Source organism: Mauremys reevesii, linkage group 6, assembly GCF_016161935.1.
Source record: "Mauremys reevesii isolate NIE-2019 linkage group 6, ASM1616193v1, whole genome shotgun sequence".
NCBI classification, from domain to species: Eukaryota; Metazoa; Chordata; order Testudines; family Geoemydidae; genus Mauremys; species Mauremys reevesii.
Window position 1 is genome coordinate 1,001,494 of NC_052628.1, and position 241,006 is coordinate 1,242,499.

A 241,006-nucleotide genomic window follows, 5' to 3' on the forward strand; every position below is an offset into this window, starting at 1 on the left:
GCTAACCACAAGTCACACAAGCAATTTCCTTAGACACTCCAGTCTCCCAGTATCACCACCAGTGCACTCGTCCTGGGGATGAATGGTTATGAAAACCAACACCCCAATAAAAGAAAAAGGTTCTCTCAATCCCAAAGGACCAAGCCCCAGACCCAGGTCAATATACACATCAGATCTTACCCACAAATCACGCTGTTGCCAATCCTTTAGAATCTAAAATCTAAAGGTTTATTTACAAAGGGAAAAAGGTAGAGAAGAGAGGTAGAATTGGTTAAATGCAATCAATTACATACAGTAATGGCAAAGTTCTTAGTTCAGGCTTGCAGCAGTGCTGGAGTAAACTGCAGGTTCAATTTAAATCTCTGGAATGCATCCCCCGCTGGGATGGGTCCTCAGTCCCTGGTGTAGAGCTTCAGTTTGTAGCAAAGTCCCTCCAGAGGTCAGAAGCAGGATTGAAGACAAGATGGAGATGAGGCATTGGCCTTATATAGACTTTTCCAGGTGTAAGAATCCCTTTGTCTTCACTGTGGAAATTTACAGCAAAATGGAGCCTAGAGTCACATGGGCCAGTCCCTGCATACTTTGCTGAGTCACAAGGCATGTCTGCCTTCTCTCCATGGGTCAATTGTGTAGCCGATGGCCCTTTAATGGGCCATCAATCCAGCTATGCCGGGCTAACATCAGCTTGTCTGGGACACTTCCCAGAGGCAGAGCAGAATACAAACTATAGACATTACAGAGCCAATACTTATAACTTTAACTACAAATGATACAGACATATAGACAGCATAATTATAACCAGCAACCCATAATCTGGTCTTAGACACCTTAGATGACCCCCTTTATCTAAGATTTGGTGCCACTGCAGGACCTTGGTTGCAACCCGTGTTCTATATGGTCCCAATTTATATCAATAACGTCACACCAGGGGCTCGGGAAGACTAGCCCCCCAGCCCCACCCCTTCCACCTCTCCCCTGCCAGAGCCCCCCACACTGTGGCTGCTGGCCCCCAACCCAGGCTAGCGTCTCCAGCCCTGGAGCACCAGGAGGCCGGGCAGCGCAACCCCAGCCCTGGAGTGCCGGGAGGGCAGGTGGCGTGGTCCCAGCCCCCCCAGCCCTGGTGTGCCAGGACGCCAGGCAGTGCAGCCCCAGTGTCTGGAGGGCAGGCAGTGCAGCCCCAACCCCAGAGCGCCGGGAGGCCGGACAGTGCGGCTGCAGCCCCAGCTGGGGCCATGGCACAGGGGAAGAGCCGCCCACAGAGTGGGCAGTAGGCGGGGGACTGGGGGTGCAGTGTGGGTGAGGCCACACCTGGCTGTTTGGGGGGCTCAGCCTCCCCCAGCCTATGATGCCCACTGCTCATGATCAGGTTGGTTTGACACAATTTGTTTTTGACAAATCCAGGCTGACTGTTATTTATCACCTTATTTCTAGGTGTTTGTAAAGTGATTGCTTAATTATTTGCTCCATCATCATTCTGGGTACAGAAGTTAAGCTGACTGGTCTGTAATCCCCCAGGTTGGATTTATTTTCCATTTTAGAGGTGGGCACTAGATTTGCCCTTTTCCAGTCTTCTGGAATCTCTCCCGTCTCCCATGATTTTCCAAAGATAATCGCTAATGGCTCAGATATCTCCTCAGTCAGCGCCTTGAGTATCCTAGGATGCATTTCATCAGGTCCTGGTGACTTGTCCAAGTAATTTTTAACGTGTCCTTTCCCTATTTTAGCTTCTGATCCGACCTCATTTTCACTGGCATTCACGGTGAGCCGTCCAACCGCTAGGGAAAGTTTTTGGTGAAAACCAAAACAAAGACGTCATTTAGCACCTCTGCCATTTCCACATTTTCTGTTATTGTTTCCTCGACTCATTGAGTAACGGGCCTGCCCTGTCCTTGGTCTTCCTCCTGCTTCTAATGTATTTGTAGAACAATTTCTTGTCTCTGGCTAGTTTAGTCTTGTTTTGTGCCTTGGGACTGGAGCCGCTCTCACTCCCCAGTGCGGCCCCACGGTCCTGGGGGGGGGACAGAGATTCTCCAGTCTTGGGGCCACAGTTGGGCAGGGGGAAAGGAGCAAACAAATTGTAACTATGCTGCCTCTGGCGGGACCCCACTGAGAGTATCAGTTCAGGACAAATCGCTCAGAGCAGGGCAGTCACAGCCCCAGGCTGGGGGTTTTCCACCTCTAAGGCACCAAACCCGCCAGACAGAGAGGACTTTGGTCTCATCCCTGCCCCAGCCCTGCCCTCTGACCCAGCCTGGAAGCTTTGAGGCCTTATTGAGAAACTGAGGCTCGGTGCCTCCTGCACTGAGGAGAGCACGAGGCTGGTTCCCAGGGACACAGGATGCAGCCTCATTACTGCAGCCAACATACCACACCCGGCCAACGGTGCTGAGGAGAGAAGAGCCCAGGGCTGGGGCAGCCGGGAGCAGGACTGAGGGGCCCAAGGCTGGGGCAGGCAGGACAGAGGGGCACTGGCAGGACTGAGGAGCCCAGGGCCGGGGCGGGCGGGGGCAGGACTGAGGGGCACTGGCAGGACAGAGGGGCCCAGGGCCGGGGGCAGGACAGAGGGGCACTGGCAGGACAGAGGGGCCCAGGGCTGGGGGCAGGACAGAGGGGCCCAGGGCCGGGGCGGGCAGGACAGAGGGGCACTGGGAGGACTGAGGGGCCCAGGGCCGGGGCGGCCGGGGGCAGGACAGAGGGGCCCAGGGCTGGGCCGGCCGGGTGGGGCGAACACGACACTGCAGGTCGGCCGGAGGCAATAGCATGTTGCACTGAACTTCCCTCCCGTCAGGAGTCTCTGCTCAGGGGCTCCTGGGCCAGCGGGCAGTCTGCAGGCCTCAGCCCACAGCTCACACACCTCCCCGGTTCGGTTTTCCTGCCAGCGCCCTGCTGGGGGCCACGGCCCAAACGAGCTGGTGATGGCGTCACCCACGGCAATAGCAGCCGCCACCTGGGCTGGGTATTACCCCCTTCCCTCCCCTCTGGGGCATCGTGCGCTTCCCTCCCCAACCCGGCCTGGCGGCGCGACCCCGGCCCAGGGTGTGGGGGCAGCTGCAGCTGTTGAGGAGCAGATCTGGGTTCTTTGCAGTGGGTGGGAAACTGCTCCCAGCCCTCTGTGCAGGTCTGTGGCCTGGCTCACCCCACGGCAGGGGAGGAAGGAGGCATTCACCCTGGCAGGCGTTCCCCTCCCGAGAGCCTGGGACTCCAGGCCTCAGCAAGCAGAAACGCCCCCACCCTGGCACAGCAACTCGTCCCATGGTGCCCCCCCGCCTCCAGAACAGCCAGAGTCCACCCAGCCCAGTGCCCCGTCCTGCCAGGGGGGCATCAGAACCCCCAGGGAGGGGATCCGTGCCCCAGGGACCCCCTCGCAGTTAGAGGCCCCCTGAGCCCTGCAGTGGTGGTGCTGTGTTCATGGGGACTGGATCCTGGCAGCTGCCCGCCCTCGGCAGCAGGAAACGCAGACAAGGCATTAACTGCACCCGAAGCCTGGCCCATGAGAAGACATTCAGGCAGCTCCGAAGGAAGCTCCCGCTTGGGCACAAACCACATGCCCAAGAGGACACAGGAGGATGTGGTGAGCTCTCCGCCCGGCGCATGCAAGGTGGCGGTTGCCTCTGGATACAGATGGAAAACCTCATAAGAAACCCAAGTTACAACACTGACTGGTCTTACCCGACCCATAGAAAAGGCAGGTGGTGGGGAAATCAGGGGCCCAGCGGGGAATTGGTCGCACAAGAGGGGGGTTTGATTGGCCACAGATGAAAAGGGCCATCGGACATTATGTCACTGGAGTCTGTACACGTGTCAAGCAAAAGAAACCTCAGCAGCTCCCAGAGCTCCACTCCCAGAACAGAACCACACTGGACTTGTGTCCAGACGACACGAGGGACGTCCTGGGTACGTTAGTCAGGATATCGCGTCACTAGGTTTCTCCAAGTCAGACAAGACCGCGGCAGACAAGAGCTTCAGTGACGTTGGTTTCCCCAAAACGCTCCATCACGACCAAAGGGCAGAGTTTGAATAGAATTTATGCAGAAGGTTGCCAGCTGTGGCAGAAGCATGGCGCCTGCAGAGCTCTGCACTTTCCCCAGGAACGTTGCAAACACAGGCTTCACAACTCTCCTGGATTTGCAGACTCTCGGATTTCTTCGAGGGCCGTTTGATGACAGAGACAGCGAAAACAATTCAAGCTTGGTGGTGTTCCCGGAGCAGCTGCAGCTGGTGGAGCGCCACAACTGAGCCCAAGAAACAGGCACTGACTGCTGGGATCACATCGCAGTGCAGGTGTGGGATGAGGAGCGGTGGCTGCAGAGCTTTGATGTGCAAGGCCCCAGTCCCGGAGCTGTGCCGAGCTCACCCCAGCCCAGGGACAGCAGAACGAGAGCTGCATTGGCAATTGCCCCATGGAAGCCTGCGACCCCGGCTAGCTCCCAGCTCATTGTGGAGCTGGAAAATCCACCGCGGAGGCCATTGGCACGTGAGTGTGCAGGGCCATTGTCTCCTGCCCCACCGCTGTGACTCCCAGCAACGCACGGAGCAAAGCGGAGAGATGGGCAGCACTGGGGTGACAGACGGCGCACACAGCCCGTCTCCCCCAAAGCGCACCCCGCAACGGCAATGGCACTGCACACGGGCACTATTGTCCCAGCCCTGAGGGGCACAGCTCCAGCTGGCGTCCGGAAGCTGCCTGGGCCCGTAGGCCCCCAGCTGTTGTAACGTCTGGGGTTCAGTCCAGGCCATGGAGGGGCTGTCACTGCCTGCCCTGCCGCTCTGGGGGCCTTCAGTGCTACGCTGCTCAGCTCACAGCTGGCCCCCGCCAGCCAGCAGATCACCCCAGCTTCCAGCGCCGTTACTGTTTGCAGGGACACTACCAGCTCCTAGCCCCCAATCTCCCCACAACGCTCTCCCCGCGGGGGCCAGTAAACCTCCCTCCAAAACATTTTCTTTGCCACGTAAAACCAGACCAAATCCCTCTCTCCTGCCGGGGCACAGCTGCTGTGTTGTCTTCTCCCCTGCTTGGCTTCCCTTCCATGTAAATGTACCTCCCTTGTCTCTGCCTGACGGCCAGGCTGCTCAAACAAGCAAACACACATTCCTTTGTCTGGGGCAGACCGGGCTGGTGCATGGCTTGTCGAACAGACGCCTAGAACCCTTTGCACACACGTCACCTACACCGGGATCTGCCCTGCCGATCTCAGAACCCCACGGTGCAAGGCTGAGTACGCTGGGCCCGATGAGCTGCTGACACAGAGCAGCGAACCTCCCGTCACTCCTGCTTGCTGCAATGGTGCCAGCTGAACTGACTGCAGAGCGACGTGGGCACGTGCCCTGCCGCCGAGGAAGAATAAGGCAGCCACCCCTAGACACCTGCGCGCCTGCGCTTCCACGCTGCTGATCCCGCTCAGACCCCTTTGCCTGCAGCCCCCGGGCAACGTGCCCCCGGATGCCCACATCGCTAGGGCTGGGCCACGGCTGCGCCTGCTCAGCCTCTGCTCCCCACAGGGCCCGGAGAGCAACACTTCCTGTCTGCTCCAGGCAGGAGCGTCGGCGCGGGGAGCCGGCGTGGCCAGGTGCACTATGGGGGAGCTGCTGGGGGTGCTCCCAAGGCAGGCAACCAGGAGAAGACAGATGAAGAACATGGGTTTTATATGGGGGGAGAGGGGGCATCTGGTGTCTGACCCTTGGGTAGCGGAGTGCAAACCTGTACCCAGAGCGGTCACTGGCACAGGGAATGGGGCATTATGGGATAGCTGCAGGAGGACTCTTCGTGTCGACGACGTAGGTCATTTAGGGTCTGGGCTCGCCCTGTGAGGACAGGCAATCGGGCAGCCTATGGAAGCGTCACAGTTCTCCCCTGCTCCCTCTCCTATCCTGTACTCCCTGTGACAGCTCGCTGTGCACAGACCACCCCCCTCCGAGCCGCCGTGCACAGACCACCCCCCTCCGAGCCGCCGCGCCAGACCACCCCCTCCGAGCCGCCGTGCACAGACCACCACCCTCCGAGCCTCCGTCCACAGCCCACCCCCCTCCGAGCCGCCGTGCACAGACCACCACCCTCTGAGCCGCCGCCACAGACCACCCCCCTCCGAGCCGCCGTGCACAGACCACCCCCCTCCGAGCCGCCGTGCACAGACCACCCCCCTCCGAGCCGCCGCCACAGCCCACTCCCCTCCGCGCTGCCGTGCACAGACCCCCCCCCTCCGAGCCGCCGCCACACACCACCCCCCTCCGAGCCGCCGTGCACAGACCACCCCCCTCCGAGCCGCCGTGCACAGACCACCCCCCTCCGAGCCGCCGCCACAGACCACCACCCTCCGAGCCACCGCCAGACCACCCCCCTCCGAGCCACCGTGCACAGACCACGCGGGGAACACGGCACGGTCGCACACGGGATGCAAATAAGGACAGGAATGGGGAGTCCGGTGCAGCGGGCAGCGGGAGTGAAGGTGAATGGCACGATAGGATGGTACCAGACGCTGCCCGCACCAGAGACTCTGAATCCAGAGACAGAAACTATTCACCCAGCTCTGGGCACTGAGGGCTAATGAGCCACTCGCACCAGCCACTGACAGGCACAAATGCCAAGACGAGAGCCCAGCACCTGAGAGCAGCCGTGCACGAGGACAGATCACTAGTGCCACCCGCTGCCGTGTGAGGTCGCCCGCCTAGAGAGAAGAGCCCCACAGAGACTGACATACGCCCAGCTGGGCGCACACCTCCTCAGTGTCTACACCCAGGGCCTGGACTGGGGAATTGTGACCAAGTGGGAATGTTCTGGGTGTTCTGTGAACGCTGAGTGGGGAGCAGTGACCTGGGAAGGTGGCAGGGGAGCTGTGCTGGGACGGGCTGCACTGGGGAAGGGAGGATACCTGAGCCTGGAACCTGAGACCCCAGGAGGGGGGTTGGAGGCCAGGTGACACCTCTGCCCGGGACACTGGACAAAAGCTGGGGGAGGAGCCGGGGGGAGGCTGAGTGAGAGGCTGGGGGGAGTTTCAGTTTGGACCTGGCTGGGAAATGGAGGGGAGCCTGACGGAGCTTGGGCTTACCAATGGGGCTGTGGCCTCCCTGGGCCCCCAGATGGACCTAACTAAAGGGGGTTCTGTTGTCTGTACCGGCAAGGCCTGTCTGGGACTGTGTTCCTGTCGTCTAAACAAACCTTCTGTTTTACTGCCTGGCTGAGAGTCACGGTGAATCGCAGGAAGCCGGGGGTGCAGGGCCTGGCCTCCCCCCACTCTGTGACAGGAATGCACCGTGGGGCTAGCCCCACGTCTCTCCGTGCTGTCCCCGGTCTATGGCAGAGTGAGGCACTATTGGGTGATGCTCTGGCTAGGGTGTCGTGTGCCATAGCCGCATGCCCAGCGACTCGCCGTCAGCCCCACTGGCTGAGCCCCTGGCCTGCTGCTGCTCAGCCACACGGACGGCCCCGAGGCTACATTTCCGCCGCACTCGGGAGGGACCATCCGATTTAGGGTTCCTGCGCCCGTCCCTGCAAGGACTGGAGGGGGGGGGAGCGGGGCCCTGGCTGTGGCTGCAGCAGAGGTGGGCGTGTGCTGACAGGGCCGGGCAGCTTTTCAGCTCTATACACACTAACACAACCCCCAGTTGGAAACTGCCCGGGCCTGGGCCTGCGCAGACCTCACCCCCCCTGCGGGCAAACAGCCCCTCGCAGCAAGGCAGAGAGCGACGGCACCAACTGAACCAAACCCCCAACCCTCCTGGTGCATCGTGCCCCGGGGCCGGGAGAACACGCCGCAGCCATGTGGCTTCCCGCCCGGGCGAGGCGCCCAGACGCCGCGGGAGCAGAGCCTGGACAGACTAGGATAGACGGGCAGCCGCAGCCCCACAGCCCGCGCATCACACGCTCCCCCCTCCCGCCGGGCATCACATGCTGCCCCCCATTCGCCCCCGGCCTGGGCATCACATGGTGCCCCTCCCTCGCCAGGTATCACACAGTCCCCACCATTCCCCTCCAGCCTGGGTATCACATGCTCCCCTCCACCCCCGGGCATCACATGTTGCCCCCCATTCGCCCCCGGCCTGGGCATCACACGCTCCCCCCTCCCGCCGGGCCTCACACTGTCCCGCCCATTCCCCTCCAGACATCACATGCTCCCCCCTTCCCCGCCAGGCATCACACGCTGCCCCCCATTCCCCCCCGGCCTGGGCATCACATGCTCCCCACCATTCCCTCCCAGCATGAGCATCACACGCTCCCCCCTCCCCTGCCAGGCATCACATGCTGCCCCCCATTCCCCCCTGGCCTGGGCATTACACGGTGCCCCCTCCCCCACCGGGCCTCCCATGGTCCCTCCTGTCCTCTCCCTGGCCCGGGCATCACACGCTACCTTCTCCCCTCCCCCTACTCCTCTGCCCCGGGCATCGTGTGCTCCCCTGCCCCAGCACAGCCTATTCCTGCCAAGTGGGAGGCCGACCCCCTGCCCGGTGTGAGCCCCTGGCAGCCGGAGGACGGGCACCGGGACAGACGGGGCAAGCGATCACATGGGCCCTCTCACAGCACTTTAATTGAGGAGCGGGTTTGCCCAGCGGGGCTGGCGCTGCGTCCGCTGCTCCCGTCTCTCCAGCTGCAGCTCAGCCCGGGGGCCAGCCCATCTGACGCCCGCCCAGCACGTGCAAGTGCAGGTGGTAGACGGACTGAGACCCCTGCTTCCCGTCGTTGATCACTGAAAGGCAGAGACACGGGGTGAGTGTGCCAGGCCCTGCAGGCAGGGCGAGTGGGGTGGGGCTGGCCTCCCCCGTGGGCAGGGCATGTGGGGTGGCACGAGAGGGCGGGGCCGGCCCTGCAGGGAGGGTGGGCCAGGTGGGCTGGGGCAAGTGAGGCAGGGCCGTCCCCCTACAGGTGTGGCATGGCGAGAGGGCGGGGTTTGCCCTCTATGGGCGGGGCAAGTGGGGTGGGGCCAGCCCCTGCAGGCGTGGCAGGGCGTGAGCGTGGGGGCCGGTGGGTGGGGCGGAGGCCAGTGGGTGGGGCGGGGGCTGGTCCCCTGCACGTGTGGCATGGCGAGAGGGTGGGGCCTGGCCCGCTATGGGTGGGCTGGGGCAAGTGGGGCGGGTTTGGCCCATATGGGGTGGGCAAGGCCGGCCCCCTGCAGACATGGCATGGCAAGAGGGTGGGGTTTGCCCCCTATGGGCCGGGCGAGAGGGCGGGGTTGGCCCCCTATCGGCCGGGCGAGAGGGCGGGGCCAGCCCCCTGCGGGCGTGGCATGGCGTGAGCGTGGGGGCCAGTGGGTGGGGGTGAGTGGGGTGGGGGCTGGCCCCTGTGGGCGTGGTATGGCGAGAGGGCGGGGCCAGCCCCCTGCGGGCAGGCCGGCCCCCGCCACCCAGAGCGGGGTGCTAGGGCAGCGGTGGGGGGCACAAGACGTGCTGAGGCCACAGGGCCATGGGGGGCGCAGGCAGGGCCCCAGCCCATGAGCGCCATGGGGAGACGACGCTCCAGGGCAGGGACGCAGGGAAGTGCTGGGGGGCACCAGTGGCTCACACACGTCTGGGGCAGGGTCCCAGCTGGGCTGGCAGCGGGCGACGCTGATGAGCTCCAGGGAAACCCCAGGGCAGGGCAGGGCAGGCAGCCGGGCGCTCCCCAGCGCAGGGGGTCCCAGCAACTCACCCACTCGGTAGCCATCCACCAGCCCCTCCACCGTCGCCGTCTGACTGGCCACCAGCAGCAGGTGGCCCAGGAGCTGGGCGTGAGCAGAGGGGCAGGTTGAGGGGGGAAATGGGCACCCCAGGCAGCACCCCCAGAACCCCTCCCCAGGGACCTAGAGCGCCGCAGCCCTGAACCTCCCCCAGAGCACCCACCTTCACCCCCAGCCCCAGGGGGACAGCCAGGCAGGGGGCAGCTGGGCTCTGGAGGGAGGGCGCCCCCCCAAGGTCAGAGCCAGCCCGTACACCCCCCGCCGTGGTTCTGGTGCCAGCACCCCCTCCAGCCAGCACATGGGGCTGTCCAGCCCCCTTCCTGTGCCCAGCCCCTCGGCTCCCCACTGGGCAGCTCCTCGCTGCTCCCCGGGCCACGCTCCCCGCCCCGCCCCAGCCCAGCCCCCCAGGGGAAGGGGCCCTGTCCAGTCGCTCCGCTCACCTCTGCGTCCCCTGCGGCCACGCGGCTCAGCCTAGGGATGGGGCGCTTGGGGATCACCAGGAAATGCACGGGGGCCTGCGGGGCCACGTCCCGGAAGGCAAGGCACTGCGGGGAGAGCGCCGTGAGCACTGCTGCCAGGGGCACCCACTGCCCACTGGGGCAAGCGCCAGCTTAGCCAGGGCTGGGACCGCAGGGTCACTGCCCCCCCCCCCCGACCCTTCCCCCACGGGGCCACTGACACACTCCCTGCAGGGGTCACATCACCCCCAGTCCTGCTCCACACCCCACGGGGCTGGGCTCCATGCCAAGTGCCAGAGCGTTGCCCTCCACACTGGGAAGCTAAACCCAGGGCTGCAGGGAAGCAAGGGGGCTGGGCCAGGGAGCTCGGGGGGGGCCCTCTGGGAGGCGGGGGGGGGCACTCACTCCTCAGCCATCACCCAGCCCAGCCAGGCTGACTTCTCCTACCTCTGGCAGCCTGTTCCCAGCAAAGGGGAGGGCCCCGTCAGAATCCCCCTGCCCTAGCCAGGGGCTGAGGGGTGAAGGGGCTGGCGGGTGCTGCCCCAGGAGCAGGGCAGGCTCAGAGCCCCTGTGCATACAGAGGGACCTAGACAAATTAGAGGATTGGGCCAAAAGAAACCTGATGAGGTTCAACAAGGACAAGTGCAGAGTCCTGCACTTAGGATGGAAGAATCCCATGCACTGCTACAGCCTAGGGACCAAATGGCTGGGCAGCAGTTCTGCAGAAAAGGACCTAGGGGTTACAGTGGACGAGAAGCTGGATATGAGTCAGCAGGGTGCCCTTGTTGCCAAGAAGGCTAATGGCATTTTGGGTTGTATAAGTAGGGGCATTGCCAGCAGATCGAGGGATGTGATCATTCCCCTCTATTGAGCACTGGTGAGGCCTCATCTGGAGTACTGTGTCCAGTTTTGGGCCCCACACTACAAGAAGGATGTGGATAAATTGGAGAGAGTCCAGCGGAGGGCAACAAAAATGATTAGGGGGCTGGAGCACATGACTTATGAGGAGAGGCTGAGGGAACTGGGATTGTTTAGTCTGCAGAAGAGAAGAATGAGGGGGGATTTGATAGCTGCTTTCAACTACCTGAAAGGGGTTCCAAAGAGGATGGATCCAGACTGTTCTCAGTGGTGGCAGATGACAGAACAAGGAGTAATGGTCTCAAGTTGCAGTGGGGGAGGTCTAGGTTGGATATTAGGAAACACTATTTCACTGGGAGGGTGGTGAACCACTGGAATGGGTTACCTAGGGAGGGGGTGGAATCTCCTTCCTTAGAGGTTTTTAAGGCCTGGCCCTGGCTGGGATGATTTAGTTGGGGTTGGTCCTGCTTTGAGCAGGGGGTTGGACTAGATCCCTCCTGAGGTCCCTTCCAACCCTGAGACTCTGTGATTCTATGGCAGAGACCTGGGCCTGCCCCTGCCTCACCCCAGGACCTGGCCTTCCGGGCCCAAAGGAGCTGATCTCCCAGCCCCAGGCCATGGCATCCTCCCCCCTGCCCCACCCACCATGCTGGGAGCCAAGCGGCAAGGCCCCAGCAGGGTGTGCCCAGGGCAGGCAGCAGCGTGCCCCTGCTCAGTGGTGGCAGGCCCGGCTGCAGGGCAGCACAGGATGTCCCTGAATGCGCCGGAGGGCGTCACCTTGTCATCTTCGTAGAGGATGTCGGCCCGGATGGTGCGGTCGATGATCTTGCTGAAGATGGTCGGGGGCCGCTGGCCTGGCCCCTCACTGGCCTCAGCTGCCCGCTGAGCCTTCTGCACCTCCCCATCCTGCCCCCCGGCAGCCACGTAGCATCTCTGGGGCGGAGGGGCACCCGCTCAGGGGCACTGCCAGGTGCACCCCCCGCCCTGGGCACAGCGCAGCCCCGCAGGCACAGCCCCCGCCTCCCACCCTGCTCGGGCCAGCCCGCAGCTAGCGAGAGGAGGCTGGAGCCAGCAGCGCCATCCCCAGGCTCTGGGCCGGGGCTGCTCCGCACTGAGCCGTGAGCAGGGCGGGGGCTCGGCGGGGCCCTGCTCAGCGAGCGGCACGGAGCCGAGGGCACGTCCTGCCCAGGCCAAACCCAACGGGCCGCGGGAGAGCCGGGGGGCCGTGCCGGGCAGGCCCGGAGGGGCTCGGAGCTGGGCAGTGGTGAGCAGCAGCCCCCAGCGGGACACAGCCCGGGGGAGCGGGCACGGGCCAGGGCTGGGGGCTGGGCCCTGCCCTCGGGTCCCCGCTCCCCGTGCGGATGCAGCCTGGCGGGGGAAGAGCTCCTGCCCCCAGCGACCTGCTGCCCCTCGCAGGGGTCACGGCGCGGCCGGAGAGCCCCCGTCCCTCGCTGCGGGGAGCGGCCACACGGCAGTGCCGGAGTCGGGCCAGCGGAGCCCTGCCCTGCCCTGCCCTGCCCGGGAGCCGCGGGCTCGGAGCGGCGCCTTCACCGGCTCGCTGCCCCCACGGTCACCGCGAGGTGACCAAAGCCCCAGGCACCAGCCTCCCCCCCAGCGGGGATAGGACCCAGGAGTCCGGCTCCCAGCCCCTCCCCCACAGCCGGGAAAGGACCCAGGAGTCCGGCTCCCAGCCCCTCCCCCACAGCCGGGATAGGACCCAGGAGTCCGGCTCCCAGCCCCTCCCCCACAGCCGGGGATAGGACCCAGGAGTCCGGCTCCCAGCCCCTCCCCCCTCTAGCCCACAGCGGGGATAGGACCCAGGAGTCCGGCTCCCAGCCCCTCCCCCCATGTACCCCACAGCCGGGATAGGACCCAGGAGTCCGGCTCCCAGCCCCTCCCCTACAGCCGGGATAGGACCCAGGAGTCCGGCTCCCAGCCCCTCCCCCACAGCCGGGGATAGGACCCAGGAGTCCGGCACCCAGCCCCCATAGGACCCAGGAGTCCGGCTCCCAGCCCCCCCCCCTATAGGACCCAGGAGTCCGGGTCCCGCGCGGTACCTGCCCCCAGCGCCAGGCCAAGCCCCGAGCCCCGCGCAGCGCCGCAGCCGCCATGCTGAGCCCACCCCCGCCGCCCATTGGTCCGTCCAGCCCGCGGGGTGGGGCTCACTCCCCATTGGCCGCCGGCTCTGCCACTCCCCGGCCCTTAAAGGGCCCGTGTCCGCCTTCCGGACCCGGTAGGGGGGGAGGGGCCGGGGCCGTTCCTCAGTTTCCCAGCTGGTGCCGGTGACGGTTCCATCCTTCCCATGAAGGCAGCGGGGACATACGTGTGTGTGCATGTACGGTACGTGTGCACACGGTGCCTCTGTGTGTGTGTGTGTGTGTATACCGTACATGTGCACACGTTAGTGTCTGTCTGTGTGTGTGTCAAGTCTCGGGGTAGCTGTGTTAGTCTGATCTGTAAAAAGCAACAAAAAGCCCTGAGGCTCCTTATAAACTGTGTGTGTGTACGGTATGTGTGCACTTTGGTGTGTGTGCGCACACACATTGGGGGGTGTGGGTGTTTGTGTATGGTACATGCAGAGAGTGTGGTGTGTGTGTACATGGTGCACACATTGGTGCAGGGCTCTTTGTGCACACACATTGGGGTGTGTGTGTGTATGGTACGTGCAGAGTGTGGTGTGTGTGTACACGGTGCACAGATGCACGTGCACACGTCCCTGTGTGCACACATTGGTGCAGGGCTCTGTGTGCACACATGCAGGCTCGGGCTGGTGGCCATTCCGTGTGGAACTGAAGCTCTCGGGGCTGTGTTCACACATCTCCCTGGGGCTCAGGGGCTGGAGGGTGGCTCGCAGGAGGTGGGCAGCTCCGTGTGCCGCGGCCCTTTGGGTCTGACCCACTGGGGGTGTGCCCAGGGAGTGAATCACCACGGCACCCAGGGGTCATGTTTGTCATGTCTCCACCCGTGGTGGTGCACCCCCAGAGCCGGTGTCACCACGCAGCCCTGGGTGCTGGGGCGGCTCTGGCAGGGCACCTAGGAGCTCACTGGGCCAGTCCCAGGGGTGGCAGCAATCACACCGGCAGGATGGGGCCACAGCGAGGCACGCAGGAGGCGGGGGGGGGGCACCCTGGGGCAGCAGCAGATGCCGGTGGGGCCGTGTCTGGAAGTCCGAGAGGCCTGCAGCGCTGTGGGAAGCCAGGCAGGGCCCAGCCCCTCTGGGCTGAACATGGAGGGAGGCCGGGGGCATGTGCACTGACAGTATCTCCCCCACAATGGACATCACAGAATTTCCTGAGCCCACCACCGCCTCTCCATGTGGGGGGCACGTGGGCAGGGCAGCTTCTTCCTCAGTGCAGCCCGCAGGGACAGCTCCCATCTCCGGGCACCAAGGAACAGCACCAGCGGGCAGAGCTGGGAACCCAGCACCCAGCAGCTGCAGATCACAACAGCCCAGCGTCCAGACCCCGGGAACAGGCGCAGCCCTGGCACTGGCAGGACATAGCCCCCCAAAATACTTCCAAGAATGAAAATAAGTGGAAAGACTTTGCCCATTCAGCTCACTTCCGCCCCACCGATCGTGCACTCCACCAGCCCCATGCCCCAGCCCCTATCCTGTCTGCCAACAGGTGCCAAGTGCCCCACAGGGAAGGAACAGACCAGGGCAATTTCGAGTGATCCTCCCCTGTCCTTCAGTCCCAGCTTCCGGCAGCCAGAGGCCTAGGGCCACCCGGAGCAGGGGGCTGCGTCCCGGACATCCTGGCTAATAGCCATTGAGGCACCTGGCCTGCAGGGACGCTCGGTGGGTTCTGAAGCCGGTTACACTGGAGTTCCACAGGCTGGCTGGAGTTGGAGGAGGAAACACTCCCTTGTGTGTCTGAAACCCGCTGCCTGGTCCTTTGCTGGGGTGACCCCAGGCCGTGTTAGAAGGGGGAAAATATCCCGTCCCTAGTCACTGTCTCCGCACCACTCATGCTTTGACAGACCTCTCGCCTAGGCCTCTGTGCACAGTCCTGCCGCCTTCCCTTGCCGCTGGGGGCCCCGCAGCTGGGGAGCTGGCCGTGAAGCACACCAAGCTCCGGCCAGGCCTCCCGGGCTCTCTGCTTGTCAGAGGGGGGCGGGGCGGGTCCTGCCTGGCAGAGCTGGCACTTGGCACGGCTTGCTCACCCCAGAGGGGCAGTGGAGATGGGGGGTGGAGGAGCTCCAGTATGTGTCCATTGAACTGGGGGCCCCGCAGGGTGGGAGGGGGCTAGGACGACCCCCCCAATCCCCCTCCCGGCCCAATGGACGGGGGCCAGAGCCCATCTCTCTCTAGTATCCGTCACAGAAAATCCTCAGCCCAGCAGCCCATGCAGTTCAGTCTGATGGGGCCTAGGACTCACTGCTGCTCCTGCTGCAGAGAAAGGGGCAGGAAACCCCCCGAGGGGCCTTTCCCACAGCCACTGAGGCAGGCTGAATGTACATGATGGGTGATCCAGTGGCAGTGAGTTCCGCAGGGCACATACATACTGCGTGCTGCTCAGAAGCTCATTGCTGGTTTTCCTGTGCCCCCAGGGTCAGTTCCCCAGCCCTGTGGAAAGGGCTGGGAGCCCCCACTTCTCCTGTGACCCTAGAGGACTAGGGGGAGCAGCGCTCAGGACACAGGCACTTCACCGCTCCCACTGGTGAGGTGTGTGCCAACGCCCTGCCCCAGCTACACCCACAGGCCTGGGCTCTCCATGCCCATGCAGCAGGACAGCCCTCTGCGCCCCGCACTGCCCCTGTGCCCAGCTCCCTTGGCATCGGTGCCAGGCCCTGCCCCAGACGAGCCCTGCAGAGGCAGCGGGGGAGTCATGCACTAGCTCGGATCTGGCTCTCTCTCCTTGCTGCCAGCTGCAGTGTGGGGCTGGCTGGACACGGCAGCCGGAGCAGGGACCCTGGTGGGGAACAAGAGCCAGGCCCAGCTTGACTTCCCACCCACCCCTGCACGTGGCAGCAGCAGGCAGCAATGCCGGTGTTCCGCCCACCCTGCCTGGTGCCTGAGAAACCGCAGCAGCTGACAGCCCCCAGGCCCCACGAACCTGCTGCCACATGCTGGGGGTCAGGCCTGCTCCAGAAAACCCCGGCCGGCGGGTCCATCCCCACGGCACAGACAATGCCCAGGTGCTGCCTGTCCGTTTATTGCGTTATCTGCACTGGCCAACAGCCCCAGGGCCAGGGGGCCAGGCCATGGCTGCGCAGATGCCGCCCATCCAGACAAGGCCCCCGCGGCGGCTCTCAGAAGCCCATGCGGGGCCGTTTGCGGGGGGGCTGCGACCCTGTGGAGCGCTGGCTCTGGGAGGACGCGCCCCAGCGCTGGCTGCCCAGGCTCGAGGTCTGGCTCGCAGGCAGCTCGGCCGGCGGCTCCGGGCAGGGCTGGGTGAAGATGGCCAGGTAGTCCCGCAGGGTTTTCCTGCGCTCCTTGGGGATGCCCCGCGAGCTCAGGGTCTGGGACGAGAGCAGCTGGGAAGAGTCCTCTGTGTCCTGGCTGCCCCAGGCCGCCTGCTCGCTGCGCTGGGAGCTGCTGGCCAGCGGGGAGGCCGGCCAGACCTGCCCAGGGGCTGGGGGCCGGTGCCCCCGTCCCGCCCTCGGTGGGGAAAGGTCCTGGCGGCACACAGGGGCCGGGGGCTGCAGCTCCTCGGCCCGGCCCGGGGGCTCGCTGGGGGGCTGGCTGCAGGCGGAGAAGTCACTGAGGTCAGACTGGTAGGTGACGGAGGAGGTGAAGCTGCCAAACAGGCTGCGGCGGCTCCGTGCTTGCTTCAGGCGCCGTCTCCGGTCCCTCAGCGCGTGCAGCTTGTGGGTCCTGGTCACGCCCAGCTTCTCCTCCCACCACTCACCCCAGCCGCCCGCCCACGACGCCGTCAGCCGCTTGCTCAGGTCGTCGGGCCAGGCCCAGGGCTCCATGGGGTGGGGCATGGCCAGGGGGGTGGGGGGCAGCCCCAGGGCCCAGGGCGCCAGGCAGGCCCGCTCCCGCATGGCGCGGCACAGCAGCTGGCGGGCCTGGCGGTAGAGGGGGCTGTCCCCGGCCGGCTGGCTCAGCTCCCCACGGGTGAAGAGGCGCTGATGGCTGATGGTGTGGGGGGCTTGGGGCTGGCTCTGCTCCGGCAGCCGGCTCCAGTCCCTGAGGAGAGCTTTCAGCCAGCAGCCGTAGCGGGCAGCGGCTGCCAGGCCCCCACTGGGCCTGGCTTCCTCTGGGGCTGCTGCCTGCCCGGCATCGGCGGTGCCCTCGGAGACGGTCCCTGGCAGGCGGCCGCTCTCCTCGCTGCCCGAGCCCAGGGAGGCGCCCCACGCGGGCGAGGGCTGGCCGGCCGCAGCAGGAACTGGCAGGGACGCGGGCGAGGTGGGGGCTGCCGACGACTCACTCTCTGCCGGCGGCTCATGCAGCAGGGTTTGGTAGAACAGGTCCCCGGCCTCGGAGAGCTGGAAAACCAGCAAGGGCTCCAGTGGTCCCTGCCCGGCAGGGGCGGCCGTCACACCTGGGGGGAAACGGAGGTGAGGGGGCTGAGTGCAGTGACTGGGGACAGACCCCCTCCTGGGCCCCACACTGAGCTAGGGGAGACCGTCCCAGGCCCAGGCAGCTCCACACACAGAACTGGACAGACCCCCCCGCAGCCCACAGAGAGCTGGGGAGACCCCCACTGGGCCCACACACACAGCCCCACCCCAGAGAGCAAGGGGAGATCCCTGTCCCACCCCTCCCAGCTGTCCGGAGCCCCCCGTCAGAGGCACAGGGACACAGGAAGATCAGAGCCAGGGCCTCTCCCTTTGGCTGCACCCCAGCAATGGGGGCCTGGGACTGCTGGGACATGGGAGTGTGAAAGTGGGAATGTTCTGGGTGTGTCTGTGAACGCTGAGTGGGGAGCAGTGACCTGGGAAGGTGGCAGGGGAGCTGTGCTGGGACTGTCTGCACTGGGGAAGGGAGGAGACCTGAGCCTGGAACCTGAGACCCCAGGAGGGGGGTTGGAGGCCAGGTGACACCTCTGCCCGGGACACTGGACAAAGGCTGGGGTAGGAGCCAGGGGGGAGGCTGAGTGAGAGGCTGGGGGGGTTTTCAGTTTGGAGCTGGCTGGGAAATGGAGGGGAGCCCGACGGGGCTTGGGCTTCCCAACGGGGTTGGGCTTCCCTGGGGCCCCCAGATGGACCTAACTAAAGGGGGTTCTGTTGTCTGTACCAGCAAGACCTGTCTGGGACTGTGTTCCTGTCGTCTAAATAAACCGTCTGCTTTACTGGCTGTCTGAGAGTCACGGTGAATCACAGGAAGCCGGGGGTGCCGGGCCTAGTCTCCCCCCGACTCCGTGACAGGGGGGTTCCATGCCAGGCCACCCCCACCCGACCCCCAGCCACCTACCAGCGGCGGGCGCGGCCAGCCTCTGGTGCAGCAGGCCCTGCCAGGGGGTCGCCTGCGGGGGAAGGTGCTGCAGACCCTGGGAGATGGGATGGAGCCGCCGGGGGGGCCCTGCGAGCTGGCAGGCTGAATGGCTGCCACCTGGGCAAGAGGGGGAGTGTGAAATGCTGTGTGGGAGCTCTGCCCCCCCCAGCTCCCCCGCACTGCCCCCCCACAGCTCTGCCCCCCCCACAGCTCCCCCGCACTGCCCCCCCAGCTCTGCCCCCCCACAGCTTGGACCCACCACCCCTTCCCATAGCTCTGCCCTCCCAGCTCCCGCACTGCCCCCAGCTTGGACCCCTCAGCTCCCCTCGCACTGCCCCCCCAGCTCTGATCCCACAGCCCCAGCCCAGCCCCCCTCCCACCTGTAACTCAGCCCCTCGACAGAGCCCCATGGAGTGGGAGGGGCACCCCAGCTCTGGGGAACCCCCATGCTGACATGTGCACACACTCCAGAGACCCCTCTAAACCAGAGGTCCCAAAACTTTTCAGGGGCACACCCTCCCCCCTGCCGGAGCCAGGAATGGGGCTGGGTTCCCAGGGAGGGGGGCTGTAGACAGGGGTAAGGGGGCCAAGGCTGGGGTTGCAGCTGGGGGTGGGGCTGGGTGGCGTTCCTTCCCTCCCCCCCCCCCAGGGGCTGGCCTGGGCTTGCTGGGCCCTCCTGAGCGTTCCTCTGCGACCTCCTAGGGGGCCCGCCCCAGTTTGGTGACCCCTCCCTGCCGGAAACGGCCCCCCCCCAGCCAGGGACTGCAGCAGGAGCAGCTCCCAGCCCCCCACCCCCCCATGCCCCCCGCCCCCACTCACCCGTGTACTGCAGCAGCAGCAGCTCCTGCGTGCGGTGGGCGCCCAGCAGCACCTTGTGGCTGGTCTCCTGGGAGCGGCCCGGGGTGAGATGGGCGCAGATGGGCGGGGCCTCCAGCATGTGCTCCCAGCGCAGCATCGGCACCCGGGGGAAGCGCTCGTCCAGCACGTACACCGAGAACGGGGGCAGGGCACGGGGGGGGGGGGTTAGTGAGAGCGTCCCAGAGAGCCCCCGGGGTGCTCCCCTCCCCTGCCTGTAACCGGGGGGGGGCAGGGCACCAGGGGGGGTAAGTGAGAACATCCCAGAGAGCCCCGGGCTGCTCCTCCCCTGCCTGTAACGGGGGGGGGGCCGGGCACGGGGCGGGGGTTAGTGAGAGCGACCCAGACAGCCCCGGGCTGCTCCCCTCCCTGCCTGTAACAGGGGCAGGGCACCACCGGGGGGTTAGTGAGAGCGTCCCAGAGAGCCCCCGGGGTGCTCCCCTCCCCTGCCTGTAACCGGGGGGGGGCAGGGCCCGGGGCGGGGGCAGTGAGAGCGTCCCAGAGAGCCTCGGCTGCCCCTCCCCTGCCTGTAACCCGGGGGGGGGGCAGGGCACTGGGGCAGGGGGGGTCAGTGAGAACATCCCAGAGAGCCCCCGGGCTGCTCCTCCCTGCCTGTAACCGGGGGGGGGGCAGGGCACTGGGGCAGGGGGGGTCAGTGAGAACATCCCAGACAGCCCCCGGGCTGCTCCCCTCCCCTGCCTGTAACCCGGGGGGGGGGCAGGGCACTGGGGCAGGGGGGGTCAGTGAGAACATCCCAGAGAGCCCCCGGGCTGCTCCCCTCCCCTCCACCAAGCCGCGGGTCGGCCCGGGCTCTGCAGGGTCAGCCTGGCTGCCTCGCCTCCCCCCGGCGCTGAGGGGCTGGAGCGTCGCCCAGCCAGCGGCCCGGGCACTCACCTGCGTGGCGACGAGGTGCTGGCAGGGGTGGGCCCTGCCCAGGTACATGGGTAGCATCACTCGCTCTCCTCTCTGGCACTCGGCTTCTCCTCCCACCTTGAACAGATCAAACGGGCGACTGGCGGGAGCCTGGAGCGGAAAAGACCAGGGCACGTGAGCACCAAGGCAGGGAGGCCCCCTGCCCCCCGTGAGCCCAGTTCCCTCCCCACATGCCCGTCCTGCCCTCCCCGCTCGCTGCACCCGGGCAGCCTCACCCGCACGTCGAGGCACTGCAGGCCAGTGCGGTCGGCGCAGCTCAGCACCCGCGGGTGGGAGGTGAACTCGCTCCAGCGCCATGGCGACGCCTCTCGGAAGAACGCCGTCTCGGGGTCCTGGCGCAGGCGCTGCAGCCTGGGGGGACAGGAATCTCCAGTGGGCCGGCACTGGGGGTGGGGGGATCACTGCTGGGCCAGCCCAAGGGGGGGGCTGATGAAGAGGGAATGTTCTGGGTGTGTCTGTGAATGCTGAGTGGGGAGCAGTGACCTGGGAAGGTGGCAGGGGAGCTGTGCTGGGACGGGCTGCACTGGGGAAGGGAGGAGACCTGAGCCTGGAACCTGAGACCCCAGGAGGGGGGTTGGAGGCCAGGTGACACCTCTGGACACAAAGGCTGGGGGAGGAGCCGGGGGGAGGCTGGGGGGAGTTTCAGTTGGGAGCTGGCTGGGGACGGGAAGTGAGGGCAGACAGGGTTGACTGGCTCGCGGGACCCCAGAATGGACCCAGCCGAGGGGTCCGGTTCTCTGGACCTACAAGCTCTGTTTTAGACCCTGTCCCTGTCATCTAATAAACCTCTGTGTTACTGGCTGGCTGGGAGTCACGTCTGACTGCGAAGTGGGGGGGCAGGACCCTGTGGCTTCCCCAGGACCCCGCTGGGGCGGACTCGCTGTGGGAAGCGCACGGGGGGCAGAGGATGCTGAATGCTCCAAGGAGAGACCCAGGAGGTGAAGCCGTGTGAGCTTCTTGCCCTGCAGACTGGCTGCTCCGAGGGAGAGGAGGCTCCCCAGAGTCCTGCCTGGCTTGTGGGGAGCAGTTCCAGAGCAGCGCCCGGGGACTCTGTGACAGGGGGTGGGATGCACAGGATTCAGGGGTCACTGTCTGGGCGGGCGTGGGGGGGAGGGGAGGACAGGACACTGGGCAGCACCTCACCTGGGCGGGGGACAATGCAGGGCATGGTGCCCCCTGCCTGGGCCGGTCCCTGGCTGTTTGCGGCGGGAGGGGGACATGCACCAGGCTTCATAGTGGTTAGGAAAAGCCACAGCCACCCCCCACCCAGGAGCACCCACCCTCACTCACGCATGCTCTGGGTTCCCCCGGTGCCCCCCCTTCCCAGGGCCCCAGCCCTGGCCCCCCTTACCCAGTCTCGACGTTCCAGAGGTACACGGCCCCGCTGAGGGTGCAGACCGACAGCTCCCCGGGGAGGTGGGGGCTGCGGGGAAGGGCAGAGCGTCAGCGCAGGGCGGACCCCCCCTCGGGCACAGGACGGACAGGCCCAGCAAACCCAGTTTAAAGGCTCATTGCTGTGCCAGGCCCGACAAACTCACTCCACCTACCACGCTGTGCCCGTGGTGGGCGGGACGGACCGGCAGCGCAGCGCAGCCGCGGTACACGGCCGTGAGTCGTGCGCACTGGTGGTCCCTGAGCCCAGCCTGGACCAGGGCAGGGAGCTCCGGGCGGTGGGGGGACACGACCCCAGCGGAGGGGAACCGAGCACCAGCCTCGGGCGCGGAGTGGCTGACCTGGCGTGGCCGAGGAAGGCAGACGGGCCCCTTTCTTCCCCTGCACCGCAGAAGCAACCGGACGGGGCCTTCTGCATTCCCAGGGCCAGCTCCCGCCCAGGGCAGGGGGTGGTGAGGTGCCCCCCAGTCCAGGGCCCACAGGGAGCGTGGCTCCTCCAGCCGGGCCAGCCCAGGCACGTACCTGACGGTGAGGCAGGAGGCGGGCGCGTCGGTGCGAATGACCTGGAGCGGGACAGGGGCGGTGCCGGTCTGGAGCCGCCAGGCACCACAGTGATGATCCGAGCGAACGCCGACGAGGGCTGCACATGGGGAGGAGACGCCGTGGTAAGCCCAGGGGGCCATGGCTGCTGACCGGGGCCAGGCCCACAGGGCACGGGAGCCCCGGGACAGGAGTTGGTGGGCCCAGCGCCTCGGCCCGCCCCCCACGGGAGGCTGTTCCCTGCCCCGTGCACTCAGCCCTCCGCCAGGACCACACGCAGCCGGTGGCAGAGCCAGCAGCAGAGCCTGGCACCTCCCCGGGGCCCCACTCACCTTCCCCGGCCACCTGCGCGGCGGCCACCTGGCGGACCCGGCCACTGAGCTCGAACTGCGCCGGGCGGCCGTGGGCGCGGGGCTGCAGGGCACCGGCCACCTGCTCCAGAGCCACCTCCTGGAAACCTGGCACCGTGTCAAGGGCCATGCACCACCTGCAGGGCCATGGCCGGCCCCACGCCAGAGGGTCAGCCCCAGCCCGGGGACAACCGCCAGCCCCTGGCCCGGCAAACCTCCCTGCCCAGCCCAGCCCCCAGCCCGGCAAACCTCCCTGCCCAGCCCAGCCCCCAGCCCAGGGTCAACAGCCAGCCCCCGGCCCGGCAAACCTCCCTGCCCAGCCCAGCCCCCAGCCCGGCAAACCTCCCTGCCAGCCCCCAGCCCGGGGACAACCGCCAGCCCCCGGCCCGGCAAACCTCCCTGCCCAGCCCAGTCCCCGGCCCGGCAAACCTCCCTGCCCAGCCCAGCCCCCAGCCCAGGGACAACAGCCAGCCCCTGGCCCGGCAAACCTCCCCACCCAGCCCAGCCCCCAGCCCAGGGACAACCGCCAGCCCCCAGCCCAGCAAACCTCCCAGCCCAGCCCCCGGCCCGGCAAACCACCCAGCCCCAGCCCAGGACAACCTCCCAGCCCAGCCCCGGCCCGGCAAACCTCCCAGCCCAGCCCCGGCCGGGCAAACCTCCCAGCCCAGCCCCCGGCCCGGCAAACCTCCCAGCCCAGCCCCCGGCCTGGCAAACCTCCCAGCCCAGCCCGGGGACAACAGCCAGGCCCCCCAGCCCAACGAGCCCCCCCGTGCCAGCCCCCAGCCTCCCCAGAGGCCCCAGCAATGGGGCCGAGCTGTGCCCATCCCCTCACCAGTGACAGACCAGCCAGGTCCCGGGCATCAACCCCCCCATCCCTGGGGTGCAACAGGACTTGATGCCCCCAGCAATGAGCTCTGCCTCCCCCGCCCACCTCCCCAGGCTGGGGCCACGCTCAGCACTGCCCTGCACCAGCACCAGCACGGCCAGCCCAGCCTGTCTGCAGAAGGATACAGAGGAGGTTCATGGCCTCCCCGCCTGGGTAGACCAGGCAGCCTCTGGGGGCAGGAGCCACGTCGTTGGTGGGGAGCCAGGCCAGGGCCCCCCCCGTCGGGGCGTCGTCGAACAGCAGCTTCGCCCACTGCAGCGCCAGGTCCTCGTGGATGCACTCGGCCAGCAGGCCCAGGGGCACCTCGAACAGCCAGTCCCGGGACAGGCAGGAGAACCGGCGCAGCCGCGGGCTGGGCTGGAGCTGGGGGCAGTGACTGCGGGGACAGCCGGGCATCGGGGACAGCTCAGCCCTGCCCCTCCCCAGCCCCCAGCCAGCCGGGCATCGGGGACAGCTAAGCCCTGCCCCTCCCCAGCCAGCCCCCAGCCAGCCGGGCATCGGGGGCAGCTCAGCCCTGCCCCTCCCCAGCCAGCCGGGCATCGGGGACAGCTCAGCCCTGCCCCTCCCCGGCCCCCAGCCAGCCGGGCATCGGGGACAGCTCAGCCCTGCCCCTCCCCAGCCAGCCGGGCATCGGGGACAGCTCAGCCCTGCCCCTCCCCAGCCCCCAGCCAGCCGGGCATCAGGGACAGCTCAGCCCTGCTCCTCCCCAGCCCCCAGCCAGCCGGGCATCGGGGGCAGCTCAGCCCTGCCCCTCCCCAGCCCCCAGCCAGCCGGGCATCGGGGACAGCTCAGCCCTGCCCCTCCCCAGCCAGCCGGGCATCAGGGGCAGCTCAGCCCTGCCCCTCCCCAGCCAGCCGGGCATCGGGGACAGCTCAGCCCTGCCCCTCCCTGGCCCCCAGCCAGCCGGGCATCGGGGACAGCTCAGCCCTGCCCCTCCCCAGCCCCCAGCCAGCCGGGCATCGGGGACAGCTCAGCCCTGCCCCTCCCCAGCCCCCAGCCAGCCGGGCATCGGGGACAGCGCAGCCCTGCCCTCCCAGCCCCCAGCCAGCCGGGCATCGGGACAGCTCAGCCCTGCCCCTGCCCAGCCCCAGCCAGCCGGGCATCGGGACAGCTCAGCCCTGCCCCTCCCAGCCAGCCCCAGCCAGCCGGGCATCGGGACAGCTCAGCCCTGCCCCTCCCCAGCCCCCAGCCAGCCGGGCATCGGGGGCAGCTCAGCCCTGCCCTCCCGGCCCCCAGCCAGCCGGGCATCGGGACAGCTCAGCCCTGCCCTCCCCCGCCCCCAGCTAGGCGGGCATCGGGGGCAGCTCAGCCCTGCCCCTCCCCAGCCAGCCGGGCATCGGGGACAGCTCAGCCCTGCCCCTCCCCAGCCAGCCCCCAGCCAGCCGGGCATCGGGGACAGCTCAGCCCTGCCCCTCCCCAGCCCCCAGCCAGCCGGGCATCGGGGGCAGCTCAGCCCTGCCCCTCCCCAGCCAGCTGGGCATCGGGGACAGCTCAGCCCTGCCCCTCCCCAGCCAGCTGGGCATCGGGGACAGCTCAGCCCTGCCCCTCCCCAGCCAGCTGGGCATCGGGGACAGCTCAGCCCTGCCCCTCCCCAGCCAGCTGGGCATCGGTGACAGCTCAGCCCTGCCCCTCCCCGGCCAGCCGGGCATCGGGGACAGCTCAGCTCTGCCCCTCCCCAGCCCCCAGCCAGCCGGGCATCGGGGGCAGCTCAGCCCTGCCCCTCCCCGGCCCCCAGCCATCAGGGAGGCTGCTGCTACCTAGGACAGACGTGCAGGGAGGGGCCCCTGAACAGCTCCTCCCCAGTGCCACGAACTGACCCTATCCCCTGACTGCTGGGCCCAGCCCGCAGCCCCCCCGCCCACACTGTGTAACAAACTGCCCCACTGGGGCTGGGCACCAGAGGCAGGGGACGTCTAGGCCCTGGGAACAGCCCCCAGCCTCTGCCCAGCTCCCCCCGCAGTCCAGCCTTGCTGTGGGGCCCCCCCAGCCGCCGCGGGCCAGGCAGGAGCCGGGGGAGCAGCATTCAGAGCCGTGCTGGCCGGGGACGCTGGCACGCAGGGTCTGTGCTGTCCATGACCAACGCACACGGTGCCTGGAGGCTGAGCCCGGCTCTGCACCCCTTGCCCACCGGCCGTGCCCACGGCCCCCTGAGCGGAGGGGAGAGGGCAGTGCCTGGGCACCACTCACCGCCTGCCCGCCCTCCGGCCAAGCTCCTGGACCAGGGTCTTCACTGAGATGGCGTTTTCCCGCGCCTTGCTCTGCCGGGAGGAAGGGCACAGGCCGAGGTCAGGGCACGCGCCGGGGGAGGGGTACCAGGGCACTGGGGGGCACACGCGCCGGGGGAGGGGTACCAGGGCACACGCGCCGGGGGAGGGGTACCAGGGCACACGCGCCGGGGGAGGGGTACCAGGGCACACGCGCCGGGGGAGGGGTACCAGGGCACTGGGGGGCACACGCGCCAGGGGAGGGGTACCAGGGCACTGGGGGGCACACGCGCTGGGGGAAAAGGAATGAGAGCACGGGATGGGTGGAGGGCAAACAAGGTGAGGGAGGGGACCGAGGGTGCTGGGGCGGAGGCAGGGCACACGAGGAGGGGCAGGGAAGGTGGGCCTGCTGGGGCGGGCGGAGGGCACACGGGGTGGGGCAGGGAAGGTGGGCCTGCTGGGGCAGGCAGAGGGCACACGGGGTGGGGCAGGGAAGGTGGGCCTGCTGGGGCGGGTGGGGCAGGGAAGGTGGGCCTGCTGGGCGGGGTGGGGCAGGGAAGGTGGGCCTGCTGGGGCAGGCGGAGGGCACACGAGGTGGGGCAGGGAAGGTGGGCCTGCTGGGGCGGGCGCAGGGCACACGAGGTGGGGCAGGGAAGGTGGGCCTGCTGGGGCGGGCGCAGGGCACAGGGGAGGGCGCAGGGCACACGAGGTGGGGCAGGGACGGTGGGCCTGCTGGGGCGGGCGCAGGGCACACGGGAGGGCGCAGGGCACACATGCCAGCAGGAGCCCTGCCTGCTGTGCTGACCGCACTGCCCCACTGTCTCCTGGGCTCATCTGTGAGTGTGAGCCCCAGGGGGAGTGTGGGGGGGGGCAGCGCCTTTGTTCTGCGTCTGCGCAGCGCCCAGCGCAGTGGGTCCCCTGGGTGTGTGGGGGGAGGGGGCTATTCCCACAGCTGGGGGCAGGGGCTGGGAGTCGCGGTGGCTCCAGACGCAGCGCGGTGGGTGCTGCCCCATCCCGTCTCTGGGTCAGGCTCAGAGGAGCCCCGGCGAGGGACGCTCACCCGCAGCCGCGCCTCCCCCAGGTAGAAGTTCTCCTGAAGAAGCCGCCCCATGGCGCCGAAGGCCTCCTCAGGGTGATCCAGGAAGAAACGAGCCAGCTGCCGGGGAGAGAGGCAGGGTCAGTGTGACAGGCCTGGCCTGGGGGGACCACGTTTCGTACCCGGCTCAGCCAGCTCCCCGCGGGACCTTGGCCCCATCCCTGGGCGCCGCAGCACGTGGGTACGGAGCCGGGCAGAGCACGGCTGACCCGAGCCGGGGGCTGGGAGCTGAAGCCAGACAAGCTCAGCCTGGCGATAGGGCGTCAGCATCTAATGACGAGGAGATTAAGCAGAGCGAGTGACGGGCCGGGGGATTCCTAGCAGCTCCGCTTGCGCTCAGCCGGGGATTCCTGGGGGGCAGGGCTCAGCCTAGCTGGCCCCAGCGACCCCTCTGGCCTTGGCATCTACGAGAGCCTTGCCCTGCCCTGCCCTGCCCCACCAGCGGGAACAGCCGGGAGGCTTGGACACCGGCGTACCAAGGTCAGTGGGGACGGGGAAGCTCCCAACCCAGCCCCACTAGGGACGTGCTGCGCGGAGAGGACCGGGCCCAGCATGCAATGGGGCCAGTCTGTGGAGCAGTGCATGCTGGGCCCACGTGACACTTGTCTGACCCTGTGCCTGCCAGGGGGTTGCTCCCCAGTGGGCACAGAGGGGTTAAAGCGGCTCCCAGGCAGAGCAGGGGCCGTGGGGGCGTCTCACTGGAGGATCAGACAGGGGAGCGCCAGGGGCCGGGACCGTCACACCTGGAAACCAACCACCCAGGAGAGAGCGGTTTTCCCCACAGCCCGGGCAGGAGAGCAAAGGGGGACGGTGCCAGGGCCTGTGGAGACACAGCTCTCACCCAGGGCAGGCGGACAGGGATCCTACACTTGGCAGGGTGGGAGCCTGACGGGGGCCGGACTGAGCTGTCTTCACCTTTGCCTCCCTGGACTGCCCTACGAACCTCCAGGGCCTGGGCACCAGCTGGGGCGTTGGTCCCTGCGGCCGGAAGCCTGGCTCAGTGGGACTCATGGGCAGAGCTCCAGGGGTGGAGCCCAGGGGCTCCGGCTCCAGGCCGCGCAGCCGACCCTAGAGGAAGAGCGGCCCCCGGGTGGGGCCTGGCCCACAGAACGGATCCTCCTAGAGCCTGTTCACAAGCTGGGGCTCAGCACCGGCCCTGCGGAGACGTCACCGACAGAGGCAGCGCCCTGGAGCGCCCGGCTGGGCAGAGCTGGAGCCTGGGCCCTGCCATGGATTCCTCGGGCTCCAGCCGCTGGGCTGTGGTGGGGAAGGGCCTGAGGAGCCACCACCTCTCGCTCTGCCCCACGCCCACGGGGAGCTCCCGGATGCCCTCTCTTGGATCACACCCCCCGGGGCTGCTCCCCGCCTGAGCCCCGCACCCCTGGAGCCCACCCGTCGGGCAGGCCTGTCAGGAGCTGCTGGGCCGGCCCACGGGGAGCAGGGACGGCAGGGAGACCCCTCAGCACAGCGCCGCCTGCGGGATTACCTGCCCCGTGAAGTCCAGAGCAGCCCCCCCAGTTTTGCTGGCCTGGTGCTTCCTTTGAATCTGCCCCACGTAGAGGATGTCGTGGGGCGTCAGCGTGGGGACACGGCAGCCTGCGTGAGAGAAGGGCAGGGCCAGGCGGTTAGCACAGCGCGCAAGGGAACACATCACATCCCAGCCTGGCGTGCGAGGGGGGGGGCCAGGCCTACGCCCCCCATCGGGTGGGGTGGGGGCAGTGCTACCCCGCCCCCGCCCAGGCATGAGCAGCTCTGCCAGCCCCCAGGGGGTTACGAGGAGGAAGAGATCAGGGGCCCCATGACACAGGCCCCCTCCCACCCCACACAGACACTAATTAACAAATGGCTCCCGAGGTGCCAGGCTCAGGGCCAGCCGGGCCCCTCCCTGGTAGGGCCCCCAACTCCCCCCCCCACTCGGGGCCTGGCCGGGGGGGGCTCTCACTCGCATTGGGGGGCAGGAACGGCACCGCACACGCCTCGGCAGGGGCCCAGCTCTCGCCCTTCGTCCTGCGAAGTGGAATAAAGTTCTCCTGGGGCTGAGGGGCACAACACAGACAGGTTAATGCAGCCCCCCCGGCCTGCACGACGCACCCCAACCTCCCCCGCCACAGCCCGGCCAAGGCAGCTCCACCCCGACCCACAGCTGGGATCCCCCCCAGCTCTGCCGGTGCCCCTCACTCCCGACCCGCAGCCCCCCTAGCCCAGCCCAGCCCCCACCCCAGTCCTGCCGGTGCCCCTCACTCCCGACCCGCAGCCCCCCTAGCCCAGCCCAGCCCCCACCCCAGCTCTGTGGGTGCCCCTCACTCCCGACCCGCAGCCCCCCTAGCCCAGCCCAGCCCCACCCCAGCCCTGCCGGTGCCCCTCACTCCCGACCCGCAGCCCCCACAGTCCAGCCCAGCTCTGCCGGTGCCCTCACTCCCGACCCGCAGCCCCTAGCCCAGCTCTGCCCCCAGCTCTGCCGGTGCCCTCACTCCCGACCTGCAGGTGCCCCTCACTCCCGACCCGCAGCCCCCTAGCCCAGCCCAGCCCCCACCCCAGCTCTGTGGGTGCCCTCACTCCCGACCCGCAGCCCCCCCAGCCCAGCTCAGCCCCCCCGCCCTGCCGGTGCCCGTCACTCCCGACCCGCAGCCCCCCAACCCAGCCCAGCCCCCACCCCAGCTCTGTGGGTGCCCCTCACTCCCGACCTGCAGCCCCTAGCCCAGCCCAGCCCCAGCTCTGCCGGTGCCCCTCACTCCCGACCCGCCCGGCTCCGGGGACGCGGGTCCGACCCCCGCACCTGGCCCGCGCCGGGCCTGCACTGGGCCGCAGCCCCCAGCCCAGGCGGGCGGGGCCGGGCAGGTCGCGGGGGCCGGCGCTGCAGAAGGCGGGAAACAGGGACCCCGGGAACTCCATGGGGCCCGATCCCGCCGGGAAGTGTCCGGGGGCGGGGCGCCGCAGAGCCCCGCCCCGCCCCGCCGCTCCACCAATCAGCGCCAGGCGGGGACCATAGCGCGGCGGGGGCGGCTAGAGCGGCGCCGCCGGGACCGGCCATCGCGCCCCTGGGGCCGGAGGGGAGACCCGGCCCCCTGCCAGGGGCACGAGCTGGGCGGGGCCTCGGCGCAGCCCCGCCCCCGGGGAGCCAGGCAGCCCCGCCCCCCGGGTCACAGGCAGGGCGGGGGAGTCAGGGGGTCCCGGGGCGCGGCTCTGCTGGGGACCCCGCCCGCCCGGTGCCCCCCCATCCTGCCCCAGCAGCCCCGGAGCCGGGGGGTGCAGGCAGAGGGGTGCGACTCGGTTTCCCTGGGGGTTACTGGTTTAACGAGGTGGTGGGAGAGGGAACACAGGACCCCGGCCGATGGCCTGGAGGGTGGAGACCCCAGTGACTGGTGACCTGGCGACCCGGCTCGGGAGTCTCAGCCGGTTCTGTCCAGTGGGGGACAATGGGCTGTGGGGAGAGGACCCCGGTGGCCTGACCAGCCGGTTCCGGCCAGAGGGGTGCAAAGGATGGAGGAGAGGAGGCGGAGGGGCCTGACCCCGAGAGAGAGTGGACCCCCCGGAAAGGCTGTTGTACTGAAAGGGGTTCCCCTCAGGGACCGTACGGAGCCAGGAGAGAGTACGAGTGCTGGGGGTCCATGACACCCTGCCACCTCGCTGCCCCCGGCCGCCAGCAGCCACTCCCCCAGGTGTCCCCTGGCCGGCTGGCAGAGAGGGACTGGGAGCCAGCTCCTCCATCTCATGCCTCAGCCCAAGCGCCCCCTGTGCCAGGGACCCCTGCACCCCCCTCGCCCCCCAGCCGCCCCATGGGAGGAACCCTGGCCCTCAGCGGGACGCCAGAGACACCTGCATGGAGGTGGGGGGGCAGATCCTGCGCTCAGTGGCCTGTCAGTAGTACCGCTCGGGCTGCCCTCTCCCACTCCCCGTGGGGCCCTCGGCTCCAGCACTGGTAGGGTTGCCAGGAGTCTGGTTTTTGACTGGAGCACCCAGTGGAAAAGGGACCCTGGCAGCTCTGGTTGGTACTGCTGACCGGGCCAGCAAAAGTCCGGTCTGCAGCGGCGCAGGGACCTGGGGCTCAGGCAGGCTCCCTGCCGGCCCTAGCTCCACGTGGCTCCTCGAAGTGGCTGCCAGGTCCCTGTGGCCCCTAGGCGCATGGGCGGCCAGGGAGGCTCCACGTGCTGCCCCAGCCCCTAGTGCCGGCTCCACAGCTGCCATTGGCTGGGAACCGCGACCAATGGGAGCTGCGGGGGCGGTGCCTGCAGGCACCAGGGCAGTGTGCGGCGCCTCCCTGGCCACACATGCACCACCGCTAGGCACTGCAGGGACCTGGTGGCCGCATCCTGGGAGCCACGGTCAAGGCCGGCTCCAGGCACCAGCGCAGTAAGCAGGTGCCTGGAGTGGCCAACGGAAAGGGGCGGCACGTCCTGCTCTTCGGCGGCAATTCAGCAGCGGGTCCCTCAGTCTTTCTCAGAGGGAAGGACCTGCCGCCGAATTGCCGCCAAAGACGATTGCGGCTTTTTTTGGTTTTGTTTTTTTGTTTTTGGCCACTTGGGGCAGCAAAAACGCTGGAGCTGGCCCTGGCCACAGTAAGCGCAGCTGGGACCCCACATCCCGAACCTCCTCCCCCAGCCTGGAGTCCCCTCCTGCCCTCAAACTCCCTCCTGGAGCCCACCTCCCCCAACATCCCAACCCCCTGCCCCAGCCCAGAGCCCCCTCCAGCCCCCAAACCCCTCATCCCCAGACCCATCCCAGAGCCCAAGCCCCCAGCTGGAGCCCGCACCCCAACACCCCAACCCCTACCCCAGCCTGGAGCCCCCTCCTGCCCCCCAAACCACTCATCCCCGGACCCATCCCAGAGTCTTCACTCCCAGCTGGAGCCCGCACTCCCTCCCGCACTCCGAACCCCTTGTCCTCAGCCCGGAGCCCTGGGTTGAAGGACCCAGTGTGGTAGGTGGAGGGAGTACGTCAGGCCTGACGCGTGGCTGATAGAGGGTAGTGACCGCTCATGGGTCTCTGTGTCGAGCTGCAGCGCCTCCACAGCGTAGCCACTGACCCCTGCCCAGGCCCCACGCCCTGAGCTGGGACGAGGTGTAATGGGCAGTGGTCACGTTCTGGGGTGCAGCCCAGACTAGTGAGGGGCTGTGGCACCTCTAACCCTGTGACCCCGAGTGCCTCTCACTGCTGTGCCACTGTGGCTCTGCCTGGGATGCCCACAGCCTACAGCAGGTGTCTCTGCCTGGTCCAAGATTCCCACTGGCTTCCACCAGCTGGGGTTAACAACTGAGGCGGCTCCATGCTCTTGCCAGCCCGAGTTTTCCCCAAAACGTGTTCTAAAATGTCCAGCCCTCTCCTGGAACAGTCAGAGGGATATTAAGGTTCATTGGCCCTGTAAGGAGTCAATATTCAACAGTTTATTACTGTCAGGGTTCCCTCCCCACTCTGAACTCCCCCAAGCCCCTTCACCCCCTTTCCTGGGGAGGGTTGAGAATAATATATCAACCAACTGCCTTTAATGTAAGTACAAACCAGACCCTTTATCTTTAGGACACTAAAATCAATCAGGTTTTTAAAAGAAGAACTTTATTGTAAAGAAAAAGTAAAAGAATCACACCTGAAAAACCAGGCTGGAAGGTAACGTTACAGGGCAATAAAAAGATTTCAAGCACAGAGGATTCCCCTCTGACTCAGCTTCACAGTTACAAAAACAGGAATAAAACTCCCTTCCTCGTAGCACAGGGAAAATTCACAAGCTAAAACAAAAGAAAATCTAACGCATTTCCTTGCCCTTACTTACAATTTTTGTAATCTTAGCTGGATCATTTCAGGTATGTTTTCAGGAGATGTTTTACCTGCCTGGTCTCTCTCTCCGTCCAGAGAGGGAACAAACGAAGGGAGCACAACCAAAACCTCCCCCCTCCCCAGCTTTGAAAGGATCTTCTTTCCTTATTGGTCCTTTTTGTCAGGTGCCAACCAGATTATCTGAGCTTCTTATCCCCTTACAGGTAAAGATTCAGTACAGCTGCCCAGGAGGGATTTTGTGCTACCCTTATCTGGACGTACATGACAATTACTTTAAGTGGAACCACCAAACAGTTCAGTTCAAACACCGCACTGGGCTGGTTTGGATTCAAAACAAAACAAAACAAAAGAAGACAGGATGTGAAGTGAATTCAAGTATAAGAGCTAAAGTTAGAGACGGTTACCAGCAAATAAAAGTGAAAACATGCATCTGACAGTCTGAAACGTAACCTAGCACGTTTTGGCTCCAGGCTTTGTTTCAGCTGGTCTTTTCCCCTTGGTCTTCCAGCAAGATGGTGCTGGACCCGCTCCTCGCTCTGGATCTCTCCCAGGAGACCGAAGGTGCTGGGGCCTTTGTCTTCTAAGGTGAAAGAGAGAGAACTAGGGGTTCTCTGCCTCTTGCCGTTATCGTTCAGTGAACCTTTGAAGTGGATTCTTCTGGGGGTTACTCTCAAAGTAAAGTTTATTCAAGCTGTGAGGAAGGCAACATGGAATCATAGAATCATAGAATCTTAGGGTTGGAAGGGACCTCAGGAGGTGTCTAGTCCAACCCCCTGCTCAAAGCAGGACCAAACTCAACTAAATCATCCCATCCAGGGCTTTGTCAAGCCTGACCTTAAAAACCTCTAAGGATGGAGATTCCACCACCTCCCTAGGGAACCCATTCCAGTGCTTCACCACCCTCCCAGTGTAATAGTGTTTCCTAATATCCAACCTAAACCTCCCTCACTGCAACTTGAGACCATTGCTCCTTGTTCTGTCATCTGCCACCACTGAGAACAGCCGAGCTCCAGCCTCTTTGGAACCCCCCTTCAGGAGTTGAAAGCAGCTATCAAATCCCCCCTCATTCTTCTCTTCTGCAGGCTAAACAATCCCAGTTCCCTCAGCCTCTCCTCATAAGTCATGTGCTCCAGCCCCCTAATCATTTTTGTTGCCCTCCGCTGGACTCTCTCCAATTTATCCACATCCTTCTTGTAGTGTGGGGCCCAAAACTGGACACAGTACTCCAAATGAGGCCTCACCAGTGCTGAGTAGAGGGGAATGATCACATCCCTCGATCTGCTGGAAATGCCCCTACTTATACAGCCCAAAATGCCATTAGCCTTCTTGGCAACAAGGGCACACTGCTGATTCATATTCAGCTTTTTGTCCACCGTAACCCCTAGGTCCTTTTCTGCAGAACTGCTGCCCAGCCATTCGGTCCCTAGTCTGTAGCAGTGCATGGGATTCTTCCGTCCCAAGTGCAGGACTCTGCACTTGTCCTTGTTGAACCTCATCATATTTCTTTTGGCCCAAGCCTCTAATCTATCTAGGTCCCTCTGTATCCTATCCCTACCCTCCAGCGTATCAACCACTCCTCCCAGTTTAGAGTCATCTGCAAACTTGCTAAGGGTGCAGTCCACACCATCCTCCAGATCGTTAATGAAGATATTGAATAAAACCGGCCCCAGCACCGACCCTTGGGGCACCCCACTTGATACCGGCTGCCAACTAGACATGGAACCATTGATCACTACCCGTTGAGCCCGACCATCTAGCCAGTTTTCTATCCACCTTACCGTCCATTCATCCAGCCCAGACTTCTTTAACTTGCTGGCAAGAATACTGTGGAGTCTGGGGGGGAGGGGAGCTCTGTACTATTTCTTCCCTTTCTTGAGTTTGCTGAAATGTAGATTGTTCCGTTCTCAGCCCTCACCTACCCCTGCTGTCTGGGAGACCCTTTTCACCTACCTATGTAAATGGAGGTAAACACACATTCCTTCGTTGGGGATAGGCCCACCTGACTGCCTGTGCCTTGGCAGGACTGCCTGTTTGAACATCGTATGGGGGAATTCATGACTTTACATCTACTGGTGCTACAGACATTTCTCCATGATATTATTGACCAGCGGGTTATTAGTTTTCAAATGACACCCCCAAGGCATATGTCATGCACAGATGTTCACTGTGGTGTGTAGGGTGTGAATGCGAGGGTGTTTGGGGTCACAGGAGTGGAATGGGATGCTAAACTGCATTACAGTGTTCAGCCACCAGGTGGTGCTGTGTATATAACACCTTATGTAAATGATGCTCAGCCATACCTGGCGGAGCATTAAAGGATCTCAGGACGAACACAGCTGGCCTGTAAGCAAGCTCGGTCGCCAGCCGGTATCTGGGACAGAGGAACATGGCGTGGTGCCGGGAGTAAACTAAGAACAGAAACAAAGGTTGCAGGATCTCATCAACATGCCACTTTTCAGAACTTCAGCTTTGACAAACCTTCCCAGTGGACAGACTGGATGCAATATATTGCAAGATTCTGAACTGCAAACAAACTCCACAAAACCACTGAAGATATATAGGTGTCTTTTAAAATTTATGCTATGGGGAAGCCTGCAAAGGACGTCTTTAAACCCTTTGACTTTACTGAAGACAGTTACAAAGATGACTATGAAAAGGTTCCGGCTGTGTTTGATTCATACTTTATACTGCAGAGATGTGTGGTCTATGAAAGAGCACGTTTTCACCACATACTTCAAGGATCAGGGGGAATGTTGAGTGTTTTACAAGAGCTCTGTACATTGGCCGAACACTGTGATTTGGGAAAAGCAAAACATGAAAATATGAGAGACAGGCTGGTTACTGGGTGTGACGCAGCAGGGAGCGGGGCAGACTGACCTGGGAATGTCGTTTAGTTTGGCTGGGACTCTCTGCATGGGGGATGGGAGAGCAGGGGGTGACTTTAGGTGAGGGACAGGATCTGAGCCTGTAACCTGAGCCAGGAAGGGGGTGGGGATTCGACACCTTTGCCCGGGAAACTGGACAAAGGGAGGGAGCCTGCTGGGTTTTTTGTTTGTTTGTTTGTTTGTTTCAGTTTTGGGCTGGCTGGGAAGAGGCAGGAACCCCAAGTCTGGGGTCTAAGCTCCTCGCCCCCAGAGGGACCTGGCTGAGGGGTCCTGGTTGTACCTACAAGCCCTGCTTGGGACCGTGTTCCTGTCGTCTAATAAACCTTCTGTGTTACTGGCTGGCTGAGAGTCAGGTCTGACTGTGCAGTGGGGGGGCAGGACCCGGTGGCTTCCCCAGGACCCCGCTGGGCGGACTCGCTGGGGGAAGCGCACGGAGGGGCAGAGGATGCTGAATGCTCCAAGGAGAGACCCAGGCGGTGAAGCCGTGGGAGCTTCTTGCCCTGCAGACAGGCTGCTCCGAGGGAGAGGAGGCTCCCCAGAGTCCTGCCTGGCTTGGTGGGGAGCAGTTCCAGAGCATCGCCTGGGGACCCCATGACACTGGGTTAACAGATTGTGACGAACTGGAACTGTTCTGACTGTGGTCTGTGAATGCTGAGGGAGGGCGGAGGTGTTGGCCTGTGAGGACGGTCTGCATTGGGGGATGGGAGACTGGCTGGAGGGAAGATACCTGAGCATGTAACATGAGAACCCAGGAAGGGGTTAGAGGCCAGGTGACACCTCTGCCTGGGAAGCTGAACAAAGGCTGGAGAGTGAGAGGAGTTTCAGGAGGTGGCTGGGGAATGGAGGGAAGCAGAGACAGGGCTCTGACCCCCCAAGGGGGCTGGGATGCTCCTGGGACCCCAAGATGGACCTAACTGGGGAGGATCCTGTTGTCTGTGCCTGCAAAACCTGTGTTGGACTGTGTTCCTGTCGTCTAAATAAACCTTCTGTTTTACTGGCTGGCTGAGAGTCCTGGTGAATCACAGAGAGACGGGGGTGCCGGGCCCTGACTCCCCCACACTCCGTGACACAGATAAAAACCTTTTTACAGCTTGTGACGAAGTGGGACTGTTAATGTTTCCTCGGAATACTGTGTGGGTGCCTCAGTTTCCCCTGTGCATTTCTTGTCTCTAGGGGGTGAGATTGTTGCAGAGCAAAGGGCCAGTGTGCATAAATGGCCGACACTCTGTCTCCTGGCAACTAATGGCCGGGGCCCTTCCCGCCCTGCAAGGGACTAGCTAAAGGTGAACAAAGAGATCAGGTGACCTCCTGGCCCAGGAAAGAGACAAAGGCCAGAAAGGAGGGACTGGAGAGGGTCAGTCTTGGGCTGGCTGGAGAATCATCAAGAACCCCGAGGTTGGGGGCTAAGTTGCCTACTACCCAAAAGGACCTGACTAAGGGGGTCCTGTTTATGCCGACAAGCTCTGATGTGGACTGTGTTCCTGTCATCTAATAAACCTTCTGCTTTACTGCCTGGCTGAGAGTCACGGTGAGTCGCAGGAAGCCGGGGGTGCCGGGCCTTGTGTCCCCCCAAACTCTGTGACACAGTTAACAGAGATTTAACCCTACACACAGATAGCAAAGCAGTCTGAACTAGTCCAACAACAGACAGGAGTGACTTGAAAAACCAGAAGCTAGCTTAGAAACTGTAAAAAGCACTTCAGTGTTAAAAGTTATTATAACCCCCCCGAGGCAAGGAGAGAGAACTCCCTGGCTAAGAGGAACAAATTCCAGCCCACGTGCACAAGGGGTAGAAAACATCATATCCCAAGAGATGATGCATGTCCAGCCACAGGCACACGGTGTCATAAATGCATGAAATAGGGACATTCTGCAGCTCTTTGCTGCACCAAAGTCATCATAGAATCATAGAATCATAGAATTCAAGATCAGAAGGGACCATTATAATCATCTAGTCTGACCTCCTGCAAGATGCGTATTTGCATCTGTCTTTGTAGTGCTTGTATCTATCTGTAGAGGCCCGTCGGGGCAGACTGCTGAGCGGGCAGCCGAGCCCTGAGTAGGGGGCGGAGCTAGGCTGAGGAGGGGCCTATAAAAGCGGCCGCCCAGCCAGGCAGCGGCACAGCTGATCGCAGCGGCACAGGAGCCAGCAAACAGGGCGGCGAACAGGGGAGTCTGAGTGGGAGTTTACAGGGGGAGGCAGAAGGGGGCGGCGCCGTGTCCCCCGTGTTCCCCAGGTAAGAACGCCGAGCGAGGCCGAGACAGCCGCAGCCATGAGCCAAGCAGCGGATGATACACCGAGGATGAGAGCATGCAGCAGCTGCGGTGTGTACATCGTCCTAGCGGGGGACCCAGACCAGTACTATGTATGCATGAAGTGCCGCCTAATAGAGCTGTTGGAGGAAAAGATCCAGGGCCTAGAGCTGCAGGTAGAAACCCTGGTAGAGCATAGAAGGGGGTTCGAGCAGCTGATGGAGCAATGGCAAGCAGTGACCGAAGGGGAATGCCCAAGGGGGAAGCAGGGGCTAAGGCCAGCAAGGGGGGACTGCCAGATGAGGAAGATGGGCGGTGGAAGTATGTGACCGTGAGAAGCAGACCGAGAAAAAGGAGGGTCAGTGAGGGAGAAATAGAGCTAAGGAGCAGGTTTGAAGGTCTGGAGAATGAGGAAGGGGTAAAGCAGGTGGTAGCTGACGGTGGGAGGCCAAGGAAAAAGAGAAGAGCGGCTAGTCCGATAGAAAGAGGGGAGGAGTCGATGGAGGCAGCACCAAGTTTGGGCCCAGGGAGGATGCAGGATGGCTTAACGGGAACCACAAGGAATGATAGGAATGGAAGGAGCTTGCAACCAGGGGGGACGGAGGATAGGTTAGAGGACCGCACTGTCCCCAGGCAAAGGCAGGTCTATCTGATTGGGGATTCCATACTGAGAAGGTTGGACAGGCCTGTGACCAGGGCCGATCCGGAGAACAGAAGGGTGTGCTGTCTACCGGGCGCTAAAATACGGGATGTGGACCTGAGGTTGAAAAGGATCCTAAGAGGAGCAGGTAAGAACCCGTTGATCATCCTTCATGTAGGAACGAATGACACGGCTAGATTCTCGCTAGAGAGGATCAAAGGAGACTATGCCAGGTTGGGTAAGACACTCAAGGAAATTGAGGCTCAGGTGATCTTCAGTGGGATCCTATCTGTCCCTAGAGAAGGGCGCCAAAGGGGTGACAGGATCGTGACGATTAATAGTTGGCTGAGGGAGTGGTGTTACAAGGAGGGCTTTGGGATGTATGGGCACTGGGAGGCTTTTGGGGACAGACAACTGTTCTCACGGGATGGGTTCCACCTAAGTAGGGAAGGAAGTAGACTTCTAGGAGGGAGGCTGGCTCATCTGATTAAAAGAGCTTTAAACTAGACACTGGGGGGAGATGGTTGGGAGAGGTCCAGGTGCTCTCCACGCCAAATTTATACATTGAGAGTGAAAACAACAGGATAACAACAGATATAACCAGAGAGGGACGGTTAGGTATAAGGAAGAGGGAGGGGGACGGATACTAGACCGGCAAGTCATACTGGTAGTACTGTGTCCCTACCAAGTTAGGTGAAAAGGGTGAGAGGAGCCAAACAGCAAAAATTAGGATGTTTGTTCACCAATGCGAGAAGCTTAGGTAACAAAATGGAGGAACTGGAGCTCCTGGTCCGAGAATTGAAACCGGATATTGTAGGAATAACCGAAACATGGTGGAACGGTAGCCATGACTGGAGTACAGGTATGGAAGGGTATGTGCTGTTTAGGAAAGACCAATGCAAAGGTAAAGGTGGGGGAGTAGCATTGTATATCAATAATGAGGTGAAATGTAACGAAATAACTAGCAATGTAATGGATAATACGGAGTCTGTTTGGGCAATGGTCACATTGGGGAAGAAAACTACTAGAGCCTCCCCCGGGATAGTGATTGGGGTGTGCTATAGACCGCCGGGATCTAGCCTGGAGATGGATAGAGAGCTCTTTAATGTTTTTAAGGAGGTAAATACTAATAGGAACTGTTTGATCATGGGGGACTTTAACTTCCCGGATATAGATTGGGAAACAAATGCTAGTAATAATAATAGGGCTCAGCTTTTCCTAGACGTGATAGCTGATGAATTCCTTCATCAAGTAGTTGCTGAACCGACGAGGGGGGATGCCATTTTAGATCTGGTTTTGGTGAGTAACGAGGACCTTGTTGAGGAAATAGTTGTAGGGGACAACCTTGGCTCGAGTGATCATGAGCTAATTCGTTTCAAAATAAATGGGAGGATAATCAATAGTGCATCTGAGACTAAGGTATATGATTTCAAAAGGGCTAACTTTACTAAATTGAGGCGACTAGTTAGGGAAGTGGACTGGACTAACATATTTAGGGATCTAAAGGCAGATGACGCCTGGGGTTACTTCAGGCGTAAATTGCAGGAGTTGTCAGAGGCATGTATCCCGAGAAAGGGAAAACGGCTCCTAGGTAGCAGTTTTAGACCGAGCTGGATGAGCAAGCGTCTCAGAGGGGTGATTAAGAAAAAACAGAAAGCGTACAAGGAGTGGAAAATGGGAGGGATTAGCAAAGAAACCTACCTTATTGAGGTCAGAGGGTGTAGGGAAGCAGTGAGAAAGGCAAAGAGCCGGGTGGAGATGGACCTAGCGAAGGGGATTAAAACCAATAGCAAAAGGTTTTTTAGCCATATAAATAGGAAGAAAACCAAGAAAGAAGAAGTGGGACCGCTTAAAACTTTAAACAGAGTGGAGATTAGGGATAATCTTGGAATGGCACAATATCTGAACGAATATTTTGCTTCGGTCTTTAATGAGGCTAATGAAGGGCTAAGGAATAGTGATAGAGGGACTGATGGGAATGAAGATATGGGGGTAGACATTACGGTATCTGAGGTAGAAGCCAAACTTGAACAGCTAAATGGAAGTAAATCGGGGGGCCCGGATAATCTTCATCCTAGAATATTAAGGGAATTGGCGAGTGAAATTGCAAGCCCGTTAGCGATGATTTTTAATAAATCTCTAAACTCGGGGATTGTACCGTTTGACTGGAGATTAGCTAATGTAGTTCCTATATTCAAGAAGGGGAAAAAAAGTGACCTGGGTAACTACAGGCCTGTTAGTTTAACATCTGTAGTATGCAAAATCATGGAAAAATTTTTAAAGGAGAGAGTGGTTACGGAGCATGAGGCCGATGGCAACTGGGACAAATTACAGCATGGATTTACAAAAGGTAGATCGTGCCAAACCAACCTGATCTCCTTCTTTGAGAAAGTAACAGATTTTTTAGACAAGGGAAATGCGGTGGATCTAATATATCTTGATTTCAGTAAGGCGTTTGATACGGTACCGCATGAGGAATTACTGGTTAAATTGGAAAAGATGGGGATCGAAATGAAAATCCAGAGGTGGATAAGGAGCTGGTTAAAGGGGAGATTGCAGAGGGTCGTATTGAAGGGGGAACTGTCGGGTTGGAGGGGGGTTACCAGTGGAGTTCCTCAAGGTTCGGTTTTGGGTCCGATTTTATTCAATCTATTTATCGCTGACCTGGGAACCAAGAGTAGGAGTGGGCTGATAAAGTTTGCGGATGACACGAAGTTGGGAGGTATTGCAAATTCGGAAAAGGATAGGGATATCCTCCAGGGAGATTTGGATGACCTTGTAAACTGGAGTATTAGTAACAGGATGAAATTCAATAGTGAGAAGTGTAAGGTTATGCATTTAGGGATGACTAACAAGAACTTTAGTTATAAGCTGGGGACGCACCAGTTGGAAGTAACGGAGGAGGAGAAGGACCTAGGAGTCCTGGTTGATCGCAGGATGACTATGAGTAGGCAATGTGATGTGGCCGCTAAAAAAGCTAATGCGGTCTTGGGATGCATTAGGCGAGGTATTTCTAGTAGAGATAAGGAGGTGCTAGTCCTGTTATATAAGGCGTTGGTGAGACCTCATTTGGAGTATTGTGTGCAGTTTTGGTCTCCCATGTTTAAGAAGGATGAATTCAAACTGGAACGGGTACAAAGAAGGGCCACTAGAATGATCCGAGGAATGGAAAGCCTGTCGTATGAAAGGAGACTTGAGGAGCTCGGTTTGTTTTCCTTAACCAAAAGAAGGATAAGAGGAGATATGATTGCACTCTTTAAATATATCAGAGGATAAACACCAGGAAGGAGAGGAATTATTTCAACTCAGTGCTAATGTGGACACGAGGACAAACGGATATAAATTGTCAGTCAGGAAATTTAGGCTTGAAATTAGACAAAGGTTTCTAACCATCAGAGGAGTGCAATTCTGGAACAGCCTACGAGGAAACAGTGGGGCGAAGGACCTCCATGACTTTAAGATTAAGCTAGATAAGTTTATGGAGGAGATGGTATGATAGGATAACGGGCTTAGTCAATAGGTCAATTAAGTGCCACACTGGTAATTAGTACAATGGGTCAATGATAGGATATTGTTAACCTTTTTCCAGAGGGTATGGCTGGAGAGTCTTGCCCGCATGCTCGGGGTTCAGCTGACCGCCATATTTGGGGTCGGGAAGGAATTTTCCTCCAGGGTAGATTGGCAGTGGCCCTGGAGGTTTTTTCGCCTTCCTCCAAAGCATGGGGCAGGGTCGCTTGCTTATGGTGTGGGTGGAGCGGCTTATGTGGCCTGCATCTTGCAGGAGGTCAGACTAGATGATCATAATGGTCCCTTCTGATCTCGAATTCTATGATTCTATGATTCTATGCAGACCACATAAGCCGATCCACCCACTCCTGAACTAATTCTCTCCCTTGACTCTGCTGTTGAATGCTCCAAATCATGATTTAAAGACTTCTAGTAGCAGATAATCCACCAGCAAGCGACCCCTACCCCATGCTTCGGAGGAAGGCGAAAAACCTCCAGGGCCACTGCCAATCTACCCTGGAGGAAAATTCCTTCCCGACCCCAAATATGGCGATCAGCTGAACCCCGAGCATGCGGGCAAGACTCTCCAGCCAGACCCTCTGGAAAAGGCTAACAATATCCCAACATTGACCCTTTGTACTAATTACCAGTGTGGCACGTTATTGACCTATTGACTAAACCCGTTATCCTATCATACCATCCTCTCCATAAATTTATCCAGCTTAATCTTAAAGTCATGGAGGTCCTTCGCCCCCACTGTTTCCCTCGGTAGGCTGTTCCAGAATTGCACTCCTCTGATGGTTAGAAACCTTTGTCTAATTTCAAGCCTAAATTTCCTAATTGACAATTTATATCCGTTTGTCCTCGTGTCCACATTAGCACTGAGCTGAAATAATTCCTCTCCTTCCCTGGTATTTATCCCTCTGATATATTTAAAGAGTGCAATCATATCTTCTCTTATCCTTCTTTTGGTTAAGGAAAACAAACCGAGCTCCTCAAGTCTCCTTTCATACGACAGGCTTTCCATTCCTCGGATCATTCTAGTGGCCCTTCTTTGTACCCGTTCCAGTTTGAATTCATCCTTCTTAAACATGGGAGACCAAAACTGCACACAATACTCCAAATGAGGTCTCACCAATGCCTTATATAACGGGACTAGCACCTCCTTATCTCTACTAGAAATACCCATCAGGGAGTTGGCTGGTATTACTGGCAATCAAGAGCTGTTGTTTCTGGGATCTATCACTTGTGATGACACCGGGCCTGCCTGGAGAGTGAACCTGAATATTCTTGGCAAGACTATTGACTTTAAAAGTGACTCAGGAGCTGATGTCACAGTCCTCTGAGAAGGGACTTACTATCACCTTCAACCTTCCCAGAGCTGATGTCACCTGGCTCAGCTCTGACTAGCCCTGGAGATGTTCTGCATAGGCCAGTTCACCTTAGAGACAAAGGCTGTGCATTCACCGTGCACGGGGTCAAAGGATCAAAGACCAACAGTCTTCTCAGCCGCAGCGTGGCAGCCATGATGGGCCTAGTGAGAAAGGGGGAAGAACTTGATGGAGGACTCGATGAGATTGGATTTTTGAAAGGAGACCCAGTACAAATCACCTCTAAGAGACAATGAACCACAGAGTGTACAAACATCCCTACCAGAGGGACCTTGGAAGAGACTAGCTGCGGATTTATGCAAGTTCAGAGGACATCCCTATCTGGTCATGTCATAGGTTTCAGCCCCACTCTGAACTTTAGGGTACAGATGTGGGGACCTGCATGAACACCTCTAAGCTTAACTACCAGCTTAGATCTGCCACCATTCCCAAATACTGACTCCCTTCTCTGGATAGTCTTGAGAGACTTCTTCACCAAGTCCCTGGTGAACACCGATCCAACCCCTTGGATCTTAACACAAGGAGAATTTAACCATCCCCCCTCCTTTCCCCCCACCAATTCCTGGTGAGTCCAGATCCAATCCCCTTGGATCTAAAAAACAGGGAAAAATCAATCAGGTTCTTAAAAAGAAGGCTTTTAATTAAAGAAAAGAAAGGTAAAAGAAAAAAACCTCTGGGAGACAGCATACAAGCTGATCTCATAGACAACAGATTTAAAACACAGGATGTTCCCCTGGGCAAAAACCTTAGTACACACAAGAATACCCAAATTTGATTATTCTCCTAATTGCACAAAGACAAGTTACAAAAGAAAATAAACGTAAACCTATTTATTCTTTTCTAAAACTTACTACTCTGATAAGAGGCTGGTTCCTTGATCTTTTCCACTCCGGCTGAAACGGAAACTGACTCTAAACAAAGGAAACTTCCCTCCTTCTTTCTGAAACATCTTGTTCCCCCATTGGTTCCTAGGCTAGGTGAACTTCTTAACCCTTTACAGGTAAAAGAGGCATTAACCCTTAACTATCTGTTTATGACAGGTCATAGGGCCTGTTTTTCCAGGTATATGGAAATAATGTACTTGAAAGACATAACGTGTCACAGGTACTGACATGGAAGTGCACTTGTGCTCATTCGATATTCCAGAACACCAGGCCACAGTGCACTGCAGCAGGATTTAAGTCATTTGGAACAAAATAGGATTTTATCCTGTTACTAGCAGCCCACATTCCCCACAAGCAAATGGAGAGGCTGAGAGAGCTGTCCAGGCAGCCAAGGAAATCCTGCAGCAGGAAGATCCACTCCTTGCTCCTCTGAGTTACAGATCAACACCAACAGCAGCTACTGGATACAGCCCAGCACAACCCCTGATAGGACGACAACTCAGAACTGCTGTTCCAGCTTTTTCCGGGGAGGTGGGGGGTGGGATCTGTCTCTGAAGTGACCAGACATGCAGAGAGCAGCCAAATCGGCTGAAAAGGCTAGAAGAACTCGAACGCTTTTACAGCACACACCGTGCGGTTACAGAGCTGCCGGGTCCAGCATCTAGTGGCTGTGTCCATGTCAAACTGGATGGGCAGCTCCAGCTGCCGTAAAGACAAAGAATCCAGTGCCCAGCTCATGAGAGACTGAGCCCCAAGTGCAGAGTCCAACTGGAACCGGCGACAGCTGCAGTTTGTTCCGCAGAAAGAACCATTGACAGCAGATTCAGCAGACGGCGGACGCAGAACAGGACGACTCAAGGATTCCAAACCAGCCACAGCCACTCAGGGTAACTAATGGGCCCCCTGACGAGCGAGCCGCCGTGTGTTCGAGTCGTGGAACTCGAGAACCAGGACGATTCAGAGACGCTTCCCAGACTGATCCGTCCCAGCGCGATCCTGTAACCACGGGAAGCGAGAGAACGGAGAACTGGAAGGGGAAGCTGAACTGCGTTGTCCTGTCCAGCCACGAGGCAGCGGTGTGTATCACACGTTACTCAGCGAGTGCTGGCAGAGCAAAGCACCTGCTGCTGAGCACGGCCGGCGTTGACGCAAGCGCTGTAGCTGGACCGTGTCCGGTACAGAACATGTCAGGGAGGGAGGGTGGCTGCGTGTGCTCACAGCCCCGGGCAAGGCTGCTGAGTGTTGCTGCACTGAGGTGGGTTGCTCCAGGCTCCAGTGCCTTGTGCTGTGACTCCAGAGGGAACGGAGCTGGGAGGGTGCCGGGATGGACAGCTCACCTGGCTCCCCTGTATGGCATCAGCTCAGAATAGGTGACCTCTGCAGAGAGACCTGAATGAGTTAGAAAAGGGTCCTGGGACCCCTTGCCCAATGCTGGGGTGGGACACCAGGGCCAGGGGCTGTTTATACAGGGACCCCTCACCCACTCTGGAGATGCGCCTGCCTCCGGGGTGGGACACCGGGGGCTGTTTATACAGGGACCCCTCGCCCGGTGCGGAGATGCGCCTGCCTCTGGGGTGGGACACCGGGGGCTGTTTATACAGGGACTCCTCGCCCGGTGCGGAGATGCGCCTGCCTCTGGGGGGGGACACCGGGGGCTGTTTATACAGGGACTCCTCGCCCGGTGCGGAGATGCGCCTGCCTCTGGGGTGGGACACCGGGGGCTGTTTATACAGGGACCCCTCGCCCAGCCGCCTCTGCTGTTTAATAACCACACAGCAACGCTGAACCACAGCTTCCCTCGCCTGTCCCTGCCCCCACGGGGTGACTCACTGGGGCTGCCTCCCACCAGGCCTGTGGTGTGGGGAAGGAGGCGTCTGTCAGGCCATGGCCGTGGGCGTCCCTTCCCCCCATGGGGCGTGGGATCACTCGGATGCTGTGCAGAGCTCCCGCTGGTAACGCGTGGCGAGGGGGCGGTGCCCAGCAGGGCCACAGGAAACCAGCGACTCTCCTGCAATGGGGCCCTGGTGGGGGCTCAGGGTGACCCAGGCTGCTGGCCAGGCTCTCCCCCCGGGGGACATTCATCTCCGGATGCCCCCACCAGGCCAGTCCACTGTGGCCAGAAGCGCCACTTACCTTCTGCTGGCGCTGGGGGGCTCTGGGGTGCAGGCTGGGGACCTGAGGCAGAGGAACCGCGGTTAGCAGGACGGGCGCCAGGGAAAGGCCCCACACTCCCTGCCCCCCTCTGGGTGCTACACCTCCCCACGGCCATGCTGCCCCAACGAGCCCCCACCTGGGGCCCACTGCTGCAGGAGAAGCAGACGCTGCCATGCCAGCCGCTCCCCCTCCAGCCCCCACGCTTACAGGGCCTGGGCCTGGGCCCTGGTTCAGCACGGCAGGCGGGATCCCCCTCCAACACCCGGCCCCAGGCTCCGATGCTCAGCTCCATGCCAGTGTCTGCCAGCCCTGGCCTAGCCAGGGATCGTGCTCTGGGCGTGGGCGGTGGGCACAGATAGCGCAGGGCTGGGTCAGGAGGGGCACGCCTGGTCCCTGTGAGCCAGCGCTGATACAGCCAGGGGAGGTGTGCAGGGCATGGGGCCGGTGCCAGGTCGGCACAGCTGCCGCACGCCCTAGGCTGGGGCCGCAGGAGGAGCAGGCTGGGCTGGGGGTCTGTGTCCTATGGGGCTGCGGGGCTGGGTGGGGAACCATCCCCTGCAGCCTGGCACGGAGCAGGGATAGTCTGGGATCCTTCCCCAGCCCGGCTCGTCCACTCACCTCTCCTGCCGGCCCCAGCGCTGGGGAAGGTCAGATCTGCGTAGGTGCAGCTGTCCGGGTTCTCTGCTGGAGACACAGGCAGCTGCCTTACAGGGGAGCTGAGCCCAGGCGGGGGCAGGGCCTGGGCAGGAGGCAGCCCATCGGCGTGAGCAGCTGGCTGGCGGGGAGAGCAGGTATCGGCCTCACCAGGCTGAGCTCTCCCTACGCTCTCCCTTCCTCCTGGCGAGGAAAAGAGAAAGGAGCATGGACGCCGGGAAGGCACGTGTGGAAGTGTAACGAGGCCAAGAAAGCATGTGATGAGCATCCAGCTAGAGTCACAGAAACTAACAGCTGAAAATTCCGTAAGTAAATCAGAAGCAGGAAGCCTGGCAAACGACCAGTGCGGCCACTGGACGCTGGAGGTGCTGAAGGAGCACTCGGGGAAGACAAGGCCATTGCGGAGAAGCTGAGTGAATTCTTTGCACCAGTCTCCACTGTAGAGCATGTGAGGGAGATTCCCACACCTGAGCCATTCTTTTTAGGTGACAGATCTGAGGAACTGCCGCAGACTGAGGTGTCAGTAGAGGAGGTTTTGGAACAAACGGATAAATTAAACAGCAACAAGTCACCAGGACCAGGTGGTATCACCCAAGAGTTCTGCAGGAACTCAAATATGAAATTGCAGAACTATTAACTGTGGTTTGTAACCTATCACTTAAATCAGCTTCTGTACCACCTGTCTGGTTGAGAGCTAAAGTAACAAATATCAGAGGGGAGCCGTGTTAGTCTTATAGACTAACAAATAGACTATAGCAAGGTGCCACAGGATAAAGTAACAAATGATTTTTTAAAAGGCTCCAGAGGTGATCCCGGAAATTACAGGCCTGTGAGCCTGACTTCAGTTCCGGGCAAACTGGTTGAAACTTTAGTAAAGAACAGACTTGTCAGACACACAGATGAACATAACCTGTTGGGGGAAGAGTCAACATGGTTTTTGTAAAGGGAAATCAGGCCTCACCAAGCTATTACAATTCATTGGGGGGGTCAAACATGTGGACCAGGGTGGCTATAGTGTACTTGGACTTTGAGAAAGCCTCTGACAAGGTCCCTCACCAAAGGCTCTTAAGCAAAGGAAGCTGCCACGGGATAAGAGGGAAGGTCCTCTCAGGGATCAGTGATTGGTTAAAAGACAGGAAACAATGGGTAGGAAAAATGGACAGTTTTCACAGCAGAGAGAGATAAATAGCAGGGAGCCCTAGGGATCTGTACTAGGACCCCTGCTGTTCAACAATTCATAAATGATCTGGAGAAAGGGGTAAACAGTGAGGTGGCAAAATTTGAAGATGATACAAAACTACTCAAGATAGTTAAGTCCCAGGCAGACTGCGAAGAGCTACAAAAGGATCTCTCAAAACTGGGTGACTGGGCAACAAAATGGCAGATGAAATTCAATGTTGATAAATGCAAAGTGATGCACGTTGGAAAACATCATCCCAACTCTACATATAAAATGATGGGGTCTAAATTAACTGTTCCCACTCAAGAAAGATCTTGGAGTCCTTGTGGAGAGTTCTCTGAAAACATCCACTCAATGTGCAGCGGCCGGCAAAAAAGCGAACAGAATGTTGGGCATCATTAAGAAAGGGAGAGATAATAAGACAGAAAATATTATATTGTCTCTATATAAATCCATGGTATGTGCACAGCTTGAATACTGTGTGCAGATGTGGTCGCCCCATCTCAAAAAAGATTTATTGGAATTGGAAAAGGTTCAGAAAAGGGCAACAAAAATCATTAGGAGTTTGGAACTTCTTCCATATGAGGAGAGATTAATAAGACTGGGACTTTTCGGCTTGAAAAAGACGACTAAGGGGGGATATGACAGAGGTCTATAAAATCATGACTGGTGGGGAGAAAGTGAGTAGGGAAGTGTTATTTACTCCTTCACATAACACAAGAACCAGGAGTCACCAAATGAAATTAATAGGCAGCCGGTTTAGAACAAACATAAGGAAATATTTCACATGGTCAACCAGTGGAACTCCTTGCCAGGGGATGCTGTGGAGGCCAGACGTATAACTGGGTTCATAAAAGATCAAGTTCCTGGAGGACGGATCCATCAATGGCTACTAGGCAAGGTGGTCAGGAATGCAACCCCTGCTCCGGGTGTCCCTAAAACCTCTGACTGCTGTGAAACTGGGAATGAGTGACAGGGGCTGGATCTCTTGCTGATTCCCTGCTCTGTTCACTCCCTCTGGGGCACCTGGCACTGGCCCCTGTCGGCAGACAGGATATGGGGCTAGATGGACCTTTGGTCTGACCCAGTGTGGCCGTTTTTATGTACAGGCAGGGAATGGCTGAATGGGTGGGGGAGCTGGAGGGCAGGGCTGGGCAGCCCTTTGCACCCCGGGGCGGCAGGGAGGTGACACCTGGCTCCATGCAGCTCCCCAGGGAGGCACGACACACACATGGCAATGGGGCAGCTGGTCAAACCTACTGGGTTTGGTGAAGGCCCTTTCGACTTGCGCTGGGGGTCGGGGGCTGGGCAGGGGGCTGGGCCTGCCAGGCTCATTCAGATTGGTCGAGGGGAGGCAGCAAGTTTTGATGCCAAAATATTTTGTTTTTTAAAGTTACTAATTTTTGGTACTTCTGGAGGGGGAGGGGAATTGGCAGATACTTGGTATGCCCCTCCCCCCACCCCCAATGTCCCACGCGCCCTCCCCAGCTGCCCACATGCCCACACACGAGAGGCGCAGCGAGGTGCCATTGGCCTGGCACGCTGCCCGTGCTGCACCTACCCTGAGTGCTCCCCCCCCCGCCCCAGCCCCATGCAGCTGGCCCAGGGCCATGCCCGGCTCCTACCTGTGCAAGGTGCATCCTGGGTGGGGCCCGCCGGGGCTGCCGGCTCCCTGGGAGAAGGAAGCGGGTTAGACACAGGAGCTCGGCCTGACTGCCCAGCGAGAGACCCAGCCCAGCTCCCCATAGCACCATCCCTGGCACACGCTCTGGGGCGCCACCGGGCCAGGCCAGCCCAGCCCAGCCCAGCCCGACCGACCGCCTGGCCCCACGAGCCCGCTGGGGGTGGGGGGGGGGGATTTAGTCTCATTCCAGCCATGAGCAGAGCAAAGTTCCCAGCGCAGCCCTGCACCCTGCTGTGATCGGGGGTGCGAAGAACCAGTCTGCAGGGGGCAGCTCCAGCACGGGGCACAGGGTGATGCAGAGAACATGGCGTCACAGACCCCCCTGCCCTCGCACACCCACTCACACCCACCTCTTGCCCTTGCACACCCACCCAGACAGACCCTCTGCCCTCACACACACCCCCTAGCATCCCCTACCCTTGCACATCTGCCCAGACACATACCCTGTCTTTGCACACCCACCCAGACACACAGAACCACCCTCTGACACCGCCTGTCTTTGCACACCCACCCAGACACACACACACACACTCTGCCCTCACACACACACCAAGACATACACACAACCACCCACTGACAGCTCCTGTGCTTGAACACCCACCCCGACACACACCCTACCCTTGCACATCCACCCAGACACACCCCTACCCACGCACACCTCCCCAGACATGCACGCTCCACTTACACACCTGCCCAGACACACAACCACCCACTGATACACCCTGTCATCACACATGCACTCATACACACACCCTTTCCTCACACACCTGCTCACACACCCTGCCCTCACATACCCATCCAGACACACCTACCAATATGCACTTCCCACACACAACCACCCACTGACACAGACACCTGCTGAGACCCCCTGCCCTAGCACACCCACCCACTGAGACACACACTCAGGCCTCTCACACACACCCACTCCATACACCCTGCCCTCACACACTTGCCTAGACACACCTGCCCAGACACAACCCCTGCCTTTGCACACCCACCCCCTGACACTCCCAACCAGGCCTTGCACACCTGCCTACTATGCACCCCCAACCCTCACACACCCACCTAGACACAACCCCACTGACACAAATCCTGCCCGTGTATACCGACCCAGATACACACACACACACACCCTCACATACCCGCTCAGGCACACACATACAGGCCTTGCACACCCACCCACTGTGCACACCATGTCCTCGGACACCAGCCATGACATACCCCGCTGACATACCTGCCTAGACACACCCGCGGCCCTTGCACACCCACTGACACACACAGGCTCTGTGAGGACACTCACCTCCCCGGGACCCGGCATCGGCCTGTAAGAGAACAAGGTGGAGACGTCAGAGATGGTGCCGGTGCCAACTTGGGCCCCGTCCTGCACCCCCTGCTCATCCCTCCAGTTCTGGAGCCTGCGGCACTGCAGGGACTGGTGCCATGGAAACATGGCAGTGAGCACGGGGCAGTGCCAGGGTGTGACGTTAGGAGTGTGAGCTAATATCTCACTGAAAGGTGGCAGGGCCAGAAAGAGTTAATAACTCCCAGACTGACCTGACCCAGGGCCAAACCTTAGAGACTGGTTAGGCAGATCTGTAAATGAGCAGAGCTTTGAAATGCAAGTCTGCATTGGTAGAGGGAGATGGGGAGCTGTGTGCTCAGGGCTTGGGATATAACAAACAAGTCTTGTCTATCGCTATGGCTTTGATTCAAAGATCAAAAAAGGAATATTAACATTTAGGAAGCCACTTGAGTGAAATAGTATTATTGTCTCTGTGTCTCTTTGCAGGTTGTGGTAACCTGTATCTTACTGTTTAATGGATAAATTACCCTGTGCTAATTGCCAGGAGGTTTGGGAGAAGGAGAGTTAAGCCTATTGTTTCCATCAGCCTTTTGGCCTGAGAAAACATAAGAACCCTGGGACACGATCCTGCTTCATCTCAGATCTGCTCTGGGTTTCAAGAGGGGGAAACCTTAAGCCATAAGGATTGAGATCCCCAGTCGCTGACTGGAGTCACCCTGAATATGGAAATTGGACTATAACCTATGGACTATTTCTAAAAGGACTTTTGGCAACTACAAGCTCATCTCTGCTACGTATCTGAACCTCAAGAATTGAATTCAAGTCTGTCTGTATATTGATCTTTTAACCAACACTCTCTGTCTTTTCTTTTTTAATAAATTTTAGTTTAGTTAATAAGAATTGGCTCTAAGTGTGTAGTTTGGGTCAGATCTAAGTTATAATTGGACCTGGCTGTGTGGCTGATCCTTTGGGATTGGAAGAACCTTTTCTTTTGTATGATGAGATCAGATTCTCAGGAATCATCATCATGTCTGGATGGAGGCCTGAGGCTGGGCACTTTAAGGGAACTGCGGGGTTTGAACTTCTGAGTAACCAGTGAGGTACTAGAGAAGCTGTTTTGTGCTGGTTGGTAAATCTAAGTATTAGAATATCCACCAGCGTTTGGGGTTTGTCTGTCCCGTTCTGTTTCCAGTTCACCCTGATTGAGTGACCTCAGTTGGCTCCCACGGGCAGCACCATCATACAGGGATCAGCCCCCACCCCACAGCACCGGGGCGCAGGGGGTAGCTGGGGGAGGGAGCCCCGTACCTCAGCCCTGGGACCCCCGCAGCGCCCGTCAGGACCCCCTCCCCACTCAGCCCCCAGGCACCTGCATGGCCCGTCGGGTTCTGTGCTCTGGGTGGAGGCTGCTGGGGGTCGGCCTGCGTGGGCAGCGCACCGTGGGGTGGAGGGAGGGCTTCACTGCAGCGTGGCCCGCTTTGCTGGGGGCTCTGGGGGTGGCGCTGAGCTGAGGCCCTCGCTGCAGCCACTCCAGACGCTGCCTACCCTGGCCGGGCCCGCTGCAGGGGCTGCCCCGGGTGCACCTCTCCCCTACCTTTCCATCGGCAGCAGAGGACGAGCAGCAGGAGGCCGGCGAGCAGGAGCAGGGCTGCTGGCAGGATGATGAGCAGCAGGGGCGGCCCCACAAGCACCGAGCGCTTAGCCCAGCCGTGCATGTTCTCCGCCCAGCAGGTGTAGGTCCCGATCCGGCTCACTGACAGCTCCTGTGTCGTCTGGTTCTGGGGCCCAGCGAGGTTCTGCGACTGCTCCACCTCGCTCCCCGCCGGCCCCAGCCATGTGATGTTGGGCACGGGGTTCCCCTCGGCTGTGCAGGCCACCCGCACAGGGAGGGGGCCGGGGAGCAGCGTGAGGTTGAGGATGCTGGGTCGTGCTGTGGGGAGAGGAGAGGAGGCACCAGTGAGGGAGCAGGCAGCCCCTGGGGGGCTGGGATCCCCCCCATCTGCCTTGGGGCTGGGCACTACGGAGACACCCCCCACTGTGGCAGGGAAAAGGCCTGGGGCCTCCCAGGGTGGGTGAGGTGACCCCTGGCAGAGAGCAATCCCCTGGGCAGGCCCTGACTGGGCACGCAGCACAGGGGGCAGTTGCCAAGGAAGCTGCCCATCTGGCCCCACAGCAGGCAGGGGACAGGCTCCATAGACTCATAGACTTAAGGTCAGAAGGGACCATTATGGTCATCTAGTCTGACCTCCTGCACAACGCAGGCCACAGAATCTCACCCACCCACTCCTGTAACAAACCCCTGGCCTACGCATGCTGCTCTCTGCCCGCGGATGGCTCCAGGCCATGGGGGCTCCACACGGGGCCATTCTCAGAGGGGAGCAGCGCCAGCTCTGGGAGCGAACAGACCCAGGGCCCCCGGCACCATATACATCCCTCCCCCCTGCACCAGGCTGCGGCTAGCAGCAGGGCCCTGGCTGGCAGAGCGTGCGTGACCCCGGGATTGCCTAGATGGGCTCTGAGGGCGCAGCACCCTGACCCCGGGCACGGTACCTTCCACGGTGAGCGTTATCCCCATCTTGGTCTCGTAGGCCCAACCCGGATTTTCTCGGAGCACCACGCGGCACTTGTACTCTCTGCTGTCCTCGAAGCGCAGCCCTGCGATGTGCAGGGAGAGGTTGTGCTGCTGGGGGTCCCCAGCCAGGCGGTAGCGCCCACTCGGCTCCTGCCCCGTCGTGCAGTTGTTGAATCTGCCGGGCTCGGTGCTGCTGTTGCTCACCAGGCATTCGAAAATATCGGGCTTCCAGATCACCTGGATGTCACCCATGTAGTTGGATTCCGGGTGTGTGAAGTTGCAGGGCAGCACAATGGAATCTCCTCTCAGCCCCGTTATCCGTGGGGGGACATACATGTCCCAGCCCGGCTGTGCCCAGCCGCCCCGCAGCGCAACCCCTAGAGACACAGACAGAAGGTGTGATGGGATGTGAACTGTATTACACCGTTCAGCCACTCGGGAGCACTGAGTGTAACACACCTTGTCTAAGCTAACCTGGGCCCTACCTATCAGAGCATTAGAGGATCTTACGAGCAACACATCTGGAGTGTCTCTCTCTGGGCAGGAAGGTCTGTAGCCAGCCCATATCTGGCACAACACATCTGGAGTGTCTCTCTCTGGGCAGGAAGGTCTGTAGCCAGCCCATATCTGGCACAACACATCTGGAGTGTTTCTTGCTGGGAAGGAAGCTCGGTAGCCAGCCCATATCTGGCACAACACATCTGGAGTGTCTCTCTCTGGGCAGGAAGCTCTGTAGCCAGCCCATATCTGGCACAATACATCTGGAGTGTCTCTCTCTGGGAAGGAAGCTCGGTAGCCAGCCCATATCTGGCACAACACATCTGGTGAGTCTCTCTCTGGGAAGGAAGCTCGGTAGCCAGCCCATATCTGGCACAACACATCTGGTGAGTCTCTCTCTGGGAAGGAAGCTCTGTAGCCAGCCCATATCTGGCACAACACATCTGGTGAGTCTCTCTCTGGGAAGGAAGCTCGGTAGCCAGCCCATATCTGGCACAACACATCTGGAGCGTCTCTCTCTGGGCAGGAAGGTCTGTAGCCAGCCCATATCTGGCACAACACATCTGGTGAGTCTCTCTCTGGGCAGGAAGCTCTGTAGCCAGCCCATATCTGGCACAACACATCTGGTGAGTCTCTCTGGGCAGGAAGCTCTGTAGCCAGCCCATATCTGGCACAACACATCTGGTGAGTCTCTCTCTGGGCAGGAAGGTCTGTAGCCAGCCCATATCTGGCACAACACATCTGGTGAGTCTCTCTCTGGGCAGGAAGGTCTGTAGCCAGCCCATATCTGGCACAACACATCTGGAGTGTCTCTCTCTGGGAAGGAAGCTCGGTAGCCAGCCCATATCTGGCACAACACATCTGGAGCGTCTCTCTCTGGGCAGGAAGGTCTGTAGCCAGCCCATATCTGGCACAACACATCTGGTGAGTCTCTCTCTGGGCAGGAAGGTCTGTAGCCAGCCCATATCTGGCACAACACATCTGGTGAGTCTCTCTCTGGGCAGGAAGCTCTGTAGCCAGCCCATATCTGGCACAACACATCTGGTGAGTCTCTCTCTGGGAAGGAAGCTCGGTAGCCAGCCCATATCTGGCACAACACATCTGGTGAGTCTCTCTCTGGGAAGGAAGCTCTGTAGCCAGCCCATATCTGGCACAACACATCTGGAGTGTCTCTCTCTGGGAAGGAAGCTCGGTAGCCAGCCCATATCTGGCACAAACCAACATGGTGTCAGGAGTAAACTAAGACCAGAGATAGAAAGAAAACAGCAAGTGAGGCAGCAAACAGAAGGAACAAAGCAACGAAAGCTGCAGGCTCTAATCAACATGCCACTCGCCAATGACCCAGAGAACTTCAGCTTTGAGATCAGTATTTTGCAAGGTTTTGAATTGCAAACAAACTCCACAAAGACACCGGAGATACACAGGTATCCACTTCAATGTGTGCTACGAGGGAGCAGGCAGAGCAGCTAGTTAAATCCTTTGACTTTACTGAAGACAGTCACAAAGGTGGCTAGGAAGGGTTCTGGCTGTGCTTGATGCGCACTCTGTACTGCAGAGAAATGAGGTCCATGGAAGAGTGGTTTTCGCCAGAGAATTCCAGGAGCAGGGGAAATGTTGAGTGTTTTATAAGAGCTCTGTACATTGCCTGGAAACTGATTTGGGGATGCAGAACATGACAATATCAGAGACAGGCTGGTTACTGGGTTAACCGATAAAAACCTTTCACAGCAGCTACAGCTGAACCGGGATGTAAACGTGGCCACAGCTGTACAGATAGCAAAGCAGCCGGCGCTAGTCCAACAACAGAACAAAAGGCAGCAGAGAGTCCTGTGGCACCTTATAGACTAACAGACGTATTGGAGCATGAGCTTTCATGGGTGAATGCCCACTTCGTCGGATGCATGTAGTGGAAATTTCCAGGGGCAGGTATATACAAGCAAGCAAGAAGCAGGCTAGAGATAAGGAGGTCAGTTCAATCAGGGAGGATGAGGCCCTGTTGTAGCAGTAGAGGTGTGATTAAACAAAGACTGTGAATGACTTGCCAACTACAAAAGCAGTTTCTCCTCCCTTGGTTTTCACACCTCTACTGCTAGAACAGGACCTCATCCTCCCTGATTGAACTAACCTCGTTATCTCTAGCCTGCTTCTTGCCTGCATATAGATACACCTGCTCCTGGAAATTTCCATTACATGCATCCGACGAAGTGGGTATTGACCCACGAAAGCTCAGGCTCCAATACGTCTGTTAGTCTATAAGGTGCCACAGGACTCTTTGCTGCTTTTACAAATCCAGACTAACATGGCTCCCCTCTGATATATAAAAGGCAGGAGCGACTTGAAACACCGGAAACTAGCTTAGAAACTGTAAACAGACACTTGTTAAAGGTCATAATCATAAAACCCCTCGAGGAAAGGAGAGAGAACTTCCCTAAGAGGGACAAATTCCAGCCTACATGCACAAGGTGTGGAAAAAGTCATGTCCCAAGAGATGATGCATGTCCAGCCACAAGCACACGGTGTACTAAACGCATGAAATATAGACATTCTCCAGCTGTTTGCCACACCTAAGCAGTCAGGGAGTTGGCTGGTATTACCGACAATCAAGAGCCGTTGTTTCTGGGATCTATCACTTGTGATGACACCGAGCCTGCCTGGAGAGTGAACCTGAATAGTCCGATGTGAGGAACTGAGGTTTTCCCTTGTTATGTTGTATGTGAGTCTTACTCTCTTGTATGACTAGTGTGTGCCTCAGTTTCCCAGGGTACTGCACCAATGCCTCGGTGGTGGGACTAAGGGTGTGTGACTTTTGCTGTGGCCCTTGGGGGCAGGTGAGGCTGCCCAGCTGCCTGCACATAAGTAATGGACGGTGCCCTTCGTAACATGAGAACCAGGAAGGGGATGAGACCAGGTGACACTTTGCCCAGGAAGCCAGACAAAGATCAGAGGAGGGGCCATGGGCGTGTCGGAGGCCAGGCAGCTGGGTCCAGTTCTGTGTGTGGTAGGGGACTCGGAGTCCAGGGCATCTGGCCCGGGCTTCCCCCAGATGGACTTGGCTGAAAGTCACTGATTTCTGTGCTAACAAGTTCTATTCCAAGTGTGTTCCTGTCTGTGATGAAGTGGGGGGGGGGGGGTTCTTGTTTTTTCTGTGTTTTCCAGGGGGTTGCATGCAGAGGGAGTGGGACTCAGTGTCCCCGGGTGTTACTGGTTTAACGAGGTGAGAGGAGAGGGAATTTGTAGGGACACAGGACCGGAGAGGGAACTTGGGATCCCGGCCGAGGGCCTGGCAGATGGAGACCCCAGCGCCTGGTGACCTGGTGACCCGGAGGCCCAGCTCAGGAGTCACAGCCGGTTCTGGCCAGTGGGAGGACAATGGGCTGCGGGGAGAGGACCCTGGTGACCTGACCAGCCGGTTCTGGCCAGAGGGGGGCTGAGAGCAGAGGAGACCCAGGCCTGCCTGTTTACTTGGAGAGAAGCCAATGGACAGAGGCTGGGCTTGGCGCTGGGGATATCGGAGGCCCAGCTGGGAAGCAGGGGGGCTCTGGGCTGGAGAGGGGGAGCAGGCAGAGCCCCCCTGGCTGCAGGGAGACTGGGATGTGCTGGGCTGAGGGAGGCCAGGCCTGAGGCCCTGAGAGTTTCCTGTGCTGGGTTCAACCCCCAATAAATCCTCCTGGTTTATGCTGGCTGAGAGTCACTCCGGGCTAGAGAACAGGGGGCATCAACCCCTTCGGGGGGTCCAGAGCGCATGAACTCCCTGGGGGGGCCCACGGCAGAGTCAGACGTGCTACGGCTCAGAGAGGTGCGGCTCCAGGAGATGGAGGGGCCTCTCCCCAAGAGAGAGTGGACCCCCGAGAAGGGCTGTCACACTGAAAGGGGCACCCCCCACGGACCGCACGGGGCCAAGAGTGGGCACGATCTGTGAGTCCATGACACTGTCGACTAATGAACCTTCCATTTTACGCTGGCTGAGAGTCACGTCTGACTGTGGAGTTGGGGTGCGGGACCCTCTGGCTTCCCCAGGAGCCCTGCCCGGGCAGACCCGCTGCGGGATGTGCAGGGTGAGGACGGGGTGGTGACTGCTCTGAGGTCAGACCCAGGAAGGCCATAGCTGAGCAGGATTTTTGCCCTGGACTGCGTGCTCTGGGGGGAGTCACACTGCCCCAGAGTCCTGGCTGGCGTCACACAGAGCAGTCCCAGAGCATCTGGTCTGTGACTCCGTGACATCCTGGCAAGACTATTGCCGTTAACAGTGACTCAGGAGCCGATGTCACAGGCCTCTGAGAAGGGACTTACAATCACTTTCAACCTTCCCAGAGCTGATGTCACCTGGCCCAGCTCTGACTAGCCCTGGAGGGTTTCTGAGCTGCCGGGGCCAGCTCACCACAGAAATAACTTACAGCGACAAAGGCTGCGCATTCACCGTGCACGGGGTGAAAGGATCAAAGCCCAACAACCTTCTCAGCCGCAGCGCGGCAGCCATGATGGGCCTAGTGAGAACGGTGGAGGAACTCGACAGAGGAGTTGATGAGACTGGACTTTTGCGAGGAGACCCAGTACGAATCCAGAGACAATGCAGAGCCACACGGTGCCAGAGCCACCTCGGCAGAGACAAGCTGCAGACTGATGCGAGTGCAGAGGCCATGGTTACCTGGCCATTGCTCACTGGTTCTCCAGGTACATAGAAATAACGTACTTGAAGACAGACCATCTCGCAGTGGGACTGAGAAACCCACCTGCACTTTTGCTCACGCTGGTGTCCAGAGCAGCCAGTGACGGACAACGGGCCACACGTCACTGCAGCAGGATTTAGCCGTCTGAATGAGACGTGATTCTCGTCCTATTACTAGGAGCCCATGTTCCCCACAATGCGAGGGAAGCAGGTGCTCAATGGCATGTCATCCCTGGGCCCGTGCAGCTGAGTCTGAGGCAGCGGGGCTCTGTCGCTCCGGGTGGGGGGTGAGAGCCAGAGGGGAGCACCCAGGGGGAGCACCGGGTGTGTGTGTGCAGGGGCCACAGCGCATGGCAGGGGCAACATGGGGCTATGGGCGCAGGGCTGTGGGGTACAGGAGGGGCGCAGAGCCTGGGGTACAGGTGCAGTGGCACATGGCAGAGGCAGCGCTGGGCTGTGGGGCAGGGCCGTGGGGTGCAGGACCATTGGGGCAGGGCCGTGCGGCACAGGGCCTGGGCTGTGTGACCAGGGGCCGTGTGACAGTGGTGGGGGGTGGCGCTAGGGTAGGGGCTCGGGGCAGCAGGGGGCTCGGGGGAAGCTGGCAGCTGAGGCTAGGGGAGCTGGAGAGAGAAGAACAAGGAGCCTCGTTCCAAGTCACAGGGCCCGGCCTGGCCCCAGCCTCCATTGTGAGGGGCGCTGGACCGAGCACCAGTCAGGCCTGTGCTACCTGCACTAGGCCCCTTCTGCCCCTGCCCCGGCGTGCGTGCGAATTCGCACCCTCGTGTACTGCGCGTGCACAAGGCCCCGTCATCCTGCCCCGTCCAGAGGAGCCACCTGCCCTCGGCACCTTGGGTGATGGGAACTGCCCAGACCCTGCCTCGCTCCCCACCACCAGCCTCACCCACAGCACTGACCTGCCTGCAGCCCCCGGGGGCAGAACGGGGACCAGCCAGACCCACCTCGGAGGACCTCCCAGAGCCAGAGGCAGCGGGGGGGGTGTGTGTCCATCACTCCGGGTGGGGGGTGAGAGCTAGACCCACCTGTGAGCAGACCCCAGAGGCAGCGGGGATCCATCAGTCCGGGTGGGAGGTGAGAGCCAGACCCACTTCGGAGCACCTCCCAGAGCCAGAGGCAGCGGGGGTCCGTCGCTCTGGACAGGGGGTGAGAGCCAGACCCACCTGTGAGCAGACCCCAGAGCCAGAGGCAGCGGGGGGGTCTGTCGCTCCAGGCAGGGGGGTGAGAGCCAGACCTACCTGTGAGCAGACCCCAGAGGCAGAGGCAGCGGGGGGGGGGGGGGTTGGCCGTCGCTCCAGACGGGGTGGGGTGAGAGCCAGACCCACCTGTGAGCAGACCCCAGAGGCAGAGGCAGCGGGGTCTGTCGCTCCAGGCGGGGTGAGAACCAGACCTACCTGTGAGCAGACCCCAGAGGCAGAGGCAGCGGGGGGGTCTGTCGCTCCAGACGGGGGGGGGGGGGGAGAACCAGACCTACCTGTGAGCAGACCCCAGAGGCAGAGGCAGCGGGGGTCCATCGCTCCGGGTGGGGCTGGTGCTGTGTGCTCCGGGCGCCGGAGGGTCTAGGCTCAGATGGAAAGGGAAGTCCCCGACTGGTTATTTCATTATGTCCTGTCCCATGAGACAGCAAAACCACAGTCCCACCCTCGGGGAATGAGGCTGGAGCACGAGGGGGGAGGGGGGTCACCAGAGGCCCACAGATGGAGGGGCACAGACGCCCGCCCCCACCTCACACCCCAGGCAGCAGCAGCCTGTCCCTGCCTCGCGAGCCCTGGTCTAGGAGAGGGCACGGGCAGGCCGTGGTGGGGCCCCGGGCACGCCCCCCGCCCCGATCCCTGTGGCTGAGCTGTGTGTGTGTCGGGGGGGGGGGGGGGAAGAGGCGTGTTACACTCTGGGGCCCAGGGCGATGGAGAGGGAGGGTGCTTCCCTTTTTCACTCCTTGCTGCTTGTCAGAAACAGTCGCTCAGCGCCCAGGGCAGCGCCGGGGGTTCTGGCTGTGCCGGCGTCACACCCTGAGCACCTCACCTTGCCAGCGGCTGTCTGGGAGCTAACCGGGCAGAGCTTTCTCACACTCGCTACCTGGCCAATCACCCTGGGGCTCTTTCCTGCCCCCTCTCCAATCTGTCAACACCCTGTTTAATCCGTGGGCACCTGACCTGGGCGCAGGGCCCAGGATCGGTCTCCCCAACACCGAGTACACGGGTAAAATCCCCCCCTGCTCCCTCACTCGGGGGTGTTGGTCAGGTAGCGTCACCTAGTGGTCAGGACTTAGGCCCGTGATGTGCAGGGGGGTTGATGGTAGGGGAGCTGGGGCCCTCCCGCTCCACCGGACTCCGATCCAGACCCCACGAGGGCAGTCAGTGCTCTGACAGCCGGGGCTGCGTACGGCTGCCCTCCCCGGGGCTCGTCCTATCCCCCGCGCTCATCTCCAGGTCGCCGTCCGGGTGAAGGCAGCGGGAGGGTGTCTGCTCACCACCGGGCCCCCTCGGCGGCTGCAGGGAGCCGGGCTGCTCTTTTCCTCTCTCACCGGTAGCGGCCCCCTCCCGCGGTACGGCCCTCCCGGGCCAGCGCAGTCCACGGGCCGTCCCTGCTGGGGTAGCCCAACAGAGCCAAGGGGAATGACCAGACGTCAGACTCCGTCTGCGGGGAGATGGGGTGTCACGGCCTCACAGATCGTGCCCACTCGTGGCCCCGTGCGGTCCGTGGGGGGTGCCCCTTTCAGTGCGACAGCCCTTCTCGGGGGTCCACTCTCTCTCGGGACCAGGCCCCTCCACCTCCTGGAGCCGCACCTCTCTGAGCCTCAGCACGTCTGTCTCTGCCGTGGGCCCCCTCAGGGAGTCCACGCGCTCTGGGCCGCCCCCGGGCCTCCTCACCCCCGAAGGGGTTGATGCCCCCTGTTCTCTAGCCCGGAGTGACTCTCCCCCAGCGTAACACAGGAGGGTTTATTGGGGGTTGAACCCAGCACAGGAAACTCTCAGGGCCTCAGGCCTGGCCTCCCTCAGCCCAGCACATCCCAGTCCCCCTGCAGCCGGGTGGGTTCTGCCTGCTCCCCCTCTCCAGCCCCGACCCCCCTGCTTCCCAGCTGGGCCTCTGATATCCCGGCCCCAAGCCCCCCCGTCCATTGGCTTCTCTCCGGGGAAACAGGGTCTCCTGGGCCCCCTCTCCCCTCTTTGCAGCCCATTGTCTCCCACTGGCCAGAACCGGCTGCGACTCCTGAGCTGGGCCTCCGGGTCACCAGGTCCCAAGTCGCCGGGGTCTCCATTCTCCACACCAGTGGCTGGGTCCCACGTTCCCTCGCCGGTCCTCTGTAACAGCAAACTCCCTCTCCCGTCACCTCGTTAAACCCATAGCACCTAGGGAAACTGAGTCCCACCCCCTCTGCCTGCAAACCCGAAAACCAAGCGAATCCCCCAGAGGAAACAAGGAAAAACAAGAAACTCCCCCACTTCGTCACAGGGGGACGCTCCCCGCCAGGGGGTCTCTGCGGCAGGCCCTCCGGGAGGGGCCACTGTCCTGGGGAGAGATTCCCTCTGCTCTCTGCAGGGCTGCGCTGTCCCCTGGGCTGCCCCCACGAGCTGCTCCCCGCTGTGTAGCTCCTCCTCCAGCTGGAGCATTTCCTGCGGGGTGGGGCTGGGCCCGGGGCAGTTCCTTGGCCCCTGCTTGCCAGGGTGGGGTTTGTGTCCCCCAGCCCGACACCTGTGAGGGCCAGCGCCTGAGCTGGGGCCAAGCCAGGCCAGGCTCCGGCTGGGAGGGCCGAGTCCTCGTGGTCTCTCCTGAAGGGGGGGTAGGACGGACCCCCGGGCCGGGGGAGGGTCTGGCCTCGGCTCCTCCAAGAGACTGTTCCAAAGCTGGGGCGTAGCCCGGTTCCAGGGGAGCCGTGAGAGCCTGTACATCCCGGCCAGGGTTGCTGCTTCCCAGGGCAGAGCCCCCGGCGCTAGGGCTGGCTGCATTCCCGGCTCTAGTAACACGTTTTGCTGGCAGGGGCCGAGCGCGTCGCGGGGCCCAGCGCTCTGCAGGCTGCCCTGAGCTGCGGCTCCGCGGCCCGGCCCATCGGCAGGATTGTACAGTTCCTGCCAGAGCCCAGGTGGCAACGGGGGCTAGCGCCAGGCCGAGCGGCGCGTGGCCAGAGGGGCAGGAGGCAGCGAGGGGGGCTGGGCTCACTCAGACACCAGGCCTCTCAGCAGGGACTTGGCGCGAGGAGGAAGGAAGCCAAGGTGGTTCCTATGCGGCCGGGCCGGGGAGCTGGGGGCTGGCTGGCCTGCTGGGTGGCTTCCCCTTGGCTGGGGCCCAGCCACCCCCCTGCTGTGCTGGGCACAGGTGCTGCTGTCACCGCAGACACTGGCTGAGGCTCACTGAGGGCTGAAGCCCGGCTGGGTGGGACTCGCTGGGCAGGGCCGGGGTGGAGCAGGAGGCTGGAGCCCAGGGGCTCAGTCTAGGGGGTGCTGGGGCTGCGGGGCCTCCCTTGGAGGAAGAGGGAGACCCTGGGTGGGGAGGGGTCTGGCCCACAGACGGGCACCTCCCAGGGGCTACGTGCCGGGCTGCAACCCCCATCCTGCGGCTCTGGACACGCCTGGGGTCCCCTCACTTAGTGGGGTGAATGGTGCCCCCTGCTGCCTCCTCACTGTGAGCCCTGGGTGGGGCAGGCCAGCGTCCCGGCCTCAGCACCAGGGCGGGTCCCAGGCACCCTCGCTCGCAGCTGGGGCATCTGTGCAGCATCACACTGGTGATTTGGTCCCCGAGACCCCCGGACCACCCCAGCCCCAGAGAGACCCCAACCCCAGAGTGCCCCTGCCCCGAGAGCCCCCGACCACCCCGGCCCCAGAGAGACCCCAACCCCCGAGTGCCCCTCCCCCGCGAGCCCCCCGACCACCCCGGCCCCAGAGAGACCCCAGCCCCAGAGTGCCCCTCCCCCGAGAGCCCCCGACCACCCCGGCCCCAGAGAGACCCCACCCCCACAGTGCCCCCCCCCCGAGAGCCCCCGACCACCCCAGCCCCAGAGAGACCCCAACCCCAGAGTGCCCCTCCCCCGAGAGCCCCCGACCACCCCCGCCCCAGAGAGACCCCAGCTCCAGAGTGCCCCTCCCCCGAGAGCCCCCGACCACCCCGGCCCCAGAGAGACCCCAACCCCAGAGTGCCCCTCCCCGAGAGCCCCTGACCACCCCGGCCCCAGAGAGACCCCAGCTCCAGAGTGCCCCTCCCGAGCCCCTCGACCACCCCAGCCCCAGAGAGACCCCAGCTCCAGAGTGCCCCTCCCCCGAGAGCCCCCCCGACCACCCTGGCCCCGGAGAGACCCCAGCCCCAGAGTGCCCCTCCCCCCCGAGCCCCCGACCACCCCGGCCCCAGAGAGACCCCAACCCCAGAGTGCCCCTCCCGAGAGCCCCCGACCACCCGGCCCCAGAGAGACCCCAGCCCCAGAGTGCCCCTCCCCCGAGAGCCCCCGACCACCCCCAGCCCCAGAGAGACCCCAGCCGGGGGTGCAGGGCCTTGACTCCCCCCACACTCCATGACAGGGTCACACTCCCCCAGGCCGGCTCTCGGTGCGTCCCGGGGGACCCTGGCTGTGGGGTTAACGGCCAGGCTGGCAGCACGCAGCAGCGGCTCACACAGGTGCCGAGCAGCTCCGGGCTGGGCCATTGGGCTGAGCCAGGAGCCGGAGCTCTGCCTCCAGGCTGGCAGCACACAGGGCTGCTCCCAGGGTACCCCCCAGCTGGCTCGCTCACTCCGCCCCCCCGCGCGGTGCTCCCCGGCCCAGAGATCTGCCCCACGCACGTGCAGAGCCAACTCCCTTTATTGGTGGCTGCCGCGGGGCGGGCCTCACGCCTTCTTGCCGCTCTGCTTGGCCGGGCGCCGCAGTCCTGGGGAGGGAAAAGGCAGAGCGTGTGAGGGCGGGGCAGGGAGTTCCCCCAGCGGGGCCTGGGGGGCAGAGCTGTGCCCCGGGTGTCCCAGCAGGACGGCGTTCCGCAGCTCCGGCATCTCGGCAAAGGGCAAGTAGGCTTCTCCTGGGGGCGGAAGAGAGAGGCAGGCGTGGGACGGAGGCCACAGGCGGGGGGTGACACAGGGAGGATGGAGGCCCTGGAGAGGGTCAGAGGCATGGAATGGGGGCTGCAGGGCCTGGGGGTAACAGGAGGAGGAGTGGGGGGCAGACACGGGGTGTAGAGGAAACACGAGGAGAGACAGGGACATGGGACGGGGCCATGGGCATAAGGGTAACTCGGGAGGTGGGGAGGGGGTAACACGGAGGGTTGTCAGGTGCCCGGTTTTCGACTGGAAAGTCCGGTTGAAAAGGGACCCTGGCAGGGTTCGGTCAGATGTACTGACTGGACACCAATAGTCCAGTTACCGCGGGGTGTGGGAGGCGCCAGGTCATCAACCCGCCAGCCCCTGCTCCGCTGGGGCCGCCTCCTACCTGCATCTCCTGGGCAGGCTCCGTCCGCATCAGGGATCCCAGCCGGAGGAGAGGAGGGGGGAGGGAGATGCACCTGGAGAGGAGCCAACTATGAGGGAGGGGGAGGGGAGAGAGCAGCGAGTGGGGGCCTTGGGGAAAGAGGTGGGGCAGGGGGGTCCAGTTGTCTGCAGTTAGAAAGTTGGCAACCTACATGGGTAGCACAGGGACCATGGGACATGGGGGTAACATGGGGAGGGACGTGCCCACAGGGAGTGGGGGTTACACGGGGAGGGGCGTACTCCCGGGATGTGGGGGTAACACGGGGAGGGAGGTGCCTACGGGGTGTGGGGGTAACACGGGGAGGGACGTGCCCACAGGGAGTGGGGGTTACACGGGGAGGGACATACCCCCGGGATGTGGGGGTAACACGGGGATGGGGGTAACACAGGAGGAGGTGCCCATGGGGTGTGGGGGTAACACGGGGAGGGAGGGGCCCAGGGGGTGTGGGGGTTCCACGGGGAGGGGCATACCCCCGGGATGTGGGGGTAACACGGGGAGGGAGGTGCCCACAGGGAGTGGGGGTTACACGGGGAGGGGGGGTAACACAGGGAGGGATGTGGGCCCTGTATAGTGACACCTGCCCAGGGGGCAGGAAGCAGAGTGAGGCCTGGCCTGGGGGCTGCACAGCCGGTTAGGGCCCAATAGATCCAGCACCCCACAGCATTTCCCGCTGCCCTCGCCCCCAGCCAGACCAATGGGCCCATCCAGCCCAGGGTCCCTCCCCTCCAGATAAACCTAGTGGGCTCATCCAGCCCAAGGTCCCCCCCCCCAGATCAGACCAATTGGCCCAACCAGCCCGGGTCCCCCCCGAGATCAGACTAATGGGCCCATCCCAGCCCCACAGGAGGGCTCCCAGCTGTGCTGATCAGCTGGTGCCCCCCAGCTCTGAGCTTGTGGGGAGGGGGGGAAGGGCTCAGGGGAAGGCGGGAGGCGGTGTGGGGCTGAGGACACGGGGCGGGGGCCCGGTCTGGGGCTGAGCATTGCAGAGTGAGTGTGACATGGGGCCGGCGCCCCACAGAACTGCACTGCGATACCCCTGGCGCTGCGCCGGTACAACGCCTGTGTGGACGCTCTGACTCTGGCATGAGTGGCCTTTTTCCGGCTTAGCTCGCCCAGGGGCTGGCTGGCTGGGACTCGCTGGGCAGGGCCCGGGGTGGAGCAGGAGGCTGGAGCCCAGAGGCTCAGACTCGGAGGTGGTGAGGCTGCGGGGCTGGGGGAAGGAAAGGTGCCCCCCCCCTCCAAGGAACTGTCTAACCGCCGGGTGCAGCCCCCATCCTGTGGCTCCACGACAGAGGGAACAGAGCCCGAGGTCTGAGGGGTCAGGAGCAGCTCTGCGGAGCCGGCTGCCAGAGCGGGGCAGTTGGGCTCCGGGGCGCCTGACGCCTGTGCAGGCTTCGCTTGCCCATTCCGGCCCCTTTGCTGCTGGACGGTGTGAACAGGCCGATCCCTGCTGGGCGCGTCGCTTCTGTGCCACGGGTGGGAGCCATAGCGAGTGGTGGGGCTCAGCGTGGGGGGGCCACGGCGCGCTCCCCTGTGCAAAGTGCAGGCCCAGGGCCTAGTGCCGGAGGGGGCTGTGCCGGGGAGGGGGGCAGACACGCCTGGGGCTCCGTGCCAGGACAGGCGTGTCCCTGGGGCTACGCTGGGGGTGACAGCACTGCCCTGGGGCGGGGCAGGGGGGTCTCCCCAGGGTGACAAGCCCTGACGCTCAAGGTGACTGAGCGGCCGGGGCCGGGGCTGGGCTGGGGGCCCCACTGCCCTGGCTCAGGCCCTCTGTGCTGCCATGGGAGCGAGGGGGGCAGAGGCCAGGCGTGTGCACCCCCCGCGCTGCGCGTACCATAGGGCCGGCCCCCCTTTCGCCGCGTCTCGGCCGTCTCGAAGAAGGTCTCGTGCTCCTCCCAGCACCGGTCGCAGGCCGCACACAGGAAGTTGGACTCGAAGCTGACGCACCAACAGCCTGTGCGGGGGAGGGCAGGGGTCAGCCTGGCGGGGATTCGGGGCCCCTGGGTCTTGGCCAGAGCTCCTGAGAGTCCCCAGCACCCTCCCTCCCCCTCCCCATAGCACCGGCAGCCTCCGGACAGAGCACACCCAGCCACAGGCACCAGGGAGACGCTTTCTGTGTCGGGGGTTGGCACACTCAGAAATGCCCAGGGGACATGCAGTGCCAACCCAGGTGTACAGGCACCCACAGTGACAGCCCACGTGCATGCGCACACCCAGTGACAACCCACAGTCACACACACAGTGACAGCCCACGTGCACACAAAGACAACCCACAAACACAGGTACACCCAGTGACAGCCCACGTGCACACAGTGACAACCCACAAACACAGGTACACACAGTGACAGCCCACGTGCATGCGCACACCCAGTGACAACCCACAGACACACACACAGTAACAGCCCACGCGCACACCCAGTGACAACTCACAGACACACACACAGTAACAGCCCATGCGCACACCCAGTGACAACCCACAGACACACACACAGTAACAGCCCACGCGCACACCCAGTGACAACCCACAGACACACACACAGGTACACACAGTGACAGCCCACGTGCATGCGCACACCCAGTGACAACCCACAGACACACACAGTGACAGCCCACGTGCACACAGTGTGTGACGTTATTGAGATAAATTGGGACCATATAGAACATGGGTTGCAACCAAGGTCCTGCAGTGGCACCAAATCTTAGATAAAGGGGGTCATCTAAGGTGTCTAAGACCAGATTATGGGTTGCTGATTATAATTATGCTGTCTATATGTCTGTATCATTTGTAGTTAAAGTTATAAGTATTGGCTCTGTAATGTCTATAGTTTGTATTCTGCTCTGCCTCTGGGAAGTGTCCCAGACAAGCTGATGTTAGCCCGGCATAGCTGGCTTGATGGCCCATTTAAAGAGCCATCAGCTACACAATTGACCCATGGAGAGAAGGCAGACACGCCTTGTGACTCAGCAGAGTATGCAGGGACTGGCTCATGTGACTCAAGGCACCATTTTGCTGTAAATTTCCACAGTGAAGACAAAGGGATTCTTGCACCTGGAAAAGTCTATATAAGCCTAATGCCTCATCTCCATCTTGTCTTCAATCCTGCTTCTGACCTCTGGAGGGACTTTGCTACAAACTGAAGCTTTACACAGGGGACTGAACGACCCATCCCGGCGGGGGATGTATTCCAGAGACTTAATCTAAAACCTGCAGTTTACTCCAGCACTGCTGCAAGCCTGAACTAAGAACTTTGCCATTACTGTATGTAATTGATTGCATTTAACCAATTCTACCTCTCTTCTCTACCTTTTTCCCTTTGTAAATAAACCTTTAGATTTTAGATTCTAAAGGATTGGCAACAGCGTGATTTGTGGGTAAGATCTGATGTGTATATTGACCTGGGTCTGGGGCTTGGTCCTTTGGGATCGAGGGAACCTTTTTCTTTTATTGGGGTGTTGGTTTTCATAACCATTCATCCCCAGGACGAGTGCACTGGTGGTGATGCTGGGAGACTGGAGTGTCTAAGGAAATTGCTTGTGTGACTTGCGGTTAGCCAGTGGGGTGAGACCAAAGTCCTTTTTGTCTGGCTGGTTTGGTTTGCCTTAGAGGTGGAAAAACCCCAGCCCAGGGCTGTGACTGCCCTGTTTAAGCAATTGGTCCTGATTTGGCACTCTCAGTTGGGTCCCGCCAGAAACGCTCCGTCACAGTGGCGTAGTCGGCAGGATCCACAGAACCAGGTCAATTAAGCTTTGGGTCAGAACCCCACGCTATCCAAATTTTAACTTTGGGATTGAGAGTTTGGTTGGTTAAAGATCAGTGACTATGAGACAGAGAGCATCAGGAAAAGCAAGGAAACTGCAAGCCTTGAGAGACAGCCTGCAGTTTGATTATGAGCAAGAACTGGCAGAAATTCGAATGGAGAAAGAGGCTGATGAGAGAAAGAAAGAAGTTGCTAAGAGAGAAGAAAAAGCTCGTAAGAGGCGTCTGGAGCTGCTGGCTGCTGAGGAGAAAACTCGACAGATGCAACAGGAGACAGCTAGAATCCAACTCCAAGTCAAAAAAGCAATGGAAGAACAGCAGAGACTGTATCCTCTTGAAAGTCCAGTTTGTAACAATGTTGGTATGTTGTATAACTCTGAGCAGTTGTCTGGGGGTAACCAAATGTACCCCAACAATGCCACCTTTTATGTCAATGCTGTTACTGTGTGTTCAGTAGGGGGTGGCCCCATAAATTGTGGCAGTGCTATGGATGAGAGTGTAAAAGTCAATGGTAAAAGCTGTTTAGGGCAAACTATGGCTTCTAACATCACTCTTGTTAGAGCAGATCTGGTCAAAGAGGAAGATTATTTACCAAATCAGAGTGTGAATGTTGTGATCCTCTGTGAGTTTACTGTCCGTGTGCCTTTAGCCAGAATCCACCTTGAGTGGAATGGGGCTCAGCATGAAGTGATAGCTGGCGTCAGGAAGTTATTGCCTAAAGATCTTTTAATTGGGGAAAATGTTGAGGCTTTGTTCAATCCAGGTAGCCAGTCACAGGAGAGGAATAATCTTAAACCTGTGTCTATTGTGAGCAAGGATTTGCCTGAGGTGGGTTGCTCCAAAGGTTTGTCTGTGCAAAAAAGCAGCTTGTCTGGGAATGAAGTTTCTGAATGTCTGTCTGATGTCTCAGAAGTTAATCTGGAGTTAGATCAAGAGCAGAAAGATCTCATTGGTGAGGAAAATGTTTCTCAGGAGCAGACTAAAGTAGATGGTCAGGTTAAAGCCCTAACTGAGGAAGGAGAGGGTAAATTTGTAATGGGTAATGGATTGTTGGCTAGTGCAGCTTGTAGAAGTAAACCTGAAATGGGTAACTGTGATTTGCTACAAGTAGCTCAGTGTAGTGAAAAGAGCAGCAGCTTATCTGTTGGGAGAGGCAATGTGCCTGGTAAGGAAAGTTTGCAGGAGACTAGGCAGCCTTGTGAGCTGATGGCTTTGTCTAATCAGCAATTTGGGAAGGGAGGGATAGTGGAAGATGAGTGTCCATATCCCTTACCTGTTTCCTGTGTGGAGAAATGTGACAGTGGAGGGAATGTGCCTGTGTCTGTCAGGAGTATTGACTTGCCTATAAAGGAAGCTACCCCAGTCTCCAAGCAGTTGTCTGTGAACAGCCCTGTGTGCTGGGACAAGGGAAGTAAAATCCCAAGCTGTGTGTCTGGTAAAGGAGAATGTGTCTCCGGCTCTTCTGTGTCTGTGGAGCAGACAGAAGGGGCCTGTCAGCCTGTAATGGTTGAGGGTGATTCAGTTGTCTCGAAGTTGGTTGTAAATACAGCTAAAGCCCAGGAAGGGAATGGTCCTGAGTTTGTGTCTGCTGGGGGGAATGGCACTGTGACTAGGTTGCATCCAGTTAGTGTCTTAGCAAAATCCCAGAGACCAGACAGTTCTGGTGCTTGTAGTTTGCCAGTTGCTAATGTGTGGTTGGAAAAGGGTGCAGCAACTCTGTCTGATCAGGGTGATACCCCAGCCAGGGCACAAGGAGAGCATAAAGGTGATTTAATTGTGTTACCGACTGACAGTTTGACAACTTGTAGCAAGAAGGAAAAGATTCCTGAACTTGTTCATGGCCAAGGGAAGGAGACTACTTCTGACCTGTTATCTAGAAAGTCTGTAGCATCTGTGGTTGCTCAGGGAAGTGTTCCTTTAGAGCAAGCCCTAGGTGAAGAGGGGAAGGGCAGAATTTCTGAGAGGGGTGAATTGCTGCTTAGAGAAGCTCCTAGGAAAGGAATCCTCATGGTAGCCTGTGCAAGCAGTTTACTGCAACTGAAGGGTGTAAAAGTGATTTAATCAAGAAAGTTTCAGTTCCTAACAGCCAGAAATTTTCTGTTGTGAATGGATCCACTGACTTTCCTTTTGAGAGATCCAGTGTGGGCAGCTTTGAAAAGGTCTCAGGTGGAGTAGAAGCTGTTAAGGAAGTTGAGCAGCCCTATAACCACCTGGCTGTGTGTGGCCAGCTTGTTGGTGGGGAGACAATGCTGTTGGGACAGGAATGTCTCCATGCTGAATCTGTAAGTGAGCAGTCTGTGCTTCAGGATCTGAGGACAGATTCAGTTACTGGTGTTTCAGGGCAGAACAGTTGTATGGCTAAATGCTTGAGGAGGCAGGGGAGAGCAAGCCAGCTCTCACCCTCAGACTCTTTGGATTTGTGTGGTATCTCTGTAAGACAAAGTCCAGCCGTGGAATCCATAGTAGCTAAGAAGTTAAAAGCTAGTGTCTGTGTTGATGCGAATTACTGGGCTGGCAGGAGAAGAAAGACTTGCTAATGGCTGTTAGCACGGAGGGCCCACCCCATCAGCCAGTGATCTCTGTTAAGCAAGAGAAATCAGGGTTTAATCCTGAAGAACAAGAAGGAAAGAGAAGACTGAATTTTGCAAAGGGAACCCGCAGGTTAACCCTAAAAGGCCCAAACTCCAATGGTATTGAGCCAAGGGTGTGGCATGACAAACATGTTTGTAGATGGACACTTGCAATCAATTTGTTGTTATTGCTAATGCTAACTGTAACAATGTACAATGTGCCTAATCTTTTGGAAAATCCCTTGAACATGTTGAAAGGAATACATGAAAACACACTTTATGTTAAAGGGCCTTGCTATACTGATGTTTCACAGTTAATGCCTGTAAACAGTGTTGGAACTTTTCACAGGGGAAAATACATTCCAGACCTGATGTGCTGTATGAGAGGGGAAACTGAGGCACACTACCATATTGCTTTCATGGCTAAATGCCAAGATTCCTGTTCTATGAACAACATCAATATCTACATTGGTGTAATGTTAATTGGGTTCCAAACATTGGCCAAAGCTGGTATGGATAAAGTAGCTGTTTTCTTTAGCTCTTGGCAAGATCACATGAAACATACAGGAACCATGCTGCAAAAGCTAACCAAGTTATACCTTGAGTTTGTAAGGAGATTCATTCATGTTATTGAACATGACTTTGATAAACCATTTCGGTTATACACTGGTACGGCCTCTAGCCCAACACTAGCTGTAGCGAGACAGACCCAAGGATGGGGAGCTCTTGGGATGCAGTCAGTGATGTTTTGTCATCCCTTCCTGCATCAATTTTGCGTTGGGGGTGTGACGTTATTGAGATAAATTGGGACCATATAGAACATGGGTTGCAACCAAGGTCCTGCAGTGGCACCAAATCTTAGATAAAGGGGGTCATCTAAGGTGTCTAAGACCAGATTATGGGTTGCTGATTATAATTATGCTGTCTATATGTCTGTATCATTTGTAGTTAAAGTTATAAGTATTGGCTCTGTAATGTCTATAGTTTGTATTCTGCTCTGCCTCTGGGAAGTGTCCCAGACAAGCTGATGTTAGCCCGGCATAGCTGGCTTGATGGCCCATTTAAAGAGCCATCAGCTACACAATTGACCCATGGAGAGAAGGCAGACACGCCTTGTGACTCAGCAGAGTATGCAGGGACTGGCTCATGTGACTCAAGGCACCATTTTGCTGTAAATTTCCACAGTGAAGACAAAGGGATTCTTGCACCTGGAAAAGTCTATATAAGCCTAATGCCTCATCTCCATCTTGTCTTCAATCCTGCTTCTGACCTCTGGAGGGACTTTGCTACAAACTGAAGCTTTACACAGGGGACTGAACGACCCATCCCGGCGGGGGATGTATTCCAGAGACTTAATCTAAAACCTGCAGTTTACTCCAGCACTGCTGCAAGCCTGAACTAAGAACTTTGCCATTACTGTATGTAATTGATTGCATTTAACCAATTCTACCTCTCTTCTCTACCTTTTTCCCTTTGTAAATAAACCTTTAGATTTTAGATTCTAAAGGATTGGCAACAGCGTGATTTGTGGGTAAGATCTGATGTGTATATTGACCTGGGTCTGGGGCTTGGTCCTTTGGGATCGAGGGAACCTTTTTCTTTTATTGGGGTGTTGGTTTTCATAACCATTCATCCCCAGGACGAGTGCACTGGTGGTGATGCTGGGAGACTGGAGTGTCTAAGGAAATTGCTTGTGTGACTTGTGGTTAGCCAGTGGGGTGAGACCAAAGTCCTTTTTGTCTGGCTGGTTTGGTTTGCCTTAGAGGTGGAAAAACCCCAGCCTAGGGCTGTGACTGCCCTGTTTAAGCAATTGGTCCTGATTTGGCACTCTCAGTTGGGTCCCGCCAGAAACGCTCCGTCACACAGTGACAACCCACAAACACAGGTACACACAGTGACAGCCCACGCGCACACCCAGTGACAACCCACAGACACACACACAGTGACAGCCCACGTGCACACAGTGACAACCCACAAACACAGGTACACACAGTGACAGCCCACGTGCACGCGCACACACAGTGACAACCCACAGACACACACACAGGTACACCCAGTGACAGCCCACGTGCACACCCCCCATGCAGGCACGCACACTCTCTCCCCCACCGCCGCACGCCCTGCCCGTAGCTGCACCCACCTGTGGCCCGACAGGCGCGGCTGGCGCTGGGCGCATGCTGCTCGTGGCTGTGTTTGCAGCGGCACGTGGCCCGCCAGGTGGAGGGGTCGAAGCCAACTCTCTTCCTCAGCCAGAACTCGCCCACGTCCTCGGGCCGGGAGGGGATGAAGATGAAGCTCTGGCACTTGCAGCTGGGCACGGTGCAGGGCACCCGCGCACATGTCTCTGCAGAGCATGCGCCCGTCACCCCTTGGGCCACACACAGCGAGCCCTCCCCACCCCCGGGACGGCTGCTCAGGGACTGGCGGAGGGGCACTGCCCCATAGAGCCCCCAGGCTGCGGGTGGGGCCCAGCTCTGAGCTGGCAGGCTGGTCTCCAGGGTCCCCTCTGCCCCAGAGAAAGCCCAGCCTTTGAACACGGCCCCGCTGCTGCTCAGGAGCCCCACCCCAGCACTCCCTGCCCCCAGCCCGGGCCCAGCGGAGCAGCCAAGCTCAGAGGCAGCAGGAGGGGACTGGAGCTGGGTGAGCAATGGGGGACCCCTGCGCTGGCCCTGGGGGATGGGCACACAGGCTCCCTGGGACAGTGTGGGGCTGACCCATCGCTGCAGCCTTGAGTGCACGGGGCTGGCGGGGAGCAGGGCCAAGGGGGGAACTGGTGCCTGGAGAGCTCGCACGCTCCCCCCAGACCCGCCAGCCCTTCCCCACGGCGCCTGGGCAGCCCAGACCCCCGACAGGCCTGTCACACACACCCCCCCACGGCCCCGCCAGCCCTTCCCCACGGCGCCCAGGTCCCCAGGCCCCCGACAGGCCTGGCGCCCCCTCCCACGACCCTGCCAGCCCTTCCCCACGGCACCCGGGTGCCCAGGCCCCCGACACAGGCCTGGTGCTCCCCCCCATGGCCCCGCCAGCCCTTCCCCACGGCGCTCGGGTGCCCAGACCCCCGACACAGGCCTGGCGCCCCCCCCAGCCCCGCCAGCCCTTCCCCACAGCACCCGGGCACCCAGACCCCTGACAGGCCTGGTGCTCCTCCGCCTTCACCAGTGCCTGGGCAGCCCAGACCCCTGACAGGCCTGGCATCCGCCACGGCCCCGCCAGCCCTTCCCCACGGCACCTGGGCACCCCAGGCCCCCCATACACAGGCCTGACGCCCCCCAGGCCCTGCCAGCCCTGCCCCACGGCACCCAGGCACCCCATACTCACCAACATGGGCCTGGTGCCCTGCCAACTGTGCCCCACGGTGCCCGGCTGCCCCATATTCACTAGCATGGGCCTGGTGCTCCCCAGACCCCACCAGCCCTGCCCCAGAGCACTCAGCCACCCCGAACCTACCGACGTAGACCTGGTGCTCCCGCAGGAGGTGCCCGCAGAAGCACTTGGAGAGGTCACCCACGCGGAAGCAGTCCCACAGGTACTCAGGGCAGCGCCAGCCGATGTAGAGACCTGCGGGCGGGAGGGGGTCAGCCCTGCCCAGGATCCCCCATCCCCTGCTCTGGTGCCCCCCAGCCAGGCCCTGGGCTCCCGAGTTACGTGCTGCTCCCCCTTAGTCCCAGGCCAGGCTCCCTGGCCTCTCCTGAGCCCCCCAGCTCCAGCCCGCTGCACTCGGCGCCATTCCCCCGCCAGCAGAGGGGTCCCGCGCCCCCCGCCAAGGGCCCTACCTGTCTGCATGGCCTTGAGGGCCGCCTCCCTCTCCAGGTGGAACAGCTCCTGCACCTCCCGGCCGAACTGCTCCCGGTGCATGGCCTTGGCCACGGCCACCAGCTCGGCCCTCCTGGCCGGGACGATGGGCCGCACCGAGTAGCCTGGGCAGAGATGGGCAGGGTGAGTGGGCAGGGGCAGCCTCCCCAGCTGGGACCCTGCAGCTCCAGGGGCCCTCCCCGACCCATGGGACTGGCTCCCGGGCCCCTGGCTCTGGTGGGGAGCAGCCCCCACTCAGGGTAGCACAGCTGGCAGCCAGCCCTCCCTGGCTCTGTGCCTGGACCGCAGAGGGGGCGGCTCCGTGTCCCTTGGCCTGGGGGTCCCAGAGACTCCGCCGGGGCCATGCTCAGCATGGCCTGGTGTCACGGAGTGTGGGGGAGCCCGGCCCTGCACCCCTCTTCCTGGGATTCACCGGGACTCTCAGCCAGCCAGTAACACAGAAGGTTTATTGGACAATAGGGACGCAGGCTACAGCAGAGCTTGTAGGCACAGCCAGGACCCCTCAATCGAGTCCTTCTGGGGGTTCAGGGAGCTTAGACCCCAGCTTGGGGTTCCCTGCGTTGCACCCCCAGCCCAAACTGTAACTAAAAATCCCTCCAGCAGCTCTCTGCCCCCTCCCCTCTGCCCCTCCTCCCTTTGTTCAGTCTCCAGGGCAGAAGGGGTCACTTCTCCCCACCCCCCTCCTGGCTCAGGTTACAGCTCAGGGAGCTTCCTTCTCATCCCCAATGTAACCCCCCCACCCACAGCAACATTCCCAGGTCAGATCCACCCCACTTCCTGCTCTGTCACACCTGGGCCTCTGCACAGAGTCAGGTGCTGTACACGCTTGTCACACGCAGCCCTGCCGGTGCCCTTCAGTCCTGACCCACGGCAGCTTGATCGCCCAGCCCTGTGCTCCCCGCACCCCACAGCTCTGCCGATGCCCCTCAGTCCCGACCCACAGCCCCCTGCTAGCCTAGCCCTGGGTTCCCCCCCAGCTCCACTGGTACACCTCAGTCCCGACCTGCACCCCACTGCTACCCCACCCCTGTGCTCCCCCACCCCACAGCTCTGCCGGTGCCCCTCAGTCCTGACCCACAGCCCCCTGCTAGCCTAGCCCTGGGTTCCCCCCTAGCTCCACCGGTGCCCCTCAGTCCCGACCCACAGCCCCCTGCTAGCCTAGCCCTGGGTTCCCCCCCAGCTCTGCTGGTGCCCCTCAGTCCCGACCCACAGCCCCCTGCTAGCCTAGCCCTGGGTTCCCCCCCAGCTCCACTGGTGCCCCTCAATCCCGACCCATGGCTCCCGCTCGCCCAGCCCTGTGCTCCTCCCACCCCACAGCCCTGCTAGTACCCTCAGTCCTGACCCAAGGCCCCCCAAACACAGCCCTGCCGGTGCCCCTCAATCCCGACCCACAGCCCCTGCTACCCAAGCTATGGGCTCCCGCTATTCCTGGACCCCTCAATCCCCATTCACAGTCTTGGGTGCTGGGGCACATTGACACCCTCTTCTCCTGGCCCTGCCCCTCCCGCCAGCCTTTACCTGGCGGGGAGGGGACGCGAGAGCCTGGCGGGGACTGGGGCTCGAGGTCAGGGTGGGAGATCGGCTGGCTCAGAGCCGGGAGGTGGCGCTGGTACTGGACGCAGCTTCGCAGGCCTGGATCCCAAGGCCTCAGCTCACCCCATCGAGCCCCCACCCCAGCAGAGGGGAGATGGGCCCCAGCGCCAGATCTGGGTCACTCCCGGGGGGGGGGGGGTGACCTACCCACAGCCGCTTTCTTGGCTGCTTTCTTCTTAGCGCCCCCCTGGGGCTTGTGCTTCGTCTGGGTGTGGCTGTCGGTAACTTCCACCTCCTCCTGCTCGTCGGCCCCCACCCCAGCCCCAGCCGGCGCCTCGGCCAGCGAGCAGGATGGGCCCGAGGACTCCTGGCCTGGCGGGGGGGACGAGCCCGAGGGCTCCTCGGCCGGAGGGGGGGACGGGCCCGAGGGCTCCTCGGCCGGAGTGGGGGACGGGCCCGAGGGCTCCTGGCCTGGCGGGGGACGGGCCGAGACTCCTCGGCCGGAGGGGGGGACGGGCCCGAGGGCTCCTGGCCTGGCGGGGGGGACGGGCCCGAGGGCTCCTCGGCCGGAGGGGCGGGCCCGAGACTCCTGGCCTGGCGGGGGACGGGCCCGAGGTCTCCTGGCCGGGCGGGGGACGGGCCGAGGCTCCTCGGCCGGAGGGGGCGGGCCCGAGACTCCTGGCCTGGCGGGGGACGAGCCGAGGCTCCTCGGCCGGAGGGGGACGGGCCGAGACTCCTCGGCCGGAGGGGACGAGCCCGAGGCTCCTGGCCTGGCGGGGACGGGCCCGAGGCTCCTCGGCCGGAGGGGGACGGCCCGAGGGCTCCTCGGCCGGAGGGGGGGACGAGCCCGAGGGCTCCTGGCCTGGCGGGGGGGACGGGCCCGAGGGCTCCTCGGCCGGAGGGGGACGGGCCGAGGCTCCTCGGCCGGAGGGGGACGGGCCCGAGGGCTCCTCGGCCGGAGGGGGGGACGGGCCCGAGGGCTCCTGGCCTGGCGGGGGGGACGGGCCCGAGGGCTCCTCGGCCGGAGGGGGGGACGGGCCCCCCATGCCCTCCATGCTGGGCTCCTCGCCCTCCATGGCTGGTTCTGCCCAGACAAACAGGGTGAGCCGAGCCTGGGGCCAGCTGTTGTTGGATGCTAGGTAACAGCTGTTGTCTGTTGCTAGGTAACTGCGGTGGCCGTGGTGACTCTGGGAGCAGCCCAGGGATGGGCCGGGGAGAGAACAGGGCCTAGCTGCTCTGGGTGATGCCCCCTGGCTGGCACAGCTCTGCTAGCCCCAGGGGGGACAGGGCTGCAGGGCCACAGGGGCAGCACCCCAGGGGGATGTGGGGTCATAGTGGTGGTTTCATGATCACCCGGGGGGAATCAGATACCAGGCTGATGGGTGCAGGAGACAGACAGGTGGGGGAGGCAGGTGTGGGGTCGGAGGGGCCGGGGGTTACTGGGGAGCAGCGCGACGTGTTAATTAGGAGGGGCAGTGTGGGCTAGTGGTTAGAGCAGGGGGGTGGGGCCAGGACTCCTGGGTTCTGTTCCCAGACTCCGTCTAGGTTACACAGGGTTGCTAATCGACCGGGCAGGGGGGCGCCTTGCTCCGGCAGAGCACTACAGCACAGCAAGGAGGCCCTGTTCCCACAACAACAGGAAGTGGGTCCATCTCCATAGCAACAGGACAATGGGAAGGAGGATCAGGCAGGGTTAGGGTAGTGCTTAGGTCCGCGTACTTAGGTAGATGCAGTGTTAGTGTTGCTTATGTAACCCTTCTGCCAGGTGGAGCCGGCGGAACCAGTATCTAGGGGTGCCTCTCCATTGATCCAACACAGAACCGGCTCCAGCCCCCACCCAGTGACCTGGGACAATTACACCCACTCTGGGCACCTCTGAGAGGCAAAACTTCCCCTCTCGCGAGCACAGAGTCCGAGTGCAGAAAAGCCACTTGTAATAAAAGGAGGAACTAACGGGGTTAATTTGGGAAACCGCCACACACCGGGTTCATAAACCTAAACCACGAGCAAAAGACCCACCCCAAGTAGGTCGGGCAGAGCCCTTTTCCCCTCGAGGTCTTAACTCCAGCACCCCAAAAGTCCCTTCAATGTGCCCGGCCCGGCCCTTCTCTGCACCCCACTCGCAGTCACTGTCACTGGGCAGTGCCGACCCAGAGTTCAGAGGTGCAGCTGCAGAGTTCACCTCCCCCTGGGTGGGGTAAGGAGGCACCTTATTCACTCCGCTGCTCGGGCACTCGCTTGCCACCCCTCTCCACCAGCCACCCTACCGGCCTCTTCTAGCACCTCTCCACTGCTCCAGCCGCTCGGTCACCAGCTGCCTGTCAGTCGCCTTCTGCTGCCACCTGCCTCTGTGCTGGGACCTCTGCACATGCTCTTAGTGACTCCTTTGAATATTTGCTACTACCACCAAGATCTGCACCTGCAGCGGCTCCACCCGGGCCCGGGCCCTAGGCTTCAAGGCGCACCGCAGCAGCCCTCCTACTCGTCGCGGCGTAGCCCCCGTGGCTCTCGTTGCCGGCGACAGCCGGATATGGGCCCGACGCTCCAGCGCCATCCATTTTCAGGGCTGTCAGCTCTGTGCACGGTGGGTGGAGACCAGGGGCGGCTCTACAAATTTGGCCGCCCCAAGCAATCATGCCCGGGAGGTGCCCCCGAGCCGCGGGAGCAGCGGAACTGCCGCGGGCATGACTGCGGAGGGTCCGCTGGTCGCGCGGCTCAGCTGGACCTCCCGCAGCTGCGGACGGTTCGCGGCTCCGGCGGCTCCGGTTGAGCTGCCGCAGTCATGCCTGCGGAAGGTCCAGCCGAGCCGCGGGACCAGCGAACCGTCTGCAGTCATGCCTGCGGCAGGTCTGGTCGTCCCCGGGCTCCGGTGGACCTCCCGCAGGCATGACTGCGGCAGGTCCACCGGCCCAGCCTGCCGCCCCCCTGGGAAAGGGCCGCCTCAGGCGGGTGCTTGCCCCGCTGGGCTCTAGAGCCGCCCCTGGTGGAGACACAGCCCCATCTCAAGAGATGTCCTACCACTGCTGGTTCCAGCTCTGATTGGGCATTAACTTAACAAAGAGGCTCCGAATGAAGCCTGTTTAGCGCTGTTCTTTGAATAGTGGAGGGAACAGGTTAAACCAGACCAGGGAGGACCCTTGAGTGTGTACAACCTTCTGCCCAGGGATCCCAACACCCACCCATCTTATCTTCTCAGGCCGCTGACATTCAAGCCCCTGACTTAATCAGGTTGGTTCCACTGAGGAGGACAGGTTAAGCACAGTCCTGCTTTCCTGTATTCCTACAATAATTACAGCCTGGGGAGCCATATTTCACTACCCCGGCGTTCAGCGCTAAGGTGATTTGTACCCAGCATCAGCCAACGTTGATCACTTTTTGCTGAATACGTGAGCAGACCAGGAGCAAACTGTATGTACATGAACACACCCAAGTCTCCCCGCTCCCAGCTCGCTGTCAGGGAAGGATTCATTCAGCCCCTGCTTACACTTACACTGACTTGCTGCCTTTCAGAAGCCATCCCACAATGCCCCCACTGACAGTTAATTGGTGCATGTGCTTGTGACGTTATTGATATAAATTGGGACCATATAGAACATGGGTTGCAACCAAGGTCCTGCAGTGGCACCAAATCTTAGATAAAGGGGGTCATCTAAGGTGTCGAAGACCAGATTATGGGTTCCTGGTTATAATTATGCTGTCTATATGTCTGTATCATTTGTAGTTAAAGTTATAAGTATTGGCTCTGTAATGTCTATAGTTTGTATTCTGCTCTGCCTCTGGGAAGTGTCCCAGACAAGCTGATGTTAGCCCGGCATAGCTGGCTTGATGGCCCATTAAAGAGCCATCAGCTACACAATTGACCCATGGAGAGAAGGCAGACACGCCTTGTGACTCAGCAAAGTATGCAGGGACTGGCCCATGTGACTCCAGACTCCATATTTTTGCTGTAAATTTCCACAGTGAAGACAAAGGGATTCTTACACCTGGAAAAGTCTATATAAGGCTAATGCCTCATCTCCATCTTGTCTTCAATCCTGCTTCTGACCTCTGGAGGGACTTTGCTACAAACTGAAGCTTTACACAGGGGACTGAACGACCCATCCCGGCGGGGGATGTATTCCAGAGACTTAATCTAAACCTGCAGTTTACTCCAGCACTGCTGCAAGCCTGAACTAAGAACTTTGCCATTACTGTATGTAATTGATTGCATTTAACCAATTCTACCTCTCTTCTCTACCTTTTTCCCTTTGTAAATAAACCTTTAGATTTTAGATTCTAAAGGATTGGCAACAGCGTGATTTGTGGGTAAGATCTGATGTGTATATTGACCTGGGTCTGGGGCTTGGTCCTTTGGGATCGAGGGAACCTTTTTCTTTTATTGGGGTGTTGGTTTTCATAACCATTCATCCCCAGGACGAGTGCACTGGTGGTGATGCTGGGAGACTGGAGTGTCTAAGGAAATTGCTTGTGTGACTTGCGGTTAGCCAGTGGGGTGAGACCAAAGTCCTTTTTGTCTGGCTGGTTTGGTTTGCCTTAGAGGTGGAAAAACCCCAGCCTAGGGCTGTAACTGCCCTGTTTGAGCAATTGGTCCTGATTTGGCACTCTCAGTTGGGTCCCACCAGAACAGCTCCGTCACAGTGCTCCTGGTGACAATGCACACCACCAACACAAGGAGTGTAGTGTGGCCGTGTAAAACTGATTCAACTACTGCAGTGACTATATGTCAATGTAACTTAGGTCAACTTAATTTTGTACTGTAGACTTGTCCTTATCCTGCCCTGAAAGGAAACAATCCTTTTCCACCCACTGGATAACACTGCAGCACATTGAGGAAACTGAGGCACACAAAAAGATTACAAAACATTCCCTCTTCATCACAGAGGTCCCTGTACTGTCCCACCCCAGAGGGCCACATCTCAGCATCGGGCAAGGGGTCTCTGTATAAACAACCCAGTGCCCAGAGGCAGGTACAGAGGGGCAGGGATCCAGGCTGTCCCAGGGCACTCTGGTGCGGGGGATGTGCAGTGAGGCTGAGTGGCCTCCCACCCCACTCAAGAGCAAGGGATCACTACAGCATGGAGCAGCAGCAGCACTGTTCCAAGTGCTTGGCTGCACCCTATGCCCCACCCTGTGCTCCGGGGTCAGGGGGTGGTATTTCAGCCCCTTCCTCATGGGTCTCTGACCCAGTCTGGCTGCAGGATGGGGTTAAGGATTCGCTAACTGACCCTCTGACCCCATTCTCCCTTGCAGCTTGTCCCCACGGAGCTCAGAGCCACAGTGCAGTGTGGGGACAGAACACCCCCGTGACACTGGCAAGCCAGCTGCCAGCTCATGCCAAGGTCCCCAGGCCTCAGCTGAACACTGACAAGTACCTGGATGGCCCCAGTCTGACTCACCTGGGTGTTGGTATTGTTAAAATAGATGTTATAGTTATAGAGATGTGACATCATGGACATTGACATAAACTGTGACCCTATAGATCATTGTTGCAGCCACTGTTATATATTTGCAGCAAACATTGTACAAAGGTTGTTGTGTGAGGTGTCTATGACAAGGTTAGGATTTGCCGGTTATGATGATGCTGTCTGTATGTGTGTATCATTTTTGTAGTTGAAGTTATGAATATGGGCTATGTACTTGTGTGATGAAGTGTGTGTGTGTGTGGGGGTGTTCGGTTGAGAGCAGAGGAGACCCAGGCCATCCTATTTACGACCCTGTTTCCCTGGAGAGAAGCCAATGGACAGAGGGGGCTTGGGGCCGGGGATATTGGAGGCTCAGCTGGGAAGCAGGGGGGCTTTGGGCTGGAGAGGGGGAGCAGGCAGAGCCCACCTGGATGCAGGGGGACTGGGATGTGCTGGGCTGAGGGAGGCCAGGCCTGAGGCCCTGAGAGTTTCCTGTGCTGGGTTCAACTCTCAATAAACCCTTCTGTGTTACGCTGGCTGAGAGTCGCTCCGGTCTAGAGAACAGGGGCATCAACCCCTGCGGGGGTGAGGAGGCCCGGGGGGCCCAGAGCACATGGACTCCCTGAGGGGCCCATGGCACAGACAGACGTGCTGAGGCTCAGAGAGGTGCGGCTCCGGGAGGTGGAGGGGCCTGGCCCCGAGAGAGAGTGGACCCCCGAGAAGGGCTGTCGCACTGAAAGGGGCACCCCCCACAGACCAAAGGGGACCAAGAGTGGGCACGATCTGTGAGTCCGTGACAACTTGTATCTCAATGTGTTTTGATTCTAAGTAGCCTCAGTGACGCATTTGGTCAGCTTCTTGAGAAGGGACTATTCTCAGTAAGTGCCGAACCAAGAAACACTTCACTGACAATGGAATTTGGGAGACGCCAATCCACATCTGAGCTTTCCTGGGAACGTTCAAACTAACGTAAACAATGGCTTTGGCCTGCAAACGGAGTCATGCCTGGACATGTGACTTGCCCATGTGACTCCAGACTCCATCTTGATGCTGTAATTTTCTACAGTAAGAACAAAGGGGCGTCCTTCCAAGGGCAGAGGATATAAATGGCCCTGGAAATGCCTCCATCTTGTCTTCAATCCTGCTTCTGACCTCTGCAGGAACCTTGCTACAAACTGAAGCTCTGAACAAAGGACTGAATGACCCATCCCAGCGGGGGATGTTCCAGAGACTTGATTTGAACCTGCAGTTTATTCCATCACTGCTACAAGCCTGAACTAAGAACTTTGCCATTGCTGGATGTAATTGATTCAATTTAACCAGTTCTAGCTCTCATCTCTATTTTTTTCCTTTTATGAATAAACCTTTAGATATTTAGATTCTAAAGGATTGGCAACAGCGTGATTTGTGGGTAAGATCTGACTTGTATCTTGACCTGGGTCTGGGGCTTGATTCTTTGGGATCGGAAGAACCTTTTTTGTTTTACTGGGATATTGGTTTTCATAACCATTCGTCCCCAGGACGAGTGGCACTGGTGGTGATACTGGGAGACTGGAGTGTCTATGGGAATTGCTTGTGTGACTTGTGGTTAGCCAGTGGGGTGAGACCGAAGTCCTCTCTGTCTGGCTGGTTTGGTGCCTTAGAAGTGGAAAACCACCAGCCTGGAGGTGGCTGCCCTGCTCTGAGCAATTTGTCCTGACTTGATACTCTCAGAAGGGTCCCACCAAAGGCAGCATTGTTACAAGGGATGTGTTAGGGTTTGGACTTTATTGCATGCTGGTGAGTTGCTGATGGTGTTAATCTCCCTGATAACATCTATGTCCCTCAGTGTAAGCCCCAGGGCATTCATGGCCCCCGTACTCCAGGTGGCCAGGTTGCGCGGGCAGCCCTGGTGCCAGCCACCCAGACTCCCTGCAGGAGTCAGGCCGGCCAGCCCCAGCCAGCCCGGGCCAGCCAAGGCAGAGCACTCTGGGAAGGGACCCACAGGAGGTGAGGGGTCTGCCTAGCCTGGGGGCAGAGTGTGGGTGGGGCCACACTAGGCTGTTTGGGAAGGCACAGCCTACCCTTGCCTACGATAGCCACCGCCCATGGTTCAGATGCTCAATAACCCCCCTGTTTTACACTGGCTGAGAGTCGCGCCAGTCTAGAGAACAGGGCTGGATCATTCCCTCTGGGTCTGGAGGCCCCAGGGGTCCAGAGCGAGGGGACTCCCTGAGGAGGCCCATAGCGAGAGACAGGCGTGCTGAGGCTCAGAGAGGTGTGGTTCCAGGAGGTGGAGGGGTGTACGGCTAAACCCCCGAGAGAGAGTGGACCCCCAAAAAGGGCTGTTGCACAGAAGGGGGTTCCTCCCAGGGACCATACAGATTCGAGAGACAGCACGAGTCCTGGGAGTCCGTAACAACTTGGTAGCAGAGGATGGTTGGTGACTGTATTTTAAAGAAGTCTTATTGAGGTTGCAGGAACAAACCATCCTGATGTGCAGAAAGAATAGCAAATATGGCAGGCGACCAGCTTGGCTGAACAGAGAAATCCTTGCTGATCTTAAACGCAAAAAGGAAGCTTACAAGAAGTGGAAACTTGGACAGATGACTAGGGAGGAGTATAAAAGTATTGCTCAGGCATGCAGGGGTGTAATCAGGAAGGCCAAAGCGCACTTGGAGTTGCAGCTAGCAAGGGCTGTGAAGGGTAACGAAGGGTTTCTACAGGTATGTCAGTAACACCAAGAAGAAAGGGAAATAGATGTTATAGTTATAGAGATGTGACTGAATGGGGGAGGCAACCTAGTGACAGAAGAGGTGGTAAAAGCTGAAGCACTCAATGCTTTTTTTGCCTCTGTCTTCACAGACAAGGTCAGCTCCAGACTGCAGCATTGCAAGGGGGAAAGGGTGCAGGGCCACTCCTGCAGAGGACGTGTATAATCTGGTTGGATTGGGGCAGCTGTAGGACATCTGCCCTCAGAAGCCCAAAGCCCGGCAAAGTGCAGGGACGCTGGCAGACTTGAGGCTATGGACAGCAGATGGGGTGGGGGAGAGAGACCCACGTCGGGGACTCAGAAGGGGAGTCACCCAGAGACCTCACAGAGGTGAGACTCCAGGAAGCCCAATGTGGGGATGCCCATGAATGCCAGAACAGGCAGACCCCCTCCTTGGGACCCGAGATGTCGTTACTTCAGGCAAAAGGACACAAGGTGGTGTCATGCCCAAACACACAGGGAATTTTCACCCAAGGGACCCCTCAAAGGGTTAACAGGCAAAGGGGAGACAGCCTGTAACCCAGGCTGAGAGAGCAGAGGGAGCTGGGAACCGGTCACCCAACCAGCTCCTGGAGCAGAGCTGGCCAGGGGAGGTGGGAAGGCAGACGGGCTTCCCCTCTGAGCCCAGCAGATGTGTCTGCTTGTGACTCCTGGGCTCAGGCCCCTCTGGTCCCCAGTGGGAGCGGCAGGTGGGGATGTGACAAACTGGGAATGTTCTTAATGTTTTCTCTGAATACTGTGTTGGTGCCTCAGTTTCCCCTATGCATTTCTTAGGTATCTAGGTAGGGGGATCAGGGTGTATAATTGTTGCAGAGCCCAAGAAGGCCCCTGTGATGGTGTCTGCACAGAGAATGGCCGACACTCTGTCTCCTGGCAACTGATGGCCTGGGCCCCTCCTCTGCAAAGGTGCCAACTGAAGGTGTTGGAGAACAAAGAGATCAGGTGACCTCCTGGCCCGGGAAAGAGTCAGAGGCCAGAAAGGAGGAACTGGAGAGGTTCAGTCTGGAGCCGACTGGGGACGAGGAGTGAGGGCAGATGTGGGGGTCTGGCTCACTGCCCCCCAGAATGGACCTAGCCGAGGGGTCCGGTTCTCTGTACCTACAAGCTCTGTGTTAGACCCTGTTCCTGTCATCGAATAAACCTCTGTGTTACTGGCTGGCTGAGAGTCACGTCTGACTGCGCAGTGGAGGGGCAGGACCTCTGGCTTCCCCAGGACCCCGCTGGGGCAGACTCGCTGGGGGAAGCGCACGGAGGGGCAGAGGATGCTGAATGCTCCAAGGAGAGACCCAGGAGGTGAAGCCGTGTGAGCTTCTTGCCCTGCAGACAGGCTGCTCCGAGGGAGAGGAGGCTCCCCAGAGTCCTGCCTGGCTTTGTGGGGAGCAGTTCCAGAGCATCGCCCGGGGACCCCGTGACAGGGGGGCAGTGGGGAGACGTTCACGGAGTGAAGCAATTCTGGCACTGAGTGATGCAACCTCAGAAGCTGCGGAGGGGCTGTGTAACTTCGGGGGAAGACTCCCGGATGGCACCCATTCACCTGGGGTTCCTGTTCAGACATAGGAAGGATCGGGGTGCAGGGCTGGTAGCTGGGGTCCTTCAGCACATCAGCTCTGATGTACTCTTGGGAAGTGACTGTTTCCAGAGCCCGTGCCAGTAACGGCCAAAGAGCTGAACCCGGAGATCGGAAGGTGGAGAGGGCAGGAGCCAGTGAGCATGTGAATGGCCCATAACTGCCCCGGCCGGCGGTGGTGGTGGTGTGTGTGTGTGTGGGGGGGAACGACACTTTCCCCCGGCTAGTAGCACCAAGGAAGACCTGCGAAGCTCCGGTTACCTGCCTGTCTGTAGCCAGCTCTGGGGCTGAGTGTGACAACAGCCCTGCCCAGGGCAGAGGGGCTCACACTGGCTCTGATGTGGCACGGGCGCTGGGGGTGGTCAGACCCCAGTTAAGGCCCTGTAGTGAGGACACATCTGAATGGGGGCCCCAGAGAGGCTGGGGTGCAGGACCAGCTCCCTGCAGAGGTGCTGATGGGGGACTGAAGGACTGGCCAGATGCTGCCCTGGTCCTTGCCTGTGGCTGAGGTCAGGGAGGGTCACTTGGCCTGGCACCCGCAATCCACCGAGCAGAGGGACGTGGAACCTCCAATGGGGGAAGTGAGGTGACAGGGTCAGGGCTTACAGGGCTGAGACCAAGGCCTTGTCCCAAGGTGGGGAAACTAAGACCCCGAACCCAGCAGCTGAATTCTAGACCTGGCCACAGAAGGATCCTGCCTGGAAGAAGCGGGGGCCTTGTGGGCAGAGGGTGTCTGGTGGTCCCCCAGAAGTACCACCGGGGGGGGGGAGGTCCCATCTTCTAAACATCAGGGGCTTCAGCGCACCCGGCGAGAGCTGCTGCAGAACAATTACTGCCTCCGAAATGCACAGGGGTCCACCCTATTGAGTTGGCGTGTGGAAGGAGGAGGGGACTCCTGGACTTAATGAGAACCAAATGAGGAATTGGTGGTGAATTCTGAACTATGGTTCTGGGGAAAGCTCCCTGAGCTCATGGATTTGGCCAGGAAGAATCTAGCCAGGGTCCAGGAACTGCAGAAGGGCTGGTACGACAATGTGCCTGATCGGGGACCAGAAGAGGGGTCTGAGCTCAGTGCAAAGAGCCTGGAGAGAGCCCTGGAAATCAGCAACCAGCTGACAGAGGTGAGTCGCGTGCTGGAGCTGCCCAAGTGTTGACACAAGGAAGCTGTACTTTGACAGGGAGACTGTCGGTGTGGCTGGGGGGGGGGGGCAGGGGAAAGGGAATCTCTCCCCTAAACCAGGAGCCGCCCTCCTGCTGGATTAACTTCCCCTCTCTGACCAGCTAACCCCTGCCCGCTGGCTGAGATCAGAGGGGCTGCATTCGTTCCCGCAGCCAGGCCTCGGCTCACTAATCTAGCTGTCCATGGGTGGAGGGGAGGTGTTCCCCGTTCACAGTCACCGGGGGAAACGCCCGAGATCCAGCCTGGGATCTGGAAAGAGAAGTCAGAGACATGCTGGCATTGGGGTGATCCAGATGCCCACCAGCCCTAGGCCTCCCCTGTGGGGCTGGGCCCCATGTAAGACGGGTCGATCAGACCCAGTGTGCACTGTTGGAAGCTCAGTGCCATCACCGTGTGTGATGTTATGAGTGTGATATAAAATTTCATTGAAAGGTGACAGGGCCAGAAAGAGTTAATTACCTCCCAGACTGACCTGACCCATGGCTCAGCTTTAGAGACTGGTTAGGCAGATCTGTAAATGAACAGAGCTTTGAAATGCAAATCGGCATTGGTAGAGGTAGAAGGGGAGGTGTTTGCTCAGGCCTTGGGATGTCAGCAAACAAGTCTTCTCTATTGCTAGAGCTTTGATTGAAAGATCAAAAAAGGAATATTAACATTTAGGAAGACACTTGAGTGAAATAGTATTATTGTCTATGTGTCTCTTTGCAGGTTGTGGTAACCTGTATCTGACTGTTTAATGGATAAATTACTCTGTGCTAATTGCCAGGATGTTTGGGAGAAGGAGAGTTAAGCCTAGTGTTTCCATCAGCCTGGGACACGATCCTTCTTCATCTGAGATCTGCTTTGGGTTTCAAGAGGGGGAAACCTTAAGCCACAAGGATTGAGATCCCCAGTCACTGACTGGAGTCACCCTGAATATGGAAATTGGACTATAACCTCTGGACTATTTCTAAAAGGACTTTTGGCAACTACAAGCTCATCTCTGCTGTGTATCTGAACCTCAAGAATTGAATTCAAGTCTGTCTGTATATTGATCTTTTAACCAACACTCTCTCTCTTTTCTTTTCTAATAAATTTTAGTTTAGTTAATAAAAATTGACTGTAAGTGTGTATTTTGGGTCAGATCTAAATTATACTTGGACCTGGGTGTGTGACTGATCCTTTGGGGTTGGAAGAACCTTTTCTTTTATATGATGAGATAAGATTCTCAGGATTCATCATCATATCTGACAGATGTGTCTGGATGGAGGCCTGAGGCTGGGCACTTTAAGGGAACTGCAATGTTTGAACTTCTAAGTGTAACCCTTCTGCCCATCTGAGTTGGCAGCAACAAGGGCCAGGTTCAGTATCCAGGGGTTCCGTTTCAATAACACAATGCAAAACCAGCTCAAGTCCCCACCCAGTGACCTGGGACAATTACATACCACTCCCCCCCCGGACGCCTCTAGGAGGCAAATCTTCCCCTCTTGCAAGCACGGGGTCTAAGTGTAGCAAAATCCTTTTAATAAAGGAGGGAAACAATGTGGCACCATATTGGGGAAACCCCACAAACAGGAATCATAACATAAATCATGAGCAAAAGACCCACCAAGTAAGTTTGGCAACATCCTTTCCCCTCAGGGTCTTAAGTCAATCACCCTCAAAGTCTTTAGCCCTGGTCAGTGCTGCCCCAGAGTTCAAAAGTTTATCTGCAGAGTTTTACCCCCCCCAGCCTGGGTGGAAATGGGGGGGGCACACAGGGTGTTAAGGGGCACCTTACATGGGCCAAGGCCGACTGCCCCGCCTCTCAGTGGAGCCTTCAGCCTTCACCACAACCAGCTCCACTCCACCAGCCGCTCTGCTCTTCCAGCCAAACCGGAGCCGCTCTGCTCCCTGTTCCATGGGCTGCTTCAACCATCCTGCAAACCGCTCTGCTCTGCCAGCCGCTTAGCAATATATCTTCAGGCTCCCCCACTAGTTGACACAGCACTCAGTGATCTCAGCTCTTAGTGATTTCAGCTTGTAGTAGGGGAGCCCCAGTGCTGGTGCACCATTAGCCAAAAGTGAATTCAGCTCAGCAGCCTCTAGCTAGACTCCTAATGGAACCAAAATTACCTCTGCTAATCAACAGTAGAAAGAGAAAAAGATGCAGTTGGTGCACCAGACACTCAAAAAGAACAGCACATACCCCTTCTGTCTATTTACTGGGGGGTTGGAACCCATGTCCCTTGTCTAGCAAGTGCTACATAGGTGATGGTGAGACCCTCTGTCATAAAACAGTTTCATTGTCCTTCATTCACATAATCAGGGTAACAATACGCTATTCCTCCTGCCCCAATAACAGAGAAATGGGGATCCCACAGCTGTCAAAGTGACCATTTTAGGCTGCGTGGGCTATGCCAGGCGGGGTGGGTGTGCCTATGCAAACATGATCAGCTCCTGAAATTCTTTGCCACACTTGCCATAATTCACCACCAGATGTCAGGGTAGAGCTCATCCCGACTCTGCTTACATAAGTGACCAGTGAGGTGCTGTAGAAGCTGTTCTGTGCTGGCTGGTAAATCTAAGCATTGGAATATCCACCAGCGTCTGGGGTTTGTCTGCCCCGTTCTGTTTGCAGTTCACCCTGATTGAGTGACCTCAGCTGGCTCCCACGGGCAGCACCGTCACACCGTGTTCGACACCTGCCCCATGCCTAGGACTAACAAAACCCTAGACAAGGTGTGTGCGGGGGGTGGGGGGAGGGTGTTACCTCACTACTGTGACTCTCACCAGGGGCTCCTGGCAGGTGCCTTTGGGCCCAGTTTCTGGGTTGAAATCATCTCCCATCATCCCATAGGGCTCTGAGTTCCTGGTCCTACTTTTTGGCCTCAAGGGGGCACCTGTGCCGGGGGGTCAGTTACTGAGGGGGGTGGAGGACTGTGCCTGGCTCCATTCATAAGATCTGTGTCTTCAGCCCGACCAGGGAGAACCGTGTGTCCCAGGGACGGGCGGCTGGGATGCCTCCAGCAGGCAGGACGGATGATAGAGGCCGGGAAGGGTAAGATGAGGGTGGCAGAGGTGTCGCACCTGAGCCACAAGGTGGGAAGCAGCTGCCTAAAGCCAGAGCTGGCCAAGGTGAAGGTAACCAGAGACTGGCCCATTCCTCAAGCCAAGAGACAGGCCCAGGCCTCTGGTGGGGTGGCAGGATACTGCTGAAGGTCGTACCCCACTTTAGCTCCCATTGTGAAGACTGGTAAGCTGGACAAGCCAGACAAGGGGGTCTGGACCGAGCAGTGCCAGGGGGGCGCTCTGCGCACTGAAGGAGGCTCTAACCCAGGGGCTGGGGCTGGTAAACCCCGACTTGGACAAACCCTTTAGGGTGTTCACCGAGGCCTCAGACACAGGGCTGGGCGCGGTGCTGATGCAGGCCAATGCGAAGGGGACGAGACACCCCATCGGTTACCTGAGCAAGAAGCTGCTCCTCCGGGAGCAGAACGACGCGGCCATCGAGAAGGATGCCTGGCCCTGGGATGGGCTCTTTAAATGCTGCAGCCGGATCTATTTGGGTGGCGCTTTATGGTGTACACGGACCACTCGCCCTGAACAGCTGCACCAGATGAAATGGGCCAATGCCAGACTCTGTGCTGTTTCCCCACCGGGGGTCGTTGCCTGCCCGGGGATCCAGCGCTCAGCAGCTGACATGAACTAAGGAACTGTGGGGCCGGGTCTCTGGGGCACATTCCAGACTAACCAACCCCAGCTAACCGGGGACTGTGGGTTCTGCATACCCCTGCCCTCTGTCTCCCTCCCTGGGCTGCATCTGAACCCCCGCAGCCTCTCCCCGCGAGCCGTAGGGCCCGCTGGCAGCCAGTGCAGCCAACTAGTCACGGGGTTACCAGAGCGAAACAAGGGCATTAGCCATCATCATTAATATTGCTGCTGCCGCTAGATTCCCAGCTGGGCTGGGGGCCTCGCGGGGCCTGGCGCCCTACACAGCCCCAGAGGCCCATCATTCTGGGTGCCTCACAGACCCCGGCTGGGATCAGGGCCCCGGGGCTGATGGGGTGGGCGGGAATGGGGCGGATAGGAAGGGCCCTGGGCTGATGGAGCAGGAGCTGCCAACTGTCAATGGCCAGACAGGGGTAAGTGTCCCCAGGGGGCAGAGTCTCCAGTCTCTGACAGTGACGTGGTGGCACTACCCTGGCCCCGGCTCCCTGGGCCCCACTGCACATGCCCCAGGGCCTTCTCCCACAGCAACTGGGCCCACTGTGCCCCCCGAGTGCCGATGCCCTGCTCTGGGCCAGCGCTCCCCAGCCTCTCGCATGGCCCCTCTGGCTGCACAGCAGGGCCTGGCGGGCACCTTCCCGCTGCCTGGCTTGGCCACCCGAGCACCCTCTAAGGTAATAATTGGACATATACCAATCTCCTAGAACTGGAAGGGACCTTGAAAGGTCATCGAGTCCAGCCCCCTGCCTTCACTAGCAGGACCAATTTTTGCCCCAGATCCCTAAGTGGCCCCCTCAAGGATTGAACTCACAACCCTAGGTTTAGCAGGCCAATGCTCAAACCACTGAGCTATCCCTCCCTCTCCAGTGAAGGCTGCTGTGAAATCCCAGGAGCACAGGCCACCCCACCAGCCCCCGCTCCAGAGGCTGCAGCTGCGGCTGAGGAAGGGCCCCGGGACAGGCCGTGGGCAGCTGTACGTTCCCGGACTCCAGCCCCACCCTGCAGAGCCCAGACACACCCCCATCGGCCCAGAGCCTCCCTCTGCACCTGTGCAGCCGGCACCGCGGGCACTGCCCCAGAGCTGTGAGAAAGGCTGGTGAGGCAGGGCCATCTCCTCGGGCAACCAGAGCTACGGGGTCAGTCCGTGTGCCAGCCAGCACAGCTTCCACTAGGGCCAGCGCCAGCGTACCAGTGCGGAGAGCCTAGAGGGGTTAGCTCCTGGGCCAGCAAGACTGATGGATGTTACAGACACAGAGACAAACACACCCATTGTGCTCACGCCCAGGGCCCCAGGGCCTCACCTCAGGGCTCCGTCACCTCACCCCAGGGCCCCAGGACCTCGCCCCAGGATCTCATCCCAGGACTCCATCACCTCACCCCAGGGCCCCAGGGCCTCACCCCAGGACCTCATCCCAGGGCTCCATCATCTCACCCCCAGGCACTATGACCTCACCCCAGGGCTCCATTACCTCACCCCGAGACCCCAGGACCTCACCCCAGGCCCTCATCCCAGGGCTCCATCACCTCGCCCCAGGGCTCCGTCACCTCACCCCAGGGCCCCAGGGCGTCACCCCAGGGCCTCATCCCAGGGCTCCATCACCTCACCCCAGGGCTCTATGACATGAACCCAGGGCCCCAGGACCTCACACTCACCCCTTGACTCCTCCTTTCTCTCCCACTGACTTTAAGGGGAGCAGCTGGGCTCTGGGGCAGAGCAGAGGATAGAGCCCAGGCCTCCGGGGTCCCAGCTAGGTCCCACCATGGGGCCTCTCCCAGTAATGGTGGAGCTGTAACCTCCCTCCACGCGCTGAGTGTGAACGGAGGCTGAACACTCGAGTCCACGTTCTGACACTAACGGGGGAGCCCAGCTGCACCCCCAGCTGCCTCCGTTAGGGGGAGCTCTGGGGGCAGCGTTGTGCCAAGATCCCAGCAGTGGGGAGCCATGTGCTCCAGGCCAGTGTGCAGCCTGCACTTCCACCCACTCAGCCACCGGCACGGCCCGTCCTGAGCACAGAGCAAATCTCCCGGCAGGGGGCACGAGGCCCGGGGCCCTGCGCCTGCCCCAGTGCTGCGACGTGCTGATCCCACGTAAGGTGCCAGGAGCCACCCCAACCTGCCTCCATCCCCCAGCTCACCCCATCCTGCTCCACCCCACCTCCATCATCCACCCAACCCGCCTCCATCCCCCAGCTCACCCCATCCTGCTCCACCCCACCTCCATCATCCATCCAACCTGCCTCCATCCCCCAGCTCACCCCATCCTGCTCCACCCCACCTCCATCATCCACCCCAACTCGCCTCCATTCGCCCGCTCTGCCCCACCTCTGCCCCTATTCACCCCACCCTCCACCCCCATTCTGCCCATCTCCATCGCCCACCTCCATGATCCACCCCAACCTGCCTCCATCCCCCAGCTCACCCCATCCTGCTCCACCCCACCTCCATCACACACCCCAACCTGCCTCCATCCCCCAGCTCACCCCATCCTGCTCCACCCCACCTCCATCATCCATCCAACCTGCCTCCATCCCCCAGCTCACCCCATCCTGCTCCACCCCACCTCCATCATCCATCCAACCCGCCTCCATCCCCCAGCTCACCCCATCCAGCTCCACCCCACCTCCAACATCCATCCAACCCCCCTCCAACCCCCAGCACACCCCATCCTGCTCCACCCCACCTCCATCATCCACCCAACCCGCCTCCATCCCCAGCTCACCCCATCCTGCTCCACCCCACCTCCATCATCCAACCAACCCGCCTCCATCCCCCAGCTCACCCCATCCTGCTCCACCCCACCTCCATCATCCAACCAACCAGCCTCCATCCCCCAGCTCACCCCATCCTGCTCCCCCCCACCTCCATCATCCATCCAACCCGCCTCCATCCCCAGCTCACCCCATCCTGCTCCACCCCACCTCCATCATCCATCCAACCCGCCTCCATCCCCCAGCTCACCCCATCCTGCTCCACCCCACCTCCATCATCCACCCAACCCGCCTCCATCCCCCAGCTCACCCCATCCTGCTCCACCCCACCTCCATCATCCATCCAACCTGCCTCCATCCCCCAGCTCACCCCATCCTGCTCCACCCCACCTCCATCATCCACCCAACCTGCCTCCATCCCCCAGCTCACCCCATCCTGCTCCACCCCACCTCCATCATCCATCCAACCTGCCTCCATTCGCCCGCTCTGCCCCACCTCTGCCCCCTATTCACCCCACCCCTCCACCCCCATTCTGCCCATCTCCATCGCCCCACCTCCATCATCCACCCCAACCTGCCTCCATCCCCCAGCTCACCCCATCCTGCTCCACCCCACCTCCATCACACACCCCAACCTGCCTCCATCCCCCATCTCACCCCATCCTGCTCCACCCCACCTCCATCATCCACCCAACCCGCCTCCATCCCCCAGCTCACCCCATCCTGCTCCACCCCACCTCCATCATCCATCCAACCCGCCTCCATCCCCCAGCTCACCCCATCCTGCTCCACCCCACCTCCATCATCCATCCAACCTGCCTCCATCCCCCAGCTCACCCCATCCTGCGCCACCCCACCTCCATCATCCACCCAACCTGCCTCCATCCCCCAGCTCACCCCATCCTGCTCCACCCCACCTCCATCATCCACCCAACCTGCCTCCATCCCCAGCTCACCCCATCCTGCTCCACCCCACCTCCATCATCCACCCCAACCCACCTCCATTCGCCCGCTCTGCCCCACCTCTGCCCCCTATTCACCCCACCCCTCCATCCCCCACTCTGCCCCATCTCCATCGCCCCACCTCCATCATCCCACCCAACCCACCTCCAGCCCCATCTCACACCATCCACCCTGCTCCATCCCACTCCACCCAACAGCCTTCTCTCACCCCACCTCCATCATCCCACCCAACCCGCCTCCATCCCCATCTCACCCCATCCTGCTCCACCCCACCTCCATCATCCATCCAACCTGCCTCCATCCCCCAGCTCACCCCATCCTGCTCCACCCCACCTCCATCATCCACCCAACCTGCCTCCATCCCCCAGCTCACCCCATCCTGCTCCACCCCACCTCCATCATCCACCCCAACCCGCCTCCATCCCCAGCTCACCCCATCCTGCTCCACCCCACCTCCATCATCCATCCAACCTGCCTCCATCCCCCAGCTCACCCCATCCTGCTCCACCCCACCTCCATCATCCACCCAACCTGCCTCCATCCCCCAGCTCACCCCATCCTGCTCCACCCCACCACCATTAAACACCCCAACCCGCCTCCATCCCCAGCTCACCCCATCCTGCTCCACCCCACCTCCATCATCCATCCAACCTGCCTCCATCCCCCAGCTCACCCCATCCTGCTCCACCCCACCTCCATCATCCATCCAACCTGCCTCCATCCCCCATCTCACCCCATCCTGCTCCACCCCACCTCCATCATCCACCCCAACCCGCCTCCATTCACCCGCTCTGCCCCACCTCTGCCCCCTATTCACCCCACCCCTCCACCCCCCACTCTGCCCCATCTCCATCGCCCCACCTCCATCATCCACCCAACCTGCCTCCATTTCCCATCTCACCCCATCCTGCTCCACCCCACTCCGCCCCACAGCCTCCTCTCACCCCGCCTCCATCCCCAGCTCACCCCATCCTGCTCCACCCCACCTCCATCATCCACCCAACCTGCCTCCATCCCCCAGCTCACCCCATGCTGCTCCACCCCACCTCCATCATCCACCCAACCCGCCTCCATCCCCAGCTCACCCCATCCTGCTCCACCCCACCTCCATCATCCACCCCAACCCGCCTCCATTTGCCCGCTCTGCCCCACCTCTGCCCCTATTCACCCCACCCTCCATCCCCACTCTGCCCCATCTCCATCGCCCCACCTCCATCATCCCACCCAACCCACCTCCAGCCCCCATCTCACACCATCCACCCTGCTCCATCCCACTCCACCCAACAGCCTTCTCTCACCCCACCTCCATCATCCCACCCAACCCGCCTCCATCCCCCATCTCACCCCATCCTGCTCCACCCCACCTCCATCATCCACCCAACCTGCCTCCATCCCCCAGCTCACCCCATCCTGCTCCACCCCACCTCCATCATCCACCCCAACTCGCCTCCATTCACCCGCGCTGCCCCACCTCTGCCCCTATTCACCCCACCTCCACCCCCATTCTGCCCATCTCCATCGCCCCACCTCCATCATCCACCCCAACCCGCCTCCATTCGCCCGCTCTGCCCCACCTCTGCCCCTATTCACCCCACCCTCCACCCCCATTCTGCCCTTCTCCTTCTCCCCACCTCCATCATCCACCCCAACCCGCCTCCATTCGCCCGCTCTGCCCCACCTCTGCCCCCTATTCACCCCACCCTCCATCCCCACTCTGCCCCATCTCCATCGCCCCACCTCCATCATCCCACCCAACCCACCTCTAGCCCCATCTCACACCATCCACCCTGCTCCATCCCACTCCACCCAACAGCCTTCTCTCACCCCACCTCCATCATCCCACCCAACCCGCCTCCATCCCCATCTCACCCCATCCTGCTCCACCCCACCTCCATCATCCACCCAACCTGCCTCCATCCCCAGCTCACCCCATCCTGCTCCACCCCACCTCCATCATCCACCCCAACTCGCCTCCATTCACCCGCTCTGCCCCACCTCTGCCCCCTATTCACCCCACCCTCCACCCCCCATTCTGCCCATCTCCATTGCCCCACCTCCATCATCCACCCCAACCCGCCTCCATTCGCCCGCTCTGCCCCACCTCTGCCCCCGCTTCACCCCCCCCCGCCACCCCCATTCTGCCCATCTCCATCGCCCCACCTCCATCATCCACCCCAACCCGCCTCCATTCGCCCGCTCTGCCCCACCTCTGCCCCTATTCACCCCACCCTCCACCCCCATTCTGCCCATCTCCATCGCCCCACCTCCATCATACCACCCATCCCACCTCCATCCCCCATCTCACGCCATCCACCCTGCTCCATCCCACTCCGCCCCACAGCCTCCTCTCACCCCACCTCCATCATCCCACCCAACCCGCCTCCATCCCCCAGCTCCCCCCATCCTGCTCCCCGCCACCTCCATCATCCATCCAACCTGCCTCCATCCCCCATCTCACCCCATCCTGCTCCACCCCACCTCCATCATCCACCCCAACCCGCCTCCATTCACCCGCTCTGCCCCACCTCTGCCCCCTATTCACCCCACCCCTCCACCCCCCACTCTGCCCCATCTCCATCGCCCCACCTCCATCATCCACCCAACCTGCCTCCATTTCCCATCTCACCCCATCCTGCTCCACCCCACTCCGCCCCACAGCCTCCTCTCACCCCACCTCCATCACACACCCCAACCCGCCTCCATCCCCCAGCTCACCCCATCCTGCTCCACCCCACCTCCATCATCCATCCAACCTGCCTCCATCCCCCAGCTCACCCCATCCTGCTCCACCCCACCTCCATCATCCACCCAACCCGCCTCCATCCCCCAGCTCACCCCATCCTGCGCCACCCCCCCTCCATCATCCACCCAACCTGCCTCCATTCGCCCGCTCTGCCCCACCTCTGCCCCTATTCACCCCACCCTCCATCCCCCACTCTGCCCCATCTCCATCGCCCCACCTCCATCATCCCACCCAACCCACCTCCAGCCCCCATCTCACACCATCCACCCTGCTCCATCCCACTCCACCCAACAGCCTTCTCTCACCCCACCTCCATCATCCCACCCAACCCGCCTCCATCCCCCATCTCACCCCATCCTGCTCCACCCCACCTCCATCATCCATCCAACCTGCCTCCATCCCCCAGCTCACCCCATCCTGCTCCACCCCACCTCCATCACACACCCCAACCTGCCTCCATTCGCCTGCTCCACCCCATCTCACCCCACCCAACCCGCCTCCATACCCCTGCTCTGCCCCACCTCCACCCCATCTCACCCCACCCCAACCCACCTCCGTACCCCCCACTCTGCCCCACCCCACCTCAACCCTCCTCCACCCCGCTCCGCCCCACAGCCTCCCGTCCCCCAACATCCCCCAGCCCCGCCCATCCCCTCTCCTCGCCCTCCCCGGCCGCCGGGCAGCGGGCAGCAGCAGCCCCTGGAGCAGCGGCAGCGGCAGCGGCAGCAGCAGGGGCGGGCCGGCGCGGTGAGTGGCAGCGGCTCGGCCAATCGGCGGCGGCCTCCAGGGCGCTCGGCGTGCGCCGGGCCAATGGGCAGGCGCTCGGCCTGACGTCATGGCTGCGGGGGGCTGCGGGGATGGTGCGGGCCGCGGGAGCGCGGAGCGGAGCATGGCCCGGCGGCGGCGGCTGCTGCTGCTGCTGCTGCTGGGCGCGGGGCCCTGGCCGGTGAGTGGGGCCTGCCCCCAGGGCCGGGGGCCGGGGAGCCTGGGGGTCCCTGCCCTGGGGGCCAGGGAGGCCTGGGGGTCCCTGCCCTGGGGGCTGGGGGCTGGGGGCTGTCCCTGCCCCGGTGCTGAGTCCCGGTGTGTGTGTGTGTGGGGAGGGAGCTGTCCCTTCCCAGTGCTGATCTCGGGGCGGGGGCTGGGGCGTCTGTCCCTTCCCCAGTGCTGATCTCGGGGGAGGGGCAAGGCGTCTGTCCCTTCCCAGTGCTGATCTCGGGGGAGGGGCGGGGGTCTGTCCTTCCCAGTGCTGATCTCGGGGCGGGGGCGGGGGCGTCTGTCCCTTCCCAGTGCTGATCTCGGGGAGGGGCGGGGGGGTCTGTCCCTTCCCCAGTGCTGATCTCGGGCGGGGGCGTCTGTCCCTTCCCCAGTGCTGATCTCGGGGCGGGGGCGGGGTCTGTCCCTGCCCCGGTGCTGAGCCCTGGTGGTGGGTGTGGGGAGCTGTCCCTGCCCCGGTGCTGATCTCGGGGCGGGGGGGCGGGGGGGTCTGTCCCTGCCCCGGTGCTGAGCCCTGGTGGGGGTGTGGGGAGCTGTCCCTGCTCCGGTGCTGATCTCGGGGCGGGGGGGTCTGTCCCTGCTCCGGTGCTGATCTCGGGGCGGGGGGGTCTGTCCCTTCCCCGGTGCTGAGCCCCACGGTGCCAGTGCTGGGCGGCAGCTGTGCTGGCGGCCTGGCGCTGGGTGGTCAGACGCCGGGGTGATGGGCTCTGCTATCACAGTCCCAAATCACTCCTAGGCTTCAAAGCAATCACTCTCCATGGCGGCCTGGGCTCTGCCATCTCCCTTCCCACACCCTGAGAACCCTCCTCCCATTGGATCCCCCAGTACAGCCCAGTACCTACCCCCACCATGCCACCCGATCCCGCTCTGACTCCGTGTCATCCCCGCACACCCTGCATAGTGCCCCCATGTCACACCCCCTGCCTGGGGGGTGTCACCGCCCAGCCTCCTGGCCCTTGCCGGCAGCTCAGTCCCTGCCTGGCCCTGTGCTCCCAGCTGGGGAGTGGCTCTGCCTCCGTCCATGGGGATCCCCACCCGCGGGGGTCTGACCAGGGGCCAGCCAGCCCTGGGGAGTCGCCGGCTTGGCTGTGTGGGGTCACGACTCACCTGGGCAGGGGCCGGGTGGAAGTGGAGATATTGTCACCAGCACCCAGGGCGTGTGGTTACCGCAGACAGGCTGGCGCTGGGCACACGTGACGGGCACGTTGCCGTGGGGAGGTGGCGGAGCGGGAGATTGGATGTGCCCCCTTGAACTATGGCTCAGGGTGACAGCGCTGGTAATGATGGCGAGGGCAATTGGAGGCACAGCCTTGGCTACGTGTGTATGTCAGGGTACGGCTGGCCGTGTCTGCACACACGTATGTACACAGGCACCCCCCACATGTGCACGCACACGCACGAGGAGTGGTGGGTTCAGGGCCCAGACACAGCTCGGTCCAGCTGGCTCCCTCGGAGCTGAATTGTGCTGAGCAGGCAGGCAGGTGACAGCACAGTGCCTGATCGCAGCCTTGCTGGCGGGGGCTGTAATTAATGTCGCCCCTGGAGCCCGTGGGTGAGAGCTGCCGGGGGTGCCTGGCGAGCTCCCAGGGAGGAACATTTGGCCGCGATCGTTCTGGCTCTTGGGATGGTTGCACTGGACGCTCGGTCCCACCAGGGACAGTGACGCTCAGCTCAGCTCCCGTCACCAGCCTCCTGCTTTGATGCGGTGGCTGCCAGGCCCGTGGCAGCCCAGCCAGTTCTGGGAGCCAGATCCCACCTCCCCCAGGCCGACAGCAGGAGACATGGGGTGTCTGCTCCCCAGGCAGCGTCACCAGGGCCAGGGCTGGCAGAGCAGCCTCTGCCCTGACTGGCGGGCGAACGCCTGGGCTGGGCACAGCAATATTCCCCCGCCGCAGGTCAGCCAAGCCGGTGAAGGTCACGCTGCCGAGGGGGGGCGGGTACGGAGAGATCGGCTCACAGCCTGGGGTCACCAGCCCCCAGACACACCCGCATGTGACTGTCTGTCCCCCCTCCTGCCCCGAGAACACAGCCCGTGCGGCTCGCCCTGTGCCCTCTGGATGGGGCTGGGCACCGAGGTGCCTCCCTGGGCCCTGCTTCCATTTCACCGTGTTCTCATTCCTCGTCACTGCGCTGTGGCAGAGCAGCCCCACGCCCGCTGCCCCGGCAAGGGACTGGTGTTGGGGAAAGGCGAGGCCCAGCCAGAGCCGGGACCGGACTCAGCCTGAGGTGGTGAGAGCAGGACGTCACCGTTGGCGTGGTGTGTGCTGGGGCAGCCGCAGCCTGGCGCGGGGTGGGGGTGGGGGCTCTCCAGGTCACTCCATGGCACAGCAGGTGGCGCGGAGCTGTCAAGAGCTCCCGCATTGGTGCCATGGGGCAGAGGCCCTGTGGGTACCTGGCAGCATGTTCCCTTAGTGAGGATGAGGCTGCCTAGTCAACAGGCCTGCAGGGCAGAATCGGCCTTGCAGGGGCCCAGCATGAGGCCTAGGCCTCAGTCACACCCGGGCTCCCCGCCCCGGGAGCAGATGCCACCAGGTGCCCACTGAAACATTCCCAGGCACATGCTCCTGCGCCCGGGGAGAGGTGCTGCCCATCAGCCATGGAGCAGCAGAATCCCACGTGGGGTGGGACGAGTGGCTGGGGGGCACGTCTCACCCTGGGCAGATCCCATTTGGTACCAGCTGCCTGGTGCCGGGGGCACAGCAGCGCCGCTGGGTCCGTTCGCTGCATGGAGCAGGCAGGCAGCTGGGAATGAAGCTCCATTCCAAACACACCGTGCCCCAGCTACCAGGAGCATCAGGAAGGAATCGGAGCTGGGATGTGACGAGCGGTTAGAGACGGGAGGCTGGGGCTGGCTGTCACCCGCCCCCTGACACCAGCTGAGGGGGTGCTCCAGGAGCTGAAGGGCAGTAAATTCATACGGGGCAACGGAAACACTTTCTCACATGGTGCACCAGCGGCCTGCGGAACTCACCGCCACTGGGGATCTCTGCCGCCTCCAGCTCAGCAGGGCTCAGGCAAGGATCGGCCATTCCCGGGGAGCAGGAGGCCTGCCAGGCACGTCGGAGAGGAGGAGAACGGAAGGGGCATGAGATGAGCCCGCCCCAGCAGGGGGTTGGGGGAACTCCCCATGGACAAGCTGTTCCACACTGGCTGCAGGGGGGTTCCTGCCCCTCCCTCCGAGGCGGCTGGTGCGGGGCCCTGGCAGAGCCAGGAGACCAGGTGTGATGGGCCCGTGGGCTGGGCAGGCTGGGGCTTCCTACATCCCAGCCCACGCTGGCTCATGGCCCCTCTTCCTTCCCCCCCCCCATGCCCTCTTGCAGACGGGCTGTTTGTGACCGATTACTTCACCCGCACGCCGCGCAAGCTCAACCCCTTCCGCTCCTTCGCCAGCATCGAGCTCTTCCACTTCCGCATCCCTGAGGACACCCTGCTCGCCGTCTGGAACCTCATCACCTTCAAGGAGCAGGGCGGCACCTTCGGGGACCGGTGCCCGGACCGCAGCGTCACCGTGTGAGTCCCGGGGGGCTGGGGGCTCGGCGTGGGCCCGGGACTCCGGTGCCTGGATTCCTCGGGCGGGGCCCAGCTGGGCCAGCACATAGGGACTGTCGTGCAGGTGCTGGCCCCCTTCTGGGGACACGGGACTCTCCCCCAGGGCACCCAGGGCTGCAAGGCCGCTCGCTCCCACCTGCCCTTAGCACAAAGGAGTCTGGGCTGCACCCGCCAGGGCCACCTCCCTGAATCCACCTGCCATGGACACCACAATGGGCCCCTCTCCACCCACACAGGCCCCGCTGTCTGTCTCCCCATCGCGCCCAACCCCTGGTCCACCAGACACCCAGGATTCAGTCCCTGCTCCCCCGGAGGCTGTGCACCTCAGCTTCCCCTCAGACCGGCACTGCATCTAGCTCGCAGCTCGGTGTGTAGTGCAAACAAGTATACGAGTGTATGATGGGTGTGGGGAAAGGGATTGGGAAGTGGTATTTACCCTTCCCATCACACAAGGCCAAGGGGGCACCCAATGAAATGAACAGGCAGCAGGTTTAAAACAGACAACAGGAAGTATTTCTTCACACAACATACCGTCAACCTGTGGAACTCACTGCCAGGGGATGTTGTGAAGGCCAAAAGTATAATTGGGTTCTAACAAGAACTAGATCAGTTCCTGGAGGACAACCCCATGCTCTGGGTGTCCCTAAACCTCTGACTGCCAGATGCTGGGACTGGGCGATGGGGGATCCATCACTCGATAAATCACCCAGTTCTGTTCATTCCCTCTGGGGCACCTGGCATTGGCTGCTGTCGGCAGACAGGACACCGGGCGGGATGGAGCCTTGGTCTGACCCAGCGGGGCTGTTCTCATCTTAAGTTTATTTCACAAAGCAGAGAGATTTAAGTGATGGCAAGAAGTCTTGGAAACAGATGGTTACATGTAAATTAAAATCATCCCACGCAAGTCTAGGTTTAATAATCCAGCTACGCGCATGCCCCCCAAGCTCCATGCCCTCCAGCCCAGCAGGTGTGAGCCCCGTCTCACGAGCCAGGACATGCTCCGGGTGTCGCTGCACCCTTCGCTATAGCCAAAGGGTCCATTGTCCCCATTCATGAGCGGGACGCCCCTGCCGGTTGTTTTTCCTTCCATGTAGATTTCACTGGCTTGGTTATCCAGTGACTCTGTGAGCACCTGCACATACTGTAACGATGCTGCCCCTGGCGGGACCCCACTGAGAGTATCAGTTCAGGACAAATCGCTCAGAGCAGGGCAGTCACAGCCCCAGGCTGGGGGTCCTTCATTAGTAAGGCACCAAACCAACCAGACAGAGAGGACTTCGGTCTCACCCCACTGGCTAACCAGAAGTCACACAAGCAATTCCCTTAGTATTGCCACCAGCACCACTCCTTATGGGGACTAATGGTTATGAAAACCAACACCCCAGTAAAAGAAAAAGGGTTCTCCTGATCTCAAAAGGACCAAGCCCCAGACCCAGGTCAAATGATAACTTAGATCTTACCCAAAATACACACTTATAGCCAATTCTTATTAACTAAAGTAAAGTTTATTAAAAAGGAAAAGAGAGATGTCACAGAGTCCCCGGGCGATGCTCTGGAACTGCTCCCCACCAAGCCAGTCAGGACTCTGGGGAGCCTCCTCTCCCTCGGAGCAGCCTGTCTGCAGGGCAAGAAGCTCCCACGGCTTCACCTCCTGGGTCTCTCCTTGGAGCATTCAGCATCCTCTGCCCCTCCGTGCGCTTCCCCCAGCGAGTCCGCCCAGGCGGGGTCCTGGGGAAGCCACAGGGTCCTGCCCCCCCACTGCGCAGTCAGACGTGACTCTCAGCCAGCCAGTAACACAGAGGTTTATTCGATTACATGAACATGGTCTAAAACAGAGCTTGTAGGTACAGAGAACAGGACCCCTCGGCCGGGTCCATTCTGGGGGGCAGTGAGCCAGACCCCCACGTCTGCACTTCACGCCTCGTCCCCAGCCAGCCCCCAACTGAAACTCTCCAGCCCCCTCCTCCTCTGGGCTTTGTCTCTTTCCCGGGCTAGTAGGTCACCTGACCTCTTTGTTCTCCAACACCTTCAGTTGGCACCTTTGCAGGGGAGGGGCCCAGGCCATCAGTTGCCAGGAGACAGAGTGTCAGCCATTCTCTGTGCAGACACCATCACAGGGGCCCTCTTGGGCTCTGCAACAATTACACCCTGATCCCCCTACCTAGATACCTAAGAAATGCATAGGGGAAACTGAGGCACCCACACAATATTCAGAGAAAACATTTAAAACAGTCCCACTTCGTCACAAGAGAGAGTTGGTTGAAAGATCAACATACGGACAGACTTGAATTCAGTTCTTGAGGTTCGGATACACAGCAGGGATGAGCTTGTCATTGCCAAAAGTCCTTTTAGAAATAGTCCATAGGTTATAGTCCAGTGTCCATATTCAGGGTGACTCCAGCCAGTGACTGGGGATCTCAATCCTTGTGGCTTAAGGTCTCCCCCTCTTGAAACCCAAAGCAGATCTGAGATGAAGCAGGATCGTGTCCCAGGGTTCTTATACATTTCCAGCAGCCTTTTGGCCTGAGAAAACAATAGGCTCAACTCCTTCTCCCAAACATCCTGGCAATTAGCACAGAGTAATTTATCCATTAAACAGTCAGATACAGGTTACCACAACCTGCAAAGAGACATAGAGACAATAATACTATTTCACTCCAGTGTCTTCCTAAATGTTAATATTCCTTTTTATTTTTTTTTAAATCTTTGAATCAAAGCCATAGCAAGAGACATCTCTTCCTAACACGTCTTTAAAGTTCAGCCATGGGTCATGTCAGTCTGTGAGTTAATTCTTTGTGGGCTAGAACCCACTTCATCAGATGCATGGAGTGAAAAATACAGTAGCAAGGATATTTAGGTTTTGTAATGACCCATCCACTCCCAGTCTTTATTCCAGCCTAATTTGATGGTGTCCAGTTTGCAAATTAATTCCAGTTCTGCAGAACTAATTTGCAAACTGGAATTAATTTGCAAACAAAACTTGATTTTCCCATACTAATTTCCCCCTACTGTTACTCACACCTTCTTGTCAACTGTTTGAAATGGGCCACCCCCGTTACCACGACAAAAGTGATTTTTCCTCCCTTGGTATTCTACTGGTCATTGAATTGTCTCGTTAGCACTGACCCCCCACTTGGTGAGGCGACTCCCATCTTTTCATGTGCTGTGGATAAATATTCCTGCTGATGAAGTGGGCAGTAGCCCATGAAAGCTTATGCCCAAATAAATGTGTTAGTCTGTATCAGCAAAAACAACGAGGAGTCCTTGGGGCACCTCAGAGACGCACACAGCTCCACTCTGAAACCGGTGAGGTAATTAACTCTTTCTGGCCCTGTGTCACCTTTCAGTGAGCTGCTATATTACACGCATAACCTCACACCTACATGTGACACACACAACGCACAACACCAAACAACCAGAGGGAGCAGCGTCTTACCCCGCCTGACAGGAGCCTGCAGAGGCCTGTCACCTGGGTGCTGTTCTCACCCCCAGGCTTTGCGAGCGTAATTGCCAGGATAGACACACAACTCCTTAGATATTGTCCATGCAGACGTGTGGCAGGGACTGAGAGCCGGTGGCTGCTGGCTTGGCAGGGCCCTCCCGTACCAGCCGGGTGTGAATGGGTGTAGATCTGACCCCGGGATCCCCGTACAGCCCAAGGCACCCCTCAGCCAGCTGGCATCATGCAGCCCCTTGGAGGAGCCGGTCAGTGGGCCAGACCCCCAAGGGGTTCCTCCAGCATATGCACCACAGCCCCACCACCTCCCAACCAGAGCCCTGGGCTCCCTCCCTCCTGCTCCACCCCGGGCCCTGCCCAGCGAGTCCCACCCAGCCAGCCCCTGGGCGAGCCGTGGCCCCTCCACAGGGACCGACGCCCCCAGCCGGGGTCTGCAGCGGCGCCCGGCAGCCTGTTCCAGCCAGAGCAGGGTTTGTCTGGCACCTGGAGCCCCCATGGGCAGCCCTGAGCTCAGCCCAGAGACCTGCAGGCTGAAGCATCGTCCACCTGGCCGAGAGAGCAGCTCCCCAGCCAGGCTGGCCTGGCCCCAGCTCAGGTGCTGGCCCCCTCTCGCTCCCTTGGCCGGGGGTCCCTGGGTGTCCATGTGCTGGGCACTGGGGGTGCCAAGGCCTCGCTGGGATCCAGCACCACCACGGGGTGCAGCCAGCTCCTTAACAACCCTCTGCTCTGGGGCCCAGACAGCCCGGGACACCCCCTCCTGTTCTGCGCTGCCCCGGAGCAGACTTACCCCACCCCCGTCACTGGGTAACAGCGCAAAGTGCAGTGGGAAACTGAGGCACACCTAGGAGTCAGACAGACATTACAGACCATCTCCCTTGGCCACACCTTGTGTGCATGCACAGATACACACACTCGCATGCATATGTACACACCCCTGTGATGATGCGGTTCTGGCGGGACCCCACTGAGAGTGCCAATTCAGGACCAATTGCTCAAACAGGGCAGTCACAGCCCTAGGCTGGGGTTTTTCCACCTCTAAGGCAAACCAAACCAGCCAGACAAAAGGGACTTCGGTTTCACCCCACTGGCTAACCACAAGTCACACAAGCAATTTCCTTAGACACTCCAGTCTCACCACCAGTGCCACTCGTCCTGGGGATGAATGGTTATGAAAACCAACACCCCAATAAAAGAAAACAGTTCTCTCGATCCCAAAGAATCAAGCTCCAGACCCAGGTCAATCTACACATCAGATCTTACCCACAAATCACGCTGTTGCCAATCCACTAGAATCTAAAATATAAAGGTTTATCCATAAAAGGAAAAAGATAGAGATGAGAGTTAGAATTGGTTAAATGAAATCAATTACATCCAGTGATGGCAAAGTTCTTAGTTCAGGCTTGTAGCAGTGATGGAGTAAACTGCAGGTTCAAATCAAGTCTCTGGAGAACATCCCCCGCTGGGATGGGTCATTCAGTCCTTTGTGCAGAGCTTCAGCTTGTAGCAAAGTCCCTCCAGAGGTCAGAAGCAGGATTGAAGACCAGATGGAGATGAGGCATCAGCCTTATATAGGCTTTTCCAGGTGTAAGAACCTCTTTGTTCTTACTGTGGAAAATTACAGCAAAATGGAGTCTGGAGTCACATGGGCCAGTCCCTGCATACTTTGCTGAGTCACAAGGCGTGTTTGCCTTCTCTCCATGGGTCAGTTGTGTAGCTGATGGTCCTTAATGGGCCATCAAGCAGGCCAGGCAGAGCTAACACCAACTTGTCTGGGATGTCACCCAGAAGCACAGCACCACTTTGAAATACAGACAGTATAGAGCCAATATTCAGAACTTCAACTAAAAATGACACATGCACACAGACAGCATAATCCTAACCAGCAACCCCTAACCTGGTCTTAGACACCTTATATGACCCCCTTTAGATAAGATTTGGTGCCACTACAGGACCTTGGTTGCAACCATGTTCTATATGGTCCCAGATTCTATCAGTAACGTCACAATCCCTACACACACGGATGGCCACACACGGACACACACAGCCCCCCATTCCCACAGCTCCCTCCAGCCCTTTGAGGTGCTGTAAGATCCTGCTGGCGACTGGCCGGGGTGGGCTATTCCTGCAGCTCCCCCTCGGCCTGGCATTGACCCCATATGGCATGGGGGGCCCTGCCCCACACTGGGACCCTGGAGTCTCTCCCTGTGACATGCCGGGGTCGTGCCCAGGGCGTTGCGGGTCGGGATTGTGGGGCCTCGGCACTGCGTCCCTGGGGGCTGCTGGTGCCAGGTTCCTGCTGCCGGCGCCACCCTCCCCACTCGCCAGCCACTTGGCCGCTCTCTCTGCTTGCCGGCTCCCGTCTCATGTGCTCTCTGCCCTGCAGGTATTTCCGCTCCGGGGCTCCCCCCGTCATCGCCCCCCTCCACACCCACTTTCCCCGGGACACGGCCGTCCCCGGCTCCTTCACTCTCACCCTCACCTGGAGCCTGCCAAACCGCACCACCGGCGTCTTCAACATCACCAGCCCGCTGCCCGGAGACTGGTTCCTGGCCGCCCACCTGCCCAAGGATGAGGGCAAGATCTCCGTCAAGGTGAGGGCCAGCAGGGGGAGGTTAATGGCCGTGCCCCTGACACCAGAGGCAGGGACGAGCCAATGCCCTGCGGGGCGCTAGAGGCTGCCCCAGGCTGGGCCAGTGCAGGGCAAGGCCCCTGTAGCTCTGACTGGGGGAGGGGGATTCCCCAGGGCTGTCTCTGGGGGAGGGGCAGGGGGTTCCCCATTATTCTATCTGGGGGACAGGAGAGGGATTCCCCATTGCTCTGTCTGGGGGAGCTGAGGTCACTCAATTAGGGTGAATGGCAAACAGAACGGGGCAGACAAACCCCAGACGCTGGTGGTTATTCCAATACTTAGATTTACCAGCCAGCACAGAACAGCTTCTCTAGCACCTCACTGGTCACTCAGAGTCCAAACCACGCAGTTCCCTTAAAGTGCCCAGCCTCAGGCCTCCATCCAGACACACCTGTCAGATATGATGATGATTCCTGAGAATCTTCTCTCATCATATAAAAGAAAAGGTTCTTCCAATCCCAAAGGATCAGCCACACACCAAGGTCCAATTGTAACTTAGATCTTACCCAAAATACACGCTACAGCCAATTCTTAGTAACTAAGCTAAAAATTATTAAAAAAGAAAAGAGAGAGAGAGTTGGTTAAAAGATCAATATACAGACAGACTTGAATTCAACTCTTGAGGTTCAGATACACAGCAGAGATGAGCTTGTAGTTGCCAAAAGTCCTTTTAGAAATAGTTCAGAGGTTACAGTCCAATGTCCATATTCAGGGTGACTCCAGTCAGTGACTGGGGATCTCAATCCTTGTGGCTTAAGGTTTCCCCCTCTTGAAACCCAAAGCAGATCTGAGATGAAGCAGGATCGTGTCCCAGGCTTCTTATACATTTCCAGCAGCCTTTAGCCTGAGAAAACAATAGGCTCAACTCCTTCTCCCAAACATCCTGGCAATTAGCACAGAGTAATTTATCCATTAAACAGTTCAGATACAAGTTACCACAACCTTCAAAGAGACACATAGACAATAATACTATTTCACTCCAGTGTCTTCCTAACTGTTAATATTCCTTTTTTGATCCTTGAATTAAAGCCATAGCAATAGAGGAGACTTGTTTGCTGACATCACAAGACCCGAGCAAACACCTCCCCTTCTACCTCTACCAATGCAGACTTGCATTTCAAAGCTCTGCTCATTTACAGATCTGCCTAACCAGTCTCTAAGGTTCGGCCGTGGGTCAGGTCAGTCTGGGAGGTAATTAACTCTTTCTGGCCCTGTCATCTTTCAATGAGATATTAGCTCACACTCCTAACGTCACAGGGAGGGACAGGAGTTCCCATCATTACCTATGGCAGAGGCTGCCAAGCTGTGCACCTGAGCGTGTTGGCAGAGGAGTGCAGTACTGGGGCAGTGGGCCCCGGGGCCAGTCAACCCCTGATCTGGGACATGCCCCCTTTAATGACACAGGTGTTCGGGGGAGCAGGAGATCTGCTGGGGAAATGGGGCCAGATGTAAATCTGGAGCCTCCTCCTGAACAGGATCAAGCCAGCTGCAGGGGTACCCCAGGAGAGTGGGCAGCTGGCTAGCTGGGGGAGCGGCTCCCTGGGCTGGGACCCAGCAAGGGGCCGGGGGGGCCTGCCTTAGCCACAGCCCCACGTAGGGGTCTGGGGCCCCAGAACCAAGGGGCTGAAGTGCGGGTCCAGGAGCTCTGTGGCGCCCGGAGGCTGGTGGGCCGGGGACGCGGCCGGAGGCCCGTGGGCTGGGGACGCGGCCGGAGGCCCAGCCCCAGGAGAAGGGCCGGGAGTCCCTGCTGGTCATGGAAGGACGAGCCCCATGGGAAGGACCCCGCAGAGAGGCCAGGGGTCACGGAGCTGCAGGCTCTGGAACAATCCCGGGGGACCCCTTCAGTGTGTCAGCCCCCGAGGGTCACACTCCCACTGGGGTCAGCCCCTCAGTCCCCTCCTGGGACCGACCCTCGGAGCCTCCAGCACCCCTGGGAGCCGGGATCCTGCAGCGAGTCCACTGGACTGGCCCCCTTGGGGAGGCTGCACCCCCAAAGGGAGCAGAGCCCCCCGAGCTCCTGCCTGCAGCGACTCCCAGCCAGCGGGGCAGCAGCAGGGGGGGTCCTGGCTGTCTGGGACACATGCAGACAGTGCTGAGCAGCGACTGGAACGTTACAGCAAAGCCCCGAGCCCTCCTGACCCCCTCGAGTCCCCATCCAGGAGCATGTGTCCTGCTTCCCGAGGCCCAGGCACTAACCGCCACCGGGCCTCTCCGCCGTCCCTTGGGTGGTTTCCTGGGCAAGTCAGGTCACCTGGCTTCCCCCTCGGCTCTTTGCTCTCCAGCTGGTCGCAGGCGCCTGGCCTCTTGCAGAGGGTGGGCCCCAGGGCTGGCAGTTGCTGAGTTACAAAATGTCCAGGCCATGGTCTGAGCCAGGCGGCAGCCACACCTGCAAGAATAAACCACCTCTTGCCACCACCTAGTTACACATGCAGCACAGAGGGGAAACTGAGGCGCACACCGTATTCATGCACAACATGCAGAATTCCCACTTTGTTACAGCAGACTGCAGGGGAGGGCGCTCGGATCTGGCTGTGAAGGGATAGGGGGGCCAGTGGGGGCGGGGGAGGGGTGCCCGGATCTGGCCGTGAGCGGGAGGGGTGCCCAGACCCGGCCGTGAGGGGATGGGGAGGCTCGGTGGGGAGGGGAGGGTGCCCGGACCTGGCCATGAGGGGTCAGGGGTGCCCAGGTTTGGCCACGAGGGGGGGGGGTGGCCAGTGGGGGAGGGGTCGGGGTGCCCAGATCTGGCCATGAGGGGTGGGGAGGCCAGTGGGGAGGAGTCGGGTGCCTGGATTTGGCTGTGAGGTGGTGGGGAGGCCAGTGGGGAGAGGGGTGCCCGGACATGGCCGTGAGGGGTGGGGAGGCCAGTGGGGAGGGGGTGCCTGGACCTGGCCGTGAGGGGATGAGGAGGTTAGGGGAGGGGAGGGGTGCCCGGATCTGGCCGTGAGGGGTGGGGAGGCTCAGTGAGGAGGGGAGGGGTGCCCAGATCTGGCCGTGAGGGGGTGGGGAGGCCGGAGGGGGAGGGGTCGAGGTGCCCAGACCTGGCCGTGAGGGAGTGGGGAGGCCGGTGGGGAAGGGGGTGCCCTGACCTGGCCGTGAGGGAGTGGGGAGGCCGGTGGGGAAGGAGGGTGCCCGGACCTGGCTGTGAGGGGGTGGGGAGGCCAGTGGGGGCGGGGGAGGGGTGCCCGGACATGTCCGTGAGGGGATGAGGAGGTCGGTGGGTGATGGGGAGGTGCCCCGACCTGGCTGTGAGGGGGTGGGAGGCCGGTGGGGAAGGGGTCGGGGTGCCCAGACCTGGCCGTGAGGGGGTGGGGATGCTCGGTGGGGGAGGGGTCGGGGTGCCCGGACCTGGCCGTGAGGGGGTGGGGAGACTCAGTGACCGGCCCCGCTCTGACGCCCCCCCACCCCCCCCGCAGGGTCTGTACGAGGAGTGCCAGTATCTGTTTCAGCCCCAGCTCATCGTGCAGCGCCTCGTGGGGATCGCCGTGCTGTACCCCGGCTACGTCAGCACCCAGACCATCGCACCCCACAACCGCTCCAGCCTCTACAAGTGAGGGGGAGGGGGGCCCTGCTGGGGGGGTCACTGCTCTGTGCCGGGGGCTCTCCCAGCTCCGCGGTGGGGACGAGCTCCCTGCTTGGGGCTGAGGCTGGGGTCCCCGTCAGTGGCAGGGGATCTCCCCACTTCCTGCCCCTCCCAGTAACTGCGCCTAGCCGGCGGTGAGGGTGGCCCCCCCTTTGGGGGGCGGCAGCAGCAGATCATTGAGCCCCCTGCCCCGTTCTCAGGGGACGCCTTCCCCCGAGCCGGTTCCCCCGTGGCCAGACTCAGTCTAAACTCCCACTGCCCGGCGGTTACAGGGCCCCGGCTCCCCATGCCAAAGGGGTGGGGCAGGAGCGGGTGGCGCGGGAATGTGGTCTCTGGGGGGCAGTGCCAGTCTCACCAAGGGGCCCCCGCGGGGCTGACGCTCCCCTCCTCCGCAGGGTCTTCGTGCCCAGCCACACGTCGCGGGTGCTGGTGCAGGTGCTGGGCTGCCGGGCCGGGAACCGCAGCGCTGCGAGCTGCCCGCTCTGGCTGACGGTGCGAGCCAAGGCCCCCCCGCTGCACAACTCCAGCGGGCTGGACTGCCGGGAGCGGGCGCCCTGCCAGCTGGCGCTGGAGCTGCCCCTCTGGCAGCACTGGTACTACGTGCTGCTGGAGAAGGCCCTGGGAGTGCCGGGCCCCATCCACTTCCAGCTCACCGTGCAGCTCACAGGTGAGAGCCGTGGGGCGGCTGGCAGGGGAACCACCCAGGGCCCCAGGACCTGATCCTGTGCAGCCCCCACCAGAGTCCGGGGGGTTGGGGTTGGACCCCTGCGCACAGATGGCCCCGTCCGGGCTCCGGGTGTCTGGGTGGGGGCTGAAAGCCAGGACGCCTGGGTTCTCTTCCCCAGCACTGAACTTGGGCAGGGCAGGCCATGTCGCTGAGACCGGGTGTGGGCAGCACCAGGCCTGTCTATGCTGGCAGCAGAACCAGCTTCACGAAGCAGCTCCCCCGCGCTCCCCCCCCCCCGCCAGGTGCTCAAGTCACCTCAGCAGCAGGGCTGTGGCCCCCTGTGACGGTGCTGCCTGTGGGAGCCAGCTGAGGTCACTCAATCAGGGTGAACTGCAAACCGAATGGGGCAGATAAACCCCAGAAGCTGGTGGTTATTCCAATACTTGGATTTACCACCCAGCACAAAACAGTCTCTGTAGCACCTCCCTGGTTACTCAGAATCCAAACCCCGCAGTTCCCTTAAAGTGCCCAGCCTCAGGCCTCCGGCCAGACACACCTGTCAGATATGATGATGATTCCTGAAACTCTGATCTCATCCTATAAAAGAAAAGGTTCTTCCAATCCCAAGGATCAGCCACACACCCAGGTCCAATTATAACTTAGATCTTACCCAAAATACACGCTATAGCCAATTCTTATTAACTAAGCTAAAAATTATTAAAAAAGAAAAGAGAGAGAGTGTTGGTTAAAAGATCAATATACAGACAGACTTGAATTCAATTCCTGAGGATCAGATACACAGCAGAGATGAGCTTGTAGTTGCCAAAAGTCCTTTTAGAAATAGTCCAGAGGTTACAGTCCAATGTCCATATTCAGGGGGGCTCCAGTCAGTGACTGGGGATCTCAATCCTTGTGGCTTAAGGTTTCCCCCTCTTGAAACCCAAAGCAGATCTGAGATGAAGCAGGATCGTGTCCCAGGCTTCTTATACATTTCCAGCAGCCTTTAGCCTGAGAAAACAATTGGCTTCACTCCTTCTCCCAAACATCCTGGCAATTAGCACAGAGTAATTTATCCATTAAACAGTTCAGATACAGGTTAGCACAACCTTCAAAGAGACACATAGACAATAATACTATTTCACTCAAGTATCATCATAAATGTTAATATTCCTTTTTTGAGCCTTGAATTAAAGCCATAGCAATAGACAAGACTTGTTTGCTGACATCACAAGACCTGAGCAAACACCTCCCCTTCTACCTCTACCAATGCAGACTTGCATTTCAAAGCTCTGCTCATTTACATATTTTCCTAACCCGTCCTTAAGGTTCACCCATGGGTCAGGTCAGTCTATGAGTTAATTAACTCTTTCTGGCCCGGTCATCTTTCAATGAGATATTATATCACAGTCATAATGTCACACCCCCGCTTTCCTGGTGGGACCCTTCCTTGTGCCAGACCCCCACGGGGCCCCTCTCCTCTTCCAGGGAGCCCCCCAGCCCTGTCCCCTGTGAGACGGAGCCCCCGGAGCCCTGCCCGCCAGCCAGACCCTGGGAGAGACGTGTCCCCTGTGCAGGGCCCAGCAGCGCTCGGTCGGGTCTGTCCCTCGCCTGGCACGGCCTGGGCAGCCCGGAGGGGAGCGCAGGGAATTGAAGGGTGAAGCACCTGAGCCCAGAGCAATTCACCCGCCAGGCTGTGGTGAGCCCATGTTCCGGCTCGTGTCTCTCTCTGGCCCTCCTCTGTCAGTTCCCTGGTGACGGTCACCCCCCATCCCCCACTCCTCTGTTCTGAGCTGGGGTCGGAGCTCTGCTTCCCCGTGGAGGGAGGGGAAATGTCCCCCTCTGGGTCCTTGGGGGCCTGGTGAACGATCCTCCATTGCTAGGGGGCCTCCAGCTCAGTCAGCCTGGCAACACTCCTCCCCTCCATGTCTCTTGGGCTATGGCTACACTTGCAAATTTGCAGCGCTGCAGCAGGGTGTGAAAACACACCCTCTGCAGCGCTGCAAATTGCGGCGCTACAAAGCGCCAGTGTAGTCAAAGCCCCAGCGCTGGGAGCCGTGCTCCCAGCGCTGTCCGTTATTCCCCACAGGGAGGTGGAGTACGGACAGCGCTGGGAGAGTTTTCTCCCAGCGCTGGGGCTTTGACTACACTTAGCGCTTCAAAGTGCTGCCGCGGGAGCGCTGCCGCGGCAGCGCTTTGAAGCGCTAATGTAGCCATAGCCTTAGCCTGCCCTGAGAGCAAACCAATCCTTCCCCCCACAGGGTAGCCATGCAAGTGTAGGGGGAAACTGAGGCACACACAGGCATCCTAAAAAAAAACCCACCAAGAAAGCCCACTTCATCCCAATGCCTGACATTGCATCCTAGCAGCAAACGCAGCCACCCCCACCTCCGCCAGCCAGGCACAGCCCTCCCCAGGGAAACAGAGTCATTAACATACTGGAACAACTCCACAAGAGCTGAGGTGGTGTCTCCATCCCTGACAGTTGTGAAATCCAGATTGGCTGGTGTGATGATGCTGCCCATGGGAGCCAGCTGAGGTCACTCAATTAGGGTGAACTGCAAACAGAACGGGGCAGACAAACCCCAAATGCTGGTGGTTATTCCAATACTTAGATTTACCAGCCAGCACAAAACAGCTTCTCTAGTACCTCCCTGGTCACTTAGAAGTCCAAACCCCGCAGTTCCCTTAAAGTGCCCAGCCTCAGGCCTCCGGCCAGACACACCTGTCAGATATGATGATGATTCCTGAGAATCTTCTCTCATCATATAAAATAAAAGGTTTTTCCAATCCCAAGGATCAGCCACACACCCAGGTCCAATTATAACTTAGATCTTACCCGAAATACACCCTACAGCCAATTCTTATTAACTAAGCTAAAATTTATTAGAAAAGAAAAGAGAGAGAGTGTTGGTTAAAAGATCTATATACAGCTGAGAGAGCCAATTCAGGACAAATTGCTCAGAGCAGGGCAGTTACAGCCCAAGGCTGGGGTTTCTATGCACACCAAGGCAAACCAAACGAGCCAGACAAAGAGGACTTTGGTCTCACCTCACTGGCTAATCACAAGTCACACAAGCAATTCCCTTAGACCAGGGGTAGGCAGCCTATGGCGCGGGTGCTGAAGGCGGCACATGAGCTGATTGTCAGTGGCACTCACACTGCCTGGGTCCTGGCCACCGGTCCGGGGGCTCTGCATTTTAACTTAATTTTAAATGAAGCTTCTTAAACATTTTATAAACCTTATTTACTTTACATACAACAATCGTTTAGTTCTATATTATAGACTTATAGAAAGAGACCTTCTAAGAACGTTAAAGTGTCTGACTGGCACGTGAAACCTTAAATTAGAGTGAATAAATGAAGACTCGGCACAGCACTTCTGAAAGGTTGCCGAGCCCTGCCTGAGACACTCCAGTTTCCCAGTATCACCACCAGTCCCACTCGTCCTGGGGATGAATGGTTATGAAAACCAACACCCCAATAAAAGAAAAAGGTTCCCTCGATCCCAAAGGACCAAGCCCCAGACCCAGGTCAATATACACATCAGATCTTACCCACAAATCACGCTGTTGCCAATCCTTTAGAATCTAAAATCTAAAGGTTTATTTACAAAGGGAAAAAGGTAGAGATGAGAGCTAGAATTGGTTGAATGGAATCAATTACATACAGTAATGGCAAAGTTCTTAGTTCAGGCTTGTAGCAGTGATGGAATAAACTGCAGGTTCAAATCAAGTCTCTGGAGAACATCCCCCGCTGGGATGGGTCCTCAGTCCCTGGTGTAGAGCTTCAGTTTGTAGCAAAGTCCCTCCAGAGGTCAGAAGCAGGATTGAAGACCAGATGGAGATGATGCATCAGCCTTATATAGACTTTTCCAGGTGTAAGAATCTCTTTGTCCTTACTGTGGAAAATTACAGCAAAATGGAGTCTGGAGTCACATGGGCCAGTCCCTGCATACTTTGCTGAGTTACAAGGTGTATCTGCCTCCTCTCAATGGGTCAGTTGTGTAGCTGATGGTCCTTAGTGGGCCATCAAGCAGGCCAGGCAGAGCTAACACCAGCTTGTCTGGGGTGTCACCCAGAAGCACAGCACAAATTTGAAACACAGACAGTATAGAGCCAATATTCATAACTTCAACTACACACATATGTGATACACACATATATAGACGGAATAATTATAACCCGCAAACCATAACCTTGTCTTAAAAACCTTATTTGACCCCCTTTATACAAGATTTGGTGCCACTACAGGACCTTGGTTGCAACATTGGTCTATACGGTCTCAGTTCATGTCAATAATGTCACAACCCTCATAACGTCACAGCTGGTTTCTGAGAGCTATGCCCAGGGGTTAGCACGGGGGTGGGCGGGTCCCTGGCCTGGGTGATGCTGGGGGAGACTGGTCACAGCGGCGCCTTCTGGCCTGAGACTCTCCGGGAAGAGAGACCCGCCCGGGGGCAGGGATGGGCCCAGGGTGCTGGGGCTGGCAGCCCGGGAGCCCGGTGACGGCGCTGCTCTCGTCCCCTGCAGACTGCTCCAGGCCCGGCCTGTCCCGGGCGCCTGTCCTGCTCCCCGCTGCTGCCATGAACATGCCCCAGTCCTTCGGTGCCTTGGTCAGCCTGTCGCTGGGGGAGATCCCGCCCCCCGTGGCGCCGAACGGCACCCAGCCGCCGCCAGCCGTGCCGCCCCCCGGCGAGCGCTGCTGGCCCATCCGGCCCACGCTGCGCAACGAGCTGGACACCTTCTCTGTCCACTTCTACATCTTCTTCGGGCCCAACGTCTCGGTCCCGCCCGACCGGCCCGCGGTCTTCGGCATCAGCCTGCTGCCGGTGCTGGACAGCGGGGGGGTGCTCAACCTGGAGCTCAAACTCAATGTGGTGAGTGACGGCGAGGGCAGGGCACCACGGCTCAGGGGCTGGGGCACTGGCAGGGCTGCGGGGTGCCCGGGGCTGGGATGGGGGGGGGCTGTGGCTCAGGGATGGGGGGCAGTGGCAGAGCTGTGGGGCTGTGGGGTGCCCGGGCTGGGATGGGGGCTGTGGCTCAGGGATGGGGGGCTGCGGCAGAGCTGTGGGGCTGTGGGGTGCCCGGGGCTGGGATGGGGGGGCTGTGGTTCAGGGTTCGGGGCAGCGGCAGAGCTGTGAGGCTGTGGGGTGCCCGGGCTGGGATGGGGGCTGTGGTTCAGCACTGGGGGCAGCAGCAGAGCTATGAGGCTGTGAGGAGCCTGGGGCTGGGATGGGGGCGGTGGCTCAGGGCTGGGGGGCAGCGGCAGAGCTGTGGGGCTGTGGGGTGCCCGGGCTGGGATGGGGCTGTGGCTCAGGGATGGGGGCAGCGGCAGAGCTGTGGGGTTGTGAGGAGCCCGGGGCTGGGATGGGGGCAGTGGCAGAGCTGTGGGGTTCTGGGAGCCCAGGGCTGGGATGGGGGCTGTGGCTCAGGGTTCGGGGGCAGCGGCAGAGCTGTGAGGCTGTGGGGTGCCCGGGGCTGGGATGGGGGGGCTGTGGTTCAGGGATGGGGGCAGCGGCAGAGCTGTGGGGTTGTGAGGAGCCCAGGGCTGGGATGGGGGCAGCGGCAGAGCTGTGGGGTGCCTGGGGCTGGGATGGGGGCTGGCTCAGGGATGGGGGCAGCGGCAGAGCTGTGGGGTTGTGAGGAGCCCGGGCTGGGATGGGGGCTGTGGCTCAGGGATGGGGGCAGCGGCAGAGCTGTGGGGCTGTGGGGTGCCCAGGACTGGGATGGGGGCTGCGGCTCAGGGTTGGTGGCAGTGGCAGAGCTGTGAGGCTGTGGGGTGCCCGGGCTGGGATGGGGGCTGTGGCTCAGGGATGGGGGCAGCGGCAGGGCTGTGGGGTGCCCGGGCTGGGATGGGGGCTGTGGCTCAGGGATGGGGGCAGCGGCAGAGCTGTGGGGTTGTGAGGAGCCGAGGGCTGGGAGGGGGGGGCGGGGGCACAGGGATGGGGGGCAGCGGCAGAGCTGTGGGGTTCTGGGGAGCCCGGGGCTGGGATGGGGGGGCTGTGGCTCAGGGATGGGGGGCAGCAGCAGATCTGTGGGGTTTTGAGGAGCCCAGGGCTGGGATGGGGGCTGCGGCTCAGCACTGGGGGCAGTGGCAGAGCTGTGGGGCTGTGGGGTGCCCGGGGCTGGGATGGGGGGGCTGTGGCTCAGGGATGGGGGGCAGCGGCAGAGCTGTGGGGTTGTGAGGAGCCGAGGGCTGGGATGGGGGGGCTGTGGCTCAGGGATGGGGGGCAGCGGCAGAGCTGTGGGGCTGTGGGGTGCCCGGGGCTGGGATGTGGGGGCTGTGGCTAAGGGATGGGGGGCGGCGGCAGAGCTGTGGGGCGGTGGGGTGCCCAGGGCTGGGATTGGGGGCTGCGGCTCAGCACTGGTGGGGGCAGCGGCAGAGCTGTGGGGCTGTGGGGTGCCCGGGGCTGGGATGGGGGGGCTGTGGCTCAGGGATGGGGGGCAGCGGCAGAGCTGTGAGGCTGTGGGGAGCCCAGGGCTGGGATGTGGGGGGCTGCGGCTCAGCACTGGGGGGGGCAGTGGCAGAGCTGTGGGGGGCCAGGCTGGAGTGTCAGGAACTCACTGCTGGGCTCTGTCCCTTTCAGTCGTCCCTGCGGGGGGAGAACGTGACGGTCTTTGGGTGTCTGACCCACGAGGTCCCGCTGATGGCAGGAGACAACGCGTCTGTCACCTGTGAGACAGGTGAGGGCTGCCTGCGCCCACCTCCACGCTCCCCAGTGGGTGGCGCCAGAGGGGTGGGCCTGGGGCTGTCGGGGCGCCCAGCGGGGGGCGCTGCAGGTGAGGGGCTGGAGCAGGAGGGGGTCACTGGCTTAGACCAGGCCGGCTAACCCGGAGCAGCCCGTGTGGAGGCAGAGCCGTCTGCAGCCAGCGGCTCTGGTTCAGTGACAGCTGTTCCCAGCCGGCCCCAGCGACACCCCGACCTCCACGTGGGGGGAGAGCTCGGAGCGGCTCTGGGTGTAGCTGGGCCCCGTCACTGCAGCCCTGTCACAGGTGGGGAGGGGCCTGGGACGGGAGACGCGGCATAACGGGGAGTGGGGGACTCTCCCCCCCCACAGCATTGCCCCCAAGGCCCCAGGGCTCCTCTCTTTCCATGGCCCCTGTGGGGCTGCCAGGACAGAGCAGGGAGGTCCTGCTCCTCGGCCCCTGCTCACTGCCGCTTGCCTCCCCGCAGGGTCTCTGGCTGGATTCCTGCTGTCTGTCAACAGCACGGCCAGCCTGGCCCGCGTACGGATCCCCTACCCCCAGACGGGCAGCTGGTACCTGAGCCTGCGCTCGCTCTGCGCCACGGAGCATGGGTAAGGGAGCGCCACGCCGGGGCTGGGCTGGCACTGGGGGCGCCTGGGGCATGGAGAGGGGCTGGGGTGGAGCTCGGGGGTGTGAGCTGCAGCTGAGGGTGGGACCCGCTGCCCCTAGGCTCACAGCAGGGGATGGCCCATGGGGAAGGGGCATTTGGGGGGGCGGCCCTGGCAGAAGGGTGGGGGCTGGGGGACTCCCTGGGCCTTTTTGTACTTGGCTACTTGAACTGGCCAATGGAGCCGAGTGGCAGCTCAGAGCTGGCTATGCCTGCATCCAGTGGGGCCGCCCTTGGGGAGCCTTGCCTCTCTCCCTCTGCCAGGGCGGGCCTGGGCTCCGGGCACGTGCTGAGCTGGCAGGGCCGTCGGGGGCTGGGAGCCAGGGGTGCACTGCCTGGCTGCCCAACCCCACAGCGCTGCTTACTCCGAGCAGTGGGGAAAACAGCTGGGTCTGCCAGTGACTGCCCGGCCGCCCTGAGGGGCACAGCCCGGCCTGGCTTCTGCAGCATCCCGGGGCCTGTGCCAGACTGGCTTCCCAGGGTCCCTCCCAACAGGCCCCCATCTCTTGGCCCAGTTGTCCCCCTGGGCACCTGCTCTTCCTTGGAGCCCCCACCAGCTAGAGCGATGGGTCCACACAGCCATCACTGCAGAGCAACTCCACAGGCAGCCTGTGCGCACCGGTCTCACCCCACTGGCTAACCACACGTCACACAAGCAATTCCCTTAGACACTCCAGTCTCCCAGTATCACCACCAGTGCTCTCGTCCTGGGGATGAATGGTTATGAAAACCAACACCCCAATAAAAGAAAAAGGTTCCCTCGATCCCAAAGGACCAAGCCCCAGACCCAGGTCAATCTACACATCAGATCTTACCCACAAATCACGCTGTTGACAATCCTTTAGAATCTAAAATCTAAAGGTTTATTCGTAAAAAGAAAGAAATAGAGCTGAGAGCTAGAATTGGTTAAATGGAATCAATTACATCCAGCAATGGCAAAGTTCTTGGTTCAGGCTTGTAGCAGTGATGGAGTAAACTGCAGGTTCAAATCAAGTCTCTGGAACATCCCCCGCTGGGATGGGTCATTCAGTCCTTTGTGCAGAGCTTCAGCTTGTAGCAAAGTCCCTCCAGAGGCAAGGAGCAGGACTGAAGACAAGATGGAGGAGCTGCAGCTGCCTTTTATAGTCTCTTGCCGTGTGGCCTCTGCTTCCTTTGTCCCAACCGCAAGTTGCCCAGCACATGGCCTGGAAAACCTGAGTTCTGTCCCTAGGCCTGTCCCTGCCTTGCTGAGTCACAGGGTGTAGCTGCTTCTCTCAATGGGTCAGTTGTAGCTGATGGTCCTCAGTGGGCCCTCAAGCAGGCCAGGCAGAGCTGATGCCAAATTGTCTGGGGTGTCACCCAGAAGCACAGCACAAGTGTGAAACACAGACAGGATAGAGCCAATACTTGTAACTTTAAATACAAAAATGATACAGGCACCCAGAGAGCACAATCATAACCAGCAACCCAGAACCTTGTCATAGACACCTCACTTGACCTCCACTGTACAAGATTTGGTGCCACTGTATGACCTGGGTTGGAGCAATGATCTATACACTCACAAGCAGCAAAGAGTCTTGTGGCACCTTATAGACTAACAGACGTATTGGTGCATGAGCTTTCGTGGGTGAATACCCACTTCATCGGATGCATGTAATGGAAATTTCCAGAGGCAGGTATAAATATGGAGGCCAGCATCAGTACAGAGATAACGAGGTCAGTTCAGTCAGGAAGGCCCTTTTCTAGCAGTTGAGGCGTGAACACCAAGGGAGGAGGAACTGCTTTTGTAGTCGGCAAGTCATTCACAGTCGAAACGACCGTCTGGGCCTATACATTGAATGCTTCCGCTGACGTGCACAGGCAGAAATTCTGGAAAAACATCGCTTGCCTCATAACCTAAGTCGTGCAGAACGCAATGCCATCCACAGCCTCGGAAACAACCCTGACATTATAATCAAAGAGGCTGATAAAGGAGGTGCTGTTGTCATCATGAACAGGTCTGACTACCAAAAGGAGGCCGCCAGACAACTCTCCAATACCAAATTCTACAGGCCACTTCCCTCAGATCCCATTGAGGAATACACTAAGAAACTGCACCATCTACTCAGGACACTCCCTACACTAACACCGGAACAAATCAACATACCCTTAGAGCCCCGACCAGGGTCATTCTATCTACTACCCAAGATCCACAAACCTGGAAACCCTGGATGCCCCATCATCTCGGGCATTGGCACTCTCACTGAAGGACTGTCCGGATATGTGGACTCTCTACTCAGACCCTATGTTACCAGCACTCCCAGCTATCTCCATGACACCACTGATTTCCTGAGAAAACTACAATGCATCCGACGAAGTGGGCATTCACCCACGAAAGCTCATGCTGCAAAATGTCTGTTAGTCTATAAGGTGTCACAGGATTCTTTGCTGCTTTTACAATGCATTGGTGACCTTCCAGAAAACACCATCCTAGCCACCATGGATGTAGCGGCTCTCTACACAAACATCCCACACGCTGATGGAATACAAGCTGTCAGGAACAGTATCCCTGATAATGCCACAGTACAACTTGTTGCTGAATCATAGAAGATCAGGGTTGGAAGGGACCTCAGAAGGTCATTTAGTCCAACCCCCTGCTCAAACAGGACCAATCCCCAGACAGATTTTTACCCCAGATCCCTAAGTGGCCCCCTCAAGGATTGAACTCACAACCCGGAGTTTAGCAGGCCAATGTTCAAACCACTGAGCTATCCCTCCCCACCCAAAAAAACCTGGAGATACTAGGGATTGAACTTAGGACCTCATACATGCAAAGCATGTGCTCTACCACAGAGCTACATCCCCGACACTCTGTGACTTTATCCTCACGCACAATTATTTCAAATTTGGTGACAATCTATAACTCAGACCAGTGGCACCGCTATGGGCACCCTCATGGCCCCACAATATGCCAACATTTTTATGGCCAACCTGGAACAACGCTTCCTCAGCTCTCGTCCACTCACGCCCCTTCTCTGTCTATGCTACATTGATGACATCTTCATCATCTGGACCAATGGGAAGGAGACTCTGGAAGAATTCCACCACGATTTCAACAGCTTCCATCCCACCATCAATATACATGGGAGGTCCACTTCCTAGACACCACGGTGCAAATAAGTGATGGTCACATTAACAGCACCCTATACCGAAAACCCACCAACCGCTATGCCTACCTTCATGCCTCCAGCTTCCACCCCGGGCACACCACAAGATCCATTGTCTACAGCCAAGCACTGAGGTACAACCGCATCTGCTCTAACCCCGCAGACAGAGACCAACACCTAGAAAATCTCCACCAAGCATTCTCAAGACTACAATATCCGCACGAGGAAATAAGGAAACACATCGACAGAGCCAGACGCGTACCCAGAACCTCCTGCTACAAGACAAACCCAACAGGACTCCACTGGCCATCACCTACAGTCCTCAGCTAAAACCCCTCCAACGCATCATCAGGGATCTACAACCCATCCTGGACAATGATCCCACACTTTCACAGGCCTTGGGTGGCAGGCCAGTCCTCGCCCACAGACAACCTGCCAACCTGAAGCATATTCTCGCCAGCAACCACACACCGCACCATAGTAACTCTAACGTAGGAACCAATCCATGCAACAAATCTCGATGCCAACTCTGCCCACATATCTACACCAGCGACACCATCACAGGACCTAACCAGATCAGCCACACCATCACCGGTTCATTCACCTGCACGTCCACCAATGTAATATACGCCATCATATGCCAGCAATGCCCCTCTGCTATGTACATCGGCCAAACTGGACAGTCTCTACGGAAAAGGATAAATGGACACAAAACAGATATTAGGAATGGCAATATACAAAAACCCATAGGAGAACACTTCAACCTCCCTGGCCACACAATAGCAGCTTTAAAAGTGGCCATCCTGCAGCAAAAAAACTTCAGGACCAGACTCCAAAGAGAAACTGCTGAGCTTCAGGTCATCTGCAAATTTGACACCATCAGCTCAGGATTAAACAAAGACGGTGAATAACTTGCCAGCTACAGAACCAGTTTCTCCTCCCTTGGTGTTCACACCTCAACTGCTAGAACAGGGCCTCATCCTCCCTGATTGATCTAACCTCGTTATCTCCAGACTGATTCTGGCCTGCATATTCATACCTGTCTGTGGAAATTTCCACTACTTGCATCCGACAAAGTGGGTATTCACCCACGAAAGCTCATGCTGCAAAACGTCTGTTAATCTATAAGGTGCCACAGGATTATTTGCTGCTTTTACAGATACAGACTAACACGGCTCCCCTCTGATCCTGTACGGTCACAGTTCATATTAATACCGTCACACAGGGCTGGAGATATCCTCTCCTCCCAGGAAAGACAAGGCCTCTGAGTGTAGGTCCCTGCCCCCGTGTGTCTGTCTGTCAGTGCCAGAGCCAGGCAGCATCAGCGTGGGATCGGGGCCCTGCTGGCTGGTGGTGGGTGACTCGTTGACTTGGCATCTCCGGCAGGTGCTGGGTGCTGGCGCGGTGCCCATGGCCCAGCCCTGGCACCTGCCGTGTGGCAAGTCTCGCGTCCCCGGTACCGCCCCTGTCCCCTCCCCCACGCTGACGCCAGGCTGTGTGTGGCAGGTTCGAGCCCTGCGCTAACGTGACAGCGGAGGTGTATTTACGGACCTACCTCTCCCCCTGCATCGACGAGTGCGGCCCCTACGGCCAGTGCAAGCTGCTGCGCACCAACAACTACCTGTACGCGGCCTGCGAGTGCAAAGCAGGTGAGCGCAGTGGGGGCAGGTGAGGGGGGCGGGGCAGGTGAGGGCAGTGAGGGGGCAGGGCAGGTGAGGGAGGTGGGGGCGGGTGAGGGAGGTGGGGGGTGGATGGGGGCAGCCTCCCGGGGCAGCTCCACAGAGTCTAGAATCGGCCCCCGGCAGCACGTCGCCCCCCTGTGCCCACTCACATTCCTACTGGCAAAGCCCCCTGGGGCCATCGTCTGGAAGCCAGGACGGGGCCCCTCCTTGCCCCCCCCCCCCGGCTGAGCCGTGTGGCTGGAGTGTCCGTCGCACCCGGCCCCGCTACCCCCGTGGCCCCAGGACCCCCGGCCTGGCAGCCCCCTCCCGCCGAGGCAGGCCTGGGCCCCGCTCCCTGCGGCACGGCCCCCACCTCCCGCCCCGGCTGACGGGCCCTCGCCGCAGGCTGGAACGGCTGGGGCTGCACGGACAGCGCCGAGGCCTTTTCCTACGGCTTCCAGCTCCTGGCCACGCTGCTGCTCTGCCTCAGCAACCTCATGTTCGTGCCGCCCGTGGCCATCGCCCTGCGCAGCCGCTACCTGCTCGAGGCCTCGGTCTACGTCTTCACCATGTTCTTCTCCACCGTGAGTCGGGGCCGCGGCGCCTCCTGCGCTGGGAGAGCCGGGCACGGCGGGGGACGGGCCTTACCCAGAGCCGGGCGGGGCGGGGACGGCCCACCCAGAGCCGGGCGGGGCGGGGACGGGCCTTACCCAGCGCCGGGCGGGGGCGGGGGACGGGCCCTACCCCGAGCCGGGCGGGGGCGGGGGACGGGCCTTACCCAGAGCCGGGCACGGCGGGGGATGGGCCTTACCCAGAGCCGGGCGGGGGCGGGGGACGGGCAGTGAGGGGCTGGGCAGGGGCAGGGGGAGGCGGTGGGGGGCTTCACGCTGGGGGGCTGGGCAGGGGCAGGTGGGGGCTGCATGCTGGGAGCTGGGCAGGGGAAGCGGTGGGGGCTGCCCGCCAGGGGCTGAGTGGGGGCAGGGGAGGCGGTGGGGCTGCCGGGGGCTGAGTGGGGCAGGGGCAGGTGGGGGCTGCCCGCCGGGAGCTGGGCAGGGGAGGCGGTGGGGCTGCCCGCCAGGGGCTGAGTGGGGGCAGGGGGAGGCGGTGGGAGGCTGCCCGCCGGGGGGCTGAGTGGGGGCACGGGGAGGCGGTGGGGGGCTGAGCCGCGTCTCTCCCCAGTTCTATCACGCCTGCGACCAGCCGGGCATCGCCGTGTTCTGCATCATGGAGTACGACGTGCTGCAATTCTGCGACTTCCTGGGCTCCCTCATGTCCGTCTGGGTCACCGTCATCGCCATGGCGCGGCTCCAGCCCCTCGCCAAGCAGGTGAGAGGGGGCGGCTCTGCCCCCGGGACCCCTGCCCCCCCTCGGGACCTCTGCCCCCCCGGCACCCCTGTGTGTCCCCCAGGACTCCTGCCCCCTGAGACCTCTGCCTCCCCGGACCCTTGCTGTCCCCCAGGCACCCTGTCGCCCCCCCACCCCGGACTCCTGCCCTCCTCCTGGGCACCCTCATGCCACCCGCTGCAGGCTGGCGCATCGCTCCCGGGGAGGAGCCGGCGCCTCCTGCAGCCCTGGGGAGACGCAGCAGGGACTGGCCCCTGGAAGCCAGCGTCAGACGGGCCTTAGCTCAGCTGGGGGGTGGGTGAACCCCGGACACAGGCCAGGTGGTGGGAGCTGGGCCCCCGATCCCTGCTCTCCTCAGCCCCCATTTCCCCTCGTCCCTGTGCCCAGCCGCGGCCCTAGGCCCCAGGTGCTGGCAGCCTGGCTCGGCCCCGTGGGCGCTGGCAGGCCGGGCAGACCTGGTTCTGCCGCTCCAGCCCAGCCAGCCTGGGGCTGCGTGTCCCAGGCCCCTCGCCCTCAGTCCCACCCTGCCCCCGCCCCAGGGGGCTCGTATGTCGCTAACGCTGCCTGCTCTCCGCGCCAGGTGCTGTACCTGCTGGGTGCCATGCTGCTCGCCATGGCCCTGCAGCTGGACCGCCACGGGCTCTGGAACCTCCTCGGGCCCAGCCTCTTCGCCGTGGGGATCATGGCCCTCGCCTGGGTGAGACCCATGGGGTGGAGCTGGGGGGGCACCTGGGAGCTACAGGGGCTGCTGCCCCCCCCATGTCCCCTGTCCCCCTCGGCTCCCCCTGCTGTGAGCTTCTCCTGCAGCTCCACTCTTCCAGCTGCACCCGCTCAGCACCTGTCCTGGGGGGTCTCCCCCCCATCCCCTCGGGTCCTGCCCGGCAGCTTCCCCTCCACTTCTCCCCCCCATCCATCCTGTGCCCCTCCCCCCACACTGCTCCCCCATCCCCTCGGGTCCTGCCTGGCAGCTTCCCCTCCACTTCTCCCCCCATCCATCCTGTGCCCCTCCCCTACACTGCTCCCCATCCCCTCCGGTCCTGCCCGGCAGCTTCCCCTCTGTTTCTCCCCCATCCAGCCTGTGCCCCTCCCCACTCCTCCCCATCCCCTCAGGTCCTGCCCGGCAGCACCCGCCCCACTTCCCACCCCAATCCATCCTGTGCCCCTCCCCACTGCTCCCCATCCCCTCGGGTCCTGCCCGGCAGCATCCCCACTTCCCACCCCATCCATCCTGTGCCCCTCCCCACACTCATCCCCATCCCCTCGCCCAGCAGCATCCCCACGTCCCACCGCCCATCCAGCCGGTGCGCCTCCCCCCAGCCCCTCGGGTCCCTGCCCTGCGGCGTCTCACCCCGTCTCTTGCCCCGCAGACGGCGCGCAGCATCCGCCGGCGTCACTGCTACCCGCCCACGTGGCAGCGCTGGGCCTTCTGCCTGTGCCCGGGCGCGCTGATCGCGGTGGGGGCCGTGCTGCTCTACGCCTGCGTGGAGACGGAGGAGAACTACTTCTACATCCACAGCATCTGGCACATGCTGATCGCGGGCAGCGTGGGCTTCCTGCTGCCCCCGCGCCCCAAGCCCGCCGGGCGCCTGGCCCCCCTGCCCCGCCACAAGGGCTGCGGCTACCAGCTCTGCGTCAACGAGCAGGAGGAGCTGGGGCTGGTGGGCCCCGCCACGGCCTCCATCAGCAGCGTCTGTGCCAGCTGACAGCGCCACGCCCGCCGGGCCTCCGCGGGCACCACGCTGGGGGCGACAGACAGAGCCCAGCCCCCCGACGGACCCACACCGAGGGGCATCCCCCACCCACAGCCATAGACACCAGCCTCCCGGTGGGCCTGAGCCCCATGGCACCCCCGGGTGGTCTCTGCCTGCTGCTGCTGCCCCACGGACTGGCTCAACCTTCTGCTCACAGTGACTGGGCTGCAAATCCCCTGCTTGGGGCACTTATGGGGCTGCCACGGGGCAACACGCCAAGCCCAGCACAGCCTGGCTCCCCACCCGTGCCAGGGCACCTGCCTCCTGGGCCGGGGGCTCTGCTGTGTAACGGCAATTACAGCCCCGTGGAACCTGGGCCCCTGTGTCGGTGCAGCGCCATTCCGCCGGGCAGGGCAGCCAAGGATGCTGGGAGGTGCCCGCTGCTCTGGGGGCGCTGCCAGGGCCTGAGGGGGGAGAGGCTGGAAAACTGGATCCAGACGCAGGCAGCGTGGCCCCAGGCTGAGCCAGGGCAGGAGGCAGGGGCCGTGCTGGGCCGTGGCGCAGGAGGCAGGGGGCCGTGCTGCTCCTGCATGGAGAGCTGGCTCCCAGCTGTGTGGGGGCACCCTGGGCGTGTGTGGGGCTGGGAGCCCGAGGGCAGGGGCTGCAACGGGACCAGCAGACACAGCGACCGAGCAGCCAGATGATCCTGCCAGGCTGGGCTCCGGATGGCACCGAGCCACAGGCAACCCCATCGCCCTGCTCTGGCAGCAGGCCAGTGCCCCGGGGACCTGCTGCCCCATGGCCTTGGGCTGCCAAAGGCCTCGGGCAGGCCCCCGTGGGGCCCAGTCGTGTCAGTATCAGGCACAGGCGGCCCCAGGCAGGTGCTCCCAAAGTTCAATGGGATCAGGGGGTCTCTTAGCCCTGCAAGGGGGCGTGCCAGAGGGAAACCGAGGCACAGGGAGGTTGACCCCTTGCCCAAGGTCACGTACTCAGGGTGGGTGCTGTGTGAGGCTGAGCGGCCCAACACCTGGCCCATCACAGGCCCGGGCTGTGATGCACACAGCTGTGCTGGGCATCTGGGCTCCCCGCACAACAGGGCAGAGACAAGCACCAAGGCCAGGCTGCAGGGAGGTGTCTAGTGCCCCCCCCACGGGCACCGCCCAGCAGGAGCCGCTCTCGCCTGCTGGCCCCATGACCCCACTCCAAGCCCCCCCCCCCGCCAGCAGAGACGGGGGGTTGAACTTAGGCTCCCCCCAGCACCCGCTCTAACCCCTGGGCTAGCACCACCCCCCCCCAGCCCGCTCCTGCGCATGAGCCGGGGGGCAAACAGCATCTCCCCCGCTCTGGGGCACAGGCGGGCGCGAGGCGCCGATGCCGAAGCAGGACCGGGCACCCAGACACGTTTACCCGCGTGGGCGGGAGTCTGCGCTGGGCCTAGCGCTGGGCACAGGCCTGTGCTTCGCACCACTGCCTCTCAGCTCCCGGTGCCCCCGGGCTGCCCCCCAGCGCAGGGCTTTTCACGCTCAGCCACAGCCCACTGGCTGGCTGCCACCACCCTCCGCGGGCCCAGAGACTGGTGGGGAGGGGCCCCCAGCCTCCGTCACAGCCCCGGTACCACCCCTTGCCCAGCCCCCCGGGGACGGCCGTGCGCCCGGGCAGGAGCAGCCGGGGCAGCCACCCCACCCGTCAGCACCGACCCCCACAGCACGGCAGGGCCTGGCCCAAGAGCCTCTGTGCAGCCCTGCCCCCCGGTGCCCCCTTGGCACCGACCCCCACGGCACGGCAGGGCCTGGCCCAAGAGCCTCTGTGCAGCCCTGCCCCCCGGTGCCCCCTTGGCACCGACCCCCACAGCAGAGCAGGGCCTGGCCCAAGAGCCTCCGTGCAGCCCTGCCCCCCGGTGCCCCCTTGGCACCGACCCCCACAGCAGAGCAGGGCCTGGCCCAAGAGCCTCTGTGCAGCCCTGCCCGCCGGTGCCCCCTAGGCACCGACCCCCACAGCACGGCAGGGCCTGGCCCAAGAGCCTCCGTGCAGCCCTGCCCCCCGGTGCCCCCTTGGCAACATCACACGGGGGAGACTGAGGCGGAGGGAAGGCCCCTGAGAGTTGGTGGGAATGGAACCCAGGTGTCCGGGCTCCCTCCCCACTCCCCGTAAGCACTGGGCCACCCCTTGGCCCCTGAGACGGGCAGGTCTAGATCCCAGAGCAGCGGGCACCGCCCCAGCCGGGGGGGGGGGGGTTGGGTTACTGCAGCTTGGGGGCGGGTGCCCAGGCAACCGGGGGTCCCTTCCCTTGTGTCCTCACATTAACCCCCTGGCCAAGGACCCCGAGACGCCCCAGGCTCTCCCGGGCTGAGAGCTGCTGGTGGGGTGGGGGATTCACCCCAGGGGCTCCCACCCCCCTCTCCCTGGCTGGATCACCAGGCCCCTGAGCTGGGGGCCGACGCGCCCCGAGCGACACACCAGGCAGCTCGGCTCCCACTGGGTTTATTTCTCTTCACAGACACACCGGAGAGAGCCCACAAGCCCCCCGCCCCGAGCCTGTGCCCAGCCAACCCATCTCGCCAGGGCCGGGGGGAGCGCCCGCCACTTCTCCCCATCCGCAGCCCCTCTCGCCAGCCCGAGCCCTGCTGCCCCACCCAGGCCTTGGGCACCGTCCTGGCGGGGCCGGTGCACCGTCAGCCTCCTGGGACCCCCAGCCAGGCTCCCCTCAGCCGAACCCCCGTGTGCACATGGGGCTGCGGGTACAGCCAGTGCCAGGGTCGTGCCCACCACCAGAGCTGCAGCTCCCGTCACGCCAGGACCCTGGGGTGTCTGGCAGGGATCTGAGGGGGTGGGGGGCAGTGGTGCCTGCCCCAGAGAGGTGCCAGGCAGAGTGGAGAGCAGGGAGGAACCAGCCCCAAACCTGGCCTGATGGGCAGGGCAGCAGCCCGACCCCCCGTCACAGGGGGCCCTGCATAGCCCTGCCACGCCGGCAAGGGGCGGGGAAAGGGCCTGCCAGGAGTGCGGCACCGGCCCCTGGGCGGGCGGAGTCCAACCGGGGCTGCCAGAACCAGCCACTCACCCTGTGCCCCCGGCACTATGTTGGCAGAGCCAGCTTGGGGCCCACGGTGCACCGGGCACACCAGCGCCGTGAGCCCCGAGCTCTGGGCAGGGCCTCTGGGGCTAATACCCCTCGTGATGGCAGCACGCGGCCGGGGCGGCGAAGGCACGTGCGTGCTCACCCTGTGATGCCACCTGCAGCACCCAGGGGCCCGCCTGCGGGGCCCCCCCCGCCCACTCGCCACTGGACAGATTTGACAGGGTGCCCGGCCCACAGCCCTGGGAGGCCCCATCCCTCCCGCCCCTGAGCTGCAGCCATGGGCTCTCCAGCGCCTCCTGCAGGGGCTGCCCCAGGTACACCTGGTTTATAATGGCCTGGGCCAGGGCCAGGGGGGCCGCACTGCCCCCTGTGGCCCCCAGCCCCACCACTGTCCCCTCCTCCCCCCGGCTCAGCACCACGGGGCAGGCCCAGGAGAGCAGGCCAGGGCCCGCGGGCGCTGTCAGGTCACTCAGCACGATGCCCGAGGCGGGCGCCAGGAACCTGGAGCCAAAGGAGCTGTTGAGAGAGGCCGAGAGCAGCAGCACGTTCCCCTGGCTGTCTGCCACTGCCAGGTGGCTGCCCACGGGCGAGGGGGCCCCAGCCACGGCCCCCCCAAGCGCCCGGGAGTAGCCACGCCAGGCCGCGCTCAGGGCCCTCAGGCAGGGCTCAGGCGCGGCCCTGGGCTCGGCTGCCCGCACCTCCTCGAGGACGCTGGCCAGCAGGCTGCCGGCGGCGGGGGCCGGGGCTCCATGCAGCCAGGTGTCACCCAGCTGCATAGCCAGGGGGCTCTGCAGCTCCAGCCCCAAGTCCCCCATGGCCTGCAGGAAGGGCTCCCGCTCGGCAGGGGGCAGGTCTGGGGCCAGGGCCCGGGGCAGGGCCTCGTCCCCCGATGCCACCGCCCGGAGCAGGGCCGCCAGCCGGGGCTGGGTGACCAGCGCGCCCTGGCCCTTCAGCTCCCCGGCTCCGTCACAGAAGAGGCTGCAGAGGCCTGAGGCCTTCACCGCGCCCGCGCTCTCCTGCAGGGCTGCAGCCAGCTCCCGGTCCACGCGGACGCCTCGCTGCGCCAGCACCGCCGGCCCCTCCAGCAGGCGCGGCCAGGCCAGGCGGCCGAAGTGCCGGTGCAGCAGGTGCAGGCCTGGCAGGGCCACGGGGAGCCCGTAGCGCCGGGAGAAGCCACGGTGCGGGACGGCATTCAGCGCCACGGTGCGGCCCGACGAGGCGTTGTGCAGCAGGGCTGAGAACACACCACCTTCAAGAGACAGACCGCGTCAGCGCCTCCAGGATACCCCCTACTGTACCCCACTGCCAGCACCCCACGACACCCCAACTGCACCCCGAGACACCCCCCACTGCATCCCCCATCCGCGCCTCTGATACCCCCCTGCCAGCACCCCGACACGCCCCCACTGTACCCCCTGCCAGCACCTCATCCATGCCTCCGAAATACCCCCACTGCACCCCCGCCAGCACCTGTGAGACACCCCCCACTGCACCTCCTGCCAGCACCCCTGAGCTCCCCCCCACGGTACCCCATCAGTGCCTCCAGATACCCGCTCACTGCATCCCCCGCCAGCACCCTCTGAGCCCCCACACTGCACCTCCCACCAGCACCCCTGAGACCCCACTGCACCCCCGCCAGCACCCTGAGATGCCCTCCACTGCACCCCCACCAGCACCCCCCAGACCCCCCCACAGCACCCCCACACACCCAGTCAGGGTCCCTCTCTAAGAGCTTGCCCAGCCCCCCCCCCCCCCATCCTGCAGCTCTGGCTATGGTGGGTGAGGGGGGCCTGGGGGCTGACAGCTCCCCATGCAGGGAGCAGTGACCCTAGTTGCACAGGCTTGGGGGCAGCTGCACCCCTTCGCCCTGGCCCCGCACTCACCCAGCCCCGCGGCATGCGGGTGGACCAGCCCCAGGCAGAGCGCAGCGGCAATCCCAGCATCCACCACGTTCCCTCCGGCCACCAGCAGGTCCTTCCCCAGGCGGGAGCAGGTCTCTGCAAGGCACCGACAGGCCCGGGCATCAGGGGCACTGTGGGGCCAGTCTGGCACGGCAGAGCTTGTGCCGCCCCCAGCCCTGCACTCCCCGCACCCCCCTGCAGGGGGCAGCGTGGGCCCCTGGCCCTGCCCCCCGGCCCCTCATGCCCCTCGGCAGCCCAGCCAGGAGTACAGGGCGCGGCTGTGACATTTGGTACCCAAAGCTACACCCTGGCACCCACAGTTCCCAGGGCGATAGGACGACGGCAGGTTCTACACGGACTATGTCACGCAGGGATCAATGGAGACGTTCGGGTTTGCTGAATATGATTAGCCTGGTTCTGCGCATGCCTCATTTTTCTATCTAAAGTTATGAATATTGACGATGTGCCAATATTTCAGAGGTGTTTGCTCCGGGGGAACACCCACCCCGTGGTTCACACCCAGCCTGGCCAGCACCTTGTGGATGAACCATTCGAGGGGATGGGCCATTAAGAAACACAATAGAAGAAGCTTGTGGGGCCTTCCTGTGGACGTGGATAATGGCTGCTGTGACTCACGGAAGCATGTGAGGACAGGAGGCCAGATCATGTGACGCTGGACTCCATCTTGTGCCTGTATCTTGCCACAAACTGTGCTGGGGGCTTCTGTTTGGGACAAGGACGTTCCCTCCACATGGGAGAAGCTATAAAAGGGGGAAGTGACGTCATCACTTGGCCTCACTCTCCCCGCCCCCCACTCAACACCTGGAAACAAGGCTGGAGGGAAAAGCCTTGGAGGTGAGAGGGGGCCCGGCTGGAAAGGAGCATTTCCGACCTGTGCATGGAGGATCTAGGAAGTGCCTGTGCCATCAGGGGCAGACACTGCTGGAGTCAAATCCTGTCTCGTGTATAGAACTCATGCGCTGTTGTTTTATTTCTTAGGTAACCAACTCTGATCTGTTCGCTGTTACTAATAATCACTTACAATCTCTCTTGCTGTAAGTAGTAAATCTGTTTTCTATTTTTTACCTCAGACAGTGTGTTGTCTGAAGTGCAAAGGGAAATCTGCTCAGGAACAGGGGCTGGTGCGTTGTCCTCTCCACACTGAGGGAGGGCAGACTGGGTAATAACTTACACTGGTCAGGCTTCTGACCCGGGCAGGACGGTACAGCTCTGGGCTCCTACGCTGGGGGGGGGCTCGGGGGAACTGGCTGGAGTCTCTCTCTTGTTGGTTCATGAGTGGCTGGTGAAAGTATTCATGCAACTCAGCTGGGAGTGTCCCTGTCTGTAAGTAGCTGTGTGAGTGCAGGACCTGGAGGGGTCTGCAGCTTGTCACAGCATCCCAGTGCGAGAGGGAGCCCAGGTTTGGTGAGACAGCAGTACCCCAGTTCCAGGTTGTACCCCGGGGAGCCCATCACAGCAACCCGAGGGGTAGCCAGGTTCTCCTGCCGTGCTCCTGCCGTGCCGTGCCGTGCTCCTGCCGTGTTCCCGAGGGGAACACGGCAGGAGGAAGCGGTGCCCTCTGGGGGCTCGGGCTGGGGTGGGGCCTGCACCCGATGCTCACTGGAGCTGGTGATGAGGGTGGCATGATGGTAAACGCCCCGTGCATGCATGTGAGCCGCAGGTGGGACGTCCCCAGGCTGCTCCTGCGCCCCCATCTGCCCAGCGCCACCATCCTGCCTGTGAGCCTGGGCGCCGCCCAGCCGCGAGGAGCCCCCGGAGGTCAGCTGGTAAAAGGCCAAGGCCAGCGCCAGCGCCAGCAGCACCAGGGCCGAGGAGATGCGGGCGCAGGTCTCCCGGTGGTGCTGGTGAAGCAGCGCCTGCAGCGGGGATCTGCAGAGAGAACAGAGCGATCAGCCCCCGCGGCAGCCAGACGGCTGTGAGCCTGTGCTCCGGGTCGCGCCCGGGAGGGAGGCTCCCGGCAGACTGCGGGGGGCGCTGGAGAGCGGGACGGAGGCAGCCACAGAACTATGGGTGCACGGGCAGGAGTCCAGGGGTGAACAACCGGGGGTGGGTCAGGACGCAGGGGCATCAGTAGAGCTGGTGGTGCAAGGCTGTGGGAGCGGGAGGGGGGTCAGGACAGAGGGGCACCAGCAGAGCTGTGGGGGGAGCCCAGGGCTGGGGGGGGTCAGGACGGAGGGGCACCACAGAGCTGTGGGGGGAGCCCAGGGCTGGGGGGCGTCAGGACGGAGGGGCACCAGCCGAGCTGTGGGGGGAGCCCCGGGCTGGGGGGCGTCAGGACAGAGGGGCACCACAGAGCGGTGGGGGGGAGCCCAGGGCTGGGGGTCAGGATGGAGGGGCCCCAGCAGAGCTGTGGGGGGAGCCCAGGGCTGGGATAGCGTGGGTGGGGGTCAGGACAGAGGGGCACCACAGAGCTGTGGGGGGAGCCCAGGGCTGGGGGAGCAGGGCTGGGGGTCAGGATGGAGGGGCCCCAGCAGAGCTGTGGGGGGAGCCCAGGGCTGGGAGCCAGCTCCACTCGCCAGCCTGTCCCCCTGCCCCAGGAGGGCTGGGAGGAAGCCGGGAGATCTGCTGCTGCCTAACAGGATTAGTGAGGCCCATTCAGCTCCCGTAATAGGATTACAGCCAATTTCACCAGCGGCCAGGAGCTGAGCAGCAGCCAAGGCCAGGGGCTTGCAGAGCTCGGAGGGGCTGTGGGAGGGGGCTCCCGGTGCAGGGGTGCAGGGAGGAAGAGGCAAGGGGTGGGGCAGGGGTTGGCCACTCGATCTGCACCCACACAGGTGCCTCACGCCTGGTGCAATCTGGGGAGGGGGGAGCTGGGCTGAGCCACCCGCCCAGAACCCAGGCCTGGGGAGGGGCCAGCTGAGCCAGTGTCCCCATCCCCCTCCCCTGAGGCCAAGGGCCTGACCCTAATGGGGCCCGGGGTGCTGTGTGTCACACGCTCCCCTTCCCTGCCGCCGGGCTGAGCGCTCCCAGCAGCACAGCCAGCACCTCGCTGGGGCAGACACGGGGCCCTTCCCGCTGCAGCTCCCATGGGCTGCCTGCCTGCTCCCACCCCAGCAGTGCCCAGCCTCGGGCAAAGCCACGTAGCTTGCGGCAGGGCCACGGGCCCATCGGTGCCACTGGCACAGCGCTCGCTGCTCTTTACAAGCTCTCCGGCCCCAGATCGGGCTCCCTCGCTGCAGCTCCCGCCCCGCTGCCATGGTGCCTGTCCCGAAGGGCAGCAGGCGAGGTGACGTCGCAACGCTCAGGCCCCGGGAGACGTGCCCGCCGCGGGCGCGACTGCAGGGCTAAGGGAACTTAGTTGAGACTTATGTCCTTATGGTCTGGGAGTGAGAGCGAGTCACCGGGGAAGCACATGTCCCGGTGCTGTCACCCTGCCCGGCTGCCCGTGCTGCAGCGTATTGCTCCACTGCCCACTGCTCCAACACCCCAGAAGGGTCTGGGGGGTGGGATTTCTGGGGATCCAGTGATCGGGGCTGGATCCCACAGGTGCACTGCAGGGCCTCGGGGGCTGGGTGGATGTGTGGGCAGCCTGCAGGGCAAAGGCAGGGCTGGTGCAGCCCAGCGAGAGGGCTGGAGGGCTGGCAGGGAACTGGCACAACCCCCTCCCGCTGCCGGCAGGGGTAACAAGGTGACCGGGGTGCCCCGAGAAGCGTCACACCGTCCTCCAGCCTGGCACACGGGCCAGGCCCCCCAGCACCAGCAGGCAGAGGGAGGCTGGGCCGTTCCCGTCACTCCCCTGCAGGGCGACTGCCAGCCCCGCCTAGCTCCCCCCCCGCGTACGCTGGGCAGCCACCAGCCAGCCAGGCTCATCCCCAGCGCTGCCGCTCGCAGTGCCCACAGGCCCTGCAGTGGGGTGCCCCTGGGCCCGGCTCTGGGCCCAAGCGGTTCGGTTCCATCGCGGGGTCCGGGCCCTGACTCGGCACAGCCCAGGGGCCAGGGGCGATGGCGGGCAGAGCCAGCGCTGGCCGAGGGACGGGGTTTCAGGCAGGCTCTGCCCAGGCCAGGCCGGCTGGGAGCCGTGGGCCCCCGAGCTGCAGTCTGGGTGTCCGTGTCGCCGGGCCAGCCCCCGGCACTGACCTCTCCCCACCCGGCCGGGTCTGTGTCGCCATCCCGGTGGAACGGCGCCCATCCCTGGGCAGGGGGCGCTGGCCTATTGGCCCCCAGCAGTCGGGGCGCGGCCCCTTCCCCTGCTGGCTGAGGGGCCCCCGAGCGGGGGTTAATGTTTGATTAAATACCCGGCTGGCTCCACGGAGCCAGGCTGCGTCTCCCAGGGCCCCCAGTCCCAGGGCAGCTCCTGGGCTCCAGCCGGGCCTGACGATCCACACGCCAGCGGCTCACCTGGGCCGAAAGTCCCTGTGCTGGAGGGGAGCCCCGGCCCTGTGGGGGTCCAAGGAGACTATCAGCCCCTGGGGGCAACGTGGGCAAGCCAGGGGCTGGGTGTGGGGGGCTGGGGGGGCGAGCCAGGTGCTGGGCGGGGGCGAGCCAGGGCTGGGCGTCGGGGCAGGGGGCAAGCCAGGGGCTGGGCGTGGGGGCAGGGGCGAGCCAGGGGCTAGGGGTGGGAGGTGGGGATGGGCCAGCTGGAGATGGGCTGAGGGGATGGGCTGGGCGTGGGGGGGGCAAGCCAGGGGCTGGGCGTGAGGGGCAGAGGGGATGGACTGGGGGGGGGCGAGCCAGGGGCTTGGCGTGGGGCAGGGGGAGCCAGGGGCTGGGCGTGGGGGCAGGGGATGGGCCGGGCGGGGGCAAGGAGATGGGCTGAGTGTGGGGAGCAGGGGATGGGCTGGGCGTGGGGGCGAGCCAGGGGCTGGGAGTGGGGCACGGGGGGGCTGGGCGAGGGGGCGGCAGCAGCCCCCCCTTAACGCTCGGGAGCCGATCTCTGCCCAGCCAGCGCGGCCCCCCGGCAGGGGCCCGGCCCGGTGTGGGGCGGCCGTAGGGCCAGGCAGGGCGCAGCCCCCACTGCGGCTGGCACGTGTGGGGCCGGGGGGAGCCCCGGGACTGCAGGGCCCCGTGGGTGCAGGGGGCGGGGCTGGGGGGAGCAGGCGGCACCTGCCGGGACCTGCGGGCGGGGCCGGTCTCCGCTCCAGTCCGCTCCGCTCCGGTCCGCCCCGCACTCACCGGCCCGGTCCGGTCCGCAGCTCCACCGCCTCCTCCCCGTCGCTGTCGCTGTCCCGCAGCCGCTGGTACCGGGCCTGGTACCGGGCCGGGGCCGCCGCCTCCATGCCGGCCGGGCCCCGCACCTGCCGCGGCTTCCGGGTCCGCCCCGCCCGGGGCTCCCCCGCCCCGATGCCTCGGTGACGGGCGCCGCTGAACCCCGGGGCGGGCCGGGGCACGGGGAGCCCGCGGGGAGCAGCAGCCGCCACCCCAGGGCAGAGGGGGGTTTCCCGGGGGAGGGGTCAGGGCCTCGGCGCTGCCCGGGGGGCTGGGGCTGGCGGGGGGGGGGCACACCGGGGCTGGCATCAAAGGCCCCGTGGCTATTAGCCCTAAATCCTGCCTGCCGCCCTGCACTGGCCCTGCAGGCTCGGCGGGGGGCGTGGGCCCGGAGGGGGCTGACACATCTCGGGGCACCGGGTCGCTGCCACCTGCTCAGGGCCGTGCCCACCAGGGAAACGCTGCCCAGGTGCCAGCGGCAGGCAGCACAGACGCTCTGCTCTCCGGGTCTGGGGGCTCTGCTCACTCCCTCCAGGCTAGCGCTTTGCACACTCGTTTGTCACACCAGCCGTGCACAGATCCGCTGCCTCGGGGTCACCGGTCTCCCCTGTCCAGCTCTCCTGGGCACCCGGCTCGTTTCTTTACCAGGTAGAGTGACACCGAAGCAAGTGGGAGGATCTGGAAACACCAGGTTCGGGGTAAGAGAACAGACCAGGCCGGTGTGAACGGGCTCCTGTCCTACCAAGGCGGTTCTCACCCGCTGCTTGCTCCTTGCAGCACCTGCCTGCTCCAAGGAACCGGGATCCACTTTTCATGAGATCCCCCCGCTGCCAGAGTCCCCCCACTCGCACAGTGCGACCCAGGGCCAGCCAGTGACTTTCCTGGGGTTCGTTCGTTCGCTCTGGCAGTGCTGGAGGCCCAGGCAGTGGCGGGACGCCCCCCGTTCTCATGTTGGGGGTCAGCTGTCTGCCCCCCCTCCCAGACCGTGGGTTTCGCTCCGACAGGCGTGGCACAGAGCAGCCTGCTGGGCACAGACTCCCACATCTCACAATGAGCACGACGACCGGCCGGTTCGCAGCTCTCGGCAGAGACCCACCCACCCCCGACCCCTTCGGTGTGACCTCACACAAGAGGCTCAAAGGGACCCTGCTCTCACGGTCACCGTCACTTTATGTCCAGGCTGAATTTGTCTGGCCTCAGCTCCCAGCCACGGGGCAGCGTTAGCCCTCCCGCTGCGAGGCCGGCCAGCCCAGTCTGGAATCTGTTCCCCTTACGGCCTGGGAGCCCCTCACCCCTTCCCCCGGCTTGGAGTCCTGCCTCCATCCCTGGGCTCAGAGAGGGGGCTGCAGCGGGGGTAGTTCCTAGGGCTGAGCCTCGCCATGGGCAGGAGCCTGGGGCAGTGGGGAGGTGCAGCCACACCGGGGGCAGAAGCATTGCCTGGGGCAGAGCAGGGGCAGGCAGCTGCCATCCAAGGCTCAGAAGCCCCACTCTGATGGGGCTCACGGCCACTCCTGGCAGCTGCCTGCCCTGCTGTGCAGATCGTTAGCCACCCAGCACCACAGCGTGGCTGCGGCGGCTTGGCAGCGGGGCAGTGGCTGCTGCGGTGCTCCCAGCCTCCATCCCTCCTGGGGGCTGGCACCCAGCATGTGCTGCAGACATCTGGCCCCCCTGGAGACAGCCCTTCCCCCAGGCGGCTCCCCTTGCCCTGCGGAGGGGCAGGGCCCTCTAGCCCCGATTCCCTGCAGATCTCCCTGCCCCTGCCTGGAACCCCCCAGCCTCTCTTGGCGGGGGGGGGGAGGCAGTTGTGCAGCATCTTGGCCAACAGGGTTTGCAGGGTTGACTAATTGCACGCAGGCCTGCCTGGCACAAGGGAAAGTGGGAAGCTGGGTGTGGGCGCGGGGCGTGGGGGGTGGGGCGGGGCCTGAACTGGGGGGCTGGGCCTGTGGGGCGGGGTGGGGCCTGGACTGGGGGGCTGGGACCGTGGGACAGGGCGCGGGCTGGACTGGGGTGCTGGGACCGCGGGACAGGGCGCGGGCTGGACTGGGGGGCTGGGCCTGTGGGGTGGGGTGGGGCCTGGACTGGGGCTGGGCCTGTGGGGCGGGGTGGGGCCTGGACTGGGGTGCTGGGACCGTGGGACAGGGCGCGGGCTGGACTGGGGGCTGGGACCGCGGGACAGGGCACAGCCTGGACTGGGGTGCTGGGCCTGTGGGGCGGGGTGGGGCCTGGACTGGGGTGCTGGGACCGCGGGACAGGGCGCGGGCTGGACTGGGGGGCTGGGCCTGTGGGGCGGGGCACAGCCTGGACTGGGGTGCTGGGCCGGGGGGGCGGGGAGGGGCCTGGACTGGGGTGCTGGGACCGCGGGACAGGGCGTGGGCTGGACTGGGGGGCTGGGCCTGTGGGGCGGGGCACGGTCTGAACTGGGGGGCTGGGCCTGTGGGGCGGGGTGGGGCCTGGACTGGGGGGCTGGGCCTGTGGGGCGGGGCACAGCCTGGACTGGGGGGCTGGGCCTGTGGGGCGGGGCACGGGCTGGATTGGGGGGCTGGGCCCACGGGACTGGGCGTGGCCTTTGCGCTGTGAAGTCTGCGGTGTGGTTCAGTGCCCTTCGTACCCTTGGCCTTTGGGGGGCAGCGCGTGACAGTGGGTTAGGAACTGCCCTGCTGCGGAGAGAAGTGAGCTGAGAGGGGCTGGCTGCTGCTGCTGTTAAAGTCCGACCCTGTTGTGTCTAACACAAAACAAGAGGCACCTGCAAGGGGAGAGCAAAGGGCCGTGCGGCTGTCGCATGCAGCCTCGCTGCCGGAGAGACACAGGCCCAGCACAGCCTGATCGGCCTCTCCAAGGCCTGGCGATCTCGGCCCAGCGCTGGGCTGTTGGCGGCTTGGCCTCTGGCTGCCTCGCTGGCCGAGCGCTCCACGCAGCGCTACTAACAATGGCATCAGCTTGGCGGCTCAGCCAGACTCTTAGGAGACCAGTGACAGGAGAGGGAGGAAAGAGGAGGAGTCAGGTGGGGAAGGAAAGTGACACACCAGGGAGGGTGAGGGTAGGTCCTTGCGTCTCACGGCCCAGGTGCTGTTCAGATCAGTGGCACATCATTCTGGAGTGGCCAATCCACAGTGGGCACCGTTGTCATGCCAGCGGTCAGGGCTGCTAATCTTGGCCTCCTACCCAGGACTGTGACTCGCAGCAACGTGCAGGACATAGCGGATGGATCTGCAGCCATGGGGTTCCTGAACTGAGGTGGAGCGATAGGCAGGACACACATCCCGAGTTCGTCACCAGCCCGGCTTGCTGCAGAGCAGCAGAAAGGGCTGCTTCTCTGTGTTATGCGAGCGGTGGTGAATCACCGCGGCTGCTTCACTGATACCAGTGTGGGCTGGTCAGGGAAGGTGCCTGACGCTCGCATCTTCAAGGATACAGACTGTTTAGAAAGCTGCAAGCAGGGTCATTCTCTCCTGACCAGCAAATTACCACTGGTGATATTGAAAAGCCAATAGCAATTCTGGGGGACCCAGCCTGCCCCTTGCTCCCCTGGTTCATGAAGCCGCACACTGGCCACCTCACCTGCACCAAGGAACGATTCATCTACCAGCTCAGCAGGTGCAGAATGCCAGTGGAATGTGCTTCTGGTAGGTTGTAGAGGCGCTAGTGGTGTTTACTCACAAGATTGGATCTCAGTGAGAAAATATCCCAATGGTTAGAGCTGCCTATTGTGTCCTGCAGAATATCGGTGAGGCACTGGGGGAAAAGCTGCCCACAGGGTGGAGTGGCTATTTGAGAAATTTGAGCAGCTAGCGGCCAGGGCTATTACAGGATTTCAATGTGGAGCTATGCGTTTGAGGGAAGCTTTGACGGTTGTAATAGTGTTCTGTCTTGAGACAAAGTCTGTCTTGTGTAATTAAAATTTTGTAGTATTTGGTTTTCTCTGCTGGTCTTTATTCTGGAGTCCTGCAAATTATAAAGACTGCTGGTCTGGGGCTTTGCCTGTGAATTGTGTGGTGCTTGCTGTAACGTTTATAAAGATGGCTGGGTGTTTTCACGATGCTATGAATTCTGTGGTGCTTGCTGTACTGTTTGGTTGGTGACTGTGCATTCAGTAATATCTGTTGTGAACTAATACAGACACTTTAATTCTCAAAAACTAAAACTTTACTGAGTGCAGAAATTCAGTGCACAAAACCAAAGTGCAAACAAACGCATCCAATGTCACAGACGTCAAACAAGGGGGTAAACTGTTAAAATTCCTATTGAAAAGTAAGTAAACATTTCACGTCCCTTTGTGTGAAGAAAATTGTAGTTCAATGTAGTTTGGTTTCAATGTAGTAAGGTTTCACATGCTAGTAATACATTTTAATGTTTTTAGAGGGTCTCTCTCTATAATATAATTGCACTGCTACAGACTAGGGACCGAATGGCTGGGCAGCAGTTCTGCAGAAAAGGACCTAGGGGTTACAGTGGACGAAAAGCTGAATATGAGTCAACAGTGTGCCCTTGTTGCCAAGAAGGCTAATGGCATTTTGGGCTGTATAAGTAGGGGCATTTCCAGCAGATCGAGGGACGTGATCATTGTGGTGGAGTAGGGACTGTCTATGTGGGGATGCAGACTGTAAGATGAGCTAGGCCTGGGGAGGGAGCTGGTCCTGGCTCTGGCGTGCTCCTGTTGTCCAATAAACCTTCTGTTTTACTGGCTGGCTGAGAGTCGCTGTGGGTCCCAGGAAGAGGGGGGCAGGGCCTGACTCCCCCACACTCCGTGACAATCATTCCCCTCTACTCAGCACTGGTGAGGCCTCATCTGGAGACTGTGTCCAGTTTTGGGCCCCCCACTACAAGGAGGATGTGGATAAATTGGAGAGAGTCCAGCGGAGGGCAACAAAAATGATTAGGGGGCTGGAGCACATGACTTATGAGGAGAGGCTGAGGGAACTGAGATTGTTTAGTCTGCAGAAGAGAAGAATGAGGGGGGATTTGATAGCTGCTTTCAACTACCTGAAAGGGGGTTCCAAAGAGGATGGATCTTGTCATAAACAGATAGTTAAGGGTTAAGATCTCTTTTACCTGTAAAGGGTTAACATGCAGTACCTGAGGAACACCTGACCAGAGGACCAATCAGGGACAAGATAATTTCAAATCTCTGTGGAGGGAAGCCTTTGTCTGTGTTCTTTGTGTACTTTGGATCTAAGAGAGGCCAGACATGTCTCCAAGTTCTCCTGGAGTAGTTCCTACTATCCAATAGTGAGTATTAATTAGAAATTAGTCTTATAATTTGATTTCTACATTTGCAATTTTGTGTTTGCTGAACATTGAAATTTTTTATTTCTGTTTGCCTTTTATTTCTTTTACTGAGAAAGAAGATTACAGAGACAAGTTACTTTCTTTTATTCTTTAATAAATCCCTCTGTAGTTGGATTCAGTATCTCTCCTAGGAAAGGGAGGGGGGAAGGAGGGGAATGGTTTATTTCTCCGATTTTGGGAAGGACTGTGTCCCAATGCACGTACATTATTGGGTGGTGGCAGCTTTAGATCTAGACTGTTCTCAGTGGTGGCAGATGACAGAACAAGGAGCAATGGTCTCAAGTTGCAGAGGGGGAGGTTTAGGTTGGACATTAGGAAAAACTTTTTCACTAGTAGAGTGGTGAAGAACTGGAATGGGTTCCCTAGGGAGGTGGTGGAATCTCCTTCCTTAGAGGTTTTGAACGTCAGGCTTGACAAAGCCCTGGCTGGGATGATTTAGTTGGGTTTGGTCCTGCGTTGAGCAGGGGGTTGGACTAGATATCTCCTGAGGTCCCTTCCAACCCTGATATTCTATGATTCTAAAGTCCTGAAATAATAAAGACTAATAACCTAACAGTACTGACAACCGCAGCAGGACCCTCAGGTTAATAATTAATTAAGCCGTGATAAGGTTTCCCTCTCCTTCTACTATTTAAATTACCCTTTTATGGTTGCGTTACACTGAACAGTAAATCCCAACGGATTAGAGTGAGTGGAGTGTGTCTGCAGTGTGTTAACCCCAGACCACGTGTGTGGGTTTGGACCGTTGGTGGAGGGAGTAGGCAGCTGGCGATCAGACATTGGTGGTTCCACCAGAGCAGGCCAAGGCGGCTGGCAGTCAGAGAAAGAGGCTTGTAGGGATCAGTTACCAGGAGTTTTGGAGCTGATCAGCCTAGGGAAGCAGCCTGGGTTGTTGAGAGCTCATAGGGGCAGTCCCCCAAGGGTTGTCGCTGGAACGACTCCAGGACAGCGCTGGTGCAAGGCGCCATTTAGGGAACTGTCAGTGCCCCATACTCTCAGCTGGGCTCGGGCCCAGGAGGGGAGGGCCAATTAGGGAGGCAACTGGCAGATTAGCTGAACACTCTAAGGCGGCCTGTCTCGTAGTGAGACCTCGGGGATAAGAGCCCGAGTATACGGAACCAGGGAAGGGTTTGTCTGGGGCGCAAGCTCAGGGTCTGAGGGACGCTTGAGCCTGCCAGGGCTTGGTGCCATTTCGTGTACCCTGAAGGGGCCAGTAGGTGGCGCTCAAGGGCAGCTTGAGGAGGTGGGCACCCCCCACCCGGTAAAGCAGAGCCAGGTTAGTGCGCTGGGGAGCCGCTCACACTCCCACAGCCCCAGTGGGAGCGGCCTCAAGCCTGCTGGTGGGACAACTCCAGTCCCGATTAGCTTCAGCGGTGGTAACCCAACATTGTGATTTGCCGTAGTTCTATTACAATCTGTGCGCGTGGGCCAATTGTAGATCAGAGGGAGATGCAAGGGTCACCTATGGAGATTGTGACCCAGACAATGGCCAGTGGTGACAATCCACGGAAGGAGGGAACATGGGAGGGAGGCTTGGACAATTTTCCAATCTAAATGGTCTGGATTCATCAGTGAGCAGCCAAAGCCCTCAAACAGAAGCCAGAAAAGAGCCATGCTGTATGGCAGATGTGGGCAAACTACGGCCTGCAGGCCACATCCAGCCCGTGGGACCATCCTGCCCAGGGAGGCTACCCGGGCTCCTCCCCTGCTGTCCCTACACTGGGAGGAGTGGTAGATAGGGGGCTGGAGCACATGACTTATGAGGAGAGGCTGAGGGAACTGGGCTTGTTTAGTCTGCAGAAGAGAAGAATGAGGGGGGATTTGATAGCTGCTTTCAACTACCTGAAAGGAGGGTTCCAAAGAGGATGGCTCTAGACTGTTCTCAGTGGTGGTAGATGACAGAACAAGGAGCAATGATCTCAAGTTGCAGTGGGGGAGGTCTAGGTTGGGTATTAGGAAACACTATTTCCCTAGGCGGGTGGTGAAGCACTGGAATGGGTTACCTAGGGAGGTGGTGGATTCTCCTTCCTTAGAGGTTTTTAAGGTCAGGCTTGACAAAGCCCTGGCTGGGATGATTTAGTTGGGGTTGGTCCTGCTTTGAGCAGGGGATTGGACCAGATCCCTCCTGAGGTCCCTTCCAACCCTGATGGTCTGAGATTCTTCCCTCTTCTCAGCTCATTGCTGACGCCCCTTTGGCCGGGGAGCTGGTCGGCGGCTCTCTGGGAAGCTAAGCGCACTGGAGCCCCCTCCAGGAATTGTACAGCTTGGTGGGGCCGGAGTCCCCCCAGGAGCCTCAGCAGCAGGGCGGCTGAGCCCTGTCAGCCTGGGGGGACCCCCCCCGACAGGCCCCTGGCTGGGCTGGGGCAGCTCCCCCCCGTTCGGGGGCTTCCCGCTCCGCCCCGTGCTGCTCTCGGCCCGGCCCGCGCACCCTGGGCCAGAGCCCCCGTCCGCCCCGCGCCAAGCCCAGGCCCAGGCCCGGCCCCTAACGTCTGGAGAGCATCTTTCCCGCCCCGCGCGGCGGGTCAGCGCGCGCCCCCAACCGCCCCCTCTGCTTCCCGCCCAAAACGCGCCCGCGACCTCCCGCGCGCTCTCTGATTGGCCACGGGCGCGGCAATCCTGAAGCTCCTCCCCCCTCTGACCTTAAATAAACTGCCGCGCACGGGCCCTCTTGGGTAATCTGAGCCACCCTTGTTCAGGCCCCGTCCCTGGATTGGCCCGGGAGACTCTGACCCCGCCCCATGGCTTTGGATCCGCCTCGGATCGCTCCAGCCCCTCCTCCTCGGACTCGCCTTGGATTGGTCCAGACTCACGGAGATCCCGCCCCATCCAGCCCGCCTCCCCCGCTATCCCTCGGGATTGGTCTGGTCTCCCTCCGGCTCCGCCCATCCCGCGCCCGCCGAGCCCCCATTGGCCGTCGTCCAGCGCTGTCAGTCACTCGAGCTGGAGCAAAGGTTGGTCGCGGAGCGTGTCCCGTAAGTAACGCAGGGACCGAGTGACCCCCCCCCCGAAAGATCCCGTCTCCTTCCGCCCCCGCGGGGGAGTCTGACCCAGTCTGACCCAGCTGGGCTGGGCTGGGCCGGGGGGGGGCTGGGGAGGCACAAACAGGGGGTTGCGGTCGGGGCGCTGCAAAGGCAGGGGCTGGACTGAGGGGGTGCTGGGGCCGAGGTGGGGAGCAGGGGTGCTGGGAGTGCCGGGGGCTGGGCCGGGGGAGGGGGTCGGCACCGGGGTGGAGGGGCTGGGGAGTGCCGGGGCGCTGCAAAGGCAGGGTCTGCACTGAGGGGGTGCTGGGGCCGAGGTGGGGAGCAGGGGTGCTGGGGAGTGCCGGGGGGGGGAGGGGTGCTGGGAAGGGACAAGCAGGGGACTGGGGCCGAGGTTGTGGGGAGCAGGGGTGCTGGGGAGTGCCAAGGGGGGGTGCTGCAAAGGGCCAAGCAGGGGCTGGGCCGGGGGGGGGGGTGCTGGGGAGGGACAAGGAGGGGGAGGACTAAGAAGAGGTGGGGGGGCAGGGGCTGGGCCGGGGGCAGCGGTGCTGGGGACACCCCTCCCTTGCACCCACCCTGTGACAGTCCCGCCAAGCCCAGGGCCTGAGGCAGCAGCCCCAGTAGTTAGCCGCAGGGCGGGGTGGGGCCGGGAGGGCTCCCTGCAGTGACTCGGCTGCAGCCCACGGACAGACAGGGGCTGAGCCCAGAGGGGGGCACGGGGTGAGTCTGGGGGGGCTCTCGCCTGTAAAGCCATTTCCCGTAACAGCCGAGATGCGGAGAGTGAACAGGTGAGTGACGCCTGCGAGCGGGTGGATGGTGGGAGGGAGGGCAGGGGAGTCAGGGCTCCCGAGAGCCATCCAGGGGAAGATAATCCCAGCAACTCGGCAGGGGTGGGAGACGCCTGGGCCCCCGGAATGGCTGAGAGAAACCCGGCAGTGAGAGTGGGTAGGAAATGAGACAGGTGTCCCCGATTTCATGGGACTGCCCCAAATCTTTGGCCGCTAAGGCATCCCCGCAGAACTGAGGCTGGCTCTCGCCTGACCACCCATGGACTGTTGCTGTCCACTTTGCCCATTTTAACACCAGAGAAATTCTTCCCTCTGGGGAGCTCAGAGAAGAGCAACAGACCCGCTCAGTGGGGAGCCCTAGTGCTGGAGCAGGACCCCCCGGTGCTAGGCACTGCAGAGACAGAGCAAGAAGGCGGCCCATGCCCCAAAGAGCTGCAGTCTAAGGAATACAACAAGCGCCAGGCAGAGCTCGACGGGAGCATAACGAAGCAGATGGTACTGGTGAGCATGGCAGCCTGTGGGCTCTCTACACCCGTAGCCTACGTTGCCAAGCGTTTCCCTGGCAAAGGAGCGTTTGCAGGAGGCAATGAGGTGGTTTTGTGCATGTTTACTGCAAACGCCTCCCCGGTGTAAGGGGCAATCTGGGAGACCTGTGTGCAGGTGCTATTTGAAGGGCAGCAGTGCAGGGGCCCAGACAACAATCAGGCCAGACCTCCCAACAGCAGTGCAGGCTCCATGTGGTTGCACTGTCCCACCCAAACAGCCATGCTGGAGCGGGAGGAGGCAGAACCCATTGTGGCTTTGGCAAGACAGCGCCTGGAGCTGGAATGGTTCCTTCCCTTCCCATGTGCCTGAGCTCAGGATCCCTTTCTCATAAAACAACTGGACTCCACATTCCTGGTCTTGAGCTTCTCTGACAGCCTGTCACAATGGGCCTCATGCACCTCTTGCAAGTGACAAGCCCCTTGTTTGGGCTTGTGACTAAAGCCCAGGACTGGAGACAGCCACTTTGTATTCCCTGCTCCTGAAAGCACAGCAATGGCTAATGGAACAGAATCGCCGTGTGAGCTCAGCTCAGTCCCAGCCTCACTCAGTGCCTCAGTTTCCCCATCTGTAGAGTCAGAGTGACGATCCTGTCCCTCGTACCAAAGGAACACGACAGCTAGTGTTAGTAAAGTGCTTGGAGCTCCTCAGACAGAAGGAGGGAAGGGGTGATTACTTATTTATTACTGCAGTTACCAGAGAACTCTGAGAAGAGCTGTGGTGAGGGGGAAGAGAACGCACTGGATCCCTTGGAGCGTCTCTGGCTGAATTCTCCCACTTCTGATCTCACTCTGGCCAGGGCAGGAGAATCTCTCATCCAGTATAGTATCTGGGGCCTGTAGTAAGTATTGGCCTGAAGATGCAGTCTCTTCTGCCTGGGAACGCAAGGTCTCCAGTCTCAGGAGTTTGATTTCTTCTCTGTCTGTCTCTCTCTCTCTCTCTCTCAGGAAGCAAAGCCAGAGTGCAGTGGGACAAAGCCCAGAACAAGACACTGCAAGGAGTAACTGGACCTCCTGAAATTCTTCTTTCAAAGCTCTCTAGTCCAAGCCCAGGGGGAGACCATCAGATGCCGTCCATATAGCATCCATGTGACTTGCACTGAATCCACTCAGAACTATTCATGGCCCAAGAATTACAGTGGGGGTTGGTTTGGCTGCTCCTGTCGGATCAGGCTCTGCAGCCCAGCATGAAAGGAGCCCGTAGTCACTAAACAGCAATGATCCAGACTTGGTGTGAGCCTGTGTCCTGTCCCCCTGAAGTAGCCGGGTCGCTGTGTCCTTTCTGCCTGCTTTGCCCGTGCATGTTCCAGATGACCTTTCCATCACACCTACCCTCCGGTGCAGCGCATGCATGAGACAGCCAGTGACCCTGCTAAGTAAAGCCTCTTCCATGTGCTTCACTGGCTCTCTTGCGCAGACTCGCAGTATGTGTCCTGCAGCTGACAGGCAGTGGGGCAGGAGAGATGCATGGTGCTGAGGAATTCCCTCCCTGCCTTGTCTTCTCTCCCTAGCCAGGCAGGGTTGGTGTAATTGTTGGAGCTGTCGTGCTTACGATGCCTGTTGTTTCTGTCTCCCATGGCACTGATGCATCGGTGGGGTTTAAAAGGGCTGATCTGTGTCAGTGGCCTTCTCTCCCTCATCCTGCTCTGGTGCCTGCTGGTCATGACAGCTGATGTCCAGAAGAGATGGCAGCTTTCCAGTCGCTTCCCCATCTTCCGAGGGAAGCTGCCCAGGAGGTCTCGCTTTGGGGCCATCGAAGCTGCCCAGAGGGGGGTGGACTTTCCATCCCTGTTCACCAGTTCTCACACAGATCCTCACTGTGAGCCTGGGCAGCTGCTCCTGATCCTCGTGACTTCAGCCCCAGGGAATTCAGAGCCCAGGCAAGTGATCAGGAGAACCTGGGCTGCCCGCGAGGGCCTGAGAGCACACCAATGGCAGTCCGTGTTCCTAGTCGGCCAGTCTGCAGACGTTGGGGTAGCCCAGGGCATCCAGAGAGAGCAGCAGGAGTTTGGGGACATCCTGATTGGGAATTATCAGGACACCTATCGGAACCTCACCCTGAAGGTCATGCATGGGTTTAAGTGGGTGGCTGAGCGGTGCCGGCCCAGCTACATTCTAAAGACGGATGACGACTGCTTCGTCAACACAGACCGGCTGCCGGAGTTCCTGCTGGAGCACAACACTATTAAGACGGGCCTGTATGCAGGATCCCTCTTCTCCCGTGAGAAGCGGCAGGTCATCAGAGAGCCTTCCAGCAAATGGTACGTCTCCAGGCAAGACTACCGCCCTGACGAATACCCGCCATACGCCAGTGGCATCGGCTACATCCTGTCTCTGGATGCCGTTGAGCGGATCCTGTGGGCAGCAGAACATGTCCACCCCATCCCGGTGGAAGATGCCTACGTGGGCATCTTGGCTGAGAGGGCTGGGATCCGGGTGAAATCCAGTGCGCGCTTTGCCAAGCACAACGTGAGGTGGCGGGTGTGTAACTACCGCTACCTGATGGTGATTCATCACCTGAGCCCACAGGAGCAGGAGGTGGCCAAGGGGAACATGCTGCAGGCTCGGAGTGCCTGCCATGACAGCCTGGAGGTCACCCGGTGGAAGTGAGCCACTGTCTGCCGGGAGGGCTGGCGAGGGACCTGGCAACCTCATGCCTGTAGCACAGTCTGAAGGGGGTTATACAACTGGTGCTCAGTTTAACCCCCCCAAGCCCCATCCCAGGCACTGGGGTGGGAGTCATGGTCAGCCCCTGGGATGTACCCTTGCCAGGCACCCCAGCTGTCTTACCCTTCCATTGTTACGGGCTGCCGGAGAGTGAAGTGGCCCTGTCCAGATTGCCTGGCAGGCAGCATCTTACTCGCCACAGAAACCCGAGGTTGGGGCTGGGAGTCAGGAGCTCTTGGGTGGGAGTCTCAGCTCTGCTACTAACCTCAGGCCAGTGACTGACCGATCCTGTGCCTCAGTTTCCCCACTTGTAAAGTGGGGATAACTATCTGCCTCAGCTCCTAGGGCCTGTGGAGCTTAATTGGTTCATGTCTGTAGGGCTCTGAAAAGTGGTGTGGGAGGGGCCAAACATCAACACAGAGGGACTCACGGTCTCGGTATGTCATGCCCAGCTGAGGCTCCTGCCATCCAGATGCATCGTGGCATGTTAGGACCTATAGCCCACAGGCTGGCTGCCGTCTGCTTCAGTTTGTGGCCAGCTGCTGACGCCTTGAACTGAGCTACGTTGGAAGGTGCCAGGTCCCTGTAACACTACAGTGCCCTGGGGCGCAGGGCATGTGAGCCTTGCAGCTGACAGGTGGGAGTGGGGCTGGCCTCTGCCTCTGGAAGAGGACTCTCCTCATGCCCAGAGTCTCCAGCCCTCCCTCAGCTGAGGCTCTCCCGGGCTGCCTTATGAAGGGGGGTTGCTGGATGTGTGACCTAGCAAAGCAGCAGCATTACTAGCCTCCCTGCGTGCTGCTGGAAAACACCACGGTAGCCCAGCACCCCTGCAGGGAGTGACGCCATTTCTCCCCATCTCTAGCACCTTCCCCGGGTGGGGGGATGGGACAGGACTTACCTGTGCTTGGTGCAGTGGCACTAGCTGCACCTTCTCATGCTGCATCCTGCTGAGGGAAGGCCCAGGGTGGCCTGCACTTCACCAGCACCTGGGCCAGGCGTCCAGGCCCCATGGGTGCTAGTGATGTATGGCAGGTGTAAACGGTACTCGCTTTCCTGAGCAGTGCTGGGGCCTCTTGTTCTCATGAGCCTGGAGCACTTTCCAGACTGAAAGGACACTAGGGAAGGGTTAATCTATGCAGCTGCTACTACTACAAAACGGTATTAATAAAGGCTGGGGCTCAGAGTGAGGGCTGGGCTCTGTTCCGTACCCTGGGCAAGTCACTTCCCCGCTCTCTGCCTCAGTTTCCCCTCCCCAGGCAGGGGGTGAAGCCAAACTCCCACTGATCTCACATATCAAGGTGCTCTCCTCCAGCTAGCCCTGTGCAGGGTGCTACTGCAGTGGGAATTGCTGCTTTTACAAACCAACTCACCAGGCCCACCTCCTTCAGCACTGCCCAGCAGCAGCCAGCTGGGGGGAGGAAGCTGGTCGTGGGACTGGGCTCCTGCCCTGTGGGCACAGGGAGGCTATGGCTAGTTAGCCTGTAGTGAGCTAGCCCGTGGGGCCTGATCCCTGCACCACAGTGCCTAGAAAGGCTCCCCTCTGGCCCAGCGAGGCGAGCTCCCTGCTCTAGTGCCCAGCCCTCAATCAGTGTTACTGACATCCCAGCAGCAGGTGCCAAGCCCACACCAGCTCAGCCTGCCCCGTGGTTCCCAGCCCTACGACTGCCCAAGAGCGTTACCTCCTGCTTTTGCCACTATTGTGCAGCTGGGGTCCCCTTGCTGGGGGGATGGGACCCCCCCAATTCCGCCTCCCAGCCTTACTGATGAACTTGGGGGCCAGTAGGTTGTAGGGAAAAGGGGGGCGGGGGAGGGAAACACGATTCAATCCTGGTGCTTTGCCAGCCGGGCGTGTTGCTCCCACCTGGGCTGCAGTCTGCTCAGAGCCGGACCCTACGGCCTAGAGCTCCTGCATTACCGTAGCCCCTTGGTCACGGCCCAGGACCCAGAGCGTGAGGTGCTGTACAAAGAACCCATTCCCCCTCTGCCGGAAGTCACGTGCAGCTGCACCCGGCAGGTTACTCCGGGTGGGTTCAAACATTCCTATTCACACGGCTTCACTCGGGGTGGGCCTGGCCACTCGGCACAGCCGCCGAGTGAGCGAGGGGCCGGCCTGTGTCTGCCGCAGTCCAGGCAGCAGGAGGGCCACAGGCAGTGCTAGGTGCTGTTTCCTCTGAACGGTCGAAGGGACAAAGCTGGTGGAGGGAGATGGTAGCTAACAGCTGCCTTTCACTGGGGCTTTCTCCCGCAATAAAGGTTACCAAGAGCTGCCAATGGGAGAGGTGCTTTTTGGGGGGCTGGGGTTGTTCTTGCCTGACTGAAATGCCACCCCTGGGAGCTCTGGCCTGGCTTCTGCCTGGCCCCATGCTCCTCTCCAGGAGCGTAGGGGGCTCCCTGTGAGCCCAGCTCCATCCCTGAGCTCCCTGGGTCCCGGCACAAGGACAAGCAGGGGCTGTGACGGGCTGAGGCCAAGGCTGGGGGCAGTGTGAGGACAGAGCCCACAGCGAGGGCTCCTGGGCAGCTGCTCTGCTGCAGGCCTCTGCCAAGGAGCTGCCATGCCAGGGATGGCCCAGCTACAAGGGTGCTTCCCCCTTGCCTGCCCCAGGGCCGCTCACCTCAGCAGCCCTGCCCGTGGCAGGCTAGTTTAGTGTTCGATAAATTCCTGCTCCTCTGGCCCGAAGGAGAGTCCACGGCCAGTGCTTCAGCCAGCCTCTCCGCAGCTGCAGGCTCCCGTCCCCAGGGCCACACAGCCCCGTGCTGGGCCGCCCTCCCCTCGATGCGCTGCATGGGCTGGGACCGCTCCCTTTCCAGCCTGGCCTGGCTTCTCTCCGGAGCTGCAGGCTCCCGTCCCCAGGGCCACGCTGCCCCGTGCTGGGCCGCCCTCCCCTCGATGCGCTGCATGGGCTGGGCCGCCCTCCCCTCGATGCGCTGCTCGGGCTGGGACCGCTCCCTTTCCAGCCTGGCCTGGCTTCTCTCCGGAGCTGCAGGCTCCCGTCCCCAGGGCCGCGCTGCTCGGGCTGGGACCGCTCCCTTTCCAGCCTGGCCTGGCTGCTCGGGCTGGGACCGCTCCCTTTCCAGCCTGGCCTGGCTGCTCGGGCTGGGACCTCTCCCTTCCAGCCTGGCCTGGCTGCTCGGGCTGGGACTGCTCCCTTTCCAGCCTGGCCTGGCTTCTCTCCGCAGCTGCAGGCTCCCGTCCCCAGGGCCGCGCTGCTCGGGCTGGGAACTCTCCCTTCCAGCCTGGCCTGGCTTCTCTCCTTCGCGCCCCTGGAGATGGGGCACCATGGGAGCGGCTGGGACCGAGCCTGCTGATGTCAGGTGGAGAAGGCTCCTCTCAGTGCTCTGGCTCAGGGGCTTTCCTCCCGAGGGAGAAAGGGCAGAGGATCCCACGGGGCAGGGCATGCTGGGGGCGGGGGGTGTTAATTATTTTTACTAGTTTAAAAAAACCCTTTATTAAAAAAAATAAAAAAGTCCAAAATATCTCGGGGTCTTTGCTAGAAAGCTCTGTAAAATCCTCCACCACTGGACATGTTTACAAAGGGGGCAGGCAGCCCCACAGCCAGCTGCTGTGTGCACCGAGTCTCTGCAGGGGCTCTCACGGGGGGGCCAGCTGGTGGGGCTGGAATCGGGAGGCGGATGACACCACAGGCTCCTCTTTGCGGTAGGGGGAATTGGGAGGGGGGTTGGGGGAACAGGGCGAGCGGGGCACCATGGGCAGGAGGGGGGGCGTGTGGCTGGCGTAGTGGCTGAGCGAGGTGGGCAGGTCGGCGGAGCGGGCGTGAGCCTGGAGCAGCAGCTCGTGCAGGGTCTCACCCACCTGCACCAGGTTGTCGGAGATGAGGTGGAGGTGGGAGACAGTGTCGCTGGCCAGGCTCTCCAGCAGCACCTGCTGCTGCTGCGAGGTGTGGAGGATCTGCACCAGGAGCTGCTGCATGCTCTGCAGCAGGCTCAGCGCGCTGGGGCCTGCAACGAGACAGCACCAGGGTGAGCGCGCCGACCCCGCATCCCTCCCCCAGCAGCGCCAGGGGGCAGGCCCCCCGCATCCCTCCCCCAGCAGCGCCAGGGGGCAGGGGGTAATGCGCCGACCCTGCATCCCTCCCCCAGCAGCGCCAGGGGGCAGCCCCCCTGCATCCCTCCCCCAGCAGCGCCAGGGGGCAGCCCCCCCACATTCCTCCCCTAGCAGTGCCACGGGGCAGGGGGTAATGCGCCGACCCCGCATCCCTCCCCCAGCAGCGCCAGGGGGCAGGGGGTAATGCGCCGACCCCGCATCCCTCCCCCAGCAGCACCAGGGGGCAGGGGGTAATGCGCCGACCCCGCATCCCTCCCCCAGCAGCGCCAGGGGCAGGCCCCGCATCCCTCCCCAGCGGCGCCACAGGGCGGGGTGCGCCAACCCGCATCCTCCCCAGCAGCGCCACAGGGCAGGGGTAATGCACCGACCCCGCATCCCTCCCCCAGCAGCGCCAGGGGGCAGGCCCCCCGCATCCCTCCCCCAGCAGCGCCACAGGGCAGGGGGTAATGCGCCAACCCCGCATCCCTCCCCCAGCAGCGCCACAGGGCAGGGGGTAATGCACCGACCCCGCATCCCTCCCCCAGCAGCGCCAGGGGGCCGGCCCCCCGCATCCCTCCTCCAGCGGCGCCACAGGGCAGGGGGTAATGCACCAACCCAGCATCCCTCCCCCAGCAGCGCCAGGGGGCAGCCCCCCGCATCCCTCCCCCAGCAGCGCCACAGGGCAGGGGGTAATGCGCTGACCCCGGCATCCCTCCCCCAGCAGCGCCAGGGGGCAGGCCCCCCGCATCCCTCCCCCAGCAGCGCCACAGGGCAGGGGGTAATGCACCAACCCCGCATCCCTCCCCCAGCAGCGCCAGGGGGCAGCCCCCTGCATCCCTCCCCCAGCAGCGCCACAGGGCAGGGGGTAATGCGCCGACCCCGTATCCCTCCCCCAGCAGCACCAGGGGGCAGCCCCCCTGCATCCCTCCCCCAGCAGCGCCACAGGGCAGGGGGTAATGCACCGACCCCGCATCCCTCCCCCAGCAGCGCCAGGGGGCAGCCCCCCTGCATCCCTCCCCCAGCAGCGCCACAGGGCAGGGGGTAATGCGCCGACCCCGCATCCCTCCCCCAGCAGCGCCACAGGGCAGGGGGTAATGCACCGACCCCGCATCCCTCCCCCAGCAGCGCCAGGGGCAGCCCCTGCATCCTCCCCAGCAGCGCCACAGGGGTAATGCACCACCCCGCATCCCTCCCCAGCAGCGCCAGGGGCTGCCCCCTGCATCCCTCCCCCAGCAGCGCCACCGGGCAGGGGGTAAGGCGCGTACCCCGCCTCCCCCCCCGTGCAGCGCCAGGGGGCAGCCCTCCGCATCCCTCCCCCAGCAGCGCCAGGGGGCAGGGGGTAATGCGCAGACCCCGCATCCCTGCCCCAGCAGCGCCAGGGGGCAGCCCCCCCGCATCCCTCCCCGAGCAGGGCCAGGGGGCAGGCCCACCCGCAACCCTCCCCCAGCAGCGCCAGGGGCAGCCCCGCATTCCTCTCCTCCCAGCAGCGCCACGGGCAGGGGTAATGCGCCGACCCTGCATCCCTCTCCCAGCAGTGCCAGGGGGCAGCCCCCCCGCATCCCGCCCCCAGCAGCGCCCCGGGGCAGGGGGTCCGGCGCCCCCCCCGCACCCCTCGCCCCGCCGGGCCCGGGGGCAGCCCCCCCGCATCCCTCCCCCAGCAGCGCCACGGGGCAGGGGGTAATGCACCGACCCCGCATCCCTCCCCCACTAGCACTACAGGGCAGCCCCCCCCCACCACATTGCTCCCCGGCCCCAGCAGCGCCACAGGGCAGGCCCCCCCCAACCCACCCCCCCCAGCACCAAGGGGCAGGGGGTAACGTGCAGACCCCCATCCTGTTAACCCCAGGGGTTAGCACGCAGATTGCCACGTCTCTTGTGACAAACTGGGAATGTTCTTAATGTTTTCTCTGAATACGGTGTTGGTGCCTCAGTGTCCCCTCTGCAGTTCTTAAGTATCTAGGTGGTGGGATCAGGGGGTGTGATTGCTGCAGAGCAAGGGGCCAGTGCACCGAAATGCCTGACACTCTGTCTCCTAGCAACTGATGGCCTGGGCCCCCCCTCTGCAAAGGTGCCAACTGAAGGTGTTGGAGACAAAGAGGTCAGGTGACCTCCTGGCCCAGGGAAAGGAGCTGAGCAGAGAGGAGGGGCTGGAGGGGTTGTTAGTCTGGAGCTGGCTGGGGATGGGGAGTGAAGTGCAGACGTGGGGGTCTGGCTCACTGCCCCCCAGAATGGACCCGGCCGAGGGGTCCGGTTCGCTGTACCTACAAGCTCTGTGTTAGACCCTGTTCCTGTCATCGACTAAACCTCTGTGTTACTGGCTGGCTGAGAGTCACGTCTGACTGCGCAGTGGGGGGGCAGGACCCTCTGGCTTCCCCAGGACCCCGCTGGGTGGACTCGCTGTGGGAAGCGCACGGAGGGGCAGAGGATGCTGAATGCTCCAAGGAGAGACCCAGGAGGTGAAGCCGTGGGAGCTTCTTGCCCTGCAGACAGGCTGCTCCGAGGGAGAGGAGGCTCCCCAGAGTCCTGACTGGCTTTGTGGGGAGCAGTTCCAGAGCATCGCCCGGGGACTCCGTGACAACTGGTGGCAGCGGTGGGATGTACTGCACCCCGTGAATGGCGCTCCTTGCAGTAAGTGACTGGGGAGCAGTAAAACAAAGGGGGGATAATGAGGACCAGGCGTGCTGAAGGCTCAGAGAGGGACGGTTTCAGGGGGCGGTTAACCTCTGGGAGTGTGTGACCAGCGAGAAGGACTGTTGGGTAACGGGGTCCCCCTGAGGACTGCAGGGAGCAGTCTCAGGGGCGGAGGAGTCTACAGCTCTACCCTGGCAGAGAGGTGGTGATCACGAGAAGGGCTGGCACACCAGGGGTTCTTCCTGGAAACCACGGGGAAGCCAAGAGCACACAGGCCTGTGAGTCCAGACCCACTTGGGAACGGTGCAGTGATGGCCTGTCACCATCCCCTTGAGAAGGACATTGTGATCCTGTGCACACAGAGAGGGTTACGCATGGGGAAGTTCACCAAGGCCCAGTTAATCGTGCAGCTGGAGGAGGAGGACAAGGGCCGCTCTGAGGAGCAGATTCCTGACCCAGATGGGGCTACAAGAGGATCTGGGAGCAGCTGGAGCAGCTGGAGCAGCAGCCAGGCATTTAGGTGCACTGGCCCCTTGCTCTGCAGCAACCACACCCCTATTCCAGCACCTAGATATTAAGAACTGCACAGGGGACACTGAGGCACCAACACAGAATTCAGAGAAAACATTAAGAACATTCCCAGTTCGTCACACCTCTCCCTGACAACACTGAGGGGCAGCGTACACAAACCCCCACCGCGCCCGTTCCCTCCAGCATCGAGGGTCCCTTCCATCCAGATCCTGGGAGAAGGAGCAGCGCGGCCCTGCCCTGCCCCAGGTGCGGGGGGTCCCTAGCGGGAGAAGTGCCCTGGGGGCAGGGACGGGGCTATAGCCCGCTCTTGGGGGCCTCTCTGGTTTGTGCCGGGGCAGTCAGCGCTCACAGTGATACCAGGTCTCTACTAGACTGAGTCCCAGCCAACTCGCTGCACATGGGAATGGCCTTGGACGGTACCAAGGTGGCCAATCAGGAGCAAAGGGCCAGAGATGCCCGCCGGGGTGGGCACAGCACAGAGAGTGACTCCTAATTGCACGGCCGCTCAGGGCTGAGATGAACCAGCACCAGGCGCCCACGGGGCGTGGCCGGCTCAGCGCCGGGGTGGGGGCCAGTGGGATGGGAGTGGCGGGGAACCATACCTTGCAGGTCTGTAGCCGAGGCCCGGTCACCCAGCACGGGGTGCTCACCGCCAGGTGTTTTCTCAGATGAGCCCTGGTCTCCGACGGTGACGGGCAGCGCCCGCTCCCCTGCCCCCTGCCCTGCGGGCGCCTGGCACGCCACAGGAGAGTCTGTGCAGTTCGCAAGCACCATTCCACATGGGGAGAGAGCAAGTCTCCCTTAGTCAGGCCCCCAACCCCATGCTCAACAAGCCCCCCTCCAGCCCCACTGACCCCAAGGCCACCTACCCACTAGCCAACAGCCACTGGCTCCACAGCAGCCTCAGCCACTGGGTCTCACACAGTCACCCACCGTGCGAGCAGCCAGCCACGTGGCACCCAAGTGCAGCTGCAAGGCGAAGGGCAGAGCCCAGCGGCTCACACCGCTCCAAGGCGCGCAGCCCTCACTAGCTGGGTCTGGCAGCCCCAAATCCCACCACCAGCAAGTGGCCTCGGGCTCGACACCTAACCCCACCCCGGGCAGGAGCCAGGCGCCAGCCCCAGCACCCCGCCCAGCCGGAGCACATGGGGAGAAGCAGCGGGGTCTCTTACCAGCCTCCCGTTCCGCACTCTCCTGCTTCACGGGCGGGAAGGCAGCGAGGGCCGGGTGGAAGTCTGCAAGGAGCGCAGAGGCTGCGTGTAAGAGGTGGTGCCAGGGGTGTGAGCAGAGGATTGTGGAGCAGGCAGTGGCATACTTACCAAAGGTGGGGAGGGGAGTGAACGGGGGCCCGGCATCTGCAATGAGAACTAGAACAGAATTAAGGTCATAGCACCCTCTACTCACGGAGCTGGGAGTTTACTGGGTGAAGGAGTGTAAAGAAAGTCTTACTTGGTACAGGAGAGGGAGCTCTCTGCACCTGGGATGCCTCGGCCATGTGAGCTGCTGGGAGAGATGAGAGAGAAGAGACACCCGGCCTGACGGGGCTGCAGAGAGAACACAACCAGTGCAGGGTCTGGAACGCCTGCTGCGGCCAGGCTTGCAGGCTGACGCCCTAGTCACAGCTCCACAGAGCCCTGCAGGGTCTCAAGCATTTTACAAGCTATATACAAAAGCAGGAGTCACTCACCCACCACTGTAATGCAGCCACCTCTGGGGTGGAACGTAGCAGCTGTTTAACAGCACACAGCAACGCTACACAACAGTTTAGGACAGGAAGTGAAGGAGAATCCCACATCCACTTGAAACTGCAGGGGGAATTTAGGGAGACAGAATGTAATTATCCAATATGGAATCTAGCCAGGACAGCAGGGTTCACGCCCTGACTTGTGAGAAGTGTGGTGGGATCTTTAATGGCCAAGACCTCAATGTTATGTCTCTTGCAAGGACTGTCTGTTGCTCCAAGAGCACAGTGCCCCTTGCTGGAGCACTGGGTCAGGACAAACAACAGACATGGCACCACCATCATTTCCCAGCCGCAGACAGCTGGTCCTGGTGCCTCTGAGGCAGGCGACCTGCTGCTCCATTCAGGGGGCAGCTGCATGGTCTTCTCGTGACATGGACTCACCCTCCCCCATCTGATGTTACTACTGGGTTACTTACTACCCCCCTAGGGCCAGATCAAGCCAGCGCCCTGTAAAGTGCAATGGCCCCATATCCCGTTCCACACACCCCAGAGTCAGCCCCCTCCCCCCGCTCCGGGCGGCCTGGAGCCAGAGTCCTGAGCCAGGCAGGCCCCAAGGTTTCCATTCCCCGCTGTCCTGCTCCATAAGGCCTGGCTCCGTTTCCCAGGAGCCTGGCGGCCCGCGCGGTACTTACGGCTCCCCGGCTCGCTCTTGGTGCACTGCCCCAGTGCAGACGGTGGCCTGCCTGGGATTTCCGGGTGGAGGACGTGCCCTGCACATGGGAAAGGAAAGGGCATCACAGTGCAGTGGGAGCAGGCTGGGGGGAAAGACCCATGTGGCGTGACACACTCACCTTCCAGGAGTGGCTGTGGGCTCCCAGGCAGGGCCCTGCCCACTGGATCAGCACCACCTCTGAACACAAGAGCCAGTGAACCAGCCAAACAGAGCTACAGGCACCATTCGGGGGCGGGCCCCAGCCCCACGGAGCAGCATGCTTGGCTCTGGGCCCGCGCTAGCCGAACGAGCTACAGCAAAGGGCCAGCACCGCAGGAGTGTGGGGCAGAGCACTGCTGGGGGGCTGGCAGAACGGGTGGGGGGTGCAGGAGCCAAGACCATGCTTGGGGCTGGGGTGGGACGGCAGAGAGGGAACACTCCGCGGGGAGGGGAGGAACAAGAGCCCTTCCCCCGGCTTAGTACCACTGTCCCCTGCCCCTCAGGTGCTGGTGCTGCTCCAGGGCTGGGGCAGGACACAGCCCTGCTGCCCTATGGCATCCCCATGTCACGCCGGGCCACGCCCCATCTCCCGTGCCCCACGGGTACCTGGTGAGGATGGAGGCTGGGCCTCGAGCCGTGGCCTCCGCTTCCCGGGAGGTAACTTCACCAGGTCTGGAAAGAAAGGGCGGCTCAGCCCAGGGCAGGGAACGATGGAGCCAGCAAAGCCGCCTGGCAATGGAAACCGCAGCCAGGGAGTAACGGTCCCGCCGCCCGCCTGTGCCAGCGTCAGCCTCCATTCTCAGCCTGTGCACGACGGCCCCAGGACACCCCCTGCCCCGGGACAGGAGAGACCGCAGCCCGGCACCTCGGAGACGCGGAGGGGCCGTTCCTGCAGGGACTGTGGCTGCCGAGTGTGGCTGGGCCAACGCCAGGAGTGGCAGAAGGTTTTTAAGGCCCAGCTTGGCAAAGCCCTGGCTGGGATGATTTAGTTGGGGTTGGTCCTGCTTTGAGCAGGGGGTTGGATTAGACACCTCCTGAAGTCCCTTCCAACCCCGATATTCTACGATTCTAAGGTTCCTAAAAGTGGGGGAGGCCACGGGCACCTGAACCACAGCCCTGCCCCCATGCTGCCCCTTACCCCCGGCTCGCTCCTCTCCGCCCCATTCCCCTGCCGCTTGCCCTTATGGCTGATAAAAGGTGGGAGAGCCTTGGCCTCCCGCCCCCCCCGTTCCAGCGCCCTTAACTAACGCCCAGCAACAAGGGTCCGCTGGTAACACAGGGCCCCGGGGCCCCCTACCTGGGAGGCGCCGCTCCCCGAAGATGGGCCGTCCTGCCGCCTTCCAGATCTTTTTCATGGTCTTGTAGTGCGGGGGCACGCGCGGCGAGTGGCCGCCCGCCTGCCGGCAGGTCTCCCACTCCGAGTAGAAGGCCTGCTTGAGCGCCTTCCACTTGGAGCGGCACTGCGCCACGTTGCGGCTGTAGCCGGCGGCTGCCAGCCCCTGGGAGATCTCCCGCCACAGGGCCTCGTTGGGCCGCGACGTGGAGGCCATCAGGAGCGTCACCTCCCCGGAGCCCTTGATGAGAGCCAGGAGGCAGCTGATCTCTTGCTGGGTCCAGGCTCGTCCCCTGGGCATCGTTCACGGGCCGGGGTCTGGGTGCCGCCCCCTGCGCTGCGCGGGGTCCTCGGGACGGGCACCTGCTGAGACAGGAGACGCCCGTCAGGCAGCTGGTGGGGAGAGCGCAAGCCCTGCCCCGAACTCATCGCAGGGACCCCGGATCCCCAGCCTGGCTGGGCCGCCCCATCACAGGGACCCCCCCCATCCCGGATCCCCAGCCTGGCTGGGCCGCTCCACCGCAGGCCCCTCCCCACTGGATCCCCAGGCTGGCTGGGCTGCCCCATCGCAGGGACCCCCCCACTGGATCCCCAGCCTGGCTGGGCTGCCCCATCGCAGGGACCCCCCACCCCAGATCCCCAGGCTGGCTGGGCCGCCCCATCGCAGGGACCCCCCCCCACTGGATCCCCAGGCTGGCTGGGCCGCCCCATCGCAGGGACCCAGCCCGCACCCGAGCGCCGCCCGCGGAGCCGGTTTCAGCCGCCGGCCGGGCCCGCAGCCCGGGGCACCACCCACCTCCCGGCCGGTCCCCGCTCCGGCTCCGCCCGCTCGCCCCGGGCACCGAGCATGTGCGGCCCGGCCCGGCCCGAGCGCGGGGCGCTGGGAAACGTAGTCCCGGGGCGGCCCCGGGGCGGTGGGTCTTTCCCCGCCCTCCCTCCACCCACAGCCGGGGGTGGGGAAGGGTGGAGAGAGCGGGGCTCGGGAGGGGGCGGACACGGGGACAGATAGATTTGGGGATGGACAGACAGATGGACGGGGACAGATAGATAAGGGGGCGGATGGACAGACAGATACGGGCAGGGGCGGCTCTACAAAGTAGGCTGCCCCAAGCAGCGCGGAGCGCTGCGCCGCCCTTCCCCATCGCAGGGACCCAGCCCGCACCCGAGCGCCGCCCGCGGAGCCGGTTTCAGCCGCCGGCATGCCTGCGGGCAACCGGAGCCCGGAAGACGGGACCACCGCAGGCATGACCCGGCAGGTCCGCTAGCTCGCCCGGGCACCGAGCATGTGCAGGCATGCCGGCGGGAGCTCCACCGGGCCAAATGAGTCCGCGGCCCCCAGGATGCCGCCCTCCACCCACAGCCGGCGCTGGAGGGGCGGACACGGGGACAGATAGATTTGGGGATGGACAGACAGATGGACGGGGACAGATAGATTTGGGAACGGACAGACAGATGGACCGGGACAGATAGATAAGGGGGCGGACGGATGGTGCCGAGGAGGGCGAGATGGCTGGATGTACATGGGGATGGCACAATGGATTGGTAGCTAGATACACCTGGGAGGTTGGCTAGATATGGGGATCAATGGGTGGACGGACAGGAGACAAACAGATAGGGGGTGGATGGATAGAAATGGGGATTGGCAGCTGGTGGAGCAAGAGATGGATGGAAATGGGGGGATAGGGATGAGTGGATGAACTGAGAGCTGTGTCGGGGGGACGTAGAGCTGTGGGGATGGAGAGCTGGCTGGCTGGATCGATTGACAGGTGTATGCGGGGAGATGGCTGGATGTGGGGATGGGTGAGTGAATTGATAGCTGTGTCTGGGGGATGGCTGGATGTGGGGATGGCTGGATGGAGAGTTGTGGGGATGGCTGGATGAACTGAGAGCTGTGTCGGGGGGATGGCTGGATGTGGGGATGGCTGGATGGAGATCTGTGGGGATGGGAGAGTGAACTAAGAGCTGTGTCTGGGGGATGGCTGGATGTGGGGATGGGAGAGTGAACTAAGAGCTGTGTCTGGGGGATGGCTGGATGTGGCGATGGCTGGATGAACTGAGAGCTGTGTCGGGGGGAGGTAGAGCTGTGGAGATGGAGAGCTGGCTGGCTGGATCGATTGATAGGTATATGAGGGGAGATGGATGGATGTGGGGATGGCTGGATGAACTGAGAGCTGTGTCGGGGGGACGTAGAGCTGTGGGGATGGAGAGGTGGCTGGCTGGATCGATTGACAGGTGTATGAGGGGAGATGGCTGGATGGAGAGGGAGGTGGGTGTATATGGGGATGGATGATAAAGTGAAGCAGAGAGAGTGGAGGGATCAGGTCTCTAGGGCTACAACCATTTCCCTTCTCGGAAGCAAGCTCTTGGGTGGGTGCGTGAAGGCAGTGGGTCTCTGCTGTGCGTTCCTGGCCCACTGCAGAGGGAGCTCAGAGAAGGGGGGTGGCGTAGCCACTCGCCCCCTGCATGTTCCGCTGCACCCCACTTTTTAACACCAGGGGGCATTTGCCCCTTTACTCTTCCCAACTGATCGAATACCCACTTCTGCCAAAACATTGGGGACGGCCGGGACAGGGCTTAAAAAAGAGACTGTCCTGGCCAAAAGGGGATGTGTGATCACCCTCTGTAGCTGCCCCCCCAGGCTCGGCGTGGGGGAGGGGTCAGGGCTGTAGCTGAGCCCCACACAGGCCCCGGGGGGGGGTAAGGGGGGTCAGGGCTGTAGCTGGGCCCCGCACAGGCCTGGGGGGGGTAAGGGGGGTCAGGGCTGTAGCTGGGCCCCGCACAGGCCCGGGGTAAGGGGGTCAGGGCTGCTGGCCCGCACAGGCCCGGGGTCAGGGCTGTAGCTGGGGGGCTGTAACTGGGCCCCACACAGGCCTGGGGGCAAGGGGGGTCAGGGCTGTAGCTGGACCCCACACAGGCCCCGGGGGATCAGGGCTGTAGCTGGGCCCCACAGGCCCGGGGTCAGGGCTGTAGCTGGGCCCCACACAGGCCCTGGGGTGGTAAGGGGGGTCAGGGCTGTAGCTGGAACACACACAGGCCCCGGGGGGTCAGGGCTGTAGCTGGGCCCCGCACAGGCCCGGGGGTGCTAAGGGGGGTCAGGGCTGTAGCTGAGCCCTGCACATGCCCCGGGAGGAGCAAGGGGGGTCAGGGCTGTAACTGGGCCCCGCACAGGCCCGGGGGGGGTAAGGGGGGTCAGGGCTGTAGCTGGGCCCCGCACAGGCCCCGGGGGGGTAAGGGGGGTCAGGGCTGTAGCTGGGCCCCGCACAGGCCCGGGGGGGCAGGGGGGTTGTTTACACAGGGTTTCCCGGGGGTGGCAGTTGCAGTCACGCTCCCTCTGCGCTGGGCCCCGGTGTCTGGTTCCCAGCACCTCAGACACGACAGCCTCAGCCTTTGTTCCAGCCACAGGTCACGGGCCACCGAGCGGCAGAGAGACGCTGGACCACAGCGAGACACCTGGGCCGGGCCCGCGGGACCTGCCTGTGGGGGCAGGGCTAAGCCGGGCTCCCCCTCGCCAGGGCCGGACCGGGCACAGGGCCCCGATGGGCAGGGCAGGGCTGAGCCGGGGCTCCCTCGCCGGGGCCGGGCCAGGCACTGAGCCCCAAAGGGCAGGGCTGAGCCGGGGCTCCCTTCGCCAGGTCCAGGCTGGGCACCGGGCCCTGATGGGCAGGGCTGAGCCAGGCGACCCCTCGCCAGGGCCGGGCACAGGGCCCCGATGGGCAGGGCTGAGCCGGACACAGGGCCCCGATGGGCAGGGCTGAGCTGGGCTCCCCCTCGCCAGGGCTGGGCTGGGCCGGGCCCAGAGCCCCGATGGGCAGGGCTGAGCCAGACACAGGGCCCTGATGGGCAGGGCTGAGCCGGGCTCCCCCTCGCCAAGGCCAGGCCGGGCCCAGGGCCCCGATGGGCAGGGCTGAGCCAGGCTCCCCCTCGCCAGGGCCGGGCCGGGCACAGGGCCCCGATGGGCAGGGCTGAGCCGGGCTCCCCCTCGCCAGGGCCGGGCCGGGCACAGGGCCCCGATGGGCAGGGCTGAGCTGGGCTCCCCCTCGCCAGGGCCGGGCCGGGCACAGGGCCCCGATGGGCAGGGCAGGGCTGGGCTGGGCTCCCCCTCGCCAGGGCGGGGCTGGGCCAGAACCCCGATGCAGGGCTGAGCCAGACACAGGGCCCTGATGGGCAGGGCTGAGCCGGGCTCCCCCTCGCCAGGGCCGGGCCGGGCACAGGGCCCCGATGGGCAGGGCTGAGCCAGGCTCCCCTCGCCAGGGCCGGGCACAGGGCCCCGATGGGCAGGGCTGAGCCAGGCTCCCCTCGCCAGGGCCGGGCCGGGCACAGGGCCCCGATGGGCAGGGCTGAGCCGGGCACAGGGCCCCGATGGGCAGGGCTGAGCCAGCTTCCTGCTCACTTTCTCCTGCCCTGGCCCTGTTCCCCTCAGTCCTGGGCACGTCGAGGGGCCCCTGAGCACGAGGCCTGTGGCAGTGGTGGCCGGGGGCAGGAAGGCCGCCCACGACACATCTGTCTGTCCTTGCAGGGCCACTGTCATGTGCTCCATGCATGAGCCGCCAGCCATGACAGGGGAAACCAGGGCCCGGCGGGTGTGTGCCGCCTCACAGAGCAGCCAGGCACCAGCAAGGGGGGCTCTGGCGCCTTCGGGGCAGCTCTGTGTGGGGCTGGACCCATGGCTGTCCCCTGGCAGAGCAGCTGGAGCCCAGCGCGGCCAGCCTAGCCAGTGCCCAGGGCCCGGGCTCTGTGGGAGTCCCTGTCTCCCCAGCTGGGCAGGTCTCCGCTGGGACTGCCCCCCTGGGAGAGCTGCTAGGGCTGTGCCAAGCCGGCTGCCGCCCCCGCGCGCACTCGCTGGCCCAGCTGGCGTCTCTGGGGACGGAAACGTGCAGTGACACTTTCCATTTCACACCACGCCAGGCTGCGCGGGGGCGGGGTGCTGCCGTCCCAGTGGCAGGGACCATGGCTGGAGCCCAGGAGATGGCAGAGGGGGTCGTGTACGCCGACATCTCCTTCCCCCCACCTGCCCCAACAGCAGGTAACGGACCCCTCCCGCCTCTCAGAGGGCTAGGCCTGCGACAAAGGTGCTGGCGGCGTGGGGCGGGGACAGGGCGGCACTGGGGGGGGTCATTAAAGCTGGGGTCACAGCTAAGGGACCCTCACTCCAGAGACACACGCACACACAGGCACCCTGCCCGTGAGACCGGCTGCTCTCGGGAGGTCTCGGAGCAGGGGCCAAGGTGCTGCGGATCCGACTCCGATTCCCAGCTCTGTGGCCCTGGGCGAGCTCCGGCCCCTCTCCCTGCCTGGGTTTCCCCAGGCTGCCGTGGTGGGGGTGCTGAAGTGCTTCTCCCAGGGCCGGGGCGCTGATGCCTGTGAAGCTGTGAGCTCCCTGGGGGGACAGCCAGAGCCAGGGAAGGTGCGAAACACCCTAGAGCAGAGACTCAACCACAGGGGATTCCCTGACAGGCCAGGCTGAGCTGGCAGCCCTCCCCCAACCTCACCCTGCCACACTGAGCCCCCCCAGGGATCTCCCCCGCGCCAGCAATCCTTGTGCTGGGACCCAGGGGGAACCCACCATGCAGAGTCCCCCCAGGGATCTCCCCCCCCGCAATCCATGTGCTGGGACCCAGGGGGAACCCACCATGCTGAGTCCCCCCAGGGATCCCCCACCAGCAATCCATGTGCTGGGACCCAGGGAGAACCCACCATGCTGCGTCCCCCCATGGATCTCCCCCCCCGCAATCCATGTGCTGGGACCCAGGGGGAACCCACCATGCTGCGTCCCCCCAGGGATCTCTCCCCACAGCAATCCGTGTGCTGGGACCCAGGGGGAACCCACCATGCTGAGTCCCCCGCCCCAGAGATCTCCCCCCCTCCCAAGCAATCCATGTGCTGAACCCCCCCACCCAGGGATCTCCCCCCACTCAAGCAATCCGTGTGCTGGGACCCAGGGGGAACCCACCATGCCCCCAGGGATCTCCCCCCCGCAGCAATCCGTGTGCTGGGACCCAGGGAGAACCCACCATGCTGAGTCCCCCCCGGGATCCCCCACCAGCAATCCGTGTGCTGGGACCCAGGAGAACCCACCATGCCCCCAGGGATCTCCCCCGCAATCCATGTGCTGGGACCCAGGGGGAACCCACCATGCTGAGTCCCCGCCCCAGGATCTCCCAAGCAATCCATGTGCTGAACCCCACCCAGGGATCTCCCCCCACTCAAGCAATCCGTGTGCTGGGACCCAGGGGGAACCCACCATGCTGAGTCCCCCCAGGGATCTCCCCCCCCAGCAATCCATGTGCTGGGACCCAGGGGGAACCCACCATGCTGAGGCCTCCCGAAAGCTCCTCTAGTTGTTACCTGGGGGACTCTGCTGTGCTGAGCTCCCCCCAGCAGTGACCCAGCCGGACTCTCTCTCCTTTAGCCCTGCAGCGGCTCCCCTCATCATCCTGGCGGCGGGTGGCTCTCGGCCTGGCTCTCCTGTGCATCCTGCTCCTGGCAGCGCTGCTCGGCCTGGGCCTGCACCTGCACCTGCACCGTGAGTATGGGCAGCGGCCAGTCACTGCAGCACCTGCCCCACGTGGCCCAGGGGGGTCAGGATCCTGCTCGCAGCCAGGGCCAGCTGGGTGCTGGGGTGGGAGCTGTGCAAAGGTTCCCAGAGGACTGGCCCGGGGCAAGTAGCCACAAAGCAGCTGCGTGGGATAGCCAGCTTCTGGCCTCCTCCCTCAGCCCCTCGAGAGGGGGAGCTGCAGCCCCCCCTCTAGCCCCCCCAGCACGTCTAGGGGGTGCTCTCACTAGCTGCTGCCTGGGCTGCAGGGTGGCAGATGAAATTCAATACAACCAATGCAAAGTTGTGCCCAGAGAAAGGAGTCACTCGAACCCCTCCGCCAAACCTGCTCAGCGCACCACTGTGCCTGCAAAACATCCGCTGCGAAAGGCCTGGCTGGAGAATTCTCCAGTGCCATCGTACAGCGCAGCGGGCCGCCCGCCAGCCCCTGGGATGCTGGCACTGCGCGGTCAGAGAGTGTTCAGGGACCAGTCACCGCGGGGCGAACTTGCCCTCAGGAGAGGCTGAAAGGCCGAGCCTGGGCGGGGTACGGAGGAGAGGCCTGAGAGGGACAAAGGGGCCCAGACTAACCTGCCGGGTAGGGACGGGACACTGGGAACGTCTCTTCTCCCTGGCTCATAACACGGGGGCAAGGGCCCAGCCAGGGGGTCAGAGGCAACAAACCTGAAACAGACAAGGAAACACCTTTGACGTGTACCTGGGGAACTCCCTGCCCCATGACACACTGAGCCCACAAGCTCAGCAGGAACCAGATGAGGGTTAAGCATTGCGTGGCTAACGCGGGCGCCCAGCGCTCCAGCAGAGAGGAGACGAGCTTTGAGATGGGATGTAATCCCTGTGACCGCAGGGCCTGAGCCCAGCCCTAACCGGCAGGGTGGGGGAACTCCCTGTCCTGTCCTCTGACAGTGCCAGAGCCAGGCGGCCAGGCTAGAGGGGCCCTGGGCCGAGCCAGGCTGGCAGTTCCTGTGTTCATAGTCTGCAACTTTAGGGCGAGTGGGGAGCTGTGCCCCGAAGCTGAGGAGCATGGAGCAGAGCCTCGAGCACAGGCTGCAGCAGCAGGAGAGGTTCCTGGCAGGTACGCGAGTGGGGCAGGGTCCTGGGAAAGGCTTGGGGAGGGTCTCGCCGTCCCCCAGAGTCAGCCCGGCTCCCAGCCCTGTAGGAGTGGGGAGCCCAGAGTCCTTCCCCACTGGCTGTGGGCACCATCAATCTAGGCCTCGTGTCTAGCACTCCAGCACGCCCCCCCCCACCCCCCAGCTGTGCCTGGCTGCCCACCACCTCCTGGGCAGGAAGCAGCACCAAGCCCTCAACGGCCTGAGAGCCAGAGCGCTGGGAGACCCCCCTGGCTCATCCCAGGACCCCCGATCCGCTGTGGGATCCTGGGGTGGGCCCCTCCGCGGCTGAGGCAGGGCAGTACGCGCCCCAGGGCTGGGGCAGAGGCAGGTCTGGAGCTCCCTCCTGCTCTGCCTGGACCTGCCGTAGCGTGGGCTGGGCTCCCTGGTTTTCTCCACACAGGGCGGTGCCGGTTCTGCCCAGCCAGCTGGCTCGGGGACGCTGGGAAGTGCTATTACTTCTCTTCGGCCAAGAGGGACTGGGCCCAGAGCAAAGAGGATTGCTGCTCCCGCGGCGCCCAGCTCGTCACCGTCAGAGCCAACGCCACGCTGGTGAGTGCTCGGCGCCAGGGCCAGGCCAGCTGCACCGTGGGGCCATGGACTGGGGCACTGCCCACACAGCCCAAACCTGCTCCTGGCCCTGCACCCAGCCACCCTCCCCTCCCCGGCCATGGTGCCGAATGCCGGAGGAGCCGGCAAAGGGAGTACAGGCCCCTGCCCCACACTTTCCGGGGCAAGGCCTAGTGCAGGGAGGAGGCGTCTGGCACTGGGCTGGCCGGTTCTTGGCAGATTTCATTGGTCACCCGGCACAGAGGATTTTGCCTTTGCCAGTGTAATTCCAGCATGTAGACAGAGGGGGCATCCTTCCCACGCGGGGTGATGGGAGATCTCCAGGGACCACTCACATGCCACAGCGAGCAGAGCAGGCTCAGCAGGAGGCGCTCTCCCTGCACAGTCAGGGTTGCGTGGGGGGTGCTGCAGTGCAGGGCAGGGCTCAGCAGGAGGCGCTCTCCCTGCCCAGTCAGGGCTGCGCTGGGGGCGCTGCGCTGCAGGGAGCAGTGGGGCTCAGCAGGAGGCGCTCTCCCTGCCCAGTCAGGGCTGCGCTGGGGGGTGCTGCGCTGCAGGGGGCTCAGCAGGAGGCGCTCTCCCTGCACAGTCAGGGCTGCGTTGGGGGTGCTGCAGTGCAGGGCAGGGCTCAGCAGGAGGCGCTCTCCCTGCACAGTCAGGGCTGCGCTGGGGGTGCTGCAGTGCAGGGCAGGGCTCAGCAGGAGGCGCTCTCCCTGCCCAGTCAGGGCTGCGCTGGGGGTGCTGCGCTGCAGGGGGCTCAGCAGGAGGCGCTCTCCCTGCCCAGTCAGGGCTGCGCTGGGGGCGCTGCGCTGCAGGGAGCAGTGGGGCTCAGCAGGAGGCGCTCTCCCTGCACAGTCAGGGCTGCGCTGGGGGGTGCTGCAGTGCAGGGCAGGGCTCAGCAGGAGGCGCTCTCCCTGCACAGTCAGGGCTGCGCTGGGGGGTGCTGCAGTGCAGGGCAGGGCTCAGCAGGAGGCGCTCTCCCTGCACAGTCAGGGCTGCGCTGGGGGGTGCTGTGCTGCAGGGGGCTCAGCAGGAGGCGCTCTCCCTGCACAGTCAGGGCTGCGCTGGGGGCGCTCTCCCTGCACAGTCAGGGCTGCGCTGGGGGGTGCTGTGCTGCAGGGGGCTCAGCAGGAGGCGCTCTCCCTGCACAGTCAGGGCTCAGCAGGAGGCGCTCTCCCTGCACAGTCAGGGCTGCATTCTGATACCGGGCAAACCCACGTCCGGATCTGTCCCAGCTCTGGCCAGGAGACAACGCAGCCCAAAAGAGGCGTCGGTATAAACCGGGCGAGTGGGCTCCCTGCGTGGGGCGCTCCCAGGAGGGTGCTGGCCCGTGGGAGTCACTGCTGGCCCAGCAGAGCACCGGGGGCGCGGTGCTGCTGGAGGTGCCGTTCAGACACACAGTCAAGGCACCAACGGCCGTGCCCAGTGCAGGCGGCGTGAGAAGCACAGAGGCGCTGGGTATTTGCCCAAACCCCATTGTTGCCACTAGCTTAGTAACAATGGTGGCTCCTGGCAGCAGGGCCGGCGTCCTTCCCTGCAGACAGAGCCCTGCTTCTCCCAGCCGGCCGGGCTTGGGCTGCTCACCAGGCAGATGGTTGGTCTGTGCAGGCGGGCACTGCCCACACCTCGCGCCAGTGAGAGCGAGCTGCCCCTGGGACTGCGCCTGTCCACTCGTCCACACTGCTCTGCCCGCAGCTGCTTGGGCTGCTTAGTGCAGCATGTGCGTGTGCACACGTGTGTGAGTGTGCACGCGTGTGACATGGAGCTGGGGCTCACACTCTCCGGCTCCTTGTGCGGCAGGCCTTCCTGCAGCGCGTGTCCAAGAGCAACACGTTCCACATTGGGCTGAAGAAGGAACGTGCCGGGCTTGACTGGAAGTGGGTGGACGGCTCCGCACTGAACAGGTAAGCCCCAGGCCTCGGCCCCAGGGCCCGCCCCTACCAGGGCTGCCAAGAGAACTGCCCCCTGGGGCCGCCTCCAGGACCCTGGGGTGCTGGGACGTTCCCACTGCTCCGGGGAGCTGAGGACAATCCAGGCAGAGGAGCTGCCCACAGCCAGCTCTCCTCAGCTCCCCCACCCCCCTGCCTGCTACGCAGGCTGCACAGACCTCCCCCCCCGCCGCCCCACACATCCCCTCCGCGCCGGGAGGGGCCGGGAGCAGGGTCTCCAACAGGCTGTAGCTGATCCCTGGGGGCTCCCCTCACATCCTGTCCTGCCTGAGCTGCGCTAACATGGTGGATTTGTTTGCACCCCCAGGTGCCCCCATCCTACAGCTGGCACCAGGAGGGGCAGTGCCCGCCTTGCCCATGGCCTCAGCCAGGCTGCAGCAGAGCCAGACCAGACTAGATGGGCCCATGGGCTCAGGTTTCTCATGACCAAGAGGGCTCCCAGGGACAATCCCCTCGGATACCCTGCTGCTGCTGCTGCTGGCTCCTGGGGGCCCAGGGGGCCCCTGAGCTGCAGTTTGCACCTGGTTTCTGGGGCCCCAGCCCAGGTCTGTCACAGCCCCTGTGGGCTGGAGGGTTGGGTGTTGCCCCCAGGGAGCTCCATGGCGGAGGCCCCAGGATACGTCCTGACGGAGCAGTCGCTGACGCTGCCTGTTGTGTTCTCTCTGCCCAGGCTCTTCCCAGTGACGCGCTCCACCGCCTCCTACCTGGCCTGTGGGAGGGTGTCGGGCCGAGGGCTGTCGGGCGGGTCGTGCACAGACCCCTGCCGCTGGATCTGCGAGCAGAGTGCCCTCACCTTGCAGTGGGGCCTCGGCTCTGCCCCTCCCACTTTCCTGTGGGGGAACACGACCTACACCTGCATCGATCCGCAGTGAGAGCGGCCGAGGGCCCAGCCCCGGGACCCTGCCCCTGGTGACCTGCTCCCCTCTACTCCCAGTCCTCCTCCCCTCAGGACCCCGGTGACCCATACGCCCCCACCCCCGGGAGTCTCCCCTCCCCAGACTGGCCCCCCCCAGGAAGCCTGTTGCCCAGGCCCAGACCCCCCAAACGAAGGCCCCACACTCCTGCCTCCCCAGGTCCCCCGCTGCCCAGGACATGCCCTGCAGCGTGTGCTCTGCCGCACACGGCCCATGCCAGCGCTGGCTGTGTCTGATCCCGGGCTGGAGCGCGGGGCAAGGCCGGGCACGGCGCGGCATCGACACACGAACAGCAGCAGCTCCTGGCACATCCCGGCCTCAGCCCAGGCTCCAGCTGGGCCAGACTGCGGCTGCCGCCTGCCCCGGGGTCTGGGCTCCCCTGAGCCCGTCAGGCCCATGCTCCACTCCGACCAGCGGCCCCAGGTACTGCCCAGGCCCTGACCGTCAGAGAAATTACCAGGTCAATCCCCCGCTCTGTCAGAGCCAGAACGTCGCTCTCTGGCCCCCGACAGCTGCACTCCTCTGGGGCAACGCAGACTGCAGGGTCCAGGTGTGACGCAGGGGGAGCGGGGCGGGGCGGACTGACCGGGGAACGTGTCTAGTTTTACTGTCTGCATGGGGAGGGGAGAGCAGGGCTGACTTTAGGTGAGGGACAGTACCTGAGCCTCTAACCTGAGCCAGGAGGGGGGTTGGAGCCAGGTGACACCTTTGCCTGGGAAAATGGACAAAGGCGGGAGGAGGCGCCAGGGGCAGGGGGAGTGAGATGGGGGGAGCGGTTGTTTTTTTTCAGTCTTGGGCTGGCTGGGGAATCGGAGGGAACCCCGAGGTTGGGGTCTAAGTTCCCTACCCCCAAGATGGACCTGACTGAGGGGTCCTGTGTTCTGTACCTACAAAGCCTGCTTGGGACTGTGCTCCTGTCGTCTAATAAACCTTCTGTGTTCCTGCCTGGCTGAGCGTCCCGGTGAATCGCAGGAAGCCGGGGGTGCCAGGCCTGACTCCCCCACACTCCGTGACACCAGGGCACAGCGCGTGAGCTGGGACCCAGCATGCCCGGGTGAGGGGACCGGCTGCAGCATGAGCTTCCAGAGATCAAGTGAATCCGGAGTCAGAGCCTCGCTAGGGAACTCTGCAACACCTTCCTCTGCGACAAGGCTTTCCCCATACGAGAAACCTTCACATGCTGAGCCCCCCCCCCACCCGCTGCATCCCCCAACCCCTGGCCCTGCCCCAAGCACAGATTCTATCCCCAAAGGGGAAGAGTGCCAGAGGCTCCATGAACCCCCCCAGGGACCGCGCTGTCGCTCTAGATTTGATGGAGAAGGCACCCAGATGCAACGGTGATGGGCAGCAGCAGCCAGGGGCCGGGGGGGGGGCTGTTTCCCCCACCTCTGTACAGCTCACCAATAAACCCTGGAAATGTTGCCCTGTCACCTTCTCTGGGGAGCCGGTGTGTCGGGGGAGGGGGGACCCTGCGTCGATCCCATTGAGTGTATCCAGGGAACCTCTCCCCCACCCAGCCACTGGGGCTCAGAGCCCAGCCGCAGCGTGGAGCATCAGTCCCGCACCCACCTCTCAGCAGAGGGTGAGCGACAGGCACCGGGCCGGGGGCTCCTCCCCGGACACCACAGAGCCGGGCAGTAGCTGAGCCCCTGTCCCAGGCCTTTTCTGGGGCCAGGCCCCTGCCCGCTGGACTCGCCCCGCGCTGCCAGGATGGGCAGTAGCCTGCGGCCACAGAGGCTCCTGGGTAGCAGACGAGGGGGCCCATTGGGGACGTTCCATTGCCCGTGCGCCAGCAGAGGCTGGATCGCAGCGGCCGGGGTGGGGGGAGGGTGGCGCTGGGCTTGTGCTGGGGAGGGCGCGGTGCTGGCGGGTGGGTGTGGGTGTGCGTGTCCGGCTGACTTGCAGTCCCACCCAGAGGCAGCTGCAAGCTGCAGCAACGGGCAGAGCAGAGCCAGGCTGCACTGCAGCATCCCTGTGCCAGCCCCGTCTCCCCACCACGGTGCCATGGCCTGAGCTGCCGGCAGAGCCAGGGCGGAGAGCTGTACCTGCAGTGCCGGGGGGAGCCAGGGATGCAGCCCTGGTGAATCCGGGAGGAGCAGCCGGAAGCCACGTGGCTAGGGAGTGATGCTGCCCTGGCCAGGAGAAAGGCCAACGCGAAGTGGGAGCAATGGAGAAAACGGAGGGTCCTCGTGTCCCTGGGAGAAACGTCCCCCTGTGAGGCAGACGCAGGCCAGAGCCCAGGCAGACAAGGAGCCCGTCAGTGGGCCAGACCCCCTGGGGGTCTCACTCTTCCTCCAGAATAAGCCATGTGGTGTCACCACCTCCTAGACTGAGTCTCTGCGGTCCAGCCCCCCTCTTGGTGCTGTGAGCTCTGCCCAGTGAGTCCCACCTGAGACAGAGCCTGGGAGAGACGCGTCCACTGTTTAGTGAGTGACGCACCCAGCCAGTGTCTGCAGTGACAAATTGGGAATAGTTTGTAATTGTATGAAGCCTGTGTGTGCCTCAGTTTCCCCTCTCTGCTGCATTATTACCTGCTGGATGGAAGGGGACTGTTTGCTCTCAGGGCAGGTGAACAGACATGGGGTGGGACTAGCTGTCTGGGCCTTAATCCCCACATCAGTGGAGCATCTGAGAAGACCCGGGCAGATCCAATCGCCAAGACATTGGCGCCTAGCACCCACTGACCGAGGGGGATATGGACTGTCCCACCGCTCCTTAGGGAAACTGAACAATCCCCAGCTGGAGAACAGGACTGGGGAGGGAGGAGGTGGGGGATCAGAGCTGGCAGGAGTCGGGCTCTCACCTGGAGTCTGATGGAAGAGATCAGACAGAGCTTGCCCCAAGGGTTCCCTACAGCGTGGCTGGGCTCTGGGCTGGCCAGACTGGAGGATGCTCCAACCCTCAGTTCTCTGGGCTACCCTAAGGGCTCCCTGTGCTGCGTCCAGGTGTCACGGAGTGTGGGGGAGACAAGGCCCCGCACCTCCGGCTTCCTGCGATTCACCGTGACCCTCAGCCAGCCAGTAAAACAGAAGGTTTATTTGAACGACAGGAACACAGTCCCAGACAGGTCTTGCCGGTACAGACAACAGGACCCCCTTTAGTTAGGTCCATCTGGGGCCCCCAGGGAGGCCAGAGCCCCGTTGGGAGGCCCACGCCCCATCTGGGCTCCCCTCCATTTCCCAGCCAGCTCCAAACTGAAACCCCCTCCAGCCCCTCCTCCTCTGCTCAGTTCCTTTCCCAGGCCAGGAGGTCACCTGACCTCTTTGTTCTCCCCCACCTTTAGCATCCCCTTGCAGGGGGGAAGGGCCCCGGCCATTAGTTGCCAGGAGACAGAGTGTCGGCCATTTATGCACACTGGCCTTTATCCCGCCACCTAGAGACTTAAGAAATGCACAGGGGAAACTGAGGCACCCACACAGTATTCAGAGGAAACATTAAGAACAGCCCCACTTCGTCACACCAGCACGGCGATGTCAGTCGGGGTGACGTCCTCGCGCTCTGAGCCGACAGAGCCAGGCTGGCAGAACGGTCAGTGTCGGCCCCAGGCCTCCATGGCAGCGACTCACAAAGTCTCCAGCTTCAACCACAGACCAGGCCAGAGGCTTCTCTTCCCAGCACCCTGCCCTCTGCATGGAGCTGCTGCCGGGGCGTAGCTCCCAGGGCAAGGACGGCGTCTCCGTCCTTGTCTGAGCAGCACCTTGCACATGGCCAGGGGTGGAAATCAATGCTGCAGTTCTTGCCAGCAGACAAGCTGCTCTGCTCTCCCCCAGAGTCACCCAGCCACAGAGGTCCCTGCCCGGTAACCCCGGTGGGGTCTGGAGTGACTCTGCCTCCCCCAGGCTGGGCATCTCCGTACAGAGCGTGGGGTGAATCCCTCCAGCCCCGGGCCAGGGGCCTTTCCTGTCAGTTCATTAGATCCAGGGGAGGGGTCGGGACTTTCTCTGCTTGGAGCCAGTAAAAGGGAAGTTGGCTGCTGGCGAGAGCCCGTGTGCACTTGGCCGGCCCCAGCTGCTCACAGCCCCATGCAAACTTCTGCTTCCTGCGAGCTGTGAGATCACTTTTCTCCTGCCACAGAGCGAGTGAGCCAGCTCCTCTGCCAGCGCTGCGGGCACAGCTGGTCCCTCCTCTGCCAGCGCCGCGGGCGCAGCCGGTCCCTCCTCTGCCAGCGCCAACTGGGCACAGCCGGTCCCTGCACAGCCAGCACCGCAGGCACAGCCGGTCCCTCCTCTGCCAGCGCCGTGGGCACAGCCGGTCCCTGCACAGCCAGCGCCCCAGGCAGAGCCGGTCCCTGCACAGCCAGCGCCGCGGGCGCAGCTGGCCCCTCCCCAGTGAGCCCCGCGGGCACAGCCGGCTCCCCGATGGCCCAGGGCGTCGTTTATGCCGACCTGAGGTTCGTGAAGGCCCCTCGGGGGAACACTACGGGCTCCAGGTCCCAGGAGGCAGGTAAGAGCTGACGTGCCCCCTGCGTGGTGCCGCCCCTGCCCTGAGCCAGGCCTGCAGACTAACCAGCGCCCCCTCCTGTCTGCCCCCCTGCAGTGCCCGCAGACGAGGATGATGCGGAGCTCACCTACGAGAACGTCCGGCTGGCCCAGACTGGGGAGGTGGAGCAGGGGCAAGGGGCAGAGCAGAACAAAGGTGAGTCTGTGGCTGTTCCCCCCACCCCAGCCCAGGGGTCCTGGGGGGAGCAAGCCGGGCTGTTATTGATATAATCTGGGACCATATAGAACATGGTTGCAACCAAGGTCCTGTAGTGGCACCAAATCTTAGGTAAAGGGGGTCATCTAAGGTGTCTAAGACCAGGTTAGGGGTTGCTGGTTAGGATTATGCTGTCTGGGTGCATGTATCATTTTGTAGTTGAAGTTATGAATATTGGCTCTGTACTGTCTGCAGTTTATTCTATCACTGCTGCAAGCCTGAACCAAGAACTTTGCCATTACTGTATGGAATTGATTCCATTTAACCAATTCTAGCTCTCATCTCTACCTTTTTCCCTTTATGAATAAACCTTTAGATTTTAGATTCTAGAGGATTGGCAACAGCGTGATTTGTGGGTAAGATCTGATGTGTAGATTGACCCGGGTCTGGGGCTTGATTCTTTGGGATCGAGAGAACCGTTTTCTTTTATTGGGGTGTTGGTTTTCATAACCATTCATCCGCAGGACGAGTGGCACTGGTGGTGATACTGGGAGACTGGAGTGTCTAAGGAAATTGCTTGTGTGACTTGTGGTTAGCCAGTGGCGTGAGACCAAAGTCCTCTCTGTCTGGCTGGTTTGGTTTGCCTTAGAGGTGGAAAAACCCCAGCCTGGGGCTGTGACTGCCCTGTTTGAGCAATTGGTCCTGAATTGGCACTCTCAGCTGGGTTCCGCCAGAACCGCACCGTCACAAGGTCCCTCTGTATCCTATCCCTACCCTCCAGCGTATCAACCACTCCTCCCAGTTTAGTGTCATCTGCAAACTTGCTGAGGGTGCAGTCCACACCATCCTCCAGATTGTTAATGAAGATATTGAACAAAACCGGCCCCAGCACCGACCCTTGGGTCACTCCGCTTGAAACCGGCTGCCAACTAGACATGGAGCCATTGATCACTACCCGCTTAGCCCAACGATCTAGCCAGCTTTCTATGCACCTTATAGTTCATTCATCCAGCCCGTACTTCTTTAACTTGCTGGCAAGAATACTCTGGGAGACCGTATCAGAAGCTTTGCTAAAGTCAAGGAATAACACATCCACTGCTTTCCCCTCATCCACAGACCCAGTTATCTCCTCTTAGAAGGCAATTAGGTTAGTCAGGCATGACTTGCCCTTGGTGAACCCATGCTGACTGTTCCTGATCACTTTCCTTTCCTCAAAGTGCTTCAGAATTGATTCCTTGAGGACCTGCTCCATGATTTTTCCAGGGACTGAGGTGAGACTGACTGGCCTGTAGTTCCCCGGATCTTCCTCCTTCCCTTTTTTTAAAGATGGGCACTACATTAGCCTTTTTCCAGTCATCCGGGACCTCCCCCGATCACCATGAGTTTTCAAAGATAATGGCCAATGGCTCTGCAATCACATCTGCCAACTCCTTTAGCACCCTTGGATGCAGCGCATCCGGCCCCATGGACTTGTGCTCATCCTGCCGTTCTAAATAGTCCGTGACCTGTTCTTTCTCCACAGAGGGCTGCTCACCTCCTCCCCATGCTGTGCTGCCCAGTGCAGCAGTCTGGGAGCTCACCTTTCCTGTGAAGACAGAGGCAAAAAAATCATTGAGTACTTCAGCTTTTTCCACATCCTCTGTCACTAGGTTCCCTCCCTCATTCAGGAAGGGGCCCACACTTTCCTTGACTTTCTTCTTGTTGATAACATACCTGAAGAAACCCTTCTTGTTACTCCTAACATCTCCGGCTAGCTGCAACTCCAAGTGCAATTTGGCCTTCCTGATTTCACTCCTGCCTGCCTGAGCAATACTTTTATACTCCTTGTCACGGAGTGTGGGGGAGTCAGGCCCTGCCCCCCTCTTCCTGGGACTCACAGTGATTCTCAGCCAGACAGTAAAACAGAAGGTTTATTGGACAACAGGAACACTGGATACAGCAGAGCTCGTAGGAAAGATTGGGGAAGATTAAAGAGGCTAGGACTCTTCAGTTTGGAAAAGAGGAGACTAAGGGGGGATATGATAGAGGTATATAAAATCATGAGTGATGTTGAGACAGTGGATAAGGAAAAGTTATTTACTTATTCCCATAATACAAGAACTAGGGGTCACCAAATGAAATTAATAGGCAGCAGGTTTAAAACAAATAAAAGGAAGTTCTTCTTCACGCAGCGCACAGTCAACTTGTGGAACTCCTTGCCTGAGGAGGTTGTGAAGGCTAGGACTATAACAATGTTTAAAAGGGGGCTGGATAAATTCATGGTGGCTAAGTCCATAAATGGCTATTAGCCAGGATGGGTAAGAATGGTGTCCCTAGCCTCTGTTCGTCAGAGGATGGAGATGGATGGCAGGAGAGAGATCACTTGATCATTGCCTGTTAGGTTCACTCCCTCAGGGGCACCTGGCATTGGCCACTGTCGGTAGACAGATACTGGGCTAGATGGACCTTTGGTCTGACCCGGTACGGCCTTTCTTATGTTCTTATGTAGGCACAACCAGGACCCCTCGATCAAGTCCTTCTGGGGGTTCAGGGAGCTTAGACCCCAGCTTGGGATTCCCTGAATTCCAACCACCCATCCCCAAACTGAAACTGAACTAACTCCCTCCAGCCGGCCCCTTCTTTTGTCCAGCTTCCCGGGCAAAGATGCTGACACCCCTCCCCCCTACCTGGCTCAGGTTAAGGCTCAGGTCCTGTCCTTCACCTAAAGTCATCCCCGGCTCTCCCATCCCCCCCATAGACAGTCCCAACTGCATCACACTCCTCCCTGGTCATTTGTCCAATCTTCCACTTCTTGTAAGCTTCTTTTTTGGGTTTAAGATCAGCAAGGATTTCACTGTTAAGCCAAGCTGGTCACCTGCCATATTTACTATTCTTTCGACACATCGGGATGTTTTTTTCCTGCAACCTCAATAAGGATTCTTTAAAATACAGCCAACTTTCCTTGACTCCTTTCCCCGTCATGTTATTCTCCCAGGGGACCTTGCCCATCAGTTCCCTGAGGGAGTCAGTCTGCTTTTCTGAAGTCCAGGGTCCATATTCTGCTGCTCTCCATTCTTCCTTGTGTCAGGATCCTGAACTTGACCATCTCATGGTCACTGGTGCCCAGGTTCCCATCCACTTTTGCTTCCCCTACTAATTCTTCCCGGTTTGTGAGCAGCAGGTCAAGAAGAGCTCTGCCCCTAGTTGGTTCCTCCAGCACTTGGATCACGAAATTGTCCCCTACACTTTCCAAAAACTTCCTGGGTTGTTTGTGCACTGCTGTATTGCTCTCCCAGCAGATATCAGGGTGATTGAAGTCTCCCATGAGAACCAGGGCCTGTGATCTAGTAACTTCTGTTAGTTGCTGGAAGAAAGCCTCGTCCACCTCATCCCCCTGGTCTGGTGGTCTGTAGCAGACTCCCACCACGACATCACCCTTGTGGCTCACACTTCTAAACTTAATCCAGAGACTCTCAGGTTTTTCTGCAGTTTCATACCGGAGCTCTGAGCAGTCATACTGCTCTCTTACATACAATGCAACTCCCCCACCTTTTCTGCCCTGCCTGTCCTTCCTGAACAGCTTATATCCATCCTTTACGTTGGGGTGTTGCCCCCTGGCAGTGCCCCCACACTCTGGGTCTCCCCTCCCGGGGGAACCCCCAACCCTCTAAACCCACCTTGCCCCAGTGGGTGCTGCCAGTCACCATCCAGCCCCTGCTCACTGGGGCAGACACAGTCTGTGAACCACTCATCAGTGGCAAGGGGGGGTTGGACCTGCTGCCTCTGCCTAACCCTGGGCGGCACCTCTGCAACCCCAGTACCTGCTTTGCGCCTTCACCAAGGCCTCAGCCTGGGGCGTAGCCAGGCTGGAGCTCCCCAGCTCTGCTCCAGTGCAGGTCCCTTTTCTCCCAGGCAGCCAGGTCCTTCTCTCTCTCCACACCTAGAGAGAGACAGACTCCGCTCCTGGCTCACCGCCCTTTTACAGGGCCAGCTGTGGCCTGATTGGGGCGTGGCCCCAGCTGTGGCTGCTTCCCCAATCAACCCAGCCTTTTTCAGGAGCAGGGCAAGTACCCCGCTACGCTGCTCCTGAGAAACATTGTCCCGACCAATGAGACCGTCCTGCACTTGAGCTAATTCCAGACTCACTTCCGAGACACTAGACAGACAGTCAGACACTTCATGCACCGACAAACAGCTATTTCCCTACCAGGTTAGCGCCCCCCTCCACCTGGCCATAGCTGTCACGCAGTGTGAGAGACACAAGGCCCCGCACCCCCGGCTTCCTGCGATTCACCGTGACTCTCAGCCAGGCAGTAAAGCAGAAGGTTTATTTAGACGACAGGAACACAGTCCCAGACAGGTCTTGCCGGTACAGACAACAGGACCCCCTTTAGTTAGGTCCATCTGGGGGCCCAGGGAGGCCACAGCCCTGTTGGGAAGCCCAAGCCCCGTCGGGCTCCCCTCCATTTCCCAGCCACCTCCAAACTGAACCCCCCCCCCAGCCTCTCACTCAGCCTCCCCCCGGCTCCTCCCCCAGCCTTTGTGTCCTTTGTCCAGTGTCCCGGCAGAGGTGTCACCTGGCCTCCAACCCCCCTCCTGGGGTCTCAGGTTCCAGGCTCAGGTATCCTCCCTTCCCCAGTGCAGCCCGTCCCAGCACAGCTCCCCTGCCACCTTCCCAGGTCAATACTCCCCACTCAGCATTCACAGACCACATTAAGAAACAGATCATAGGCGCCGACTTATATGGGGCTCTGGGGCTTTAGCCCCAGGAATATTCCCAAGCAGGGGCTCTGCCCCACCAATGTTTTCTCCCCTGCTTGGAGCGCCCCCCCCGCCGCCGCCGCCACCGTCGCCACGGCTGGAGCTTCCCCCCTCCCCGCCCGGCAGGGGCGGCTCTAGGCACCAGCAAAACAAGCTGGTGCCTAGAGCTGGGGCCCCAGCTCATCCTGCCGCTGCGAGCCGAGGAGCGGCCCGTCCCCTGCAGCCGGGCAGGGCCGCGCTACCGGCTCCGTTTGGGGAGAGGATGGCCTTACCGGTAGCGCGGCCCCGCCTGGCTGCAGAGGACGGGCCGCTCCTCCTCCGCTTGTTCCCCGGGTCCTAAACAGCCCGGCAGCATCTTGGCTGGGGGGGCGGGGCTGAGCTCCGCCCCGCTCAGAGCCGCGTGGGGAGGGGGCGGGGCTGGGAGCTCCGGGCCGAGCGGCTCCTCCCCTCCCCACGTGGCTCTGAGCGGGGCAGAGCTCAGCCCCCTCCGGGAGCCATGCGGCTGCAGCGCTGTGCAGGGCCGCTTCTCGAGGCGCGCGGTGAGCGGGGGTGAGCAGCCGGGGCCGGGGTGGCTAAGGGGCAGGAGTCCCGGGACACTCAGGGGCAGGAGGGGGCACAGGTTCTGTGGGGAGGGGCGGTCAGGGGCCAGGAAGGGGGTTGGATTGGGGGACTCAGGGAGGTGGTTGTCAGGCACCCCCCGACCCCATTACCCCCCCAGGCCCAGCCCTGACCCCCAGCTCCGAGCCCAGCCCCACTGAGATGGGCACCCCCCCAAACCCATCCTCCCACAGCCCTGACCCCCAGCTCCGAGCCCAGCCCCTCGGACCTGGGCACACCCCCGGCCCCATCCCCCTCACAGCCCTGACCCCAGCTCTGAGCCCAGCCCCTCTGATCCGGACACCCCTGTACCCATTCCCCCCACAGCCCAGACCCCAGCACCCAGCCCAGCCCCACAGATCCGGACACCCCTGTACCCATTCCTCCCACAGCCCTGACCCCAGCTCTGAGCCCAGCCCTCTGATCTGGACACCCCCCTGTACCCATTCCTCCCACAGCCCTGACCCCCAGCTCCGAGCCCAGCCCCTCTGATCTGGACACCCCTGTACCCATTCCTCCCACAGCCCTGACCCCAGCTCGAGCCCAGCCCCTCTGATCCGGACATCCCCGGTACCCATTCCCCCCACAGCCCTGACCCCAGCTCCGAGCCCAGCCCCTCTGATCCGGACACCCCCTGGACCCATTCCTCCCACAGCCCTGACCCCAGCTCCGAGCCCAGCCCCGCTGATCCGAACACCCTCCTGACCCCATTCTCCCCACAGCCCTGACCCCCAGCTCCGAGCCGAGCCCCTCTGATCCGGACACCCCCCTGTACCCATTCCCCCCACAGCCCTGACCCCAGCTCCGAGGCGAGCCCCTCTGAGCCAGACAACCTCCGACCCCATCTCCCCACAGTCCTGAGCCCAGCCCCTGTGAGCCAGGCACCCCCCAGAGCCCAGCTCCCCACCCAGCCCTGGGCAACAGCAGCACCACCTCCAGGCAGTGACAGCCCATTGGCACCAACCATCACCCAGCAACAGCCCATTATGTAATTGCAAATGTAGACAGACCAGTAAAGCATTTAATGTTTTTAAATAATGTATTTGGTGTATTTTCAAATTATTACAAATTAATTTTCACTAGTTATTTTTACATTTCCAAATACATGTTACTATAGTATTGCAACTTTTTTTTATGGAAGGGGCCCCCAAAATTGCTTTGCCCCAGGCCCCCTGAATCCTCTGGGCGGCCCTACCCAGTGTGTGTGAGGAGCCGGGGAGGGAGGGGGTCCCCTGGAGCCGAGCCCAGGCTGTGATGGCGGCGAGGGGCTCCTGGAGTGTGTGAGGAGGTGAGCAGCCGGCTGGGTTCGTCGGTGCTGAGCAGGTAGCCCCGCAGCCGGAGATCCTTGCCTTCCCTCCTGCCGGGGCTGGGCCAGGGCACCATGAGGCTGAAGAGCAGCAGGTCCAGGGGGCTCTCCAGGTCCTCGGCTGCCAGCAGCCAGACAGTAAAACAGAAGGTTTATTAGATGACAGGAACACAGTCTAAAACAGAGCTTGTAGGTACAGAAAACAGGACCCCTCAGTCAGGTCCATCTTGGGGGGTGGGGAGCCCAGACCCAAGTTCTGGGCCTCTCCCGATTTCCCCAGCCAGCTCCAAACTGACACTCCCTCCTCTGGCCTCTGTGTCTCTTCCGGACAAGGAGGCCACCTGATCTCTTTGTCCCCAACACTGTCAGTTGGCACTTTGCAGGGGAAACTGAGGCACCCACACAGTATTCAGAGAAAACATTAAGAACATTCCCACTTTGTCACAACAGGTGCAACAAAATTTAATACTGTATATTAAAGCAGGCAAGTGCTGCTTCTGACTTTCCACTTTTAATTGACCCTTGTAATCTTGTAGTGCTGACGCATTGTAGCTTCATTTTATATCAGCTTACAGGGTGAGAACGGGGGGGGGGAGACACCACCATTTTGGGCCCCACCAAAAATTATACGAACCTGCCGCCTATGGAAACAGTCCCAGTTTGTCGCAATAGCATAATGGGTTAAATACAGAAAACTGCTCAGAGCAGCATTTCCCAAACTTTTTCGGCCACCGAACACTTTTAGCCTATTATGGAACATTTATCATATTATTTTGTAGTCGTTTGGTTTTCAAATAAAAAATTGCGTTATTTATGCTCAAATATATTTTATTTTATAAAACAAAGCAAAAATACAATTTTAAAATAACTTGAACTAACAATTTCTTATTGGAAAGTGCATATAAAATAGTACAAAAATCAACTGCAAGAGTCAAAATTAAAAACAGTGTTCTACTTTAACACAAACACCAAACAAATTAGATTTTTACTAGGAAAATCTATTTTTATAAACAGAAATACAAATTTGGATTTATTGGGATTGGTGTTTCTGCGTTTTTCTATCACAAATTCCCTTAATATTAGGAATAAAGCTAGAAAGTTGAATCCTCATGTCAGGCGCAGCATCAAGTCTATTCCTATATTTGGTTTTTGTTGCAGTATAATACGAAAATCCAGTCTCACACAAATAAGTTGTAGCAAAAGGAAGGAGCACTCGAACTGCACGTTTAGCCACATTAGGGTACTCTTCTATTAGGCTGCTTCAAAAATTATTCAGCGGAAGATCCTTAAACTTTTGTTTCAAATCAGAGTCAGAAATTAAGTCAATTAGGTTTTCATAGTCGTGTGCAGTAAAGCGGACTGGTTTGGCTGTAATTACAAACGGATTTCGAACCCAAGCATTATCATCAGTAGTTGTAGGAAAATATTCTAATAAAGAGGCCTGCAAGTCACATGACTGCTGTAAAATGGTGCTGGAAACTTCTTCATGGGCTGTAGAATTTATTCCAGTCAGAAATTCATGTCCTGTAGAGAAGCAGTCGAAGTTATTCTGTTCTACACAAGATGCCCAGAATTCCAGTTTCTTTTTTAATGACGAAATTTTATCCAGTGTAGTAAAAATGGTCACATTCTTTCCTTGCAGTGACAGATTAATTTCATTTAATTTTACTAAAATATCTGCAAGATACGCACGTCTCATTAGCCATGAGGAATTTGTCAGACAGTCATTACATTTTCATCCTGAATTATCTGAAGTGAAGAATACCAGTAGTTCACTACGAAGCTCAAAAAGCCTCACAAGCACTTTTCCTCTGGATAGCCACCTCACTTCTGTATGGAAAAGAAGCGTTTTGTGCTGACTACCCATTTCCTCGCACAAAATTTTAAATAACCTGGATTGAAGTGGTCGAGATTTGACAAAATTGATAATTTCAACAGCTTCATCAATCACATTTGGGGGGAGGGATAGCTCAGTGGTTTGAGCATTGCCCTACTAAACCCAAAGTCATGCATTCAATCCTTGAGGGGGCCACTTAGGGATCTGGGGCAAAATCAGTACTTAGTCCTGCTAGTGAAGGCAGGGGGCTGGACTCAATAACCTCTCAAGGTCCCTTCCAGTTCTAGGAGATTGGTATATCTCCTATTATTATTAATTTTCAGAGATGCTGGTATTTTGCAAGTGCTCACCTGTGTAGAACACCAAGGCTCTTAATGCTTTCTGGTGCCACACTTATGATTCACGTTACAGCTCCCTTCATCGTCCCGATCATTGCCCGAGCACCATCAGTACATACAGCAATACGTTTTCCCCAACTAATTTCATGCTTTCTGATAAAATTGTTGATGCAGTTGAATATTTCTTCTCCAGTCATGTTGCTTTGCACAGATTCACCTAAGAGCAGGTCCTCTTCAATAATATTATTAAATCTATATCGGACAAATACTAGTAGCACAGCAAGTCCTGAAACGTCAGTGGACTCATCTAGCTGCAATGAATACTCACGGCAAATTTTCAGTCGGCAAACTAGCTCTTTTTCTATGTCATCGGCGAGATCTTTAATACGGCATGCAATAGTATTATTTGACAACGGTACGGCATCCATTTTTTTACCAGACTGCTCGCTCAACATGCACGTTACAGTATCTTTCGCGCAAGGCTTGATAAGCGTTTCTCCAATAGTGCGAGCTTCTCCGGCAAGTGCTATACGGTAACTCACTCGATAAGATGCCTCTGTTGCACTTTCCTTGTCTGTTTTAGCAATTTTAATCATGGAAAGTTTACAATTTCCAAGTGAGTTACGCTGCCTCTTGAAAAAACTTATCTCTTTGTCTTTGCATTCAGCATGCAGGTTTCCAGGTGCCTACGAAGTTTAGCAGGAACCGATGAACTATTTGCTAGTATTTTGTTGCACACATCACACTGTGCATCAGGAATATCTTTATTTCCAATACACGTAAAACCGAAAGACAAATAACATTCATCATACCTTCGTTTCGGTCTTTTAACACCTGCTTCTTCTTGTTTTTTGATATACTTTGGTGAAAATTCTTTCACCTTGGATAACTCACTAGCACTAACAGATTTTTCGGCAACAAAAGACTGCGATTGTTCATCCTCACTTTGAAGTGTCACAATATTTTCCTTGTTTATTTCGGCCACAGTTGGAATACCGGAAGAACTTGCTTTTCATTTCAAAGTTCCTTCTTTTAGCCACAAATCCATGGTGATTAGGTTTAGTAACAATATTTAGAAATACTGATTTTTGTCAAATTTTGTTTGTCACAAATATTTATATTGTTTCGAGCGAAGCTAGTTTAGTTGTGCTTATCACACACATGGTAAAGACCCACAGGTTTGAACGTGTTGAGTGAATATGTTATATTCAACATCGCATAACGGGAATGGTGTCTGCATACCGCTGCAGTTCGCGCAGCCTCGAGCGGAAGGGGTATGACATCACTAGCTGAAACATGCCCAAAAGGGATAGATGTCAACATTCTTGCAGGCTGTGTTCAATTTACGCCATGATATTAAATATGAGATCTATCAATAACCGGAAAAAGAGTTTTATGTTAAATTATAGTCATTCAAAAAGAGTTGTACATTGAGCTTCAAATATGCTAAGTTTAAAATTTTAAAAAATTTAAAGACCCTTTTTTTTAATTACAATTCTTTCACGGACTGGTCTCTGGAATTTTGCTAAGACACTAACTGGATGCACCCTAGTCACAGTGCCATTCTCCCCAGCAGACACAAACTTAGGACCATTCCCTTCCTGGGCTTTAGCTGTATTTACAACCAACTTCGAGACAACTGAATCACCCTCAATCATCACAGGCTGAAAGGCACCTTCTGTCTGCTCCACAGACACAGAAGATCCGGAGCAGGGCCGTAGCAACAAAGAACGTGGCCCCCTCCGAACATATGTCCGGGGCCCCTTACAATGCAGAAACTGGAATGCAGTATTTATTTTATACAATATACAGGGTTCATATTATGTATACATAGGCCTACAGTATACATGTATGCCGTATTTACGCAAAGCGCTTCTTTCGAGCCTTGTTCTCCGCAAATTGGTTAATCAATGCGTCATAGTCCAGAGATCTGGAGTGGTCAGAAGAATTCTGATGCAAATGTAAAGATTCGGATATATCTCCTGAAGGCTGTTCTTGTATATGTACGTTAAAAAATTGTTTGCCGTGACAAGTCCTCTCTCTTTCTCGATGACATAAATAAAATGATTCAATTCCATTATGAGTTCGTTGGCATCAATGTCTCCCATTTTTCTTTCAAAATTTTTGCTGTGATTCTCCAGTTCATTTTCTCTGTGACACTGCTTCAGGCTGTTAGTGTTGTACAGAAATCCAAACAACGTATACCACTCCACGAGTTGGTCAAATTGCGACGAAACAGAAGATATGGCCTGATCAGTGAGAACAAGAAAGAACTGCGATTTGAATCATCAGCACATTCGTAATCAAACATTCTCTTCTTACGTCGCACCCTGGTTTCTGGAAACACCTGCTCAATACCCATATGCTCTGCTATTTCACATGCATTTGTCACCACAGAGTTATATCCTGTATTTCGATAGTCTTCCAAAAACTTCATTGTAGCACCAACTTCTGCCTGCAGTACGTCAATTGACACATCTGGTGACTGAATTAATTTGCTGGTTTTATTGACGTGAAATAGTATATCGTACCACGTGTACACAGTCAGAACAAAAGGCCACGTAGTAACATGGTCTAAAAGCGCACCGGCTTCTGTTGCTGTATTGCCATCTTTCTTTTCGAGCGCATATTCTCCCAAAGATGACAAAGCATTGCACAATTCTTCAAGGTGATAACACAATGGCTTCACAGCATCAATTCTCGACTCCCAACGAGTGTCCGATAACCCTTTAACAGATATTGACATATGTTCTTGAAGTATATCCCAACGTGAAGGTGACGAAGAAAAGATAACGTATATTCTGTTAATCAGACCGAAAAAGTCAACGGCATATTTCGATGACTTTGCCGCATCTGAGATCACAAGATTCCAAGTGTGAGCTCCACATGGTGCATACAAGGCACGATCATTTATTTCTAGCATGCGGGCTTGAACTCCTTTATTCTTTCCTCTCATATTTGCACCGTTATCATAAGCTTGGCCTCTCATGTCAGCAATGTCTATTCTTAAGTTGTTTGCCTTTTCAAGAAACGCTTCCAATAAGCCCTCGCCAGTTGTATCATGAACATTAAGAAAACCAACAAACGCTTCACAAATATTGACACCATCTTCACCGTTGCATTCAACAAAGCGTAACACCACAGACATCTGTTCTTCATGTGACATGTCGGGAGTACAGTCCAAAATAACTGAATAATATTTTGCTTTTTTAAGCTGCGCTTTGTTGGCCTTTTGAATGTTACTGGCAACAAGTTGAATCAGCTCGTTTTGGATCTGTGGACTGAGGTACTGAACATGTGTCTCTGCCTTCTTAATCCTCTGTAAAAGTTCGCTGAGGACAGTATCATACTTTGCAAGCAATTCAAACAGTCCCAAAAAGTTGCCATTCGAAGGATCGCCGAGCTTTTCATTACTTCCTCGAAATGCCAAGTTTCTTTCGGACAAGAAAATAACGACATCAACCATGTGTTTGACAACATTTCTCCAGAAATCTCTTTCTTTCAGAAAAGCCTGCAATTCGAGTTGGTCAATAGATGCACGGTTTACTATGCCTGACCGAAGGTCAAACCATTTCACCATACAGTCTTGATGACCTTTGCCTGTTTCATGCTGCTGAAGTCTTTTTGACAGTGCTTTCCAAGCAGATGTTCCACCACGTCTCCAGTGCCAAATAATTTACAACAAAAACAAAAAATGGCATCTTTCTGAACTGAGTACATTAACCATGAATGTCTTATTTTCTCGCCATTTGCCATGGTTCGATAGAAATGAGTACTTGTGAACCTCCGTCTTTCCTCGTTAAATGGAAATTCGTAACTTTCATTCTGCTGCGGTGGGCCACGTGCAACAATGTCACACACTTGCCTGTCCGATATTATAGACGGCCAGTCTCCTGGATCATCAGTCAGTGGTTCAGATTCAGATACTTCTTTCCCGGCAGCAGCTGGAATATCTGTCACAGTTTGTTTGGTAGAACAACTGGCTTCACTTTCGACCTCACTTGAAGCACTTCTGGATACGATTCGTCGCTGCTAGCGCTGTCCGTTTCATGTGCCTGTACCTGTATGTTAGATTGCAGCGCAAAATACGTTGACAACTTTGGAATTTTCTCAAGTGCCTTCTCGGCATCTTTTGCTGCCTTTCGTTTACTAGCTCCGCTCTTATACGTTCTCTTAGACATCACAAAGCACGCTTCTGCGTTGGAAACGATAAAAAATTAAACAACTAAATTAATAACATTTATCCGCCGACCGCCATTATGAACGCAAATACATATTCTTTGAATGGGTCCAACTAAAATTCGAAACTGACCGACAGACAACTGATGTAGCCAATAGCATTATGATGTATCATAATGACTTCACGGTTTTGTCAGTAAAACCGACATGGATTGTGCAATAGCGTCAATAAATGTCACTTCCCTAGTTATACCTTACATTTTTTTTGCCACTTTTAGGGGCCCCCTTCCTTGCGGGGCCCCCTCCGGTCGGAGGGTACGGAGGGCGCTCGCTACGCCTCTGATCCGGAGACACATTCTCCTTCCCCAGACACACAGCTTGGGATCTCATTTCCCTTGTCCCAGCACACAGGGCTGTTCACAGACAACTGCTTGGAGATCGAGGTAGCTTCCTCCATAGGCAAGTCAATACCCCTGACAGACACAGGCACATTCCCTTCACTGTCACATTTCTCCACACAGGACACAGGTAAGGGACAGGGACACTCATCTTCCACTATCCCTCCCTTCCCACACCGCTGACCAGACAAAGCCATCAGCTCACAAGGCTGCCCAGGCTCCTCCAAAATCTCCTTGTTCTCCTCTCCCTTCGCTTGATCTAATTCCAGATTCACTTCTGAGACATTAGACAGACATTCAGAAACTTCATTCACGGCCAAACAGCTACTTTCCAAAGACAAACTTTTGGAAACACCCTCCATAGACACAACTTTAGGATTAATCCTCTCCTGTGCCTGGTTTGTGTTAACTTGACTGATTATAGCTTTAATATCATTCCCAATCATAAAATCCTTAGGGATTGTGTCTTTTACTCCCACAGCCATGGTGCCCTCAAATCCCTTCCATTTTAGGTGGATTTTAGCCAAAGGCACCCTGACAAAATACTCAGATAGGGCTACAACAGTTACACTTTCATCTGGCCAATAATCTTCCTCCCTGACCAGACTCGCTTTAACCAGAGTAATGTCTGCTGCAGTGTCCCTCCATGCCATACACCTCGCTCCGGTCACTGCTGCACTGCTAATAAACTCTGCAGTGTCCCTCCCGGACACACACCTCACTCCGGTCACTGCTGCACTGCTAATAAACTCTGCAGTGTCCCTCCCGGACACACACCTCACTCCGGTCACTGCTGCACTGCTAATAAACTCTGCAGTGGCCCTCCCGGACACACACCTCGCTCCGGTCACTGCTGCACTGCTAATAAACTCTGCAGTGTGGTTCCCATATTTACCTTTAATAGGTGTTTTAAGGTCCAATTCGTGAGAGACCACGGAAACAGCATTTGCACACAGGGCCCCAGCGCCAGGCTGTATGTGGCTTGCCTGTGAGTTTATAACAACGGGATTAGCATTTGCTGTGGCATTTGGGGTTGCTGGTTTTGGGCTGCACTTCAGGGTCAGGCAATCTGGTCTCATGTGGCCAAGCACACCACAGTGATAGCAGGTCACCTGTTTATGCCTGGGGTGAGAGTTCCTACCCTCTGGGCCCCCATGAGCTCCTCGAGAAGAGTCAGGGCCAGGTTTACCTTTAAAACCTTCCCTCCTCTTGAACTGGGGAGAATGGTGATTTTTTCTCCCCAGGGGTCTATACCCTTCTCGAGCCCTGTTTTGGGTATGGGCATCCACAATCTCTGCAGCCCGTAGGACTGACTCAGGGTCCCTATCACACACAGCTGCTCTCATATGGCCAGGCACAATGTCTAAGAACTGTTCCAAAGTTATCAAATCCAGCAGCTTTTCAAAACTCCCATGTGCCTTTGCTCCCATAACCCACTTTTTAACAAAACCCATCAGCTTATGAGCACATTCTACAAAAGTGCAGTCATGAGACATCTTAAACTTTCTAAACTTAACTCTGTAAGAATCAGGAGTAACCTTGAACCGACTTAACACAGAATCTTTAAACCGCCCATAATCCAAGGCTTCTTGTTCCTCCAATTCATTAAATACCTCCCTGGCTTTTCCAGTCAGTCTGGTCAGCAGGACAGGTATTTGCTGCTCATCGGGGATCTGGTACAGATTGCAGAGGCGCTCAAAGGTACCCAGAAACTCCTCTATATCCTCAGTATCGTTGTAGACGGGACACATCCTTTCCCAGCTGTGATGGTGCTGCCCATGGGAGCCAGCTGAGGTCACTCAATCAGGGTGAACTGCAAACAGAACAGGGCAGACAAACCCCAAATGCTGGTGGTTATTCCAATGCTTAGATTTACCAGCCAGCACAAAACAGCTTCTCTAGTACCTCACTGGTCACTTAGAAGTCCAAACCACGCAGTTCCCTTAAAGTGCCCAGCCTCAGGCCTCCGTCCAGACACACCTGTCAGATATGATGATGATTCCTAAAAATCTTACTTCATCATATAAAAGAAAAGGTTCTTCCAATCCCAAAGGATCAGCCACATACCCAGGTTCAATTATAACTTAGATCTTACCCAAAATACACGCTATAGCCAATTCTTATTAACTAAGCTAAAATTTATTAAAAAAGAAAAGAGAGAGAGTGTTGGTTAAAAGATCAATATACAGACAGACTTGAATTCAATTCTTGAGGTTCAGATACACAGCAGAGATGAGCTTGTAGTTGCCAAAAGTCCTTTTAGAAATAGTCCATAGGTTATAGTCCAATGTCCATATTCAGGGTGGCTCCAGTCAATGACTGGGGATCTCAATCCTTATGGCTTAAGGTTCCCCCCTCTTGAAACCTAAAGCAGATCTGAGATGAAGAAGGATCGTGTCCCAGGGTTCTTATACATTTCCAGCAGCCTTTCGGCCTGAGAAAACAATAGGCTTAACTCCTTCTCCCAAACATCCTGGCAATTAGCACAGAGTAATTTATCCATTAAAGAGTTCAGATACAGGTTAGCACAACCTTCAAAGAGACACACAGACAATAATACTATTTCACTCAAGTATCATCATAAATGTTAATATTCCTTTTTTTGATCTTTGAATTAAAACTATAGCAATAGACAAAACTTGTTTGCTGACATCACAAGACCTGAGCAAACATCTTCCCTTCTACCTCCACCAATGCAGACTTGCATTTCAAAGCTCTATTCATTTACATATCTTCCTAACCCGTCCTCAAGGTTCACCCATGGGTCAGGTCAGTCGGTGAGGTGAGTTGATTAACTCTTTCTGGCCCTGTCACCTTTCAATGGGATATTATATCACACTCATAACGTCACACCAGCTTTTCTTGCAGTGGTGGGTAAGTGGAGTATCAGGGGGTGATGACTTTCTCTGCTCTTCCATTACTTGGAGCTGAAGTTTGGCCGTCTCCTGTTGCATCTTGTGAGTCTCCTGTTCAGCAGCCAGCAGACGCCCCTTACGAGCTCTCTCTTCTCTCTCATCAGCCTCCTTCTTTCTCTCATCAACTTCCTTCTTTCTTTTATCAGCTTCTTTCTCTAATTCAGCTATTTTTTGCTTCTCCAGCAAGCGAAGATCTGTTAGATTCCATTCACGCTCAAGTTGCAGTTTATCTGTTGCCTTTTGCCCTCTAATTTTTTGTGCATCCTCAGGTAAGGGCTGCGCTCTTGCCCCCTGATCACTGGCCATTAACAGATTTCTGAATTCTTCCTTTGTAGCTTTCTTTCTAAAGCTTCTCCCCTTTTGTGAACACAAATTTTCCAGGGCTTTTTTGCCAAGTCCCCCATAAGCTCTCTGCTCAGCCATTGCAGCAGCTCTTTAACCAATCAAACTCTCAAAACCAAAATTCGAATTTGGCTAGCGTGGGGTTCTGACCCAAAGCTTAATTGACCTGGTTCTGTGGATCCAAGCACGACTACGCCACTGTGACGGACTGATTCTGGCGGGACCCAACTGAGAGTGCCAAATCAGGACCAATTGCTTAAACAGGGCAGTCACAGCCCTAGGCTGGGGTTTTTCCACCTCTAAGGCAAACCAAACCAGCCAGACAAAGAGGACTTCGGTCTCACCCCACTGGCTAACCATAAGTCACACAAGCAATTTCCTTAGACACTCTAGTCTCCCAGTATCACCACCAGTCCCACTTGTCCTGGGATGAATGGTTAAGAAAACCAACACCCCAATAAAAGAAAATGGTTCTCTCGCTCCCAAAGAATCAAGCCCCAGACCCAGGTCAATATACACATCAGATCTTACCCACAAATCACGCTGTTGCCAATCCTTTAGAAACTAAAATCTAAAGGTTTATTCATAAAGGGAAAAAGGTAGAGATGAGAGCTAGAATTGGTTAAATGGAATCAATTCCATACAGTGATGGCAAAGTTCTTAGTTCAGGCTTGTAGCAGTGATGGAGTAAACTGCAGGTTCAAATCAAGTCTCTGGAGAACATCTCCCGCTGGGATGGGTCATCAGTCCCTTGTGTAGAGCTTCAGTTTGTAGCAAAGTCCCTCCAGAGGTAAGAAGCAGGATTGAAGACAAGATGGAGATGAGGCATCAGCCTTATATAGGCTCTTCCAGGTGTAAGAATCTCTTTGTTCTTGCTGTGGAAAATTACAGCAAAATGGAGTTTGGAGTCACATGGGCAAGTCCCTGCACTTTGCTGAGTCACAAGGTGTGTCTGCCTCCTCTCCATGGGTCAATTGTGTAGCTGATGGTTCTTAATGGGCCATCAAGCAGGCTGGGCAGAACAAACACCAGCTTGTCTGGGGTGTCACCCAGAAGCACAGCACAAAGTTGAAATACAGACAGTATAGAGCCAATACTTATACTTCAACTACAAAATGATACACAGACATACAGACAGCATAATCATAACCAGCAACCCAGAACCTGGTCTTAGACACCTTATTTGATCCCCTTTACATAAGATTTGGTGCCACTGCAGGACCTTGGTTGCAACCATGTTCTATATGGTCCCAGTTTATATCAATAACGTCACAGAAGGCTGTTCCAGAACTTCACTCCTCTAATGGTTAGAAACCTTCGTCTAGTTTCAAGTCTAAACTTCCTAGTGTCCAGTTTATATCCATTTGTTCTTGTGTCCACACTGGTACTGAGCTTAAATAATTCCTCTCCCTCCCTGGTATTTATTCCTCTGATATATTTATAGAGAGCAATCGTATCTCCCCTCAGCCTTCTTTTGGTTAGGCTAAACAAGCCAAGCTCTTTGAGTCTCCTTTCATAAGACAGGTTTTCCATTCCTCAGATCATCCTATTTCCCCGTCTCTGAACCTGTTCCAGTTTGAATTCATCCTGCTTAAACATGGGAAACCAGATATTTGCTGCAAATATATAGCAGTGGTTGCAACAGTGAGTGATCTATATGGTTACAGTGTATGTTAATACCGTCACACTGTTGTTATAGTCAGCAGTAACACGAGGAGCCTGCGGGCCCGTCTCCTGTAAGACGTTAGCTTCAGCAGTGAGCCTATGAACAGCCCAGCGGAAACGCCAGGTACTGGGGAGCTGGAAATAGCGGGTTTAAGGGGAAACTCTGACCACAGGGACAACCCACCACCACAGTGTCATGGCAATGAACTGACGTCTATAACAGGTACATGAGCTACACCCGCAGACACCTGCACACGAGCGGCCTGGTAGCGAATTGCCATATATGATCATAAGGGCTGTGTCCTGTGTCCCCGCTGGCTGCAGAGCCCCTGCGTAACCGCCCTGGGGCGTGGAGCCCTACGGAGCTGCTGCGCCCGACGCTCGCTGGAGCCTCCTTTGGGGGGGTCCCGGCTGGAGCTGCCTCCCCTGCCACTCGGAGGGGCCCTACCGCTCGCCTGGCTCTGAGTGGAGCTGCGAGCGCCCAGTGTAGCCAGCCAGGGACCAGGCCCCGGGCCCAGTGCTGCAGCAGGCTGGCCTGGCCACAGAGCGGAAATCCAGCGGCTGGTGGGGCGTGTGTGAGGAGAGCCCACATGAGGGGCAGGGAGCCGCCCACAGGGGCTCAGACCCCCACACAGCCCCCTCCGACACGGCCCCCATCAGGCTCCGAGTGAGGGAGAACAGACCTCATGGGCAGGGACGGGCTCTAGAGCGAACTGGCCCGTGTCCCCAGGAGGCTGGGACAGGCCCCAGGTGGGGGTTGATACCTGGCCTGAGCCCAGAGATGGGCTTGGGGGGCTGCTGGGGATCTGCTGTCTGTGGGGTTCACGCCCGGCCGGCTCAGGGATCAGGTGGGAATGACCCAGCGTCTGGGGTTAGCCCAGACCTGCCCTGGGGCCCTCCACTGCACTCCAGCAGCTGGGCTGGCCATGCCATCTCAAGCCTGACCTTGAAAACCTCTAAGGAAGGAGATTCCACCACCTCCCTAGGTAACCCATTCCAGTGCTTCACCACCCTCCTGGTGAAAAAGTGTTTCCTAATATCCAGCCTAGACCTCCCCCACTGCAACTTGAGACCATTACTCCTTGTTCTGCCATCTGCTATCACTGAGAACAGCCGAGCTCCATCCTCTTTGGAACCCCCTTCAGGTAGTTGAAGGCTGCTATCAAATCCCCCCTCGTTCTTACCAGGCTGCCAGCCACGCACTGTGGGGGAACTGGAGCCGGTGGCCTAAGCCTGGGCTGTGTCCCTGCAGGCCCCACGGCACTGGGATCTCTCCCCTGGCTCCCACTGCCCTCCTGGGGGGCCGAGCCCCATTGCCTGGGTACCCTGAGGGGGGAGCTGGCCGGGGGGTTGGGTCCCAGGCCCGTTGCCCTCTCGGGGGAAGGGGGAGGAGCTGGTGCCCAGGGCTCCCCTCGTTAACGCAGCCGGTTCTCTCCCGCAGAGCCCGGGTGGAGCACGCGATACCTGCCCCTCGGCCTGCTGGGGACCTGCCTCTTCCTCCTGGCCACCACCATCGGCCTGGGGGTTCGCTGTGAGTAGGGGACCCGGGCTGTGGGCACCCGCCAACGCCACGCCGGCCGGGGAGAGCGGGAGGGGGCTGCGTGTGGGGAGTGATGATGTGGGGGGCTGGGGACCCCACGGAGAGTGAGGGGGGCTCAGGGCGCAGTGTGTGGGGGGGGTGAACCCGAGCAAAGGAGAGTTCAGGCTGCAGCTCAGGAAACCTCCCCAGCAGCAACACGGATCCAGCTAGGGAGCCACAGGGGGGGCCTGTTACCAGGGAGATGTGGGGGGCCCTGTCCCGGGGCAGGCGCAGGGGGGCTGTCATTGGGAGCCATGGGGGGCCCTGTCAGGGAATCCTCTCTGGGGAGGGGCCCATGGGGACAGGAGTGGGGCCCTGTTATTTGGGCCCCCTACCCGCCACAAAGGAGAGTTCAGGCTGCAGCTCAGGAAACCTCCCCAGCACCAACACGGATCCATCTGGGGAGCCACGGGGGGCCCGTCCTGGGGCAAGCAGGGGTCCTGATACCAGGGATATGGGGAGGGCCTGTCCTGGGGCAGGTGGGAGCCCTGTTACCAGGGAGATGTGGGGGTCCCTGTCTCGGGGCAGTCAGGGAGGCCCTGTCACAAGGGAGCCATGGGGGGGCCTGTCAGGGAGTTCTCTCTGGGGTGGGACCCATGGGGGGGTGGGGTGGGGCCCTGTTACTTGAGCCCCCTACCTGCCGCCCGCCTGGCACCCGCCCACTGGCACAGACGTTGCTGGGGCCAGTCATCGCACTGGGGGTGGGGGTGCCGGCTCTGCTGGCCAAAGGGCTGTATGGCACGGCCGGCTGCCTGGCAGGGCCAGGAAAGGCTGCTGTGCTCGGCCCCTCGCTGGCCGGCACCCGGTGCCCCTCGCGGTGGGTTCGGAGGCTGCCTGCTGGCTGTAGCCCCCACTCGCCTCCCAGCTGTTTGAACAGCCCCGGCCCAGCGTTCCTGAGTCTCCGTCCCGCTGCTGGAGGCTCTGGCATTACAGGGCTGTTCTCCACGGTCAGGAGGGTCCCCGTCCCCCTGGGGCCCTGCAGGGGTGGATGAGTGAGCCCAGTTCTCGAGTCGCCCTCCCGGCCCTGCCCTCCCCTGCTGGCACCTGCTGGCACGTGCCCGTTGGCCTGTGCTGGAGCTTGTGCGTCCCTGCGTCCGGCCCAGGCTCACGCTGTCTGTCCCCTGCAGACTGGCAGGTTTCCCAGCATCTGCAGCAGGCGTCCCGAGCGCACGAGGCAGAGAGCAGCCGCCTCTCCCAGCAAGTCAGCACCAAGGGGGCGACCCTGGCGCAGACGGCGAGGGAGCTGGAGCAGGCCAGGCAGGAGCTGGGGCAGGCCAGGGAGGAGCTGGAGCGGATGCAGCTGGAGATGAACGGCACCCAGGAGCAGCTGCGACAGCGGGAGGCCGCATTAGAGGGCACGAAGGAGGAGCTGGCGAGGGTACAGGAGGAGAAGAGAGAAATTAAAGAGAAGCTGAACCAAACAGAGAGCTCCCTGTCCAGCATCCGCCCCTGCGAGCAGACAGGTACTGCCTTCCCACCTGGGGCGGGGGTCACTAGGGTGCCCCACCCCCTGGCAGGGACAGCCGAGCCCTGGGGGGAAGGGAGGGAGCACCCAGCGCCAGGGCTGTGCTGCAGCAAGCGGCTCTGGTCATTCAGGAGGGGCAGCTCTTCCCCTAGGTCTGGGGAGTGTGTGTGTGTTGGGGGGGTGGGGGGGACTGCTGGAGACGAGACAGGAAACCCCGGGAGGGGGGCACTGGCCAGTTCCATGGAATAACAGTTGGGACGTGAACCCGCTGTCCTGGCCCAGTTCCAACCGGCTCCCCTAAATCCCCCTGCGGGTTCAGCTGTTAAAGACGCTGCATCCCACCCCAGAGGCGGCTGCATTTCAGGGGTGCATGAAGCAAGGCCTACACTTGGCTGGTCTAACGGTTTATGTGTAGAACCAGGCTAGGGCCTTGGAGAAAAGGTGCTGGCTAAATACAAACTATGAACATGATCATTAGTCAGCCGAGATCCCACGATTCAGCCTGGCGAAGCGCTAACACCTGGACTAACTGCATTCGGAGTGGGAGTGCTGCTTCTCCTGCACCCCCTGCTCTCCCTGCCCCCGCCCCGATCTGCTGCTGCTCCTCAGACCCGACCTGCAGCCCCACAATCCAGGGCCAGGCCTCGCTTCAGGCCTCTCTCCCACGTGCTCAGAACATGGGGCCCAGCACACAACGGGCCCATTCACTTTTGGGATTTTTTGCAGCAGACGTTCACACAGGGCAGGTTGAGTCACATTTTGTGCCCGTGATGCTCTCAGTGCTTCGCCCACCCCAGGCAAATAAACTAATCCAGGCCTTAAAAAATGAGATCAGCTTCCCTGAGGGTGGCACTGCCCCTGCGAGTCCTGCCCCGGCTCCCTGGCAGGCGAGCTGGGTGACTCTCCAGCCGGGGCCCTGCACCCTCACCAAGGGCAGAATCCCAGCCCCGAGGACGACGCGGCATCACAGACAGCCTGGGGCCTCCCACACGGGCAGAGCAGGGCACGGGGAGGAGGCGGCTGCCAGGTGACAAGGGCAGCGAGTCGCTGTCTGCTGACACTGAACAAGGAGCTCTGTCAGAATGAGGGAAACGGCTCAGTCTGTCTGCGCATCACTGCCCAGCCTGTGCCTGCTGCCTGCCCAGCCCTCCAGCCAGAGCTGTAACGGAGCAGTGCCCACGTCCTCCCGGTGGCTGAGCCCCTGGGGCAGGGGAGAGCGAAAGGCCAGGGAGACGGGGCTCATTTACCCCACCAGTGAAATGCTTCCCACAGAGCCGCAGCGGAGTCGGCTGGGGCTGACGGTCGCGGTGCTGGAGGGTTCACACCTTTGGAAGGGCGAATTGGGCTGCAGGACACTCTGGGAAGGCTGGGGGCTCCCCTGAACCCCGTGAACAGTTACACTTGTATCTGCGCCCTGGACTCAGCTCCCAGCCTGCCCCAAACTCTCGAGAACCCCACACCCACCGCTCGGAGCAGCTCCTGGGGCAGCCGTGAGTCTGGGAGAGTGTGAGCCTCTGGGGTACCAGGCCTTATTTGTACAGCTGTCCTAAATACAGGTGGAAGGGTAGTAACCTTTATGTATGCAGTAGCGTAAAATCCCCCCTTGGCAGCTGTACTGTAAGGGATTAAACCGTTCAAATAACCTAGTTGGCACCTGACCAGAAGGACCAATCATGAAAGAAGATACTTTCAGATGGGAGGGCTCTTACGTAAATTAAGCTGTCATGGGATAAAAGGGAAGATCCTTTCATGGATTGAGAACTGCTTAAAAGACAGGGAACAAAGGGTAGAAATTAATGGTAAATTCTCAGAATGGAGAGGGGTAACTAGTGGTGTTCCCCAAGGGTCAGTCCTAGGACCAATCCTATTCAACTTATTCATAAATGATCTGGAGAAAGGGGTAAACAGTGAGGTGGCAAAGTTTGCAGATGATACTAAACTGCTCAAGATAGTTAAGACCGAAGCAGATTGTGAAGAACTTCAAAAGATCTCACAAAACTAAGTGATTGGGCAACAAAATGGCAAATGAAATTTAATGTGGATAAATGTAAAGTAATGCACATTGGAAAAAATAACCCCAACTATACATACAACATGATGGGGGCTAATTTAGCTACAACGAGTCAGGAAAAAGATCTTGGAGTCATCGTGGATAGTTCTCTGAAGATGTCCACGCAGTGTGCAGAGGTGGTCAAAAAAGCAAACAGGATGTTAGGAATCATTAAAAAGGGGATAGAGAATAAGACTGAGAATATATTATTGCCCTTATATAAATCCATGATACGCCCACATCTCGAATACTGTGTACAGATGTGGTCTCCTCACCTCAAAAAAGATATTCTAGCACTAGAAAAGGTTCAGAAAAGGGCAACTAAAATGATTAGGGGTTTGGAGAGGGTCCCATATGAGGAAAGATTAAAGAGGCTAGGACTCTTCAGTTTGGAAAAGAGAAGACTAAGGGGGAACATGATAGAGGTATATAAAATCATGAGTGATGTGGAGAAAGTGGATAAGGAAAAGTTACTTACTTATTCCCATAATACAAGAACTAGGGGTCATCAAATGAAATTAATAGGCAGCAGGTTTAAAACAAATAAAAGGAAGTTCTTCTTCACGCAGCGCACAGTCAACTTGTGGAATTCCTTACCTGAGGAGGTTGTGAAGGCCAAGACTATAACAGGGTTTAAAAGAGAACTGGATAAATTCATGATGGTTAAGTCTATAAATGGCTATTAGCCAGGATGGGTAAGAATGGTGTCCCTAGCCTCTGTTTGTCAGAGGGTGGAGATGGATGGCAGGGGAGAGATCACTTGATCATTGCCTGTTAGGTTCACTCCCTCTGGGGCACCTGGCATTGGCCACTGTCGGCAGACAGATACTGGGCTAGATGGACCTTTGGTCTGACCCGGTACGGCCGTTCTTATGTTCTTATGTGTGATTCTTTTATTTTTATTTTTTTCCTAATAAATAAAGTTCTTCTTTAAGAAGATTGATTGATTTTCAGTCTCCTGAAGACAAAGGGTCTGGTCTGTGCCCACATTGCCAAGGCAATTGGTTGGTATATTATTCTCAAGCCTCCCCAGGAAAGGGGGTGAAGGAGTTTGGGGAGATATTTTGGGGGGATAGGGATTCCAAGTGACCCTTCCCTGAATTTTTGTGTAAATCACTTGAGGGTGGCAGCAATATCGTCCAAGTTTAAGGAAAGGAATTTGTGCCTTGGGAAAGTTTTAACCTAAGCTGGTAGAATATATCAGAGGGATAAATACCAGGGAAGGAGAGGAATTATTTCAGCTCAGTGCTAATGTGGACACGAGGACAAACGGATATAAATTGTCAGTCAGGAAATTCAGGCTTGGAATTAGATGAAGGTTTCTAACCATCAGAGGAGTGCAATACTGGAACAGCCTACCGAGGGAAACAGTGGGGGCGAAGGACCTCCATGACTTTAAGATTAAGCTAGATAAGTTTATGGAGGAGATGGTATGATAGGATAACGGGCTTAGTCAATAGGTCAATTAAGTGCCACACTGGTAAATAGTACAATGGGTCAATGGTATGATATAACCTTTTCCAGAGGGTTTGGCTGGAGAGTCTTGCCCGCATGCTCGGGGTTCAGCTGACCGCCATATTTGGGGTCGGGAAGGAATTTTCCTCCAGGGAAGATTGGCAATGGCCCTGGAGGTTTTTCGCCTTCCTCCGAAGCATGGGGCAGGGGTCGCTTGCTAGGGAGTGGGTGGATCGGCTTATGTGGCCTGCATCTTGCAGGAGGTCAGACTAGATGATCATAATGGTCCCTTCTGATCTTGAATTCTATGATTCTATGATTCTATGAATATAAGCTTAGGGGGTCTTTCATGCAGGTCCCCACATCTGTACCCCAAAGTTCAGAGTGTGGGGGGGAAACCCTGACATGGGCCTTAGCAATGTGAGCACAGACCAGACTTTGTCTTCAGGACACTGAAAATCAATCAGTCAGTTTCTTAAAAGAAGAACTTTATTTCTACGGAAAAAAATAAAAGACTCACACCTGCAAAATCAGGTTGGAAGGTACCTTTACAGGGTAATAAAAAGATTTAAAACACAAAGGATTCCCCTCTGGCTCAACTTCACAGTTACAAAACAGGAATAAAACTACCTCTGTAGCACAGGAACATTGGCAAGCTAAAACAAAAGAACCTAATGCATTTCCTTGCCCACTTACAATGTCTGTGATTTTTAGATGGATTATTGCAGGTATATTTTCAGGAGACGTTATACCTGCCTGGCTTCTCTCCCTGTCCAGAGAGGAACAAAAAAAAGACCAACAACAAATCCTTCTCCCCCACCCCCTCCCATCTGAAAGTATCTTCTTTCATCATTGGTCCTTCTGGTCAGGTGCCAACTAGGTTATTTGAACGGTTTAATCCCTTCCAGGTAAAGCGATTCAGTACAGCTGCCAAGGGGGGATTTTACGCTACTGCACCTATATTTATGACAAACAGCCCTGGGCACGAGCCCATTAATTGCACACTGGGCCAGGACAGCGTCTGAGCTTCTCCCTCCGTCTGCCCTCCAGACTGCTGCCCGGCAGACTGGGTGTTGTACAGAGGAAAGTGCCTGTTCGTCTCGAAGGAGAAGAAGAGTTGGCAGAGAAGTAAAGACGACTGTGAACAGAACTCTGCTCAGCTTCTTATCACCAAATCCTGGACCTGGTGGATAATGCCGGTATGGTGCATGCATGGTCGGTGTGACTGCAGCCAGAACACTGTGTAAAGAGGGAGTATCGGGGGGGGGGGGGTGTTGGCAAATAGGCGGGGGCTCAGAGAAGAGCAATGATCCAGGGGCTGGAGGGATCAATTTATGGGGGGGAGCTAAAAGAGATGAATTGGTCTAGCTGGGCTCTGTGACCACTGTGGGTGGGGGAGGTTTATGGGAACAGGGGCATATATTTATATAGCCCAAAGCAGGAGAGGAACTATACAGAGAGTGAGAAAGGGGGTAAAACTCAGAGAAATTAGGAGAGGACTAATGGGAGCCCTGCCATTCAGCCCTTTCCTACCATTCCCACTTTCACTGTCCATGGAATCTAGACTAGGATCTATTAGCTTGCTTTACAGCAGCCAGGCGCTTCCTAGCACGCACAGAAAGACACGGCCCCTGCTCTAAGCAGCGTCAAGTCTAAAGCCTCAGTCTTGCAAGAAGTTGCACTAGCACAGCCCCTTGTACCTGCATGGTACAATTACAACGCAGGGACTGCAGTGAGATTTTCAACACACTCCCACCTGACAGTCTCCTCAGCAAAGTAGGGAAGTGCAGGCTAGATGAAATCACTGTAAGGTAGGTGTACAACTGGCTGAAAGACTGTTCTCAGAGTATGTAAATGGTTTGCTGTCAGACTGGGGGGACATATCGAGTGGGGTCCCCAGAGGGTCTGTCCTGGGTCCTGTACTAGTAAATATTTTCATTAATGACTTGGATAATGGAGTGCAGAATATGCTTATAAAGTTTGCAGATGACACTGCGTTGGGAGGGATTGCTAGTACTTTGGAGGACAGGATTAGAATTCAAAACAACCTTGACAAGTTGGGGAACTGGTCTGAAATCAGCAAGATGAAATTCAATAAAGACAAGTGCAAAATACTACACTTAGGAAGGAAAAATCAAATTCACAGCTACAAAATGGGGACTAACTGGCTGGGTGGTCGTGCTGCTGTGAAGGATCCAGGGGTTGGAGTGGATCAGAATCTGAGCTAGCATCTGTCATGGAGTCCCAGTCCCGGTGCTCTGAGTGAAGCCAGCCAGGACTCTGGGGCAGCATCTCCCCTCAGGGCCACTCACCAGGACAAGGATCCTGCTTGGCTTCAGCACCTCCTGGATCTGATCTCGGAGCGTTCAGCCCCCTGCTCACCCCGGGAGCTCCCCGCAGTGAGTCCCCCTGGGCAGAACCCCTGGGGAGCCTCACGTCCCCACAGGGCCCTGCCCCCCACTCCGCAGCCAGCCGAGACTCTCAGCCTGTGTGTGACGCAGACAAATTACCAGTATTAGTTGTCAGGATCCCAGCGTAGAGCAGAGCTTGTTAGCTCAGAAACCAGGAACATTCAGCAAAGTCCATCTTGGGGTGATCCAGAGCCCAGGGCTCCCCCCAGCCTCCCCAAGTCCCAAACCAGGAGACTGACTCGCTTCCGGGCAGCCCAGCCTCAGTCACCCCTGTTGCCCCTCCTCTGTCCTTTGCCTTGTTCCTGGGCAAACAGGACACCTCTCTTTGTTCTCCAACACCTTCAGCTGGCTCCTTGCAGGAGACAGGCTCCAGACATCAGCAGTCAGGCTACAGATTGTTGGCCATTCTCTGTCCCAGGCAGCCAGTTGGTGTCACACCAGCCCTCCAGGGGTCTCTGCAACAATTGCACACCCTGATCCCACCACCTAGGTACTTGAGTAACACCTGGGGAAACTGAGGCACACCATATTCAGAGAAATCATTAAGAACATTCCCACTTCATCACAGAAATGTGATGCCATTGCAAAAACAGACAAGTGTTAACCGGAGCGTTGTATGTAAGAACTGGGGGAGGCAATTGTCCTGCTGTACTTGGCAATGGCAAGGCCTTAGCTGATGGATGCAAAGTCAACAGGCAGGAAATGCCAGAATTAAGGTTGCCTGTGCTACCTTAATTTGCCCCCTGGTGCATATGCATTATGATACAGCATTTAATTACATGGCCACATACTATTGTTCCCCTGTGACCCCTGCCTCATTCAGGGCACAAGATGTACCTGTTCTCGGGGTGTTTCTTTTATCCTCCTGTGGCTGATTCCCCACTCTGGCACCTCGAGTGCAGAGTCGGGGGGGGGGAGGGCCTGCAAGGATTCTAAAAGTTAACACTGGCCACTCCAGGCTGGTATTAAACGCCCAAGGTTACAGCTTCTCTCTGACCTTGGATTGGTAGATGCTGCCACCACCCAAGTGCAAAACCCCTTTTGGAACCCAGGAAGACACATTTGGGAATTTCTTCCTGTGGGGCACCCTCAAGCCTTTTCACCACGCCCTCCGGGGAAGAGCTGAGAAAGAAAACAAAGGAAATTAGCTGTTGCTACCAGCTAATCAAACAACATGCACAAACCTCTTAGGACACCAAACATACAATCCTGTTCTTAAAAGGTAAATTTTATTTAAAAAAACACATCTGGAACTTAGGTGTTTGCTAGATTTTAAAAGAGCAATTCCAAAAATCAAGCACCTCAAATAGCTTTCTTAGGGGTTCAGCTTAAAGGTTACAAGCAAGCAAAAGCATCTGGGGATAGCACAGAGGAGTCCATTAGCCATAAGAAATAAACAGAAATAAACCTAATCACGTCTTTCTAAACATTCCTGATCTACTTACACGTTTGGGAGTTCCAGATAAGTAGTTCTAGGTCTGAGCTGGTGGTTTATGATCATACCTGGCTTAAAGCTTCTCATAGCAGAACTGCTTCCTGTTCCTCTCTTTCCCAGAGAACCACAACAGAGACAAAGGAGAAGTCCCCCTCTCCTTTTAAAAAATTCTAGCCTTCCCATTGGCTCTTTTAGTCAGGTGCCCACTCCCTTTCCTTACCTGGAGGGCTTTGTTATCCCTTTACAGGTAAAGCACGCAGAGAACAGCCACCAAGAGGGACTTTATAGCTAACTGGCTGGCTGGGAGTCAATCAAAGGAAGCTGCCCGCCCCGTCCCCTTCATTGATCACACCTCCTCATTCAGGGTGTGGCCCCTGCCTTATTCACTGCACCCCATTCAAACCCGGCTCTGAGCACCGAATTATTGCTTTCCACGCGGGCTTCTCCATGGGATGATCAGGAGTTCAGTTTTGGCCAAGTTTAAGCTGCTGGTGAGACATCCAGGAGGAGATGTTGACGAGCCTGGCTGAGATGTGGGCTTGGAGGGAGGAGACAGGGCAGGAGTGGAGAGGCTAATCTACGAGTGGCTGTGGAGATGAGGTCGCCCCAAGTGATGGGTGAGTGGAGGGAGAAGAGTAGGGGGCTGAGCCTTGGGGGACATGACAGAGCCCATGGCTGATGGTGCATCTGGGCTGACAAGCAGGGAGAAAGGGCTCACTACCTTGGGAGGAAGCAGCCCCTGCATGCAGTGGGGCATGTACACTCTGACTGGGGCAGCTCGAGCCAGGCAGGGTAAATGCAGCTCTCCCGAGTTCTGCAGCAGCAAACTCCTCTGCTGTAGCCTGGAGCGCTGGGCTGCTCCGGGCCTGCAGGTCTGTTGTATTAATTTAGAGGGAATGTAGCAGCCCAAAGAGTCAAAGGTGTTAACACGACCCCGTCACTGTCCAGCACTGAACAGTTTTAAAGAACCTCGGCCTGCTGAGTGCCACGGCAAACACACCATTCCACAGCCCCTTAACCAGAAAAGAAGGAAAAACAGTTGAAGCCTTTGGAATGTAAAGTATTAAGGAAGGTTTGCGTTTGACCAACACCCCTTGTTCCCTGTCCCTTCAGCTAGGGAGTTTTTAAAAAGAACCTTCCCCACTTTTGACAGTCTCTTAGGTTGTATCAAAGACGGTGATCATTGTCCTGGGGAGAGGAGAAGACTAGCAGTGATGGGCTAGTGCTGCTGTTAACGTCCGAGCCTGTTTCCTAAAAGGCAAAATAAGACAAACACCCACAAGGGGAGAGAAGAGAACAGAAAAGAGAAAATGCAGCTTCTGTCTCTGGGGCTGACTCTCACTTGCAGCCTCACGGCTGGAGAGACACCGGCCCAGCACAAGGTCTGATCGGCCACTCTGAGCCCTGACAAACTCATCCTGCATTGGGCTGGTTAGGGCATTGCATTCCTCTGCCTCCCTGCAGGCCGGTGCAACCACTAGGCGAACTAGGCGGTCACCTATGGCGGCTAGTGGTTGGGGGCGCCGAAAAGTGGTGCCCTGGCTCGACAGGGAGGAGCCTCCTTCCGGAGGCACCGGAGAGCCCGAGCGTTGGCTTGCGGGGGTGGCGAGCCCCAGCCATGGAGGAGCCAGCACAGTGCAGGGGGGGCAGCAGCACTGCAAAGGCAGCAGCACTAGCGGGCAGCAGCTGCACCCCCCACCCTCCTGCCCAGGCTGCCACCCAGCGCCCCCCCCCCCAGGGGGGCTCCTGCAGGCTGCAGCAGATGCATGCGGGTGCTGGCCCCCATGTGCCTCCCGGCTCCCCACTCACCGCGCTCGGGTTCTGCGGCTCCCGGGCGTGTGAGCTGCTGCTGCCCCTCCCGGAGCAGGCTCAGAGCCCCGTGCCCCAGTGGCAGCTCACACGCCCGGGAGCCGCAGAGCCCGAGCGTGGTGATGGGGGAGCAGGGGGGCACATGGGGGCCGCTGCCCACATGCATCCGCTGCAGCCTGCAGGAGCTCCTGGGGGGGCACCAGGCTGCAGCCTGGGCAGGAGGGGCGGAGGGTGCAGCTGCTCCCTGCTAGTGGCGCCGCTGCCTTTGCAGGGCGGCTGCCCCCGTGCACCACGCCGGCTCCTCCATGGCTGGGGCTCGCTGCTGCCGCAAGCAGGACGCTCCGGCTCTCCGGTGCCTCCAGAAGGCGGCTCCTCCCTGCCGAGCTGCTGCAGCGGCCCAAGCCCGGCAAAGCCAGTGAGTGGACTCGGGGCGGGGGCTGCCGGGATGGGGTGGAGTGGAATGGGGTGGGGAGGGCTCGTGCAGGGGCTGTGCCCCCTCCAGGGGAGTTCAGGTGCTGGGGAGGCGGGAACCTGGTCTGAGGAGCAGCCCCTGGGCACAGCTGGCCCCTGGGTCTATAAAGGCTCATTGGGATTTGCCTCTCAATGAACCGATGTGCGGGACGGGGGGCGGGGGGAGGCGCAAGGTGGAAGTTTCGCCTAGGGCACAAAATATCCTGGCACCAGCCCTGCCTCCCTGGTCACAGGCTCACTGCTGTGTTACAACATGTACGGTCTTGGCCGGCTGCCCAGACTCTTATTAGACAGAAGGCAAACAGTAGAGAAGGATGGGGCGGGAAGAAATAAGGTGGGGAAGGAAAGGGACACCCAAGGGTGATGGGGAGATGAAGTCTCACATCCCGAGTGGTGTTCGGCACTCAGGCAGCGCTGGTGTCATCTGGGTCCCTCTCTCTGGCCCGGTCCGGTCAGGACAGGACGTCTCTCAGGGTCCGGACGACGGACCCAGGAGACGGCGTCGGGGGCAGCCAGGACGCTGCAGCTGGCTCCAGTAGGCAATTTGTCTCCCAATGTCTCTCTCTTTAAGGATGCCGAAGGGAGCAGTGGGTGGAACGGCCCCTCCCCTCTTTGTTTTGTCCACCAATTAGGCCTAATTTCTGACACACCAGTTTCACCTCCTTGACTTCAGTCCCACAAGTCTCTTGTTCACCAGGGAGGCCTTAACACACCTTAGGGTTATACCTAGGGCCCTACCACACTCACAGTCCAGTTTGGTCAATTTCATGGGCATCGGATTTTAAAAATCGTAAATGTCACGATTTCAGCTCTTTAAATCTGAAATTTCACAGTGTTGTAACTATAGGGGCTCTGACCCAAAAGAGGAGTTGTATGGGGGAGGGTCGCAAGATTATTGTGTGTGTGTGTGTGGGGGGGGCGTTTGCAGGACTGCTGCCCTTACGTCTGCGCTGCTGCTGGCGGTGGCGCTGCCTTCAGAGCTGGGCAGCTGGAGAGCGGCTCTAGTCATTTACAGATCTGCCTAACCAGTCACTAAAGTTGGGCCACATGTCAGGTCAGTCTGGGAGGTAATTAACTCTTTCTGGCCCTGTCACCTTTCAGTGAGATATTAGATCACACTCCTAATGTCACACCCCCTGTGGCAAAGTGCCGCCTTCTCCTCAGCAGGGTCAGTCCTTTTTAGCCTTGTTCGCCCTCTGTAACACTGATAGAGAGAGATGCACAGCCGTTTGTGTCCCCTCCCACCCACCCCCCGGTATTAACACAAACTCTGGGTTAATTAATAAGTAAAAAGTGATTTTATTAACTACAGAAAGTTGGATTTAAGTGGTTCCAAGTAGTAACAGACAGAACAAAGTAAGTCACCAAGCAAAATAAAATAAAACTCGCAAATCTAAGCCTAACACAGTAATAAAACTGAATACAGATAAAATCTCACCCTCAGAGATGTTTCAATAAGTTTCTTTCACAGACTGGACACCTTCCTAGTCTGGGCACAATCATTTCCCCTGGTACAGCCCTTCTTCCAGCGCAGGTGGTAGCTCAGGGATGGCTGCTCCCTTTGTTCAGTTCCACCCACTTACATAGCTTTTGCATGAGGCTGGAATCCTTTGTCCCTCTGGGTCCCCATCCCCCCTTCTCAATGGGAAAAGCATTGAGGTTAAAGATGGATTCCAGTTCAGGTGACATGATCACATGTCCCTGTAAGACTTCATTGCCCACTTGCCAGCACACACGGATACAGGAAGACTCACAGGTAAAACAGAACCATCTGCAGACAATTGTCCTGGTTAATGGGAGCCATCAAGATTCTAAACCACCATTAATGGCTCACACTTTGCATAATTACAATAGGCCCTCAGAGTTATACTTCATATTTCTAATCCCAGATACTAGAGTGATACATTTATACAAATAGAATGACCACCCTCAGTAGATTATAAGGTCTGTAATGATACCGTACAAGAGACCTTTTGCATGAAGCATATTCCAGTTGCATTATATTCACACTCATCAGCATACTGCCATCAAATCATGTAAATGTGCCCCCTATAACTCCCTCTTTGGTCAGGACCCTCAGTTTGTGCAACTCTGGTCTCCTCTGTGAAATCTGTATAGTATAGGGTAAAAGCCCACAAAAAAAAAAAAAACAGATTTCATGGGGAGAATCCAGATTTCACGATCCGTGACATGTTTTTCATTGCCGTGAATTTGGTAGGGCCCTAGTTATATCAGGGGGCCTTTTTGTTTGGACTAATTCCATCTCTGTCTCCTGTTTGCACCTTTTCCCATCACATCTGTTGTCCTAGGGGTATTGTGACATCCTAGGAACCGTCACTCACTTTTCACAGCTGAGCTCCCACTTCAGGGAAACTCGTGGGCCCAGTTATCACAGCAGGTCCCAGCAAGAAAAGGACTCAGGACCTCTCATTTCTGGTGGTCGGGGATAAGTGGGATCCACGATGGATAACCAATACCAGGATGGCACAATTGGAGCTGCAGATAGCAAGGGATGTGAAGGGTAACAAGAAAGGTTTCTACAGGTATGTTAGCAACAAGAAGGTGGTCAGGGAAAGTGTTGGACCCATTCTGAATGGGGGAGTGTAGAAGGGCAGACTCACCCATGCGGCGCCTCCTGCTGGTGACTTCTGGGAATTAGCTAGTTACAGCTCTGGAGCGCCCTCTGCAGGCCAGTGATCCGTCTGTCCTCTGGCCCCTGTGTCTCTCCCTGGACCCGGTGCCCTTTTACCTGGGGTGCTGCCCCTGGCAGTAACCCCTCAGTCTTAGGGTCTCCCCTCCCCAGGGAACCCCCACCCTCTATCCCCACCTTGCCTCAGTATAGGCTACTGCCAGTCATTGTCTAGCCCCACGCCCTGGGGCAGGCTGCAGGATCAGCCACTCAGCACTGGCAAGGAGGGTTTGGACCTGCTGCCTTGGCCTACCCCTGGGCTGCCCTCTGCAACCCCCAGTACCTGTTAGCCCAATGCTAGGCCGCAGCCTGGGGCTTTCCAGGCTGGAGCTCCCCAGCTCCTCAGCCTTTCCCCAGCCCTGCTCCACTCAGGTAACCTGTGTCCAGCTCCCTGCAGCCAGGCCCTTCTCCCTCTACAGCTAGAGAGAGACTCTTCTGGGCTTCTGGCTCCCAGCCTCTTATAGGGGCCAGCTGGGCCTTATTGGGGCTTGGCCACAGCTGAGCCTGCTTTCCCCAATCAGCCCAGGCTTCTTGCCCCAGCCATAGCCCTCTCCTGCTGCAGCCGCTTCCTAGGGCTGTTTTTAACCCCTTCAGGGCAGGAGCAGGGGGTCCACCCTGCTACAGGGAGGCAACCTAGTGACAGAGGATGTGGAAAAAGCTGAAGTACTCAATGCTTTTTTTGCCTCTGTCTTCCTAGAGTGCTTCACTGGGCAGCACAGTATGGGGAGGAGGTGACCAGCCCTCAGTGGTGAAAGAACAGGTTAAGAACTACTGGGAAGCTGGACATGCACAAGTCCATGGGGCCGGATCTAATGCATCTGAGGGTGCTGAGGGTGTTGGCTGATGTAATTGCAGAGCCATTGGCCATTATCTTTGAAAATTCGTGGCGATCGGGGGAGATCCTGGATGATTGGAAAAAGACAAATGTAGAGGCGATGTTTTAAAAAGGAAAGAAAGAGAACCTGGGGAACCACAGACCAGTCAGCCTCACTTCAGTCCCCGGCAAAATCATGGAGCAGGTCCTCAAGGAATCCATTCTGAAGCACTTAGAGGAGAGGAAGGTGATCAGGAACAGTGAACATGGATTCACCAAGGGCAAGTCATGCCTGACCAACCTGATTGCCTTCTATGATGAGATAACTGGCTCTGTGGATATGGGGAAAGCAGTGGACGTGATATATCTTGACTTTAGCAAAGCTTTTGATACGGTCTCCCACAGTATTCTTGCCAGCAAATTAAAGAAGTATGGGCTGGATGAATGGACTATAAAGTGGATAGAAAACTGGCTAGATTGTTGGCTCAATGGGTAGTGATCAACGGCTCCATGTCTAGTTGGCAGGCGGTATCAAGTGGAGTGTCCCAGGGGTCAGTCCTGGGGACAGTTTTGTTCAATATTTTTGTCAAGGTTCCTTCCCCACGCTGAACTTTAGGGTAGAGATGTGGGGACCTGCATGAACACCTCTAAGCTTAACTACCAGCTTAGATCTGGTCTCGCTGCCACCATCCAGATTTCTGAGTTATCTGGAAAACTCTCAAATACTAGCTCCCTTTTTTGGATAGTCTTGAGAGACTTCTTCACCAAGTCCCTGGTGAACATTGATTCAACCCCTGGATCTTAACACAAGGAGAATTTAACCATTCCCCCGCCTTTCTCCCACCAATTTTTGGTGAGTCCAGATCCAATCCCCTTGGATCTTAAAACAAGGAAAAATCAATCAGGTTCTTAAAAAGAAGGCTTTTAATTGAAGAAAGAAAGGTAAAAATCATCTCTGTAAAATTAGGATGGAAAATAACTTTACAGGGTAATCAGATTCATAGAGCCCAGAGGAACCCCCTCTGGCCTTAGGTTCACAGTTACAGCAAACAGAGGTAAACGCTTTTAGCAAAAAGGAACATTTACAAGTTGAGAAAACAAAAATAAAACTAACACGCCTTGCCTGGCTGTTACTTACAAGTTTGAGATATGAGAGACTGGTTCAGAAAGATTTGGAGAGCCTGGGTTGATGTCTGGTCCCTCTTAGTCCCAAGAGCGAACAACCCCCAAAACAAAAAGCACAAACAAAAGCCTCCCCCCAGCAAGATTTGAAAGTATCTTGTCCCCTTATTGGTCCTTTGGGTCAAGTGTCAGCCAGGTTCCCTGAGCTTCTTAACCCTTTACAGGTAAAAAGATTTTGGTGTCTCTGGCCAGGAGGGATTGGATAGTATTGTACACAGGAGGGCTGTTCCCTTCCCTTTATAATTATGACAATCTTGATGGGATTAATTGTTTTGTTCAATAGCTTGATGGGATTAATTGCACCCTCAGCAAGTTTGCAGATGACACTAAACTGCGGGGAGATGTAGATAAGCTGGAGAGTAAGGACAGGGTCCAGAGTGACCTAGACAAATTAGAGGATTGGGCCAAAAGAAATCCAATGAGGTTCAGCAAGGACAAGTGCAGAGTCCTGCACTTAGGACGGAAGAATCCCATGCACCGCTACAGACTAGGGACCGAATGGCTAGGCAGCAGTTCTGCAGAAAAGTACCTGGGGATTACAGTGGATGAGAAGCTGGATATGAGTCAGCAGGGTGCCCTTGTTGCCAAGAAGGCTAATGGCATATTGGGCTGTATTAATAGGAGCATTGCCAGCAGATCGTGGGAAGTGATTATTCCCCTCTATTCGGCACTGGTGAGGCCACATCTGGAGTCCTGTTTTGGGCCCCCCACTACAGAAGGGATGTGGACAAATTGGAGAGAGTCCAGTGGAGGGCAACAAAAATGATTAGGGGGCTGGAGCACATGACTTATGAGGAGAGGCTGAGGGAACTGGGATTGTTTAGTCTGCAGAAGAGAAGAATGAGGGGGGATTTGATAGCTGCTTTCAACTACCTGAAGGGGGGTTCCAAAGAGGATGGATCTAGGCTGTTCTCAGTGGTGGCAGATGACAGAACAAGGAGCAATGGTCTCAAGTTGTAGTGGGGGAGGTCTAGGTTGGATATTAGGAAACACTATTTAACTAGGAGGGTGGTGAAGCACTGGAATGGGTTCCCTAGGGAGCTGGTGGAATCTCCTTCCTTAGAAGTTTTTAAGGCCAGGCTGGGATGATTTAGTTGGGGATTGGTCCTGCTTTGAGCAGGAGGTTGGACTAGATACCTCCTGAGGTCTTTTCCAGCCCTAATCTTCTATGATTCTATGGGAGGATGCTGTTAGCTGCCCCACACCTGGCTAGCTGGGTAACCCCACCTCTGAAGCAATGTGATCGTGCTCATGGAAACATCCTTTTCTCCACCAGCTAACCCTTTCCCTGCAGTTCAGTGCCCAGTCTCCACACGCACATGCATGTGCACACTCTGCTTCTTCACAGCTGTCACTTGAATGCAGGGCTGGCCCCATTCTGTAACTCTTTTCTTCCTAGAATTTTCTGAGACATACTGATGTGCAGTATTGGATTGGATACAGGAAAGATGTGAATAAGGACCCGCAGTGGGTTGATGACTCATCCTTTGAGTAAGTACAATATTTATTTCTTAAGATAGATGCTCCATTTGCTAACCAGTGGCACCATCCAAAAGAAACAGGCACGTTAGTAACTGTAGCTAAAGCCACTGACTAAAGTGCGCTGGAAGGGTTAGTGGCTTCCCCGTAATGGAGCCAACCGGCCTGCAGTGCCTCAGGTGGATGCTTTGCCAGAGGGGAATATTTAAAGCAAGTCTGTGTGCTCGAAAGCTGCCAAATAACAAGTTTCAAGCAGTTTCAAGACCTCTGAGTAAATTCTTTACCCGTAGTGCCCAAGAGTAAGTGAGGTGATTTATTGGGAGGCCAAGGGGAAAACCACAGAACAAATGAGTGTAAAACACAGCTCCAGATGTCAGGACCATACTGAGGGGCGCTGGCAGGGACGTGAAGAGGAGACATTTCTTAACTGTCTCTGACCTAATGCTGGGAATCTGGGTAACAAGCCAGAGGAATTAGAAATTCTCATTGATGAGAAGAATTTGGTATAATTGTCATCACCGAGGCCCAGCGAGATGAGTCGCAGGACGGGGATGTTATACTCACTGGTTGCAGCCTCTTTAGGAAGGTGTGGGGGGCACTCTGCATTACAGGCAGCATCACCTGTTCTAGAGGTCCTGCTAACTCAGAAATGCAGGATCATGCCTATGGCTGAACGTGCTGACAAAGCCCAGTGGCTGTACTGGTGGGTCTGTTACAGACACCAAACCAAACCCGAGAACAGAATGGGATACTCACTAACCACTTGTCTGTGACGTGGGAAGAAAAACTGTGTTATGGGGGACGTCAGTCTGGGAGAAGTGCAGGAGGTCTCCTGCAGCCAGTCGTAAAACCTCATTTAAGTTTCTAAACATTAGTGACAATATTCTAACACAACTTGGGGTGTTTAATAGGCAGCAGGTTTAATACAAACAAAAGGAAACATTTTTTTCAAACAACACTCAGCCATCCCGTGGAACTCTGCCAGATGATGTTGTGAAGGCCAAGACTATAATAGGGTTCAAAAAAGAACTAGATAAATTCATGGAGGTGTAATGAGGTGGACTCTGGCGGGACACAATGGAGAGTATCAATTCAGGATAAATTGCTCCATAAAATCCCTATGGATAGAAATTTCATGCTCTAATAAGAATATAATATTAGGGATCTATTATCGACCACCTGACCAGGACAGTGATAGTGATGATGAAATGCTAAGGGAAATTAGAGAGGCTATCAAAATTAAGAACCCAATAATAGTGGGGGATTTCAATTATCCCCATATTGACTAGGAACATTTCACTTCAGGATGAAATGCAGAGATAAAATTTCTCAATACTTCAAATGACTGCTTCATGGAGCAGCTGGTACGGGAACCCACAAGGGGAGAGGCAACTCTAGATTTAATCCTGAGTGGAGCGCAGGAGCTGGTCCAAGAGGTAACTATAGCAGGACCGCTTGGAAATAGTGACCATAATACAATAGCATTCAACTGTGGTGGGAAGAACACCTCAACAGCCCAACACTGTGGCATTTAATTTCAAAAGGGGGAACTATACAAAAATGAGGGGGTTAGTTAAACAGAAATTAAAAAGTACAGTGACTAAAGTGAAATCCCTGCAAGCTGCATCGGTGCTTTTTAAAGACACCATAATAGAGGCCCAACTTCAATGCATACCCCAAATTAAGAAACACAGTAAAAGAACTAAAAAAGAGCCATCGTGGCTTAACAACCATGTAAAAGAAGCAATGAGAGATAAAAAAGACTTCCTTTAAAAAGTGGAAGTCAAATCCTAGTGAGGCAAATAGAAAGGAGCACAAACACTGCCAAATTAAGTGCAATAATGTAATAAGAAAAGCCAAAGAGGAGTTTGAAGAACAGCTAGCCAAAAATTCCAAAGGTAATAACAAAATGTTTTTTAAGTACATCAGAAGCAGGAAGCCTGCTAAACAACCAGTGGGGCCCCTTGACGATCGAAATACAAAAGGAGCGCTTAAAGATGATAAAGTCATTGTGGAGAAACTAAATGGATTCTTTGCTTCAGTCTTCACGGCTGAGGATGTTAGGGAGATTCCCAAACCTGAGCTGGCTTTTGTAGGTGACAAATCTGAGGAACTGTCACAGATTGAAGTGTCACTAGAGGAGGTTTTGGAATTAATTGATAAACTCAACATTGACAAGTGACCTGGACCAGATGGCATTCACCCAAGAGTTCTGAAAGAACTCAAATGTGAAGTTGAGGAGCTATTAACTAAGATATGTAACCTGTTCTTTAAATCGGCTTCGGTACCCAATGACTGGAAGTTAGCTAATGTAACGCCAATATTTAAAAAGGGCTCTAGAGGTGATCCAAGCAATTACAGACCGATAAGTCTGACGTCAGTACCGGGAAAATTAGTCGAAATAATAGTTAAGAATAAAATTGTCAGACACATAGAAAAACATAAACTCTTGAGCAATAGTCAACATAGTTTCTGTAAAGGGAAATCGTGTCTTACTAATCTATTAGAGTTCTTTGAAGGGGTCAACAAACATGTGGACAAGGGGGATCCAGTGGACGTAGTGTACTTATATTTCCAGAAAGCCTTTGACAGGGTCCCTCACCAAAGGCTCTTACGTAAATTAAGCTGTCATGGGATAAAAGGGAAGGGCCTTTCATGGATTGAGAACTGGTTAAAAGACAGGGAACAAAGGGTAGGAATTAATGATAAATTCTCAGAATGGAGAGAGGTAACTAGTGGTGTTCCCCAAGGGTCAGTCCTAGGACCAATCCTATTCAACTTATTCATAAATGATCTGGAGAAAGGGGTAAACAGTGAGGTGGCAAAGTTTGCAGATGATACTAAACTGCTCAAGATAGTTAAGACCGAAGCAGATTGTGAAGAACTTCAAAAGATCTCACAAAACTAAATGATTGGGCAACAAAATGGCAAATGAAATTTAATGTGGATAAATGTAAAGTAATGCACATTGGAAAAAATAACCCCAACTATACATACAATATGATGGGGGCTAATTTAGCTACAACAAGTCAGGAAAAAGATCTTGGAGTCATCGTGGATAGTTCTCTGAAGATGTCCACGCAGTGTGCAGAGGCGGTCAAAAAAGCAAACAGGATGTTAGGAATCATTAAAAAGGGGATAGAGAATAAGACTGAGAATATAGTATTGCCCTTACATAAATCGATGGTACGCCCACATCTCAAATACTGTGTACAGATGTGGTCTCCTCACCACAAAAAAGATATTCTAGCACTAGAAAAGGTTCAGAGAAGGGCAACTAAAATGATTAGGGGTTTGGAGAGAGTCCCATATGAGGAAAGATTAAAGAGGCTAGGACTCTTCAGCTTGGAAAAGAGGAGACTAAGGGGGGATATGATAGAGGTCTATAAAATCATGAGTGATGTTGAGAAAGTGGATAAGGAAAAGTTATTTACTTATTCCCATAATACAAGAACTAGGGGTCACCAAATGAAATTAATAGGCAGCAGGTTTAAAACAAATAAAAGGAAGTTCTTCTTCACGCAGCGCACAGTCAACGTTTGGAACTCCTTACCTGAGGAGGTTGTGAAGGCTAGGACTATAACAATGTTTAAAAGGGAACTGGATAAATTCATGGTGGCTAAGTCCATTAATGGCTATTAGCCAGGATGGGTAAGAATGGTGTCCCTAGCCTCTGTTTGTCAGAGGATGGAGATGGATGGCAGGAGAGAGATCACTTGATCATTGCCTGTTAGGTTCACTCCCTCTGGGGCACCTGGCATTGGCCACTGTCGGTAGACAGATACTGGGCTAGATGGACCTTTGGTCTGACCTGGTACGGCCATTCTTATGTTCTTATGTTAAAGCAAACCAGCCAAACAGAGAGGACTTCGGTTTTACCCCACCTGCTAACCACAAGTCACAAGCAATTCCCTTAGACACTCCAGTTTCCCAGTATCACCACCAGTGCCACTCGTCCTGGGGATGAATGGTTATGAAAACCAATACCCCAATAATAGAAAAAAGGTTCTCCTGATCTCAAAGGACCAAGCCCCAGACTCAGGTCAATATACCAGTCAGATCTTAGCCACAAATCACGCTGTTGCTAATCCTTTAGAATCTAAAATCTGAAGGTTTATTCATAAAAAGGAAGAAATATAGATGAGAGCTAAAATTGGATAAATGGAATTAATTCCATACAGTAATGGCAAAGTTCTTGGTTCAGGCTTGTAGCAGGGATGGAATAAACTGCAGGTTCAAATCAAGTGTCTGGAACATCCCCAGCTGGGATGGGTCATTCAGTCCTTTGTTCAGAGCTTCACTTTGTAGCAAAGTTCCTCCAGAGGCAAGAAGCAGGATTGAAGACAAGATGGAGGGGTTTCCAGGGACTTTTATAGCTTCTGCCCATGGAAGGACGCCCCTTTGTTCTTACTGTGGAAAATCACAGCAGTAAGATGGAGTTTGGAGTCACATGTCCATGCATGACTCAGTTCTTTACAGGCTGACACCATTGTTTACATGTTAGTTTGAACGTTCCCAGGAAAGCTCAGATGTGGATTGGCATCTCCCAAAGTCCATTGTCAGTTAAATATCAGGGGTTCGCCGTGTTAGTCTATATCCACAAAAACAACAAGAAATCCGGTGGCACCTTAAAGACTAACAGATTTATTTGGGCATAAGCTTTCATCGGTAAAAAACCCCACTTCTTCAGATGCATGAAGTGAAAATTACAGATGCAGGCATCAATATACTGACAGCCCAATGGGGGCTGCGGGAAGTGGCGACCAGCATATCCCTTGGCCCACACTGCTTCCCGCACCCCTATTGTCCCGGAATGGTGAACCACAGCCAGTGGGAGCTGCGATCAGCTGAACCTGTGGATGCTGCAGGTAAACAAACCATCCTGGCCCGCCAGCAGATTTCCCTGACAGGCTGTGTGCCAAAGGTTGCTGATTCCTGATCAATACGGTCACAGTTCATGTCAATAACATCACACCCCCAATGCAAAATTGATGCAGGAAGAGATGACACAAACATCACTGACTGCATCCCAAGAGCTCCCCGTCCTGGGTTCTGTCTTACTACAGCTAGTATTGGGCTAGAAGCCGTATCAGTGTATAACAGAAATGGTTTATTAAAGTCGTGTTCAATAACATGATTGAATCTCTTTACAAATTCAAGGTAAAACTTGGTTAGAACAATAGTGGATTGGATCTGCTCTTGCAGCAGGGTTCCTGTATGTCTCATGTGATCTCGTCAAGAGCTAAAGAAAACAGCTACTTTATCCATACAAGCTCTGGCAAATGTTTGGAACCCAATTAACATTAAACCAATGTAGATATTAATGTTGTTCATAGTACAGGAATCTTGGCATTTAGCCATGAAAGCAATATGGTAGTGTGCCTCAGTTTCCCACTTCATACAGCACATCAGGTCTGGAATGCCTTTTCCCCTGTGAAAAGTTCCAAGACTGTTTACAGGCACTAACTGTGCAGCATCAGTATCACAGGGTCTTTTAACACAAAGTGTGTTCTTATGTATCACTCTTAGAATGTTCAATAGATTTTCCAAAAGATTTGGCCCATTGTACATTTTTGTGGTTTTTGGTAATAGCCACACATAAGTTACCAAAATGACCATGAGCAATAACAACAAATCCATTGCAAGTGTCCATCTACAATCATGTTTGTCATGCCACGCCTCTGGCTCAATACCATTGGGGTTTGGGCCTTTTAGGGTTACCCTGTGGCTTCCCTTTGCAAAATTCAGTTTTCTCTTTCCTCCTTGTCCTGAAGGATCAAACTCTGATTTCTCTTGCTTAACAGAATGCACTGGCTGATGGGCTGTGTCCTCTGTGCTAACAGCTATTAGCAAGTCTTTCTTCTACCTGTCAGCCAGGTAGTTTTCATCAACACAGACAGGAGCCTGTTCACCAGTTTTCAGACCCTTAACTACTACCAATTCCAAGGCTGGACTCTGTCTTGAAGAGATACCATCTACCTTCACTAGCAAGTTAGACTCAAAGTTCTGTTGTCTTTCCATTACCAACCTCTGCTTCCACATGGAATCAGATGTTAATGTGACGAAGTGGGACTGTTCTTACTGGGGTCTGTGCATGCTGGGTTGGTGCCTGTGCAGTTCTTAATATCTAGGTGGTGGAATAAGGGGGTGTGATTGCTGCAGAGGAAGGGGCCAGTGCACCTGAATGCCTGGCACTCTGTCTCCTAGCAACTGATGGCCTGGGCCCTCTTCTGCAAAGGTGCAGGCTGAAGGTGTTGGAGACAAAGGGGTCAGGTGACCTCCTGGCCTGGGGGAGGGGGTTGGGCAGACTGGAGCTGGCTAGGAGAGGAAGGGAAGAGCAGAGACAGGGCTCTGATTCCCCAATGGGGGCTGTGGGGCTCCTGGGGCCCCAAGATGGACCTAACAGCGGGGATCCTGCTATCTGTGCCTGCAAGACCTGTGTTGGACTGTGTTCCTGTCGTCTAAATAAACCTTCTGCTTTACTGGCTGGCTGAGAGTCCTGGTGAATCGCAGGAACTGACTCCCCCACACTCCGTGACAGTTAAGTCCCCTGAGACTCTGAGAGACTACAAGTCATATCCAAAGTTTCTAGAGATGAGGGTTTACTTGCGCTCCCCTGCATTCTCAAGAGATTAACTGCACAACTATCCTGCTCCAGGACCATTTATATCCTGTGCTGTGTGGAACGACCCCTTTGTTCTTACTGTGGAAAATCACAGCAGCAAGATGGAGTCTGGAGTCACATGGGCAAGTCACGTGTCCGTGCATGACTCCGTTTGCAGACTGACGCCATTGTTTCCATGTTAGTTTGAACGTTCCCAGGAAAGCTCAGATGTGGATTGGCATCTCCCAAACTCCATTGTCAGTGAAGTGTTTCTTGATTGGGCACTTACTGAGAACAGTCCCTTCTCAAGAAGCTGACCAAATGCGTCACTGAGGCTACTTAGAATCAAACACCTTGAGATACAAGTACAGAGCCAATATTCATAACTCCAAATACAAAAATGATACACCCATACAGACAGCATAATTATAGCATAATTATAATCAGCAAATTACAACCTTTTCATAGACACCTCACTTGACAACGTTTGTACAATATTTGCTGCAAATATATAACAGTGGTTGCAACGATGATCTACACTATCACAGTTCATGTCAATAATGTCACAGGAGAAGTTCATGGAGGACAGGTCCATCAATGGCTATTAGCCAGGCTGGGCAGAGATGGTGTCCCTAGCCTCTGTTTGCCAGAAGCTGGGAATGGGCGACAGGGGATGGGTCACTTGATGATTCCCCTGTTCTGTTCATTCCCTCTGGGGCACCTGGCATTGGCCACTGTTGACAGACAGGACACTGGGCTAGATGGACCTTTGGTCTGATCCAGTCTGGCTGTTCTGATGTTCTTAACCCCAACATGAGGTAGCTATTTTGGCCCTCAATCTACAGCTGAATTCATCACTAAACTGGAAGCTGGTGGTTGTCTAGAGACCAGTGATCATGACCTGATCACATTCAGTGTGGGCACACAGAGCACAGGCTGAACCAGCAATTTATTCATAGAGCAGAAGGGACCATGATGTTCATCTAGCCTGACGATCGTCACACACAGGCCAGAGCACTGCTGCCTGAAGATACACTAAAACATATCTTCTAGAAAGCGATCTAACCTCGATTTAAAGACTCCAATCCATGGAGACACCACCACCTCCCATGGGAAGCTGTCCTACTGACTAATCACCCTCTGTCACAGAGTCCCTGGGCGATGCTCTGGAACTGCTCCCCACAAAGCCAGGCAGGACTCTGGGGAGCCTCCTCTCCCTCGGAGCAGACTGTCTCCAGGGCAAGAAGCTCACACGGCTTCACCTCCTGGGTCTCTCCTTGGAGCATTCAGCATCCTCTGCCCCTCCGTGCGCTTCCCACAGCGAGTCCGCCCAGGCGGGGTCCTGGGGGGCCACAGGGTCCTGCCCCCCCCACTCCACAGTCAGACGTGACTCTCAGCCAGCCAGTAACACAGAGGTTTATTCGATGACAGGAACAGGTGTGACGGAGCGATTCTGGTGGGACCCAACTGAGAGTGCCAAATCATAGAATCATAGAATCATAGAATTCAAGATCAGAAGGGACCATTATGATCATCTAGTCTGACCTCCTGCAAGATGCAGGCCACATAAGCCGATCCACCCACTCCTTAGCAAGTGAACCCTGCCCCATGCTTCGGAGGAAGGCGAAAAACCTCCAGGGCCATAGCCAATCTTCCCTGGAGGAAAATTCCTTCCCGACCCCAAATATGGCGGTCAGCTAAACCCCGAGCATGCGGGCAAGACTCTCCAGCCAAACCCTCTGGAAAAGGTTATATCATACCAGGCACATAATTGACCTATTGACTAAGCACGTTATCCTATCATACCATCCTCCATAAACTTATCTAGCTTAATCTTAAAGTCATGGAGGTCCTTCGCCCCACTGTTTCCTCGGTAGACTGTTCCAGTATTGCACTCCCTGATGGTTAGAAACCTTCGCCTAATTTCAAGCCTGAATTTCCTGACTGACAGTTTATATCCGCTTGTCCTCGTGTCCACATTAGCACTGAGCTGAAATAATTCCTCTCCTTCCTGGTATTTATCCTCTGATATATTTAAAGAGTGTAATCATATCTCCTCTCATCCTTCTTTTGGTTAAGGAAAACAAACCGAGCTCCTCAAGTCTCCTTTCATACGAAAGGCCTTCCATTCCTCGGATCATTCTAGTGGCCCTTCTTTGTACCTGTTCTAGTTTGAATTCATCCTTCTTAAACATGGGAGACCAAAACTGCACACAATACTCCAAATGAGGTCTCACCAGCGCCTTATATAACGGGACTAGCACCTCCTTATCCCTACTAGAAATACCTCGCCTAATGCAACCCAAGACCGCATTAGCTTTTTTAACGGCCACATCACATTGCCTACTCATAGTCATCTTGCGATCAACCAGGACTCCTAGGTCCTTCTCCTCCTCTGTTACTTCCAACTGGTGCGTCCCCAGCTTGTAACTAAAGTTCTTGTTAGACATCCCTAAATGCATAACCTTACACTTCTCACTATTGAATTTCATCCTGTTACTAATACTCCAGTTTTCAAGGTCATCTAAATCTCCCTGGAGAATATCCCGATCCTCTTCCGAATTGACAATGCCCCCCAACTTGGTGTCATCCGCAAACTTTATCAGCCCACTCCTACTCTTGGTTCCCAGGTCAGCAATAAATAGATTGAATAAAATCGGACCCAAAACCGAGCCTTGAGGAACTCCACTGGTAACCCTCCAACCGGACAGTTCCCCTTCAATACTACCCTCTGCAGTCTCCCTTTAACCAGCTCCTTATCCACCTCTGGATTTTCACTGATCCCCATCTTTTCCAATTTAACCAGTAATTCTTCATGCGGTACCGTATCAAACGCCTTACTGAAATCCAGATATATGAGATCCACCGCATTTCCCTTGTCTAAAAATCTGTTACTCTCAAAGAAGGAGATCAAGTTGGTTTGGCACGATCTACCTTTCGTAAATCCATGCTGTAATCTATCCCAGTTGCCATCGGCCTCATGCCCGAACCACTCTCTCTTTTAAGATTTTTCCATGACTTTGCATACTACAGATGTTAGACTAACAGGCCTATAATTCCCGGTCACTTTTTTTCCCTTCTTGAATATAGGAACTACATTAGCTAATCTCCAGTCAGTCGGTACAATCCCGAATTTAGGATTTATTAAAGATTATCGCTAACGGGCTAGCAATATCCTCGCCAATTCCTTAATATTCTAGGATGAAGATTATCCGCCCCGATTTACTTCCGTTAAGCTGTTCGTTTGGCTTCTAACTCAGCTACCGTAATGTCTACCCCCATATCTTCCTTCCCATCGGTCCCTCTATCACTATTCCTTAGCCCATCATTAGCCTCATTAAAGACCGAGGCAAAGTATTCGTTCAGATATTGTGCCATTCCAAGATTATCCCTAATCTCCACTCCATTTCAAGTTTTAAGCGGTCCCACTTCTTCTTTCTTGGTTTTCTTCCTATTTATATGGCTAAAAACCGTTTGCTATTGGTTTTAATCCCCTTCGCTAGATCCATCTCCACTGTCGCTTTGCCTTTCTCACAGCTTCCTGCACCCTCTGACCTCAATAAGGTAGGTTTCCTTGCTGATCCCTCCCATTTTCCACTCCTGGTACGCTTTCTGCTTTTTCTTAATGACCCTCTAAGCCGCTTGCTCATCCAGCTCGGTCTAAAACTGCTACCTACGAGCCGCTTTCTTCTCGGATACATGCCTCTGACAACTCCTGCAACTTCAACTTGAAGTAACCCCAGGCGTCATCTGCCCTTAGATCCCTAAATATGTTAGCCCAGTCCACTTCCTAACTAGTCGCCTTAATTTAGTAAAATTAGCCCTTTTGAAATCATACACCCTAGTCTCAGATGCACTATTGATTATCCTCCCATTTATTTGGAAACGAATTAGCTCATGATCACTCGAGCCAAGGTTGTCCCCTACAACAATGTCCTCAACAAGGTCCTCGTTACTCACCAAAATCAAATCTAAAATGGCATCCCCCCTCGTCGGTTCAGCAACCACTTGATGAAGGAATTCATTAGCTATCACATCTAGGAAAAGCTGAGCCCTATTATTATTACTAGCATTTGTTTCCCAATCTATATCCGGGAAGTTAAAGTCCCCCATGATCAAGCAGTTCCTATTAGTGTTTACCTCCTTAAAAACATTAAAGAGCTCTCTATCCATCTCTAAGCTAGATCCCGGCGGTCTATAGCACACCCCAATCACTATCCTGGATGAGGCTCTGGTAGTTTTCTTCCCCAATGTGACCATTGCCCAAACAGACTCTGTATTGTCCATTGCAGCGCTAGTTATCTCATTACATTTTACCTCATTATTGATATACAGTGCTACTCCCCCACCTTTACCTTTGCATCGGTCTTTCCTAAACAGCACATACCCTTCCATACCTGTACTCCAGTCATGGCTACCGTTCCACCATGTTTCTGTTATTCCTACGATATCCGGTTTCAATTCCTGGACCAGGAGCTCCAGTTCCTCCATTTTGTTACCTAAGCTTCTCGCATTGGTGAACAAACATCCTAATTTTTCCTGTTGGGCTCCTCTCACTCTTTTCACCCAACTCGGTAGGGACACAGTACTTCCAGTATGACTTGTAGATCTAGAATCCGTCCCCTCTTCCTTACACGTAACTGCCCCCTCTGGCTATATCTGTTATCTTGTTGTCCTCACTCCCAATGTGAAAATTTGGCGTGGAGAGCACTAGGACCTCCCGACCGTCTCCCCAGTGTCTAGTTTAAAGCTCTTTTAATCAGATGAGCCAGCCTCCCTCCTAGAAGTCTACTTCCTTCCCTACTTAGGTGGAGCCCATCCCTTGAGAACAGTTGTCTGTCCCCAAAAGCCTCCCAGTGCCCATACATCCCAAAGCCCTCCTTGTAACACCACTCCCTCAGCCAACTATTAATCATCACGATCCTCTCACCCCTTTGGCGCCCTTCCCTAGGGACAGGTAGAATCCCACTGAAGATCACCTGAGCCTCAATTTCCTTGAGCGTCTTACCCAACCTGGCATAGTCTCCCTTGATCCTCTCTAGCGAGAATCTAGCCGTGTCATTCGTTCCCACATGAAGGATGATCAAAGGGTACTTACCCGCTCCTCTTAGGATCCTTTTCAACCTCAGGTCCACATCCCGTATTTTAGCACCCGGTAGACAGCACACCCTTCTGTTCTCCGGATCGGCCCTGGTCACAGGCCTGTCCAACCTTCGCAGTATGGAATCCCCAATCACGTAGACCTGCCTTCGCCTGGGGACAGCACGGTCCTCTAACCTATCCCCCATTCCCCCTGGTTGCAAGCTCCTTCCATTTCTATCATCCCTTGTGGTTCCCCTTAAGCCATCCTGTATCTTCCCTGGGCCCAAACTTGGTGCTACCTCCATAGACTCCTCCCCTTTATCTATGGGACTGGCCGCTCGCCTCTTTTTCTTTGGCCTCCCACTGTCAGCTACCACTTGCTGTACCCCTTCCTCATTCTCCAGACCTTCAAACCTGTTCCTTAGCTCAATTTCCCCCTCACTGGCTCTCCTTTTCCTTGGCCTGCTTCTCACGGTCACATGCTTCCACCGCCCATCTTCCTCCTCTGGTGGTCCCCCTTCCTTGGCCTCAGCCCCTGCTCCCCCCTGTGCCCCTGGGCGTTCCCCCTCCGTTACTGCTTGCCATTGCTCCATCAGCCTCTCAAACCCCCTTCTATTCTCTATCAGGGTTTCCACCTGCAGCTCTAGGCCCTGGATCTTTTCCTCCAGCAGCTCTATTAGGCGACACTTCATGCATATATAGTACTGTTCTGGGTCCCCCGCTAGGACCAGGTACATACCACAGCTGCTGCATGCTCTCATCCTCGGTGTGTCCTCTGCTGCTTGGCTCATGGCTGCTGGCTGCTGCTGTCTAGGCTCCGCTTGGTGTTCTTCCCTGGGGGGCGCAGGGCCTCCCCTTCCACCTCCTCCAATGGCAACTCCCACGCTAACTCCCCTGTTTGCTGCCTCCTGTGCCGCTGCTCGCAGCTGTGCCGCTGCCTGGCTGGGCGGCCGCTTTTATAGGCCCCTCCTAGCCTGGCTCCTCCCCCTACTCAGGGCTCAGCCAATCCTGGCTCAGCTGCCCCTTCAGCAGCCTGCCCCTCTGGGCCTCTACAGCGAGATACAAACACTGCTCCTCCAATGGCAACTCCCACGCTAACTCCCCTGTTTGCTGCCTCCTGTGCCGCTGCTTAATCAGGACCAATTGCTTAAACAGGGCAGTCACAGCCCTAGGCTGGGGTTTTTCCACCTCTAAGGCAAACCAAACCAGCCAGACAAAAAGGACTTTGGTCTCACCCCACTGGCTAACCATAAGTCACACAAGCAATTTCCTTAGACACTCCAGTCTCCCAGCATCACCACCAGTGCACTCGTCCTGGGGATGAATGGTTATGAAAACCAACACCCCAATAAAAGAAAAAGGTTCCCTTGATCCCAAAGAACCAAGCCCCAGACCCAGGTCAATATACACATCAGATCTTACCCACAAATCACGCTGTTGCCAATCCTTTAGAATCTAAAATCTAAAGGTTTATTTACAAAGGGAAAAAGGTAGAGATGAGAGGTAGAATTGGTTAAATGGAATCAATTACATACAGTAATGGCAAAGTTCTTAGTTCAGCCTTGCAGCAGTGCTGGAGTAAACTGCAGGTTCAGATTAAGTCTCTGGAGAATATCCCCCGCTGGGATGGGTCGGTCAGTCCCTTTGTGCAGAGCTTCAGTTTGTAGCAAAGTCCCTCCAGAGGTATGAAGCAGGATTGAAGACAAGATGGAGATGAGGCATCAGCCTTATATAGGCTTTTCCAGGTGTAAGAATCTCTTTGTTCTTACTGTGGAAAATCCCAGCAAAATGGAGTCTGCAGTCACATGGACAAGTCTCTGCATACCTTGCTGAGTCATAAGGCGTGTCTGCCTTCTCTCCATGGGTCAGTTGTGTAGCTGATGGTCCTTAATGGGCCATCAAGCCAGCTAGGCAGGGCTAACAACAACTTGTCTGGGATATTTCCCAGAAGCAGAGCATAATACAAAATACAGACAGTACAGAGCCAATACTTATAACTTCAACTACAAAATGATACACAGACATACAGACAGCATAATCATAACCAGCAACCCAGAACCTGGTCTTAGACACCTTATATGACCCCCTTCACTTAAGATTTGGTGCCACTACAGGACCTTGGTTGCAACCCATGTTCTATATGGTCCCCATTTATATCAATAACGTCACAACAGGGTCTAAAACAGAGCTTGTAGGTACCGCGAACCGGACCTCGGCCGGGTCCATTCTGGGGGGCAGTGAGCCAGACCCCCACGTCTGTACTTCACTCCTTGTCCCCAGCCAGCTCCCAACTGAAACCCCCTCCAGCCCCTTCTCTCTGGGCTTTGTCTGTTTCCCGGGCCAGGAGGTCACCTGATCTCTTTGTTCTTCCCCACCTTTAGCTTCCCCTTGCAGGGGGGAAGGGCCAGGCCATTAGTTGCCAGGCGACAGAGGGTCGGCCAGGAACTGAGGCACCAACACAGTATTCAGAGGAAACATTAAGAACAGTCCCACTTCGTCACACCCCTCCCCCCTTCAAGACCGAACTGAGCGGGGTCACTCCAGCCAGTGACCTGGGGAAGTTCGAACCCACCAATGTTCCCAGGGATGCCCCAGCATCTCTCCCATTCCTTGGTGGGGGTTACACCAGGACATTTTAGTTTCAGGTCCTCCTGTGGGTCTGTTGTGCTTGATGGCGCTTGCAGGCTGCATGTGGGAAGGTTTATGCAGCCTGTGCCCTTTTGCCACCCCAACATCCCTGGGTTTTAAACTGGGATTAGGTCTTCTCCCAGCGCTCCAGTTTGGAGGGCTGAAATTTGAGTTCTTTTGGTTAAGAGCCCCCAGCTTGACCTTGGCCAGCTTTGGGCTTGGGCAGCTGCTTCCCACCTTGCACTTTCCAGCTTTTACTGTCAGTGCCCCCTTTTTGAGGCAGCCCAGCACCTTCTTCACCGGGGACACCTGTTCCTCCCAGGTCTGGCTAAAGATGCCCATGTTATCAGTGTTTGCCAGGGCCAGGTTCTCCACCCCCCTCAGCTTGTCTAGAATCTCCCCAGGCCTAGGCATGGGGTCGGCATCGGACACTGCGATGGCTTTAAGCTTCTGATAGTCCCCACAGAACCAGATCATCCTGTCTCCCTTGGGGACCAGCCCCACGGGTGAGGCCCATGGGCTGTTGAACGGCTGGATCCCATCCAAAGCCAGCAGGTCCTTGACCTCTCTCTCCAGGTTCTGGGCTGCTTTCCCAGTGACTCTGAACGGGGAACACCTGATGGGGAGATTGGCTCCCACCGCAGGGAAGAGATCCCCCAGGGGGTCTTCCCCCTTCTCCTTCCAATCCTCCCCTTCCAGGTCCAGGGGTCCCCTCACTCTCCTCCCATCCAGCAGCTCGAGAGGGAAGAACCCTGTGGATTCCTGGGGCACCCCCAGCTGCCTCCCGATTCCCCCCAGTTCCACTTCCCCTTGGGGAGCCCATTCCCGGTACAGGAATCCCTTCTCCCGCAGGACTCTGTCCCTGCAGCCTTCCCCAAGGGGGTTGCAGCGCTGGGGCCAGCAAGTTCCCGCAGCTTCTCCAAGGAGGGATCCTTCCGCAGCTCGGTCTGGGATTCAGCTGCTGGGGCAGGGAGTGGGACGTGCTCCCTCTCGCTGGCTGGGCCTGGGGTCACAGCCCCCCGAGCCCTGTCCCTGGTAGCTCCCTCCCTGCTGTGTAATCACTTCCCAGCAGCACATCTGGACCAGGCAAACCTGGTTGGCAGCCGACCTGCCCTGCCTGGGTGTCCCCCCACTCAGCTGGGGTCTCAGCTCCCCCCCGTGCTCAGCGCTGCCCTGGCTGTCCCAGTGGGGGCAGGCAGCGAGCTCCTTGCTTTGGTCACATCCTCAGAGCCAGCGTGAGCCCCTCTCTGGTGTGCAGGGGGGCGGGGAGCATCTCTCCCTCCCACTCAGCCCCAGGGGGCTGGTTACAGGTAGGCAGGTATCCTGAGCCCTGCAGCCCCTCCCCTCTGCCAGCCCGGTCATTCGCATTTTCACTGACCATTTCCATCCCAGCCAATTGGTTCCCTAGATCCGAATTCAAACCCTCGGCCGTTACAGGAGCAGGGCCTGGATCCTGTCCCAAAGAGACACAGTCACCCCCCAACAGGGCCTCCCAGCCGATATCCTGGAGAGCCCCAACGACCACCCAGCCCGACCCCTCCTGGGTCTGCACAGGGATCCGGGCCATAGGCAGGGCGAGGGGCTTCACCCCGGGGACCTTCACCCAGGTCCCACAGCCCCTCAGCATCTGCGGCTGCACCACCCGGGGCCTGACCACGGTTCTCTCTGTCCCAGGGTCTCGCCACCCCAGGTAGGTCTCCCCACTGACCCCTGGGCAGCCCCCTATGCCTCTCGGCCCCACCATCGCCAGTCCAGGCTGCTGCTGCTTCTCCTGCAGCTTTTCCTCAGGCTCTTGCTCTCTCTCACGGTCCTTTCACTCTCTCGGGCTCTGCTCCCATCCCATCCGTCTCCGATCCCCTGATGGGGAACCCGATCGTGAAGACCCTCGTCTGGTTGGGGACCAGACTCTCGGGGATGCCTGGCTGCTGCTCCAGCTGCTCCCAGATCCTCTTGTAGCCCCATCTGGGTCAGGAATCTGCTCCTCAGAGCGGTCCTTGTCCTCCTCCTCCAGCTGCACGATTAACTGGGCCTGGGTGAACTTCCCCATGCGTAACCCTCTCTGTGTGCACAGGATCACAATGTCCTTCTCAAGGAGATGGTGACAGGCCATCACTGCACCGTTCCCAAGTGGCTCTGGACTCACAGGCCTGTGTGCTCTTGGCTCCCCCATGGTTTCCAGGAAGAACCCCTGGTGTGCCAGCCCTTCTCCTGTCACCACCTCTCTGCCAGGGTCGAGCTGCAGCCTCCTCCGCCCCTGGGACTGCTCCTGCAATCCCCAGGGGAACCCTGCTACTGCAAAAATCCTTCTCTCTCCCAGGGTTGAGCGGCCAGCGCCTCCACCCCTGAGACTGCTCCCTGCCATCCTCAGGGGGACCCCGTTACTTCAACAGTCCTCCTCGCTGGTCACACACTCCCAGAGGTTAACCGCCCCCTGAAACCGTCCCTCTCTGAGCCTTCAGCACGCGTGGTCCTCATTATCCCCCCTTCGTTTTACTGCTCCCCAGTCACTCACTGCAAGAAGCGCCATTCACAGGGTGCAGTACATCCCACCCCTGCCACCAGTTGTCCGGGCAATGCTCCCCACAAAGCCTGTCCATTAGTTGCCAGGAGTCAGAGTGTCGGCCAGAAACTGAGGCACCCACACAGTATTCAGAGGAAATATTAAGAACAGTCCCACTTCATCACAGGAATTAAGCAATGGACCAGCTCACCCAGGCACAGGGTGGAGTCTCCATCCCGGGGGGTTTCAGTGCTGAGTGGGTGTCGCTTTGCAAAGCTCCAGTCCAGCTGAAGCAGAAGTTCCTGGGTGGGCTGCAGGTGTCACTGGGTGAATTGACTCTGGCCTGGAAATCGATGGAGCGTTGGCATTAGTCCTCCTGCTGGAACGCCAGGGTGGCACAGCTGACAGCCAGTGCGGTGTGGGACGTGCTGTCTCAGTAATGCCCCTTTTCTTTCCAGAAATTCGCGCTATTGGAGTTACAAAAATGAGAGGTGTGGAACAATAAAAGGTGGTGTCATAAGCAGTGAGACATGCTACAATGAAAAGCCATGGATCTGTGAGAAGGCGCCCAGCCAACCCAGCTCACACAGGCCGTGGTTTCCTTAGAGTCCCTGAAGAGACAATCAATGAGAGCCCTACAGGACCCTCCTGTAAGTCTGGACACCATCCCTGTAGTGGGGACATCCTGGGTGAGGTCCAGGTTTGCAGGGGGCACTGGGGGAGCAGGACACAAGGAGGAGGGGAGTGGGGGGTTTGCAGGGTGCTGCTGGGGAAGCAGGGCACACAGGGGCAGGAGAGTGGTGGGTTTGCAGGGGGTGCTGGGCACACGGAGGGGCAGGGGAGCGGGCGGTTTGCAGAGGGCACTGGGGGAGCAGGGCACACGGGGCAGGGAGTGGGGTTTGCAGGGGTGCTGGGCACATGGGGGGGCAGGGGAGCGGGGGGTGTTGTAGGGGGCACTGGGGGAGCAGGGCACACGGGGCAGGGGAGTGGTGGGTTGCAGGGCGGTTCTGTCAGAGCCCCTGTGGGGTGGAGGGTTGGGTGTTGCCCCCAGGGATCTCCATGGCGGAGGCCCCAGGATACGTCCTGACGGAGCAGTCGCTGACGCTGCCTGTTGTGTTCTCTCTGCCCAGGCTCTTCCCAGTGACGCGCTCCACCGCCTCCTACCTGGCCTGTGGGAGGGTGTCGGGCCGAGGGCTGTCGGGCGGGTCGTGCACAGACCCCTGCCGCTGGATCTGTGAGCAGAGTGCCCTCATCTTGCAGTGGGGCCTCGGCTCTGCCCCTCCCACTTTCCTGTGGGGGAACACGACCTACACCTGCATCGATCCGCAGTGAGAGCGGCCGAGGGCCCAGCCCCGGGACCCTGCCCCTGGTGACCTGCTCCCCTCTACTCCCAGTCCTCCTCCCCTCAGGACCCCGGTGACCCATAGACCCCACCCCCGGGAGCCTGCCACACTGTCTCCCCTCCCCAGACTGGCCCCCCCCAGGAAGCCTGCTGCCCAGGCCCAGACCCCCCAAACGAAGGCCCCACCCTCCTGCCTCCCCAGGTCCCCAGCTGCCCAGGACCTGCCCTGCAGCGTGTGCTCTGCCGCACACGGCCCATGCCAGCGCTGGCTGTGTCTGATCCCGGGCGGAGCGCAGGGCAAGGCCGGGCACGGCGCGGCATCGGCACACGAACAGCAGCAGCTCCTGGCACATCCCGGCCTCAGCCCAGGCTCCAGCTGGGCCAGACTGCGGCTGCCGCCCGCCCCGGGGTCTGGGCTCCCCTGAGCCCGTCAGGCCCATGCTCCACTCCGACCAGCGGCCCCAGGTACTGCCCAGGCCCTGACCGTCAGAGCAATTACCGGGTCAATGCCCCACTCCGTCAGAGCCAGAACGTCGCTCTCTGGCCCCCGACAGCTGCACTCCTCTGGGGCAACGCAGACTGCAGGGTCCAGGTGTGACTCCTGGGGAGCGGGACGGGGCGGGGCGGACTGACCGGGGAACGTGTCTAGTTTTACTGGGACTGTCTGCATGGGGAGGGGAGAGCAGGGCTGACGTTAGGTGAGGGACGGTACCTGAGCCTCTAGCCTGAGCCAGGAGGGGGGTTGGAGCCAGGTGACACCTTTGCCTGGGAAAATGGACAAAGGCTGGAGGAGGAGCCAGGGGGAGGGGGAGTGAGATGGGGGGAGCGGTTGTTTTTTTTCAGTCTTGGGCTGGCTGGGGAATCGGAGGGAACCCCGAGGTTGGGGTCTAAGTTCCCTACCCCCAGGATGGACCTGACTGAGGGGTCCTGTGTTCTGTACCTACAAAGCCTGCTTGGGACTGTGTTCCTGTCGTCTAATAAACCTTCTGTGTTCCTGCCTGGCTGAGCGTCCCGGTGAATCGCAGGAAGCCGGGGGTGCCAGGCCCTGACTCCCCCACACTCCGTGACACCAGGCACAGCGCGTGAGCTGGGACCCAGCATGCCCGGGCGAGGGGACCGGCTGCAGCATGAGCTTCCGGAGATCAAGTGAATCCGGAGTCAGCGCCTCTCTAGGGAACTCTGCAACACCTTCCTCTGCGACAAGGCTTTCCCCATACGAGAAACCTTCACATGCTGAGCCCCCCCCCCGCTGCATCCCCCAACCCCTGGCCCTGCCCCAAGCACAGATTCTATCCCCAAAGGGGAAGAGTGCCAGAGGCTCCATGAACCCCCCAGGGACCGCGCTGTCGCTCTAGATTTGATGGAGGAGGCACCCAGATGCAATGGTGACGGGCAGCAGCAGCCGGGGGGGGGGGCTGTTTCCCCCACCTCTGTACAGCTCACTAATAAACCCTGGAAATGTTGCCCTGTCACCTTCTCTGGGGAGCCGGTGTGTCAGGGGAGGGGGGACCCTGCGTCGATCCCATTGAGCGTATCCAGGGAACCTCTCCCCCACCCAGCCACTGGGGCTCAGAGCCCAGCTGCGGCGTGGAGCATCAGTCCCGCACCCACCTCTCAGCAGAGGGTGAGCGACAGGCACCGGGCCGGGGGCTCCTCCCAGGACAGCACAGAGCCGGGCAGTAGCTGAGCCCCTGTCCCAGGCCTTTTCTGGGGCCAGGCCCCTGCCCGCTGGACTCGCCCCGCGCTGCCAGGATGGGCAGTAGCCTGCGGCCACAGAGGCTCCTGGGTAGCAGACGAGGGGGCCCATTGGGGACGTTCCATTGCCCGTGCGCCAGCAGAGGCTGGATCGCAGCGGCGGGGAGGGGGGGCGCTGGGCTTGTGCTGGGGAGGGCGCGGTGCTGGCGGGTGGGTGTGGGTGTGCGTGTCCGGCTGACTTGCAGTCCCACCCAGAGGCAGCTGCAAGCTGCAGCAACAGGCAGAGCAGAGCCAGGCTGCACTGCAGCATCCCTGTGCCAGCCCCGTCTCCCCACCACGGTGCCATGGCCTGAGCTGCCGGCAGAGCCAGGGCGGAGAGCTGTACCTGCAGTGCCGGGGGGAGCCAGGGATGCAGCCCTGGTGAATCCAGGAGGAGCAGCCGGAAGCCACATGGCTGGGGAGTGATGCTGCCCTGGCCAGGAGAAAGGCCAACGCGAAGTGGGAGCAATGGAGAAAACGGAGGGTCCTCGTGTCCCTGGGAGAAACGTCCCCCTGTGAGGCAGACGCAGGCCAGAGCCCAGGCAGACAAGGAGCCCGTCAGTGGGCCAGACCCCCTGGGGATCTCACTCTTCCTCCAGAATAAGCCATGTCATGTCACCGCTTCTTAGACTGAGTCTCTGGGGTCCAGCCCCCCTCTTTGCGCTGTGAGCTCTGCCCAGCGAGTCCACCTGAGGCAGAGCCTGGGAGAGACGCGTCCACTGTTTAGTGAGTGACGCACCCAGCCAGTGTCTGCAGTGACAAATTGGGAATACTTTGTAATTGTATGAAGCCTGTGTGTGCCTCAGTGACGTTATTGATATAAATGGGGACCATATAGAACATGGGTTGCAACCAAGGTCCTGTAGTGGCACCAGATCTTAGGTAAAGGGGGTCATATAAGGTGTCTAAGACCAGGTTATGGGTTGCTGGTTATGATTATGCTGTCTGTGTGCATGTATCACTTTTAGTTGAAGTTATGTATATTGGCTCTATACTGTCTGTATTTCAAGTTGGTGATGTGCTTCTGGGTGATATCCCAGACAAGCTGGTGTTAGCTCTGCTTAGCCTGCTTGATGGCCCATTAAGGACCATCAGCTACACAATTGACCCACGGAGAGAAGGCAGACACGCCTTGTGACTCAGCAAGGTATGCAGAGACTTGTCCATGTGACTGCAGACTCCATTTTGCTGTGATTTTCCACAGTAAGAACAAAGAGGTTCTTACACCTGGAAAAGCCTATATAAGGCTGATGCATTATCTCCATCTGGTCTTCAATCCTGCTTCTTACCTCTGGAGGGACTTTGCTACAAGCTGAAGCTCTGCACAAAGGACTGAATGACCCATCCCAGCGGGGGATGTTCCAGAGACTTGATTTGAACCTGCAGTTTATTCCATCAGTGCTACAAGCCTGAACTAAGAACTTTGCCATTACTGTATGTAATTGATTCCATTTAACCAATTCTACCTCTCATCTCTACCTTTTTCCCTTTATGAATAAACCTTTAGATTTTAGATTCTAAAGGATTGGCAACGGCGTGATTTGTGGGTAAGATCTGATGTGTATATTGACCTGGGTCTGGGGCTTGGTCCTTTGGGATCGAGAGAACCTTTTTCTTTTATTGGGGTGTTAAGAACATAAGAACATAAGAACATAAGAAAGGCCGTACCGGGTCAGACCAAAGGTCCATCTAACCCAGTATCTGTCTATCGACAGTGGCCAATGCCAGGTGCCCCTGAGGGAGTGAACCTAACAGGCAATGATCAAGTGATCTCTCTCCTGCCATCCATCTCCATCCTCTGACGAACAGAGGCTAGGGACACCATTTTTACCCATCCTGGCTAATAGCCATTTATGGACTTAGCCACCATGAATTTATCCAGTCCCCTTTTAAACATTGTTATAGTCCTAGCCTTCACAACCTCCTCAGGTAAGGAGTTCCACAAGTTGACTGTGCGCTGCGTGAAGAAGAACTTCCTTTTATTTGTTTTAAACCTGCTGCCTATTAATTTCATTTGGTGACCCCTAGTTCTTGTATTATGGGAATAAGTAAATAACTTTTCCTTATCCACTTTCTCAACATCACTCATGATTTTATATACCTCTATCATGTCCCCCCTTAGTCTCCTCTTTTCCAAACTGAAGAGTCCTAGCCTCTTTAATCTTTCCTCATATGGGACCCTCTCTAAACCCCTAATCATTTTAGTTGCTCTTTTCTGAACCTTTTCTAGTGCTAGAATATCTTTTTGAGGTGAGGAGACCACATCTGTACACAGTATTCGAGATGTGGGCGTACCATCGATTTATGTAAGGGCAATAATATATTCTCAGTCTTATTCTCTATCCCTTTTAATTATTCCTAACATCCTGTTTGCTTTTTGACCGCCTCTGCACACTGCGTGACATCTTCAGAGAACTATCCACGATAACTCCAAGATCTTTTCCTGACTCGTTGTAGCTAAATTAGCCCCCATCATGTTGTATGTATAGTTGGGGTTATTTTTTCCAATGTGCATTACTTTACATTTATCCACATTAAATTTCATTTGCCATTTTGTTGCCCAATCACTTAGTTTTGTGAGATCTTTTTGAAGTTCTTCACAATCTGCTTTGGTCTTAACTATCTTGAGTAGTTTAGTGTCATCTGCAAACTTTGCCACCTCACTGTTTACCCCTTTCTCCAGATCATTTATGAATAAATTGAATAGGATTGGTCCTAGGACTGACCCTTGGGGAACACCACTAGTTACCCCTCTCCATTCTGAGAATTTACCATTAATTCCTACCCTTTGTTCCCTGTCCTTTAACCAGTTCTCAATCCATGAAAGGACCTTCCCTTTATCCCATGACAGCTTAATTTACGTAAGAGCCTTTGGTGAGGACCTTGTCAAAGGCTTTCTGGAAATCTAAGTACACTATGTCTACGGATCCCCTTGTCCACATGTTTGTTGACCTCTTCAAAGAACTCTAATAGATTAGTAAGACACGATTTCCCTTTACAGAAACCATGTTGACTATTGCTCAAGAGTTTATGTTTTTCTATGTGTCTGACAATTTTATTCTTTACTATTGTTTCAACTAATTTGCCCGGTACCGACGTTAGACTTACCGGTCTGTAATTGCCAGGATCACCCCTAGAGCCCTTTTTAAATATTGGCGTTACATTAGCTAACTTCCAGTCATTGGGTACCGAAGCCGATTTAAAGGACAGGTTACAAACCTTGGTTAATAGTTCTGCAACTTCACATTTGAGTTCTTTCAGAACTCTTGGGTGAATGCCATCTGGTCCCGGTGACTTGTTAATGTTGAGTTTATCAATTAATTCCAAAACCTCCTCTAGTGACACTTCAATCTGTGACAGTTCCTCAGATTTGTCACCTACAAAAGCCAGCTCAGGTTTGGGAATCTCCCTAACATCCTCAGCCGTGAAGACTGAAGCAAAGAATCCATTTAGTTTCTCCACAATGACTTTATCATCTTTAAGCGCTCCTTTTGTATTTTCATCGTCAAGGGGCCCCACTGGTTGTTTAGCAGGCTTCCTGCTTCTGATGTACTTAAAAAACATTTTGTTATTACCTTTGGAGTTTTTGGCTAGCCGTTCTTCAAACTCCTCTTTGGCTTTTCTTATTACACTCTTGCACTTAAGTTGGCAGTGTTTGTGCTCCTTTCTATTTGCCTCACTGGGATTTGACTTCCACTTTTTAAAGGAAGTCTTTTTATCTCTCACTGCTTCTTTTACATGGTTGTTAAGCCACGGTGGCTCTTTTTTGTTGGGTGTTGGTTTTCATAACCATTCATCCCCAGGACGAGTGCACTGGTGGTGATACTGGGAGACTGGAGTGCCTAAGGAGATTGCTTGTGTGACTTGTGGTTAGCCAGTGGGGTGTAACCAAAGTCCTTTTTGTCTGGCTGGTTTGGTTTGCCTTAGAGGTGGAAAAACCCCAGCCTAGGGCCGTGACTGCCCTGTTTGAGCGATTTGTCCTGAATTGGCACTCTCAGTTGGGTCCCGCCAGAACTGCATCGTCACAGACGCGTCCACTGTTTAGTGAGTGACGCACCCAGCCAGTGCCTGCAGTGACAAATTGGGAATACTTTGTAATTGTATGAAGCCTGTGTGTGCCTCAGTTTCCCCTCTCTGCTGCATTATTACCTGGTGGATGGAAGGGGACTGTTTGCTCTCAGGGCAGGTGAACAGACATGGGGTGGGACTAGCTGTCTGGGCCTTAATCCCCACATCAGTGGAGCATCTGAGAAGACCCGGGCAGATCCAATCGCCAAGACATTGGCGCCTAGCACCCACCGACCGAGGGGGATATGGACTGTCCCACCGCTCCTTAGGGAAACTGAACAATCCCCAGCTGGAGAACAGGACTGGGGAGGGAGGAGGTGGGGGATCAGAGCTGGCAGGAGTCGGGCTCTCACCTGGAGTCTGATCGAGGAGATCAGACAGAGCTTGCCCCAAGGGTTCCCTACAGCGTGGCTGGGCTCTGGGCTGGCCAGACTGGAGGATGCTCCAACCCTCAGTTCTCTGGGCTACCCTAAGGGCTCCCTGTGCTGTGTCTAGGTGTCAGGGAGTGGGGGGGAGACTAGGCCCGGCACCCCCGGCTTCCTGCAATTCACCGTGACTCTCAGCCAGCCAGTAAAGCAGAAGGTTTATTTAGATGACAGGAACACAGTCCCGGACAGGTCTTGCCGGTACAGACAACAGGACCCCCCTCAGTTAGGTCCATCTTGGGGCCCCAGGGGCACCACTGCCCCATTGGGAAGCCCGAGGCCCATCTGGGCTCCCCTCCATTTCCCAGCCAGCTCCAAACTGAAACCCCCTCCAGCCCCTCCTCCTCTGCTCAGTTCCTTTCCCAGGCCAGGAGGTCACCTGACCTCTTTGTTCTCCCCCACCTTTAGCATCCCCTGGCAGGGGGGAAGGGCCCCGGCCATTAGTTGCCAGGAGACAGAGTGTCGGCCATTTATGCACACTGGCCTTTATCCCACCCCCTAGAGACTTAAGAAATGCACAGGGGAAACTGAGGCACTCACACAGTATTCAGAGGAAACATTAAGAACCATCCCACTTCGTCACACCAGCACGGCGATGTCGGTCGGGGTGATGTCCTCACGCTCTGAACGGACAGAGCCAGGCTGGCAGAACGGTCAGTGTCGGCCCCAGGCCTCCATGGCAGCGACTCACAAAGTCTCCAGCTTCAACCACAGACCAGGCCAGAGGCTTCTCTTCCCAGCACGCTGCCCTCTGCATGGAGCCGGTGCCGGGGCGTAGCTCCCAGGGCAGGGACGGCGTCTCCGTCCCTGTCTGAGCAGCACCTTGCACATGGCCAGGGTGGAAATCAATGCTGCAGCTCTTGCCAGCAGACAAGCTGCTCTGCTCTCCCCCAGAGTCACCCAGCCACAGAGGTCCCTGCCCGGTAACCCCGGTGGGGTCTGGAGCGACTCTGCCCCCCCCCAGGCTGGGCATCTCCGTACAGAGCGTGGGGTGAATCGCTCCAGCCCCGGGCCAGGGGCCTTTCCTGTCAGTTCATTAGATCCAGGGGAGGGGTCGGGACTTTCTCTGCTTGGAGCCAGTAAAAGGGAAGTTGGCTGCTGGCGAGAGCCCGTGTGCACTTGGCCGGCCCCAGCTGCTCACAGCCCCATGCAAACTTCTGCTTCCTGCTGCTATCTGTGAGATCACTTTTCTCCTGCCACAGAGCGAATAAGCCAGCTCCTCTGCCAGCACCACGGGCACAGCCGGTTCCTCCGCAGCCAGCACCAACTGGGCACAGCCGGTCCCTGCACAGCCAGCGACCCAGGCAGAGCCGGTCCCTCCACAGCCAGCGCCGTGGGCACAGCCGGTCCCTCCACAGCCAGCGCTGTGGGCACAGCCGGTCCCTGCACAGCCAGTGCCAACTGGGCACAGCCGGTCCCTGCACAGCCAGCACCGCGGGCACAGCCGGTCCCTGCACAGCCAGCGCCTCGGGCACAGCCGCTCCCTGCACAGCCAGCACCAACTGGGCACAGCCGCTCCCTGCACAGCCAGCGCCCCAGGCAGAGCTGGTCCCTGCACAGCCAGCGCCGCGGGCGCAGCTGGCCCCTCCCCAGTGAGCCCCGCGGGCGCAGCCGGCTCCCCGATGGCCCAGGGCGTCGTTTATGCCGACCTGAGGTTCGTGAAGGCCCCTCGGGGGAACACTACGGGCTCCAGGTCCCAGGAGGCAGGTAAGAGCTGACGTGCTCCCTGCGTGGTGCCGCCCCTGCCCTGAGCCAGGCCTGCAGACTAACCAGCGCCCCCTCCTGTCTGCCCCCCTGCAGCGCCCGCAGACGAGGACGATGCGGAGCTCACCTACGAGAACGTCCGGCTGGCCCAGACTGGGGAGGTGAAGCGGGGGCAAGGGGCAGAGCAGAGCAAAGGTGAGTCTGTGGCTGTTCCCCCCACCCCAGCCCAGGGGTCCTGGGGGGAGCAAGCCGGGCAGGTGCCCAGGGCCTCCCGCTCCCTTTGCAGGGACCCTGCCCCGTCCCCAGGCCTGGCACCCAGAGCGAGCGGGATCCCTTGGTAAGCTGGGCCCAGGCAGACAGCGGCAGAGCCCTCCCCTTGGGGAGCAGGACTGCAGCCGGCGGGCAGGGCGGGGCTGTATCCGGGGAGAGCGACTCGGAAGGGGAGTTGGGGTTACTGGGGGCCCGGGAGGCGTCACAGCAATGACCGGAGGAAACGCTGGGGAGCGAGCGAGACCCCGTCCGGCAGCAGCTGGCCAGGTGACGTGCTCAGCGTCTGACACCGGCCCAGCCACAGACCCGGCGCTGAAGGGGAGCATGCGTTAGTCAGCCCCATCCCTGGGCTCGGTCCGGGGGCCGGGTGCGAGCCCATGACCTGGGCTCCAACTCTAGGACCCCCTGCTGTGCTGGCTCACCCTGTCCCCCCCCCGAGGGGACCTTACCCAGGTGGCTGTGCCCTGAGGGCCCCCACTTAGCATGGCCCCCAAGCTCTGCAGGGCCTGGGCCCCGGGGGCTTTGGGGAGGAGAGCCGCTCGCCAGCACACCCTGCAGGGGTGCCTGTGGGAACTGATCCCTGCCAGGAAGCGCTGGAGCCACCATGG

General features: G+C 59.0%; 10 protein-coding genes and 1 long non-coding RNA gene across 19 annotated transcripts; 4 read left to right on the forward strand and 7 right to left on the reverse strand.

Moving 5' to 3' along the window:
- Positions 1–8,501: 8,501 nt before the first annotated feature.
- Positions 8,502–13,131, reverse strand: HINT2 (histidine triad nucleotide binding protein 2). The gene is made up of 5 exons (XM_039545350.1): positions 13,018–13,131; positions 11,738–11,893; positions 10,085–10,189; positions 9,617–9,689; positions 8,502–8,678 (listed from the first exon to the last, which is right to left on the reverse strand). Exons 1-5 carry the CDS (start codon positions 13,093–13,095, stop codon positions 8,587–8,589), a joined length of 504 nt encoding a protein of 167 aa, XP_039401284.1. The 5' UTR covers positions 13,096–13,131; the 3' UTR covers positions 8,502–8,586.
- A 1,532-nt stretch (positions 13,132–14,663) lies between these two features.
- Positions 14,664–43,181, reverse strand: TAF1C (TATA-box binding protein associated factor, RNA polymerase I subunit C). Its single transcript, XM_039544376.1, has 15 exons — positions 43,122–43,181; positions 29,377–29,454; positions 28,543–28,636; positions 28,087–28,196; positions 26,565–26,660; positions 25,488–25,558; positions 23,426–23,676; positions 22,397–22,522; positions 22,047–22,164; positions 21,484–21,555; positions 20,348–20,483; positions 20,095–20,222; positions 19,164–19,342; positions 18,324–18,461; positions 14,664–17,451 (listed from the first exon to the last, which is right to left on the reverse strand). The coding sequence occupies exons 1-15, from the start codon at positions 43,179–43,181 to the stop codon at positions 16,214–16,216; spliced, it is 2,895 nt and encodes a 964-aa protein (XP_039400310.1). The 3' UTR covers positions 14,664–16,213.
- Positions 43,182–44,010: 829 nt separating this feature from the next.
- LOC120408294 lies at positions 44,011–50,925 on the reverse strand. Its single transcript, XR_005600591.1, has 5 exons — positions 50,902–50,925; positions 49,543–49,589; positions 46,702–46,920; positions 46,063–46,104; positions 44,011–45,306 (listed from the first exon to the last, which is right to left on the reverse strand). It is a non-coding gene; the product is annotated as an uncharacterized LOC120408294 (long non-coding RNA).
- A 1,520-nt stretch (positions 50,926–52,445) lies between these two features.
- On the reverse strand, positions 52,446–60,507 carry LOC120407965 (sialic acid-binding Ig-like lectin 15). The gene is made up of 3 exons (XM_039544377.1): positions 60,130–60,507; positions 53,455–53,853; positions 52,446–52,834 (listed from the first exon to the last, which is right to left on the reverse strand). Exons 1-3 carry the CDS (start codon positions 60,167–60,169, stop codon positions 52,446–52,448), a joined length of 828 nt encoding a protein of 275 aa, XP_039400311.1. The 5' UTR covers positions 60,170–60,507.
- Positions 60,508–64,424: 3,917 nt separating this feature from the next.
- FAM221B (family with sequence similarity 221 member B) lies at positions 64,425–77,846 on the reverse strand. The gene is made up of 7 exons (XM_039544378.1): positions 77,447–77,846; positions 76,978–77,364; positions 75,198–75,341; positions 74,872–74,982; positions 73,565–73,768; positions 66,932–67,051; positions 64,425–64,651 (listed from the first exon to the last, which is right to left on the reverse strand). The coding sequence occupies exons 1-7, from the start codon at positions 77,844–77,846 to the stop codon at positions 64,467–64,469; spliced, it is 1,551 nt and encodes a 516-aa protein (XP_039400312.1). The 3' UTR covers positions 64,425–64,466.
- A 9,616-nt stretch (positions 77,847–87,462) lies between these two features.
- On the forward strand, positions 87,463–127,977 carry TMEM8B (transmembrane protein 8B). Its single transcript, XM_039544379.1, has 15 exons — positions 87,463–87,612; positions 90,955–91,198; positions 93,174–93,446; positions 102,086–102,275; positions 108,155–108,362; positions 111,814–111,947; positions 112,376–112,647; positions 117,177–117,523; positions 119,234–119,330; positions 119,821–119,944; positions 124,632–124,774; positions 125,192–125,370; positions 125,966–126,112; positions 126,711–126,827; positions 127,498–127,977. Exons 1-15 carry the CDS (start codon positions 87,463–87,465, stop codon positions 127,831–127,833), a joined length of 2,961 nt encoding a protein of 986 aa, XP_039400313.1. The 3' UTR covers positions 127,834–127,977.
- Positions 127,978–130,078: 2,101 nt separating this feature from the next.
- On the reverse strand, positions 130,079–138,079 carry GGT6 (gamma-glutamyltransferase 6). 2 transcript variants are annotated; one of them, XM_039543128.1, is made up of 4 exons: positions 137,932–138,079; positions 134,420–134,688; positions 132,781–132,894; positions 130,079–132,146 (listed from the first exon to the last, which is right to left on the reverse strand). In XM_039543128.1, the coding sequence occupies exons 1-4, from the start codon at positions 138,033–138,035 to the stop codon at positions 130,981–130,983; spliced, it is 1,653 nt and encodes a 550-aa protein (XP_039399062.1). In that variant the 5' UTR covers positions 138,036–138,079; the 3' UTR covers positions 130,079–130,980. The 2 variants fall into 2 exon arrangements, with proteins under 2 accessions (XP_039399062.1, XP_039399063.1); XM_039543129.1 differs by lacking the exons at positions 134,420–134,688; positions 137,932–138,079 and adding exons at positions 133,435–133,559; positions 134,239–134,411.
- Positions 138,080–145,964: 7,885 nt separating this feature from the next.
- On the forward strand, positions 145,965–152,496 carry LOC120408306 (beta-1,3-galactosyltransferase 5-like). Of its 3 annotated transcripts, XM_039545081.1 has the most exons (3): positions 146,991–147,016; positions 148,252–148,400; positions 148,507–152,496. In XM_039545081.1, exon 3 carries the CDS (start codon positions 149,134–149,136, stop codon positions 150,166–150,168), a length of 1,035 nt encoding a protein of 344 aa, XP_039401015.1. In that variant the 5' UTR covers positions 146,991–147,016; positions 148,252–148,400; positions 148,507–149,133; the 3' UTR covers positions 150,169–152,496. The 3 variants fall into 3 exon arrangements, with proteins under 3 accessions (XP_039401013.1, XP_039401014.1, XP_039401015.1); XM_039545079.1 differs by lacking the exons at positions 146,991–147,016; positions 148,252–148,400 and adding an exon at positions 145,965–146,222; XM_039545080.1 differs by lacking the exon at positions 148,252–148,400 and having other exon boundaries at positions 146,853–147,016.
- Positions 152,497–153,617: 1,121 nt separating this feature from the next.
- On the reverse strand, positions 153,618–167,567 carry LOC120408304. Of its 6 annotated transcripts, none has more exons than XM_039545078.1 (9): positions 161,955–162,012; positions 161,123–161,521; positions 160,432–160,497; positions 159,806–159,883; positions 158,879–158,932; positions 158,749–158,784; positions 158,602–158,664; positions 158,032–158,181; positions 153,618–154,182 (listed from the first exon to the last, which is right to left on the reverse strand). In XM_039545078.1, the coding sequence occupies exons 2-9, from the start codon at positions 161,457–161,459 to the stop codon at positions 153,815–153,817; spliced, it is 1,152 nt and encodes a 383-aa protein (XP_039401012.1). In that variant the 5' UTR covers positions 161,460–161,521; positions 161,955–162,012; the 3' UTR covers positions 153,618–153,814. The 6 variants fall into 6 exon arrangements, with proteins under 6 accessions (XP_039401012.1, XP_039401007.1, XP_039401009.1 ...); XM_039545076.1 differs by having other exon boundaries at positions 153,619–154,182; positions 158,749–158,796; XM_039545073.1 differs by lacking the exon at positions 161,955–162,012 and adding an exon at positions 167,504–167,567 and having other exon boundaries at positions 158,602–158,796.
- Positions 164,546–172,313, forward strand: LOC120408307 (killer cell lectin-like receptor subfamily G member 1). The gene is made up of 7 exons (XM_039545082.1): positions 164,546–164,560; positions 166,064–166,181; positions 167,568–167,681; positions 168,700–168,786; positions 169,224–169,372; positions 171,188–171,291; positions 172,007–172,313. The coding sequence occupies exons 2-7, from the start codon at positions 166,106–166,108 to the stop codon at positions 172,206–172,208; spliced, it is 732 nt and encodes a 243-aa protein (XP_039401016.1). The 5' UTR covers positions 164,546–164,560; positions 166,064–166,105; the 3' UTR covers positions 172,209–172,313.
- A 3,947-nt stretch (positions 172,314–176,260) lies between these two features.
- On the forward strand, positions 176,261–232,784 carry LOC120408197 (B-cell differentiation antigen CD72-like). The gene is made up of 8 exons (XM_039544856.1): positions 176,261–176,693; positions 176,787–176,885; positions 196,644–196,733; positions 197,909–198,244; positions 202,802–202,950; positions 213,962–214,053; positions 231,314–231,505; positions 231,986–232,784. The coding sequence occupies exons 1-7, from the start codon at positions 176,609–176,611 to the stop codon at positions 231,459–231,461; spliced, it is 999 nt and encodes a 332-aa protein (XP_039400790.1). The 5' UTR covers positions 176,261–176,608; the 3' UTR covers positions 231,462–231,505; positions 231,986–232,784.
- Positions 232,785–241,006: the final 8,222 nt, after the last annotated feature.

Bases quoted from the DNA above. Each gene is read 5' to 3' on its own strand.
- HINT2 (XM_039545350.1), bottom strand. From the start codon at position 13,095: ATGGGCGGCGGGGGTGGGCTCAGCATGGCGGCTGCGGCGCTGCGCGGG. The intron at 11,894-13,017 runs GTACCGCGCGGG...CCTCCGCCCCAG, and splicing joins TGGCCTGGCGCTGGGGGCAG to AGATGCTACGTGGCTGCCGG. The intron at 10,190-11,737 runs GTGACGCCCTCC...CTCTCCCCGCAG, and splicing joins TCCTCTACGAAGATGACAAG to TGCCTTGCCTTCCGGGACGT.
- TAF1C (XM_039544376.1), bottom strand. From the start codon at position 43,181: ATGGCTGCCACGCTGCGGCTGAGAAGACTGTTGGTCTTTGATCCTTTG. The intron at 22,165-22,396 runs GTGAGTGGGGCC...CCCCATGTGCAG, and splicing joins CGCGCAGGTGGCCGGGGAAG to CCCTCGTCGGCGTTCGCTCG. The intron at 18,462-19,163 runs GTGAGTGGGGGC...CCTCTTGCCCAG, and splicing joins GCTGCTGCTGCAGTACACGG to GTGGCAGCCATTCAGCCTGC.
- LOC120407965 (XM_039544377.1), bottom strand. From the start codon at position 60,169: ATGGACCCCCGCTGCCTCTGCCTCTGGGGTCTGCTCACAG. The intron at 53,854-60,129 runs GTAGGTCTGGTT...CTGTGTCTCTAG, and splicing joins CCTCTGGGGTCTGCTCACAG to GGGTTGCGCTGCGGGGCGGC. The intron at 52,835-53,454 runs GTACCGTGCCCG...CTCTCCCCACAG, and splicing joins GATAACGCTCACCGTGGAAG to CACGACCCAGCATCCTCAAC.
- FAM221B (XM_039544378.1), bottom strand. From the start codon at position 77,846: ATGGAGGGCGAGGAGCCCAGCATGGAGGGCATGGGGGGCCCGTCCCCC. The intron at 75,342-76,977 runs GTAGGTCACCCC...ATCTCTGCCCAG, and splicing joins AGCCAAGAAAGCGGCTGTGG to GCTACTCGGTGCGGCCCATC. The intron at 67,052-73,564 runs GTGGGTGCAGCT...TCCCCCGCACAG, and splicing joins CCGCGCCTGTCGGGCCACAG to GCTGTTGGTGCGTCAGCTTC.
- TMEM8B (XM_039544379.1), top strand. From the start codon at position 87,463: ATGGATTTGGCCAGGAAGAATCTAGCCAGGGTCCAGGAACTGCAGAAG. The intron at 119,945-124,631 runs GTAAGGGAGCGC...TGTGTGTGGCAG, and splicing joins CTCTGCGCCACGGAGCATGG to GTTCGAGCCCTGCGCTAACG. The intron at 125,371-125,965 runs GTGAGTCGGGGC...GTCTCTCCCCAG, and splicing joins TCACCATGTTCTTCTCCACC to TTCTATCACGCCTGCGACCA.
- GGT6 (XM_039543128.1), bottom strand. From the start codon at position 138,035: ATGGAGGCGGCGGCCCCGGCCCGGTACCAGGCCCGGTACCAGCGGCTG. The intron at 132,895-134,419 runs GTGAGCATCGGG...GGTGCCTTGCAG, and splicing joins CACCCTCATCACCAGCTCCA to AGACCTGCTCCCGCCTGGGG. The intron at 132,147-132,780 runs GTGAGTGCGGGG...TGTCTCTTGAAG, and splicing joins CCCGCATGCCGCGGGGCTGG to GTGGTGTGTTCTCAGCCCTG.
- LOC120408306 (XM_039545079.1), top strand. From the start codon at position 149,134: ATGGCACTGATGCATCGGTGGGGTTTAAAAGGGCTGATCTGTGTCAGT.
- LOC120408304 (XM_039545073.1), bottom strand. From the start codon at position 161,459: ATGCCCAGGGGACGAGCCTGGACCCAGCAAGAGATCAGCTGCCTCCTG. The intron at 158,797-158,878 runs GTAAGACTTTCT...ATTCTGTTCTAG, and splicing joins AGCTCCCTCTCCTGTACCAA to TTCTCATTGCAGATGCCGGG. The intron at 158,182-158,601 runs GTAAGAGACCCC...CGAACTGCACAG, and splicing joins GAGTGCGGAACGGGAGGCTG to ACTCTCCTGTGGCGTGCCAG.
- LOC120408307 (XM_039545082.1), top strand. From the start codon at position 166,106: ATGGCTGGAGCCCAGGAGATGGCAGAGGGGGTCGTGTACGCCGACATC. The intron at 167,682-168,699 runs GTGAGTATGGGC...CTGCAACTTTAG, and splicing joins CCTGCACCTGCACCTGCACC to GGCGAGTGGGGAGCTGTGCC. The intron at 171,292-172,006 runs GTAAGCCCCAGG...CTCTCTGCCCAG, and splicing joins GACGGCTCCGCACTGAACAG to GCTCTTCCCAGTGACGCGCT.
- LOC120408197 (XM_039544856.1), top strand. From the start codon at position 176,609: ATGGCCCAGGGCGTCGTTTATGCCGACCTGAGGTTCGTGAAGGCCCCT. The intron at 176,886-196,643 runs GTGAGTCTGTGG...TCTCTCCCGCAG, and splicing joins AGGGGCAGAGCAGAACAAAG to AGCCCGGGTGGAGCACGCGA. The intron at 214,054-231,313 runs GTAAGTACAATA...TTTTCTTTCCAG, and splicing joins GTTGATGACTCATCCTTTGA to AAATTCGCGCTATTGGAGTT.